This window comes from Pongo pygmaeus, chromosome 11 (genome assembly GCF_028885625.2).
Source record: "Pongo pygmaeus isolate AG05252 chromosome 11, NHGRI_mPonPyg2-v2.0_pri, whole genome shotgun sequence".
NCBI lineage: Eukaryota > Metazoa > Chordata > Mammalia > Primates > Hominidae > Pongo > Pongo pygmaeus.
This window is the reverse complement of record NC_072384.2, coordinates 116470706-116710120: the sequence shown is the minus strand read 5'-3', so window position 1 is coordinate 116710120 and position 239415 is coordinate 116470706. Positions and strand designations below refer to the sequence as shown.

At 41.2% G+C, this 239415-nt stretch overlaps 3 protein-coding genes across 8 annotated transcripts; 1 reads left to right on the top strand and 2 right to left on the bottom strand.

Annotated features, from left to right (window-relative positions):
* Positions 1 to 51417: 51417 nt before the first annotated feature.
* On the bottom strand, positions 51418 to 148080 carry XRCC5 (X-ray repair cross complementing 5). Of its 2 annotated transcripts, XM_054476784.1 has the most exons (21): positions 147865 to 148080; positions 144201 to 144314; positions 140344 to 140527; positions 139399 to 139447; positions 138015 to 138137; positions 134922 to 135113; positions 131144 to 131258; positions 129534 to 129672; positions 126198 to 126310; positions 124791 to 124853; positions 119977 to 120114; positions 119017 to 119107; positions 115908 to 116041; positions 108968 to 109161; positions 97067 to 97160; positions 95182 to 95251; positions 67317 to 67426; positions 64925 to 65021; positions 62641 to 62708; positions 53318 to 53392; positions 51418 to 52508 (listed from the first exon to the last, which is right to left on the bottom strand). In XM_054476784.1, exons 1-21 carry the CDS (start codon positions 148042 to 148044, stop codon positions 52494 to 52496), a joined length of 2358 nt encoding a protein of 785 aa, XP_054332759.1. In that variant the 5' UTR covers positions 148045 to 148080; the 3' UTR covers positions 51418 to 52493. The 2 variants fall into 2 exon arrangements, with proteins under 2 accessions (XP_054332759.1, XP_063504000.1); XM_063647930.1 differs by having other exon boundaries at positions 51418 to 53392.
* Positions 148081 to 154499: 6419 nt separating this feature from the next.
* TMEM169 (transmembrane protein 169) lies at positions 154500 to 175491 on the bottom strand. Of its 5 annotated transcripts, none has more exons than XM_063647928.1 (4): positions 175372 to 175480; positions 174470 to 174609; positions 161041 to 161437; positions 154500 to 157350 (listed from the first exon to the last, which is right to left on the bottom strand). In XM_063647928.1, exons 3-4 carry the CDS (start codon positions 161309 to 161311, stop codon positions 156728 to 156730), a joined length of 894 nt encoding a protein of 297 aa, XP_063503998.1. In that variant the 5' UTR covers positions 161312 to 161437; positions 174470 to 174609; positions 175372 to 175480; the 3' UTR covers positions 154500 to 156727. The 5 variants fall into 5 exon arrangements, with proteins under 5 accessions (XP_063503998.1, XP_054334248.1, XP_063503999.1 ...); XM_054478273.2 differs by having other exon boundaries at positions 175378 to 175480; XM_063647929.1 differs by having other exon boundaries at positions 175360 to 175426.
* PECR (peroxisomal trans-2-enoyl-CoA reductase) lies at positions 171454 to 218932 on the top strand. The gene is made up of 8 exons (XM_054478271.2): positions 171454 to 175728; positions 190909 to 191042; positions 191954 to 192119; positions 198449 to 198530; positions 205833 to 205929; positions 208007 to 208117; positions 213493 to 213604; positions 218026 to 218932. Exons 1-8 carry the CDS (start codon positions 175548 to 175550, stop codon positions 218109 to 218111), a joined length of 969 nt encoding a protein of 322 aa, XP_054334246.1. The 5' UTR covers positions 171454 to 175547; the 3' UTR covers positions 218112 to 218932.
* Positions 218933 to 239415: the final 20483 nt, after the last annotated feature.

Genomic DNA, 239415 nt, shown 5'->3' with positions numbered 1-239415 from the left:
AGCATTGATGCAGTAGTCCCAAAACCTTCTCCCCACACTTTCTCACCCCCCTTATTGGTAGAATAGAATATGGGAACTAGGCAATCCTTGGGGTGCTGTGGACAGTAGAGTGAAACTCTGGAATGACCCCAAGTGTGAGGAACTGGCCTCATCCAGGGTCTAGGCTGCCTTGGCTGGTGGCCAGTGGGCTACTCAGTACCTACCCATCCCACCATGGGCCCCCCATCATGGGTCCGCCCTCCTCCCACATCTACTCCTCACACAGCCCATCACAGCACCGAGAATCCACTGGCTTTCTTCCTGCCCAAGCCAACCAGTTGAGGACTGCAGCATTCAATATCCTCCTGGCTCCCAACCACTGTTGGTCGAGGTGAGTCCCTCTTCTTTGTGTTACCCATAACATGTACCAAAACATCTCCCCATCATGCTCGAGTCCAGCCCATGGGCTCAGTAGATGTTTAGGGAGGAGGAGGAGCTGTGGCTCAGGAGGGTTTAGGGTTATGGATGAAAAGAGAAGCAGGCTCACCCGGTGCCCATGCCGTCATAACTTTCAAGAAGGAAAAGTCCTAAACACAGCAACCTCAGTGCCCTTGGCATTGGCCAAAGTCTGGCGCTCTGCCATTTTCTGAGGCCCAGCCCAGCAAGGAAAGCACCATGCCAGATGCAGTTGGCACCTTGGCATAGAACACCTCCAAGGTGCCCATGGGTCTGAGGGGCCCTCTCCCACAGAGACGGGACAATCTGCTAAATGAAAAAGTAGAATGCTTGGGCTCTGCATCTAACAATACAGAGGTGGATTTATTTTATTTTATTATTTACTAATTATTTCTCCAAAGTGGTTGGGTTTTTCCAACCCCATAAGTTGGAAACTACTGTTATTCCCATTTTTCAGGGGAGGAAACTGAGGCCTGAAAGGTTAAGCACGATGCCCAAGGTCGTACAGCTATAGATGGTGGCACGGGAATCTATACCTCAAATGTCTGAGGCCATACATTGGGCTGCTAACCTCTGCGTTATACTGCCTCTCAGCAAAGTGGAAATGCATTTAAAAGGTTTATCTGATTCAAGAGGCAAAGAAGGAAGTGAATGAGGCCCCCATCAGCTAGATGTAACCGAGATGTCTGTATGTCACATGTCCTTCAATGTCCGCTAAGGTCAGCTCCAACCTCTCCATCCCTCCTTCTATGGGAAGATTGATACCTTCAACAGTTTTTCTAATAATTCAGACCCTAAAATTTTTCCTGGTTGCCTCCTACTCCAAAATCCAGACTCCTGAACTCCGGGTTTCCGTTTTCTGTCTTAGAGCTATTTCTTTATTTCAACCCTGTGTTAAACCCAAATGTTGCACATGATTCCTCCTCCTTGATTTTCCATTCCGTCTTAAATAGTATCACTTACAGTTGTGTATAATTTAGTTTTATCAGGAAGTCAGAGGTAACTAGAAGTTTATTCATATAAGAACCTGTGGTGAGAAACTGCAATATGGAAGTTCTTTTCAGGTGGGTACCTCAAATGTAAATTAGATAAAACCACCTTCAGAAATCCCATTGCCTAGTTATTAGACTCCGTTAAGAAGCTCCACACTTTTCATAAAAAATATTTCTCATGAAAGAGCTTGGCAAGCTTATGCTTATTAACTACAAATAAGCAAGCTAACAGTATTTTCTCTTCTGGGAAATTTGCATTTTTAAGAGGAGGTAATTCTTAAGCAAGGGGAGTAATCCCATAAGTGGTGGAATTTCAATCATCAGCAGGCAGGTGGAGAATTGTATGGTGTTCTTTTAGCTAGGAGGACCATAGCCATGTATCTGCATTTGACACGCAGGTACACACACAGAAAGACATAAGCACAGAGAGTAACAAATGCATTCTCCAAAAGGTGACATGGAGTCAAGGCCTGTTGACTGAGCAGCCTGTTGGTTTTCTTCCGGATGATCAAGACTCCCAGGTGGAGAGGGGCAGGAAGGGGCCTGTCTGTATCAGGCCCTCTAAGCTTGTTAATGTTACTTGGCTGGAGCAGCCCCTTTTTCCACAGGTTACAGTTGGGATACCAGCTCTTATGTCCCAGGTAGTGATCCTTCCAAAGGGTGACTTGTTGAGGGGGGAACCCTCTGCACCCTCCAACACAGGCTGCTATCCCTCTTCCAAGAAGAAATGCAGAAATGGTGGAGCTGCCACTGCCCATGCTGAGAGGATACACCTGTCTGGTGAATTATGGTGACTTTATTGTAAGTTCTAGTCCCACCCTCAAAAGCCTCAAGGCTGAGACATTAGCTCATGTTGTCCATTGCTCCTCAAATCATTTCAGTGGACACCTGTTGCTTTTGTCTATTCAGCACACAGTGACCCACCCTGTTTCCTATGGGAAACTCATGCCATATGGTTTTGGTAGGGCTGAACCACTAAAACCACCATAGCCATAGAAATGAGACTGTGATCCAGGCTTGGATAGTCAAAGTCTCTTATTTCTGTGTCCACAGGAGTTGATTCAGCAATTGGTGTGTGAGGCCAGGCGCGGTGGCTCTCGCCTGTAATCCCAGCACTTTGGGAGGCTGAGGCAGGCAGATCATGAGGTCAGGAGATCGAGACCATCCTGGCTAATAAGGTGAAAGCTCATCTCTACTAAAAATACAAAACAAACAAACAAGAAACAATTAGCCTGGCGGGCGCCTGTAGTCCCAGCTACTGGGAGGCTGAAGCAAGAGAATAGCATGAACCAGGGAGGTGGAGCTTGCAGTGAGGCGAGATTGCACCACCGCACTCCAGCCTGGGTGACAGAGCGAGACCCCGTCTCAAAAAAAAAAAAAAAAAGAAATTGGTATGTGACTGAAGCCTCTCCATGTCCTCCCTGGGACTTATCCATCAGGGCTAGCGGGAGACATGGTTTCCCTCCACTAGGGTTGCTAGCTGCACGTCTGTGTGTCAGGGAAAATAAAAGATCCCATCTTCTGCCACCAAGAAAGCATCTACCTTCTGAATGTGGTCAAGAAATAGAGACACACAAAGCAAAGAGCAAGAGAGAGATGGTCCTGCCTCTCCTGGACCCACTCATGACTAAGCCAGCTTCTCCACTAGATTTCCTAGGACATTAGCCAATCAATTTCATTTTACTTATATTAGTCTGAGCTGCATGTATGTCACTTGTAACCAAAATTTTTTAAAATTATGAATACAAAGCTTTCCTTATATCCCCATGACAAAACTTTAAATCCATGGTGCATTGGTTGGGAGACCAAAGACTGTAACAGGTTGCCTCCCTTTCCTATTGAGTAGGGCTCAAGGTGGCTTCCTGGCAGCATTCACAACTGTTATTCTCCTTTAATTCTTTTTTTTTTTTTTTTTTGGTGAAAGTCTTGCTCTGTTGCTCAGGCTGGAGTGCAGTGGCGTGATCTCAGCTAGTTAGCTTGAACCTCCATCTCCCAGGTTCAAGCGATTCTTGTGCCTCAGCCTCCCAAGTAGCTGGGACAACAGGCACGTGACATCACACCTGGCTAATTTTTGTATTTTTGGTAGAGATGGGGTTTGTCCATGTTGCCCAGGCTGATCTGGAACTCCTGATCTCAGGTGATCCACCCGCTTTGGGGGCTGGGATTACAGTCATAATCCACTACACACCTGGCCTTCCATAATTCTCTTTGTGAACCTGTTCAGTTATCAAATGATAAAACAGAAAGACAATATGCACAGACACACATGCAGAGAGTGTTCTCTTAAAACATTTCTTTAGATTACACTGGGGAGACAAAGAAGGGACCTAAAGTGAAAAGTAGGTAGACCTCTGATCAGAACTCTGATCTAAGGGCTTAGGAAGGGGCAGTATCCAGTTATGAGGGCTTCAGGACACCAGGATTCAGAATGGAAGATAAGAGGCAAAGCACACTGCAAGACCGTGATCCACTGGCCACAGTCAAAGGGGTTCTCCTTTACCCCTGGCATTGACCATAACACAGCCCCCCAGCACATGCCACCTTACTGCTACTATTATTGTTTTTTCTGGATTAAATAAGCTACCATGGGTGTCTGACTTTAAAAATGGGGACCTATGGAAGCAGTCAGAACCAGGTCAGAATCCTTTGTGAACATGGGCAAGTATCTTAGCTTTTTTGGTCTCTGGTTTCCTCATCTTTAAAATAAAAATAATTGGCCTCTGAAGACCTTTGTAATATCAGAGATAATGCATATAAAGTAGGCAGTAAATAAATAATTGCTATTATCATTTTTATTGTTCAACAGAGTAATAGGAAAGTTGTACCATTACCATAGCATATAAAAAGCAAGGTTACCTTTCTTTTGGGTATATACCTGGCAGTGAGATTGATGAATCTTATGGGGTTAGTTCTATTTTTAGTTTTTCAAGGAACCTCCAAACTGTTCTCCATAGTGATTTGCACTAATTTACATTCCCACCAACAGTGTACAATGGTTTCCTTTTCTCTGCATCCTTGCCTGCATTTGTTATTGCCTGTCTTTTGGATAAAACCCATTTTAACCAGAGTGAGATGACAGCTCATTATAGTTTTGATTTGCATTTCTCTGATAATCAATGATGTTGAGCACCTTTTCATATACCTGTTTGGCATTTGTATGTCTTCTTTTGAAAAATCTCTATTCAGATCTTTTGCCCATTTTTAATTGAATTATTAGATATTTTCCTATTGAATTGTTTGAGCTCCTTATATATTCTGGTTATTAGTTCCCTGTCAGATGGATAGTTTGCAAATATTTTCTCCCATTCTGTGGGCTGTCTCTTTACTTTGTTTATTGTTTCATTTGCTGTGCAGCTTGTTAACTTGATGTAATCCCATTTGCCCATTTTTGCTTTGGTTGCCTGTGCATGTGGGGGTATTAGTCAAGAAATCTTTACCCAGACCAATGTCCTGGAGCGTTTCTCCAATGCTTTCTTGTAGTGTGATAGGTTTTGGCTCTGTATCCCCACCCAAATCACATCTGGAATTGGAATCCCTACAATTCCCATTTGTCCAGGCAGGGACCTGGTGGGAGGTGACTGGATCATGGCAGCAGTTTCCCCCACGCTGCTTTTGTGATACTGAGTGAGTGAGATCTGAGGGTTTTATAAGTATTTGATGGTTCCTCCTTTACACTGTCTCTCACCTACCACCATGTAAGATGTGCCTGCTTCCCCTTCTGCCATGATTGTAAGTTTCCTGAGGCCTTCCCAGCCATGCAGAATTGTAAGTCAATTAAACTTCTTTCCTTTATAAATTACCAAGTCCCAGGTATTTCTTTATAGCAGTGTGAAAACGGACTAATACATAGTAGTTTCAAAGTCTGGGTTCTTAGATTTAACTCTTTAACCCATTTTGATTGGATTTTTATATATGGTGAGAAATTGGGTTCTAGTTTCATTCTTCTGTATATGGATATCCAGTTTTTCCCAGTGCCATTTATTGAAGATACTGTCCTTTCCCCAATGTATGTTCTTGGCACCTTTGTCAAAAATGAGTTCACTGTAGATGGACAGACTTATTTCTGTGTTCTCGGTTCTGTTTCATTGGTCTATGTGTCAGTTTTTATGCCAATACCATGTTGTTTTTTTATTATAGCTCTGTAGTATAATTTGAAGTTAGATAATATTATTCTTCCAGTTTAGTTCTTTTTGGTCAGAATAGTTCTTTTTGGCTATTCTGGGCCTTTTGTGGTTTCATATACATTTTATGATTTTTTTCTATTTCTGTGAAAAATATCACTGGTATTTTGATAGGGATTGCATTGAATCTGTAGATTGCTTTGAGTAGTATGGACATTTTAATAATATTGACTTTTCCTATTCATGAACATGGAATATCTTTCCATTTTTTTTGTATCCTCTTCAATCACCGCTAGGCATATACCCTAAAGAAAGGAAATCAGTATATTGAAGAGATATCTGCACTCTCATGTTTATTTCACTAATATTCACAATAGCAAAGATTTGGAAGCAACCTAAGTGTCCATCAACAGATGAACGGATAAAGAAAATGTGGTACATCATACAGAGTGGAGTACTATTCAGCCATAAAAAAGAATGAGATCCTGTCATTGCAACAACATGGATGGAACTGGAGGACATGAAGTGAAATAAGCCAGGCAAAGAAAGACAAATTTCGCATGTTCTCATTTATTTGCAGGAGCTAAAAATTTAAACAATTGAACTCATGGAGATAGAGAGTAGAAGGATGGTAAGGCTGGAAAGGGTAGTGGGAGACGGGGAAAGTGGGGATGATTAATGAGTACAAAAATGTAGTTAGATAGAATGAATAAAGTCTAGTATTTGACAGCATAACAAGTGACTAGAGTCAACAATAACTTATTCTACATTTAAAAATAACCAAAAGGGTATATAATTAGATGGTTTGTAACATAAAAAAGGATAAATTCTTGAGGCGATGGATACCACGTCTACCCTGATGTGATTATTATGCATTATATGACTGTATCAAAATATCTCATGTACCCCATAAATATATATGCCTATTATGTACCCACAACATTTTTTTTAAAAAAGCAAGGTTGAATCAAAGCAAAATGGGTACCTGGAATCAGTACTCTGTCTCATTTAAGTTTTTCTTCAGTTACAAGTAACATACCCAACTAGCAGGAGTTTAAACAATTAAGGGTGTGTTTTCCTTTTGTAATAAGATGTCCAGTGTACATGGCTGCTGGCATCAGTCCAGTTGCTTGGTGATGCCACTAGCAACTCAGGCTCTTTCTGTCATCTGCTCTGGCACCCTTAAAATGTTGATTTGTCACCTGTGACTCTAACCTCATAGTCTCAATATGATAGCTCAGCTTGAGACGAGATAAGAGAAGGGGTGGCCCCAGTCACATCTCTCCTTTATGTCAAGAAAAGCTGGCCTGGCACGGTGGCTCAGGCCTGTAATCCCAGTGCTTTGGGAGCCTGAGGCGGGTATATTACCTGAGGTCAGGAGTTCAAGACCAGCTTGGCCAATATGGTGAAACCCCGTCTCTACTAAAATTAAAAAAAAAAAAAAAAAAAAATTAGCCAGGCGTGGTGGCGTGCTCCTGTAATCCCAACTACTCAGGAGGCTGAGGCAAGAGAATCACCTGAACCCGGGAGGTGGAGGTTGCAGTGAGCCAAAATCACGCCATTGCACTCCAGCCTGGGCAACATGAGCAAAACTCTGTCTCAAAAAACAAACAAACAAAAAAACTGAAAAGGTAAAGAACTATGTTTCTGCTCCCAGATGCTTCCATGTGTAGCATTGTGGCCAAAAATGTGTCTTACAGCCACACTTAGCTGCTGGAGGGGTGGGCTAGGAAAAGTGATTATTTACCCTTATTTATTTATTTACCAGCTACCACTGTGGAATGCACCAAGGGAAAAGGAGATGGGACTGGATGCTGGGTAGGCCAGCTGGGGCATCTGCCCCACCCTGAGGGTAGTAGGATAAATTAGGAGGCTGTTTTTGAGGGCTATTTGGTAGTATTCTATTGAATTTTAAATATACATGTCCTTCAACCCAGGGATTCCATTTCTTTGGAACTCTCCTAGAGCGAGAGTAGCAGATGTTGCATTCACAAAGAGCTTGGGAAATGAGAGCAATATGAGCGTAATAATGAGACAAATTGGAAAGAACCTAAATGTCTGTCACATGGGAGTGATGGAGTATGAGATATTGAAACCATGCAATACCATCAGCATCAGAGAATGTCATAGGCATGGAAGGACTGACAGGGAAAGTTCTCAAAATCATATCGTTAATTGAAAAATGAAATCTGCAGGACAAGATGCACAGTGATCACATACTTGGAGAACAACCACCACAACAAAACCACACCTACATCTCATATTTTAAGATGCCACATCCAAAAAAAATATGGAGTGATACCACCAAACTGATTAGAGCGATTCTTGGGGGGAGAGGATGAGGTTGAGGAATATGAAGGGGGAACTTTCTCTCTGCTTATATTGTTTGCATTTTATTTATAAAAATGAATTCATGTGATATTTGTGTAATGTTTTAAATTATGGTGCATATATACAGTAGAATATTAAGTAACTATTAAAAACAATGAGTAGGCCGGGCGTAGTGGCTCATGCCTGTAATCCCAGCACTTTGGGAGGCCAAGGCGGGTGGATCATCTGAGGTCAGGAGTTCAAGACCAGCCTGGCCAACTTGGAGAAACCCCATCTCTACTGCAAACGCAAACAGTAGCCAGGTGTGGTGACACACACCTGTAATCCCAGCTACTCAGGAGGCTGAAGCACAAGAATTGCTTGAACCTGGAAGGCGGTGGCTGAAGTGAGCTGAGATTGTGCCACTGCACTCCAGCCTGGGCGACAGAGCAAGACTCTGTCTCAAACAAAAACAACAACAATGAGTAAAATCTTTTTTAGAAAATAGGTACCTTGTACTTGGATAAAGTCCTGGGTCATCTTTCCTGAGAACTTGCAGCAGGGTGGGCCCTAAAGGGTTTGGTGTAGAGGGCTCCTGAGGCTTCCCACTGCCTGTATTTCTATGGTTCTGTGATAAGGAAAGTTTGAGAGCAAGGAAATCTGCACTTCAGACTTTATTTGGTAATTTAATGAAGGGCAGGGGCAGGGAAGAGACCTTGGGTTGGACAGCAGGAGTGGCCTCCCCTACCTTCAGTTAGGCCTTGGTCCTCCAGACCAGAGGTTTTTCTAGAATAGCCTTTGGAGCGACCAGAGATCTGGAGATTTTGCTGCCAGCACGCAGTTGAGAGGAGTCCGCTTGGCTGAGAGGCACCACACACAGATGCAGCCAGCCATCTTTGAGAGTGGCTGCCTGCTAGCCCAGCTCCCTCTGTGCCCAATAGAAACTGCAAGCAAGGTTGGCAAGCACAGAAGCAGGATCATCCAGACTGCAGGCAGTTGGTTCTTTTCCTTCTCTCCCCTATGTCTTTTCTCCCACCTTCCAAATCCTTCCTAGGCCAGGGTTTTCCTTCCAACAGTAGATGATGGCAGACAAAGTGTATGATGCCCTGTGCCCACTCCAGGTTCCAGTCCTCAGGGGCCAGTCAGTCCTCTGCCCAGGGACTGACTGGGGATATTCACTGAATGTTTCTGTTTGTCCAGCCAAATGCCTGAAGCCTCACAGACATCAGTCCTGGCCACAGAGCCTGCCAGATGTGACTTGGGAAAGTCAGTCAAGGAGGTTGACAATATGGAGCTACTGAAACAAACAAGGTGAAGGCTGCTTTCTGAGTTCCAAGGCAGACGGAGACCCTAGAGAATCAGACAGAGTAAACAAACATCAAATAAATAAAGCCCCTGTAATACCAGCACTTTGGGAGGCTGAGGTGGGTGGATTGCTTGAGGTCAGGAGTTCGAGACCAGCCTGACCAACACAGTGAAACCTGTCTCTATTAAAAATACAAAAATTAACCAGGTGTGGTAGTAGGTGCCTATAATCCCAGCTACTCGGGAGGCTGAGGCAGGAGAATCACTTGAACCCAGGAGGTGGAGGTCACAGTGAGCTGAGATTCAGCCAGTGCACTGCAGCCTGGGCAATAGAGCGAGACTCTGTCTCAAAAATAAATAAATAAATAAATAAAGGTTTATTTAGCTAAAACAACAAAACAAGAAGGTAAAACAAACGCATTACCTTCTTTTTTGTGTGTGTATTTTAAAATTTTCATGGCAGAAATTAACAAAATGGCCCTCGTTACAACACACTTTGGTGCCCTTGTTTACGTAGTTTCTCTAGCCTGGAAGGCCCTTCCTGTCCTACACCCCTTGTATAAATCTTACAGATCCCACATGGTCCAATCCAAATGCTGTCTCTAGGAAGCCTTTGCTGATTCCTCCTCCATCCTCCATTCCCAGTGAGAGCAATTATACCTTCCTCTGGTTTCTTATTTCATTTTGCTTATACCGTTTTGAAAGAAGCTATTCCATTCTCACTTTTAATGTCATTATCTGCATGCTAATCCCACTGATCAGCCTAAGAGTATATTAAAGTCAGGGATTCTGGTTCATTAATCTCCCTATTCTCAGTACCTGACACACAGTCTAGGGTGATGAGAACTGATAAATGAATAAATAGATCAATTATTCATCCATTTCATAAACATTTATGGTGCATCTGAATATAACAGGCACCATACTAGGCAGCGATGTTAATAAGACAAATAAGACAGTGAACTCCTTGGCCTCATGGAGTCTGCAGTCTGGGTGATAGGGACAGCCATATAAGCAGACAATTACAGTAAAGAACCATTGGTATAATCATGAAAGTACATGCAAGGTAGAGGGGATGGTATGAAAGAGAGTTCAATTCTACTTGAGGGAGGTTAAGAAGGTTTTTAAGAAATAAGTGATGTTAACTTGGTACGTTAGTTCAGGTTCACAGAAAAGCAGTTGTAAAGAGAGGGTGCTATGGTTTGAATGTGTCCTCCAAAGTTCATGTGTTGGAAACTTCATCTCAATGCCACAGTGGTGTTGGGATGTGGGATCTAAAGGGAAGGGTTTGGGTCATTGGGGCACTGCACTCATGACTGGATTAATGCCATTATCTTGGGCTTATCTCAGGAGTGGATTCCTTATTAAAAAGATGACTTCACCCTCCCACCTCTCACCCATGTGATGCTTTCTGCCATGTTATGGTGTGACAAGAAGGCCCTTACCAGATGCTGGTACCTTGATCTTGGACTTCCCAATCTTCCAGAACTGTAAGAAAATAAATTTCTGTTCTTTATAAATTACCCAGCCTGTGGTATTTTGTTATAGCAGCACAAAATCGACTAAGACAGAGGGTTACTTACAAGAGATTCATTGAGGGAGGGAGCAGAAGGCAGGAAGAGCCCTCAGACCATAATGCAGGCCTGATTCCTATCGAGGAAGAGGGGGTAAAGGAGGATAGTGTTGGCGAAGTCTCAGTTTGCAGAGGAGCAGTTCCAGGTAAGATTTGGCCAGACCAATGGATAACTCTTGAGCCAAAGTCTCCTCCTGGAGGAATCTCATGTCTTGTTGGATGGGGCTGCCTTAGTACCCCGTTGTACTCAGTCATTGACTGGGAGCAGCCCCCTGGCACCACGGTCTTTGTGTGAACATGGCAGCAGAACCAGAAGGGCAACAGCTGGAGGCACTGGCAGTTATGCTTTCTGCAGCAAGTGGTCTGAGTGGCACATTTTCATGGCCACTACACTTGGTCTTTATATTTAAGTATATATCAGCGGGCATATAGGTGAGAAAATGTGGGAGAGGACAAAAAGGAAACATTCCAGGATAAGGGACCTGCATTAGAAAACACACCAAAGCATGAGTCCATGTAGCTCATTAATGGACCTGGAACTAATTCCGCATGAATGGAGTGATGGGGGGGACAATGTGGCAGGTTGTGGCCGGTTGGCAGAAGCTTGGCTATGGTGGGCATTGCCTGTGAGCAGTGGAGGGATATTACAGGGCTAACATCAGGAAAGTGGAGCAGGTTTGGGCTTGGAAAATAAGCTCTGGAGGCGTGTAGAGGAGGGCTCAGAGGAAGGCAGCCCAGAGAGGAGGACCCAGCAAGCATTTAGAGTGATGTGCTGTGGAGTGGACTAGATCAGTGGTGGTGGAAACAGAGGAAGAGAGGGATGGATGAATGGAAGGATGGATGAGTGAAGGAATGAATGAGTAAATGCAAGCGGTCAGATGCAAACCAGCTGTACCTCTCTCAGGGACAGTTCCATTGTATTCAAATCCCTGAATTCTGCTCTGTGTGTTGATGAAACTCATAACTCATTCCTGTTACAGTTTCATTAGGTAAAAAATATACCCCGATATATTGTCAAGGGAAAAAAGCACCTGTCCCAAACATCCTGCTCTACAAAAACACATCAGCACTTGCTGCCAACCCAGGCTGGTCTCAGGCAGGCATGAATGTAACTCTGCCCGGTTGGAGCAGGAATCCCCAGGAGGCAAGGCCTCCTTTTGTGCTCCATTCATTTTCAGGGCCAGATGGTGTTTGCCTCATTGATTTTCATTGCTGATTTAGTCTTGTTTGCTGGTTTTTTACAGGTTGCTTCATTTCCTTATTTCAATTCATTTTTTCACTTGCCCCAGTTTTGCGCTCTGCAGCACGTTCATCACGATGGCAGGGAGACAACTGGAGCTCTCAGCAGGTGGAAGTTTTCAGGGAGCTGGCCAAACCTAGTTCCCACAGCTCAGCGCCCTGGCTCTGGGAAAACACTGTGCGGAGGGAGCGCTGAGAAAAAACAGTAAATACAGTTTCATTGAAAAACACTGTTGATTGAGCAAGATGGCAGAGCCACCAATAACAGCCATGACTGAAAGGATGATTCCTGGTCCAAACTACTTCCTTTTTCTGGTCTTTCTGTTACCATCTTGCATAAAGACTAAGTCTAAACAGCAGTTTCAGGGATGCTCACCATCCAGGTGCTCTCTGATACTGCAGCATCCTTGTTGGGTCACCAGCAAGGACAATCAGCTTATTCATCTGCTCATACCATGCCTCCAGTCCTCAGATGCTTACCCCCAAATCAAAAGCTCCATCCTTTCTAGTCAAATGATATCCCCTTCCACCTTTTCTTTTTTTTTTTTTTTGAGATGGAGTCTCGCTCTGTCGCCCAGGCTGGAGTGCAGTGGCGCAATCTTGGCTCACTGCAAGCTTCGCCTCCTGGGTTCACGCCATTCTCCTGCCTTAGTCTCCCAAGTAGCTGGGACTACAGGCGCCTGCTGCCATGCCTGGCTAATTTTTTGTATTTTTAGTAGAGATGGGGTTTCACAGTGTTAGCTAGGATGGTCTTGATCTCCTGACCTCGTGATCCACGCACTTTGGCCTCCCAAAGTGCTGGGATTACAGGCACGAGCCACTGCGCCCAGGACCCCCTTTCACCTTTAAAATTCAGTTCTACTTCCTGCTAGGATGAGTGTTTCCAGCATTCTCTGTTACTTATATCTACAGTCCCATCTGGTTGTGGCTAATTGTTAACTTTGTTTTTTGGTCTGAGTTCTTTTGAAAATTAGGTGTTTTGTTCTGTCTTCCTCACTAGACTGTCAGACCCTCAAGAATGAGAATGAATCAAGTTGACCGATGAGCCATTTGAAAAAGCAAACAGAAGATGGCCGAATAGGAACAGCTCCGGTCTACAGCTCCCAGCGCGAGCGACGCAGAAGACGGGTGATTTCTGCATTTCCATCTGAGGTACCGTGTTCATCTCACTAGGGAGTGCCAGACAGTGGGCGCAGGTCAGTCGGTGAGCGCACCGTGCGCCAGCCGAAGCAGGGGCGAGGCATTGCCTCACTCGGGAAACGCAAGGGGTCAGGGAGTTCCCCTTCTAGGGGTGACAGACGGCACCTGGAAAATCGGGCCACTCCCACCCGAATACTGTGCTTTTCCGACGGGCTTAGGAAACGGTGCCCCAGGAGAGTATAGCCCGCACCTGGCTCAGAGGGTCCTACACCCACGGAGTCTCGCTGATTGCTAGCACAGCAGTCTGAGATCAAACAGCAAGTCGGCAGCCAGGCTGGGGGAGGGGCGCCCGCCATTGCCCAGGCTCGCTTAGGTAAACAAAGCAGCCTGGAAGCTTGAACTGGGTGGAGCCCACCACAGCTCAAGGAGGCCTGCCTGCCTCTGTAGGCTCCACCTCTGGGGGCAGGACACAGACAAACAAAAAGACAGCAGTAACCTCTGCAGACTTAAATGTCCCTGTCTGACAGCTGTGAGGAGAGCAGTGGTTCTCCCAGCACGCAGCTGGAGATCTGAGAACGGGCTGACTGCCTCCTCAAGTGGGTCCCTGACCCCTGACCCCCGAGCAGCCTAACTGGGAGGCACCCCCCAGCAGGGGCAGACTGACACCTCACACGGCCGGCCAGGTACTCCAACAGACCTACAGCTGAGGGTTCTGTCTGTTAGAAGGAAAACTAACAGAAAGGACATCCACACCAAAAACCCATCTGTACATCACCATCATCAAAGACCAAAAGTAGATAAAACCACAAAGATGGGGAAAAAACAGAGCAGAAAAACTGGAAACTCTAAAAACCAGAGTACCTCTCCTCCTCCAAAGGAACGCAGTTCCTCACCAGCAACGGAACAAAGCTGGACGGAGAATGACTTTGACGAGCTGAGAGAAGAAGGCTTCAGACGATCAAATTACTCCGAGCTACGGGAGGATATTCAAACCAAAGGCAAAGAAGTTGAAAACTTTGAAAAAAATTTAGAAGAATGTATAACTAGAATAACCAATACAGAGAAGTGCTTAAAGGAGCTGATGGAGCTGAAAACCAAGGCTCGAGAACTACGTGAAGAATGCAGAAGCCTCAGGAGCCGACGCGATCAAATGGAAGAAAGGGTATCAGCCCTGGAAGATGAAATGAATGAAATGAAGCGAGAAGGGAAGTTTAGAGAAAAAAGAATAAAAAGAAACGAGCAAAGCCTCCAAGAAATGTGGGACTATGTGAAAAGACCAAATCTACGTCTGATTGGTGTACCTGAAAGTGACGGGGAGAATGGAAACAAGTTGGAAAACACTCTGCAGGATATTATCCAGGAGAACTTCCCCAATCTAGCAAGGCAGGCCAACATTCAGATTCAGGAAATACAGAGAATGCCACAAAGATACTCCTCGAGAAGAGCAACTCCAAGACACATAATTGTCAGATTCACCAAAGTTGAAATGAAGGAAAAAATGTTAAGGGCAGCCAGAGAGAAAGGTCGGGTTACCATCAAAGGGAAGCCCATCAGACTAACAGTGGATCTCTCGGCAGAAACCCTACAAGCCAGAAGAGAGTGGGGGCCAATATTCAACATTCTTAAAGAAAAGAATTTTCAACCCAGAATTTCATATCCTGCCAAACTAAGCTTCATAAGTGAAGGAGAAATAAAATACTTTACAGACAAGCAAATGCTGAGAGATTTTGTCACCACCAGGCCTGCCCTAAAAGAGCTCCTGAAGGAAGCGCTAAACATGGAAAGGCACAACCGGTACCAGCCACTGCAAAATCATACCGAAATGTAAAGAACATCGAGACTAGGAAGAGACTGCATCAACTAACGAGCAAAATATCCATCTAACATCATAATGACAGGATCAAATTCACACATAACAATATTAACTTTAAATGTAAATGGACTAAATGCCCCAATTAAAAGACACAGACTGGCAAACTGGATAAAGACTCAAGACCCATCAGTGTGCTGTATTCAGGAAAGCCATCTCACGTGCAGAGACACACATAGGCTCAAAATAAAAGGATGGAGGAAGATCTACCAAGCAAATGGAAAACAAAAAAAGGCAGGGGTTGCAATCCTAGTCTCTGATAAAACAGACTTTAAACCAACAAAGATCAAAAGAGACAAAGAAGGCCATTACATAATGGTAAAGGGATTAATTCAACAAGAAGAGCTAACTATCCTAAATATATATGCACCCAATACAGGAGCACCCAGATTCATAAAGCAAGTCCTGAGTGACCTACAAAGAGACTTAGACTCCCACACATTAATAATGGGAGACTTTAACACCCCACTATCAACATTAGACAGATCAATGAGACAGAAAGTCAACAAGGATACCCAGGAATTGAACTCAGCTCTGCACCAAGCGGACCTAATAGACATCTACAGAACTCTCCACCCCAAATCAACAGAATATACATTTTTTTCAGCACCACACCACACCTATTCCAAAATTGACCATATACTTGGAAGTAAAGCTCTCCTCAATAAATGTAAAAGAACAGAAATTGTAACAAACTATCTCTCAGATCACAGTGCAATCAAGCTAGAACTCAGGATTAAGAATCTCACTCAAAACCGCTCAACTACATGGAAACTGAACAACCTGCTCCTAAATGACTACTGGGTACATAACGAAATGAAGGCAGAAATAAAGATGTTCTTTGAAACCAACGAGAACCAAGACACAACATACCAGAATCTCTGGGATGCATTCAAAGCAGTGTGTAGAGGGAAATTTATAGCACTAAATGCCCACAAGAGAAAGCAGGAAAGATCCAAAATTGACACCCTAACATCACAATTAAAAGAACTAGAAAAGCAAGAGCAAACACATTCAAAAGCTAGCAGAAGGCAAGAAATAACTAAAATCAGAGCAGAACTGAAGGAAATAGAGACACAAAAAACCCTTCAAAAAATAAATGAATCCAGGAGCTGGTTTTTTGAAAGGATCAACAAAATTGATAGACCGCTAGCAAGATTAATAAAGAAAAAAAGAGAGAAGAATCAAATAGATGCAATAAAAAATGATAAAGGGGATATCACCACCGATCCCACAGAAATACAAACTACCATCAGAGAATATTACAAACACCTCTATGCAAATAAACTAGAAAATCTGGAAGAAATGGATAAATTCCTCAACACATACACCCTCCCAAGACTAAACCAGGAAGAAGTCGAATCTCTGAATAGACCAATAACAGGAGCTGAAATTGTGGCAATAATCAATAGCTTACCAACCAAAAAAATCCAGGACCAGATGGGTTCACAGTCGAATTCTACCAGAGGTACAAGGAGGAGCTGGTACCATTCCTTCTGAAACTATTCCAATCAATAGAAAAACAGGGAATCCTCCCTAACTCATTTTATGAGGCCAGCATCATCCTGATACCAAAGCCTGGCAGAGACACAACAAAAAAAGAGAATTTTAGACCAATATCCTTGATGAACATTGATGCAAAAATCCTCAATAAAATACTGGCAAACAGAATCCAGCAGCACATCAAAAAGCTTATCCATCATGATCAAGTGGGCTTCATCCCTGGGATGCAAGGCTGGTTCAATATACGCAAATCAATAAATGTAATCCAGCATATAAACAGAACGAAAGACAAAAACCACATGATTATCTCAATAGATGCAGAAAAGGCCTTTGACAAAATTCAACAACCCTTCATGCTAAAAACTCTCAATAAATTAGGAATTGATGGGACGTATCTCAAAATAATAAGAGCTATTTATGACAAACCCACAGCCAATATCATACTGAATGGGCAAAAACTGGAAGCATTCCCTTTGAAAACTGGCACAAGACAGGGATGCCCTCTCTCACCACTTCCATTCAACATAGTGTTGGAAGTTCTGGCCAGGGCAATTAGGCAGGAGAAGGAAATCAAGGGTATTCAATTAGGAAAAGAGGAAGTCAAATTGTCCCTGTTTGCAGATGACATGATAGTATATCTAGAAAACCCCATTGTCTCAGCCCAAAATCTCCTTAAGCTGATAAGCAACTTCAGCAAAGTCTCAGGATACAAAATCAATGTGCAAAAATCACAAGCATTCTTATACATCAATAACAGACAAACAGAGAGCCAAATCATGAGTGAACTCCCATTCACAATTGCTTCAAAGAGAATAAAATACCTAGGAATCCAACTTACAAGGGATGTGAAAGACCTCTTCAAGGAGAACTACAAACCACTGCTCAAGGAAATAAAAGAGGATACAAACAAATGGAAGAACATTCCATGCTCATGGGTAGGAAGAATCAATATCATGAAAATGGCCATCCTTCCCAAGGTAATCTACAGATTCAATGCCATCCCCATCAAGCTACCAATGACTTTCTTCACAGAATTGGAAAAAACTACTCTAAAGTTCATATGGAACCAAAAAAGAGCCCGCATCGCCAAGTCAATCCTAAGCCAAAAGAACAAAGCTGGAGGCATCACACTACCTGACTTCAAACTATACTACAAGGCTACAGTAACCAAAACAGCATGGTACTGGTACCAAAACAGAGATATAGATCAATGGAACAGAACAGAGCCGTCAGAAATAATGCCACATATCTACAACTATCTGATCTTTGACAAACCTGACAAAAACAAGAAATGGGGAAAGGATTCCCTATTTAATAAATGGTGCTGGGAAAACTGGCTAGCCATATGTAGAAAGCTGAAACTGGATCCCTTCCTTACACCTTATACAAAAATCAATTCAAGATGGATTAAAGACTTAAATGTTAGACCTAAAACCATAAAAACCCTAGAAGAAAACTTAGGCATTACCATTCAGGACATAGGCATGGGCAAGGACTTCATGTCTAAAACACCAAAAGCAATGGCAACAAAAGCCAAAATTGACAAATGGGATCTAATTAAACTCAAGAGCTTCTGCACAGCAAAAGAAACTACCATCAGAGTGAACAGGCAACCTACAAAATGGGAGAAAATTTTCGCAACCTACTCATCTGACAAAGGGCTAATATCCAGAATCTACAATGAACTCCAACAAATTTACAAGAAAAAAACAAACAACCCCATCAAAAAGTGGGCGAAGGACATGAACAGACACTTCTCAAAAGAAGACATTTATGCAGGCAAAAAACACATGAAAAAATGCTCACCATCACTGGCCATCAGAGAAATGCAAATCAAAACCACAATGAGATACCATCTCACACCAGTTAGAATGGCAATCATTAAAAAGTCAGGAAACAACAGGTGCTGGAGAGGATGTGGAGAAATAGGAACACTTTTACACTGTTGGTGGGACTGTAAACTAGTTCAACCCTTGTGGAAGTCAGTGTGGCGATTCCTCAGGGATCTAGAACTAGAAATTCCATTCGACCCAGCCATCCCATTAGTGGGTATATACCCAAAGGACTATAAATCATGCTGCTATAAAGACACATGCACACGTATGTTTATTGCGGCATTATTCACAATAGCAAAGACTTGGAACCAACCCAAATGTCCAACAATGATAGACTGGATTAAGAAAATGTGGCACATATACACCATGGAATACTATGCAGCCATAAAAAATGATGAGTTCACGTCCTTTGTAGGGACATGGATGAAATTGGAAATCATCATTCTCAGTAAACTATCGCAAGAACAAAAAACCAAACACCGCATATTCTCACTCATAGGTGGGAATTGAACAATGAGAACACATGGACACAGGAAGGGGAACATCACACTCTGGGGACTGTTGTGGGGTGGGGGGAGGGGGGAGGGATAGCATTGGGAGATATACCTAATGCGAGATGACGAGTTGGTGGGTGCAGCGCACCAGCATGGCACATGTATACATATGTAACTTACCTGCACATTGCGCACATGTACCATAAAACCTAAAGTATAATAATAATAATAATAATAATAATAATAAAAGAAAAAAAAAAAAGAAAAAGCAAACAAATTTTTAAAATAAAAATAAAAAGAATGGGAATGAAGCCTCCTCCCTCTTTTCAAGCCTCCAAGTCTCTGGGGGAATGGCCTGTCACCATTGTGCAGTTGAGTGACGTGTGTCTCTGACTTGCAAGGCTTGGCTTCTAGTTCTGTCTTAGCTATGCTGTGAGTTTCAGGCCAGCACTTGTCCCTGTCTACTCAATGGAAAGACCAGCTTCTGCTCACCTACTGCATTATCTGGGTTTGGGTGCAATGAGTGTGACCTAGAAAGTCTGAGATTTTACAAACAGATAGGACAAAGAGACTAATGGCTATTTTTAGAAAGTGATCAATACTTTAACATTTTAAACAACATCGATAGCCTAACATTTTAAAAAAGTATTATCACCATTCTTATGGACCTTGGTCCTTCTTATTTGGCTCTGCCATGTGCCTTTCTTGCTCCTCCTTGCATGTTTTTATGACGTTGTGTAACTGCCTCACATTTTTATTTAATTGACTCTAAGTGTATTGTTCCAAAATCTTTTACTGACTAGCACATGGCTCCCTGGGCACTGACTCTGCACTTGTGTGGTAGCAGTGATTGCGTGTGTGTGTGTGTGTGTGTGTGTGTGTGTGTGTGTGTGTGTGAGTGGAACTGAGAGAAAGAAAGCAAACTGGCAGCCAACTCTGGATCAATAATATTAACTATTATATTTTATTAAATATTAACTATTTCAGAGACTTCCAAGGAGCTATTGCCAACTCTTTTGTTTTTTTTTCAATACTATTATCACTATTAAAAGGGCACCCCAAGGGCCCTTTTACTTAAATACATGACAGAAAGACCCAAATGAGAGTACTATTGGTTTCTGTCTTCAAGAGCTGCAACTTCAATGGCTCCTACAAGATGGGTGGTTGAGGTTAGGCTTAATCTCAATTTTGAGGTCAAGGTTTCACAAGGAGGGATGGCAGGATCTCCTGGGAGCTCATTTTGTGACTGGTACCCTTGTGACCACTTGCTCAGCCTTACTCTGAGAGTTTCCACCTGCCTTTATGAAGACATGTTTATAGAAATCTAGGACCACATTGGCAAAACAAGGTGGTGTTTAAGTGTGTAGGCTTTGGAAAAGGCATTCTGGTTCTACCCTCTGCTCTGTCATTTACGGATGTGTGATCTTCTCAAGGCCCTCCATCTCTCGAGGCTCCATTCCCTATTCTGTGGACTGTGGGACCGAGAACTTGTCTAGTGGTGAATGACAACTGAGATTCTGTGATGGTCATTCATTGCAGGGGTTGGAGAGCCAGAGGGAGGTCATGTAGCTCAAGTAAGAAGACAAAGGCCTGAGAACTCCATGGAAGTCTTTATTAATTAATGTACTTATTTATTTATTTATGTTAACATATTTTTAAATTGACACATACTAATTGTACCTATTAGTGAGGTACGTAGTAATGTTGCCATATGATATGGTTTGGCCGTGTCCTCACCCAAATCTCATCTTGAATTCCCAAGTGTTGTGAAAGGAACCCAGTGGGAGGTGATTGAATTATGGGGTTGGGTCTTTCCTGCACTGTTCTCATTATGGTGAATAAGTCTCACGAGATCTGATGGTTTTAAAAAGGGGAGTTTCCTTGCACAAGCTCTCTTCTCTTGTCTGCTGCCATGTGAGACGTGCCTTTCACCTTCTGCCATGATTGTGAGGCCTTCCCAGCCATGTGGAACTGTAAGTCCAATAAACCTCTTTCTTTTGTAAATTGCCCAGTCTCAGGTATGTCTTTTTCAGCAGTGTGAAAACAGACTAATATACTATACATGTAATGCATAGTGATCAGAACAGGCTAATTAGCATATCCATCCTCTCAAACATTTATTATTTCTTTGTGTTGGGAGCCTTAAATATCCTTCTAGCTGTTCATTCACTTATTCAACATATGTTTCTGGAAGGCCTACTCTGTGTCAGGCAATGCTCTAGATTCTAGATAAGTGCTGTCCAATAGAAATTTAATGCAAGCCACATAAGTACTTTTAAACTTACTTACTTTCTTTCTTTCTTCTTCCTTTTTTTTTGAGGCAGAGTCTTGCTCTGTCACCCAGGCTGGAGTGCAGTGGTACAATCATGGCTTACTGCAGCATCGACCTCCTGGGCTCAAGATATCCTCCTGCCTCAGTCTCCTGAGTACCTATATTGCCTAAGTTGGTCTCGAACCCCCAGGCTCAAGCAATCCTCCCACCATGGCTTCTCAAAATGCTTGAATTGCAGGTGTGAGCCACAGTGCCCAGCTGTAATTTTAAACTTTCTAGTAGCCACATTTAAAAAGTAAAACAGGTGAAATTAATTTTAATGATAGTTTTATTTAATCCAATATATCCAAAATATTATCATTTCATTGTGTAATCAATATATAAAGTACCAATAAGATATGATATGCTCCCTTGTTTATACCAAGACTTTGAAATCCAGTGTGTATTTCAGTAATACAACTTACAGCACATCTCAATTCCAGCCCCACACTGAGTGCTCGGTAGTCACAGCAGCTAGTGGCGATTGTATTGGACAACACAACTCCTGAACATTTCCTAGTGGGAATGGTGTTGATGAGTGAGGCTGTTTGAAAGGCTGAATGGTAATGATGAGGGTGAGGAGCAGTGAAGGCACAGCGCTCAAATAATAGCTACCTAGGCTTAAGCAGGGACTTGGATAACAGTTGTTATGGCCAACATTTATGAGAGTGTTCATTAGGAGAGAGGCATTACTCTAAGCACTTTTCAGACATTAACTAATTTTAACCTACAACACATCTAATAGGCGTTGTTTTTACACTTATTTTATGAGATGAGGAAACAGAGGCCTAGAAACTCTAAGCTGCTCCAGACCATATGGCGGCTGAGTTGGTGAGCCAAGGAACCCGGTTTGCCTGATTCCATGCACTTGGGGATGTATTTATCATCCCGTTTACGGTGCCCCTTTGGGCAAGTCAGCCCATCTGAATCTGTTAACAGCATGTGGTTGCTTTTAGCTCACAAGACTGTGGCAAGGGATAAAACGAAACTTGTAAATGGAATGAATTCTTTACCTACCTCACCTAGAAAGCCAGGAATGGTCACATCCCTTTATTTCTTCCTATTTAGGTTAAAGCTACCCATAAGGAAATCGGCAGAAAGTTCAGTGTCACATTTTTGTGGTCCTCCTTGTCCTTGAGACTTACAGGGTCTTAAGAAAAACATCTGCCTGGCCAGGCGCAGTGGCTCATGATTTAGTCCCAGCACTTTGGGAGGCTGAGGCGGGTGGATCACAAGATCAGATGTTCAAGACCAGCCTGACCAACATGGTGAAACCCCATTTCTACTAAAGATACAAAAAATTAGCCAAGCGTGGTGGTGCGTGCCTGTAATCCCAGCTACTTGAGAGGCTGAGGCAGGAGAATCACTTGAACCTGGGAGGCGGAGGTTGCAGATCACACCACTGCACTCCAGCATGGGCGATGGGGTGAGACTCTGTCTCAAAAAAAAAAAAAAAAAAAAAAAATCACACACACACACACACACACACACACATCTACCTGGCTCCACGACCATCTGCCACTGTTCATGTGTGCCATGCAGCGCCATGTGGGGCACTGGGCCTCTCCCAGCTAGAGCTGCTGGTTCACACTGAAGTTGACTGGAAGTAAAACCACAGGACACCATCCTCCCACAGTGGGTTCATCCTCCCACAGTGGGTTCTTCAAGCCACCCCAAATCTAATCTAAAATATTGAGCTATTGAGCCCACATTTTAAAAAAAGGGACATTTCACATAAAATCTGGATGTACAGCTTCTCTAAAGAAAAATTTTTTTGAGACATGGTCTCATTCTGTCAACCAGGCTGGAGTGCGGTGGTGTGATCATGATTCACTGCAGCCTCAACCTCTCAGGCTTAAGTGATCCTCCTACCTCAGGCTCCCACGTAGGTGAGACTACAGGCACACACCACCACACCGGCTAATTTTTTTTAATTAATATTTTTTGTAGAGACAGGGTTTGGCCATGTTGCTCAGGCTGGTCTCAAACTCCTGGGCTCAACTGATCCACCACCTTGGCCTTCCAAAGTGCTGGAACTACAGGCATGAACCACCATGTGTGGCCTACAAAAAAAATTTTTTTTAATCTGATGGCATTAGATGCATTATTCCCACATGGTTACCAAAAGCTGGCACTGAGTAGCAGTTGTCTCTTCTAGAGGGGGCACAAGCTAAAGCTGGCCACAGTCCTCACCGCACCCCACTGCATCCTGGGCACTAAAGAAGATTACAGTTTCTGGCTGGGCGCAGTGGCTCACGCCTGTAACCCCAGCACTTTGGGAAGCCAAGGTGGGTAGATCATTTGAGGTCAGGAGTTCGAGACAAGCCTAACATGGTAAAACCCTGTCTCTACTAAAAATACAAAAATTAGCAGGGCGTGGTGGCGCATGCCTGTAGTCCCAGCTACTTGGGAGGCCGAGGCACAAGAATCGCTTGAACCCTGGAGGTGGAAGTTGCAGTGAGCCGAAACTGGGCCACTGCAGTCCACCCTGGGCGACAGAGCGAGACTCCATCTCAAAATAAATAAATAAATAATACAGTTTCTGTCTATCATCACATGTGTGCCATTGCTTTTCATTGTAGAGACCTATCTCTCTGTGTTCACATCTCCTGAAGTCAGACCACACACAGTTAGGCTGTGTATTTCCTTAAGGCCAGCAGCTTTACTTACCTGGCACCTTGAAAGGCCTGCCCAGTGCTCAGGGTCCACTCCTTCAGCCATACACACAGTCCTTCTCCTCTGAAGATCCACCTTTGCAAAGACACGGTGCCACAGCAGGTTTTGGCACACATGCTGCTGATCCTGCAGCCTCTGTGCCTCTTTTCAGTTCCGGAGAGCCTTTGAAACCTTAAGTATTCATTCTGTTCTCCAACAACACAGTTTGAGTGTGTGAATGTGCTTTTAAGGAGGCAAACCTTAAAAATGCTGGGGGTCCATTTTACCTTTGCTAAGGCTTGGGGAAACATCAACCACACCTCACTGACAAGCTGTCTTTCTAAGCAGACCATGAAGTGAAGTGGCTAATTGAAAAGTTACTTGGTCTCCCTGTGTGCTTCATTTTCTCAAATGGGAATGCTAATCTATAGAGCTGACCCTTGAACAACATGAGTTTGAACTGTGTGGGTCCACTTCTATGCAGATTTTTTCAACCAAACACAGTATTCACTGGATGTGAAACCTGCATATATAGAGGCTACTTTTTGAATCCACAGGTTCCATTTCTGCAGGTTCCACATGGTCTACTGTGGGACTTGAGTATGTGGCAATTTGGGTATACATACACAGAGGTCTGGGAACCAATCCCTTGCACATACCAAGAGACAGCTGTATAAAGTGCCTATGTCAGTGTCTGGCACAGTTAGTGCTATTTAAGTGATGGCTATTATTCTTATAAAAAGACAAACCAAGTTTTCAGCAGGTCATCTCACTGGCCCATAGTAGCCAGAAAAATTGCCTATTTTCTCTCTTAGTGCTATTGGTACAAAGTGTCAACTATGAAACATACTTACTTCTTGTCTTAGAGAGTTTCTGATTTCATAGTAGGGACTAAGGGATCCTCATCACTTTTCTACACCAGTAAATATTCATGATGATGTGCTACCAGGAAACTAGGCCCAACAAAACAGCCCCTGTTTACTCTGCCTGCTCTTTAACAAAGAGGGAAATGTGTCCCACAGAGTATAGCAGCCATCTAGAACTTTTCACACATGAGGAGGCCTAAGCCTCCTCCCTTGTGTGAACGCACTTCAAGTGGGCAGCCTGGCTCCAGGCCCAATTATAGCCTGTGGCTCATGCTACACAGCAGGAGATGGGGGTCTGGGCAAAGATATTCTCTCCATCCTCCCTGCATCTATAGAAGGAAAAAAGAGGGATTCTGCTCTGTAGAAGAAAATGCAAATGCCAACCCAAAGGATGGGATTGGTACAGCAGGAGAGCAAGGCCAACTGGACACAGGGGAGGCTGCTTTCAGGGACCTGGGTGAGCAGGATGTAGACAGGGTTTTAGGCAGCCTGGAGACATGGAATGAACAGGAGGCCTTGGCCCCAGGTCCACCTGTGCTGCTGACCAGCTGAGTAGCCTTAGGCAAGGCCTTCACTCTGCTGATCCTCAGAATCCTCAAGGAGGGGACAGGATCAGATATCCTCCACAGTCTCTTCTAGCTGTGATGCCCTTTGGCCATTGCCTGCCTCATACTTGAGTGACCATGCTTGTGATTGGTTCTGTTTGTCCCAGTGCTGTTAGAGACATAGTGCAATCCTCCAAAGGAAGAACTCAGTGCTGTCAGAGGCATATTGCATCCTCCAAAGCAAGGATTTTGTCTATAACAAGATCTAGGTTCCTATATCAGATGCTGCTTAGAATCTCAGCCCCAAATTGGGCTCAATAAAAGCTTTTTGATTCACAGTGATGGCTTCCATGCTGGGCATTCATACTTATGCATTCATTCATCCATTCTTTCATTCACTGAGCAACATTTACGAAACACTTATCAAACAGAACATGGTGTTGGCTCTGGGAAGAATGAATGAGACAACGCAGGAACATAAAATCCAGCAACTTGGCTCTGGAGAGGGGCTTCAAGATGGCTGACTAGATGCATCTGGTACTTGCCTCTTCCACAGAGGAACCAAAATAGTGCGTAGAAAATCACACTTTGAATAGATCATCTAAGAGAGAACATTGGAATTCAGCAGGGAAGTGATGGGAGGCACCAAAAGCAAAGAAAGAGAGAGATGCGAGGCAGCCTGCTCAGCCAGGACTGGTACGGAGGCTGGAGGCTCCCTAATGCAGGGAAAGAGTAGACGAACCACCTTCAGTGGTCCATATTCTCGTCATGGGCTTCTACAATCCTAGCCACTGGAAAGCCCCTCAACCCTCACAGGCCCTGTGACTAACATAGGGAGCTGCCTGGAGACCCAGCAATGGCATTACTCCATGGAGGAAGCTCACATTGAATCCCACAACCCCCCGAGTCCTAAGCAGCTACAGCCCGGCACCATTTTGAGGGCCTACCCTTCAACAGGCTGCATCCTGCCCTGGGGCCCCAAAGCCCCTGCATCTCCACATCCTCTCTGGAGCCCCACTGACATTCTCTGCCTGTAGTGGCAGCCTCCAGGGCCGAGGCAGGAACCCCTAGCAGTGACCATCCCGGCAATAGAGGGGGGTGCTGAGGACAAATTCCATTGCCCACAACCACCACTGTGAGTTGCTGTGGGGCCAAGGCATGAGCAAAGTGCATGTCCCCCAGACACCTACCTATGGCTACTCCCATGGAAAGCAAACCCACACTCTCCAGTAGCAAGGCTATAGCACAGCCACTGCTCCCCAGCCTAAGCATATCCCTGGTGGCCCGGAGATCACCCTGCCCCGGCTTACCACAGCCAGTGCCTGCATGCACCACTGGGGTCCTGAGAGCAAGACCACCTAGCCTAGCTTTGCCCTCCCCCAGTACCTGAGCATGAGCCTAGGAGGCTGGGAATCACTCAGCCTAGTCCACTGCTGTTAGTACCTGAGCATTCCTTCCAAGGTCTGAGGTTAGGCCCACCCGACCTGCCACTACCACCACAGTTGAAACCCACTCCCATGCACCACCTGTAATGCAGGCCTGGGGCCTGGCCAGCCCAGCCTGTCACAGCCAATGACAACATCAGTTTGGACTGCTTGGGTCTCAAAGGGCTGTCCCACCACTGCTATTGCCATCATCCATACCATAACTGCTTCTCAGGGGATCAAGAACTGCTAACCCACCTAGCCCACTGCTGCCATTCCTGAGACCTGAGCAAGCCACCTCAAGGCCCAAGAATTGACCCGCCTGAACCTGCTCACACTGGTGCCAGTGTATGACACTCTGGGACTCAAGGACAGCCATGTTCATCCCACTGCTGGCATCACTAGGGCCTGAAGACTAGCCTACCAGGCATCCCAATCCCCAGCAAAATTTCACCACAGCGTCTACTAAAAACCACACCCTAAGCCACCAAGGAAATCACAGCACCACTAATGCTATTTATAGCTAAAGAAAACATACAGAGACTACACTACTGCATGTACCCAAAATCAAAGGTAAAGTGCCCTTCCCAGTCAATACCATAGTTACATCTTCATGAAAAAGTCTTCCCGTACAATAGCAAATTCAAAAAACAGGAAGAGTGACTGTTACATCAGATGTGCAGATATCAATGTAAGGACACAGGAAATATGAAAAAGCAAGGAGATAAAAACACCTCCAAAGTAACATAATAAGTCTTCAGTAACAGATCCTAATCAAAAAGAAATTTGTGAAAGCCCAGAAAAAGAATTTTAAAAATACTGATATTAAAGAAGTTCAGGAAGATACAAAATACTGAAAAATAATACAAAGACATCAGAAAAATAATTCCGGTTATGAATGAGAAGTTTACCAAAGATAGATATCATAATAAAGAACTAAACAGAAATTCTAAACTGAAGAACTTATTATATGCATTTGAAAGCTCCAACAACAGACTAGATCAAGCGGAAGAAAGGATCTCAGAACTTGAAGACAGGTCTTTTGAAAAACGCAGAGAAAAATAAAAAGAACAAAAAAAGAATAAACAAAGCCTACAATGACATATGAAACACCATAAAGCAACCAAATTTTTGAATTTTTGATGTCCCAGAGGGCAAAGAGAGAATGAAAGGGCTAGAAAATCTATTTAATGAATAATAGATAAAAACTTCCCAAGTAGGCTGGGCACGGTGGCTCACGCCTGTAATCCCAGCACTTTGGGAGGCCGAGGTGGGAGGATCATGAGGTCAGGAGTTGAAGACCAGCCTGGCCAACATAATGAAACCCCATCTCTACTAAAAATACAAAGAATTAGCCGGGTGTGGTGGCAGGTGCCTGTAATCCCAGTTATTTGGGAGGCTGAGGCAGGAGAATCGCTTGAACCCAGGAGGCAGAGGTTGCAGTGAGCGGAGATTGCGCCACTGCACTCCAGCCTGGGTGACAGTGCGAGACTCCATCTCAAAAAAAAACAAAAAAAGAAACAAAAAAAGTCCCAAGTATAGCAGGAAATTTAGACACCAGATACAGGAGGCCTAGAGATTCCCAAATAGAGACAATTCAAAAAGGTCTTCTCTACAGCACATTATAGTTAAAATGTAAAACATCAAAGGCAAAGACAGAATTCTAAAAACAGCAAGTAATCTAGTCACTTATACAGGAAACCCCCATTGGACTACAGTGGATTTCTCAGCAGAAACCTCATAGGCCAGGAGAGAATGAAATACTATATTCAAAGTGCTGAAAGAAAAATAAACAAACAAACAAACAAACAAAAAAACCTGTCATCCAAGAATATTATACCCAGCAAAGTTATCCTTCATAAACAAAAGAGAAAGTATTTCACAGACAAGCAAAAGCTGAGATAATTCATCACCACTAAATTGGCCCTAAAAGAAATGCTTAAGGGAGTCTTATACCCAGAAGTAAAAGAACAATATCTACCATTATGAAAATACACAAAAATATAAAAGCCACTGGTAGAGGAAACACACAAACAAGGAAAAGACCAGACTCAAATGTTACCACTACAGAAAACCACCAAACCACTTTCTTTCTCTCATTAAACAATAAGAGAAAGAAAGAACAGGCCAGACACAGTGGCTCACACCTGTAATCCCACCACTTTAGGAGGCCAAGGTGGGTGGATCACCTAAGGTCAGGAGCTTGAGACCAGCCTAGCCAACATGGTGAAACCCTGTCTCCACTCAAAATACAAAAATTAGCTGGGTGTGGTGATAGGCACCTATAGTCCCAGCTACTAGGGAGGCTGAGGCAGGAGAATTGCTCCAACCTGGGAGGCGGAGATTGCAGTGAGCCAAGATCACACCACTGCACTCCAGCCTAGGTGACAGAGTGTGATCCTGTCTCAAAATAATAATAATAATGATAATGATAATAATAATAATAATGGAAAGAATAAAAGACATGCAAAGCAATCAGAAATCAATTAATGAAATGAGAGGAATAAGCCTCACATATCAATAAAAACCTTGAATGTAAATGGATTAAACTTTCCACTTAAAAGATATAGACTGGCTGAATATATACAAAAAAAATAAAAAAACACATAAGACATGGCCCATATATATGCCACTTACAAGAAACTTGTCTCACCTGTAAAGACACATATAGACTGAAAGTAAAGGGATAGCAAAAGATATTCCATGGAAACAAAAACCAAAAGCAAGCAGGAGTAGCTACCTTTATATCAGGTAAACAGATTTTAAGTCAAAAATAGTAAAAAGAAAAGAAGGTCATTCTATAATGATAAAGGAATCAGTTCAGCAAGAGGATATAACAATACTAAATATATATGCACTCAACACTGGAGTATCCAGATATATGAAGCAAATATTATTAGATCTAAATGGAGAGATAGATTCCAATACAATAATAATTGAGGACTTCATCTCTCAGCATTAGACAGATCATCTAGACAGAAAATTAACAAAGAAATGTTGAATTTAAACTATACATTAGACCAAATGAACCTAATAGATATTTACAGACCATTTTATCCAACAGCTGCAGAATACATATTTTTGTCATCAGCACATAGAACATTCTCTAGGATAGACCACATGTTAGGACACAAAATAAGTCTCATTTTTTTTGAAAAAATTGAAGTCATATCAAGTATCTTCTCAGACCACAATGGAATAAAACTTTGGAAACTATACAAATACATGGAAATTAAAATACCTTGTTTTGAATGACCACTGGGTTAAGAAAGAAATTTAAGGAGGAAATTAAAAACATTTCTTGAAACAAATGAAAATGGGGACATGATATACCAAAACCTATGGGATACAGAAAAAGCAGTGCTAAGAGGGAAGTTTATAGCAATAAATGTTTACATCAATAAAGTACAAAGATTTCAAGTAAACAATCTAACAATGCATCTCAAGGAACTGAAAAAGCAAGAATAAACCAAACAAAATTTGTTGAAGGAAAGAAACATATAAGATCACAGCAGAAATAAATGAAATAGAGACTAAAAAAATACAAAGATCAATGAAATGAAAAGTTTTTTTAAAGATAGATAAAATTGATAAACCACTTACTAATGAAGAAAAAAAGAGAAAAACCCAAATAAATAAAATCAGAAATGAAAAATAAGACATTATGACTGACATCATAGAAATATAAAAGATCACCAGGAACTATTATAAACAGTTGTTCATAATGTGCTAGAAACAAACTGGAAAACCTACAGGAAAGAGATACATTCCTGGACACAGAGAACCACTAAGATTGACTCAAGAAGAAACAGAAGGCCTGAACAGACCAATAACAAGTCATGACATTGAATCAGTAATAAAGTCTCCCAACAAAGAAAAGTGCAGGACTGGACGGCGTTTCTGCCAAATTCTACCAAACTTTCAAAGAAGAACTAACACCAATTCTCCTCAAATTATTCCAAAAACTGAGGAGAAGGAAATTCTTCCTAACTCATTCCATGAGGCCAACGTTACCCTGCTGTCAAAACCAGATGAGGACACAACAACAAAAAAGAAAATGACAGGCTAATTGTCTCGATAAACATAGATGCAGAAGTCCTCAGCAAAATATTAGCAAACCAAATACAACAGCAAAAAAAAAAAAAAAACTCATCATGACCAAGTAGGAGTTATCTCAGGGATGCAAGAGATACACAACGCAATAAATATAATACATCATATTGACAGAATGAAAGGAAAAAACCATATGATCATCTCGATAGACACAGAAAAAGCATTTGATAAACTCCAACATCCCTTCATGATAAAAAGTCTCAACAAACTAGGTATAAAAGGAACATACCTCAACATAATAAAGGCTCTATATGACAAACCCACAGTTAGCATTACACTGAATGAGGAAATGCTGAAAGCCTCTAAGAATTCGAACAAGGATGCCTGCTTTCACCACTCCCGTTCCTAGCCAGAGGAGCCAGGCAAGAGAAAGAAATAAAAGGAATCTAAATTTAAAAAATAAAAAAGAAAAGGAAAAAAATTCTCCCTTTTTACTTATGGTATTATCTTATATCTAGAAACACCTAAAGGCTCCACAAAAAAACAAAAAACAAAAAACAAAAAACAAAAAACCCACACAAACTCTTATAGATCTGATAAATAAATTCAGTAAAGTTGCAGGATGCAAAATCAACTTACAAAAAGTATTATCACTTCAATATGCCAATAACGAGCTAGCTGAGAAAGATATCAAGAAGGCAATTCCGTTTAAGTAGCTACCAAAAAATATATAAGAATGAATTTAACCAAGGAGGTGAAAGATCCCTACATGGAAAAATCATAAAAACACTGATGAAATAAATTGAAGAGGACACAAACAAATGGAAAGATATCCCATGCTTATGGATCAGAAGAATCTTATTTAAATGACCATCCTACCCAAAACAATGTAGATTCAATGCAATCCCTAACAAAATATTAATGCTATTTTTCAAATAAATAGAGAAACCATCTCTAAAATCAATATGGAATCAAAAAAGAGCCCAAACAACCAAAGCAATCCTGAACAAAAAGAACAAAGCTGAAGGCACCACACTATCTCACTTCAAAATATATTACAAGGCTATTGTAACCAAACCAGCATGGTATTGGTATAGAAACAGACACATAGACCAAAGCAACAGAGTAGAGAATCCAGAAATAAATCCACATATTTACAGCTAAATGATTTTTGACAAAGGCATCAAGAACATACATTGGGGAAAGGACATTCTCTTCAATAAACAGTGCTGAGAAAATTGGATATCCATATGCAGAAAAATGAAAATGGATCCCAATCTCTCCCCACATACAAAACTCGAGATGAATTAAAGACATAAATGTAAGACCCCAAACTATAAAACTACTAGAAGAAAACAGGGAAAACACTGCAGGACATTGGTCTAGGCAAATAATTTATGACTAAGACCTCAAAAGCAGACAAGAAAAATACACAAATTGGGCTCAACAAATTAAAACGCTATCTTCTGCATTCCATATCATCTAGTGGTTAGAAAGAAAGAAAGAAAGAAAAAAAAAAAAGCTTCTGCATAGCAAAGGAAACAACAGAGTGAAGAGATGACTTGATAAATACTCAAGGTGATGGATACCCTAAATATCCTGACTTGATCATTCTACACTTTATGCATGTACCAAAACAAGTGTACCCCATAAATACATAAAATATCATATCAATTTTAAAAACCAACAACTTTGCATAGGGCATAATGCATGACCTCTGTGAACTGATGAGTCCAAGCATCTTGCCATGCATCTGCTTTAAGAATACATGCCATGGGCTGGGCGCGGTGGCTCACGCTTGTAATCCTAGCACTTTGGGAGGCCGAGGTGGGTGGATCACGAGGTCAAGAGTTCGAGACCAGCCTGGCCAAGGTGGTGAAACCCCATCTCTAAAAAATGCAAAAAAATTAGCCGGGTGTGGTGGTGAGCACCTCTAATCCCAGCTACTCAGGAGGCTAGGGCAGAGAACTGCTTGAACCCAGGAGGCGGAGGTTGCAGTAAGCCGAGACTGCGCCATTACACTCCAGCCTGGGGGACAGTGCGAGATTCCATCTCAAAAAAAAAAAAAAAAGAATACATGCCATGTGTTACCCTAACTTCATGAGTCAGGTGGGTGCCAGGGGTACCAGAGAGCCAGGCTATCCCTAGCACCATCTAAGAAACTGTGATATCAAGACTTCTTCTTCCAGCCTGAGCCACAATCTTTTTCCACACCTTCCTTCTTTTCTTAAGGTCCAATGAAAGGTATAAAGTCAAGGTATTTCCAGAGATTTTCCCAAACTGCATGTATCCTGGGCTCTGGCATCAGGAGTCTCTTCTTTTCCCAGAAGCCTGGACAACCTCCCACTGACAGAGCCTGATAATAAATGAGTTCATTATCAGGCTGCTGGGGCCTATGACAGCCCATCTGCTGGCATGATTAATTAAAACTTTGACTGGCGATGGGGGTGCCATCTCAGGGTCGGAAAGCAATTAATTGGAGCATCATCCAGACCATTATTTCTGTTGGATTCTAGAATGACCAGTGCCAGAGAGCGAGGTCTATGTGAGTCAGCCTCAGTCTCATTGCCTTACTCTCCTTTTTTAGTTTGTTTGTTTTTAAGATAGAGTCTCACTCTGTTGCCCAGGCTGGAGTGCAGTGGAGCGGTCACAGCTCACTGCAGTCTCGACCTCCTGGGCTCAATCAATCCTCCCAACTCAGCCTCCTGAGTAGTTGGGACTACAAGTGTGCACCACCATTGTGCAGCTCATTTTCGTATTATTATTATTATTATTGTAGAGACAGAATCTCGCCATGTTATCCAGGCTGGTCTCCAACTCCTGAGCTCAAGCAATCCGCCTACCTTAGCTTCCCAAAGTGCTGGGATTATAGGGATGCCATTTTTCACAGAAATAGAAAAACCATCTCTAAAATTAATATGGAACCAAAGAAGAGCCCAAATCACCACTATACCTGGCCTCCTTACTCTCCTTTATATTTCTTGCAGAGTCTCTTCCCCAGGCAAGCCCACCCTAATGAAGCAGAGACAGATTGGTGGGAATCGGATCCTCAAATCCTCTAAGTGGGGCAGGAGGATCATCCTCTTAGGGCTTTCTACTCCTCCCAGGAGTGGGGAGTATTGGGATTCAAAAGAGGGTTTCACTCTGTTTTCTTGACTGTTGTGCTCAAGCACAGCAAACTCACCATTTTACATCTTTGTATTTGTCAGGTTTCCCCAGAAATAGGATATATATATATATAAAATAGGAACTGGCTCACATGATTATGGAGGCTGAGAAGACCCATGATATGCTATCTGCAAGTTGGAGAACCAGGAAAGCCAGTGGTGTAATTATCTGAAAGCCTGAGAACCAGGAGTGCCAATGTCTGAGGGCAGAAGATGGATGTCTCAGCTCCAACAAGAGAACAAATTCACCCTTCCTCTGCCTCTTGTTCTATCCAGGCTCTCAACAGATTGGATGATGGCCACCCACATGGGTGAGGGTAGATCTTCATTACTACTGATACAAATGCTCATCTCTTCCAGACACACCCTCACAGGTACTCTGAGAAGGTTTTATAGCTATCTGGACATCACTTAACCCAGTCAATAATTATGGATATACAATTAACCATCACAGTCTTAATATAGCGATGTTCCCATCACTCTCTCTGTGTTCTGCTAATGAGCTGCAAAGCTGCTAGGTAAGGCCTCAGGCCCAAGCAGTGCTCTTCAGCCCATAGAACCAGAAGCCCTGCATTTGGGGAAAAGCTAGGGGATTTCCTGGCCGTGAATAAGGTTGTGGTTTTGGTCCCCAGCTGGCTATGATCATGGTTTGCTTATCTCTGTAGTGAGAACACAGAGGGGAAAGAAGGACTCAGACTCTGGGAATAAACCCTGCCACCTCTGGAAACACACAGGAGAGGCACCACACTTCTTTTTTGTGCAGCCCACAGCTCGTGGCACATCACAGTGAGTTCCAGCGTGGATGTCTCACTGGAATGAAGTCACAGGAAATGATTAGGTACTTTTTTGTGCCCTCACAACCCAGAAAAGCCGTCAAGTTTGCCTTTGGTCGAAACAAATTCTGTGTCTGTTTCTATATCACCTCTTCTGCCCGTCTCAGTCCCCATGCTCTTCTACTACTCTTGAAGCAAAACTTAATCCGGATCCATCATTCACCCCAAGATATAAATAGCTGATTACAGTTAAACTATTACTCTTATTAGGAGCATCACATCTTCTCCTTTTCTAAGACAGCATCTCCCCCTGTTGACCAGGCTGGAGTGCAGTGGTGCAATCTCAGCTCATAGCAGCCTTGACCTCCAGGGCTCAAGTGATGATGCTCCCACCTCAGCCTCCTGAGTAGCTGGGACTACAGGTGCACACCCCACATGCCTGGTTAATTTTTCTATTTTTTGTAGAGATGGGTTTTGCTGTGTTGCCAAGGCTGGTCTCAAACTTCTGGGCTCAAGCAGTCTGCCTGCCTTGGCCTCTGAAAGTGCTGGGATTACAGGCATTAGCCCCCAAACGTGGCCAAGGAGCATCTCCATTTTAACAAGGATCAAAGCCTTGAGCTATGGGAATGAGATAGGTGCATTTTTAGAACAATGAGTGAAGTAAGGGAGCTTTGCAGTCTTTGGGACCTCCTAGAAATGACCTTTTATACTATCATGTTAGCCAGTCCTCTTTTTCTGTATCCCTAATACCACCCCTTATTGAAGTTAGCATGATTTCACCATGTTATCACCAGGAAGAAAGTGAGGTGCAGCATTCCTCATCTGGCTGGGCTTGTCACGTGAGACTCATAATCATAGGAATGAAGATGGAGATGTCTTGGATTCAGTAGGACCTTGAATTAACTCATGTGCATATTCTAGTTAGGCTTTTGTGCTTCTGATAGGTGATTGTGCTTTTTGGTACCATGAAGGAAAGAGGAAATGACTCAGAGACAAAAGTGGGAGGAGTCTGGCTGCAGAAGTATGGCACAAGTATAGCTAAGAGAGGAGAGGGCAGGCAGGACATTGGGGTCATCCCTGTAGGACACTGACTCACACCAAGAGATGGCTAAAGAGGTCAAGTTCAAGGGAGACTAAAGGAAGAATTTCTGACTTGTCCTCTCGAGCCCTGAGCTGTATAGAGTCCATTTGCCTCCAAGCTATACAGGAAGGAGCATCCAGACAGCCTTTCTGCCAGTCTCACTCCACACAGATATGTAGAGCTACATACATATTAGCAAGAGTAGGAGGGAAACACCAGGACACGGTTCCCAAACTTGGCTGTACACTGGAATCAGCTGGGGATATTTCAACACTATTTATTGTTGCCTGGCTCCTACATTCTGATTTAATTAGCAGGGCCTGTAACCTGGGCGCTGGTTTTCACAGGTCCTCAGGTGAGGTGAATGTGCAGCAAAGATTACACCAGGAGCAGGTCTGCAGCCCTGCATGAGCCTGCCAGTGGCCAGCTTCTGTGATGCTTAGCCCACTTCTCACAAAGCATGGCTTCTGGGGACAGGACAGAGTTGCAGGATGCTCAGTCAGTGCTCCTTGAGTGCATGAAGGTGGGGCCCAGCACGCCTGCAGCCCTGGGAAGACAGCGCTTACTTTGTTTTCCTTCTCCATAGGGCACACAGGCAAAGATGACACAAGGTGAGAGCTTTGCGGAAGGAGGCTGCAAAGAATGGGAGGTAGCAAACTGCAAGCACTTTTCTGAAAAGGGGGAAATGGTCAGAGGGGGACATGGCTGAGGCAGGACAGGTGTATCATGGTGGAGCAGTGAGTAGGGCAGGTGGCTTGCTCTGAGAGGAGAGGGGAGAGCTGGGGTGGGGTGGGGGACAAGCTGACCCAGCCTGACAAGTGGGCTGAGGGAGCTTATGGGCACATGCTGTTGATACTGGGGCACCTTTTCCCAAGAATCTCAGGACAGGACTCTCCACTCTCTTGGGGCTGTCCTGGCTAGTACCTCATTCTCTCCCAAGCGATGTCAACTGTGTCTGAATTGTTCTCCTTGCATCCTGCCTCTTCAGTGCCTCTCCATCCTACTTGCACATTGCTGTCAGAATAATGCTGCTGAAGTGCCCATCTGATTGTATCTTTCTTTAAAAACAGGGTTTCTCCCACCATAACTGCCCTAACCTATCTTTGTCATCTAACTGCTCACCATTTTCCATCATGCACCTGACCTCCCAGCAAACCAAACCACTTACTCTTTCCTGCATCTGGTCTGAACTCTGCTGTGTCCTCTATTTGAACGTCCTGGTCCTTTCCTCTTCATTAAATTCCTGCTCCATTTGTGGTTCATCTTAAATGCCACCAACTCCAGAAAGCATCCCCTGTTACCAAGACTAAAATGAGTATCTTCTCAGTGGCTCTGAAACTCTTCTCAGCTCTCTTTTACAGCCCTTCTCACCTTGTAGATTCTGGCTGTTTGTGACCTTCTCTCCCTACTGGACCATGAACTTCTGGAGGACAACGAATGTGTGTTCTTCAAACTCTAATCTTCCAGAGTGCCCAGGAGAGCTTTGGATATAGCAGGTGCTCAATACATTATTTATTAAGCGGAATTTTACAGTCAAGAAACCCAGGACACATGTCAGAGAATGAGTAGGCACACACCTGCTTGTGGGGCAGCTGGAATATCAATAGAGAGGCATCTCTTCCTGCTAGGCATGGTTTTGGATAAGATCCCTGTGGCCCACGTAATGCCCATGAGGACAAACATAAAAAGACAAGGGTGCATGCCTGGGACCCAGTGTTGTGCTGAACCCCTATTAACTTCAATAGGGAAGACATAAGGTTCAAGACGCCAAAGAAGAGACCCAGAGCCAGCAAAAGAGATGTGGGGTTTTATTGAGGGCTTACATACAGGGGAGGGAGTCCAGAGGTGGCGGGCTGGATAGAATTGCCTTACATACAGAAATGGTCCTGTGGTGTTGGGCTGGAAAACATATCCGCGTGGCCCAGTGGTGGCAGGCTGGGCAGGAAAACCACGACTGCCTGCAAACATCATGCAGTTTATACAGCATTTTCACTTAACCCCTTTCCCTAATGACCGACACCTGGCAACTGTCATTTAACCCAAAACTTAAGGCCTCAATCCTCTCTACAGCCTGGGTTTCATGGGATGGGCCAGGGGCTCAGATGTCTATTATAGATAAGAATTGTATCTCTGATTGGCCATTCCCGGATTTTCTAGCTCGAAACACACATTCAGGTGCATCTGCCATAAAGGGTCATTATAAAGGTTTGCTTAAGTTATTGCTATCAGGTGCATTTACCCTACACCAGGTAAGACACCGACCACATGGACTCTTTCTTCATAATGTGCAAGAATTCATGAATAAAAGGACACAAAGACATACAATATCTAATAACAGTGAACATTTATAGAATACTTGCAGCTTGTTTCATATTCACATTCTCAATAAATGCAGACAGATTATGTCTTCACAATTTAGTAGTCTGACCCTTTCCACCTATATAACATGGACAAATGTTTATCACCTCCTAACACAGCAAGAACATCTAGCACACATGTGCGCACACACACACTTATAGAAAGAAGGGGACTAAAATGATTGAGTCCCATGTTTCAGGTGCTGTTCTAGGCATCTGACAGATATAAAACACACTCCCCAAAGTCCTGCTCATGTGTCTGTGTGTGTCTAGTTCAATCCCCTCCCTCCCCTTTTACCCTTGCCTTCCCACCCCTTGTACCACATGTTATCTTCCTTTTAACTCCACACATTTATTCTCTGGAGATATAATAATGTCAGTGGCTGTCATGGGTTGAATTATGATCCCCCAAAAAGCTGTGTTGAAGTCCCAACCCTCAGTACTTCTGAATGTGACCTTATTAGGAAATACGGTCTTTCCTAATGTAATTGGTTGATAAGCTCAGATGAGTGGGGTGGGCTCCTTATACAACTGGTGTCTTATAAGAAGATGCCCTAGGAAACCAATACAGTGGCCTAGGAAGGGAATGTGTGCGTGTATGCATGTGTGCTGGACACTGGGATTATGCCTTTTGTGTGGAATAACAGTGTATATGTGTATGTGTATGAGAGAGGGTTTGAGTCTGTGTGCCCATGCATTATGCATGGGAAGCCAAGGGATGATTTTTGCCCATTTACCATCACACACACACATACTCTTCAGTCCTGAAATTCTGAGTGTCCTCTCTGCCTGGACTATTAATTAGAATCATGTATTTCCCCTGCCTCCCTTTGCCAGTGGGCAGAAGGCAGTTTCTGAGCGGTGATTAAGCCTCTATCAGGACACTAATGCAAGTGGTCCATAAAAGGCATCTAACCCTGACACTGTTGGAGGATCCAGGACCCAGGGAGTTGGAAAGAGGGAAGAAAAATCTTTAAACGAGGGAGCCAGGTGAAGCGACACACTGCAATGTGACTGACCTGCTGAGATTCCAAGACCTGAAACACAAACATACATGCGCACGCACACCTCCTCCCATCTAGAACCCAAATGTTTTTGAGTTCTGTTCTCTTAGCGGGCTTTCCATTCCTCCTATGCCCCCAACATTCTCTGAGAGGCAGCTGTCTGTTTTGTAGGAGAAAAGAGATAGTCTGTTTGAGTGATGCACACTGGATCACAGAGCAAGTTACGGACAAAGATGGAACTGTCTCTGAGTGTCATTACTTAACTTGCTAATCCACATAGGGCTGGGGTTATCCACTCATAAAAAGCAGGGCAGGACATTTTAAAGCCAGACAGGGGCTGTGTAGAGAAGGAAGAAAAATAGAATTGGAGGGACTGATAATGGAAATATTTACTGTACACTTACTAGACACGAAACATTTTATGTGGTTCATGCTCATTTAATCCTGACAGCCCTGAAAGTTAGGTTAACATAAACCCTATTTGACAGTTGCAGAAACTGAGACTGAGAATGGTCAAGCAACTTGGCTGAGGTCACAAAGCCAGGATATAGTGGCAGGTTTTGAAAGAGGAAGTTTGATTCCAGGCTGGGCTCTGATAATATTGAGTGGGCATTAAAAAGCAGGCTTCTGGGAGAGATGGAAAAGGAGTTGTGGAATCATCAAACAGCATGGATGTTGTACATAACTGAAGCCCTGGATTACAGAATTAAAATTCCATGTCTGTACTCTTCCCTCCCGCTCCAGCTCCACAGTTGGCAAGCGTGGGCCAGCCCAAGGCTACTGGTGGTGGGAGGAATAGCTTCATGTCCTCAAAGCACTCACCTAAATTCTGGTGTAGGGAGAGCTTAAAGTCTGTGGAAGAGACCCAGCATGCCTTTCCAAGTAGGTCCTGGGTTAGAAAGATCTGGGAGGCCTGTGTGTTAAAAGAGATGGCAGGAAATGATTCAGCTCTATATCTGTAAAATCTCTGACAATGACAGGATGTGAGGAAAGACAGGAGGATCAGGAAGGCTGGGGGGTTGGTGACTGAAATGTACTGACCCTGGCTGCAAACTAAAAATAAAATCCTAAGCCCCCTCCACCAACTGAATAGAAACGCTCTTGGCCAAGAGGACCCCAGAAAAACCTTAGAAACTGAGTTCCCAGCCATGACAGGAAAAGAGGTCAGACACACCTCGTTATACTCCCCTCCCTTTTATGGTTTAGACACAACTGACCAGCATTAATGTCAAAACAGAGGTCATAAGACTGACCAAACACACTCTTTGTGGCAACAAGATACCAAATTACAAACAGGACCTAAGGCCATGCCAGGCAAGGGTTAAATCATGCAGCCCTACACTTAAAGAATAAACTATGTTCTAACTGCCACAAGGTTTTTCCTTTTCTCTAGCAGCTAAATAAGCAATGGCCTCTAAATAAACAATACTAAAACACCTGCAGCTCCACCAGATGCTGACTAACTGAACTCCACCAGCCATAACTACAGCTTTGATTGGACAAGAGTGATTTCGGTAATTTTCTCCTGGTAAGAAGCCCACCGACCATGACTGGTTCTAGCGGGTTTTACAGAGATTGCATACTTGAGTGCCTTCATGTCCTGAAAAGACCTTTTGATGTATAGGGCCTGATTGTAATATTTAAATATTAAGTCTCCACCCCAAGGTGAACATGGGTCATATGTAACATGCATGTTTAATATGCATGCATCAGGACCACTTTCATTAATATTCATAGCTCCTCCTGTAACCTGTTGAATATGTGTTCAGCCAACCCATTCAGCATAAAAGCATAAAGCTCCTACCCCAACCCCTCCTCCTTGGAAGTGCCTGTCTCTGGGCTTCTGCTGGAGGAGGCTGTACTTCCTGGCCTGCAGGATGGCCACCTGGCAGGCTGTCACCCTTAAGAAATACTGTCTCCATTTTTCTAAATTTGTATCTTATGATTTTTTTTTTTAAGTTAATGTATCTGGCAAAGATGGGATTCTGAAGCAGCCCCTGAATTCCTTTTCCTGTGTCACCCAGGACACCAGGTACAGCCAAGGTCCCTTTGAAAAAGTCCAGTTGTTCCTGACGATGCTGGGAAAGGATCTGGGTAAGTGCTATCAGAATCCAAGATCTCCCACTTTTAGGTTGCAGACTTGATTTCTTCTCTTAGGCCCCCTCCATCTGCGGAAGTCTGGAGGAGACCCTCCTGCTGGCCTTGGGTTTGGGAGGGCATTCCTAGCTCTTCTCAGTCCTTTCTGGTTCCCTCCATCCATGGACCCCGGAGGGAACATCTCTCCTAGTCTTGGGTTTGGAGGAGGCCTTCCTGATTCCCTCCATCCAAGGGCCCTGGAGAAAATGCTTTTGTGGGCTCCGGGCTTATGGAGAGGCATTCAGGTTGGACTCAACTGGTCCATAAGGTTTGTGGGGATGCTCACACTAAGGGCACTGGAAGAGATGTCTTCATAAAGTCAGTGCAATGGGTAACTTACCCACTAGGGGCAGGAACTCCTGCAGAAGTTCAAAGGCATGCCAGGTTTTCTAGCACTTCAGCTAGCTACATATCGTGGCCTGTTCTTGTGCACATTTTTAAACTGAACGGGCAAATTACAACAAGGAAAATTCAGAGCTCAAATGCCCAACCTGCAACTATACAATTAAAATGTAGTTTTCTAAAGCTATCTATTTCTTTTTTCTTTTCGGCCTGCTTTGAATTTGCTGTTATTAAGCTACTGCTGTTAAGATAAAACTCACTGTTTATGATACTACTAATTCAAGGCTACTTGGAGCTTTGTTCTTATACAGTTCAGCCAATTATAGCTAAAATGTAAACACTGAAAACTCATTTGAAACTTCAGGGAAAAAAAAGGGTAAAAGGTTTTTAAAAATAAAACTGCCATGAAAACTACATTTCCCAAGACTTTGGTCCATGGCCTTCATCGGATTACCTACTGGGACAAATAAAGTTTAGCCATGTGAACAGATCCCAATTTTGTCAGAAATAATTTGGATCCAGCTGTCTTTTGTTAAGTGGTGAGTTTGTATTACCATCTCATGGCTAAGATTCCAAAGTAAAAGCTGTAAGATCTTTGTGTGTATGTGTTTAAATGTTTGTATATGAACACGTATTATGTTGTGTTGTATCTAGCATGGTACCAAACTGGCTTGTAAGTAAATTATACTCATAAACTAAGTAAGTCCAAATACTTTTCAGATTCATGTGAACTTAGTAATCTGGTAAATAAAAATGGTTTTAAAATTATTGGTAAAATAAAACTAGAAATGTCTTCAGAATTGTCAGCATACATTTTTTTTTAGTCTGGGTTTACTGATTATTTTATATTTGCCTCTGCTAGATGTTTTAAGGTATCAGGGTTTGGCACAAAAGATTATAAGACTATAAACCCAGTCAAAAAGAGAATGATCTTTGTGTGAATTTTTTGACAAATAAGACTAATTTAATATTGTTGGTTCAATGAAAACAGCTAAGTTGTTAGCTGTTTTGTTAGCTTCTGAGTTGTTGGCAAAAATATCCACATGTTTAAGGTTCTTAACTTAAATGAACATCTGATATTCACAGGCTACAAAAATGGTTAACAGGTCATACAGGTTACTAAACAGCTGATGACTCGTCACATAGAACTTACAGGTAAGTCACTGCTGTAACCTTGCTTTTTGGCTCTTATGTTGCTCAAAAGGTTTTTATGGGTTAATGAGCACCTGTTCACCTCCATCCTCATCTGGCCTAGAATGTTTAATTGGATCTAAGTCCCTTGGCCATAAGGATCCCACCCAAGAACAGAATGAGCCTGCAGCAGGTAGCCACACCACCCCGGCAAAGATATGGGACAAAATAAATGTTTGGTCACCAATGTTGTCTCTGGCGCATCTTGGCTAAAAGGGGAGAATGTAAACTCAGCCTCCCAAAGTGCTGGGATTACAGACATGAGCCACCATGCTTGGCCAGAAACACGTTTCTAAAAATTGTGATGTGATTCTCATCTTTAAAGTGCTGATAGAGAAAAGACAATTCAATATTTCTTGCTTCCTAGGTTTTCACTAAAATTTAAGGTTACTAAGAGTAAGAATTTTAGTTAATATAGAATTCTATATATAAAATGTGCCAAATAAATGTGTTCTTATGGAGAAAAAGAATAATTTTGTTTAATTTGGATGTTATTTAAAGGTTAGTTATGAAAGAAGGTAGAAAACCAGTAAGTAGGAGAGATGTGAAAAAAGTTAGCTATGAAGATGTATTTTTGGTAAGGAAGGTTAAAAAGAATAATTTCATATATGAAAGTATCTTGCAGGGTAAATTTCTGTCCTAAAGTAAAATGACTGGTTATTAAGGGGAAATTTAGTACAAATCAGAAAGTACAAGCATGTTATAGATGGTCTGAGTTGTGATAAGGCTTGTGAAAGAATACTTATGAAAAGCATTTTGTGTGGGATTAAGTTGGCTATAATTAAAATTATTTATAAAAGTCTTTCTAAATTTTGGTCCCTTATTTTAAAAGAAAGTTGTCTTAAAATATTGATTTACTCTTAATACAATTAAAAGAGGTTTTGATTTTTAATTCTAAACCTGTTTCTTATTGAAAACTTCTCAGATTCTTATCTTGGAAGTTCAACTTTTGCTGTGTTTTGCTACTTTCTTTTTTTCCCACTTTGAGAAGGCCTGAGATGATAATTTTTCCCTTCAACTGTTTTGCCAGCTCCTGTAACTTTTTTCCTCTGGTTCTAACTGCCACTGTGGCCTGATGCTAAAATGTTTTATCTTGAAGGTCTAGAAAAGCAATGTTTTCCTACAGTATAACTTGATTCTGTACTCTTGGCTTTTCCTGATATCTGAATTGTTCCATATAACCAGAAAACTTCCCATGCTGTTATTAAGAGTCATGTATTCCCCTGCTCAAGGTATAGTTTTCTAGTTTCCTGTTTCCTCTATAATATAAAGTTCATTCATGACCCCAGACACACTCTTCTTGTGTCTGATTAATTCAAGTAACTTTTTCCAGTTTGATTTCCAAGTTATCTAAATGGGCTTCTCATAGGAGAAGCAACCACACTGTAGGTTTTTCTTTGCCTTTTTGGTAACTGGCCTAAGAACCAAAGATTTTACATTTTATCAAGATAATTCCCATGTTTTCTTTATTAGATTTTTGATTACTTAGGAAAACTGAGCTTTAAAAGGGTTAAGGTTTTTACATCCATGTGACTTTCTATATTGCATTTAAAGTCTTTTGATTATTACTCTTGGTTTAATGAATAACTATTACAATGACCTGTAATTCCATTTTGATCAAATGCTTTGAGCCTTTGAACATCTTTGACAAATGTCCTCAAAATCAAATAAACATTGTTAATTCTTCATGTTTTGCTTTTCAGAGTCAATAAAACCTTTTTTCTTTTAAACTATTTACAGCTTACAGAAATTGGGTAAAACAATGAAGATTACCTTTCTCTTTACCTAGTATCTCTAGAATTTGAAAACTATTCAATCTCCCTAGGCCAATCTGCTTTCCATTGCCAAGACACTGCTGCTAAAGCAATACAGTATCAAGCACCCTCCCAGCAGGCCCATGGACTATCACAGAAGGGGCGGGCACATGAGATTATAAGGGCCAGTTTCAACAGATAAAATTAGTTCAGACCCTCCAAATTAAAGATGGGCATACAGATTACCAAACAGCTCATGGCTAAACACATAGAACTTATAGACAAGTCACTTTTGTAACACTGCTTTTTGGTTATGTTGCTCAAAAGGTTTTTAAGGGTTAATGAGTGCCTGTGAACCTCCATCCTCATCTGGCCTCCAATGTTTAATTAGTTTTAAGTCTTTTGGTTCCAAATCCCTTGGCCATAGGGATCCCACCAAAGAACAGAATGAGCCTGGAGCAGGTAACCACACCACCCCGGCAGTGACATGAGACAAAATAAATGTTTGGTCATCAGTGTTGCCTCTGGCACATCTTGGCTAAAAGGGGAGAATGTAAACTAAAAATAAAATCCTAAGACTCCTCCCCTACAGATTGAATGGACCCCCTCTTGGCCAAGGGGACCCCAGAAAATTCTTAAAAACGGAGTTCCCAGCCATGACAGGACAGGAGGTTAGACACACCTTGTTATACTCCCCTCCGTTTTTTCTTTTACAGACAATTGACCCGCATTAAAGTTAAAATAGAGATCCTAAGATTGACAGAACAGATTATTTGTGGCAACAACATAACAAATTATCATGCCAGGCAAGGGTTAAGTTATGCACCCCTACGCTTAAATAAACTAGGTTCTAACTGCCACAAGGATTCTCTCTCTCTAGCAGCTAAACAAGCAGTGGCCTCACCATAAACACTAATAAAACACTTGCAGCCCTACCAGATGCTGACTAACTGAACTCTACCAGCCATAACTACAGCTTTGACTGGACAAGAGAGTGATTTCAGTAACTTTCTCCTGTTAAGAAGCCCACCAACCATGGACTGGTTCTAGTGGGTTTACAGAGATTGCGTACTTGAGTGCCTTCCTGTCCTGAAAAACCTTTTGATGTACTGGGCCTGATTGTAATATTTAAATGTCAAGTCTTCCCTGTGAGATGAACATGGGTCATACGTAACATACTTGTTTAATACACATTCATCAGGACCACCTTCATGAACATTCACAGCTCTTCCTGTAACCTACTGAATATGCATATTTAGACAACTTGTTCAGCATAAAGCTCCAAGCCAACCCCTCCTCCTTTGAAATGCCTGTCTCCGGGCTTCTGCTGGAGGAGGCTGTGCTTCCCAGCTTGCAAGATAACCTGACAGGCTATAACTCTTAAGAAGTAATAGTTTCCTCTCTCCTTTTCCAAACTTACAGATTTGTGATTTTAAAAAGTTAACATGACTTACTCCATTGGGAGTGTTACTTAAATGAACTGATTTTAAATCTCAAACAAACATACCAATTACCATATATATGGTAAAACTGAAGTCTGTGAGGCTAAAGCAATTTCTCTGAGTTTCCACAATAAGTGAAGGCTCTTCAAAGTGCCATGCCGTTCATCAACTTCGGATGCTCTGCAAGTCTAGATCTCTCCCTCAGGCAGTGGCAGGAAGAGACTCTGCCCATCTCACTTCTGCCCACTTGATACAATGGTTTGGGATTATTTCTCCCCTTTTTCCACAAAAGAACATCAGGAGTGGATTGTTATGTTTCTATATTACTTTGCATGGGTCTCATTCCTCAGCTTTTTCTGGTACAAGGTAGACTCTAATCTTGGAGGTGAGCACATTCTATTCTATTCATCTCCTCTAGGACACAAGCCACAGGAATTCAGTGTTGACAAAGATAGTACTTGGTGTTGCTAAAGCTGCAGAAATGACAGGAAGGACTCAGGAGAGATTCTGCTTTTTTATTTTTTTTTCCCAGCTCCTATCAGACATTCCCAGGTGGGGCTGGGGTATTACACCATCTGGCTTCAGAAATGCTGTAAGACTCCCTTTTACCCCTACCATCTGCCAACTTCTGTCAACACAAACTGCTAAGAAACGGAATCTATTTTTCAGCCTAGTATTCTTACTATGGCAGAGATAGAGAAAAGTCATGCACATATTACATAAGATTGTCAAGATCTGCCAGGGATTCACCCTCTGCCTCTGAGCAAGACTGTTTCTAACGCAAGTAGGAAGACTACCAGAGAAGGGAGAGAGAAATCTGTTTCCTGTTTTCAAAATCTCCAGAGATCCCTCAGCCAAGGAGAAGAGTCTTAACCCTAGTAACAGACACAGCATCCTTGAAACAAACAACAAAAGTGATGTGGCCACATGGATATGTGTGTAATTCTTTGACGGTGTGTTTGATCTTGCCCCAGTTTGGCCTCACTTAAACTCGAATCCAACAGCTTGGAATGCAATTTTAAAATTCTGAGCAATGACAAATGTCTCACACATGCTACCTTTTGTGCCTTCCTGGCCAAGCTGTTATCTGCAGTTATTTTCAAGAACAGAGTTCATTTTTGTTCTTACTTCTGAATGGGGAATTATATAAGGCTTGATTTTGGCCACAGTGGAGGCATGGAAGTTCAACCTAAGGAGGAGCAGAGTTTGCTATCACCTACATTTGATTGATTTCAGGTTTAAACAGCAAGGCATGAACATAATCCAGAGATGACCAGACTCTCTCTGCGCAGCCTGTTTTCACCCTTGCCCTCCTTGAAACAGGTCACATTCACAGCACTTACATGCATCCCCTAAAAATACCAACTCCAAGCACATTAGTGAAATGGATGTTGCACTGAATACTCAGTGGGTAGATGAAAATTCACTCAACCCACACAGGATAACTTAAGACTAGGATGCCTATGGACATTTATGCTTCCCCAAGCCCCTAAAGCTGCCCTCCCCTGCAGCTGTCCATTGCTGTTGTCTTTACCCACCTCCATCTCTAAAACTCTCCCCTTATTTAAAGATAATCTTTATCAACACCAAAGCCAGTAACCAGCCAGAACACCTCTCCTACCACCAAGTTTCCCCGGGGTGCCATCTTCTTTCTGCTTTCCTCTCCTATCTTGGTGCCACTGCAACCCCTCAAGCAGTTCATCAATGTATTTATCCAACAAACCAGATCTGTTCCTAAGGGGAATTCTGCTGCAAAATAAATTTTAGTTTTCATCCTATTTTACCAAGCTATTAATATATGCTGTTATCAGTATGTGCTCATTAATCTTAACAGTAACCCCGTAAGCTGTTATAATTCCCAGCATACTGAAAAGGTAACAGGGAGGGGCATAGAGAAATTCAGACACTTACCCATGCTAAGATTCCCATTCCAGGTCTGCCAGGGTCCTTACCCCCACAAGCTGCAGTGCAAAGGTGGGTGGCCCTGGGCAATGTAAAATGGGAGGATGTGGATAGGGCCTGGGTCTGGAGCTGCTTTCTCAACACTCCCGTTCGCATATTCAAGCAGCTCCTGTGAGGTCCCTTTGGCTGAGAAGGTTCTGTCGTCTCCTGGGCCACCCTGCCCACAGATAAAATGCAAGTGATTTATTTTGTTGCTTACAAAGGTTAAGGGACTTGTGAAGGCCACATAACTGTTAAATGCTATTGACATCTGGACTTAATAAACCTAAAAGTATCTAACATCCAGGTGGCTATTTGAAGCACTATGCCATTATGCCTCTTGAAAGGAAGTCTAGTCCTGGGTTATGTTTAAATGAAGGAGCATTTCTTTCCTTTCCAAAATGACTGCAGAAAGCCAACTATCTAAGCAGGGATTAGCAATTCTACTTCTGATCAGGGGAACTGACCTATATGGGGTAAAAGTGTGGGATGGGGGAAGTCCCATTTCCCCATCACCCTCCTAATATTCCCCTGCCTGCTATAGGAGGACTTAGAAAAATGGCTGAAGACTGAGCTATATTTATTAGGGGTCATTAAAACCCCTAAAAGGTTGTTTAAACATCATATCCATTTCCACTTCCTGCTCCATGCTGTCAACCAGGCACAAACACCAGGGCCTACTTTTTTTTTTTTTTTTTTTTTATTGAGATGGAGTCTTGCTCTCTCGCCCAGGCTGGAGTGCAGTGGTGTGATATTGGCTCACTGCAACCTCCGCCTCCCAGGGTCAAGTGATTCTCCTGCCTCAGCCTCCTGAGTAGCGGGTATTACAGGCGCCCACCACCACAACCCGGCTAATTTTTTGTATTTTTAGTAGAGACGGGGTTTCACCATGTTGGCCAGGCTGTTCTGGAACTCCTGACCTCTAGTGATCTGCCTGCCTCTGCCTCCCAGTGTTGGGATTACAGGCGTGAGCCACTGCGCCCAAGGGCCTACTCTTTCCAAGCAGGCCCAATGAGACGTTCTTCCCTGTCTCAGGCTTGGATGCCAGTTGGTGGTAAGATCTGGATGTAGGAGGCAGATGACAAACCTAAGCCATGAGCCACAACCTAGCTGTTCCAAAGATCTCTGAAATAAGCTAATACAAAGCAGTATGTTGATTTCCATTTTGCTGTCTGCTCCTTGTGCATTTAGCTCCAGGAGGGAGTTAATAGGAGAGGGGTGAGTGGCAAGGCAGGATATGGCCATTCTTTGGGCCCTGGTTGTGATACTAACTTAATATAATCAAAACCTAGGGTGACCATATATCTATAATCCATACCAGGACAATTTTGAGAATGAAAAAGAGCACTATTAATTATGCTAAGACAACAATCCATCCTCCATAGCTGGAATGCATGGTCACCCTGTTAAAAGTAAGAAAACCTACCCTGGGTCCTACCCTTACCTTTGATCACATGGAGACTTTAATTTTTATGTATAACTAGATAAGAAAACCTAAGTCCAATAACAATAGATCATTACAAAGAAAACAGCACTGGAATACTCAAGGTCTTAGAAGAAATAAGGTTAAAATAAAAAAACAGCAGCAGACCTTTTTAAGTTGTTATGTGGCTGGGCACAGTGGCTCATGCCTGTAATCCAAGCACTTGGGGAGGCCAAGGTGGGCAGATCATTTAAGGCCAGGAGTTCGAGTCCAGCCTGGCCAACATGGAGAAACCCCGTCTCTACTAAAAACACCAAAATAAACCAGGGGTGGCGGTGCATGCCTGTAATCCTAGCTACTCGGGAGGTTGAGGCAGGAGAATCATTTGAACCTGGTCAGTGGAGGTTGCGGTGAGCCAAGATCGAGCCACTGCACTCCAGCCTCGGTGACAGAGTGTACTCTGTCTCAAAAAAAAAAAAAAAAAAAAAAGTTATGTTCTGCCCAGGCCCTCTATTTGGAGTTTTCATGAAACCACCTCATTTGTGGAAAGCATTTTAGTTTAGAGTACTTCTATGGGCATGCTCTTACTAAGCCTGTGAGGCAGGTCACAGGTTTAGCACCGTGATAGAAGCCATGCAGCAAGCAGCAGAGGCAGGACTCAAGTCCAGTATCTGGGTTAGCCCAGTGTTTCCTCCCGTACCCACGCTGTGACCCCTCATGGCATCTGCTCTGCATGGGCCACAAGCTTGTGTCCTGAACTTAGAATATCTGGGGGAAGGCAAGGGACAACATGAAATGACGCCCATGGGAGACAGGGAACCAAAAAGAACATCTGTTGCCTGAATCAAAATTAACTGCAAAGCCAGTCATTAGCACTGCACATCATCAAAACAGAAGGAGAGATCTGTGTCCATTTATTTTCAAAGCCATCCTGGACTTGGCGGGGAAAAAAAAATGCGCCTAATCCCAACGCAATTTTTCAGTTTTCCAAGATTCTAAATCTTATATGTAAATTAACTGGCAAAGGATTAAAACCCAACATTTAAAATAGTGGTACTTAATGAGGGGCAGCACATACCTTCAAGGGGGCATTTGGAAATGTGTAAGGTCATTTGAGTTGTGACTTGGGTGGGGGGTCACAAAGAGGATGACTCCTCTTCAAGTCAATAAATTTCAGTGACATAGAAGAAAAAGGTGACAGGGTCCATAGTCAGTGACTTGCAATCACAGACAAGCCTATCATTTGTGGGATTACTGGGCTTCTGAGGAGCAGCCCATGGTGGACTGATGACAATACAGCACTTGCTGTCCTCTAGGGCTACACTCAGCAGAACACCTGGGAGTTCTGTAGATCTGCCAATCTCATTTCAGGGAAACTGGACTTTGATGTGTTCATGCAAAACACGCTGTCCCTACTCAAAAACAGTATGCTCTCATGAAGTCTACACAACACATATACTTCACCTGTATGAAATGGATTTGGAAATTACAGGACTCATTTAGTTCTTCCTCTCCTTAGCCTGTGAAACTAATTTCTTCCTTGAGGTATTCAGATTTAGGTAAAACAGTGTTAGAGAAGCACAAATACTTCTGCTACATTCAAACTAAGTCAAAAAGTATCAGAAGATCTAAAGGACTAACTTCATTTAAACATTTCCTGGCATGACAAAAAGACTGATGTTTCCAAAAAGAAATTCCCCAAACTGCCAAAGACAGCGGCTGCTGATGGAGCCATACTTACTGAGCTGATGCATATTGCTGGGAGGATCTGATGAGAATAATGAAGATTTCAGAGATCAAAGTTTCCACTCACTGTGGTTCTAAGAATGTCTCAGTTTTGTCCAAGTCACAAACAACCCCTGGGCTTTAACTATGTAACCAGAAACTATGATATGTCATCCTCTGTTGGGGTTACTTTAAATGGGCACCTGTATGTCAAGTTTGATGCAAGTGTGTATAGTATTGAGAGGATATCCTAGAAGCCCAAAGTAAAGCACTCCTTTCTCTCCTCAGCTAAATGAATGATGTTCTATCTTGCAGATCCATTTTCAATCAATGGATAAGGGTGTTCAATTCTCAGCAGAGCACTGAAGAAGTCTTTTGCAGACAATAATTAGCAGTAATTCACAGAGAAATGAGTCATTTATGCCTTTAATGTTACATGTACAAAACTGTGTATTAGTGACCACTTATGAGGGTGCTGAAGACAGAGGTGATTGGGTACCAAGAAGTCTGTACACCAAAGAGGAATTGGAACTCAAGGCAAGAATGAGGACAAGAAAAAAAAGAGAATAAGGGCTTTGTTATTTTCTTATTTAGTAAAGGAGACACTATCCAGAAAAATGAAAGCTGACTTAGAAATGGAAAAGACCGAAAAGTTACTTAAGTGTTTTAATATAACGAAACTTTCTCTCTTTGAGGCTTGCAAGTAGAGAATAGTGAAGTGATATAATTCTAACTACTGTAGTAAATTTCTCAGTTTTTGAGTTTTTAAAGGTTCACTGATATGGCAGAGACTGGGCCAAAAGGTCTTTTCTCCATGAGACCACCACCATAACTCACTGCTTAAAAGGAGTATGAAGGGAAATTGTGCTCCCCTTCCCACCCCACTTAAAGAAAACCACCTATATACAGAGGCAGAGTAATGTGGTAACTAAAAGGCCTCAACTAAAAAGAGAAGTGAGTCCGTCCTTACCCATGGTTTTCCTAACCCAGCTGCTTGCTGGGAGGAAGCAAATGCTACTGCTTGCTCAACACAAGCTGTGACAGCTGTTGGATGATCAGGCAAAGGAGGACTCTGGAAAGGGTTAAGAAACTCATCAATAACCATGCCATGGTTCCACATGAGACACTAATCACATCACAAGGGCTGCAATTGTCACTGATATACTAGGTCAAGAAGAGATCTACTTTCCAGAAACTTCAAAGCATGTATGTAATATACAAAGATCAGTAAGACCACAGAAGAAATAATACACCAACCAGAAAACAACAATGACTCTTTATAAACTTGTATGGGGTCTAAATTATCCCTTGTAATATATATGTGTGTATTCATTCTGCAGAGAATTAGATGATCCGCCTCCAGGTAACCTGCTGGGAGTTTCTTGAGCTTTTGGCTCCCCTTGAATGGCCGCATCCAACTTGTTTTGTTAGAACTCCCAGCATCATAGCGATGGCAGCTCTCTTAGATTCCCCATACATCCACGACCTATATCATGTCCAACTGTGAACAAGAACAACACACTTAGAAAGGAATCAGGCCAATTTCATATCACTGCTTCTCTGGTGAGAGAGGATTTAATGAAAATGACTCTACATTGGAAGGCATGCATGTACTTGCTCATTTATTCACCGCTCATTATTTTAGGAGTTAAACATTCAAGTATCCACTCATTTTAGTAATGAGAATGTCTCTAAAAAAGGTTGACATCATAGTATGTAGTGTTTGTTGGTCAGTTGTCATTATGAAGCTTAAAGGCGGGAAGTTTCCAAACATTAAGGATAGATACAAAAGACAACATTTACTACACAGCTTCCCAGGCTGTGTAGTAAACCATCAACAACATGGTGTAATGGGGTCCAGAAATCCTCAAATGCCTATCGGTCTATTTTGTTTACATTAAGTTAACTGAGAACATTTAAGAAGTAGCCCTTTTAAGGGCTGTTTTTATTTGTCAACCCACACAAACTGCATCTTGTATTACTTATTTTTGGTTAACAGCAATTTCAGTGAATTACAAAATTTTGCTACTAATGGAATAGCCTCCCTAGCTCTTTTTCAGCCCTTCAAGGGAGAGGATTAATCTGAATGAACAATATAGCCGACACCATGAAACACAGGAATTCCCATTATGAAATTACCTATCTGATTGAATTTATAATGGCAATATATAATGGTGTAGGAAGCTTCTGATGTATTGGAAATTAAAACACAAATAAGCAACAAGTCTAAGATAATCAGCCTTTGTGGCTGTATTTACAGCTCAGGCGACTTCAATCACAGAACACCAGGTGCATATTAAAAGTACTTACTAAATCGTCCACATCACCACCTTCTTCAAATACAGCTGCAGTGTCTCCACTTGGTTTGTCTTTGGGGGCCAGAAACTGTAAATAGAAAGTCAGTTATCATACCAAAATTGTATTTTTGCCCCTTTGAAGGAGGGAACAATCTGCTAGCATTGCCACAGGGAAACCTAAGGCAGCCTGCTTGGCAGTCTCACTGCAAACGGCCCAAAAGAAACATCATCCTGGCGTACGCTCCTTCATTTGGCTTTGGGTGAGAGGCCCAGTTTTGCGGTTCAAGTAGTCCATACTAACTCATCACCAGAGAAAGTGCTCATGAAGAGGGAAGAAATAACATGGCTTGTCAAGACAGTGGCTATGTGTAGGGTCCTGTGTAAGAATGGTGGACATCTGCTGTTTCCAGTTCTGCTTCCACAGGAAATAAGTTGGCTTGCTAAGGTTAAGAAAATAACCAACCACCCCAAACTAGTATGCTCTTTTGAAAGGAGCATGAGAATCAAATCAAGATTAGAATAATCTCAAGTTGAATGATGAAGAATCAGGAAAAAAAAAAAAAAAAAAAAAGATTAGAATAATCTACTCTTAAATTCCACTGTGGACAAAAGCAGTAAAAGGGGGACTTCTTACAAGAAACGTGAAATGCAAAAATGAGTGAGCTTGGAAGGCTGTTTGATTCCTTTTATGGAAATCTTTCAATTTGTGTTAGAAATCGTTTGAAAACAGGCAGATGAGAAATGGATGAGAAAACCATTCAGCATCACTGTTCTAGATCTGGAGCTTCTGAAAGGCAGATACATAGTAATACAGCAAAGTCCAGGAAGTGAAGTCTGTGAGGATCCAGGAATGACACTCAGATTTTAAAAGGGTAGTGAGGTGAGCGCCCTTGAAAATTATCTGAACACTTTTTTTCCATCCTGTCCCTCCAAGGGATAGCAGTGGGGAGCCTTTTCCTTCAAGGCATGTGGCAGCTGCCTCTAAGTGCTGGGTTCTAGCAAGGCATATCTATCTAGCAATGCCTATCTATCCTAACACGAGAAGGTGATTTTCTGTTAGCATGCCTGCCTGTAGGAGTGAGTGTTTTAGAGAGGGTAGTGGAAAGTGGGGCACTTCTACTTTTCCTTTGGGGGCCAGAAACAGTAAATAGAGAATCAGTTATGGTACCACAACTGACTGGCCCCCAGAGGCATTCTGGCATTCCTCAGGCTGAAAGTGCATGGAGCAGGCATGCGGTGAGTGAGCCTTCCAGCCCACTCATGCTCTCCTGTAGTTGCTTCCACCCAAGAGGAAAAAGTATAATTATACTTCCCTTACTCTCAACATGAAAAAATGGTAAGAGCTGCCATTCTCTACATTCCTGTTACTTTTATGGTACAATGGACACAATCATGACCTCTGAAACTTAAGACCTATAAATAAACTAAAATATGTCTCTTTAAAAAGTCAAACCAAAGTCAACCATGAAATATGAGGCTGCATGTGGCAAGTTTCAGGAAGCAAGAAAGCTCTGCCTGTCCTTCCATTCCTCATACACAAAAACACACACAGGTAACAAACTGGTAACAGTGGAGGCTGTGTCTGCCTTAAGGTGCAGTGCCTTCATCAGCACCATGGACATAATTGTTTGTTGACTCAACCACTCTCTTGGACTTTTTTTTCCCTCAGTTAAGACCCCCTCACTATTCATTAACTTCTTTTACGACTGAGCGAATAAGGAATTTATCTTCTTTTAAGGACATTTATGGATCTTTCCATAGCCCTTTGTTGACCCTAAACTGGGCCATGTGCAAGACTGAGAATCAATGGTATAAGAGACAGAAAATCCCAGCAATGGGGGCAGACAGTCTGTAACAGAATTGTGATGAAGCTTCTGTTTCATTCTGTTTATTCTGGGTGATTATGAATAAAGATATCTAAAAGCCAAATACAGATAAATGAATAAAAAATCTATACATTTACTGGCATATGATTGATCTGTAAAGGTTAAATAAATCCTAGATTCTCAAATTGGTTTTTATTTGGGGTTTTCCGGGTTATTATACTTTTTATGTTGTACCTCTCCTCTCCTACTCATTATCATTAACCCCTGCATGATTTTCGTGATTATCAGGACTATATGGCTACAGGATAAGACTTATCCAGTTGGGGCAAGAGAATAAACAGTAGAGCTGCATCCTGCCATAAATCTCTGTAGGGCCACAAATGACCGGTATCTTCCAAACATCTGAAAAACTCCATAGGCTCAATGGTTCTGTAGTCCACTACATCTTGTATGACCCCTTAGTTAAGGACTTATTGTTGGCACAGCATGACCACGGTATATATACTTAAGCACAAATGACACATCTCTGAGACTAGGCCAAATTCCTAGGAAGAAATGAGCAGCAGCAAAAATCCTACATTTTCATCAAGTGCTAAGTATCGTCTGCAACTGATTTTCCTGACAGATCTGCTTCACATTTCTGTGTAAGCAAATTATGTTTAAAAGCTGGGCTGCCATCCATTATCCTTCCCAATGCCCCAGGCAAGGCTGATCTCTTCCACATATCACTCCTCATCATCACTGTTTGTAACTGCAAGTAATTCTAGCCCATGCAGTGACAGGGAAGCAAGATAGAGCAGAGAACTGAATGACTGGCCTGCTTTCTCAATAAAAGCAAGAGATTCTCCAAATCCCTTATGCAGAAAGGGGTAGGAGTCAAGTCTCATGTTTTCTCATGTGTTCTTTCCCTCTGCAATATGCTGAGAAAGTAGAGAATAGACAGAAAGGGCATGTGTGTGAGTGACATATTCCTTCTTCCTCAAACCACCATCACTTACCTGGGGTTACCATAAAAGTGCCTCCTTACCTGGAGAACTTTATGAAATGGATAACCTACTACTTTTCAAGTACCCTGAAATATAATCCTGGCCACAAACAGAGTAATGAAATCAATAACCTCTATATAGAAACTGCCAGTCCTATCCCCCAATAAGACTAAAAGACTATCATCTTGTGCTCAGACCCTTACCGACCCCCAAAGTAAAAACACATGACTTCCACTGGGTTGTTTCCAACACCATCAGGTGATTCCAAAGGATTACTGACAATCTAGATGTGTAAAAAAGCATCAAAAAGAATAAAAGTCAGTTTGCATGTACTTTGCCTAAAATGACATATATTTGGGTTTCATCAATGCCACTTGCAGCTTAATGGATGCTATAAACACTAATATGGTGCAAGAGGGAAATCCTGCAGCCTAGTGTGGAGAATACAACTACAACCCTGTCAGTTTCTCAGGAACCCTACGCAAGCCACCTGACCTTTTCATAACTAATTTCCCTCAAAAACAAAATGTGAATACTACTACTTACCATACCTATCTTAGGGGTTGTTGAGTCTCAGATAAAATAAACTATGAAAAAATTCATTATGGTATTGTAAGTTTCATGTTCTAATTCTTAGGAATACACTTAACATATGTCCACCAAGTGGTATGTACAAGAATATCCACAGCATCTTTATTCATAACTGCCAAAGGACAAACAAGCAAATGTCCATCATTAGGAGAATAGATGAATTGTGGTAAAATCATAAAAGGGATTACTACATAGCTATAATCACATAATTGATGAAAAAAGGCATGATTCCAATTATATGAAGGTCAAAAACAGGCCAGACGACTGTCAAGTGACAGAAGTCAGAATAGTGGTTACCTCGAGGGATGGGGGCTTCTGACTGGGAAGGTACCAGGGAGGCTTATGGGGTGATGGAAATGTTCTATTATTTTGATCTGGGTGGTGAGCACCCAGATACATGAATGTGTAAGAATTCATCAAGTTGCACAGTTAAGATCTATGCATTTACTGTACACATGTTCTACCTCAATAAAAAATTTAATATCATATCTTAAATGTATCAAGCCTTAAATAAATATTGGGTAACACTGTAATATTTTCATTATTACTTTTCTTGTACTAGCAAACTACACCAGAGAATTAAGGCAGAAAATGAAAGCAGAAAAGAGCAAAGAAAAATGTCATAGGGTCCAACAGAGGCCAGCAGTTTGACAAAACTGCTCTCAAGAAATGATTCTTAACCTTTGTCTTCAATCCTTCACTAAGCTTTGGAGAATTCCTGTGCACTCTCACACACAGAACTGGATGTACTCTTGAAAAAGGGAGCATGAGCATCCTTTCTCTAGGTAGATGTGGTTGGTGGCATTATAAGGTGAAGGCATGAAGAGTTGGTGCCATGGTGTGGTGATAACGTGACTGTAGCGGGCATCTGGGGGTCTGGATTCCAGTCAATTCTGCTGGCCACTAGCTTGCTGTGAGGCACAGAAAACTTTACCTCTCTAGACATGGGTGTTGGTAAAATGGCCACATTGCTATCTATGAATGTCTGTGATACTAAGGTGGAAAATCCATAAATGTCAACAACAATAAAGAAGGATAAATTAGGTAGTTACAAGAAAAACAAGTGCTAAAATAATGATTTTTTTTTTCATAGAGCTTACATCAAATGATTATTTAGATATAGCTCAGCCTCTTGGAATCTGGTTAAAAAAAAAAAATGATCCCAATGCCATGGGGATAAATCCTCTTTCTTCACTGCTTTCTCAATACTAAAGGAGAATGAAGGACTAGGGCAGTGCTAGAACTAGATTCCTGGCCAGTGACTTACTGTGAGCTCTCAGACACATCACTTTACCTCTTCTACCCACTACAGAGCCGGGAGAACTGATAGATGAAGAGAACATAAAGGCTATACAAAGATTCTACCAAACATCAAATGCTAATGGCATATCTAATCATACAAACTAGAAACAGAAAAAGTGGAAGAACTGACAGGTTATAATGGTAATAAAAATGAACATTAAAGAATGATTTATGCCTAGGTTTCAAAATGAAATGAGAGGTACCAGGAAACTTAAAGTGACTGTCTAAACTTATGTCATGCAAAAACTTTCTATTTCTATAGCAGAACTGACTTCCTTCTATTTCTCAAAGAATCATACAATCCACATATTTCTAGAAAACCTGGAGGGTAATAGCTCTTAAGATGTTATACAAATGTAAAGTTATAATTTTCATTTAAAATGAACATCCCTGGATAATTATTTCCTTTCAAATGTCAACATTTAGTAGCAAGAATTTGACAGCTTGCTAACTTTAAATAACTTATGGGAAATACCTCAAAAGAATCTAAATAGACTGTGAGGATTGTTCTTTAACCTCAGTGATTATAGCCAAGTTTCCTTAAATGATTATTTGGGAAGTGACCAAATTGAACATATGAAGGCAATATAAATGAATATTTCAGTGCATGGTCAAAAGTGATTATACTTCTCTCACTTGGCTAAGAGAAATAGCTAAAGCATGTCTCTTCTATTAAAACCACAAGAAATCAGCTTCCTTAAGCCAGAATCTTCCTCTGCAATTCTCCCCATTATCATCTACATGTACACTCTCCCTTCTACACTTCTCTCCAAAAATCAACCGATGCCATTTAAAAGCATTTTCAGGCCAGGCATGGCTCGGATTACACGCCTGCAATCCCAGCACTTTGGGAAGCCAAGGTGGGCGGATCACTTGAGGTCAGGAGTTTGAGAACAGCCTTGCCAACATGGTAAAACCCCGTCTCTACTAAAAATACAAAAATTCGCTGGGTGGGGTGGTGCGCACCTATAATCCCAGCTACTCGGGAGTCTGAGGCACAACTGCTTGAACCTGGGAGGCAGAGGTTGCAGTGAGCTGAGACCGTGCTACTACACTCCAGCTTGGACAACAGAGGGAGACTCTGTCTCTAAATAAATAAGTAAATAAAAGCATTTTTAATACAAAGGATCAAGTTTTCACTCTGGAAAACAAAATAAAGGGTTCATGTGATATTAAAGCAGACACAAAAGCATAATCTCACAGTCAGGCATGATATAGTGACAGGTGGGGGTACTCACCACTATACTAACGAGAACTGACAGACATAATACAGTGTACACTGAAGGTGAGTCAAAATGACAGGGTCTACTCTATGACTTTCCAGGTTATTCTAACCACCACCTGGCTCTAGGCCAGAAAGTCATTTGTTGAGATGAAGCAGACAGGGAGTACTGTATTTTAGAAATGATTGGTCCAAGATTCCATTTATAAAACTTAATCCACTTGAAAATGAAGGTCTGGTGTGGTGTGAAGGAACGTGCATTTTAATCCTCTTGCTACCTCTGTGAGCTCAAAGTGTAACCCCACTTTACCTTTCTGGGGCTTGGCTTCCCAGTGGTAACAGGGATGGTAGTTCCTGCTCTTGCCAATTCTTAGCAGATCATTGTGAGGATTACAGAGATAATACTGGGCTCTTTGGTTCGGGAGTTGGATACAAGTAAAATTCTACTACTCTTATTTTCTACCATTATCTAGATATGATGTATATAGTGTTCTAGACAAACACCATACAATGTGAATGGTTCTTCAGCAGTCAAAGTGTTATATAAATATCTGGTATACATACTACATTGGCTAAAGCACTGATAAATGTGGGGAAAAAAGGAAATGGCATTTTCTAGATGTGAAAAAGTCTGCTAGGTGAATGTGCAATGTACTTTTTTTGGAGGCTATGAGATAATATATATCAAAGTGCCTAGCACAGAGCTGGTGGTACTCAATACATTTTATGTTGAATTTCCTAACTTCTTATCTGCCATGACAGTGAAGTTCAGTTTTGCTGGTAGTACTGGAAGCACACTCTCTGTGCCTTGACTATGGAAACACTATGCTCTAAAAGGAAGAAGATGCCAGTCAGAGCCAGGCAACCCATGGCTGAAGTAGAAGAAATTCTCTACACTTGTTTTTTATGATGTTCTCTCTATTCAAAGACGGTGAAGTTTTGAGAGTTGTCTTTTTTTTTTTTTTTTTTTTTTTTCTGAGACAGAGTTTCGCTTTTGTTGCCCAGCCTGGAGTGCAATGGTGCGATCTCGGCTCACCCCAACCTCCGCCTCCCAGGTTCAAGCGATTCTCCTGCCTCAGGAGAGTTGTCTTAAACTACAACTGACATCAGTTCTGATATCAGAATTATCTAAGGACACCATCTTATACCTACCTGGTCATTAACTGAAATTTCTCTCTATAGCTTCATCATTAGACATTAAAATTCCTCATGCTTAGGCTCAGTGCCTTTACATTTCAAAGAAGACATCCTATTTGCATTACAGAACAAGCCTTGCACAATTTGCAAGTGCATCATCTGTTTTCAGATTTCTTTCCTGTCTAATATTCTGGGTTAACTTAGCTGGAACATCTTTGGTTAAGATGTGCTGCTGGGAGGAAACACAAGCTTTTTTAGGTCACGGCTCCTCGCTTCTTCCAAAAACTCTAGTATGTATTGTCACCTGGATAACAAATTTTCTTAATGTAATAATGACAAAAAGTATTTTTCCTGACTTACTTGTTTAGCAAAAATTGATTGATAGGTCTTCCCACCATGTGACAATGAATATTATGTGTCAACTTGGCTGGGCTATGGTCCCCAGTTGTTCCATCAAACACTACTCTAGATGTTGCTGTGAGGGTATTTTGTAGATGTGATTAACATCTAAAATTACCTGATTTTAAGCAAAGATTAATCTTAGTAATATTCGTAGATCTCATCCAATCCAGTGAAGGCCTTAAGAACAAAAGCTGAGGTTTCTGCTTCAGGACTGTAACACAGAAATCCTGCCTGAGTTTCCAGCCTGCTAGCCTGTCCTACAAATTTCAGACTTGCCAAGCCCTACAATCACACAAGCCAATTTCTGAAATTCAGCCAATAAATCTCTCTATATATAGATATATGTGTGTGTATGTGCATACACACACACAGACACACGCACACATGTATGTTCTCTTGGTTCTGTTTCTCTGGAGAATCTTGACTGAAATAGCCCAGTTCAATGAGGAGATATTATCAAACATTGTATAAAGTGACAAATAGAAATAAAACCAAACAGTTAAATGGCATACTCAAGCCCATGGTGCTCAGTATTTACTGTGGCAGAGAGGGTACAGACACCATGGAACCCCTTCTGAGATATAATCACCACCTTACAGTATGCTTCAAAAATTCCAGGATCCTACTCCCTGAAAGTAGGACAGGTTTTTTTTTTTTTTTTAACAAAAATCTTTTGCTAGGCAAAGTGCTTAATAAAAATTCTTGTATATTTTAATTTCTCTTCCAAACCATACTATGGTTTCTGCCAAATGCCTTTCTTGAGTTGAAAATTGAAGATATTTAAATTTTGGCCTGAATTTAGCCATCTGATTAACATTTCCAGCTTTGCATCTGTCACTTCCCTAACAGATTCCTATTCACCAGCACCAGACCAAGCTCTCTCTTAGTGTGTATAGTTATTTTCTGAGTCTCCGTTGCTTCCCTCTACTCCATTTTAACTGCCTGAGCTTCTAGAGGGCAGGGGTGCTGTCTTATCATCCAGCACAGTGCCTAGCATATCGTAGAAGCTTAGTAACTGAGAGCTGTCAGGTGCCAGAAGAACTACATCAGTCAGTGACTGTAACTGAAACTAAGTGTTATGAAGTATATACTTTTGAGCTATTCAACTTAATTCATTAAAATTTCATCACAACCTTGAGGTACAATGAAGGATTACTGAACTAAATAACCACATGTATTTGACTCATGGCTGAATCAGATTCAATACACACCAAACAAGGAGGCCTAGGCCTAACAATGTGTGTGAATAAAAAGCTCATGGGGACTGCATGGGGTCTTTTACTGAAAATACCTGGATGTTCCTTATGCTAGAATACTAGTGTTTCTCTATTCACTATACAATACAATCACCTGAGGGGTTTTAAAATGCAAACAAACCAACCGTGCCCAGGACCCATCTCAGACTAACAGAATCACTAGGGTAATGAATTCTGATTTTTAATCAGTATTAACAAAAAAAAAAAAAAAAAAAAAGAAAAGAAAGAAAGAGAGAGAGAAAGAAAAAAGAAAAGAAAAGAAAAACAAGCTCACTAAGTAACTAATGTGTGGCCAGGGTGGGAATCACTGTGGATTTCATAGCCTTTACCAGGGCCGAGGCTAAGTTTGTGCACTATGGAGTTCAACAGCATGCTCCAGAGGTACTGAAGCTGGGATTACAGGTGAGTTCCAGAAATATAACCACAGCCTACAGGAAACTGAGTAAGATTATAATTTCTCCCATGAGGATGCTGTGGTTGAAGCAATTTACATATTGAATACAAAATGAGTACACTAATTTAGTTATCCATAAAATTTAGCTTCTTTGAGGGTATCAAGAAAATAAAGTCCACTATACTAATTCAACTAAAGACAAAGGTTTACCCCTCAATACCTTTTTGGCTTCCTCAGCTGTGACAGAACTTCCAGAGGCTTCCTCTTTGGTGATCAGAGTAATTCCATCTAAAAAGTAATTCAGAGAGTAAAATCAAAACACAAAGAATCAACCCCAATCCCATTCTCCTTTCCACCACACCTCCTCCCACCTTTGAGCTGAAGATTTCTTTTTTTTTTATGGAGACAGGGTCCCACTATGTTGCCCAGACTGGTCTCGAACTCTTGGGCTCAAGTGATCCTCCCGTCTCGGCCTCCCAAAGTGCTGGGATTACAAGCATGCGCCACTGTGCCCAGCCTGAGCTGAAAATTTTTAAAACTATAAAGGTGCTCTGTTCTACAAAAAATATAAAACTATAAAGGCAACTAATTAACAATGACCATCTTAAATTATCTTTTCTCCAGTTTTTCCTTGTGTAATAAGCAATAAAGGCCGCATGTCAAATGCCACGTGTTCCATGAAGCCTTCCTTGATCAACTCTAGGTAAGTCTCCCCTTCTTCAGAAATCTCAGATCACTTTGTTTATTCCTTTGAAATGGCTTTGAAATTTTTTTTTGAAATTCCTTTGAAATGGCTCTTGTCATATCTTATATATTTGTACACATGTTCTCTCTCCTAAGAATATATTTTCTCAAGGGCAGACACTCGGTCTTATAAATCTTTATATTCCCCTCAATGTACAGTATGTACTTACTTAACTATCATCAATAGGTTGTTGGAAACTGACTTTAAGTGAAACAAAAGTAGGTCCTTGAATAATATTGTTTCATTATAACACTGATGAGAAAAAAAATGGTTTCATTATGTGTCATTTTGCTTAAAGTCACAATTTTCAAGAACCTATGGACAACGTTAAGTGAGGGCTTAACTGTAGAACACAGCAGAAGCTCAATAAATAAATGATAATTAAATGACTGTATGCTTTTGTCCAAGACATCAGGTGCCCAATATGGAACTACGCCATGCATTTTGTCCTGTGGCCATGTTACTGGCTATTGATAGAGTGAACAGAGGACTACGGAGGAAGAAAACATGGTCTTCACCAAGGGGCATGTCTATCATTTAGGACAGTTTATCAATTTTAGCTCAGTAAGAGCAAATCAAGGGTAGAAAATCTACTCTTTAGTTTGCTCTTCTTCCTATTTTCCTACATCAGATGGCTGATACCTGATATACTGTTAGAAAAGCACATGTATTTAACATCCATTTGTACCTATGAATGGCCTTGGTCATCTGTATTCTCTCGGTGGCATATAAGCTATCAGAAAAGACGGATTTTGCATATGACCTGTAAGTTTCTTTTCAGCAAATAATATGCTACAGGCATTCAATAAATACCAAAACCAATCTCCTTCATTTACAGGGTCAACAGCAGAGACACAAAAGTGATTTGAGTAAGCCCCCTTCACTACCCCATTCCAATTCCTTTTGTTCTCCAGTGCAGAAGTTAAAGGGCTGAAAAATTAACTGTCAGGAAAACAGTTACCTGTGTGATGAAGAGTTGCCCATTAGAAGGTGGATAGATAGGTATGCAACTCTTTTTATATAGAATTCGCACAGAAAGAGAGATTGAAACAAATTTTGCATCTCTAGTATAAGTGAAAAGTTTCTCTATCTCATAATCATTTTCATAATATGTATTTTAAACAAGTAATATCTTATACTTGGGTTCTAAAAGAAAATCAAGTCATGTTTTAAAAATGGTGGGGCAAAGGGCATGAAAAAAAGCAAAGATCAAGCCTAACATTGAAATAATGTGTGCTGTCTTCTTTCTGGGTTTAACTTGCATTGGTTGCTGTGCAAGTGAGGAACTGAATGGTTTTGGTACATGAAGATGCTGGTCTGCTGAAACGGAAAGTCCAAGAACATGGTATATGAAAAGTAGCAGGGAGATAAAATCTGGGTGAGGTCAACCAAAGGGCTGTGGATCCAGCAGGACTGAAATGGCCTAAGGATCTGAGAAAGGGGACAATGTTCGCCCACACAGCTGCTCCATTCAACAAACAGAAAGGCACAGCCCTGAAATAGGTCATGCTGCGTAAAGAGTCTAAGATGGAACTTACATGTTTATTTATTATTTATCACTTTGTATTTATGCTTATTAAGGGAGAGTTTAAGTTCACCGAACACTGAGCATTTCCCAAAGCCATGCAGAAAGTCATCACGTTTCCCACGTAACTCATTATACAATACAGTTTATATTTAGAATTTATATGTATATTTAGAATAAAATAGCATAAGTATTTTAAAAATATGTTTTAAAAAAAGACAAATGACAACTTACCCTGAACAACAATTTCCCAGAAATGATTTAATTGTTTAACTTCCACTTTCTCTCGAAGGGCTTTCAGGAAGTTGTTAAAGCGCTGCTCTTCTGAAAACTGTGGTAGCAAGTTGGGGTAGAGGAGGCAGCAAGTCAGAGCAAACACAAAAACAAATTCACCCCAGACTCTGAATCACCTTATTACAAAAAAAAAAATGTTCTTCTTTGGTACATGGGAAGCTGGCATTCCAAACTGAGGTGTGTTCACTGGGGACCAGAAATCCTTCCATCTGTGGAAGGCACAGAGCTTCCCAGAGTCAGTTTTTCTGTGGTGGCCTAGCCCTTTGTTTTTAATTTTTAACATTTAATGTAGAAAATCCCAAACAAAAACAGACAACAATTTAGTGAGTGCTCACACCCTCATAACACAGCTTCAATAATTATCAATTCAGGCCGAGCATGTTGACTCATGCCTGTAATCCCAGCACTTTGGGAGGCTGAGCCGGGCAGATCACCTGAGGTCAGGAGGTTGAGATCAGCCTGGCCAACATGGGTCCGTCTCTACTAAAAAATACAAAAATTAGCTGGGTGCGGTGGCAGGCACATGTATTCCCAGCTACTCGGAAGGCTGAGGCGGGAGAATTGCTTGAACCCGGGAGGCAGAGGCTGCAGTGAGCCGAGATCATGCCACTGCACTCCAGCCTGGGCAACAAGAGTAAAACTCCTTCTCAAAGATAAAAAATAAAATAAAGAAATAATTATCAATCAAACCAATCTTGCTTCCTCTATACTATGCCTTCTTCTCCCATAACCCTCCAATTATATTGAAGAAAATTTCAGTCAAATTATTTCATTTATAAATATTCTTGTATGAAATATAGAAAATATATACTCTTTTAAAACACTCACATGCCATTAACACCATATAAAAAATTAATAACTCCTTAATAGAACCAAATAACTAGCCAGTATTCTCATTTTCCTAATTGTTCCATAAAACTTAGAGATAATCTTTTTACAGTTCAAAAAATAGCCCTTGGCCAGGCACAGTAGTTCACCCCTGTAATCCCAGCACTCTGGGAGGCCAAGGTGGACGGATAACCTGTGGTCAGGAGTTCAAGACCAGCCTGGCCAACATGGTGGAACCCCATCTCTACTAAAAATACAAAAATTAGCTGGGCATGGTGGCATGCGCCTGTAATGCTAGCTACTTGGGAGGCTGAGGCAGGAGAATCGTTTGAGCCTGGGAGGTAGAGGTTGCAGTGAGCCGAGATCCGCCACTGCACTCCAGCCTGGGTGACAAGAGCGAAAGTCCGTCTCAAGAAAAAAAAAAAAAAGGAAAAGAAAAAATAATAATCTCTCCATTAAGATTGAATGATATGTCACTGAAGTCTCTTCTGCTCCTCTTCTCTCTTATTTTTTTTAAGAAATACAAGGTGACCTGGTATTTTTAAGGACACTGGGTGGCAACCATGCACAGAAGTGTTATAAGACACTCCATCTAGCCTGGGTAGTGCTTTAAAAACGCAATACACTTTTACTATCTCTTTCCATCAAACCACATCTTTCTCCATCCAACTGAATCATCTGCAGTCTTGTCCTGACTCTACTTTTCCAAAATCTGTCTTTTATCTGAAGAGTATTCAGGTTATCTACTTCTGAATCTGTTACTGAATCTAATTTTAATGATTTTTCCATTTTCTTGTCACTCTTTGTAAGCACCTAAATTATTTAAGCATTAATTCATTCATACGTTCGTCAAGTATTTAATAAGCACCCACACAAGAACATATACTACAACTGTGCCCACTTTAAAAATATGCTTTCTAATTTAAACTTGCTCACTTCTTACCTAGAGATATAAAAGCCTATACATAATTCAGAAAAGTTTTAGAAATATTTTCTAACAATTCCTAATAAAACAATCAAACAGACAAAACCCACACAAAAGGCATGGGAGGAACTTATTGTCAGTGTTCTTTTTTTTCTGACATTTAGATCCCTACTCCTGTCTTCATAAAATCTTTCCCAATAATTATACCAATATATATTTTCCATCCATTTCCCTAAAATAGCTCATCCTTTACAATAATGAGTGGGCTACCAGAGGTTATAAAGGAAATTTCCTTGGTTCCCTAAATAGGAACAGAAAGCAAAGGCTAGGGCTTCAGTACAATAAAAAGCCAACTTTCACGGATAAAACACCCTACCTACTCATCTTTATCCCATCTCAGAAATGACAGTGATAGTAACATGAGTTTAAGTCATTTTTAGTTCCACTGGCATACACTGCTATTCACATTGAGAATGATAATTTCCACGGCCCAGGCTCATTTCCAGGATGCTGTATGCCTCTTTCCCTGTGATAGTCGCCAACTGTTTAGGAAGAAAAGAGATGCTAGGATAGCATTACCTTAATGGCTTCTTCCCGGAAGGCTCGGATGCAGTCCATGCTCTTCATAAAATATGGTGTTTCATTAGTATCCAAAAACTGTTCGATGTGATTTATGAGCTGGTTACTCGCTAAAACATAAGACAACAAATTTTCTTAGATTTGAGTGATGCCTGAGAGAGGGTATGCTTCTGTGTTTGTGCCTATAAGTATGTATTACAGTTCACAAGCCTCATGGTCAGCAAGCACAATTGCCATACTTCTTTTAGGGGAGAGATGAGATGCAAAATTCTGATTTCAAAACTATGTATTTGAAAAGTCTGAATAATACCTATTGATATTTGTCAAGAAATTAATTTCTAAAATGCTGAGAATTATAGTTGAAATATTCCTTTCTGTGATGTCAGAACCTAGGTTGCAGTTGTTTTTAAAACTGCTGTTGTTGTTATTTTATTTTCCCCCAGAATTTAGGGGCCATTTGGATAATTCAAAACTGCCTTTCCTATTGTATTCACAGAAAACAGATCCTCTAGTCCCTCCCCTAATTCTACTCAGGTTAACTGTCAAACAGTGCTGGGCAGTGAAAAATAATGAGCCAGGGACACCCCATCTTCTACCAATCCAAGGTTAAATTAGAAAAGATCAACCCTAGTCTTAACAAAATATCCCTTTCGAATGAGAAATCATTACTATCTATCTTATGCCCTTAGCTGGACCTGAATATTCTCCCTATTGCTCACTACTCCAAAAGCCACAAATACTTAATAAACAGTTAACTGTCAGCAAGCAATGTCATAAATGCTATAGAAAGAGAAAATGCATTCATAGTGTTATCATTTCCAAAGTAGATTATACCTTACAAAGAAACAAAAAATTCTTCAGTATGAATAAAAAGCAGAGGAAAAAGGAAATCTAAAAGTCATGAGGAAACTTAACTTGCTGTGTACAGATCAAAACTGACCCTTAAGATCTGTGTGTGGAAGAACAAATCAGGGAGATGTGGGTATTCATGCCTAAAGGCTCCTCTCCCTTGTCCCCTGAAACCATTCACTAGCTGTGGCCGTTTGACAATTTATGCTGAATGTTCAAGATATTCTATGACTGCATGTTTCCCCAAATCACAGCCTCCTGTGAGCATTCTAGTAGCTACCTGTGTATGCACAATGCTAAAGAAAACTACTTTCAAGCTTTACCAATAAAGGCCCCAGGCCACTAACTCTGTGAATCACAGTGACCTGAACATTACTCAACGCCTTCCTTATTAAAAACATGAAATCGGTGCTAAGAATCTACTTATTTCCTAAGGACCATACAGCATGTGGAAAGGATTAAAAAGCTGGATGAAGTATTTTTTAATACAGCAATTTTCCAACAAGGGAAAAATATCCCCAGTAACCGTTTCATCCCTTCTACCAACTCGGAGATTATGATCTCCATTATAAGAAAGCACTTAACAAACTTGAGGGATTAAAGAAACATTTTCATGCAATTTCAGAAATCTTTACCAACATATCCCGCAGCAGTGAATTAATATCCAACTGCAATTCAAAGTAGAGAGAGAATGTTCAGATGAACCTTTTTAAACAAGGTAAATAATACAACCCTGATTAGTAGGCAGAGCAGAAAACCATCAACAAAAGCTCAAAGCAAACAGAAGTTATCTCCCCTTTTCAGCTTGAAAAGCAAAGTAACAGAAATGTTTGATAACAGAAAGCAGTGTACTTTCCCAGATCATCTGATACAAAGTTCACTTGAAGTTACATTATCTGGGCACAAATAAAAACCTTTACAGGCCAAGGGCAATAATCCTAGAGACTCTAAATTCTCCATTTCTTTTGAAATGAGAATAGGAAATCTTAGGAAGCTATAATGTAAATGTTTCTCTTTGTTTGATAGTATGTATTTATTGTGCGACTACTACGTAGAAGATACTATGTTATGTTCTCTGGGAGACAGAATTCAGTTGAAAACAAGGCCCTTGCCTTTGAGGAGTTTGCAGTTGAATAGGGAATATAATGCATATACATAAAATTAACACTGGGAAATAATGTGAAGAGGGCTATGAGTTTTAAGGAAATACATTAATTGGTTTGAATTTTTAAAAAATCTTTGGTGATTACAGAAAGCTTCACAAATCAACATGGCTTTTTAGCTAGGCAATGAAAAACAGAATTTGGCAATTACACAGCAGGAAACAGAATTAGTCTAAGTATGAAGAAGAGGTGAGAAAGCACAAGCTGTGTTTGGAGAAAAGCTAATGGCATCACAGATACTAAGAGAAGAGATTTAAAAGAAAGAGTTGTCTACTAAGAGAAGAGATTTAAAAGAAAGAGTTGTCTGCTGTGTCCAAACTATTGCATAAAGACTACAAGGAAAAGAGTAAAAAGGGCATAGGCAATTAAGGATAGAAACGTAGGGAATCCTAAGAGATGGCAAACGACTACACAGGTACTAAATTGCTTTACAAAAAAACAAAGCAAAACAAAAAACCAAAACAACCAGCTTCCTAATTTTATCCTGAAATATGACAGAACACACACACACACACACACACACACACATACACACACACAGTTGCTATCTTACAGAGAAAAATATTCAAAAGAAACAAAAATAAATACCCAAGCCAACAATCCATTTGCAATGATACAGGAAAGAAAGCAGTCCGGTCTACCATAAATTCTTTGTAAAAGGAAGTAGCAGGAGTCTCAATACCCAGTTTCTTTGTAAAAAAAAAATGAAGTCCTGATGTATCTGTGGGCCCATTTGGATTTAGACTGTTCTGCTCTTTCCTCCAGAGGGTTCAGAAACACAGATGGATAAACATATCCAAACTTCCAATAAACCCAATGAATACAAAGAACCAGATTTTGGCCTTCTAGGAATACTCAGTTACATGGCTTGTGAATCTGGTCCATGATTCTAAATTCTGTCCCTCTACCCAGACTACTTTTGTGGTTCACTGACTATAACGAACCATTTAACACCAGGGATAGCTGTGATGGATGATGCTTGAATATACTGAGTATCAAAAGGGATGTAGACAAGAGACTTCCTTTCCAAAGTTTTGTGGCACTTCACATTTCCCTGCCATTTTTAATAAAAGTAAAAGCAGAAATGGCTGAAAAAATAATATTCTATAATATTTGGCTGGAATACGCCTTTGACTCCCCTGCCCCACATAAAGGAAATGCTGATCATCAGGGTGCTTTTCTCTGCTTCTACATCAATTACAGCACTGAGGAATGGCTTATCAGTCTTAAAACTCAGTAAATCACAGCCCCAATTAAAATTCACCAAAATGCTTTTCGAAATTAGTCAGTGACTCAATAATACTCATTAGTAGCTAAAATAAAAAATGGCCATTGGAAGGGCCATCCATCTTAGGATACTAAGTCAGGCAAATGGCTGTCATTTATTTCCAGGATTACTTCAAATGTCTGTTTTGGATTTTGAGGTTTTAGAAAATGCAAAACCTTTAGATATGGGCATCATATACTAACCCAGTATCTTAAGTGAGTACAGATGTTGACACCCAAAATTAATCTCAATACAATACTTCAGTATCATATTCAAAATGTTATCCAGATTTAGAGATGTTACAGAAGAGGAAAATGGCGAAGTTTTCTTGTTTAATCTCAAATACACATTGTGCTTCTCTACTGAAAACATTCAACACCACCCAAAGTCCTATAAAATGGACTACACCTCCCCTCTCACTGCGCAGTCACCAAGGTCAAAACACCCAGGGCCATGTGCATGTCTGCCTCTGACTTTACGTTTACTCACTACCTCTGTTCTTTGCAAAGATGTTTCCAACAAAGTGAAAGGAAGTCATTTATTGTGGGATTTTCTCCTCCATCTGACAGAGCCCAAAAAGCAGTAGGTTCCCTCATCTGTCACACATTATATATAAAAGACTGTGAAGACACCTCAAATGATTTGGCTGAACTCAGTCATCATTTAGGATATTTCCCAATTTAATTCTTCTCACTTTCTCAATGCCTCATGTAAATGTTACTTATTGAAATGCTGTACATTTTGCAAATGTCAGCAGTTAAATAAATTTTAAATGTGAAGAACAAATTTATGGCCGGTCGCAATGGCTCATGCCTGTAACCCTAGCACTTTGGGAGGCCAAGAAGGACGGATCACTTGAGGTCAGGAGTTCGAGACCAGCCAGGCCAACATTGTGAAACCCTGTCTCTACTAAAAATACAAAATTAGCCAGAAACCGCTTGAACCCAGGAGGTGGAGGGTGCAGTGAGCCGAGATCATGCCACTGCACTCCAACCTGGGCAACAGAGTGAGATTCCATCTCAAAAAAAAAAAAAAAAAAAGAAAGAAAGAAAAGAAAAAAACAAATTTATATAGCCAATGACAATTGCATCTTTATAACACAAAATTAAAAGCGACAATAAAAATCAAGCACTTAAATCAAAATAAGTATAAGGTCAGGTAATTCATTATTAAGAGAATAAAAAGGAGTAATGCCCATCAGCAAATAAAACTCTAGGCAAGCAGTCCAGTCTACCATAAATTAAATCCACATGTAAATTATAATCATTGTTTAAGCCAGAAACTTTTAAAAGATATTTGCCTGATAAGAAAGAAAGTCTGTTTCAACACAGGCAATTTAAGAAACATATCAAAAACGGGCTTTCTTTATGCCTCTTTACTATCGGATATAAATTGGCCATTGTGGGTAGAGGCAGCGTGTATATCAGTCAGGGTCCAACACAAGGAATATAAATCACTCCAAATATTCAACACAGGAGATTTAAGACAGGCAATTGTTTTGCAGGTTATGAAGTGTGTTAAAGCCAACTGAGAATGGTGCTGTAACCCTGGGATTGGTAACAGCAAGAAACCCTTAGCATCCCTTGGGTACTCAGGAAAAAGAAAAGAAAGGGTATAAATAGAGCTCAGGGATCTGTCCTACGGGAGCTGAAGACACTGAGGACCAAAGACGCTAACCAGCATAGAAAGGGAAGAAGAGATACACTGGTTTCTCCCTCCCTACTTCCCACCAATATCTCTCATGCCGAACCCAGCAGGAGGTCTTTAGACACAGGAGCCTGGGAAATGCAACCTACAGGAGCCAGCTCTGCCCACACCTCCCTCAGACGCAGGGCATACAGAAGAAGGGAGGGTGAGGAGGGGATCTAAGGGCACAGTGTGTTATGAACTCACAAGCGGATGGCCCGTTTTATGAATTGGATATTTCCAGGAGAGAGAAATGCAAGGCATCAGGCTGGGCCCAGTGGCTCACGCCTGTAATCCCAGCACTTTGGGAGGCCGAGTCAGGCGGATCCCCTGAGGTCAGGAGTTCAAGACCAGCCTGGCCAATATGGCAAAACCCCATCTACTAAAAATACAAAAGTTAGCTGGGTGTTGTAGCGTATGCCTGTAATCCCAGCTACTCAGGAGGCTGAGGCGGAGGCAGGAGAATCATCTGAGCCTGGGAGGCAGAAGTTGCAGTGGGCCAAGATCTCACCACTGCACTCCAGCCTGGGCGACAGGGTGAGACTCCTTCTCAAAAACACAGAAATTAGCAAGGCATCATTTAAATTATAAGGGAAGCTAAAATTTGCAGGTTTCTTTCTTTCTAGTGAGGTAGGATACAATGAAATTCAATTAAAAGTTACTGAAGAAGTTCAAAAGCATATTTAAAGCTTCTCCCAGACATTTTAATTTTTTAAAAATAGCTGTATTTCTATAAAAAACAAATTATGTAAAAAAATATTGTTTTTACTTCTACTTGAAACATCTTTAGAGCTACATACATTTCCTTTCCTTTGGGCCTAACATGGTTGTGACATGCAACTGTGTGGACTATGACAATAAACAAGAGGTACTGGATGCAACTGAGCACTTCCCATGGCATTCTGGTCCTCTCAGAAGTCAAACGTACTTATGAAATTTTAAGTACAAAAAGAAGGTATCTTAAATATTTTTTCTCTAAATCATACACACACACACACACACACACACACACACACACACACACACACACTGCTGACTTATTTCTTAAACACCCTTCTTTCTGCTTCCACTTCTAAAAGAGTTCGGACTGAAGAGTGCTCTTTGCTCTTGGTATTCTTGTTTTTTAGTTGCATGGTCTTTAATGAAATATTCTTATTGAGGAAAAATAAATCACTGGATGGCAACAAAAGAAATAGAGAACTAGGAAAAAAGCATAAGCTTGAGTAACCTGAAAATGACATTGAAATTTGTCATCTTTTTTAAGCAGCTGGACTGAGAAGCAGACATAGCTCTGCTCTTTGCCTTAGCCTGCGCTTCTTCCACCTTCTAGAAACTGTTCTGCTAGCTCTTTGCCCCAAACTTCCTCAATCTAACAAAAAAGAAGTTCCCTGCTTCCCTTTCAGAACAGAAAAATCAGTAGATACGACAGAGAGAACACCACAGCCATAATATTATGCATGACCAGTGGCACAGGAAATTGGACTAAGATATGCAAAGTGCTGACCACCTCAACACACAGACGCAGTCCTGTATTTTTAAATTATTATTATTATTCTTACCAAAAACTAAAAAACTCAATTAAAACCTCACCATTTAAGTTCCACAAGTTCAGTCAGAGCCCATTTTTTCATGCTTAACGATTTTCTCATTAAGTGCAGTAATTTCTTACAAATTGCACTAATAAAAGTAAGTCCTGCTGGGTGTTTCCCCCCCTTTTTAAATGGTGCCTTTTCATTGATGTGTTAAATTAAAACCCCAGGCACAAGGAACAGAGTAAATGCAAGGTCTTTATTGTCAGAATTCATTCCTACAGACTATGAGATCTCTCCCTTTTATTTCTGTTTTTATTTGAGCTAGCTGTGAATCCTAGTTTGTAGCCACAGGAAGAATGATATGGAAGGTCTCTTGGCCTTAGCTCACTCTGTATAACAAATATGGTAGTGGGAGCTAATGAGAAACTAGAAAAATGATACCCAGTTAGCCCATTGGCTGTAAGCTCATTTTATGTAAGAGAGCATTATGATATAACATTTTTATTCTGATGAATAATATTTCTCTTCTTAAATAGCTTGGGTATATGACCAGATCTGTTCCCAGGTCAGCTGACAAATTTTAAGTTTCCTGGTAAGTGGAATGGTTCTGTGGCATTCTATGGTCTTGTAATTTTTTATTAAAAATACTCAGTTTACCCATTAAAAAATCACTAAACATATCCCATAAAGCCTGAAGGTCATCAATTAATATTTATAGGGCATACAGCAGTTAACTAAAGACCAAAGAACATGCACTGCCTAGTGTAACTAATTTTCCCCAATTCTACAAAGGAGTACACTTAAAGTAGAATATTGAGATATTATGCTAACATAAGAAAGAAACTAAAGGAAGACTTTCTAATTAAATGAGGAAATGATATCTTTCAGCTTTTTAGGAAACATATATGCCATATGCCTGAAGGAATGTGTTGTGGTGGGGGGTGAAGGCTAGTGAGGGCAGAGAAAGAGGGTCTCCACAATTTTCCAAGGTCCTAGAATTCTAAAACTTGCCAATGCTTACTAAAATTGATAGAGAAGAATTAAGAACCTTATCACCATGCTTGATTCCATTCCAAATGAGCAGTAAGGGAAAGGAAAAATGCAAGATAATAGTGATTGGTACTGTAGCAATTTTATAGTATCTATCCAGCTTCATACCTGAATAGATGTCATCAAACTAATATAGGAAGTAAGTAGAAGACACCAAGTAGTCATAGTAACGGTGCAGCCAAGAGGAAACAGGAACACAAAATCAATCTGGCAATGGGATCCAATTAAAAGTTGGTAATTGAATGGAACTGAAACGCAGGTATCAGTTGAAAAGATAGAGTGAATGATGAGTCAGACTCCTCACCAAGGAGAGAAACAGGCAGCCATTGTTGAATGTGCTTTTGGGGAAGGTGGACAAGGGGGAGGCAGCACACAAGTCTTCTAGGATGCCTCAAGAATTTGAGTCTTTTTTGAAAGGAAATATTAGGTACTAGAAATTTTAGAAAGACCATATTCTATGTGATAACTCCTTCTAAAAACTGATAAATAATGCCTTGGTCTATACGGTATCTTTCCTTAGGGACCTCTCAGATTCTTCTTTTTCCTTTCATTTTCCCCCTCTATCCTTTCTAATTTTATGAAGAAAGTTTTACAGTATTCTAGAGGTCAAAATACAGACATGTTAGATTCTGTACTTCTTCTTTGATGGGGCTAAGACTTAGGAATTGATCCAAAGAACCAGAGAAGTAAATCTGCTACAATTCAAAAATTCAAATTCTTATTACTCGCAAGCACTGTTTTATTAAAGTCGCAATGGAAACCAAAAAAGCCAGAAGGAGGTCATTTTGTCTCACTGATGGTAGAGCAGCAGCAGTATCTAATGAGTCATACTATAATAAAACTACGGGCAGCATTGGGATCCAAAGATATACTGGTTCAAATCACAAGCATCTCTTTAGAGTAGGATTTGGGGGTAAAGATAAGAATGGCCATTTTTTTTGTAAAGAGTTAATCAGCTTTAGAAAGCCGATGCTGCAAGGGCATTAGCAGGAATATGGTTTGAATACAAGGTTCACAGAGGGAATCTGTGTAAGAGTGGGTAGGGAGTGGCAGAATGGGACCAGATTGTGGCAAGCCTTGAATGGGGGACTGAATGGGCGTAATTAATGAGGGCTAACCCAGAATAAAATCTGTGCTATAAGAACTTAAATCTGTACAAACATATGGGCAGGAATGAAGGAGAACTTTGAAGGTTATTAATGAAGGATGCTGGAACTGTCCAATGATAAAATAATGAAAGCCTGAATTAGGATAGTGATAGGATGGAAAGGAAGAGACAGACCTGAGAAGTAAATTAGAAGATGATTAGAAAGCAGAAGAGAAATGGATACAAAGTTGTCAGAAATGCCAATAAAGAAACTCAAGGCTGGGCGCAGTGGTTCATGCTTGTAATCCCAGCACTTTGGGAGGCCGAGGCGGGCGGATGATCTGAGGTCGGGAGTTCGAGACCAGCCTGACCAACACGGAGAAACCCCGTCTCTACTAAAAATACAAAATTAGCCGGGCGTGGTAGTGCATGCCTGTAATCCCAGCTACTCAGGAAGGCTGAGGCAGGAGAATTGTTTGAACCTGGGAGGTGGAGGTTGCGGTGAGCCAAGATCGCGCCATTGCACTCCAGCCTGGGCAACGACAGCAAAACTCCATCTCCAAAAAAGAAAGATACTCAAGGGGCAAAACAACAGTAACCACACTGCTTATTTCTGGAGAGAGTCCCATTAATAACATCAGGACACGCCATCACTTAGGTGGTTGCCTTCCTTAGAATGCCCTTCTTTGGGCCCTCTCCTATCTACCTTTACCATAATGGACCAGGTTATGCCAACCTCCTCCAGGAATTCTTTTTAAGACAGAGTCTTGCTCTGTTGCCCAGGCTGGAGGGCACTGGCATGATCACAGCTCACTGCAACCTCCCGCCTCCCAGGTTCAAGCAATTCTTGTGCCTCAGCCTCCTGAGTAGCTGGGACTACAGGCCCACGCCATCATGCCTGACTAATTTTTGTATTTTTAGTAGAGATAGGGTTTTGCCATGTTGGCTAGGCTGGTCTTGAATTCCTGGCTTCAAGTGATCCACTCGCCTTGGCCTCCCAAAGTGCTGGGATTACAGGCGTAAACCACTGTACCCGGCCCCTCCACGAATTCTTCTTCAAAGTAGTCACCTACCTGCATCTGCACCCATATATACTGCCTTCCATCCTATTGCCTTTGCTGAACTGTCTGTGTGTTATCTAAGTTACCCCTTCCACCTGTGCCCTAGATCCCATACCTCTCCGTTACTCAAGTATTTCTTCCAGTCTCATGTCTTAAAGTCTCTATGGCTCCTTCTCCACGATTTATACATACAACTCAAACCTTTTTCCTGAAGTCCAGACCTGCATGACCATCTTCCCCTTCTCAGCAAATGGCAATTCGTCCAGTTGCTCAGACTAAAAATCTTGGGAGTTATTTTTAAACTCTTTTTCTCTCACACACTCTACATTCAAATGATCAGCAAAACTTGACAATTCTACTTTCAAAACGGATCAAAAATCGGACCTCTTCTTACTACCTCCGGTCACAAGGATTAACGCCGACGCCTTCTAACTCATCTGCCTACCTCAACCTTGCCCTTTTCCTCAACGTGGCATGAAATATAAAACCAGATCCTCCGCTCTTTCAAACTCTTCAATGGTTTCATATTCACTCAGAGAAAAGCAAAAGGTCTAGGAGGCCTTATGTGATATGTACCCCAGCCAGCTCTCTGACTTCTCAGCTCCTACTTTCTTTGCTCCAGCCACACGGGCCTCCCTGATGCTTCTAGCCAAGCATACTCATCTTGAGCTTCTCAAGAACATGCTGCTCCCTCTGTCTGCAAAGCTCTCCTCACAGATATCCACTAGGTTCTCTCTCTCACTATCCTCAATTCTCAGTTCAACAGTGAGGACTTCCCTGATCCTCTACATAAAATTATAAGCCCATCTCAACCTAGCATTCCCTATCCCACTATCTTGCTTTACCTTTTCTCTATAGTGCTGCCATGGGCTGAACAGTATCCCCACAACGCCCCCACATTCCTCTCCTTACCAAAACCTCACAATGTGACCTTACTTGGAAAGAGAGTCCTTGCAGATGTGTGATCAAATTAAGATGAGGTCACTAGGAAAGGCCCTAATCCAATAGGACTGACATCCTTATAAGAAGAGGCAAACTTGGATACAGACATACAAGAACTCCCTGTTAAGAGAGCAGAGATTAGAGTAATGGATCTACAAGTCAAGGGATGCAAGAATTGCCAGCTGTCACCAAAGGCTACGAGAGAGCATTGAACAGATTCTCCCTCACACCTCTCAGAAGGAAGCAGTCCTGTGATTTTGGACTTTAGTCTCCAGAACTGCAAGGATAAACTTCCACTGCTTTAAGGCACTCAGTTTGTGGTACTCCATTACTGCAGCACTAGGACACTAACAAAAATGCTTATCACCATTTGACATATATTTTCTTATTTGTTTACTGTCTGTATCTTGGTATGACTGGCACACAGTAGGCATTCAACAAATAATTGTTGAATGGATGAACAAATGGTGTAGGCCTCACTGGTTTACTCCTCTAAAAGCCTAAGGAATGAACATGTCTTTTTGTTGTTCGTTCAGTTTAAACCCATAAGCTGTGTATTTAGTACTGGCTGTCACTTAGGGGAGTAGACAGTCTAGAACTCTCTTTTATCCCCTCCCTCCCTTAATTTTACACAGATGGAAATGGTTACAATAAAGTTCTATTGAAGGGGGAAATGCAGAAAGAATAACATGCTATGTAAGAGATATATGCAGATGTACAGGGATGAGATTATCACATCCAACACTGTCATAATTATATGCATGAAGACATCTTGGCGTTTTATTATTGCTTACTAAGTATGCCTCATCTCATGTTGGTGTACACCTTTTTCTTTTCTTAGATCAAGCTGCTTGATGCCACTGGGAATGGAGGGTTTTCCCAAAATGTACTGTTTCTGACGATATCCCCCAATTTATTATACCCTAAAACAATTAACCATCTTGATTACAATACAGGGAATCAGTAGGGATGAACAGGGTTATTCCTATGAAGACAGAGAATGTGGGTATGGGCAGAGTTTCAAAGGGAGGGGGATAATAAAGGAGATGTCCACTTTTTAACTTTATATGCTATTATATTACTATTTGCATTTTCCCCCATATAAGCATGTACTTATTTTAATGGAAGCCTAAGGAGCAAGTAAATCATCTCGAAACAGTTAAGAGATTGTCATACAAGGAGACGATAAACAATTGTTTCTATTTCTAGTGAGCTCTCAACAGGAAGACAATTTTCATGGGGTGACACGATACTTCTATTTCATTGATTATTTTCTTTCTTTTTTGTTTTATTCCTTCTGAACCACATACTTTGCTCTTTTTGTTTATTATTCATATACTTAAAGAGCAGTGGTAAAAAAGGCCCTTAGAAATAATTTCATCTACTGCCCTCAGGAAATTTGAAGCAGATCTGCAGGCATATCTTATCTTTGGTTTGTGGCTTCTACCCTCCTTACAATCCCATACATTTAAAATTCCAATGTATAAGTCTTGCTGGCTTCATTACAATCCAGCTCAGAATAATTAGACACAGGGCAAATTGTGGGATAATCCAACCTTAGTTATATTTTCTTCTCAGTCCATGAGACAAAAAAGGAGTCAAACAAAATAAATACATGCTTGACAAAAATGGGACAAAAGAAGAAACAAATGAAAGGAATAATGAACCTATAAATTTTCAAAATCTATAAACATTGAACTAAGACTTGATGTACTTGCTATACCTGTTGCCACTAAAATTGACTTTCATTTCTCACAACTAATCACCTTTCTGCTCCAACAAGTTCCTAAAATCTACACAATTTTTCCAGTACTGAGTAAACTTATCCTCTACTAATATAAATTAATTTTTCCCTTGAAATAGAGGATTCAGAAACACACACAATCTTGCAGCACACATAGCTGTTCATTTTTCTTAAAACGCCAATACCTGAAGACCTTTATTTAAAATATACTCTATTACCTGAACTGACAGTGTTTTCTTCTTTAGTGTTACCCTGTAAAAATTCACTAGGATCTCATGACCCAAGCTGGTTTAGCTAGGTGAGACAAAAATCATACAGGTAAGACAGATTTGAACAAACTATCAACCAAATTGCCCTGACATTTCCAGCACACTTGTCCTAGTAACAGGAGAATACACGTACTTTTTAAGGCCACAGAGAACAACTGTCAGAACAGACTATATGTGAGACCACATAAGAACAAGTCTGAATAAATTCAGATGAACTGAAGCCACTCAAAGTATGATCTCCAATCACAACAGAATTAAAAAACAACAACAGGAAGAAACTGGGAAATCTTCAATGTTTGGAATTTAAGAACACATTTAAATAACCCAAGAGTCAAAGAAACAATCATGAAAGACATTAGAATATATTTGAACTAAATGAAAACAAAATCATAACACATCGCAATTTATGGTGTGAAGCTAAAAAACAGCTTAGCAGGAAATGTATAGCTTTAAATGCCTATATTAGAAAAGAGGTTTCAAATCAATAATCTAAGCTTCCACCTTAAGAAACAAAAAAAAGAAAAGCGAATTACAGCCAAAGTAAGAAGAAGGAATGGAATAATAAAGATCAGAGCAGAAATTAATTCAATGAGAATAATGGAGAAAATCAATAAAACTAACTAAAAGCTGGCATCTTAAAAAGATAAAATCCATAAGCCTTTACCTAGACTGACCAAGAAAAAGGGAAGATACAAAATCCCCAAATCAGAAATAAAGAACAGATCTCAAAAATATTATTATAAGGGAATAATAATCAATGTTATACTAAAAAATTAGACGAAAGGAACAAATTCTTATAAAGACATATTACTAAAACTGATTCAAGAAGAAATTTTAAAACTGACCAGATTTATTAGTTTAAAAATTGGGCCTGGTGCAGTGGCTCACGCCTGTAATCCCAGCACTTTGGGAGGCCAAGGTGGGTGGATCACTTGAGGTCAGGAGTTCGAGACCAACCTAGCCAATATGGTGAATCCCGTCTCCACTAAAAATACAAAAATTTGCCGAGTGTGGTGGCAGGCGCCTGTCATCCCAGCTGCTTGGGAGGCTGAGGCAGGAGAATGGCTTGAACCCGGGAGACAGAGGTTGCAGTGAGGCAAGATCACGCCACTACATTCCAGCCTGGGCAACAGAGTGAGACCCCGTATCCAAAAAAAAGAAAAAAAATTGAATTAGTATTAAAAAGCTTCCCACAGCCTCTTCCTCACAGTTCCATGTTGAACTTGAGTTGGAGGAGGCAAGTCTAGTCTTAAAATGGAGGTAAAACCACTACCCGGTCGCCCCTAGGCTGACTCCGGCCATTGTCACTGCCACTGCTGCCAAGAGAAGGAAGGCCATGATCCAAAGGAACCCAGCGCGGTTGAGAAAATTGTTTACTGGTGGTCTGAGCTTTAAAACTACAGATGATGGGTTAAGAGAACATTTTGAGAAAGGGGGCACACTCACAGATTGTGTGGTAATGGGGGAACCCCTAGCAAACATTCCAGAGGCTTTGGTTTTATGGCTTACTCTTGTGTTGAAGAGGTGGACACAGCAATGTGTGCTTGACCACACAAGGTTGATGGGTGTGGAGTGGAACCAAAGACAGTTGTTTCTAGAGAGGATTTTGTAAAGCCTGGTGCCCATCTAACAGTGAAGAAAATTTTTGCTGGTGGTATTAAAGTAGATACAGTTTGAGAAATTACTCTGAAAACTATAGCAAGACTGAAACCATACGTTATGGATGACAGTGGAAAAAGAGAGAATGTGCACTTTTAACTTCTGATGATCATGATACAATTGATAAAACTGTTGTTTGGAAACACCACACTATCAACAAGCACAACTGTAAAGTGAAAAAGGCCCTTTCTAAACAAGAGAGGCAGTCTGCGGGATCACAGAGGTGATGGAGGTGGATCTGACAACTTTATGGGTTGTAGAGGAAACTCTGGAAGTGGTGCAAGTAATTTTGGCTGTGGTGGAAACTTTGGTGGAAGAGGAGGCTCTGGTGGTAGAAGTAGAGGTGGTGGCAGCAGAGGTGGTTATGGAGGATGTAATTGTGGATATAATGGATGTGGAGGTGATGGTGGCAACAATGGTGGTGGGCCTGCCTACCGCAGTAGTGGGGGCTATGAAGACGGTGGACCAGGATATGAAAACAACGATGGCGGGTATGGGGATAGTGGTGAAGGATATGATGGTTACAATGAAGGAGGAAATTTTGGCAGTGGTAACTATGGTGGTGGTGGGAACTATAATGATTCTGGAAATTTTAGTAGACAAAAACAATCAAATTATGAACCCATTAAAGGGTGCGGTTTTGGTGGAAGAAGCTCGGGGAGTTCCTATGGTGGTGGTTACGGATCTGGTGGTAGACATGATGGATATGGTAGCAGAAAGTTCTAAAAACAGCAGAGAGCGGCTACAATTCTTAGCAGGAGAAAGAACAAGTTGTCAGAAAAGTTGCAGGTTATTTGAGATAGTCATCCCAAATGCATTAGAGGAACTGTAAAAATCTGCCACAGAAGGAATGGTGACCCGTAGTCAGAAAACTTATTGCAGCTTAAACAGAAAACCCTTCTTGTACAGGACTATCATAGCCACAGTTTGCAAAAGTGCAGCTATTAATGAATGCAATATAGTGTCGATTAGATGTACATTCCTGAGCTCTTTTATCTGTTGTAGCTTTGTCTATTTCTTTTTCATTACATCAAGTATATTGCCCTGTAAATTGAGGTAGTGATAACAGGAATAAAAAAATTAAAGAATTTTAAACTTTTCAATATTTGTGTAGTTTTTCTATATTTTAGTACAGAAACTTAAACAAAATGCAGTTTTGAAGGTATTTTCTTTTGAGTTAACAAGAAGATTATTGTTAATTACTATTTTGTATAAATTTTGCTAAAGTTAACTATAAAGAAACATATGCTGACTTGCAGCTTAAGGGGAATCCACTGTCCCCATTTCCAAACCATGACATGAATGGGCACTGACATGTGAAGAGGAGAGATATTTGTATGTTTGCAATGTGTGTTTTAGATAAATAGGATTTGGTATTTAAATTAGCATATTTGTGAATTTAAGAGCATTACGGTGACCTTCAAATGAAACAATCTCAAAATTCAAAAAACAAAACAAAACAAAAGCTTCCCACAAAGAACTCAGATGGCTTCACTGGTAAATTATATGAAATATGTAAAGAATAAATAATAGAAATCTTGAAGAGAAGGAAACTTCCTAACTCATTCTATGAGCCCAGTATTTTCCTGTTACCAAAACCAGACAAAGACATCACACAAAACAAGAAAACTACAAACAATTTCCCAACAAAATATTAGCTGTCTTAGTGTATTTTGTGCTGCTATAACAGAATACCCAAGACTGGGTAATTTATAAAGAACAGATACTTATTTAGCTCACAGTTCTGGAGGCTGGGAAGTCTAAGAGCATGGCACCGGCAGCTGGAGGAGGCCACCCCACATCAGAAGGCAGAAGCAAGCCAGAGACAGAGAAGAAATCAGGCCGAACTCATCCTTTTTATAACTAACCCACTCTAGTGATAATGGCCTGAATCCTTTCATGAGAATGATGCCTCCATGACCTAATCACTTCTTAAAGGTCCCACCTCTCAACACTGTTAAGAGAATGGGGATTAAGTTTCCAACACATAAACTTTGGGCGACATTATTCAAACTGTAGCATTAGCTAAATGAATTCAGTACACATAAAAAGGATTTTATAGAATGATTGGATTTTATACTTGGAATGCAAGGTTGATTTAACAACTATAAGTCAATTAATATATTAGCACAAGAATAAAAATCAGTCATCTCAATAGAGGCAGAAAATGCATCTAACAAAACTCAACATCCATTCGTAATAAAAACTTTCAACCAATTAGAAATAGAAGGAAACTTTCTCAAGCTGACAAAGGAAATCTGGGTAAAACTTACAACTAACATCATACTAATAGTGAAAGACAAAGGTTTTTCCTTAAGATCAGGAACAGGGCAAGGATGTTCACCCTTATTTCTATTCAACACTGTGCCAGAAGTTCCAGCCAGTACAATAATTTAAAAAAAAAGAAAGAAAAACTTACAAGTTATAAAAGAAGAAGTAAAGCTTTCTTTATTTGCAGACAATATGATCCTGTATGTAGAGAATCCTAAGAAGCATATTTAAAAAACCACAACTAATAAGTTTAACAAGGTTGCAAGATATAAGATCAATAAATAAATAAATAATTTCATTTCTACATACCAGCAACAAATAATCCAAAAATAAAATTAAAAAACAATTCCATTCACAACATCATGAAAAAGAATACTTGGCAATAAATTTAATAAAAGAGCTGTATAGCTTGTACACTAAAAACTATAAAACATTATGGAGAAAAAATAAGATCTAAATAAATGAGTATTCCATGTTCATGGATAACTCAGTATTATTAAAATGGCAATTTTCCCTTAACTCTTCTATAGATTCAAAAAAATCCCTATCAAAATACCAGTGGGCTTTTTCATATAAATTGAAAAGCTGGGCCAGGCACAGCAGCTCACGCATGTAATCCCAAAACTTGGAGGCCAAGGCAGGTGGATCACCTCAGGTCAGGAGCTCAATCAGCCTGGTCAACATGGCAAAACCCTTTCTCTACTAAAAAAAAATACAAAAATTAGCCAGGCGTAGTGGCTCATGCCTGTAATCCCAGCTACTCAGGAGGCTGAGGCATGAGAATCACTTGAACCCGGGAGGTGGAGGCTACAGTGAGCCAGGAGTGCACCACTGCGCTCCAGCCTGGGTGACAGAGTGAGACTTTGCCTCAAAAAAAAAAAAAAAAAAAAAAAAAAAAAAAAAAAAAGAAAAAGAAAAGAAAAGCTGATGCTAAAGTTTCCATGGAAATGCAAATGACATAGAAATAGTTAAAACATTTTTAGAAAAGAACAAAGTTGGAGTGTATCCGAGTACTCTATTTTTTAGTCTTTTTTTCTTAAACTTTTCCTTCTGAGGCCCTTTGTATTAACTTTTTAGTTATGAAATAACAACCTTTACTCTCCTCCTTTCCACCAGACACTCCATTGCACTGCTAGCTTGTCTGATTATGTTTGCTTAGAAGTTCCAGAGACAATCCAGGTATCTATAGAATGTTCCACCACCGGGTGATTACTTGAAGGCTGCAGCTAATTTACAACTCGTCAGGCCCAAGATGGCGCCAGCCCATTCAACAGATGGGGCAATAACTCAAGATTATCAGAACAAGTCATGTAGGCCGGCATCACCTTGCAACCTCCCACCACCTGTGTGCACTCCAGAACCAAATTGACTATGAACAGGTCCCAGGAATTTTTGGGTGTGAGAGAAATGTTCTTTGAACTGTGGTGATAATTTTACAACTCTATAATTTACAAAAGATCATCAAATTATACTTACCAGTATATTTTATAGTAGAAGATTTTACTTCAATAAAGCTATTTTAAAAAGTAGAATTAATAAGTGCAATTTATCTAAGAGACTTGTAGAGAATTACCACAGACAGAAGAGAGAAACTAGATGTTTCTATCACAGAATAAGTATGAAAACTTAGACAGCGCATCTTACTCTCAATGCCCCAAGAAAACACTATTGGATTCCAAGAGCAAGGGAATCGTTAAAAAGTAGTTCTTATATGAGCAATGGCTCCTGACTTCAAATGGCTACCAATGAAATACAGTAATTATCCTGAGTGTTATGGCTGAGCCTTATTACCACTGAGAGACATGAACAGATAACTACAGATTTCAGTAGTTTAATCTGACAGAGGAAAATGAAAACGGGCCTTTAATTATAACCATTAACTGAAGATTTTTCTCCAACTGTCCATAAGGAACCTCTAAAAACAAGTTAAATTTTCTCCCATTTCCAAAGACATCTAAGCTGGTAATATTCTCCAGCCCTGCTGAAACTGTTCTATAAAGGAATTAAACTCCCTTCCCTTTTCTGGCCAAAGAAGCATGACATTTTTCTAGGTTTTATGTAGACACGCATGGATCTGACAGGCTAACTGTACCAAATTACACTTGCCACTTCTTTCTGTGTCAGCATATTTTTTGCCTTGGGCATGCAATTTGAAAGGGGAGGACCCAAACACTTTTATTATATTTAAGTGGAACTCCTAGCTGTTTCTTGGCTCCTCTTAACACATTTCAGTTGATTAGTGACTATTTTAACAAAAGCCTAACATCCTTTCCTAAATATCTTAATTGGTTAAGAGCGTCTGTTGTTTGCCACCAGCAGTCACTTTAAGTCATTGATTAAAGCAGTTTGCACATCAGCACAATCTGAAACCGGTTTCCTTTTTCAACCAGCTGGGCTTAAGAAGCAATCTTGAAGACAGCCCAATTCAAGGAGAATCAAGTACAATACCCTACATGACATGACAATGACCTACCATGGAAGGAAGAACTGCAGAATTTATGGGTGGTGGAAAGAAAGAACCAAATTGCCATGAGTAAATCCTTGAACTGCTCTCTGCCTCACAAATCATACTCATTAGCACTTACTGCAAGGGTGAATTCTAACAGCAAGCTGCAGACCCTTTCTCCTAAGCATCCAAGAGTTCTGCGTTTCGATCAGAACCAATTGTGAGCACGTGCCTTGTTGCACGGATGGCCCAAGTCATTTATGCAAGCTGAAATGATATGGTTTGGATTTGTGTACCGCCCAAATCTCATATCAAATTAGAGGAGGAGCCTGGTAAGAGGTGAATGAATCACGGCAGAGGACTTCCCCTTTGCTGTTCTTGTGACAGTGAGTTCTTAAATCTCATGGTTTAAAAGTGTCTCTCTCTCTCTCTCTCCTTCATAAAAGATTGGTATCAGGAGTGATTTAGTATATTAAGTAAAGGCTTGAATGGACTCTGGGCTCATCTAGTTATGATGCTGAGAAAGCCTTCATGAATTCCATTTTCAGCCAGATGGGAAATTATTCTTTCCATTTGTAATATAAAAACAGAAAAATTACTCAGCACATTTAAGGGAAGCAACTTTCCTACGTAGCATGAGAAAACAAAACACTGGGAGAAAACGGGAACACTGTCATATATTTCATAAAGACTTTTTTAAAAGCTCTCAGGAAGAAATTCAGGTGCTCACTGAGAAACGTAAACTAAAAATCCTAAGCTCCCCACTGACGAAATGGACCCCCTCTTGACAAAGGGGACCCCAGAAAACCTTAACTGAGTTTTTGGTCATGACATGACAAGGGGTCAAGTGCATCTTTTTTTTTTTTTTTTTGAGACACAGTCTTGCTCTGTCGCCAGGCTGGAGTGCAGTGGCACGATCTCAGCTCACTGCAACCTCCGCCTCCCGGGTTCAAGCAATTTTCCTGCCTCAGCCTCCCAAGTAGCTGAGAACTACAGGTGCACGCCACCATGCCCAGCTAATTTTTGTATTTTTTTTTTTTTTAGTTTCACCATGTTGGCCAGGATGGTCTCAATCTCTTGACCTCCTGATCCGCCCACCTCAGCCTCCCAAAGTGCTGGGATTACAGCCATGAGCCACTGCGCCCGGCCAGGTGCATTTCATTATACCCCTCCTTTTTGCAGTTTAGACACAACCTTCCAGCATTAATGTTAAAATAGGTATCATAAGACTGAGAGAACAAACTCTGTAGTAAACAGGACCTAAGGCCATGCCAGGCAAGGGTTAAGTCACGCCCCCTAAACTTAAAGAATAAACTATGTTCTAACTGCCAAAAGGTTTTTCTTTCTCTTTAGCAGCTAAAAAGGCACTGGCCTTGGGATAAGCAATATTGTTTTTCAAACAACTTGCAGCTCTACCAGATGCTGACTTACTGAACTCTGGTTCCACCAGCCATAACTACAGCTTTGACTGGACAAGAGAGTGATTTGGATAACTTTCTCCTGATAAGAAGACCACCAACCATGGACTGGTTCTAGTGGGTTTTACAAAGATGGCACATTTGCGTGGTGTGTCCTGAAAAGACCTTTTGATGTACAGGGTCTAACTAATATTTAAATGTCAAGTCTTCCCTGCAAGGTATTGCATAACATGTATGCAATGGGTATTACATAACATGTATGTTTAATACTCATGCATCAGGACCACCTTCATGAATATTCATAGCTCCTCCTGTAACCTGTTGAATATGTATGTTTAGTCAATCAGGTCAGCAATAATGCTCTTACCCCAAATCCTACTTCATAGTGCCTGTCTCTGGGCTTTGGCTGGAGGCCATGTTTCCCAGCCTTTGAATAGACTAGGAATAGTCTTTCCCAGGCTTTCATCAAAAGTCCTATCAACAGGCACAAGGTTTCAGATACACGACCCTATAATGTTGTTTTAAAAAGTGTAGGAAAAGAAGGCATTAGGAATCAAAAGAGACAGTATGGCTAAGTAAAAAATCCAGTATTTGAAAGAGACATGTGTTTGAATTCCTATGTGATCTTTGGGGAAAATGTGTCTCCTCCAATTTTAGTTTATCTATCAGTAAGATGGGGATAATAATACTTACTGTAACTTATATGCGATCTAGCGTCCACTTGGCCTTGCTATTTCCACCTTGCAAGCTGTAACCCTTTATAAGAAATAAAGCTCTCTTTTTCTAAATTTATAGATCTTGTGATTTTTTTCAGTTAACAGAACGTAACTACAGCAAACATGCTTTCATTTTTATGCTACCAGATATTTCTCTTTCTTAATGGATAGCCAGGCTACATTTTACAAGAGCTATATCCTGTAATTAGGGATATTCTGATACAGATTGACAGGAACTTAAAAGGATTTTAAACGCTGGGTAAGAATAGATGAAAGCCTTTTAGGAAGAGTTGCTGAAAAATGAAAATACTTAAAATGATTATGCGTGAATAATGGTCTTTAGTTTCTATGTCATGTGTTTTTTATTTTTTCTTTTCATCTTTATTTCAATGATTTCATCTAAATTATTTGGCTGCTGAGTTTCATTATATTAAGATGTAAACTTCAGGGTGGTGCTGTGCCATCCAATGAAATATACACAACCAGTAAAAAGGTTTAAGCCACAGAGGCCAAGAATTGGCTCTCTGGAATTTGATCCAGAGTCTTTCACATATTTGCAATTATCTGTGAAAAGTCATCCTAACTACTCTGGGCCTCAGTCCGCCCACATGAAAGATGAACAACACCTTAAAGGCCAATGGTGCATAATTACCATGTCAGATAACACACTCTTTCGGCAAGTATTCTCTACAAGTCCAAACAGACTGATTTTTGTGTTACAATGAGACCACTTGTCCTGATAAATGAGGCAAAAACTAAGCCTGGATCGTCAAGTTCTGAGGTTTAATAATTTAAAATGAGTCAAAAAGAAAACCAGTGAAAAACAAGTGAGATATTTAATAAAAATACAAAGTACAGACTAAACCTCTGGAATCCTTAATCATGAATTTTCTTGTGATTAGATGTATCAATGCTATTTGGAGAAGGGACTAAAAAAGTATGTCAAATTCTTTAAGAAAAAAACTTTTATAGGGCTAAAGATGTTTAAAATTTTAGTGACTGTATTTAGCATCTTTCCTTTAAGATGCTCAAGGTATTTGAAAGAGCTTATTTTTCTTAAATTTACCAGTGCTGTGTAGAAAAACGCCACATTTTTATCTTCTTATCTATCTGAGCAGAGTATAATTGATTATATAATTCATACCCAAGATTACATAAATCAGGATCAATTTAAAAAAATCGCACACACACACCCACAAACCCACACACACACACACACGAGAGAGATTTCTGCTAGATCACAATTCTCGAAGGTTCACTGTTAAGGGCTTGACTCCTGGCAGAAAATCACATAATGTATGTAAGTAAACAGCTATGCAAATGGGATAGTGCTATACCATACAAAAACAACACTGAAAACTATTTGGCTTTGATGAATATCATATTATTACTAATTGTACCATATTCTATCTAGTGCTGAAATTGCTTAGAAAAAGTGAATTTTAGGAAATATCTTTTAAAAATGAAAGGATGTTTCTGGTAAGTGAGATTAAAGAAGGTTGAAGAGCAAAGGCAAAAAGACTCTAGGATGAGACGTAATCCAAACAAAGTGAAAAGGAAAAAAAAAATGAAGTGATCACCTTCTAATCAAATGGACAAGTACATATTACTGCTCTCTTGTACGTGAGTCAAATGTTAAGGCTGTTTGGGGTCTGTATTATTTCTACTTAGGTCTTCTCTTGACTTTTTTTAAACCAGTCAGGCTCAAGTGAATTCAATTTGGTAACATGGAGCTCTGCCACCCTGTCACTACACACAAGCCTAATACAGAAACTACAATCTCAGTGGCAAAAACAAGGTCCCTGAAAGAGAATCATCTCATTATAAAGTTAAGTTACATTCCATCCTTTTATCTGTCCCCATATATCCATCCTTTCTGGCTCTTAAGATCCTCACAAAACCTGTTTTTGACACACCAAGAACATTCAAGCTATTTTACATTATCTCCCATACTCAGTGGAAATTTATAAATTCAGACATAATTGCACAGGAATTGTCCGGAGGAAAGAAGTAATGTGGCTTTTCCTTCTTGAACCTGCTGTCTATCTTTTGACATTTTATTATTTTATTTTATTTTATTTTAGCATTCTTCCTAAGTTGGGAAAGAGCAAGGAGCTGAAAATCATGGCATTCCTCCTTAGCAACTCTGTTGATTAGCTGGGTGGAAGATGTCCAAACAAGTGGATAAACTCAATGTAAAGAGCCTCCGGAGACTCTCTGAAACCCACGACGACAGATAACAAATCCCAGATGATGGCAGTGATGTGCTTATGAATAGTGTATGTAGGGAAACAACCCTACTTTCACAACTGATAGATGATCATTATATATACAGCTGTGGTCAAAATTTTTTCTGAGCTGGGCTTGGTGGCTCACACCTGTAATCCCAGCACTTTGGGAGGCCAAGGCAGGCAGATCGCTTGAGCTCAGGAGTTCAGAACCAGCCTGGGTAACACGGCGAAACCTCATCTCTACAAAAACTACAAAAATTAGCCTGGTGTGGTAGCGTGTGCCTGTAGCTCCAGGTACTTGTGGGGGACGGAGGTGGTAGAATCACTTGAGCCCAGGAGGTAGAGGCTGCAGTGAGCTGTGATCATGCTACTGCACTCCAGTCTGGGTGACAGAGTGAGACCCTTTCACAAAAAAGGAAAAGAGAAAAAAAATTGTTTTCTAGTCTAACTCTGTGGTGATAGAATGCTGATGGGTAGGGAGAATGGAGGAAAGGGACTGGGAAAAGGGCAGCCAGAAAGAACATGCTTCCTGGGGTTCAGGGCATTGGTTATCTCCTCTCTGCCAGTAAGCTTAGAACAAGATACATCCCTCACACTGAAAACCAGAAGAAAATGTGTAGCTGCCTACTATATATAGACTGCTGATGTCAGGGACAGAATCATAAGACTCTCAGTTTGATTATGCTACTATTAGGCCTGAGAAAAAGTAACTATGCCCATATTTTAATTTATAATGATAGGTAAAACAGCCAAGTTCTACCTAAGGGTCAAACAATCTTACCAACTATCTATCGCTGATCGCCCTTTTGACAACTGAATTTTAAAAAATAAATTTACTGGAGAAAAGGGGAAGGGATTCCTGTCTCCCCACTCTGGACAAATCTCTCTAAAAGAAGACCACTACTACGGAGGGAGAACTCTTTGGGCCTGCAAGAGAAGTGAGTCTTGGCTTATAAAGGGCGTTAGTAAAAAGATGCCCCAGCGGAAAAACAAACAAGACGCCCAAAACAAACAGGACATCAGTTCTGGAGCTGGCACCAAGAACGGCAGAAGGGATAAAAGGGAAGCCAAGTTAAAACCACGAGAACTAGTTGCTAATAAGCAATCCATTTTCCGACAGCTCTGTGGAGAGTCTGGTTTTGTGACATCACTAGAGGGCTCTGATTCACCAAGTCTTAGACGGAGGTCAGAGGGACATCTTTTGTCGAAATACTAGCAACATGCTGGGTCTCAAAGTCAAATTCAATATAAAAGGACAATCCATTCATCAAAAGTCCTATCAGTAGGTACAAGGTTTCAGATACATGACCTTAAAATGTTGTTTTAAAAAGCGTAGGAAAGGGAGTCATTAGGAATCAAAAGAAACAATACGGCTAAGTAAAAAATCCAGTATTTGAAAGAGACATGTGTTTGAATTCCTGTGTGATCTTTGGGAAAATGCATCTCCTCCAATTTTACAGTTTATCCATCAGTAAAATGGAGATAATAATACTAATTGTAACTTACATGCTATCTAAAGTCCACTTGCCCTTGCTATTTTCACAAGACTGCTCTGAATCCCCAATCCCATGGCCAGGGGTAAGACATATTTTCCTAAGATGTGAGTAGGTTCTCAGGAACTGACTCTCTCCTGGTCTTTTCAGACTCTGGCCTCCTGTGTGCTCAGGTGCTTTCTCTGCTCTGCATGAAATAATGCCAGACACCAAACTGCCAGTTTCCCCAAATACAGCACTTAAACCTGGCATTTCCAGGGTTTTACTGACACTGAGTAATTTGTGGTCATGAGTTTGAAACGTATAGTAGAAGGCCGTGACTGTGAGTAAATTCACCCACTTTGTCTCCCTGCCTCTTCCCTCTTCTTCTAAGCCCCTCCTCTCCTAAACTAGCTCCAGTTTTTCTACTTCTATGATGCTGAGGAGCTTCCTTTCCTCCGAAGCCTCTGGACTAGCCAACCAAGTCTGGGGATGGAGACTCATTCTCTACCCTAAGCACTTATCAAAGTTATTTTCCCAAGTAAAGCAATCCTCTCAGAAAATTCTGGCAAAAGCTGTTAAAGCTCTAACATTTTCTTCATTTCTTCACAAGATTTTGCAGAACTGCTAATGCAGGGTAATTAACATAAAAGTGCTAGCACAATGCCTTGAACATAATAAATATGAAACCGCTAGTGGCTACCATATAATGGTGATGACAGCTAGATTCAGTCCCTGAAAAGACCATGCCTACACCAACCACAGAGTCCAATCACTTCCAAACGGGGGACCTTGGACTTTGACTGGCTGAGATAATTGACAACATACAACTGAAAGCAATTTTCCTTCAAAAACACAATAGTCTTGATAGACAAGAGTTCATTGACTTGTCACAGTAGCATCTCCGCCACTTTCCAAACACCCTGTAACAATATACAGCTGAACAGACAACAGGTATAATACTGTGAAAGTGTCTTGATCACTCCAATACATTAAAGAGAGAAATTCTGAAGTACTGTTTTCACCAATCCTAGAAAACTGTCACTTAGAACTTCAGATCTCCTTCCATTTACATGAGGTTTTGTTTTGTGTTAAAACTCAAAGTTTTTCTCCTATATGGCAACTTTTAGCAGGACAAAAAGCTCTTCTTCCATCTCAAAACCAAAAACATGTACACCCCATTTAAGAGACTGCAGATTACTATGATAACGAAGCTGTTCTTCCTCTGGAGATTCTCATGGGTTTGGCCTTTGGCATTGCTGCTGACAGGATTTAGCCTGGTAGACTGTAAGCTCTCTCTGAGGCTCAGCTGCTCATGCTTGCCTCTGGACAACAGCACAGTAGATCTGGGGATCTTGCCAGGATTCCTAGACTCTACGTAGTAAAGTGCATTAGACCTACTGCAGGCAGTAGTGCTTCTAGGCATTTAACTTTCATTTTTGGGCCAGGCAGCCACCGTGGCTCACGGTAAACGCAGCACTTTGGGAGACCAAGGTGGGCAGATCACTTGAGGTCAAGAGTTCGAGACCAGCCTGGCCAACATAACGAAACCCCGTCTCTGCTAAAAATACAAAAAATTAGCCGGGCGTGGGGGTATGCACCTGTAGTTCCAGCTACTCAGGAGGCTGAGGCATGAGAATTACTTGAACCCAGGGTGAAGGCTGCAGTAAGCCGAGATCTCACCACTGTACTCCAGCCTGGGCAACAGAGCAAGACTCTGTGCCCCCAAAAGAAAGAAAAAGAAAAAAAGTAATTTTTGGCCAGGCATGGTGACTTACACATGTAATCTCAGAGCTTTGGGAGGCCGAAGTGGGAGGATCACTTGAGCCCAGAGGTCCAACGTTATAGTGAGCTACGGTCCTGCCACTGCACTCCAGCCTGGGCGACAGAGCGAGACCCTGTCACTAAAAAAAAAAGGTCATTCCCCTGCCCCCGGCAGGATGTTGGAAGAGAAAGTTCTATACACACATGAACAAACATAAACACTCACATACGTAGAAGTCAGCTCGCAGACAGGCCAGACTTGGACCAGCAATAATGAATATAATAGTTTATATATAAACCTGCAGGATTAACAACTGCCAGTTGCCACCATTTAAAGTGTAAATGAACAGAAACCTGAATGCAATCAAGTGAATGAATGTTAGTCCCAGGCCCTCTGTGCATTCCTGAAAGCTATTTTTATGTTAGCCACAGCCTAAACGAGATTCTAGATACTATCTGATAAGGAAAAGTGACCATGCAGCCATTTTGAGAAGGATTAAATTTAGGGGCAGCATCAAGGTCTTTCTAGGTCTACTATAAATGGGCCACAAACTCTTAGGACTGGAACAAGAATTATTTGTCTCTGAAAATAGGAAGATGTGACCGGGCACGGTGGCTCACGCCTGTTATCCCAGCACTTTGGGAGGCTGAGGCTGGCAGATCACCTGAGGTCAGGAGTTCAAGACCAGCCTGACCAACATGGAGAAACCCTGTCTAAACAAAATTAGCCGGGCACGGTGGCACACGCCCGTAATCCCAGCTACTCGGGAGGCTGAGGCAGGAGAATCGCTTGAACTCGGGAGGCAGAGGTTGCGGTGTGCCGAGATCACGCCATTGCACTCCAGCCTGGGCAACAAAAGAGAAACTCCATCTCAAAAAAAGAAAAAAAAGGAAGAAAATAAAATAGGAAGATGTGACATAAAAGTGTTTTATTTATAGCTCACAATAAAATCCTAAAAAACTTCAATGAAGTGGAGCTATAAGCGCCAAGGTGTTGGCCCAAAGTTTTTCTGTAGGGAGACCTACAAATTAGTTCCTTTTGGGAAAATCTGTGCTGAGTTCACTTTCATGTGCTCATAATGTTGCCTCAGTGAGCTCCCTAACAAGGGACAACCACAAAGATCCGCCAGTAAAGAAAAATGCTAAAGTGTTATAACAAAAGGCTACAGTTCTTAATCTAGACTAAATCAGTTAGCTTAACTAAAGAGCTTCTCTTAAATGCAAAGTCAACCACTCACCTTCCTCAAAGCTGGCCTTCTTCTGTTTCACTAGAACACGGAAGTTTTCAGCAGGATTCACACTTCCAACCTAGAATATACCAACAGATGATAAACCTACAGGTTATTTCTCTTTTTAGCAGCACCCCGGGCAATACAAGATGGTTTAATGTAGTAAGTGTGCTCTTATAAAATAAAACCAAAGACAAAGACAAGGCCTTTTCTATTCATTTTCATTTCCAGGGCTCTGTGAAAGGCTGGCAGATTTCAGTGGTCCAAGAGCTGCCCTCTGTGCTTTCACTCACCTTGCTTTATGAAAGCTGATTTCTTTCCAGAGGGGTCAGAAAAGTATTACAACTCAAGCCACCAGCCAGCCCAGCTGGAAGGCTTTGTGTAGCACAGACTGCCTGTGTATCCTGTCACCCAAGCAATTAGAAAGCGGAGGATTCTGCAGTGTGGGGTCGGTCTCAAATATACTTGCCCCACTAAGATAACATGAGAAATACAGCTTAATGCCTGATTCACCGAAGTGCCCATTAGTGGGACTGCTGCTGACCCTTTGGCATTGAAGTTTTGGTAGAATATACAAAGTATACCCAGGTTGAACACGTCCTCAGAAAGTAAAAGCAGATTATGTACAAAGATGTACTGCAGTGCTGGGTGAGGATGTTTGAAAGACGAAACTCTGCCATATTATATGGAACTTTCTGATTATACCTATGTTTTTAATCTGCTGGCCCCAACCCTCACAGGGCCTAAGAACCACTCAGCTCATAAGAAAGAAAACAATGGGGTTCCAAAATATACTAAAGCTTCCAGTTTGCTTGGATATAGGAAGCAGAAAAGCTCTCAGAACAAGATCATGACTTTTTCCTTTACTATTATATATAAAACATCTAAATGAAATCTAAATCATTTTTCACACATTCAATTTTTCTGAGTTTCTGTTTGAGGTGAGAATAAAGGCATGCCCTTTATTCCCTGACTATCCTTCCTAGTATATTTTGTTAAAAAGTTATCGGCCAATTTTTAAGATCTGTTGATTCACACTAATGCTGCTTAGAAGAAGGCACTATTTGGCTGGGTGCAGTGACTCATGACTATAATCCCAGCGCTTCGGTAGGCTGAAGCGGGAGGACTGCTTGAGCCCAGGAGTAACATACTGAGACCCCCACCTCTATGAAAAATAGCCGGGTGTGCTGGCATGTGCCCTTAGTCCTAGCTACACAGGAGGCTGAGGCAGGAGGACCACTTGAGCCCAGGATTTCAAGGCTGCAGTGAGCTAAAATCACACTACTGTACTCCAGCTTGGGTGACAGTGACAACCTATCTCTAAAATTAAATAAAATATTCTTCCTCCTGGCTGACCAAGATATAAAAATAAATAAATAAATAAATAAAATAAGGTAGTATTTTCAAGTTCCAAAAAATTTCTCATTCAATAAAAATCTCATGTATCAAAGGATACTTTCTTGGGGAAATCCTAAATTTGTGAATCCTGTTCTAAACTTGCATGTTAGAAAACAGGAAAGTTATACTAACTTAAATTGCATGTACTTGAAGATTAAGGCTCGTATCACTAACCCCCACTTATCCTATCATTTTGACTAGTTGAAAAGCTGCAAAATAATGCCAACAGCAAAATCTCAACACTGATATGTTCCACGTTCTATATAGAGCTCTATATACCTTATGTCATATAGATAATTCTGTAGGCAATTCATGATAATAATTACTTAAAGAAGTATGGAATGGGTCTTTATGGCTTCTATAGAGCAAGGACCAGAGAAAGTGATCGTGATCTTACTTGAAAGTGATAAGAACGGACTAACAAAAATTGATGCACTCTCCCTCAAGCCCCAACCTTCCTGCAAAGGGGGAAGCACACTTGAAAAGCTTAGCTTACAGAGGTGACACTGCCTTCAGCCAGACTGGAGACGCTGAAGTGGGCTCCCCCTTGCTCAGTCTTTAATTTTTTAGCGGTAGGTCCATCTTCATGGCTAGAAAAGAAAAAAAAAAATTTCTCTTAAAACAGAACAAACAATACAAAACCAGATTGCTATTGTGAAACTTATTTTCCAAGCACCAAAAAAAAAAAAAAAAAAAGAAAGAAGACGAAGAAAAGAAAAAGAAAAATGAAGAAGAAGAAAAGAAAAACAATAGCTACATGTAGTCCTTCTACAAACAAGCTGCCTCCCTTTCCCAGCCACCGGGCTCCTAAGGGCCTAACTTGAGGCAGCCCTGGCTTTGTTTCACAGCAGTATGAGAATCAGAATTAAGCAATCAATCACATCATAAGGTCCTTGGAAAAGATGAAACTGTAAGCACAGATAATGGAAATTTAACATTTAAGTAACAAATCCATTTACTCTTCAGATATTATTTTCTAGTTCCTGTCTCAGAATTGACAGCTATTAGCTTTCCATGTACACAGTGTGTCTAACAACCCATTTTCTCCATTATGTATGTTAGAGCTTTATAAGCTTGTTTACAACCGTCAAAACTTACTAGACAACCCTTAATTAACTATGCAAGAGCTTTCCCTCTTAAAGAAGTCATAAACTATAAAAAAAAACACTTCCCCAAAAACTTTTTAATTTGTTCTTTTATAAACCTAATTCTGTTTTGTGCAACATGCTAACAGTCCAGTAGCATCTGTGTGCTAAGGAAAAGTATATCAAACATCTTGCCTCAAGCAACATGCTGGCTTTAACAGGCTGTCTTAAAGTCAAGAGGAGGTCAAGTTACTTGTAAAAGAGAAGAAAATCAAATCCAAAGACTCTGCCTGTAATCTCCCTTAAGCTGCTGAACATAAAGAAATGAAGATTTTTTTCTCCCAGACAGAAAGGCAATCTAGGGCAAAAGCAGCCATCAGAAATGGCTAAATGATAAGAGAAATTAGTAACCAAGATCTAGAAATTTTAAAAATTCATTTATTTTAACAAATAAAAATTGTATATATTATCATGTACAAAATATTTTAAAATATGCATTTATTGTGAAATAGCTAAATTAAGCTAATTATCATATGCATTATTTCATTTACTTATTTTATTATGAGAACAGTTAAAATTTCTCAGCAATTTTCAAGACTAGTATTTCTAAATGTGTTGTTTTTTTGCACAAAGCCTCAACCTTCAGACAATGAGGCTTGAAAATGAAGTTATTTTAAAAATAAAATGAAGCAAAGAGAAAATAAAACATACATGGGCTTCCTCAATTTCAATAATGAACTTCCTCTTAGAGGTAGGTGAAACAACTAAAGTAATCATGACAGCCATACATCCATGAATTAAAATTTTCACTATTTGGCATCTTTCCCATTCACCACTAAACGCTTTCCCTTTGAGAAGTAGACGAGCGAAGTAGAAGACAGAAGGGTGGGAACCAGGAAACATTACAAGGGATAAGTCACCCAGAACCCTTTTCTTGCAAACAGAATAAAAAATAAACACAAAGCCTTCGTGGAAAAATGGAAGAAAAAAAGCAGAAATCCAAGGTAGAATGAAATTGTATTAGAAATTGAGTCTGTTTTTAAAAAAAGGTCAGAGCCAGTCATTTCAATTAACCTTTGCCAGTTCTTCCCAAGAGACAAGCCAACAACATTAAACTACTGAAGAGTTGGAGTCAAAAGACCTGGATTCTAGTCTCAATTTTGCCACTGACTAGCCCTGGAATCTTACACCTTCTTGATGGCATTCACTGTGTACTAATTTTTATCTATCTAGAGTTTAGAGTCTAGTAAGCTACAAACCTCTCTGAGCTTCAGTCTGCTCCTTAGGAAAGCACTATGATGAAAACTACCATCAGTATATCAACTATTCTCTTCCACAAATACAGATTAGCTTATATAGTAGTATTAAGAAGGAGTACATGTAAAAAGCTAAGTTATGGGGGAATATGAAGTTGAATCACATGAAGAATTTCTTCAACCCTCCAAAATGAGGTTCTAGGGAAAAGAAGGGTAAACAGACATATACACAATTTTCCCGTACCAAGCAAGTAAAAGTAGCCCTAGTCATACGCAGAACATAGTAAAACTTAGTATGGTTAATATTCTCCAGGCCAAATCATTTAACAGTATTATTAGGAATTTTGCATATACTAAATTCATAATCTCTATGTGAAGTGGGAAAGGGTAGTGACTCTCTTCCCTAAATTATCTATGAAGGTGCTAAGCTCTAGAAAGTAGAAATTTATACACACAAGATCACAGTAGACATATAAATGTTAGCAGTTGCCGCATTTGGATGATGAGACCATGGGTAATTTGTTCTTTCTCATTTCTTACACAAACATGTATGAATTTTGCAATTCACTTATTTAGCCTAATATTTACTGAATATGTACTATATATCAGCCACTAAGCTAGACTCTAAACTCTCAATATACAAAAATTAATATACCATCAACACCTTCAGCCAAATAAAAATTTAAGTATACATATAGACAATTAACAAAATACTGTGATAGGCAGCCTATCTCTTTCAGATGATAGAAAATAGTTGTATTGGCCGGGCACGGTGGCTCATGCCTGTAATCCCAGCACTTGGGAGGCTGAGGCAGGCGGATCACGAGGTCAGGAGATCGAGATCATCCTGGCTAACACAGTGAAACCCCGTCTCTTAGTAGAGATTTTTTGTACTAAAAGTACAAAAAATTAGCCGGGCATGGTGGCGGGCGCCTGTGGTCCCAGCCACTCGGGAGGCTGAGGCAGGAGAATGGCGTGAACTCGGGAGGCAGAGCTTGCGGTGAGCCAAGATCGCGCCACTGCACTCCAGCCTGGGTGACAGAGGGACACTCCGTCTCAAAAAAAAAAAAAAAAAAGAAAACAGCTGTATTGGGCTAAAGCATAAGGTGCAAGCTGGGAAGTAGTGAGAGATGGAGCTAGAAAATACATTAATTAGGAGCATTAAAAAACGTGAGGAAAGAAAATGGTTTTCTCTAGGCAGCACGCGTGCTATCTGTCCTCAGTCTGGTGGCTTTGTTGCTGGGCACACTGCTCTTGGCTGATCCCTGTTGAACTGTGGGGACGGTCACCTGGGCAGGATCTTTCACGACCCCTTCTCTGTTCCTCTGTCATCACAGGGAATAGATCTCTCAAAACTCTCCCCAGGAAGGCAAAAAGATATTCAAAAGCCCTTCTTCCATTTTCCTTCCAGTGGGCACCGAGCCCAGCATTTGTGGCACCCACTGCTGGCAGTCTGGCCAGGTGTCTGTTACCTTGAAAAATGGCTACTGGACAGGATTGTGTGGTTACTCTCATGGACATAGACTGTTTTTTTGTTCAAATGGAGCAGTGGCAAAATCCTCATTTGAGGAATAAATCTTGTGCAGCTGTACAGTACAAATCATGGAAGGGTGGCAGAATAATTGCAGTGAGTTAGGAAGCTCGTGCATTTGGGGTCACTATGTGTAGGCAGATGATGCAAAGAAGTTAAGTCCAGGTCTTCTACTGGCACAAGTTCGTGAGTACCATGGGAAAGCTAACCTCATCGAGTACCAGGAAGCCAGTGTTGAAGTGATGGAGGAAGTCTTGTTTTGCTGTGACTGAATGCGTCAGCATCGATGAGGCTTATGTAGATCTGACCAGTGCTGTACGAGAGAGACTACAAAAGCTACAAGGTCAGCCTATCTCAGCAGACTTGTTGCCAAGCACTTAAATTGAAGGGTTGCCCGAAGACCCCACAACAGCAGAAGAGACTGTTTCAGAAAGGTACCTCCACAGCATCATATTGCTTCTGCTTCCTGCCTTTGGAACCTGCTTTGCTTGGTCATGCTGATTCTCCTTGGAATAACTGAAAGGAAACTTAACCTATGGCCTCAATGAATCACAAGGACTCACATGGAAGGATATACAAATGTTCTTATCTTTCCAGCTATATGGATGTTGAGAAGCTGTGAAATCTGTATGAAAGTATATTTTTCTTTAGATATAACTAGGGCAGGTTAGTGTTATCAACACAAGGCAGAAGGCTGACTGAGCACTTTGTCATTGGTAGCTTAATTTATATTATTGTAACTTAGTGTCTTCACTTCTTCATCTATAAGAAGGGTGAGCTTTTTAAAGGGGGACCTCAGGTATAGGGAATTCAGTCATTCAAAATTTCTAATGACTTCTTAGCACATTATCAAACATGGGCTGTGCAAGGCCCTTCTCATTGTATTTTAGTACCTTTCCCCTTCGCAGTTATTTTCCCACTCTCTCTGCACCTCACTTACCCTCTTGTACCCACCGATATATCAGATACATCTTAGATGTGTATATATTTTTATTAAGTTACACAGTACTGCTTTATATATGTGCTTTTTAAGTACAAGATGATATAGGCTATTATAGATCTCATTCTTTTTCTCAATTTTCCTTCAGTGGTGACCTTAGAGATCTGTCCATGTGGCTGTTACTTGTGGCATAATCCATGGTATGGATCTACCATGTTTACAGACCATTTTCCCCTAGTGACGAGTTCATTGGTTGCTTCTAATGTCCTACTGTAACAGTTTACATTCCCCCTGCCAGCAGCTTCTTTTTTTTTTTTTTTTTTTTTTGAGATGGGAGTCTCACTATGTTGCTCAAGCTGGAGTGCAGTGGGTATTCACAGGTGTAATAATGGCTCACTGCCGCCTTGAACCCTGGGCTCAAATGATCCTCCTGCCTCAGCCTCCAGAGTAGCTGGGACTACAGGTGTGTGCCATCATGCCTAGCTAATTTTTGTATTTTTTTGTAGAGATGAGGTCTCACTATGTTGCCCAGGCTTTTATATATTTTTTTATTTTCTACTTGGTTATTGATGTGTTGTGAAATGATAAATGGTTTTTATTAATAAGTTCATTTTTATTTACTTTAAAAAAAGAAAATGGTTTTCTCTAGATAGTTGGATTATGAATAGATGCCTCTTTTCTTTCTGCTTATCTGGATTCTCTCATCTGTGTAAAAGAGTTTGACCTTATGCTGAGGATAATGGGAGGCCATTAGAGCAAGGGTTTTTTAATTGGGGGTCCAAATATGACATCAAGGAATCTGTGAACTACCAGAAATTATATCCAAACTTCAAAACTTAGTATGTTAAAGCATTTTTCTGGGAAGACCGTTCATAGATTTTGTATCAAGTGAGTCCACTGCACTCTCTGTCTTCACACATGATTAAGAATCATTACTTTTAAGAATTTTAAGCAAGACAGTGATGGGATCAGGTTTTTTAAACTCACTCAGGTAGCAGCATGAATTGGAAAGGGGTAAGACAAATTAGGGAAATTAGTGAAGAGGTTATCTCGGTGAGGCAGGCTAAAATGAGAAGGCCTATATAAAAGCAATGGCAGTGGGCGATGCTATTAAGAGCTTACGTTTCTTTTTAATGCTTACCATGTGCTAGTCACTATGTTACACACATTTAAATTATCTCAGTTAAACTTTGCAACAACCCTATGAGTTAGCTATTATCAGCATCCTTTTACAGATGAGCAAACCAAGCCTCAAGAAAGTCTGATCCCTTGTTTAAAGCACACAGTAAAGGGGAAAGAACTAATCCTGTACTCACCCATTCTCCTATCCAACCTCCCGGAAGGCAGGCATTTGTTATTGCCACTTGACACTGAGCAACTTGCCAATTTAAACTGTTTTTAAGGGGAAATGCTTGAGTTTAGCTCCAAATTCGACCCCAAAATCAATGCCATTAGCCACCAGACTAACCTTAAGTGAAAGGGTTAGATTTCAGGTAAATGTAATACAACTTGGTAAACCAATTACATATAGAATGTAAAAGAAAAGGAAGACTCCCAAGAAATTAGGTGTCATTCACTGAAATAGAGAATAATAGCATGAAGAGGGGTTGGAAAGGAGCAGGAAGAAGAAAGCAGGTAACAAAGCCATTTCTGGCATACTGAACTTGAGGGGCCTACAGGCACCTAAGCTATTTAGTGGATGGGATAGAAATCTGAGCTGAAGATAGATATTTAGTAGTTTTTGAGGCTCTGAAATAAAAAAGAGGTCTTGGGACATGCATTGCTAAGGCAAAGTGGCATTACAGTTTGAAGTACAAGCTCTGGAGTCAGACTGCCTATGCTTAAACAGTTACTCCAACACTTACGAACTACAATCTTGGGCAAGTTTCTCATCTTCTCTAAATCCTGAGTCTCCTGAGCTTTAAGTTGGGGGTCAATAGAAGAATCTACTTCATAGGATGGCAACGTGGGTCCAAATAGATAATGTGTGTAAAGCACTTAGCATCATGTAAAGCACTTAACATATTAAGTTTTGAAGTCTGAATATAATTTCAGGTAGTTCACAGATTCCTTGATATCATCTTTGGAACCCTGATTAAAAACCCTTGCTTTAATGGCCTCCCATTATCTTCAGCATAAGGTTCAATAAATGTTTGCTGTTTCTGAGGACAAATCCTACAGAATATCAACACAAAAACACACAAAAGCAGCCCCCACAAGAATCTGAGAGGGAGTTGCCAAAGACTGAAAAAGAAAAATTTGGAGAAGCTGAAGTTAAGACAGATATATGAGTCTCAAGAAAGAAGGAATAACTTCAATGAGGTCAAGAAAGCAAAGGACCACAAAGCCAAAGTGAATTTAGCAGTTAGTGTCTTTTGGAAGATAAGTTTCAAGGATGTGGTGGGGGCAAAAGCTGGTGAGAATGAGAGCTGAGAAAGGTTGCAGAATGGACTATTCTTCCAAGAGCTTGGCTTCTGGAAGGAAAGATAATAATTGGATTAGTAATTAGTAACAGGTAGTAATTAGAGGGAAGAAGCTAGGGGGATTATTTTGTGTTAAATGAAAGAAATTTAACATGAGAGAAGAAAGGAGCTAGTGGTAGCGAGGGAGAAGCTAAAAATACAGAAAGAGAGAAGAAATTATTAGTGGCCTAAAGTACCAGATGAGGCAGAAAAAGGAATCCATCCTAAGGAACAAAGTAAGACTCTATCTCAACAAAATACAAAAAACTTAGCCAGCGTGAGCTACTCAGGAGGCTACTGAGGATCCTCAAGTTGGGAGATCACTTGAGCCCAGGAGGTCTAGGCTGCCGTGAGCTGTGACTGTGCCACTGCACTCCAGCCTGGGTGACAGACAGAGACCCTGTCTCAAAAATTAAAATTTAAATAAAAAAGAAAAAAAGGATCCAGGGCACAGGTAAAGGAATTCACTTTAGGCAGGATGAAATAAATACCCTGTTTCACTGAGACAGGAAAAGAAGCGGTACATGCAAAAACAGGTATGTTTTGAGATAAGATGGGCCAGAAAACAGCGGAGTTCTCACCTGATATGGTTACGCTTTGTGTTCCTGCCCAAATTTTTTTCTCTCTCTTTTTTCTAAGACAGAGTCTCACTCTGTTGCCTAGGCTGGAGTGCAACGGTGTGATCTCAGCCCACTGCAAACCTCCACCTCCTAGGTTCAAGCAATTTTCATGCCTCAGCCTCCCAAGTAGCTGGATTCCAGGCTTGTGCCACCACAGCCAACTAATTTTTGTACTTTTTTTTGTGGAGACAGGGTTTCACCATGTTGGCCAGGCTGGTCTGGAACTCCTGACCTCAAGTAATCCACCTGCCTCGGCCTCCCAAAGTGCTGGGATTACAGGCGTGAGCCACTGAGCCCAGCCCCAAATCTCATTTTGAATTGTAATCCCCGGGTGTTTAGGGAGAGAGCGGGTGGGAAGTGACTGGATTATGGGGGCGGTTCCCTCATGCTAATCTTGTGATAGTGAGTGAATTCTCATGAGATCTAATGGTTTTATATAAGGTAGCTTCTTCTGTGCTGATATACACTCACTCTCGCCTGCTGCCACATAAGATGCACCTTTGCTTCTCCTTCGCCTTCTGCCATGATTGTAAGTTTCCCAAGGCCTCCCCAGCCATGTGGAACTGTGAGTCAATCAAACCTCTTTCCTTTATAAATTACCCAGTCTTGGGTATTTCTTTATAGCAGCATGAGAACAGACTAATACACCACGTATTGGTGTCTACTGTCATTGTCACTGCTAGCATGCCAGGCACATGACTAGGATTTTTAAAATCATTTACTCCAAACACTGTGTTCTTACTATTTGCTAGGCACTTTGCCAGGTCCTAGGGATACAAGAGTGAACGGCATACACCGCTCGCATTAACCCCCATGACAACTCCATGAGACAGATATTCCTATTATCCCCATTTTACCCACGAGGAAACTGAGGCTTTGAGAGGATAAGTAACCTATGCCTAAGGCCACACTGCAGAGCAAGGGGTCTGACTCATATTAGCTGACTCTGGAGTCTGAAGTCTTAACCATTAACCAAGTGAGGAGTTAATGGTTACTCTGCTGAGAGTAAGTGAGGAGTCTTCGTGGACCTGAAAAGAGCAGAAAGCTTTAGACCACCTGCATAGAGATAAACAGAAATCAACATCACGTATACATCAGCTGCACAAGCAGGATTAGACCTGAGATGTCCGAATTCTCATGCAAGTTCCCCAACCAAGAGATGACATTTTCATTTCAAGGGTGTACAGCAACATAAAGGGAAGCAATGCTTTTATATGATGAGGGTAATATTTAGTATATTTTGGGACTACAGTGTCAAATGGTGCTCCTATCCTCTTGAAATGAAGAAATCACTTCTAACACTAGGTATTCAACAAGTCCAAGACAAATACCAGATCTTCTCAAAGGTTCAATGTTTTTACAGATAATGATACTACTATTGCTTTAGGTTTTGACTATTGCCTTCCCTCCAAATACATTCATGGGCCACAAAATGACATTTTGGTCAATGATGAGCCACATATAAAATGGTGGTCTCATAAGATTATAATGAAACTGAAAAATTCTTATCACCTTGTGACATCAGGGCTGTCATGACATCATAGCGCAAAGCATTACCTTCTCTTTTTTTTTTCTTTTTTAATTAAGATGGAGTCTCGCTCTGTTGCCCAGGCTAGAGTGCAGTGGCATGATCTCAGTTCACTGCAACCTCTGCCTCCCAGGTTCAAGAGATTCTCCTGTCTCAGCCTCCCGAGTAGCTGGGACTACAGGCACACACCAGCATGCCCAGTTCATTTTTGTATTTTTAGTAGAGATGGGGATTCTCTACTAAAAAATGTTGGCCAGACTGTCTCAAATTCCTGACCTCAGTCATCTGCCCACCTCAGCCTCCCTAGGCATCTAACATTAGATATATTTATATATGCAAATACCTCTTTGTTACAAATGCCTACAGTATTCAATATAGTAACACACTGCACGGGTTTGTACCTTGGGGGCAAAACGCCATACCACATAGCCTAGGTGTGTAGTAGAGTCTACCATGTGGGCTCGTGTAAGTACACTCTGTGACATTCGCACAACGAAACTGCCTAACGACACGGTTCTCAGAATGTATCCCTGTCGTTAAGTGAAGGATGACAGTTGCTCAAAGTGCTTTAATATCTGTGTTCATTGTTATAATGTCTCTTGAGATTTTTCTTTAGGTGAAGAAAATCTCATAAAGGTAAAATTATTTCACCAAAATCGTATCAAGTGAAAAAACTGGAATGATTCCCACCTCTTAAGACGATTAAACTTCCTGAACAGACATTTGTCCACTCCTGATCTTAGCCCCTCTCCCCTCCACTGGAAATATGTACCCTGGATCCAGAGATGATGAATACATACAAAAACATTGCGAATTGCTGGCAATTTTTTCTTTCCTTGGAAAAACTACCTCTAGAACTGACTGGAGCTTTATCATCAAAATTGAGGGGTTTTAGAACCTTGTAGAAAGGACTGAATCATTCTTCTTGAATACAGGTGGTACTCAATATTTGCTAAATGAATCATTTCTGCAATTCTTAAAAACTAAGCTTTCTCAGAAGTGAGAGAATAGGAGTGTGAGCAAGTGTGTGTGAGTAAGATACTTCTCAGGCCCCTGCAAGATTAACTTAGCTATGCTGTGAGCCATTATGGGAGCAAAGAACAAGAAGCTCAGCACACCCAAGCTTCCAGAAGAGTGCCCAGCAGGACCAGAGCCAAAGGTGTGATCATAGCAGGGATCAAACGACAGAACAGCATCCTTCTGGGTCTGGGTGGTGTGCTTTTTTAACTAGCTAATTTACATTTTAATCAAAGGGAAGGGCCAAAAATGGCCCATTTCTTTCCCAGAACACCAGAAAGTAATCAAGATCATGGACTGGAGCTTTAACACACACAGAGAGAATAGCCCTGTGATTGCAGTGAGACTAGAGCAAGGTGTCATAGAAAGAAAAGGCTGCAGACTTTTATTGGACTGTTTTAAAATACAAATCCAGAAGGTAGATAAGGATAGCAGGGGGAAAGTGTATTTTTAGGGACAGTCTTCTTGTGTAGAATGATGATAGACTAAACAGAAATGAAAACCTCTCCAGGATGTGTAAGAAATGCACATCATAAAATCTATCAAGAAACAATCTATCGATTTCCTTGAGAGATGGTCTTACGGGTGGCGGGCAGTTGGCGAGGAGGAACCAAGTGCATGATTTTTTTTTTCAATTCTGACAAAGCTTGGATGTTAACCTTTAGAAAGTCACAGAATGTGCACAGCTTTCTATTCAATTTAGACAGTAATTCCCTAAGTCAATGATTTATAGAAACCTGTGAAGACTTCCGGAAATTACTCAATACTTCTCCACTGGGGTATTTATAAATAAGAAGCTTTGTCAATAAAGATAGTTGTGGAGAGAAAAATCAAATAATAAAGGGAAAAAAATTCATGGTTTAAAATCAGATTTCAAAATACAGCCAAAAGAAATGTATAGATTATTCTGGCTTGAGAAAAAAAAGTCACCAATAACTGGTTGACCTAAACCTGGTAAAAATCAATTTTGCATACTCCAATAATTCTGGATAAGCAACAACGATTTCTTCTTATTTTATTTTTGTTTTGTTTTGAATGGAAGCTGACACAGATTGTGAACAGAAGAGGGAAAAAACTTAATAGCCAGTTGTAAGCTTGATTTAAGTGTATATGAAAAGCATTTTGCAATCCTTAAACTACAAATACCTCCCCAATAGCACAACCAAATACATCACTGATACACTAATAGAACGGCTGAAGAACTGACAGTTTTTCACTCTCGTTCCCACTTTTCCTCCAAAAATCTCATTGACATCCCCAACATCTAATCTCCTCCCAACCCAAAAAACCTATGATCTTCAACACACTCATTCTCAGTACTTTACTTTAAAAAGGGTAACATTTAGCCTTAGATATTCAGAAACTTATCTGATTATACATTATGTATAATGAATACATACAAAAACATTGCGAATTGCTGGCAATTTTTTCTTTCCTTGGAAAAACTACCTCTAGAACTGACTGGAGCTTTATCATCAAAATTGAGGGGTTTTAGAACCTTGTAGAAAGGACTGAATCATTCTTCTTGAATACAGGTGGTACTCAATATTTGCTAAATGAATCATTTCTGCAATTCTTAAAAACTAAGCTTTCTCAGAAGAGAGAGAATAGGAGTGCGAGCAAGTGTGTGTGAGTAAGATACTTCTCAGGCCCCTGCAAGATTAACTTAGCTATGCTGTGAGCCATTATGGGAGCAAAGAACAGGAATCTGATGCTGATCAAAAAGTCATCAGCCCAGAAGGTAGCTCTAAATCCAAGGTGAACAGCAAGGATAAAATATGATCACAGCAGAGAGATATAAGAAATCAATATTTCAATATAAGGGCCAAATAGCAAAAGGCTTCTTCCTCCCACCTTTTAAATTCCATAGACCCCTATGTGACACTTCCAGAGCCACTCCAAAATGACCACAAATCTTACGTACCCCAACGTTAAATGCAACTATACCAAGTACTTACTTGTCTTGGAAAATGTCCTGAGCAGTTACTTGATCCTTTTTCTTGGCTTCAATCAGAGGAAAAAGGGTCTTTATTTTAGAGAGAGGAATCTGACTTTTCGTTGTCACCTCAGCGGGAGGATTCAGCATATTCCAAATATGCTGCTGAATTGGGGGTAGAGGCTCCCGGGGATGTAAAGCTCTGTGCAGCAGACACTGTTGGAAAAAGTAAGGATTTTAAAACACAGATGGAGACATATATGGCTTCTTTATATTTTCTGATCAGGGATCCTCCATCTTTTTAGTGTGGGAGGGCTAAGTGATTCATACCATATGTAAAAAACAATCAAGAGGATTCACCCAGAACCACCTTTGTTGGCAGGATATTGGTCAATACCTAAAACCAATTGTAAAAACAGATCCAAGCCTAGCAACAGTATCTTCCGCTCTGGACCTCCTGGAAAGGAGCCTTACTTTATAAATCAAAGCTGTTGCTTTTACTACTTGGGGAATATACAAGATTCCCTAAAATACCTAATTCCAAGACCTGATAATCTGGGATTATAACTTTATTGTTATAATCCTTTTATCTCTCTTAATCATGCTGTGCTTTCTCCCTCACTTAATCTCAGAGAATGCCATGTGGTGGATGAAACAGGTGGCTACAGGGAAGCTGCCCATGCTCAGTGAGTCCCAGAGAGAGGTCTGCAAAAGAGTTGAGAATACTGAGTTGTCCCCGAGTGCTGAATTTGCACTTTTCTCCACAAGTCCATCCACCTTTCTCCCTCCCCACTGCTACCATTCTTGCCCAGGCCCCATCACCTCATCCCTGGCCTACCAGTCACCTTCTAACTGGTCTCCCAGCTTCTCCTTCCACTGTCTGACTGGAAGTGGTCCGAGAATGAACTGCTCACCATACCCTAGGGTCCTATGATGCAGCCCTGCTTGCCTCCTCGATCACATCACCAGCCACTTGATCTCCTCACTCACAACCCCAATAGGCTGGGCTCCTGCTTCGCTCATACACCAAGCTCATCCTACCTTTGGGGCCTGGGCTTAACGCTACCTCTGCCTCCTCTGTCTTTCCCTAAACCTCAACAGAGTCAGCTCCACCCTCGCCCTTTTTATTTAAATCATTTCGGTCTTTGCTGAAATACTATCTCCGCAGAGAGGCCTTCCCTGACACTCTATATGTAGTAGCCCCTCCACCCCTATCCTACCACCCCAGTCATTTTCTGTCACTTCCCTTATTTTATATTTTTATAGCCTCCATCATTATCTAAAATTATCAATTTTTTAGTTTACTTGTTTATTATCTAACCCTCCTCCTTACAAGTAGGACTCTTCTCTTCTTTACTGCTGAATGAATTCTAAGCACCAAAAATATTACCTGGCACATAATAAGCACCTGGCAGATAATGGCGGAAGGAATAAAGTGCTCTTTTCCATGGCTCTAGTTGTTGACAGCGGTGTCACGAAGCAACACCAAGGGGGAGGGGCGCCAAGATCAAGGCCAGGGCAGATTCTCCACTGCCCATGTGAGTGAAGTTCTACACAGCATGCCACCTCATTCAACCACCTATCCTGCCTCGATTCTACTGGGCCAGGCCTTGGCCTGCCCAGAAAAGGAAATGCTCTAAAAGGCGTATAGAAAGGTAAGCAGTAAGATTAGATGTCATTAAAAAACAAAGAAAGAAATGAAACTATCAGTTTATTGATGTTTTCCTTCCTTCGATAAAGATTAATTCCAAAATTAAGGTATAACTAATCCCACTTTTAAACAACTTATAAATTTGTAATTCTAAAAAAACAAACAAAACACCAGTGAGCTGAAGAGCTCCTGTAATTTCAAAATACTGCTCCTATCACAAAGTATCTGATTTATACTATCCCCTGGACTCCTTTCCTACACTGAAGAAAACGTAAGCTGAAAGTTTCTATTCTAAAAAAATAAAAGATGCTTAGGTTTAATAGTGAGTATCATCCAAGAGTCAATGTCCCGTAAGTTCCGAAAACCTTGAGGTAGGAATTAAGTACCAATTTCCTCCAGAAATTCCATGCGCTTCTCCCTGCTCCCTTCCCCATTTCAATCACCAACCACAACTATTCCTTCTCCATAATATATTCATTTGTCTGAGTTTGATGCCTGCTTTCTTCTTTCCTAATTACTTGACTTTCCCTTGAGCATCAGTAACATCAGGCCTATTCAATGTAAAAGCAAGGTAATCCCGAAACTGTTCAAGCAAATCCAAAAGATCCCAAACTGTGAATCTACCCCCTCACCACCTTCTTATTATACATAATCCTTTATTCGCAGTGCTCTCCTTTGGTTCATTAAAATATCTCAACAGCTTAGAAAGTCTTCAAGATGTAAAGTAGTAATCAAACACCCAACATAGCAGACTACCTCTCATAAACTCCTGAAGATTCTGTGACATCCAATTGACATTTCTTGGAAAAGGGCCAGAACAACCAATGGACAAGTATCCTACCCAGCCTTCCTACTGTAAAACATTCCAGATTTTCAGCATAAACCCCAGGCAATCTTTTCAGAGTCATCATCCATACGTCAATAATAAAGGATCTACAAGAGATGTTCTGAAGTACCAACCTCCCTCTCATATTTTCTGAAAGGTCACATTTTAGGCAAATTAAGCTAAGCAAGATACTTATAAAATTCATTCAGGTAAAAATTCCCAATGCACTAAAAAAATGGGATTATGAGAAAGTGACATTTTTGAGTAGATGGGAAGCTGAGATCACAGTTCTTGACCTATTTATTTCTCTTTTAAGCTACTGTTACTGGATGTGATTTTTACAATTTGAAAAAGATTAGAGGAAAAACCTACAGACCACAATAGCTCAAAAGTTACTAATATACTGATTTTAGCACCATTGTATCAATTATTTAAAAATTGGTTTTAACTGTATACTTGATAAAAGATATATTTTCAGCATTTCTTTCCAAAATTAGAATTAAATTAACCTCTTGATAACAAATTGATTATTAACCTCTCTCTCCTTCTCCAAGCTCATTTACCCTTAACTGTAGGTATTTCAAAAAGAAAAAAGTGGCCTTCCTGGATCCCACAACCTCCTATAGATTACTGTGTCCTCTCTCTCTCCCTTCATCAGAAAGCCTTTCTCATCTAGGCATTGTAACCTGGCTTGCACACCATTACTCAACTGATTCTGTGTCCCCAAAGTCCTCAAACTGGACTACAAATTCCTGAAGACCCTTTGCTAAGCTCACCTCTACTCCCCATTGTGCATGTGACTTGCGATTCTTTCCTTTCCAACTCTTCTCTTCCTGTGCCTTCCAAGATGCATTTCTCCTAGTTTTCTACCTCGCTGATTTTTGTTGGGGTATGGACGTAGGAGCATTTGGTTTTGTTTTGTAACAGCCCTTTCTTATATGTCTAATTGTTCACTCATGTGTTGGGGTTCTCTACTTTGTTCTGTCTCCTACTCACCCAGTGTGCTCTCCCAATCTTACTCACTTGTCTTTCTGCCTCAATGAGAAGGACTCTCAAATCTGTGTGTTTAGACCTGACTTGTCTTCTGGGCTCTGCAACCCTGTTTGTAACTTCCCAATGAGTGTCTGTACCAGGATATCCAATAGATTTTCTCAAATTTAACACTTATGAAAATAAATGAATTATCTTTTCCACCTGCTCATTCTGTATTCCTTATCATATTGAATGGTGACATCACCTTTTCAGTCACCTGAGCCAGGATCCTGTTATCTTCAATTCCTCTTTATTTTCCATCAATCACTCAAGTTCTATCTATACCTTCTAAATGCCTTAAGAATTGATTCTCGTCTCCACTCTCTCCGTCACTGCTTTAACTCTTAAGCCTTCAAGTGGGCCACTGAAAATTCTTTAATTACCCACTGCTGTAAAATCCAAATGACTGAGTGTGGCATACAAGGTATTCACAACCTACTTACTACTTACCTTCTCTGTCACGTTTTCCATCATTTTCCCATACAGAACTTATTCTGCAGCCAAAGGGATCCACATCCTGGCTCTTCATATTTTCATGCTTTTCCATGTTATTTATTTTGCATGGCATGCCCTCCTTACAACATGCACCCCCTTTGTTCTTTTAGAACTCTGTCCGAATGCTAATTTCTCAGCAAAACCTTCCTTAAGTCACCCACTTGCAAAAATCTTTTTCTTGTTATTCTCATGGTGTTTTCCCACCACTGTTTTAACTACTGGTTTTTTCTCTCTCTACTTTTCTCATTCTTCTAGAGGGGTCCATAAAAGAAGCTTGGCTGGGTGCAGTGGCTCACGCCTGTAATCCCAGCACTTTGGGGAGGCCGAGGCGGGCGGATCATGAGGTCAGGAGATCGAGACCATCCTGGCTAACACAGAGAAACCCCGTCTCTACTAAAAATACAAAAAAAATTAGCCGGGTGTGGTGGCGGGCACCTGTAGTCCCAGCTACTCGGGAGGCTGAGGCAGGAAAATGGTGTGAACCCAGGAGGCAGAGCTCACAGTGAGCCCAGATCACGCCACTGCACTCCAGCCTGGGTGACAGAGTGGGAAAAAAAAAAAAAAAAAAAAAAAAAAGGAAGCTTACAGTATCTTTAGCACGTGGTCCATTGTTAGTACTCAATAAATAAGTTTTTTTAAGTTTATGTATCCTAGTGAAGATACTTCTTTATACAGATAAGCCATATTAAAAACTCTCCCCCACAAAACAAACTAATAAAAATCAAAGCCCGTGCTTGCAGCAGCTTTGGAATATAAAAATGCCTGCATTTATGGCTTGTATCTGTTTGTTATTCCAATAAACATTTATTAAAGATAAATACAACCTACCCTAGATAAGTGTGCAAAATAGTATTAATAGAAGTTTCTCTTTTTCTCCACAGTAAACCATTTTGGTAAGCTTTGAACTGGTCTGCTCCTACCTTTCCTACAAATGGCACAAGGCTTTAGGTCTTCAAGTATACTTGCCAAAAAAACACCAAAGGATTTTTGTATCTGTAATTTATACTTCATTACACTTAACATGCTAGAGTACAGATGGTCCCTGGTTTATGATGGTTCAATTTACAATTTTTCCACTTTACAACAGTGTGAAAGCGATACTCATTCAGTAGAACTCAGTAGGACACTTGCAATGCTGGGCAGTGATATCAAGCTGCAGCTCCCAAGGGTAGACAACCTTTACAGTGCATGATATTGCCAGATGATTCTGCCCAACTGTAGGCTAATGTAAGTGTTTTGAGCACATTTAAAGTAGGTGAGGTTAAGCTATGATGAGTGGTAGGTTAGGTGTAGTAAATGCATTTTCAACTTATATTCTCAACTTAGATGGGTTTACAGGCGTGTATTCCCATCATAAATTGAGGGGCATGAGTATTCAGTCAAGTCTTCACATGTTAAGCTTCACATTTCTAATCTTAGAACAAAAGATTTTTTTCACTACTTAAAAGAATTACAAGCATCAAAAAAACAGGCAGTTTCTTTGAAGTAGAGGATCCCTCAAATCACAAGCCCCAGTATGGACTTAATTAAGTTAGTTACACGTTTCATGAAGTGAGTCAAAAGGGAGAATCTGTGGTCTCTGCAGCACATGCCCTGTTACCCACAACTGGCAGAAAAGGGCCCTCTACTCCTCTGTGAGCAACAGCTTGCCTAAAAAAGCTGCTTATAATTTTTTTTCAGTTTTGTGGGGGTCAGAGAAGCCTATGTCCTGCTGCCATCAACTGAATCCAGGACTGGAATATTCCTTTTTCCTTCAATCTTGATCTAGCCCTCCCCTTCCTCAGCATAAGTCAGCTCTCTTGTCAACTTCCTCAATTTACCTTAATCCAATCTCTGCCTTCCAATTCCTTCGGCCTAAGATTCAGAAGATTTTTTATACTTTCTGTATTTTAATTATTCTTTAATAATTTCACAGTATAACCTTTTTATCTGACCCCATGCTCCCTTTAATTATGAAATTTTTGAGAAATGTGGCATTAGAACACTTCTTCTCTAACAATGTTATATTATTATAGAATTCATATAAGCTCTCCTACTATTTTGATATAGAAAACGAAGAAAAGTGTTATTTACATACAATACAGGAGAAAAGCCTGAAAAAATATAAAAGAGGCATCTGGCTGGGGGCAATGGTATACACCTGGAGTCCCATCTACTCAGAAGGCTGAGGTGGAAGGAATGCTTGAGCCCAGCAGTTAAAGACCAGCCTAGGAACCTTTTTTTTTCTTGTTTTTTAAAGACTCGGTCTCATTCTGTCACCCAGGCTGGAGCACAGGGCGTGATCTCGGCTAACTCCAACCTCTACCTCCCAGGTTCAAGCAATTCTCCCACCTCAGCCTCCTGAGAAGCTGGGATTACAGGCGCGTGCTACCATGCCCAGCTAATTTTTTTATTTTTTGGTAGAGACAGCGTTTCACCATGTTAGCCAAGCTGGTCTTGAACTCCTGACCTCAAGTGATGCACCTGCCTCAGCCTCCCAAAGTGCTGGGATTACAGGTGTGAACCACCACATGCGACCAAGACTTGTCTTCACAAAAATTTTTACAAATGAGCCAGGCATGGTAGCATGTGCCTGCAATCCCAGCTGTTCAGGAGACTGAGGCGGGAAGAGTGCTTGAGCACAGGAGTTTGAGGCTACAGTGAGCTATGATCACAACACTGCACTCCAGCACGGGCAACTGGCCTTCCTGTATTTTTTTTGTTAAAGTAACCTTCTTCCAGAAAAAAAAAAAATAAAGAAAAGAAAGAAAGCATTCTAACTTTATTTTTCTTTTTAAGAGCTCAGAATATTTTTACCTTTTGAAGTAGGAGAGGAAGATGTTATTCTTCCATTAAATAGAGCAAATGGGGCCTTCAGAGAATAAAGACATTTATTTAGGACTGGTCAATTACCGCAACTTTGCACTTAGCTCTCTTTCATTTAAAAGAAATATGACTTGTTCATCCTTCCTCTCTCACCTGAAATAATCTCTGAAATCGAGGATTTGGGATTTTAGTGGTTGGAAACAAGTCTTCAAGGGTGTCTGTCTTCTCATCTTTCTTTGCCAAGCTCATGGAGTCAATCAAAGCATCAACAGCATTCAACTGTGCCTCTTAAACAGAGAAGCAGAAAGAAAAATGATTATTTCCATTATTCTCCACTAAAACAAACGCTTTCTATGTAGAGCTATCCACAGCAATATTGACAGGTTATACAATCCTGGCCCTGCCAAAGTATTCTCTAGCTATGCACGTATTTAACCCAAGTCTTGGTTTTCTTATCCATGAAAAGATCAATTTAGAGTGACTGACTGATTAGGTTCCAGTTCTACCATTCAGTGAGCCTTTGACAATGGAGTATCAGATCAAAAGCAAGAGAGTTTGTTTCAGAGGAATATAGCCATATAAAAACCAATCCCTATATGGAGATTGGAACAAAATATTTAGTATCCATTGAGCTAATATTTTAAAAACTAGTAATTAGCTAAAGAAGAAAGACATTAAAAAGAAAAAACCTCTCTGGTAACGAAGCATAAGCATTTTAAGGACTTTAATATAACTTTTATCAGAGTACAGCACCTTAACAAAAAGACACCATTGGATCAAGATGAGCTGATTCCTTCACAATCTACTGAGGCAGAAAAAGCTCTCTCCTCTCTCAATGCCTCCATGACATAATCACACCTGCATATATGTCTTACCCTACTCCATTCAAACTCTCAAGTTCTATGAGAGCAGAAATATGACATCCTCTTTCCTTAGGTCTCTCCTAATACTAATAGAAAACAAGTGCTCTTCAATAAAAATCTACCCAGTCAATAAAAATGGTACAGCCCAAAGCAATATGGACGAAAGGCAATTCTCCCAAAAATACTTCTGCCTAAACTACTGTGTGTAACTTTCATTTTGCTGATTCATACAGTTCAGCTGTTGAACCTGAGGCACTATTTTTGGAACATTCAGTCACCAGGCAAAAGGTGGAAAAGAGTAAGTAGTTTCTAAAAAGCACATTATACTTCTATTCTGCACCTTTTCAAATATCCCTTTTGTACAGCTACAACAAAATAAAAGAGCATACAGATATTTACCACCAGATATTTCTTTTCTACCTGTTTATGGACTTTTCAGGGGAGGTTTCAGGCAATGGCACCGCCAACACCATGTTGAACTTGCTAATTCAAGGCCCTCTCAGCAACAGCTAGGAGGCAGTACTTGTACATTGAACATTCAGTGATTTTCACCTACTACTACAAGGTAGTAGGAGGCCAGATCATCCTGGCATTGCATCCCTACATAGACATCTACTGGGAAATACACAAAATAACTTTAATGCTCCATTTTTCCAATGGAGAAAATGTAAACAAATGTTAACTCACAGAAAATAGATAACAGAAGATATTTAATGTTTTAGATCCTGAGTGATTTATGTTGACAAAATAAATTATCAATAAACTGGGTTTTTAAAAATATTCTGGGCTGGACGTGATGGCTTACACCCATAATTCCAACACTTTGGGAGGCTGAGATGTGAGGATTGTTTGAACCCAGGAGTTTAAGACCAGCCACAACAACACAGTGAGATTCCATCTCTACAAACAATTTTAAAAATTAGCCAGCCATGGTGGTGCGTACCTGTAGTCCCAACTACTTAGGAGGCTGAGGCAGAAGGATTGCTTGAGCCAGAATTGGCTGTATCCCCACCCAAATCTCAACTTGAATTATATCTCCCAGAATTCCCACATGTTGTGGGAGAGACCCAGGGGGAGGTAAATGAATCAGAGGGGCTGGTCTTTCTCGTGCTATTCTCATGATAGTGAATAAGTCTCTAGATTTATTCACTCCAGATCTGATGGGTTTATCAGGGGTTTCTCATTTTCTCTTGCTACCACCATGTAAGAAGTGCCTTTCACCTCCCACCAAGATTCTGAGGCCTCCCCAGCCATGTGGAACTGTAAGTCCAATTAAACCTCTTTTTCTTCCCAGTCTCAGGTATGTCTTTATCAGCAGTATGAAAATGAACTAATACACAGGGAGTCTGAGGCTCCAGTAAGCTATGATCATGCTGCTGCACTCCAGCCAGGTGACAGAGTGAGACCCTGTCTCAAATAAATACATAATTAAATTAAATATTCTACTCATTTAAATTTTGGAATTATCAGGAAGTATAGACAGAGTAATACTGTAATACAGTGGCAACTTCCATACAATCAGGTCCATGCCTGCCTCCACTGTGATGCAGACAGACTCATTTCTAGAAGGAAGATAAAGATACAGGCCCTAGGGACCCATCTGATTCTTGGCCTTTTTACAGCACACTACTTCCAAAGGGTCTAGCCAAAATAACAGAAAGAATTGAGTTCCGAGACTCACCTCACAATTCCCTAATCCTAACACAGACACAGACAATATACATAAACTTGTAAACTAAAACATCTACTCATCATTTGTTGTTCTTTTTAGTATGTTTTCTACTTCTGCCCCCTATTATATTTTATTACAATTGTTTTAAATGATAGGCTCTCTGGAAGACTGGACCTGTGGCTGTAAGAATAATTCTATATAGGACCCTGACATTTGCAGCCAGATGCTCAATCAGGACCTTTCACATCAAGCCTGAAGTAACTCCTAAAAGCCAGAAATAAGTAACAATGAGACTTGGACTGTTGGTGCAAACTACAAAAACAGGGCAAAGAGAAAAGTTAATCTTCGGCACCGTCACTTTTCATTTCAAAGCTACATCAGATTTTATACAGAACACTAAAGTCACAGGCTTGATACTGCTCAGATTCACTTCAGCAGGGGCAAATCACAACTAGAGATGGACATCCATTACCATCAAGCTTTCCCCTAGGTACATGCTCCAAGGCAAAAACTAGACAGTGTTGGGTGAGTTTAGGGCAAACCTATCCCTACTACTGGAAAAACACCAAGTAAACCACCTTCATCATTACTGTGTCTAAGTGTATGATTGGAAATCCAACTAATTGCACCCTATAAATACCTGGCCCCAACCAACAACTAGAAGACAGGTGATTTCCCAAGAACAGTGTGTGTAGTCAATGAGTGATCTAAATGAAAACAAACTCACCGGTGGGAGCATATTTCTTACTGTTTTTCAAAGATGAAAACATGTATTGCCGCAAGTCTTCCATGAAAGGCAGCTGCACATACACTAAACACTAATGAGAAAGAAAGGGGGTAAAAGCAGAAACGATCAAATTAATGAAAAAATATAAAACTGATCCCAAATTTTGTGAAAGTAGCATAACAGAAATATTTCAAAAATCGGACAGCCCAACGCTGGCATATGAATAGTGAAGTGTTTTGACTTCTGCTACTGGCTGTTCACAACTGCAAACAGTATAAAGAATATTAAGCATAAAAGAAATGTATAAAAGAAAGACTACTAAAGGACTGCTATCAAATGCATGACCAATACAACAAATGAGAAGACTGGGGTGACCAAAAGGTTGACCTGGAAGTCAAGATATGTGCCTTCTCTTTCCAGTTCGGCCACAGTAAGTTCTCTGAGACAGAGGAAATGATAACGAATTTAGAACTGTATTTTACACAAGAGAGCCCTAAATAAACTGTTTCACAAAGATCACAACAAAATCATACCCTCAACCTTTATTCATAGTTCTCATTTGTAAAAATGGAGGTAATTTCTCTATTTGGTTCCAATAAATCAAGAAGGATGAGAACCAAGAAAAGGCCATGGTGAACCTTTATTGATTAGATTCTTTAAATCTAAAACGATTTTCATAATACTTAATAAAAAGATTCTTATAATACTTTATAATTAAAAGATTCTTATATTATTTTTATAATGTATACTTTTTCCTCCAACCGAAAGTGTGGTTCACAGACCAGTATCAGCATTTCTCGACAGAAACAGAGAATCTGGGCCCTGCCCCAGAACTACACAATCAGGGTCTGCATTTTAACAAGAGACCCAAGTAATTGTCATGAACATTAGCAGCTGAGAAACACTGCTTAGAATAAAGGAACTGAAGAAAAAAAATAACATTAAGACTTTGGGTTTTACCTCATAGTTATGCTTGATATGAGGAAAAGCCACGCCGACTTGAGGATTAGCTCTTTTGTCATAAGCATATCGAACTATGGCCACCATGTCTAAGTCATCCAAAGCATGAATCAGGGAGGAAAGTGCAACTGCTGCTGCCTGGTAAGAAAGATGGATGTATTAACATATATTCAACATGTGAGAGTTTTCAGAACAGAACTAAATACTTTAAGACTGTTATCACTTTCTTTCCATTTTATATTTTTTAGGGTGCCCCCTTACTTTAAGGATGAACTGCACACATTTGCTTTTGATTACATTTACTGTAGCTCTTCTAGGACTTAACTCCGTTAACTAAATCCTCTGTCTTACTGCTTCAACCTTCCTTCTCTAAATTTTTACCTTTACCCTAAAAATAAACTTGTGTCAGCCCTTCTAAACAAATCTTTTGTTTGTCCTTCCCTCTCCACAAATTGCTATCAGCATCTTTCCTGTCTTTACGTCTGAATTTCTTAAAATAATAGGCACACTGTTTCCACTGCTTAGTGCATAATTATTCTTCAGTCTAGTTCACCTACTGCCCCCACTTCCTTACTAAAATTATCCTCTGTAGTCACCCATCACCTTCTAATTGCCAACTCCTTGGTTCCCGATTTTTTTGACAGTAGCATCTCACCATTCCACTGTCTCTATATACTTTCTCCTTCACGGCTTCAGAGACAACATTCTCCCCTGATTATTCTCTTTTCTCCACCAATTTGTAAATTCTACTTTAGACCTTTCCCTCCTCCTCTCACTCTAAAATTCTACTTGGGGATTATTTCATCCAGTCCCATGAGTTGATGAATCAAAAATCTGTACATTCGTTTATTTATTTCTTTTCTTTTTTTTTTTTTTTTTGAGACAGAGTTTCGCTCTTGCTGCCCAGGCTGGAGTGCAATGGCGTGATCTCAGCTCACCGCAACCTCCGCCTCCCAGGTTCAAGCGATCTTCCTGCCTCAGCCTCCCAAGTAGCTGGGATTACAACTATGTGCCACCACGCCCAGCTAATTTTGTATTTTTAGTAGAGACGTGGTTTCTCCACGTTGGTCAGGCTGGTCTCGAACTCCCAACCTCAGGTGATCTGTCCGCCTCGGCCTCCCAAAGTGCTGGGATTACAGGCGTGAGCCACCACGCCAGGCCTGCACATTCATTTTTAAAACTCTCCTAAGATCTAGACTTAGACTGCCTGCTAGCTGGTGGATATCTGATATGGCATCCTCAGTTATCTCAAACTGTTCAGTATGAACTATTCACATTCACCACGACAAGACTAAAACCTAAACTTACTATCTTTCCCCCTCATTCTCATCCTGGATTCCCTATTTCCATTAACATCATTGCCTAATCAACCAAACTGGAAACCCCAGTCTTTGATAATGCCACCGCACCATTCTCATCCTTCACTTTTTTTTTTTTTTTTTGAGACAGAGTCTCACTCTGTCCCTCAGGCTGGAGTGCAGCGGCACAATCTCGGCCCATTGCAGCTTCTGTGTCCCCCGTTCAAGCAATTTTTGTGCCTCAGCCTCCCGAGTAGCTGGAATTATAGGCACGTGCCACCATGCCCAGCTAACTTTTTGTATTTTTAGTAGAGATGGGGTTTTGCCATGTTGCCCAGACTGCTCTCGAACTCCTGACCTCAAGTGATCCACCTCCTTGGCCTCTCAAAGTGCTGGGCCTCATCCCTCACCTTTTAAGTGTTCACGAAACTACCAATTCTACCTCTACACGGTCTCTCAAATCCATCTCTTCCCTGACAGCCATCTCTGTTCCTGGAGCTCATCACGTCACTCCCTTCCAGTGGTTCCTCTATTCTGGCCTCACGGAGCTGATCACTGATTGGGGGCAGGTCTCATACTTGGCCTTTGCTCATACCATTACCTCCTAGCTAGAATGCCCCTTTACTAATCTCTGGCTCTCCAGCTTCTAATCTTTTCTCTAGGCTTAGTAAATTGATACCCTCTCCATTCCAGATTTACCTTAGTCAGCTCTCTCTCTCTCTCTCTCTCTGCAGAACTCCCCAAATACTATGTACTTCTCTCACTATCACGGTTAACCTTATCAAAGTTAAAAACCTATGACCTCTCAGCCATGCTGTTGTAAAAACAAAACAAACAAACAAACAAAAAACCTATGACCCCAAGACCTGGCCATTAGAATCCTGTACAGATTTCATAACAGAATCATTACTTTTTCAGTTCAATTCAAAGGCTATTTTACTCAGTGCCTATTCTTTGCCAGGCACTGTCTTGAGCCCTGTGAAAAAACAAAGACAAGTCCTTGACCTCACTTACCTAATACATTCTTTACTAGCAGAAATGAGATATGTAGCAAATATGAAACATGTATGTTCTAATAGTGAAGTCCCATAAGAAAGAGCTAGATAAACACAATGAGAATCTGAGGAAGAGATTACTTCCGATTTGTTTGAAGTTTTTTATATGTCTTTGACAGGACCAATTAGGATGTTTAAAAGAAGGAAGGGGCTGGGCATCATGGCTCACGACTGTAATCCCAACACTTTGGGAGGCGGATCACCTGAGGTCAGGAGTTCAAGACCAGCCTGGCCAACATGGTGAAACCCCCATCTCTACAAAAAATACAAAAATTAGCTGGGCGTTGTGGCAGGCGTCTGTAATCCCAGCTACTCGGGAGGCTGAGACAGGAGAATCACTTGAACCTGGGAGGCAGAGGCTGCAGTGAGCCAAGAACATACCACTGTACTCCAGCCTGGGCTACAAAAAGCCAAACTGTCTCAAAAAAAAAAAAAAACCCAAGAAGGAAGGATGGGGCTGTGAATGACTGCTACATGGTAAGAGAGTACTACAGCTGTGTAGATTCAACTAAAGTTCCATTTCCTTCCTTTCTTTTCCCTCCCTGTTTTCTACACACAGTGCAAATCGCACATGAAAGTATAGATTCTCAATACAAAAAATTATATGCTAATGACCAGAGAAAACTTTTTAAAGAGGGAATTATCCAAAGAATGAGAATATTTGAGCTAAAAAACAACAGTATTCACCTAGTTTAACAATCCACATGTACATCTGACTGGTGGTGATAAAGACTTTTCTTGTAAACTTACAGAAATGGGGATCTGATTGTCTTACAAGAAAACAATCCAGTGGGGACAGTAATCCTTGTTGACAAAATAATTCTTCATCTTGAACAAAAAGCACCACCTGCTGTTTCCAGTTCACCCCTCTGATATGAAGCAGAGTTTAATTTATATTCTGCAAGATAATTCTCCAAATGCATGAAGAGTGCTATTATGTCTGTCATCCCTCCTACACCCCTGCCTACCTACACAAGTCTTCTCCAGGCATCTTTTTGTTTTGTTTTACTGGAAGTCCTCATATGACATCGTTTCCTTACTCCCTTGCTTATCTCAGAAGCTCCAATTAGATATTATCATTTTTTGACTACCTCAAAAACTGACACTAGAGAGTATCCCTTTGCCATTAGGAGATAAATTTTCTTTTTTCTTATCTCAAAGTGATCCTATGATATACAGAAATTAGTGTTGTATAAGGCCAGATTTGAATTACACAATCCACAAGGCTGCCCTTAGCTAGCAAGCCTACATCATTACCCAACACATGTGTCTCAACACAACTTTGTGAATCCTCACTGCGTACCCAACAAGTCTCATGAAATCATCAGAATGTTCTTTGCACAAAGAGACAGTAAGTGGAATTTAAAACTTCAGCAGAAGCAAGGAATGGTGGTGCACACCTATAGTCCCAGCTATCTGGGAAACAGAGGTAGGAGACTGGCTTGAGCCCAGGGGTTCAAGGCCAGCCTGAGAAACATATGAGATCTTGTCTCTTAAAAAAACAAAACAAAATAAAATGTCAGCTAAGTTGTGGTTTGACAGTATATACTAGACTTCCATGATTCTCAACAGGATTTGATTCAAGAGAAATCCATGAACTAGGATTCTCAAATCTGAAGATTCATGTATGCTAATATTGCGCTCTAATAATTCACTCAGAACAGGGTAGAAGCCAAACATTTTCTTCGCTTAACTGTTCTGAGATAATAATGACATACCCATCCACTATATCAGCAACCAGCTACCTTCCAGAAGTGAGGAGAAAAAGAGAACTATACTAGTTAATACCACCACCCTACCCCCACCCCAAACAAGCCTTCTACATCCAGTTTATTAATTGCAAATACAAATACTTCAGGAACTTAGAAACCTGCTTAAGCTGCCTTAAACAGATAGTAGATTGCAATCTTCCAGTTAAAATCAGTATCTCCAACAAAGTTAGTTCTAACTTGGACAACAGAAAATATTTACAGAAAGGGCAGATGTGAGTATAGAATGCAGCAGTCATAGGCTGTTAGCTAGAGAAAAACCAGCCTGAAAACAGAGTATCTTGGGGAGGCAGGAAGAGTACCGAGACAGGAATAGAGAAAAGACACATTTCCTCAATGACAAAAGCAGTCTAGTGAGTCACTGAAGTGCACATCCAGGATGCTTATGACAACACAAAATGTCAACCTGACCCCAACCCTCCTTAACATTTGACTGTGAAATTCCCATTCCCAAATGCAGTAGTTCAAAATGTTTTTAATACTTCCTTGGTCTCCATGTCCTCTGGTCTTGTGCTCATGCTAACACAAATTCATTTACCACATCTCCATTTTCAGTTAAAGATCAGGGGATTTCCCCACTCCTATTGCAAGAATTCATGTCATTTTAAACTATAAAAGCCCCAAACAACTTGCTTTCATAGACTTACAATTCAATTCTGGAGCACTACCTCAAAGACCTGTTGCCAACTCACCTCATCATCTCTTGCTGCGAAGACCTTTAGAACTTGATTTCCCATGAAGAATCTTCTCTGAACCTACAAGAGAGGAAAAGAATTGCTTTTGATGCAAAATAAGTAACATGTATAACCATAATGACACACATTGCTAAGAAATTCCATTCAAAATCCTCTTACTGAAAAACATTCAGATACTAAAAACACCTTATTACCTGAAGTTTAATTTAATACAACACAACAAATATCTGAGCACCTAGCATGCGTCCAAGATTATCTGAGTACTATAAACACAACAGTGAACAGAATATAATCTTGCCCTTGAGGAGCTTCAATAGATAACTATGAAATTAACTGCAGTGTAGTATTATGGTCCAGGGTTACATGGTGCTTTAAGAGAACATAAGGAGGGCACCAAGCCTGGTCATGAGGGATCAGAGAAGGTTTCTGCAAATGGTGACACCTAAGTCGAGACTTAAAAGGACAAATAGGAACTAACTAAGAGAAAAGTCTGGGCACAAGCGTTCCAGGCAGAGAAAACAGTATCAATAGAAGTCTGGAGTGCTGTAAATGCATGGTACATTTGGGGAACTGCTCTTGGAGTAGTACAGTGCCACTGTGTGAGAGGAAAGCTGAAAAATTAGATTACAGAGATTAACAAAGATCAGATGATGAAGTCTCCTAAGAACAAAGCTAAGTGGTTTGCATTTCCTCCTAAGAGTAACACTGAGGCACTGATGAACAGTAGAGGCCTGAGTGAAGAATTAGAGGGGAAGGGTTGAAAGAAAGAGAAATTAAATAAAAAATAAGTACTGCGTGTCTCTCCCCCCACCCCCTTAAATTCAATTAACTTATCTAGCACAGTATCAAGAGGGGTCAAGACAGCTCTACTAATACCAGATTAGAAAATGAGTACTGAAGAGTTCTGAAAATCATAACCACCTGCACTTATCTACCAAGATCAACTTTGTCTGATCTATGAAACCTGGAGCCTGAGGTTTATTTTTAAGAACATGCCATGTGCTGTACTGGGCAATGTTTCTCATGCATTTTTATGCCCTCCCACCTCTAGAGTTGAGACATTATGAGCACTTTCACCATAATACCAGCTCAAGAAGACTGAACCTCAAAGGGATGAGGGTTAGGCCCACATAATTCAAATACCCCTCATCTCCACTTCCATTCCCTATTCAAAAACCATCCTGTATTTTTAGTTTGCTATGCTCATATAGATTTACTTAACGGCTCTGAACCTCAGTTTCCTAATGTATAAAATACATACCACGGCAACATTAACCCCCAGACTAGGTTTTAGAAAAATTAAAAGTGAAATAAATATACCTTATAAATAAAATTACCAATCAAAAGCATGCCATTTCAAATAACAGCTAGGAAAAAGCTCATTTAGTTTGTTCACAATTGTACCTGAGAAGATTTACAAAATCCCAAAACAGAGAAGCACTTCCCCTCCGATTTATATTTCATTTGTTCCTCATCCACTTTAGAGAAAGGAACTATATCACTTCCATAGCGGAACCCTGGAGAAAAAGAGAAGAGCATCTGTTAAGCATACGGGGCCTCATTTTCTACAAGCTGAAATTAGTTCTATGCATACATTAACAATACACGCACACGCCAGAGCAAGCCTCCATCTTCTATTCCCTGGAATCAGATTACTGCCCCTTGTGATCAATGGTGAAAAAGCAGCAGCAGATACACAAACCACATATACAACATACAGACGATTAAAATCTAATTACATTTTTTAAAGTAGCATATTTTGCAATCTAGTTACCTTAATGATTACCCAGCCTAAAAGAAAACATCTGGCAAATGTTAACGTACTAGTTATCCTCCAAAGATAAACCATGGTTGACTAAAGTACAGCATGATTTGTAAACATAAGAACACATTATTCGGAAACGTAGAGACCCACAGAGAAAAATGCCAACAGGAAATTTTCAGAACAAAATGTTCTCAAAAATGCATGCTGGAGATATGCAATGCCTGACAGAAGCTAAAACTCTTCTGTTTGGAAACATTCAATTGATAAGTTGTATATTTTTCTATATTTAAATTTCTTTTATTTCTGGGATTTAACTGTATTTATTTTTCTTTTTAATTACATAGGATATTTATATAAATATGGCCCTTGTCTTCTTAAAAAAAAAAAAAAAAAAAAAGTCCAGGCCTGTTCCGTAGCCTGTATTCTATGAAAAATCATGCCCTTTCAATACACAGTATCTTCTATGTTTTGTGGGAAGGAGGAGCATCAAAATCCAAGGATTCTGGCCTTGGATAAATGCAAAGGAAAAGCACATCTTTACCCCAAGACACAATAAAACTTTCATATCCAGGGAGAGATTGTGTGATCTAGTGTTTATTTGTTCCTGTTAGTCTGCTGATGACATCTATTTTATTAAAAAGAAACACACTTTTAGGCCGGGCATGGTGGCTCACACCTGTAATCCTAGCACTTTGGGAGGCTGACACAGGTGGATCACAAGGTCAGGAGATTGAGACCATCCTGGCTAACACAGTGAAACTCTGTCTCTACTAAAATACAAAAAAAATTAGCCAGACATGGTGGCACACGCCTGTAGTCCCAGCTACTCAGGAGGCTGAGGCAGGAGAATCGCTTGAACCCGGGAGGTGGAGGTTGCAGTGAGCTGAGATCGCCAGTCTGGGTGAAAGAGCAAGACTCCGTCTCAAAATAGAAACGCATTTTTATTTCCATGTATGTCTTTTTTAAAAAACTAGTGACAAAACCAAATTTTCCAACAAAAATTAACAGGGAAATGTATGGCACATGATTAAGACTGGTACCTTGAAACCAAATGTTTATCTTATCTCTGTCATCAGTCATCATCTTACTTGAATCGTGTGAATCGTGTAACTTGTAACGAACATTCTAACTAAAACTGTTTTATGTTTTCTGGTTCATCTACTTGAAGGGCATATAACTCCAACTTTGGTACATTGTATACTTACAATAGACTACAACATTTAACCAGATTCCTTTGCTCACATGTGTATACTGGTCCCTTAGTTCAAGAAAAAACAAAAAACAAAAAACAAAAACCTCTAGCTGATTAGGGGCTGGAAACTGGAGGATAGGCAAAGGAAGTAAGCTAGTAATGGCAAAAAGGTACAGGAGAAAAGATGCACTTCTACGCTCTTTGAACCCAAGCAGTTTTTAACTCTTCCCTCTCCATTGCCCCAGCAATAAATTTCCTTTTTGCCTAAGATAACCAGGGATGCCTTCTTTGCTGACAACCAAAAGAACTGGCATCCATCCTCATCACTAGATCCTTCTCCTTCCAATCCATCCTACAACCAGTTGTCATATTAATCTTCCTAAAACATAACCCCAATGACATTCTGTTCCTCAAAACTGTAAGTGGCTCCACGTTGTTTTCAAGGTGATGCATAAACTCTTAGCCTATTATCCAAAGCCCTTCATTACTCAGTCCAAATTCAGAATAGAATGCAGGCACAGACTCTGAAGCAGTACAGGCCTAGATCCAAGTCCTGCTAGTTGAGAACTGTGTGGCTTTGAATATGTGAATGAGTGTCTTTCAGCCTCAGTTCCCTTATCTATAAAATGGAAATAACAAACAGTGCCTGCTTTATAAGACGGTCGTTGATGATTAAAAGAGAAAATGCAGGCTGTCCATTAGACGCTACCCTCAAGTACTAACCTGCACATGCTCAATACACCAACCCAAGTGGACTACTTAATATCTCTGAGAAGTCCCCCTACTTTCCTGGTCTTGTGCCTTTAATCATGCTATTCTTCCTACTATGAGCCAGTTATTATACCAGGATCAAATGATTAACCAATGATGGAACCATGATTCTAATCCAGGTTTGATTCCAAAATTCATGTTCTATGCTACAGAATTGAATTCAAGAATTAGTAGAAATTGTAGGGTATTAATTATATTCTACACATAATCCATCAGGAGAAAGGAAGGAATCATAACCACCACCACCTTTAAACAACCCCCTCCTCCAACACACACAAATATACACTGTAAGATGAAATACAGTGTCACAGAGGAAAAGAATTCTTTTCAAGACTTGCAAATCAAAACTATACTGCGTAGCGAATAGCCTGGCAAAACATTTACCTAAGGACTCTGGTTTCTATCTTAACCATCATTTGGTATCTTAATAATTTTAGGTCTTGAACATACAGATATCCTCAGCTAGTTTCTAAGTACTCTGGATAAAGATGCCATCTAGACACACTATTCAATCCAAATGGGTATAATATAGGAGTACAACTTTTAAAAAGTCCTATTTAATATGAAGCAATATAATAAATACAAATAATTTTCAGCCCCTAAATTAAGGAAGCATATCTGGTAGGACATAAAACCTGAAGTTGGCACGTAGAAGAATAATCACCATGAAAGCCAAAAATAAAATAAACAAAAAAACCTTAGTTCAACCATATTAAACATTCTCCTAGCTAGTGAGTTTCAAACTTTAAAATAAAGCCAAGTATTGAGTACCATCACTTAAGACATTTAAAACTCACAGAGATGGACACCCAAGTGTACTCCTGAGAACCAACCTGCCTAAGACCCAACAAATGAGCTAAAGGACCTAGGGTCTCATTATCCTTTCAAACTGTTATATCTCTATAACTCAAAGAAATAACTTTAAACAAATAATAATACAAACTGCAGCCTGCATCGTATCATGTTGAAGAAAATGTCTTTTAGGCAACAGTGAAAACTCTTACTGACATACCTTGAATAATATCCTCTTTTAAAACTTCAGTTTCATCATCATCATTTAAGCAATAAACTGTTTCTTTTTGTATATCTTCTTTTTTTAGGGTTTTTGCATCCACAACTGTCCAAGTCTTTTTAACTCTCTCCTGTAGAATCTTACATTCCAAAACACAAAAGGAAAACAAAGAAAGTTAGGATTCCAATTGACAGAAGATGAAAACCTAATACACTCTCTGACACAGACAAAAATCCAGAACAATTACTCTAGCTACATTATTTTGTTTGCTCATGCCTATTATGAAAATTTTAGTTTATTTTATAACAAAATATACTGGATAACTTTCTCTACATTTCATTTTCTCCCAAAAGTAATCCACAAATATTTACATTCACATTTTCTATACAAAACCTCAGACTGTCTAATATTTTTATTTATTTTTATTTTTTGAGACAGAATCTTGCTCTATCGCTCAGGTTGGAGTGCAGTGGTGCGATCTTGGCTCACTGCAACCTCCGCCTCCCGGGATCAAGCGATACTCATGCCTCAGTCACCCAAGTAGCTGGGACTACAGACGCACATCACTATGCCTGGCTATTGTTGTATTTTTAGTAGAGACAGGGTTTCGCCATGTTGGCCAGGCTGGTTTTGAACTCCTCGCCTAAAGTGATCTGCCCACCTCAGCCTCTGAAAGTGCTGGAATTACAGGCATGAGCCACTGCACCCAGCCAGACTGTCTAATAAAAAGAGGACTATACATTTTATCATAGTTTCCAATAGAAAAAAAAAAGAAGTAATATATCTGTGTCAGAAATCAACAAAGAAATTTGAAAAGGGGGCCAAAATAAGAAAGGGAGGAGACTGTATTCACATTCCTAGGGACACTATTCTAGGCTTTGATGGAAGCTGAAATAAATAAAGAACTACCCCAAGGTTCTCACGGATATATCATGTATTTTGGAATTAAGTTCTTTAATATACAAAGAAAAAAACTGAATAAAATGTTCCTATTTATTTTGAACACTTAAAGGAAAAAGGCAAGGAGGCTCACATGAAGGCATGAATCAGATTCCTACTCAAACTAGAATTTCATCAAATAATCACCAAAAGCAACTCATTTTTTAAAGTGTGCTATTGTATATAAATGTACACATATTATAAAATGCAATTTTACAGTAACAAAACATTTTTTTACATTTCACAGATGTTGTTACTATCAGATCATTCATAATTGAATTAGGTGTGACTGAGCTCCAAAACTGAACTTAACTTTGGTGCATTATCTACATTTCTGCTATGATACTACAATAACACAGCTTAATGCATTTCATTTTCTTTCTTTTAAAAAAAAGAGAGAGGCCTAGAACTTATGATTAACAATCAATTACCAATGGAGAGAAAGTAAAAGAGGAGGAAATCAAACTCTATTATAGACAATTCTTTAAACTTCCTCTCCTAGCCTGCCTTTTACATAAAAAGCTAAACACAACGAGATTAAATGAGCAGGGAGAACTAGAAAAGCAGTAATTATGGTTCCGAGTAACACACACATGAATTGTCTGTTCCTTATATACACATATTTATCTGCCTGGTAACATTTCCGTTAAAAACGTGTACCTGCCACTTACCGATTTATAGGCTGCAATCCTTATAGACAAATTGGAGCCAATGGTCAGTCGGCAGGGCCAGTGAATGGAATGCCTCTCAATTTTCTTGAAGACGCACAGTTTTCTCAGACTCTCACTTAATAAAGAAAAATATAAAATGAAAGCAACAATTTTTAAATGTTAACTTGTGCTGGATGATGCATTTGATTTTCTACAATGAGAAGTGAGCTAATGTTAACTATAAAGAGAAAAACAGCAGGAGATGGCCGGGAAACAACAACCACAAGTTGGGAGACAGCCAGGGCAAGAGTGAGTTGGCTTAGAAGGGAAGAGGAGCTGAATTACTTTACTAACAGGTGAAAATGAACAGCTCTATTTCCCTCTTATTCAATATTTTCTTTCAACTCTGCCAGATGTTCTTAACGTTTTTTCAGGACCAAGGACATCTTTGAGGATGTGATAAAAGTACATTCATGAATGAGTCTCCACACAATATAAAGGATTCACCACCAGCTCCCTGAAAACCATGGACCTGAGGATAAGAACTTCTGTCTAGGCCCGGCATAGTGACTTACACCTGTAATCCTAGCACTTTGGGAGGCCAAGGCAGGCGGATCACCTGAGGTGGGGAGCTCCAGATCAGCCTGACCAACATGGAGAAACTCTGTCTCTAGTAAAAATACAAAATTAGCCACGTGTGGTGGCGCATGGCTGTAATCCCAGCTACTAGGGAGGCTGAGGTAAGAGAATCCCTTGAACCTGGGAGGCGGAGACTGCGGTGAGCTGAGATTGCGCCATTGCACTCCAGCCTGGACAAGAATGAAACTCTGTCTCAAAAAAAAAAAAGAAAAACGGAAAAAAAAAAAGAACCTCTGCTCTAGAATATCAAAGGGAGGGCACCATCCTATAACTATCATCACTGTTTACAAATCTATAATTCATTAATTCCAATTCTGAATATTAAAGACACACGTTTTTATATGTATATAATAGTGAGAGTTAAAGACTATCCAAGGAATAAAGGAATTTAGTTCATATTTAGTCTTAAGGTAAAGCAGGTTAACTCTAGGTTTCTTACTGGTGGGAAAAGCTGGGGAGAGGTGCAGTGTTGTGGAGTGCTGCTTCACTTAAACAAAAGTGAAGATCAATCATATTTTCATCTGGCCTATAATCAAACACAACAGGGAAGATGATAGGAGACAGATGGAATTTGTGGTATTCACTAAAATAAGCAGCAAAGGAATTAATGACAAAATACACTCAAAGCATACAGTCCAGACTTTCTGGCTGAACTCCTTGGTACAGATAAAAAACAGATCTACAAAGTGGTAAAGAGAATTATTTTACATTATCCACAGAGATATGGACAGACGGGTCTCACGAGACTCCCATTTTCGAAATAATTTACAACGAATAGCAGATATCTTACCTGACACCCAGCTTCCAAAGCCTATGGTGCACAATGGCTTTGGATTTGCTGAGCAATGAATGGGTCTGAACCATGTCTAACCTGTCTCATACAACATTACTAATCAAACAGAATATAAACCTCATGGCCTAAAATCACCATGAAGTTTAGATTCTATTTCAGGGAAAATTCTAAAGACAGGCGTCCAATATATAAGATCTGAGTAGCTGGGCGTGGTGGCGCACGCCTGTAATCCCAGCTACTTGGGAGGCTGAGGCATGAGAATTGCTAGAACCTGGGAGGCAGAGGTTGCGGTGAGCCGAGATCACATCACTGCATTCCAGCCTGGGTGACAGAACGAGACCCTGTCTCAAAAAAAAATCTGAGAACAACTAACTCAGTTCTGCAGTAGAGCTCAATCTCTCCAAGTAGATGTCAAGTTCTCTTCCTAAGATCTATATGGAGATACATCTAGTCCAGTGCTGTCCAGTACAACTTTCTGCAATGATGGTAATGTTCTATTTCTAACCATGCTAGCCCAATAGACACTTCAAACACAGATAGTATCACTAAGGGACTCAATTTTAAGATGTATTTAATTTTAACTAACTTGAATTTAAATAGCCACATGTAGCTAATGGCTACTGTACTGGATGGCAGAGTTCTGGTCTATACCTTCATGGCAGACCTAAAATCAAAGTAGCGTCAAAATGCTAAAACAATGCATAGTCAGTAATTTCCCCACCTGATATTCTACAGAAAAATTTAAAAAACAAACAAAAACACTTTTTAAAGAGTAATCTATATTGGTCTCTAATTTTTCTTTTCTTTTTGAGACGGAGTCTCACTCTGTCACCCAGGCTGGAGTGCAGTGGCATGATCTTGGCTCATTGCAACCTCCACCTCCTAGGTTCAAGTGATTCACTTGCCTCAGCCTCCCAAGTAGCTGGGACTACAGGCATGCACCACCATGCCCAGCTAATTTTTTTATTTTTAGTAGAGACGGGGTTTCGCCACGTTGGCCAGGCTGGTCTCGAACTCCTGACCTCAAGTGATCTGCCCACCTCAGCCTCCCAAAGTGCTGGGATTACAAGCATAAGCCACCATGTCCAGCCTAATTTTTCTTTATGATACCATGGGTAATATGTTTAGCTTAAGGCATTTATTCCCAAATTTGAGAGAAACAACTTAGGAACACATATCTGTAAATATTGTGACAAGAACACATTACGCCAAGAAACTTTACCTCACAGGATTCCTCACTGATTCCTAGGGCAATCCGGTGGGCAATTACAATTTTGTTTCCTAAATTTCCATTTACCTATCATTTTTCAAGGCTGTCTGTATTTAGAAAATCAGAATATAGTTTTTGTCAATTATAGCTCATCAGAAATATTAAAAATGGTCGTTGAGAAAAAATATTAAGGAGATATACACTGTAGCTACTTAAAAAAATTCTAGTTGTTGAATGATTACTTCAATGTGCTTAAACAGCCTGTATTTTGTGTACAGACTGATAAGTTGGAAATAATTCATGAATATCAAGCAGTATTACCCCTGAGAATTTGAACCACCCAAGCCAATACTGCTATGTAAAGTACTCTATTGCCACTTTTACCAAATTGAACCCCATAGGACATACACTATTCTAGATGCCACTGATCCTTCTTAGGTTCTTTGCTCAAAATGCATGTATGTCCAATTCCAACCAAGAATAAGATGGATAAAGGAGATGGTCTCTTCCATAGTCTCTAGCTGGATGGTTGAAAAAGCAGTTTGCTTTATCGTTATATGGTACTTCAAGGAATTCACTTTTCTTAAATCATTTTGCCTTTCCAACGCCCACATAAAGTAAGTAGGCTATGAACTCTTTAGGTTGTAGTTTTTTTTTTTCACTCAATCAAACTGCTTTGTGATCAAAAGTTTAAAAAAAAATCACTATACCATAGTATGCTACTTTCTAAAACCTTAATAGGATGATAAGAAGATACCGACTATCTCAGATCTGAGACCACTTTCTATAATTAAGAATGTTTTTTGTAGATGTGTAAAAAGAAAGGGCCCAAGAAATGTATCCCAAGCTTGGCATAATGAAGAAATCTACTATTTCATCTTTTGCAATTTGACTTATTAATTTCTCACGGTATCTATATATTCCTGAACTTCACTGACACAGGTTCCGGAAATAAATGAGAAACATGTGCCAAGAACACAAACTTTAAAAAGGGTGATTAACGGTGGGTGTACTATTTCTTTAATAAAACTCAGAATATTAAGCAATGACTAATTCGAGAGTGGCCCGGAAAAAGGAAACATTTGGAAGACCTCTAATCAAAAGAGAAATTTACGTGGGTACAATTAAAAATTCCCATCAATGTTTTCAATTCTTACCTGAATGAATAAATTTCATCCAACCCATCTTCACCTTCTAAAGATATCATCACCATTTTCACTATCTCAAGACCTTCTTTCTGCTGTTCGGTAATTCCTTTTAGTGGAAAGGAAGGCCCATGGCCACCTAAGCGAAAGGTACCATCTCCTCTGTCCCCACTTCCATCTTCCTTGCCAAGTGAGAAAGGCAAACTATTAAAGAAAGATCAACAGTAGTTAATGTTCTAATCCTGTAACTGTCACTCATCAGCTATGAGAAAATAAGCACATCAGTCAACCTTATCAAGTTTCAAATTTCTCATCTGTCAAACGACTCTTACCTACCTTAGCCAATATTCTCCCAGTTTCAAGTGACTGAAACCTCTTTGATTTGTAAAAGGGGAAAATCACTGGCTACTACATAACCAAGTAATTGAAAGGGCAGGGTGGCACAAGGCCTTAGGAAGTCCAGACCCAGGGTCTCATCTGTGGCAAGGATTACTCTCTCTGTCTCTATTTTACTTTCATTTGCCTTTATGCTGGCTTCACTCTCTCCGACTGGCCTCTTCCACACTGTAATGGTCTACACATGTCCCCCAAAATCATTATTTTGAAATCTAATCACCAATATGATACTATTAAGACAAAGGCCCTTTAGGAGGTAATGAAGTCCTGAGGGTGGGGAACTCATAAATGGAGTTAGCGACCTTAAAAAAAATGGTTGAAGGGAGAGGCTTTTTGCCATTTTTGCCTTTTATGTCCTTCCACCATGTGAGAACAGTGTTAGCCCTTTTGACATGGGATGACACAGCAATAAGGCACCATCTTGAGAGCAGAGATCTCTCAGCAGATACCAAATCTGTTAGTTTTGTGATCTTGGACTTCCTGGCCTCCAGAATTGTGAGAAATAAATTTGTTTTTAAGGCGATTTCTCATTTTATTTGCTACACTTAAAATAGGGCTGTTTACAATTTTTCTTCATATACTTAGCAAATACAGCATGATGTAATTTGCATGTCCTGCATTATTTATCAGGTAAAAAGTTTCCAGGGAGGAAAGTGTGAGACACAGGGTTTGCATCAGGTTACTCCTGTTTCCAAAGCAACAACCAGAAAAAGACAATCGTAAAAGTGAAGAGAAAGGAAGTTATCCTGGAAAAAGAAATTACAATAACTGTTCTGTCTATTCTGCGTTAGATCAGAAATAAGCTTCCTCAGTAGTCAGTAGAAGAAACTAAAAACTATGCCAGGCACAGTGGCTCACGCCTGTAATCCCAGCACTTTGGGAGGGCGAGGCAGGTGGATCACTTGAGGTCCGGAATTCAAGACCAGCCTGGCCAACATGGTAAAACCCCATCTCTACTAAAAATACAAATATTAGCCGGGCGTGGTGGCACACACCTGAAATCCCAGCTACTAGGGAGGCTGAGACAGGAGAACTGCTTGAGCCTGGGAGGCGGAGGCTGCAGTGAGCCGAGATTACGCCACTGCACTCCAGCCTGGGCAACAGAGCGAGACTCCACCTCAAAAACAAACAAACAACAACCAAGAAAAACTAAAAACTGCTGGGTGTCGTAACATGCTTCTATAGTCTCAGCTATGCAGAAGGCTCAGGTAGGAGGTTCACTCGAACCCAAGAGTTTTTGGCTGCAGTGAGCTATAACTATGCCACTACAGAAGACCTTGTCTCTAAAAAAAAATTAAAAATAAATTAAAAACAGAACACAGGGCTTCTTTGAGCTGCTGGTAATTTTTTAGTCCAATTACAACAATCAGTTCTACATGGAATACACCAAAGAGTAAAACTATGAACTCTACTTTGTATGCTGGAGGTTTGTAGCACAGGAAGAAAGCATATTACCAAGAAAAAAATACAACCAAATAAAAAGCAAATAGAAGGAAAGGCTATGCTTCCTCTTCTGCACTTTTCTGTATTGCTCATGGAAAAAAAGAGTAGCTCTTTTGAATGACATTCACAGAAATGCAGTATGCTTCTAACATGTAAAGGCATCCTGAGATTATGAAAAGGGACCAGAAGCTGAGCTGGGCTTCTGAAGTACTGAGAAAAACCTCAACTCAGTAAGAAGTGTCACTTAAAAGCACTTAATTTCTCTGAAGTACCATCTTAACAAGTATTGGTTTGATGGGTTATTCTGAACTCTTTTTCCAGTCATACAGAAAGGTGATGTCGCTCTGTAGTCTTAAGAGAAGACTACTCATACATGCAAAACAAGTTCTTAATGTCCCCTGGCAGGCATTTTATGAAGCCAAAGGCTTACCACTCTAAGCTAGAGGCTTCTTGGCATAGCTCTCAATTTGAAAAGCGAGTATTCCCAGAAGATTAATAATTCAACATCCTATACCATCACTCAACTTTTACCAAAAATAGGACAAGAAAAAATATGTTTCAAATGCAGCAAGAAGGGTTAGTGTAGTGACAAGAAATTTTTGTTAGGGATATAACACAGAGAAAGTAAATCCCGGAGGGAATATTCAAGTTACTGTGTGAGGAGGAATTCTCTCCCTAATAAATTGTGAAATACATATTTTTCCCCTGAAGTTTTATACTCCATCTCTGAATAAACATAAGCAAATTAAATTTTATGTATGTGTCTACATCTTTTGGATCTGAAAAGAGTTAAACATAAACATGTTATGTATTTAGAATGATTCCCAAGTTGGCATTCCTGTCTACCCTAAAACATGCACTCTGTATAGGACACAGTTCTCTAGAGCTGTTTAAGAAAAAAAAATCCATCAATCTGATAACTGTTTGGGTAAAGCCTTCTAAGCAGGAAGGAGACAAATTGAATATCCTCAAAGGGTTCTTCTAATCCTCAATTCTTTGCGTCTAGGAACACTAAACAACGATCTGCCGCTAAGCTCAATTCTTCTGGATCACTGACTTTCATCTTCTTGTCACCACCACTCAGAACAGTTCCTAGAACACAGAGAGTAACCAGCAAACGTTTGCTGAGTAGTCAGTCATCTGACAGATTCAGCCTTGGAGCAGAAAGTGAAAATTCCCATAAACCAAGTACTCTATACAGAGGGCCCAATCACTATATTAGGAAATCATAGGATTTGTCTACATGCATTATTCTTAGGATCTTACAAGAATTGCAGGGAGATATCACATTTCTTCAAGCTATGAATTATAATATCCAGCTGACTTTTGCTGAATCGGCTGCTGAGGTCAGTGAATATTTCAATATGCCTCTTCTCAAACTTCTTTCCTCTAAAAGAGAGAGTTATCATATTAATAAATCATTCTCCTGAATTATTTTTCTACAAATTCAAATATACTTGGTCACTGAGGAGAGAAGCTTAGAAATGGATCTAGATAGAGTTAATAAATGTGATTACATTCTAGTAGTCCAATTAAGTTCTTATTAAACTCATCATCAACCCTGATACACTTTATACTTTGAACATCTTGGCCAAAATTTCTGGGCATTATGGAAATATTATGTTTCTGGATTCCTAACTCAAATGTGATGAAAAAATATCCCTTCCCAGCCACCACACAGCATGTAAACAAAGAATTCTCCCAGCATACTATAACTTCAGCCTTGCTCAGGTTCACTTTCTAAATATCATGCTCTGATTCCATGCACAGATTTTGTGTGGCAAGATTTAGCAGAGGATGTACAGAGATTGAGAAATGATTATACAGATTTAGGCCTGGGATTTTAGTGCAAATGATTCTCCTGACAGCCAAGAGGTATGTGTACATGCACATGTATGTCTCCAGAGATACATTTCCAAGGCACAATAATTAAATAAATACTGAATTAGGAAGCAGGCCAGGCATGGTGGTTCATGCCTGTAATCCTAACACTTTGGGAGGCCAAGATAGGAGGACTGCTTGAAGCCAGGAGTTTGAGAAAACCTGGGCAAAATAGTGAGACCATCTCTGCAAAAATAAAAATTTGAAAATTAGCTGGACTTGGTGGCATGCACCTGTAGTCCCAGCTACTCAAGAGGCTGAGATGCAAGGATCTCTTGAGCCCAGGAGATCAAGCTGAGGTTGCTGTGAGCTATATTGGCACTACCGCACTCTAGCCTGGGTGACAGAAAAATACCCCAACTCAAAAAAAAAAAAACAAACAACAACAACAAAAAACATACACACACACAACAAAAAAGGGAAGTTGGCCAGAGTTAGTATGCACTTAATAGCAATGACATATGGCTTATACCACTTAGTGTTTTTTAAAATTCCTGGTAATCAGCTTAAGTCTAATAGGAAGTAAACTGAAATAAGCCAAATGTTTTATTTCTCCCAGAAAAATACTCACCGAGTATAGCCCTTCCTCTTTTAAAACTTTTAAAAAACAGAGAGGTTGGACTGAATCATTCAATTCTATAAAAATGTTTCTCTTGACACACAAACATGCAGCTTGATTAACAATGAATCACAAAGTACATTCAATAGATTAACCCATACAATTTTTGCAAAAAGATTCACTTCCAGCTCTCTTCCTTGGAACACTTACATTGTTTCATGTTGAATCACATCCATGCTCACGATTAGTGCATCCAGGACTCAGCTAGTTAAGGACAGGGATATCACCAAACAGTCTCTTCATGCCACGAACACACAACTCTTTCCAGTGAAGTGCTGGAAATTGTGGACACTGAACTATGTGATGACTTAAAGTACTTGCCTGAGTGCCCTTCTTCCAAAGTTCACTAACATATATTCATACATTCTATATATCAAACTATATATTCTGCCAAAAACAACCAAGAAATATAAACAAAAGGTAATCTAACACATTGCATTCATTTAACCAAAAATTATGTCATTTAATAGTATCTAGAACCCATTTTTGGTGGCCACAGTCCATTCTTAAATATGAAGCGAACCATAATGTAGCATTTGCAAGTCACCCCTAACACAACAGCACTTCCCAGTGATCAGGAATAGCACTACTAATTGATTAGAAAAAGAACAAGAGTGATCCCTTAAAATTAGGGGACCTGTGGAGTAAACTGGAAATCTCACTTTGGGCATCAATCTGATTTCTGGCACAAAAACATCTTCCATCCAGAAAAAAAGTAGACAACATTGGGAGGATACTCTTTTAAAAGTATCTTTTATCCACCTCCAAACATTTCTAACGAGCACCACTAAAACCCTCTGCATATAGTCAATGCTCACATATACTCCCTAGGGTCTTCCCCCTTCCTATGCCTCCCAACCTCTCAATATCACCCATGCAGAGAACAGGGAAGTGAGTGGAGGGCTGGGAGCCCAAGCACTGTTTTAAACTGATTAATTTCACATTAAACCCTATTAACACATTACCTCTCCCTCCTCAGAGCAAAATATACCCATATACTCATAGCTGAAACTCTGGGGGTGTCTCATCAAACTGCTTTACGATTCCCAGAATAAAGGAAATTTCTTAAAGTTTTCTCTGGCAGAAAAAGGATACAGTCAGCCTGTTGAGAACCTGGTTGGATTTTGCTTTCAATGTCCTCCAGTAAATCAAAATCTGGTAGCATCAGATGTCTGTGCACTGTGATGTTCTGATACTGATCCCCACCAGAAAGAGGATTGTCAGTGCCATCCGTACCAAACAGGACTAAAGCAATCTCATCCTTGTTCTCAGCAAACACCTAGAAAAAAATGTCAGATGGCTGAAAACTATATTAGAACAATCTGGAAGCAATAAAATAACTAACCTTCAGGGAGCAGGACAACAGACCTCCCTATGGCAGGTCCCTGGGGCCATATAGTATTGGGTGGGATGAAAGATGAGACTTACGGACAATGACAATTCTTAGGTTCTAAACAGATGTTTTTCATTGACTGTAAGTCTCACCCTTCATTTCAGCAGAAGTTGGGGTGTGGAAATAGGAGGGTGGTAAGTGTTCTTGATGATTTCCAGCCAAATCAAACTCATAACTCTCAATTAGAGAACCAAAAATGGACAATGTGAAAAGATTTTAGTATGTCTTTATAGAATGTCTAAGGTTTAAATTTTCCAGAGGTTAAAAAAAAAAGTGCAGGATCGCCTATATCCCAGCAATTTCATTGGCAGGCATATACAGTACACCCTAGAAAAATTATGTACAGATAGGAAGTTTACACTTCAGCACTGTTTATAATAGGGCAAAAACTGGAAGCAAACTATCAAACAGAAGAATGCAAAAACACATTGCAGAATATTTACACAATGAAATATCATACTCCAGTAAAAATGAATAAATTTGTCCAACACATATCAACATGAATAGATCTAAAAAAATATGTTGATAAAAGATATGCTGCAGAATTACATGTACCATATAAAACCATTTACATACACTTTTGACAGCTTTATACAATACTAAGTATTTATGAATATATACTCATGTCCAAGTATAAAATATACATAGTAATAACTACCAAAATCCTGAGAAAAGAAGAGAAAAAAAAGGGTTAGGAAGGGCCTTCAGGTTTATCTGTAACACTTTATTAAAAAAAAAAAAAAAAATCAAACAAATATGAAACATTAGGATTTACAGCATAAGACAATGGGAAAATTGGTTTCCTGTATATTCTCTGTATTTGCCTATTTTATGAAATATTTCATAATTAAATATAAAAACAAAAAATATGACACAAAAGACAGTCCTAATTATTAACATAGGCCTTTTTACATTGATGAGGAAGAGTGCTGTATGAAGAGATAATGGAATTCTGTCATTCTTCATTTTTGTAGGGTCTGTTTAATCCTTCAGTCTGTAAACAACACAACAATTCCCAGTTGTACATGGACTAATGGTGTCTGCTGCTGGATTCAAGCATGTCTAGCATACTGGCTGGGCAGGTATCTGTCGCCTAGACAAGCATCCATCTTAAGGCAAGCTAATCTTGCCCTAGACAAAATCTCAGTCATGGGAGGGGAGGAAATTCTGAATGTAGTATGGGACTGGCACTAAGTTCCTGATTCTGACTTCCTGATTCTGACTCTTTCTCTCTAAAACAAAAACAAACAAACAAAAAAACACCTATACTCTTGTTACTGGAGTGTAAGTCGGCAGTTATCCAGAGAAACTCCGGAGCGGCGACTCTGCAGTAATCTCGGTTCTTGGTCTTCTCGAAGTAAACAATTGAAACGACAGACATAGGCAAGGTTTAAAGGAGGAGGAAAAATTTATTTTAAGCAAAGTGAGAGTTTACTGGAGAAAGCAGAGTACACTTGGAAGAGAACCAAGAGGGCCACGTGATAAATCAAGTGCCCTGCACCCTTCTTTGTTTAGTTTTTAGACCGCCCCGCGCCCCCCCACCGGCGCCATCTTTTCCCGGGCTTCCAGTCTCCTTTGTTCCTCTCTTGAGCAGGCCGAATTAATCAACGCATGCGCACTAGCCTTGCTAGGGCTTGGGGGGGGGGCCGCCACATGCGTAGTGTGCGTACTAGTCATGCGCATGCTCAGTAGCGGCAACTCGGTATTATTGGTCGAGCGCCCCCAGAGGAAACTTTTATACCGGTTAAATTTCACCATCTTGCTCTTTTACTGCGCATGCTCGAAACCTTAAGGATTATGGCTTGCTAACTCCAGGTGTTTTCTGTCTGTTAAGATTCCTCTAATTCCTGATACCAATCATGGCCACTTATTACCTTAGAGTGACAGTTTTATGCCCGCCTGTCTTCCCCTCGATGATAACCTGACAGCTTTGGGGCCCCTCCCTTGCCCTGCTCATCACTTCAGAGGGACAGATTTCTAATTGCCTAACCACGGCTTCACAAATGCCCAACATTCTCGGGGGCCCTCTCTCCTGCCCTGCTCATGTCTACTTACCTTCTCTAACAGCATACTAGGGGACAGCCACACTACTTGAATTCCACCAACACAACTATAACCAAGAACAGGGTTGGAGCACCTTCCTTGACACAACACCTCAAGGACTCCAGGTCATCAAGATTTTTAAAAATCTAGAATGACAGGTGGGAAGTACTAGTGCCCAACGGAAGTGTAAACACACAGAAGAAACAGAAGTGTCCAGGAGGAGCAGCAGTAGATAGTGAAAGAAGCAGGAACTCATGGACTTAGCAAAAGTGGCAGTCATACCAAGCAGAAGGGGCAGAAATAAAAACAGCTGATGCTTACATTGTGTTTACAATATTCCAAGCACTATTCTACATTAATTCTTTTATTCTTCAAAACTACCCTATGTGACAGGTATCATTATTCTCATTTTACACATGGGACACTGAGGCACTGTAGTAGCTAACCTCCAAGATAGCCACCATCCGTTCTTTCTCTCCTTGTATTTGCAGGCTACTCTTTTTATCAAGAGAGGGAGTCTAATTCTCCTCCCTTAAATGTAACCTAACCTTAGTGTCTTGCTTGACTAATAGAAAACAGAAACGACTTTCTGGGGTTTTTAAACATAGGTCTTAAGAAGCCACATAGGCAGGGTCTCATAGAAAACCCATTCTTGGGATACTCCTTAGAACCAGCTGCTTCATGTGAAAATTCAAACTGTGACCTAACCTTAGTGTCTTGCTTGACTAATAGAAAACAGAAACAACTTTCTGGGGTTTTTAAACATAGGTCTTAAGAAGCCACACAGGCAGGGTCTCATAGAAAACCCATTCTTGGGATACTCCTTAGAACGAGCTGCTTCATGTGAGAATTCAAACTATACAGAAACCACATGTAGAGATTCTAATGGACAGCCCCAACTGAGCTCACAGCCACTAGAAAGCATCGTCTTCCAGCCATGTGAGTGAACCATTTTGGACATCTGGTCCAGTTGAGCCTTTGGATGACTCCAGCCCCAGCTGCCATCTGATTGCAACTGCGTAAGAGGCCTCAATAGAGAATCACCCAACTGAGCAACCAGTCACCCCACAGAACCATGAATGATGAATTTTTAAAATGTTACTTGAGACACTACATTTTGGGGTAGTTTATTACATAGCAAAAGATAACTGAACTAGTCACAAACAAGTTGAAGGACTTGTTCAACATTAGAAGGTTAGTAAATGACATGGCAGAACAAGGATACAAACCCAAGCCATCTGTCTCTAGAGATTGTGCTTTTAAACATTACTTTTTACTGCCTCTTGTTTCTGATAAAAACTGTAGTATCTAGTGAAGGGGCCAAAACGAGGGAAGAAAAAATATCAGACTCTAGTGGTAGGTGAACTTGTATGTGAGTACATGTAAGGAAACTCCCCAGAATCCCCTCAAACAGAGGGGCTGGACACTATAAGGAGGCTGGTATCTTGCATTAGTGGGTAGAGGCAACAAGCAGTTCAAACATGGGTTACAAGCTCAGTGTCAATCTGAAACTTACCTGTCGCTGGACAAACATGGTTATCACCTTCTTTGCTTGTTCAAATGGGGATTCTATACCAGGAATGGAGTTACTCATGGTAAAGCCCACGTCCATACACAGCACAACAGCTGCCTGGAAACAAAGTTCCAAAGAGTGTTTGAGAAAATAAGTCATAAGAAAAGACTGTAAGAATGTCCCTTGCTTATTGTATTCATGAACCTGTATCAGTATTTAGGAAAGGTGTGAGAAAGGGATGTGTTCTACATAAGAATGTGTGTAAGACATATAAATTTTCACTACGGAAAACCCTTAAATAGTCCTGATACTTTCTAAAAGCTACAGAAGTTTCTACCAGGAGAGGAACATGCTCCAGATAGCTGCCACTTCTTTGGTCTAAGCCCCAGAATAAACCCATGATGAGTACATATGATGCCAACCTGCAGGCCAGAGTTAAGCCCATTTATGCTCAATATACATCAGACAAACTGCAGCTGACCTGCAGACCTACAAACATGAGAACAGATGCTTTCGTTTTAAGTCACTGATTCGGGGCATAATTTGTTATGAAGCATTTTTGTTACAAGTGACTGCTGAAATCTATATATATGCTAAGAGGTATATCCTGACAATTTGAGTCAGTTTGTAAACTGATGATCTAAAATAAAGACACCAAATCTATTCTAGTAGAGGACACAGACAGATAACAAATAATACCAAAACAATGTTCCATGATAGAAGTATGCACTGGGCACTGAGAGACACAGAAGGAGCATCCACTCAAGACTGGTGGAGGGGATACCAGAGCAGTGAAGGGGCAGAAAAGGCTTCCTGAATGTGGACTTCCTTGGGTGAGTCTTAATGAGTAGGAGTCAATCATGTGAATGCGTAAGTTACAGACAGATAGAATCACATAAGCTAAGGCACAAGCCATTACATAGCAATCACGTATGTAGGAGACTAAGAAAATAAGAGAAACCTAACTAAAAGGAATACATGTAAAGTTATTTATACCTGGCTTCCAAATTTTACCTGAATACAAGCTGGAAGAGACCTGGACTGATGGCAACTCACAATTTCAGTGTGAATTATAAAATCAATCAACAATGTGAAATGTCTTTTGCACCACATTCCCCACACCTATCTTACTTCATCGCCTAAATATGTTGGTCTGTATCAACAGTGTAGTGAATTCAAGAAGAGAAAAAAAGGGTCTTCTGGTGAAAAAAGATAACAGCAATCGGAGACCTGGGATCTAGTCCCATCTCCCCTACCCATTAGTTCTGAGTCCTTGGGAATGTCAATCTCACTGTTAATAATACTAAAAGGTAGGGAACTGTTGGACTAGATGAGGTTTAAGGTTCTTTCTGGAGTTAACATTCCTTGACTCTGACTGATAGTCTCAGCAGTGCTTTGTACCGATCAAACAAACTGTGAAGAGTTCTGGGCTAACATCTTACCAGGAAAATTAATTACAAATGAACATGAAATGAGCAGCTTAGGGAAGAATCTGAAGAATACATGATGTAAAGAACAGCTGGAAAAAACAAGATATTTAAGTCAGATGAGAAGATTAAAGGGAACATAACAGTTTTCTTCCCCACCATTTTTTTCCTTTTTTTTGAGACATGGTCTCACTGTCACCCAGGCTGGAGTGCAGTGGCATGATCATGGCTCACTACCGCCTCCATCTCCGGGCTCAAGTGATCCTGCTACTACCTCAGCCTTCCAAATAGCTGGGACCACAGTTGCACCCCACCACGCCCAGCTAATTCTTAAATTTTTTTTGTAGAGATGGGGTCTCACTGTGTTGCCCAGGCTGGTCTCGAACTCCTTGGCTTAAGCAATCCTCCCACCTCCGCCTCCCAAAGTGCTAGGATTACAGGTATTGGCCACCATGTCTGGCCTCCCCCCAGATATTTGACAGCTGTTGTATAAAAGGATTGGTCTGCAAGAAAGACAACAGGATCAATAGATGGAAGTTACAGGGAGACTGATACGACTCCATACGAGGGATAAAAAATAACATTCAGAAGTGATCAATAAAGAAACTACTCTTTTTAAAGTGATCTCTTGACCCTAGAAATGTTTTAAAAACCTGAATGAATTCCTATCAGGGAAGTTATAGATGATTTCTAAATGTGCTTATATCTCAGGCAACACATGAAAAGGAAAAGATTATTTTTCACTAGTTTACAAACAACACAATGCACTAAGAGATTTCTGAAGTAAAATTAGATTATTTGAAAAAAAAACGTGCTAATAAACCACAAAATTCCTTTGAGAACGGTAAAATGCACATCCCAGTTTCAATGCCTGGGGCATAATAACCTAAAAAAACTTAAGAGTCACAAAATATGCTGCTGCACTTATTTGATAGACACCCACAAAAGCTACTTTTAAACCAGAAAACTCTAGAGGACTAAAGCACTTTTGTCATGAATTAGGTATCCAGAAAATGCCATCAAAGGGTTTCAAATATGGAACTTATTGTCTGGAAGCAGAATGGTCTATATATCTGAGTTCCTATCTGGCAGCAGTAAGAAAACTGAGAAAGAGAAACTGGGCAGCATAGCAACTTTTCATTTCTATACCAAGGCAATACAGGCTGTTAGAATTTTACTTCCAGTCCCTCTGACACAAACAGCTCCTCCACTAGAGCTACAAAGTTTTCAGCAGCTGAAAGAGGACGAACAAAGGAGGTGAGTGGCATTATTAAAAGTTCATGATCGTTTTAATCAACATTTCTCAATGAAGAGTTGAGAGAACTAGGGATCAGTTGCTCAAACTCGTATCTTGTTTATCTGTATTGAATAAATTCATTTATCCCTGGAACCACATCTCCCTCTAGTGACCCTTCAGAGACAACTACCACTCTTTTATGTTGGAAAAAAAAAATCACTTTAAAATTCATTGTAATTTCTGTTACTGATCTGGGACACCAACGGTCATAGATTTCTAGCAACACAGGGCTTCTCCCGGGCCCTGAAACCGGAGAGCTTGGATTCAAATCCGGATTTCACCACGAAAAGCCCACAGTTCTTTATTCCTTGGTTTTCCCACTTGCAAAATGGAGATAAATAGTTTTCACTTCAAGGGGTTGTTAAGATTAAATGAGACAAGAATAAAAGGTTTAGAACCGTCCCTCACAGATTAGGCTTTCAATAAATGCGGGATATTACGTTATTATAAAGCTAATAATACGACGCTTTATATTTTAAGTTATTTTAGTCACAGATAGTCCCTCTCTTAAGTTTTACAACAAGCCCTGTGGGATAGTTGCTTTATCACAGCTAATTTTCATTCTCATAGAGATCTTAAGAACCCAGGCGTGGAAGTAACAGAGGAAGTGGGGCTAGGAAGTGGAATGGGATAAAGGGAGAGAGAGGCGAGGCGGGTGGGGAGGGAGGTGAGACAAAGAGTAGGTAGAGAGGGAGAAGAGCGATGGGATGGGTGGGTAGTAGAAGAAGTGGAGTCAGCGAGGCTCAAATTCAGGTCTTGGAACCCCAAATATCCAGCTTTTCTCAGAGCGCATCCCTCGGTCCCGGCCCTCCTGACTGAGCCCACCACCATGATCTCTTGCCCCATTCTTCGGCTTGGCCGCGATCCCACGATTCCTGCTTCCGAACCACCCTCTCCGGATCCCCAGTCCGGGTAAAGCCCAAGCCCATGGCTTTCTTTATACCTTATTCCCCGACCGCACCATGTTGCCGGTCCTCAGGCGCTTTGGTCGCTTCTTCCGGGCGGGAACCTGCCGGGTCGCAACTCGCTTCCGGTGGACTAGCGGCAGATAGCGGGAAGAGCCGCTTCGTTCCCTGCTAGGCCTGAAAGGGGCGGGGAAACCGTGCCCCGGAACTCTGAGCATGCGCAGATTCCCGCCGAGCTTGCGCAGATTCCCGCCGAGCTTGCGCAGATTCCCACCGAGCATGCGCAGATTCCCGCCGAGTTTGCGCAGATTCCCCCCGAGTATGCGCAGATTCCCGCCGAGCATGCGCAGATTCCCTCCATTCCGCCGTAGTCGGTAGCGTGTGGTGTTCGAGCCGCCTGAGACGCTAGTACGACAGATTTACTTAACGATTCACTTAATCACTTAAAGATTCACTTCCCTTTTCTCTCATTGAGAATAACACCTAAGGCATTTTGTGTCAGAGCTCTGGAGTTAGAGTTTATTTTCTTTTTTTTACTTTTTAAATCTTTTTTCCTTTTTTTAATTTCATTTTTTCATTTATTTTTTATAACTTTTGATTTTTTTTTCCTCTTATCATTTGTGGGGTTTTTTCTACCTTTTATTTTTGGTTATTGTGGAGTTCGATTTTCTTGAGTATAAGAATGAATGCTGAAAGTCACTTCTCTAAAAGACTCAGTTTCTTCTAAAAAGTGTGATAATGAAACACTTCACCGATGTGATAACCTTAGAGCCAAGTGGGGAAGAAGAGTAGGACGTCCCCAGGAGCACAAAAGTAGAAAGGAGATTCTACTCTGCAGAGAAAATGGGATGCACAAACGCCTGGAGGCATGAGACTTTATCTGCTAAGGCTCTCCCTGTAAGCAGTGGCTCCAGCTTGGAAGGGAGGAGTCGAGGTTTAATTTAGAAGACAAGTCTAGGGAGATATAGAAATAGCAGCTGTCATCACAGTGCTTTACTTGATCACGAGCCCTTTGTCCAGCCCGCATCCCCTACCCCTTTGAGGGAGGCAGGCCCAAGCAGTACCTTGCATAGAAATGACTGCTTTCTATACCGTATAACCCCCAGCTGACAGGTGGCTGGACGAAGGGTCTGGCAAGCTGCAAAGTGTCTGCAAACCTCTGTCCAAACTGAGAAAATCAAGTCCAATCAATATTCTCTCCTGCTTCAAAATTGTTTCTGGGAAAAGCAAGAATTGAACCTGAAAAGATGTGGAGAATCCAAGAGCCAAAATTATAAATATATTGAAGCCTCTAGAATGTAGAGTCAGACATATTCAGACGTGTTCATAGAGCCCAGGAGGTTCTTCCAGCTTTTGATTCAAAGTCACGGAGTTACTTAAAAGCTGAAATATTATTTTTAATAATACTTTTAAGGAACAGCAGCGCCCTGGCCGCTCAGCTTTGCGCGGGCTGCAGCAGGCAGGCAGGCACGGACACTCGCCCTTCCCTTCGGGTGGGATTCCCAAGAGAAAGATCAGCTCGGCAGAAGGGGCGGTGAAGATCTGCGAGGTTGTCAGCTAAATCTCCTCCAGCAAAAGTGGAAAAGAAGCCCAGCGAAGGCAGCAGGACAGCATAAATTTTCAGACAAAGAAGCAAACAAGGGAAAATGGGAGCAAAGGGCAAACAGGCCAAGTGGCTATCCAGGAAACAAAAGATTTACCTGTGGAAAACGGAGAAACTGAAACAAGGAGAGTCCAGCCTCTGGTGAAGCAGGACAGAAAGAAGCCAAATCTGATTAGTATCACATACCATATCTTATCAGTGGTCCTTGTCTCCCTTCTTGTACAATCCAGAGCTAGAGAGAGAAAAAGAAAGAAACAGACAGGGTGTCGCTTGGCCCAGGCTGGAGTCCAGTAGCACAATCATAGCTCCTCTGCACCCTGGAACCCCTGGGCTCAAGCGATTCACTTACCTCAGCCTCCCAAGTAACTGGGACCACAGGTGTGTGCCACCAAGTCCAGCTAATTTTTGTGGGGTTCCTGTGTGTGTGTGGAGGCGGGGTCTTCCTATGTTGCCCAGCCTGGTCTTGAACTCCTGGGATCAAGCGATCCTCCCGCCTCAGCCTCCCAAAGTGCTGGGATGACAGGTGTGAGCAACTGCACTTGGCCTTAGAGGAATATTTTTATCAACTATTTTGATAAGGAATATTTTTATCAACTATTTTTAAATGCAAGTTTTTTAGTAGCTGTAGAAACTTTTTTTTTTTTTTGAGATGGAGTTTCGCTCTTGTTGCCCAGGCTGGACTGCAGTGGCGCAAATTCTGTTTACTGCAACCTCCGCCTCCCGGGTTCAAGCGATTCTCCTGCCTCAGCCTCCCAAGTAGCTGGGATTACAGGCATGTGCCACCACACCCGGCTAATTTTGTATTTTTAGTAGAGATGGGGTTTCTCCATCTTGGTCAGGCTGGTCTCCAACTCCCGACCTCAGGTGATCCGCCCACCTTGACCTCCCAAAGTACTGGGATTACAGGCGTGAGCCACTGTGCCTGGCCGAAACATTTTTAAGAAGGAGGGAATCCCACTTCATCCCATTTCGAAAGTGTAGCTTTTAAAAGGTGAAATAATTCATTTGTTTGTTGTTTGGTACAACCAGGAAACACTGAAATAGTGAATAATGGGAGGCTTTCACTGTCTTGGAAGTCAGTTTAACATTCCCTAGGGAGAGGGTATTTTATTTCCTATAGTACAAGGCATACTAAATGGCAATATAGAGCCACAGTCATGCATTTAATGTGTCTTGAAAATTTTAAATTACTTCTATTTTCATGGGTTTTTTAGTAGAATTGTTTCCTGAAGAAAACCACTCCTTGATCAAGTTGCTATCCGTGTCAAAATTGTGTGCACTCTGTAACATCTTTGGTTGTGCTAGTCCCGTTTTCCTGATAACTTTGTTAATGTGCTTTGAAAGACTGAAAATTTGAGTGTGTAGAGTATATGATATTAAATTGTGAATTGGTGGGACTTATGTAACAACTTATCAGCATTTGGAGATCATGTACCCTGATATCCTCTTTTTTTTTTTTTTTTTTTTTTTTTTGAGACAGTCTCACTCTGTGCCCAGGCTGGCGTGCAGTGGCACGATCTCAGCTCACTGCAAACCTCCGCCACTCCCACTGACCACCAGGCTCAAGCGATTTTCCGGCGTCAGCCTCCCAAGTAGCTGGAATTATAGGCACCCACCACAGCGCTGGCTAATTTTTGTATTTTTAGTAGAGACGGGATATTGCCATGTTGGCCAGGCTGGTCTCGAACTCCTGACCTCAGGTGATCCGCCCACCTCAGCCTCCCAAAGTGCTGGGATTACAGGCATGAGCCGCCGCACTCAGCCTAAAAAATATTTTTAATAAGACTGGTAAAGAGAATTACTGGAGACTCAATACAGTGAAGGAAATTTGCATGCTTTATGTCCATGTTTTTATCTTGTATATGGTCTCTATTTATTTTTCCTCTTCCTTTCTTTCTCTCTCTCCCCCTCCCTCCTTCCCTCCCTTCCTCTTGCTTTTCCCCTTCCTCTTCCTCCTGCTCCTCTTTCTGCCCCTTCTTCTCCTTCTCCCTGTCCCCACTCTCTGTCTCCCACACACCCTTCAGTACAGGTCTGTTTCTTGGAAGAAATAAAAGACGTTCTAGTAGCTGTGCTTGTTTGCATCTCAGCTGTTTTTATAGAAGTCTTTAGAACCATCCATCTCTGCGCAGCTAGGCATCTGTGATGCTGAGAAGGGGTATGGACTTTAAACATTGCTTCCCCTGGCAAAGGGCTTTCATTAATCAAGGGTCAAGGGATAAACATTATTAATGATGTGACAGCATATATGGCTACTCCCTTCCTCCTCCACAACAAAAGGATTCTGGCTTTGTTGGTTCTGTTTCTGTCAGTGCAAGGTCCTTTTGGATTTATACGATACAGAATTGGGTATAAAGGGGGACAGGAAGTTGATGGGCTATGACTAGTGGTGGTGATGGTGTGTGTGTTGGGGGACAGAAGGGGGAGTTAGAGAGAAATGTGTAAGAGCCACTGTGGCATATGAAGGAAATAAATGGAATAGGAAAGGGGGAATGGCAAAATGTCATTTTGGTGATCCGTGTGAGCCGTGCCTCCCAGCATTCACACCCTTATGTAGTTCCTTCCCCTTGAATCTGGACAGGCCTCGTGACCTGCTATAACCAGTAAAATGTGTAGGCATTTACAGAACAGTAGGTAGTTCTGGGCTGAAGCCTTTAGAATATCTGGCAGATTTGTCTTTTGCACCCTGGTGAACCCAGATACCATGTATGAAGACTGCCATGTGTGAAAGCCCAACATAGCCACATGAAGGAGCCCTATTATGGACTGAGTGTGTCTCCCCAAAATTCATATGTTGAGATTCTAACCCCCAATGTGATGATATTTGGAGATGAGGCCTTTAGGAGGTGATCAGATTTAGATAAAGTCATGAGGGTGGCCCTCCTGATGGAATTAGTGCTTCTGTGAAAAGAAACAAGAGACCAAGAGACGCTAGAGAGCTCGCTCGCTCTCTCTCTCTCCCTCCCTCCCCATCTCTCCCCACTCACATAAAGAGGTCATGTCAACAGAGTGAGAAGACAGCCACTTGCAACCCAAGAAGAGATCCCTCCAGCCTCTAGAACTGTGAGAAAATTAATTTCTGTCATTTAAGCTACCTAGTCTATGGTGTTATCTGTTATGACAGCCCAAGTCTGTTATGGTAGCCCAAGCAGACTAATACAAGCACTGAGCACCAACAGCCCCAAGAGTAACCTGGATGTCACCCAGCACCAAATTGGCAGCCATGCAAGTGAGGCTGTCTAGGGAGAAGATCCTCCTTAGGAAGCTATCTCAGCAGAGATAGTAGTCTCCACCAAGCTCTGCACAAATTACAGAACTGTGAGCAAAGGAATTGAATGGCTATTTTGGTGCGGTTTATTTGGTTTTGGTTTTGTTTTGAGACAGGATGTGACTCTGTCACCCAGCTGGAGTGTAGTAGCTCTATCTTAGCTCACTGCAACCTCACCTCCCAGGCTCAAGCCATCCTTCCACCTCAGCCTCCCAAGGGGCTGGGACCACAGGTGCACACCAAGCTGTTATTTTAAGCCATTGTGTTTTAGGTGTTACAGCAGCAATAGATAACTGAAACAGCAGAGATTTTTTTGAACTATTGCTACAATGTAGACCATGTGTTCCCCTTCAGGTAGTTAATAAAGGCAAATAAAAATTTTATTGTGTAATTATAATTTAAGTTGCTGGAATATGTTTGCATTTGGTATTACCTTGAACGTGAACTATGAGTAATGACTTCGTGACCATTATAAAAAATTAAAATGTACAGGCTTTGTGTTCTGACAGAGAGCTGTTATAACGGTTATATGGGTAACTGAGAAAATAAGTAGAATATTAACAGAGTACAGATATGAAATAAAAGTTTATGTCCCGGCTGGGCTTGGTGGCTCATGCCTGTAATCCCAGCACTTTGGGAGGCCGAGGCGGGTGGATCACCTGAGGTCAGGAGTTTGGGAGCAGCCTGGCCAACATGGTGAAACCCCATCTCTACTAAAAATACAAAAATTAGCCAGGCATGGTGGTGGCGCGTCTGTAATCCCAGCTGCTGGAGAATCACTTGAACCCAGGAAGCGGAGGTTACAGTGAGCAGAGATCGCGCCATTGCACTCCAGCTTGGGCGACAAGAGTGAAACTCCATCTCAAAAAAAAAAAAAGTTTATATCCCAAACAGATGTGAGTAGTGAGATGTCCACTAATATTTTTCAACACTGCACAAATTAAGCTCTGGGTGGCCATTCCAAAATGGCAGAATGAAACTTTCACATCATCTGAAATTAGTTATTTTTAAGATTTAGAATCTTGTTTTATAGAAAATCATGGGTTTTATTCTTCTTGGATGTGAAGTGAAATGAAATGTCTAATGTCAATAGACAAGATGACTTGGAAACACATCAGTGTCACCCTATGGGCCAGACATGGTTTATCCAGCTCAGCGCATTATGGCTGCTGAGCAACTGGAAAATATAGTCATCCTCCTTGATATTCACCATGATGATTAGGCAACTATGAGCCAAAAGAATTGTTCAAATATGGTATTGAACTCTCCAGTTTCTCCTCTGATGGTCTCTGTGGTGTTTGCTGAGAGCAAAAATGAGACGCTTTGGTTCTGTTTGGTTCTGTTTTTCCTTTCTCTGGTCTAGGCTTTTACATACCTCTATAGAACCCCTTTGAAATGATTTTAATTTACAAGCCTATTTCTTCCACTGGATGATGAGCCCAACTAGGATGAAGGCCATGTCAACTTTATCTAGGTATCTCTTGGGTATGATCTCATCATCATCCCACACTCTTCCATGGCACCACAGCCACTTTACCTGTGTCCTAATCATGACTTTTTGGCTTTTCCCATTGGTTTCCCCAACCCCAGAAAAATGGGACAAATGTGGTTGCAAATTTCTAGTGTGGTTTGTGAAAACAGTCCACCTAAACAGAATTCCCCAAAATTAGTGAAGCATGGAAAGAGTCCAGACATAAGGATTCATATTAAAATCATTACATACATATAGGACAGCCATCATGCTCACCCTTTTTCTGCAAACCATAGCATTCAAAGCAATTTTGAAGAGTCTCAAAGACAAAATGAGCAAATGTTAATCAGACTTTATTTTTATTTCCTTTGTCTTCATTTTAATTGTTCATATCTCTGCAAATGCACCATAGAGCACCAAGATTAACACTAAATCTGTTGGGCACTTTTTTTTCTTGTCAAGCTAATAATAGTTATTTAAAAAAAAAAAAAAAAGAGAGAGTTCCTCTGAAGGTGGAGCTCAGCACCATACATCAGGCAAATGTCCGGGGCTCTCTGGGGGGAGCATGACCAACTCCTCTGGTTTGATTCATCGCAGCAGTTCTTTCAACAGCTTTGTTTTGAGACATGAACAAGAAAAGAGCACCAGCTATTCTTATAAGGACCCAGATTTCCAAATTCTGCTGACCTCTTAGGAGTTGATATTTTGAAATTAGAAGGACACCCTTAGGAGTGATTTTTTTTTTAAGTTCAGAGTCTGTTAATCTGTATTAATCTGGTTTACTCTCCTTACAGGCCAGGAAGACACAAGTTTCTCAGCACAGCAAAGATCATGTCTGTGGTTAAACTCAGAAAGGTCTGAGGGAGTAAAGCTCTTAGTGAGGTTTTGCCAAACAACTGAAGGCTAAATCTGGCTTCTTTGTGCTTAGGGCTACTGATCTCTGTTGGAGGAAGCTTTGGCAGATGCAATTCCTCCCTTCCTGGTCTTTAATCTAGGTTAAATATCACCACCTCGTCCCACCTCCACCACCAGGACAAAGAGTTATGCTACTATTATAAATTGTACTCTCCTGTCCACTATTCCTTTCCAAAAACAAATCACATGACATTACAGAAGCTTAATTGCAAAGTACATGAGGTGCTAATATCTATGTATAGCATATTCAAAGTATATGTAGCTAATATCTATATATAAATTCTCTGTGTAAGATTCAGGCCTAAATAAATAAATGAATAAACGAATGAATAAATAAATAAATAAAACCATATTAGCAGTTTGGGGTTCTGAATGTATTTAAATAATCATTGTGAGGCAAAGATTCTGACTTGCCTACCAAAATAACAATTCTTGCCTATAATCCCAGCACTTTGGGAGGCTGAGGCAGGCAGATCACCTGAGATCAGGAGTTCAAGACCAGCCTGGGCAACATGGTGAAACCCCATCTCTGCTAAAAAAAATACAAAAATTAGCCGGGCATGGTGGCACGCACCTGTAATCCCAGCTACTCGGGAGGCCAAGGCACAAGAATCGCTTGAACCCAGGAGGCGAAGGTTGCAGTGAGCCGAGATAGTGCCACTGCACTCCAGCCTTGGCAACAGAGTGAGACTCCGTCTCTAAAGCAAAACAAAACAAAACAAAAACCAAATAACCATTCTTCCTTTTTCTTGCCAATTAGCGTGAACCCAATATTTAGCTGAGAATATAGCTACCCAGCCAAACAACTACATTTCCAGCCTCTTTTGCTCATGACATCATGTGACTGAGGTCTTGCCAATGAGATATAAGAAGAATTGAGTGGGACTTCTGGGAAGTCTCCTTGAACAGGAAGGGTGTGTGCTTCTCTGCCCTTTCCTCTATTTTATCAGAAACATGGATGTGATGGCTGAAGATGTAATCAGCACTGGGATGTTGGGGATAAGGGTGAGAAGGGTCACATCCTACTAATGGTAGAGAAATAGAAGAAGCCTGGGACCTGGATTACTTCACAGGGTCCCAGGATGGTCTGCCTCCAGACTTCTTCTGCACAAGAAAGAAATACACTTCTATTTTGTTTAAGCCACTGATATTTTAGGGTTTTAATTCTATGCAGCTAAATCTAAATCTAAATGATACACACAAATCTTTACCTTCTGCTACACTGTGGTACTCCAGCTTCCTAAATGTCTCACTCCATCCCTGTCTATTATCTTGGTGGATGTGGTTACCCCTGAGGTTCTTTATTCTCCCTGACACATTTATTCACATACTCCCCTCAGTTCCAGGCACCAGTAACACTTCCAGGCTCCCAAAACAACACACAGCAGAGTTCCGTTGTCCTAGATAAATGGTGATTTTAGGGCAGGGAATCAAAGAGTTTGTCCATTGGATGAACTGCTTTGGCACAATTGCTTGTCTGCTCCCTGCCCTCCTGGAACCCTCAAGATGGTAAAACTGATCAGTATGGACTCTGGTTTCCCAGAAGAACTGCGGAGAGTAGGGGGTAATTTAAAGAAAGAATCTGCTGGAATTTTAAGATGATATATAGGCTACTGGGGCCAGAGGAGGGAGTAAGTTGTTGGGAGTTTAGACCGTGGAGGTTTCTACTTCTTGGATGGGGTCCTTGTTGGATAGAGTGCTTGAGATATTGTCGGATTCAAGCAACTCCACAATGCTGTAGGGAGAACAGTCCTCCAGACCCAGCTTGCTGCAGAGCCAGCCACAGAAGCCTTTCTCCATGTCCCGGGCAGCTTGCCACCATGCTTCCCAGGACCACGAGAGCTGGACCACAGCAGCGTAGAGGCCCAGGGAAGAAGCCATGGCCATTATGAGCACTGGATAGAAGAGAATGAGGCAAGGGCAATACGAGATCTTGTGCCAGAAGGTCCTTTCCTCATTATACACGAGGAAGATGTTGTACCAGGTGATAGTGCCGTAGTAGAAAGAGACAACAAAAGAGAGGATGAAAACCACAGGCAGGCAGATCAGCGTCCAGAGGACCACATGGGGCCCACGGTCAGCTCCCATCTGGCAGGCCATTCTTCCTTCAGGCGTCGTTTCCCTTGATGACTCTTTAGGCTTGGTCAGTTCCTGCAGCTCTTTCTCTGTCAATGTGACATGGATGTCCACCATCTGACCCTTTTTCTTCCCTCGTGTGATGGTCCCAGTTAAGGTGACATAGCGGCTGTCCAGAGGCAGGTTCCACATATCTGCAGGGTACAAAGGAGGTGAGAGTCAAGATCAGAAGAGTGGGCATTGCATCTCCATGTCGCACCCTCCCAGGCTGGGCATGAGGACACGAGTAGCTTTTACAGCATCTGGCACAGTCCTGAGTCAGTGATTCAATGGCAGACTGAGTGGGTCTCCCTCGGGAGGGCAACCACTGGTGTTATTGCTTCCACATGAACTCTCACTCCTTGTGCCTGGGCCCTGATAAAATTGTGAGGTAGGTTAAACTTGTTTTTCATGTACTCTCTCCGCTTTTTGGGGCCTCAATCTTGGCACAACCTCTGTGGCATGGAGGAGTGTGAGGAACTTTGATACAGACATGATGTAAATGATGATCCTATTTCCAGGTAACAAGTGCTGTGAAGATACTGGACTGATGGACGGCCACCCCCTTCCCTTCTCACGCCTAGTTCTGTGCTTTCTGAGAGGGGGTCCCTCATATGCCTGATCCAGCCCTCACATCCAGGGGCTGCACGCATACCCACATGCATCCCACATATACCATACACATACACCCTCTCACATACTACACACACACACACACATGCCACCTCTCAATCACATACCACATACACACACTACACTATCCCATACACACACTGCACACCACACACCGTGCACATCACACATACCACATACACACCACATACACACACCATATATACCAAACACCATACATAACACATACACCACACACATGCCACACAACCTCCCCACACATACCACATACAACACATACACATACCATATACACACCACATACCCATACATACCACACATACACACAACATACACACATAACACACCACACACACATATACACATCACACACACTACACATACACACACCATACATGCACACAAATGCTGCCCCCCACACATTCCACATATATACACTACACATACCCACCCACATGCCATATGCACACACCACATATATACACATTCTACACACACACCACATACCCATACATACCACACCACACATACCACACACATACACACACCACACACATACCGCACACACATACATACACCATATACTCCCCCATACCATACCACCCACACCTATCCACACACACACCACACATTACACACACACACACCATAAAACACACACAGCCCACACACCCCCATATACACCACACCCATACCGCACACCACGCACCACACATACACACACACACACGATGCACCCACACAGAACCAAACAGCCATCTGCTGGCCACCCTGGAAGTCTGGGTGGGGATGGGAAAATACAGGCTTTAGGTAGGCATGGACCTTGGGCCCTGTGGCCTCCTTGCCCCACAACTGAGAGATAAGATGAAGCCACCTAAAGAGCAGGGCCCTGGATAGTGGCAGGGACTCTGCTTACCCAGAGAAAAGGAATGTGCAGTCCCCCAAGCCCCGTCTTTTCACAGTCTTCATCACAGTAAACACCACCACCATCTACCCTCCCTGTCATTCCAGTCAATCACCCAGGAGTCATTATTGATTCCTCTCTTTCCCTCACTCCCTGAGTCTGATCAATCAGCAAGTTCAGATTGCATCCTGAATCCAGCTTCTCTTCTCCAGCTTTCTCCTGCTATCACTCGAACTTCTCCATTAGTGCTACTGAGGCTGCAGGGACACAATAGTCTCCCATCAGCATCCAGTCTTAACCTTTATAATTCATTCTTTACAGAGAAGCCGGAGTATCCTTTACAAATATAAACAAGATGATGTCTCTTTGCTTAAAAGTCCTCCATTGACTTCCTCTTGCACTTGGAACAAATATCAAACTCTTTACCGAGACCTGCAAGGGCCACCATGATCCAGCCCCTGCCTACCTTCCTGTCCTCCTCTCACCATCCTCCCTCTTATCCCCTACACTCCCTACACTGAAATAACTCCTTTCCATAAATGGGCCAAAGCTGCTCTCGCCTCAGGGGCTCTGCCCTTGCTGTTCTGCCTCCTCCAAAAACTCTGCCCTAGAACTTTTCATGGTGGCTCCTTCATGTCATTTGGATCAATTCAAATGTCACCTCCTCAGAGAAGCCTTTTGCAACCATGCAGTCTCTCCCCCACCACCTTCCACCCTCCACCAGTACTCATCTTCCCATCAGCGTGGTTTTGTCATCTTTGGAACTCGTACTACTACCTGAAAGTATCTTTCATTTGTTGACTTGTTCACTATCTGTCTTTCCCTGAAGGTCAACTGAAGGAGAGCAGAGAAATTGCTTATCTTGTTCACTGTGAGCACATGTCTTAGAGATCTATCCATCTACACAAATAGATCTGCCTCATCTCTCTACGGCTGCACAATAATAATAATAATTATTATTTTTTCGAGATGTTGTCTTGCTCTGTCACCCAGGCTGGAGTGCAGTGGCAGGATTTCGGCTTGCTGCAACCTCTGCATTCTACAAACACACATTCTCCACCTCCCAGGTTAAAGCGATTCTTGTGCCTCAGCCTTCGAAGTAGCTGGGACCTCAGGCATGCCCCAGCACACCCAGCTAATTTTTGTATTTTTAGTAGAGATGGGGTTTCACCATGTTGGCCAGTCTCAAACTCCTGTTGTTGGTCTCAAAGTCCTGACCCCATGTGATCTGCCTGCCTTGGCCTCCCAAAGTACTGGGATTATAGGTGTGAGCCACCGTGCCCAGCCTCCACAATAATTCTTAATACAAACACATCATGGTTGCATTAGCTGCAACAAACGTTCTTATATATGCCTCCTTATACAAGGATAACATGGGCATAAGTTTCATGGAGTAGATACTGAGAATTTCTGGGCCATGAGGTATGCATGTTTTGAACTGTGAATTTTACTAAATATTTAATAAATGTTGACAAGTTTCCTCCACAAAGTGGTTGAAACAGCTTCCACTTTCACTAAGGTGCATGAAGTATATCCATTTGCTCATATTGAGGTAATCATATTTTACCCAATTTTTGGCAAGCCTACATGTGAAGGAATACTATATCTCATTGTTGTTCATAATTTGCCGTATGATTTTCTTCTGACAAATTTTCTCATAATTTTCTTTATTCATATGAAAGTCAACAATTATTGTTTATTTTACATACATTAAGTAGTTAGTATAGTCTGCTTGTGTTACCAATTTTTGTGTATAAATCAGCCTCTTCCATTTCATTAGGAATTCTGAAAGGGTGGAGATTTCTGTATCATCTAGAAAAAAATGTAATAGGTGCTCAGTAAATACTGACCATTTGTTGAATGAAGACTGTAATATTGCACCAGGCTCAGTGGCTCATGCCTATAATCCCAGCACTTTGGGAGGCTGAAGCAGGTGGATCACTTGAGGCCAGGAGTTCGAGACCAACCTGGACAACATGGTGAAACCCAGTCTCTACTAAAAATACAAAAACTAGCCCGGCATGGTGGCACATGCCTGTAGTCCCAGCTACTCAGGAGGCTGAGGCAGGAGAATCGCTTGAACCCAGAAGGTGGAAGTTGCAGTGAGGCAACATCACGCCACTGCACTCCAGCCTAGGTGACAGAGCAAGACTCTGTCTCAAAATAAATAAATAAAAGGTGGTAATATTGCAAGAAGAAATGTATCATCAAGAAGAAATAGGTCAGTGAGCATATGCCTGTCTGTTCTGGAAGATGCCCTTTTGGTTTCCTTCCCATGGCTTTAAACAAGTGGGCTAGAGAGACTTACCATCATCCACAGGATAGTCTAGGAAATCATCTCCCTCCTCCTCTTTAGGCTGATCTCCACCTTCTGATTCCCCGGGCTCCTCATCTGTTTTCTCATTGTCTGAGCGGTAGATGATGATGGATTCTGGGCGTGACTCTTTCCTCTTCTTTTTCCTGCGCCCCATTGTGGATTCCCCATCCAGCGCCAGGGCAGCAGCCACAGCCTTCCTGAGAGAGCCATGGTGGGGGCTTGGAAGCTGGACCTGGCCTTCTACTGCTGTTGGTTCTTCCATCCCAGACCTGATATCTACCTATGTCTTATAAAGAGTTGGACTTGTTTGAGCAAACTCACAGTTCACACATCACAGAACTTCTTCCTAGATGGGGCTATGCAAAGATGTCCCAAGGATGCATTCCACCTGAAAGATAGGAAAGCAAAGCCATCAACAGGAAGCAAATGGGGTGAGATGGACATGAATGTGGGAAAGGATCCTCAACTTGGCAGAAGCCTTCCTCTCCCTTTACTTCTTGCAATACTTTATTTTGGGAGTGCAATCTAAATCTCTTATAATAGAGAGTGAATAAACTTTCGCTACAGTAATATTTTTGTCATTTATACAAACATGTAATATTTGGCAAAACCCATGTGAAGGAATACTATATCTCATTGTTGTCATAATTTGCATTTTCCTTATTCATATGAAAGTCAACAATTATTGTTTCTTTATTTTATATACATAAGTAGTTAGCATAGTCTGCTTGTGTTACTGATTTTTGTGTATAAATCAGCCTCTAGTTGGAGCATGCAGAGTATAAGGAAGTTGGGTGAGGAAGCCTTACCAGTAGATGAGAGTTAAGAACCACAGGTAGGCTGGGCACAGTGGCTCACGCCTGTAATCCCAGCACTTTGAGAGGCCGAGGCGGGTGGATCACCTGAGGTCAGGAGTTCGAGACCAGCCTGGCCAATATGGTGAAACCCCATCTCTACTAAAAATACAAAAATTAGTTGGGCGTAGTGGTGGGTGCCTGTAATCCCAGCTACTTGGGAGGCTGAGGCAGGAAAATCGCTTGAGCCTGGTGTGGGGGTGGGAGCGGCAGAGGTTGCAGTGAGCCGAGATTGTGCCACTGCGCTCCAGCCTGGGTGACGGAGTGAGACTCTGTCAAAAAAAAGAACCATAGGTGGCTGGGACCAGTACTCCAGACTTCTGGCTATTGAATCATACATTAAAACTATACTCAAATGGATAAATACAACATTAAGCAAGCCACTCAAATGGTACAACCTCACCAACCATGTCTACCTTGCTATTCTGTAAAGGAAATCTGTCTCCTGGCTTCTTGTCAGCCCACAATCTCAAAAAGTTACTGGGATTTGTCCTATCACATGCTGGAAGAGCGGTGGAGAAGCTTCACTTTCACCCTTAAAATAACATTGTTTCTCCACTTTCTGTTCTGGATAGTGCAGGTCTGTATATCTGTCCTTCATTTTTTTTCCTGGTAACTTATTTGTTAAAGAAAGCGGGTCATTTATCTTGCAGATTCTCATAGCCTGGGTTTTGCTGACTGCATTCCCACAGTGTATTCCTCTGAACTCTGTGTTATGAGTTGATAGCTAATAGAAAGTCTTGATCAATTTCACATTGAAATTTTTTTGGTTGATGGTTTGTTTTGTTTGGCAAGACAATTTTAGAGGTGGTGTTTGTACTTCCATTAGAAGTCCCCTAATGTCTGGTTGACTCTTTTTGTGAAGTTAGCCCATTAATGGCCATTGACTATACACATTAAATCATTGGGGGTTACAAAATGATATTCCATTTATCTGACTTCTTCATTTATTAGCTAGAATACTCTCATGCACTTTTAACATACCCAGTTTTAATCCTAGTGAAAGAGGCAAATGGTCCTGCTGTTATGCAATATTATTGGCATTTATACTGTGAAAAATAACTTATGAACTATAGTGGCACCTGCTATGGATATAAAAAGTTTCCAAGCTATTTACCAAAAAATTCCCCACTTTTCAAATAACTGTGCATATTATTCAGAATCTCAAGCTTCTACTCACAACCCTGCTGCCCCACACTCCTCGAGGCTGTACACTCTTCAGCAACTCCAGGTTACTGGCTGTTACTTTTGTTCCCAACTCCAAAATCCCTCACTGTATTTCAGTGCTCTCTGAGCCTTTCCTTTATTGCCACATGTACACCATTTGCCATCCCTTTATTCCCAATAATAAAGCTTCTTCTCCTCCCATGTGTATTCAAATGTTCCCAATGTCTAGTGTTCTGGCCCAGTGGATGGGAGTGGGGCAGTGGAGAGAAGAAAGAAGCAAAAATTCCACTAGGCTCTAGAATTCCACTAGGCTCCATTCATTTTGAAGCAAATTTATATATCTTTGGTAATTACCATGTGACAGGAAGGACTGTATATCATATCTCTTAAAATGCCAGAATACATATTTTTTTCTCGTTTCAATGTTTCTAAAATTTGGGTGAATTTTAAGCCCAATGGAATGGCTTTTTCTCCCCCTCCAGGCAGGGGAGCTCTCCTCTGCTGCCCTCTCACCCAGTATTTCCTCTGGCCTCTGTTGATTTTCTTTGTCTTTCCATTGGATTGGCAGGTGTTGGATCTAAATTAACTTTATAACTGGGCACTTAACCCAATGCCTGGACTAAATCAGGCACCCAGCGACACAGTTGGGAATCTTAGTGGTAGGATCCACAGGATGAAATGGGCAGGTTTCACTATGTCCCCACTGCCTGACTTTGTCTGGGGGGTGTACTAGGGGCAGAATGAGCACCATTATCTTTAAATTCTTATCTATGGGGCTTTCTGGACCAGGAGATTCATTTGGCTGAGGTGTCTAAAAGTACAAAGATGTATACAGGAAGAAGCAGGGGAGAGAGCCCTCCCAAGGTAAATAGCTCCAGAGGACAATTAATCCAACCATTAGAATGCTGAGCAGGCCTTGGGCATTAATGAGCTTGACCAGGGCTCTTCTACCAAAGTGGCCTCTACACAGAGGACAGCGGACCTCTACCCAGAGGAAACTGAATGTGGAGGCTGAACGCAATCCACCCCCAGGTGAAGATTTTCAGGTTTTGTTGTATACACACACACACACACACACACACACACACACACACGCACTTCTTTTTATTATTACGTTAAGTTCCAGGATATACATATATATGTATATCTATATATGTACTTATACATATGTGTATATATATATACAAATGTGTATATACATACATTTCTAATTCTACTCTCTAAGTATCTATGTTTAATACAAAAATGTTTTCCCTGGTCCAAGTCCTCTTATACACTGACACTCAGAAAGCTGCATCATGGTAATTCTATGGTAGGAATGACCTCTGAACAAACCACTTTGTACTTACTTGAAGGTGCAATGATCACAGCTTGGGAGGCCACCCTAATCCACCATGTTTTCCTACTTAGATCATCTGTTTTTCTCTGTAGTTTTCTGAGGCAGCTTGTGAAGGGCCTTCCTTGGCCCTTCTATACAGTATGAATTTTCAAACTAGGGGTTGAGACCCCGAGGAGATTAAAGGACCAGAGCTTCAGAGCTGGGAGAAGGTTTATGTTCTGTACTCCTTACTCCTTCTTTGAAGATGTGCCCAGATGTTCAGAAGGGAGACAGAAATGTTAAAGAGTACATGTGAGAAGGCAAGTTGCAAACCTCATACTTCTTGTTCCCTTTTCCTCTCTCTTTGTTGAGGGGGTGGTGCTCTAGGAAGATGTGGCAGGGCAAAGTGAACACATGCATGGAGATGATGACCCTTATTAATGGGCCTTATAAACATTAAAAAGTGGCCGGGTGCGGTGGCTTATGCCTGTAATCCCAGCACTTTGGGAGATCAAGGCGGACGAATCACTCAAAAAAAAATTAATTTAATTTTAAAAAAAAACATGAAAAGGTATAGTGTTCGACACTCTTGATTTGGTTGTGCACAATGGGAGAGGCCAATGTTAGATAACAGGAAGAGCTTCCTGAGCCCAGGGACAGACTAGTACAGAAAATAGTAGCTAAGAGAAGCTCTGGAGTCTCTTGGGGATATAAAAGATAAACATGATCATCTTGTTGGCTGATGGAGGAGAGGGACAATCCTATCAGAGGCAAAAAGAGAGATGACTTTTGAACTTCCCATTAAAACCTTAGATAAGAAATATGAAATGTAAAGGGTGAGCTCCTGGCTATTCACCTTAGGGGGCTATTTTTTGCCTCAGGCACAGCTCATTTTAGAAAGGTGCCCAGCCAATGTCTACTCACAGTAGTCACAGGACAGAGACACTGTCCTTGATTTACCTTGAAACATGATTTCCTCATCTCCCTACAGTTAGAACACTATCCTTTGAGACTACAAAACATTCCCACAAACTTAGGAAAAGATGGGTTGTTTTGTAGTCATGGCAAAAAGTAGACAGTAGAACCAGTTTTAAACCTGTTCAATTGATCAACAAAAATCTCCCTCAGTGTCTTAGTCCATTTGGGCTGCCATAAGAAAATACCATAGACTAGGTAGCTTATAAACAACAAGAATTTATTTTGTACAGTTCTGGGAGCAAAAAATCCAAGATCAAGATTAGGGGTTTGGTAGGACTCACTTTCTGGTTCATAGATGGTGACTTCTCACTGTGTTTTCACGTGGCTGAAGGAGCTGACTAGCTCTCTGGGTCTCTTTTTTTTTTTTTTTTTGAGATGGAGTCTCACTCTGTCTCATAGGCTGGAGTGCAGTGGTGCAATCTCGGCTCACTGCAACCTCTGCCTCCTGAGTTCAAGCAATCCTCCTGCCTCAGCCTCCCAATTAGCTGGGACTACAGGCACATGTCACCACGCCCAGCTAATTTTTGTATTTTTAGTAGAGATGGGGTTTCACCATATTGGCCAGGCTGGTCTCAAACTCATGATCTGCCCGCCTTGGCCTTCCAAAGTGCTGGGATTACAAGTGCGAGCCACTGAGCCCAGCCTCTGGGTCTCTTTTATGGGGGCACTAATCCTATTCCTGAGGACTCCACCCTCATGACATAAAGCCTCACCTAATGCCATCACTTTGGGGACTAAAATTTCAACATATGGATTTGGGGGGAACACAAACCATGCCATAACACTCAGCAAAGATGTTTTTGGAAATTAACCCATCCAGTCAGTCCTTTGTTTCTGAAAGTCAATCAGGTGAGTGGCTCTGTCCCTGTTTGGCTGACTTTCACACTAGTGTGAGTTGACTTTTGGCCAATCAGGGTCTGGCATGCTGATGTTGGCTTTCAAAAATGTATTCACTTAGGCAGTTGTTGATTGAACATGTTTAAAACTAGTTCTGGTGGCTACTTGTTATCACGGCTACCGTAAAAACAGTGTTTTCCTAAATTTGGGGATCCTTTTTACTGTTAGTTTCCTGCAAGTCTGGAATATATCAGATGTCTCAGTACAAGAATATGAATTATCTGTTGCCATGTAACAAGTTACCCAAGAAGTAAAGGTTTAAAACAATAAAAAAGTTATTATCTCACACAATTATGTGTGTCAATAAACTGGGAGTGCCTTAGCTGGGTGGTGAGTAGTCTTCTCTACCTGCTTCCTGCCTATAGAATTTGGAGGTCCAAAAGCGTTTTTTTGTTTTTATGGTTTCTGAACCTTTTAGTGTTCTGTGAATAGAATTTTCTCAAAAATTCTGTGGGATTCCTATAAATAGTTTTTCTGAGTCAGAAATGTGAGAGTGGCTTAGCTGGTTTTGTTTCAAGATCTGTAAAGATGTCAGGGCTGCAGTCATCTGAAGGCTTGAATGAGGTTAGATCTGCTTCCAAGATGGTTCACTCACATAATGCTCACTCAGTTTCTCTCCACATGGGCCTCTCCATGGGCCATCTGAGTGTCCTTACAACAGTGGCTGGCCTTCCCCAGCATGAGTGGTCTGAAAACAGGTATTTTCTTTGACCACCCCAATTTGACTCTTGATCCCCACCTCTTCCTCATCCTTGATTTCCTCCTTCTCCAATAGCTCCAACTTCCTTCTACTGGCTCTTTCCCCTTTGCCTTCAAACTCAGAGTTCCTTATCTAGAAAAAAATAACTTTACCTTGCCACTTTACTCTCTCTGATATCTCATTTTTCTCCAACCAAGCTTTTCTATCAAATAGTTTATAGCCACTCATATCCAGTTCATCCTGCAATCTTCTGCCCTTTCTCCCCACTCCCAACCTCTGTACACACACAGACACACACACACACACACATGCACACACGCATGCGCGCAAGTCACTTGCAAAGTTGAGAAATAGGCCAGGAAATTAGCATTTATCAAGCCTTATGTGTCAGGCTGTAAGGTAAACTCTTTATAGATGTTTTCTTATTTGCATCTCTCAACAAGCTTGACAGGTAGGTCCTATGTTCCTCACTTGACCTATTAGGTTCAATGCGTTAAATACAGCAGTGAGAGAACTTGGGTTTAATTCTATACTTGCATAACTCTAAAGTCCAGGATTTCCCCACCAAGATTTAGAAGAAGTCAAGGCCAGGTGTGGTGGCTCATGCCCGTAATCCCAGCATTTTGGGAGGGCAAGATGGGCGGATCACTTGAGGTCAGGAATTCAAGACCAGCCTGGCCAACATGGTGAAACCCTGTCTCTACTAAAAATACAAGTAGCTGGGTGTGGTAGTGCACGCCTGTAATCCCAGCTACTCAGGAGGCTGAGGCAGGAGAATCGCTTGAACCTGGGAGGTGGAGGTTGCAGTGAGCTGAGATCGTGCCGCTGCACTCCAGTCTGGGCGAGAGAGTGAGACTCTGTCTCAAAAATAAAATAAGTAAAATAAAATAAAATGAAAGTAATGAAAATGAAAAATAGAAGTAGTCAAGTGGTAGTAGCTGCAGTGAACAGCTGATGGTTTTTGGTTTTTTGGTTTTGTTGTTTGCTGTCCAAAACCCTATTTCTCCTTCATTTGATGACAGATCCACTCATTTTGGTGAGGAACAGTCTTGAAAGTCCCTGATGTGATCACAGTGACCACTTCACCATTCTTATTCTCCTTGTCACACCAGAGCTGTTGATTCCACTAATTTCCAAATCTTTCTTGAACCTTCCCTCACCTCCCTTAACTTTCTACTCTCATTCTCTTTTACCTCTCAAACCTTCCTTCTGTTTCTTTTGCTCCCTTATCTGCCTTCTCCAACCCATAATTGCCAGTGTTTTCTAGGCCCGATTCTTAATTTGTTGTCCTCTATTCTCAACCGCACACTGTGTTCCTCTTGTTAAAATATACAGCCTTCCTGCACACAGCTGCAGGACCACTTCTATGCCAAGAACACCCAAATGTAGATCTCAATATTGTATCTCCAATAGCCTGGCAAATATTTTCTAATTGAATTATTTAGCAAAGCATGTTCAAACCAAACTCATCTTTATTTACAGCAGAGAACCTCTCAGTGTTACCAAGAAAAAAGGAGAAGGGGGAAAGGAAAGGAGAAAGGGATAAAGAAGGAAACTCCACAACATTTATGGAATTTACCAATTGTGTAATTTGGTAGGTTCTGTGTTGATTATACAGTACATGCATTATCTCACTTAATTACACATTCAAAAAATATTTACGTATTCATTTATTTTTAGAGATGGGGTCTTTCTACGTTGCCCAGGCTTGACTTGAACTCCTAGGCTCAAGCAATCCTCCCACCTCAGCCTCCCGAGTAGCTGGGACTACAGTCATGTGCAACTGTGCCCAGCTTCAGTAAATATTTATTAAGCAACACTATGTGCTAGATATTGCACAGTTGTTCTAGGTACAACAATTTTTGTTTGTTTGTTTGTTTTTTTGAGACGGAGTCTTGCTTTGTCGCCCAGGCTGGAGTGTAGTGGCGTGATCTCGGCTCACTGCAAGCTCCACCTCTTGGGTTCACACCATTCTCCTGCCTCAGCCTCCTGAGTAGCTGGGACTACAGGCGCCCGCCACCATGCCTGGCTAATTTTTTGTATTTCTTTTTTAGTAGAGATGGGGTTTCACCATGTTAGCCAGGATGGTCTTGCTCTCCTGACCTTGTGATCCGCCCGCCTCGGCCTCCCAAAGTGCTGGGATTACAGGCGTGGGCCACTGCACCCGGCCTGTTTTTTTTTTTTGAGACAGAGTCTTGCTTGGTCACCCAGGCTGGAGTGCAGTTGTGCAATGTCAGCTCGCTGCAACCTCAGCCTCCAGGTTCAAGCGATTTTCGTGCCTCAGCCTCCTCAGTAGCTGGGACCACAGGCGTGCACCACCATGCCCAATTAATTTTTGTACTTATAGTACAGACAGGGTTTCACCATGTTGGCCAGGCTAGTCTCCAACTCCTGACCTCAAGTGATCCATCTGCCTCGGCCTCCCAAAGTGCTGGGATTACAGGTGTGAGCCACCATGCCTGCCTAGGTACAACAATTTTATGAAGCAAGTATTATTTTGCAGAAGAGGACACTTGGACTTAATAATAGTAACAACAGAAACTTATTGGATGTTTATTGTGTGCCAAGTGCTGCTCTAAGTACTTTACAATAATCATATTGTTCAATATTCACAGCAAACCAATGAAGTATGTACTTTTATTATTCCCATTTAGAGGAGAAATTTGCTCAAGCTTACATAGCTAGTAAGTGGTGGGGCTGGAATTGACACCCAGGTTTGCTAATTTCAAAGCCCATGTTATTTTCATTGTGCCATACTATCCGCCAACATTTATGCAAAGATCTATAAACTTCTAGAATGTTCTTTGATGAACCCCTTTCCTATATTAAGGACATATTTCCATATACCTAATCATAATTAGTCTCTAAGTCCTGCTAGTCATTCCTATGAAATCTTTTTGTTAATTTGTTCATTTGAATTTCTACTACCACCATATGCCAGAATACAGCCTTCATACTACTTCCTCTAAACTGGAAGACATTCTAAAATGGAAGACATTCCAAAATGGAAGACATTCCTCTACGATTTTTTACCATATTAATGGTGATTAATAAACAAAACAAAACAAAACAATATTTTTATTTTGTCTTGCCATTACTGACTAAAATATATCTGAAGGCCTGTCTGGTGTTTGAGGCTCTCCATATTTGCACCCCACCCTAGGATTCAGTAGCAATTTTTCCCCTTCCTTTTCCCACAACATGACTACTCAACATATCTGCTTATGTTGGTTTCTTCATCTTTGTCACGCTTCTCCACTTCTTTCAAGCCTGGCTCAAGACAGACTCATTCGCTCACGTCCCCTTCTGTGACTACCCCAGCCCGCATGTCCTCTCCTCCCATCCTTGCAGGTGTATGGTTAGAATTCAATGAATGGCCCAGTATAAAATGCCTAATATGTGACTGACACTTCATAAATATTAGTTTCTATCCCCTTTCTTTTGCCTCCTTCTATTTGTAATTTAATAGCATTTGCCATCTGAACCATACACTTAATACTTAATTATGCAGCATTTCATATCATTGTATAGATTATAGATGGCATCATGAGTTTTCATTCATTTTTCTAGGTAGATAACAAAGTTCTAGAGATTAAGAACTGTCTTATTCTTCTTCTTAACCACCAATGGGAAAACCCCAGGGCTGGACATGTAGTACAAAGTCAGTATGTACTTGTTGATTTCATAGGACAGAGAACAGAAAATATCTTACCAGAAATATGACATAAACAACTGTTAAGAAAGAAGGCTTAATTCTCTTCCCCATTTTTGTATACTTTATTATGCTGTAAGTATTTGATCTGAGAAGCAGGTTCTAAACATTTCTCCTTCCTTTTAGATTTCACAAAAGAGAGGTTAAAAGAAAATTTTATCCAATTTCCAAGGCTTTAATCAATAGACTTGAGAGAAGAGAGAGGACTTTGTTCTTTTCTCTGGCAGTTAAGCTGTGCCCATCTTCCACTTCCACTTCCAGTCTAAAGATTATTAACAGGCTGGTCACGGTGGCTCATGCCTGTAATTCCAGCACTTAGGGAGGCTGAGGCAGGTGGATCACTTGAGATCAGGAGTTTGAGACCAGCTTGGCCAACATGGTGAAACCCCCTCTACTAAAAATACAAAAATTAGCCAGGCATGGTGGCACACACCTGTAATCCCAGCTACTCCAGAGGCTGAGGTAGGAGAATCGCTTGAACCCGGGAGGCAGAGGTTGCAGTGAGCCAAGATCACACCACTGCACCCCAGCCTGGGCAACAGAGCGAGACTCTGTCTCAAAAAAAAAAAAGATTATAAATGTGATATTACAGAGTGTTAGCTTCAATCAACCATTAGCTCTGTACTCTTGGTCATTGTGGGGGGAAAACAGGTTTTTAAGAACATGCTCATACTCTGGAACTCATGCTCAGAATAACTGCTTTTAAGCCACTCTTGAAAAAAATTATCCAGATAATTCTTTTTTTGTTTTTGTTTTTGTTTTTTTTTTTTTTTGAGATGGAGTTCACTCTTGTTGCCTTGGCTGGAGTGCAATGGTGTGATCTCAGCTCACCACCACCTCTGCCTCCTGGGTTTAAGCGATTCTCTTGCCTCAGCCTTCTGAGAAGCTGGAATTACAGGCATGCACCACCATGCCCAGTTAATTTTGTATTTTCAGTAGAGACGGGGTTTCTCCATGTTGGTCAGGCTGGTCTCGAACTCCCAACCTCAGGTGATCCACTCGCCTTGGCCTCCCAAAGTGCTGGGATTACAGGCATGAGCCACTGCTCCCGGCCCAGATAATTCTTAAATTCATCCACCCAACTTTCCCATCTCCACTGCTTCCCCTCTGGTCTAGGAGGCCACTGTCTCTTAACTGTGGTTCTAAAAAAAATGCTCCTATCTTCCAGCTTCCAGTCTTGCTGCCTTCCAATCAATTCCTCACTCAGCAGTAAGAAACATCTTTTACTTAATTTTTCTAATTTTTTGAGACAGAGTCTCACTCTGTCACCCAGGCTGGACTGCAGTGGCACGATCTCAGCTTCCTGCAACCCCCACCTCCCCCACCTGATTCTCCTGCCTCAGTCTCCCCAGTAGATGGGATTACAGGCGTGTGCCACCACACCCAGCTAATTTTTGTATTTTTAGTAGAGATGAGGTTTCACCTCCCAAAGTGCTGGGATTCCAGGCATGAGCCATGGCACCCAGCCAGAAACATCTTTTTAAAACATAAAGAAAATCAGATCGCCAGGCGTGGCAGCGCGCACCTGTCGTCCCAGCTTCTCGGAAGGCTGAGGCAGGAGAATTGTTTGAACCTGGGAAGCAGAGGCTGCAGTGAGCCGAGATCTCTGCCACTGCACTCCAGCCTGGGATACAGAGCCAGACTCCATGTCAAATAAATAAATAAATAAATAAAAATAAAAATAAAAAAGAAAATCAGGCTGTTTTCTGCTTAAAATCCTCCTGTAACTTCCTACTGTTATACATGTGGAAGTCCATGTGGCCTAAGGACCTCCCCATCCTGCCACCCCATCTGTACCACCATAGTAGGTGTACTATGCTCCAATCACACTGGCTGTGTATTTCTTCCTCAAGAGCACCAAATGCTTCCAAATGCTTGAGGTCTTCTTAAGTGCTGTCTATCTTGCTGCTCTGCCGCTCCACCCCTGCCTCTTTGTGTGCTCGTTTTTGTTTTTTTGAGTCCTTGTTCAAATGTCTCCTCCTCTGAGCCCTTCTTGACACCCGAACTAAAAACTTGACTCTCTGCTCTGCCTCTCATTATTCTTTATCACAACAGCTTGTTTCCTGTGTAAGACTTACCAACATTTGTCATTATTTATTTTTCTTTTACTTATTTATTGCATAGCTCTTCTACTAGACTCTAAGCCCTATGAAGTGATACCATAGAAGTAGGCCAACAAATAGATGCTCAATAAATCTTTTTAAGTGACTGGGTGAAGTGGTAGCAACTCAGGAGTAGCTTATTTTTGTGAAAGCCTGAGACTAAGGAGAAATTTAATAAAAAGACATCAATAAGCTCCTTTATATGCCTCATTATGGCACAATTGCTAGGTAGTTTTGCTTCAAGGTAGGGGCAGGACCAGATGCTTCACTGACATTCTCTCAGCACTGAGATTCTGGGAGTCTAAATGTTGAGAATCCCACAAGCCCCTGTCAGTCTGAGCTAGCAGCTGCTTTGCAGAGGGGAGAAAATAAAGTTACCAGGCAGATGGGGTGGGGGAGGGGTGGGAAGCTGAAGGCAGTCATTGCTAATGGGGTATGACAGAGCTGTGGGGAGAGGTTCGGGGGTGTGGGAGGACCTTGGCCACAGGAATGCCTTTTTCCCCAGGATAAAGAGGGCAGTGACGCAGAGCACAGGGAAGAGCAGCATTTGATTCAACCAAAGGAGTGGTCAATGCAGCATGGCGTGGTTGCCTTGGGAAGAGATGCCTCAACCAGAGGCAGAACTAAAATCTGAAAACAAAGAGCTTCCAAGCAGCAGATCTATTGCTCTGCTTCCACGCCTTTTGGCCTGGAACTTAGCGGATTAGTGGACTTTCAAACCCTGACAGAGGTCAGAGGCAGAGGCAAAGAGATCATGCCTCCTAATTTTAAACAAAAGATTGCTTGAAGAGACCCCAAAACTCTCTTAATCACAGGTTCTGCCTGGATCATGAAAAATCGCCTTCTGACTGTTCATCCTGCAACTTCCTTGCAGCTGAGGAATGGCACCTTGTCATCCTCAGTGGGCATAACCGGCTTGCAGCCCCCAGTCCCTGTTTCACTGGAAGACATCAGAATCCCACTCTCAGTCTACTCAGCAGCCACACGGAAGCTGCAGCACAGCCAGCTTCCCACTGACCCACCCTGGCACACCTCTAAGAATCTATAGGTCCAGACCAGGGCATAAATCATGTTAAGTTATATCTTCAATAAAGTTATCATTTAAAAGAATTTAAAGTGTCCCCACCCACAAGAAAGAAAGTCTGGACTTCTCTTGAATAAGATACCCCTCAGAACTGAATCAATATTTGTTTTCCTTAAAAAAAAAATACTTTGTCATTGGGATCAAACCAAGAGGAGTTATATTTTTCTGCAACAATACTTTGAGCTTTCCTGTTTGAATTTACTTTGTTTTAAAGGAGGTGATGGCGTTGTAATTTTAAAAATTTGGTCCTAACTACAGAATTGACTTAAGTAGTAGAGTTAAGTGATTCCTGGATAAACTATCTAGCAAATGGTAACCAGGAGATTTATTCCTTCCTTTAATGAGTGTAGATTTGAATCTGTCAGCAACAAAGATAGAGGAAGAAGTGTTTCTAAAAAGAGATCAGAGAAGGACAAGAGGATGGAGCAACAGGGAAGTGTAGCTGTCCAACAAGAACTGCAGCCTCGCTGGTGGGTGGGACCTGGTGGAGGAAGTGATGTCTGATTCCTCTGTCAACCAGACCCATTTCCAATTGGCTTTGTGAATCCTAGGTGGTAGGTCCAACAAAAGGATGATGGCATTTATTTGCCTTTATATTATTTTAATACCTGTCCGGGAAAAATGCAACACTCTGCCAACAGCCTTAGAAATAGCATCCCATCTGGATTGTTAAGACCACAGCAACCGGCACATTCGACCAAGTTCTTAGGGTGAAGTCTCAGTAGGCCAGTCCAGGTATAATCTCACGCTGGTGGGTTGAGAGCGGGAAGCAAGATGAAAAATAAGGAGCAGATCTGAATAATAAATCACTGTTACTGGGCACCATAACACAGACGAGAAATTTTCCCCATCCTCAGCGGGCTCACCCTCCTGCACAAGGAATGAACTACAGGACATGATCTCAAACACCTACAGATGCATCTTGCAGGAAGTGTGCACCCTTCAATGAAAGATCCTCTTCTGGACTTGCTATGCAGCTCAGCTGAAATGGATCAGGTCTCAAACCTGGTAAAGATGATCTTTCCCCTTGATTCTTGGGTGGGGAGTGGGAGGTGAGACGGAGGTGGGCCTGAGTTTATTTTTTAAATCGTTTATTCTCTTGGTTCTGTGGAAAACTGCAACCGCATCTCCTCTTCCCCTTCACTCTCTTTCCCGGGTTCCCTCCCGAAGGATGAAAGGATCTGAAAGCCGCATTTCTCCCCCTCAGCTAAGCCTGCCCTTTCTCCCCTTCCCAGGCAGCGGCACACAGCACCTGGAGCCCCAGCATCGCCGACGTCTGACCCCGGCAGGCGGGCGCAGCGAGGGCGCCGAGCAGCAGCCTTTCTTTTTCCAGCTGCACTGGAGATTTAATTTTAATTAATCGTGAGAGCTTCAGCCCTGAGGATTGAATTTTTGAAATAGAGCACACCCTGCTTGTTTCTTTCTTTTCTTTTTCTTTTTTTTTTTTTGCATTTCCCTTCCACCCTCCCCAATGGCATCGAAATTTAAAGAAACGAACGAGCAGTCTCACCCACACCTGCCCAGGGACCGACGCTGGCGGAGGTTGCGGACAGCCGGCGGGGAGCGGTTCTGCTCCGGGAGGATGCGGCTTTGCCGCGGCCGGCGGGCGGGGCCGGGCCGGGGAGGGTGCGGGGTCCTGGTGGTCACGTGGGCTCGAGCACCGCCCTGCCCGCCCGCCCGCCTCGAATGTCCCTGAGAACCAGAAGGGCCAGCGCTCAGCTGCTCTGGCACCTAGCTGCAGGGATGGCTTCCTGGGCTAAAGGCAGGAGCTACCTGGCGCCTGGTTTGCTGCAGGGCCAAGTGGCCATCGTCACCGGCGGGGCCACGGGCATCGGAAAAGCCATCGTGAAGGAGCTTCTGGAGCTGGGTACGTAAGCGGGCCGCTGGTGCAGAGACGTGGCTGGGGTGACCTGGGGTAACCTGGAGTCGGGAGCCAGGAGCTCTCGGCGGGGCTGAGGGAGTGTGGAGCTGCAGAGCAAAGAGGGGGCAGGTGTGGGCGAAATTACGACCACCAGGGAGACAGAAGAGAGCAGCTCTTCCTAAGGAATTGTGGAGTCACTCGTTAAAAACTGAAGAGACCACTCAGGCCAAAGAGACTGTGCCCCAGGTAGGCAGTAAGAAGAGCAGTGAAACATGCTGTGCAATTAGTTTTATATTCAGATTTAAAATTAATCCATTCTATATGCTTAAAGTGAGTGATTAGGAAACGTGGGAAGACTTCATTTAACTGGAAAAAGTTGTAAACATAATAAGAGTCTCTCATAGTATCTTCTCACATCTCTTAACCGCAGCAAGGAAATATGCTGAATATTTACCTTAACTTGGGTGAAGGAAGGCCTTTGTAAACACATAAGTGAGGGAATAAACCACAAAGGGGAACATAAATCAATCTACCTGTATGAAAGTGTAAATCCTCATTGAATTAAAAAAAATATAAAGTTTAAAGGCATATGAAGAAAAATATTTGCAACATAAGATAAATTGTTTGTTGGTTTTGAGATAGGGTCTCACTCTGTTGCCCACGCTGGTCTTGAACACCTGGTTTCAAGGGATCCTCCTGCCTTGCCTCTGAGTCCGAAAGTTTTGGGATTACAGGCTGAGCCACTAGATTCGGCCAACAGCCTTATACATAAAGAGCTCTTACAAATAAAGAAAAAATCCAACACACTGATAGAAAAATTAGACTAATGGTGTGGACTAAGTGTTCCAAAAGAAGAACTACAGACAGGCAAGAAGCATATGAAAAAATAATCAACTTTATTGGTAATAAAATATAAAACAGTAAGATTTAATTTTTCTAACAAAATTTTGAAATGTTGGGAAAAATTGAAGTGTTGATGCAGGAATGAGAAGGCAGGAATGTAAATTATTACAAACTTTCTGGAGGGAAATTTGGAAAAAAAGATCCAAAAACCTTCACAATGTTTATGCTCTATGACAGTAATTCCTTTTTCAGGAATTTAAGGAAACAGAGTCAAGCAAAGATTTTCATGCAAGGATGTAGTCTTGAGTAGTGAAAAAATGGAAATTACCTAAAAATCCAATATAAGGGAAATAGTTAAATCAATAACAATGAAATATAATGCTTCCATTTAAATATGTTGCTATTGGTCCTGGCGCAGTGGTTCACGCCTGTAATTCCAGCACTTTGAGAGGCCAAAGCGGGCAGATAACCTGAGGTCAGGAGTTCAAGACCAGCCTGGCCAACATGGTGAAACTCTATTTCTACTAAAAAATACAAACCAGGCATGGTGGCGCACACCTGTAGTCCCAGCTACTTGGGAGGTTGGGGCACAAGAATTGCTTGAACCTGGGAGGCAGAGGTTGCAATGAGCTGATGTCAAGCCACTGCACGCCAGCCTGGGCAACAAAGCAAGATTCCATCTCAATAAATAAATAAATACCTTGCTATTGAAGACTTACTTGGAGAAATGCATACCATATTATTGGGAAAGGTAGAATTCTAAACCCAATAGCATTCCAATTTTACTTTTTTTTTTTGAGATGGAGTTTCTGCTCTTGTTGCCCAGGCTGGACTGCAATGGCACCATCTCGGCTCACTGCAACCTCCGCCTCCTGGGTTCAAGCGATTCTCCTGCCTCAGCCTCCCAAGTAATTGGGATTACAGGCACGCACTACCTCGCCAGGCTAATTTTGTATTTTTAGTAGAGATGGGGTTTCTATATGTTGGCCAGGCTGGTCTCAAACTCCTGACCTCAGGTGATCCGCCTGCCTCAGCCTCCCAAAGTACTGGGATTACAGGCGTGAGCCACCGTCCCCGGCCCAATTTTACTTTTAATAAAAAATATACATGCAGGGCCGGGCGCGGTGTAATCCCAGCACTTTGGGAGGCCGAGGCGGGTGGAGCACAAGGTCAAGAGTTTGAGACCAGCCTGGGCAAACATGGTGAAACCTCGTCTCTACTAAGAATACAAAAATTAGCCAGGCATGGTGGCGTGTGCCTGTAATCCCAGCTACTCAGGAGGCTGAGGCAGGAGAATCGCTTGAATCCGGGAGGCAGAGGTTTCAGTTAGCCAAGATCGCACCGCTGCACTCTAGCCTGGGTGACAGAGCAAGACTCCATCTCAAAAAAAAAAAAGTATTACATATGCAAAAATGGACTGGAAGGAAGTTTATAAGATTTTTAGCTATTTTTCTGAAAATAATGTTAATTATGAGTAATTAAAATTGTCTTCGTCTTTTAAATATTTTTTAATGAACATCTAAATTATCTTTGGTTACGATTGTGTTTCCAACATCTGGCATAGTATGAACTAAAAAAAAATCTATGTTTTTAGTTAAAAAAAAAAAAAGCAAAAACATTTCCTAGTAAGGCCATGATGTAACCTCATCACCATTACTGTCCAGTTTATTCTCAACACCAAACCCTATCCTCTTTCAGGAAAATCTGTAAGAAAATCAGAATCAGTTATCAATTCATGCAAAGGTCAGATACTAGGCTTCTCAGCAGATTCGTAGGACCCTAGTCCACTTTGAAGGATTTTTAATAGATTTTTATGTATTTGAACTTTCATCCTGTTGCATAAGTGTGCTATTTGAATGTTCATCCTGTTGCATAAGTATGCATTGGCCAAAAACTACACCCCTGGAATAAGGCAATAGACTGTATTTTTCTTACCACAAACTAAAACATTAGGACATTGGTCTTGTAATCTTTTGGAAGATATGAATCTCTCTGAGATTCCGATGAAAGTTGTGGAGTGTCTTTTGAGAAAAAGACATCATATACTTAAAAATATATATACACAATTATTTTGTTGTATTGGAAATGGATTTCCTTCAGTGAAAGAATATTAAAAATCTTTTTTTTTTTTTTTTTGAGATGGAGTTTCGCTCTGTCGCCCAGGCTGGAGTGCAGTGGCGCAATCTCGGCTCACTGCAACCTCCACCTCCCAGGTTCAAGCAATTCTTTGCCTCAGCCTCCTGAGCAGTATTTTTAATAGAGACGGGGTTTCACCATGTTGGCCAGGCTGGTCTTGAACTCCTGACCTTATGATCCATCCCCCTTGACCTCCCAAAGTGCTGTGAGCCACGGGCCTGGCCATAAAAATCATTTTTATAATTACTTTTTCCTCTTTATTTTTTTATGCCAGAATTAATGGCTATTTCCACAACATCGTTATATTTTTGCTAGAGATGGGGTTTTGGCATGTTGGCCAGGCTGGTCTTGAACTCCGGACCTCCAGTGATCTGACTGCCTCAGCCTCCCTAAGTGCTAGGATTACGGGCATGGAGGCTCTGCGCCTAGCCTCCAGTTTTCTTTCTAGTCAGAAGGCCACTGTTTTTTGGTTTTGGTTTTGTTTTTTTGGTGTGAATTATGTTTTTTTGGCATGAACTTTGAGGCATGGTTTTTAAAATGATGATGTTTTTGCTTTTTTTTTTTTAACGAAAAATACAGGTGTTTTCTTTTTTACTTCATACTATGCCAGATGTTGGAATCACAATGGTAACCAAAGATAATTTAGATGTTCACTAAAAAATGTTTAAAAGACGAAGACAATTTTAATTACTCATAATTAACATTATTTTCAGAAAAATGGCTAAAAATCTTATAAACTTCTTTCCAGTCCATTTTTGCATGTATAATCCATTTTTTTTTTTTTTTTTTTGAGTCAGAGTCTTGCTCTGTTGCCCAGGCTGGAGTACAGTGGCACAATCTTGGCTCACTGCAACCCCTGCCTCCCAGGTTCAAGCGATTCTCCTGCCTCAGCCTCCTGAGTAGCTGGGATTACAGGCACATGCCACCATGCCTGGCTAATTTTTGTATTCTTAGTAGAGACGGGGTTTCACCATGTTTGCCCAGGCTAGTCTCGAACTCTTGACCTTGTGCTCCGCCCGCCTCAGCCTCCCAAAGTGCTGGGATTACAGGCGTGAGCCACCGCGCCCGGCCCCGCATGCATTTTTTTTTTGAGATGGTGGTCTCGCTCTGTCACCCAGGCTGGAGTGCAGTGGCGCGATCCTGGCTCACTGCAAGCTTCGCCTCCCGGGTTCAAGCCATTCTCCTGCCTCAGCCTCCAGAGTAGCTGGGACTACAGGCGCCCACCACCATGCCTGGCTAATTTTTGGTATTTTTAGTAGAGACGGGGTTTCACCGTGTTAGCCAGGATGGTCTTGATCTCCTGACCTTGTGCTCTGCCCGCCTTGGCCTCCCAAAGTGCTGGGATTACGGGCATGAGCCACTGCGCCCCGGCAAATATCTTTTATTAAAAATAAAATTGGGCCAGGCACGGTGGCTCACGCCTGTAATCCCAGCACTTTGGGAGGCCGAGGTGGGCGGCCACCTGAGGTTGGGAGTTCGAGATCAGCCTGACCAACATATAGAAACCCCGTCTCTACTAAAAATACAAAATTAGCCAGGCGTGGTGGCGGGCGCCTGTAGTCCCAATTACTCGGGAGGCTGAGGCAGGAGAATCGCTTGAACCCAGGAGGCGGAGGTTGCAGTGAGCCGAGATGGCGCCATTGCAGTCTAGCCTGGGCAACAAGAGCCGAAACTCCATCTCAAAAAAAAAAAGTAAAATTGGAATGCTGTTAGGTTTAGAATTCCACTTTTCCCAATAATATGGTATGCATTTCTCCAAGTAAGTCTTCAATAGCAAGATATTTATTTATTTATTGAGATGGAATCTTGCTTTGTTGCCCAGGCTGGAGTGCAGTGGCTTGACATCAGCTCACTGCAACCTCTGCCTCCCAGGTTCAAGTGATTCTTGTGCCTCAGCCTCCCACGTAGCTGGAACTACAGGTGTGTGCCACCATGCCTGGCTAATTTTTGTATTTTTAGTAGAGATGGAGTTTTACCATGTTGGCCAGGCTGGTCTCGAACTCCTGACCTCAGGTTGTCTGCCTGCCTCGGCCTCCCAAAGTGCTGGAATTACAGGCGTGAGCCACTGCACCAGGAACAATAGCAAGATATTTAAATGGAAGCATGTATATTTCATACTGGATTTTTAGGTAATTTCCATTTTTTCACTACTCAAGACTACATCCTTGCATGAAAATCTTTGCTTGACTCTGTTTCTAAACATTGTGGCACATGTGGTGGCATGGCACATGCTTGTAGTCCCAGCTACTTGGGAGGCTGAGACATGAGAATCGCTTGAACTCAGAAGGCGGAGGTTGCAGTGAGCCGAGATCACGCCACTGCAATCTGACCTGGGTGACAGAGTGAGATTCCATCTCAAAAGAAAAGAAAACAAAAAAATTGGCTAACATTTTCTTTTTTGCTCAATTTGGGTTTATATAACAATGTCTTTCACTTCCACAGGATTTTGACTTTTCCTTTTTCTGAGAGGACACAGAAAGCTTTAGCTCACAAAAGGAGGATATTGTAGGCAGAATTAGATCTCCTTTGTACCTTTGACAGGTGCTGTTAGGCAGAGAGAAACCTGATTTCATCGAGGAAAACCTAGCATCATCAAGTTGAATTCATATCAAATCTCTTTTTTATCTTCAAGTTAATCATTCACTTTCTGTTACTACAGTAGAACATAAATTAGTTATAGTAGATAAAATGCAATTAGGAAATGCAGGTGGAAATTATGACCCAAGACAGCATTTTTTCTTTCTCTAGTCTAGTCTAACTAGCCTGTTACCAACACCAGGGACCAAGAAGGTGCTGAATAAATGTAGTATTCTGAGTTGAAGATGGAAAGGGATCAGTATCAGCCTAAGCAGGAACGCAGCATACTGGGGCTACAAGCCTCTGATGTTGAAAGAACTCCTTATCCACAAGCTGCTTCTATACGTATTCTAACCAGGTCAGCTGAGCTTTCTGCATGTCTCTAGCTACATATAAACAAAAATAAAGTCTATTCAAATGATTTAGCATGAAAGGCAAGGATTATATATAATATTTTTCTAGTTTATTGTAAGGTAGCGTAAGAGGTTTGCAATAAATTAAAATAGTATAGAAGCGTATAAAAGAAAAAAATGAGCTTTACCTGTTCTGCCCTTTTTCTGAATTCCCTTCCTGGTGATTTTCTGCAAATTTAATGTGCACATGTATACACACGTATATATATTTTGTTTTCTACAAAATTGGGATCACAGTATTCTTACCACTCTGTAATGGTTTTTTTTTCTACTTAAATGTCTTGTTTTTTCTTTGTTTTGTCTTGTTTTTTAGAGACAGGATCTTGCTCTGTCACCGAGGCTAGAGTACAGTGGTGCCATCATAGCTCACTGCAGCCTCGAACTCCTGTCTCAAATGATTCTCCTGCCTCAACCTCCCAAGTATCTAAACTATAGGCATGTGCCACAATGTTTGGCAATAAAAAAACTTTTTTAGAGACAAGGTCTCACCCAGGATGGTCTTGAACTCGCCACAAGCGACTCTCCAACCTTAGCCTCCCAAAATGTTGGGATTACAGGCATGAGTCACCATGCCTGGCCCATATCTTGTGTTTTTCAATGGTAGTACTGTAGTCCTATCTCATTCATTTTAAAGCTGCATAGTATTCCATTGTTTGGATCTGTAATAACTTATTTAACCATTTCCTGAATGGACATTTAGGTTTTTATTTTACCCAGCATTGCATTGTTTTTCCCTGTAATACGTTTGCACCCTAGTTCAAGTTTGTCTATAGTGGAAAGTTCTAGCAGTGAAAGTAAATGGACTTGTAAAGTTGTATTTCAGTGCATCTTTACTTGTAGTAGACAATTGTTCTGAAGTCTCGAGGTTTCAGATAGTAACTAGTTATAATTTAGTAAACTTCTATTTAGATAATCCATGCGAATCATCCTATTTATATTCTCAACATATTTTTTTACTCGAGGTCTTGGACAAAGTTAGGCATTAATCACCTTGGTGTTCTTGTTTTCTCTCTCTCTCTCTTTCTTTCTTTCTTTCTCTCTCTCTCTCTTTCTTTTCTTTCTTTTTCTTTCTTTCTTGACACAGTCTCACTCTGTCACCCAGGCACAATCTTGCCTCACTGCAACCTCTGCCCCCGGGTTCAAGCAATTCTCGTGGCTTAGTCTCCTGAGTAGCTGGGATTACAGGCATGTGCCTCCATGCTCAGCTAATTTTTTTTGTATTTTTAGTAGAGGTGGGGTTTCACCAAGATGCCCAGGCTGGTCTTGAAGTCCTGAACACAAGCGATCCACCGGCCTTGACCTCCCAAAGTGCTGGGATTACAGGTGTGAGCCACTGCACCCAGCCTAGGTAAAGTTTTTCATCCCTGCCCTATAGAGCCTATGCCCTACTCTGGGAACTAGAGCAAAAAATGTGTACGTTGAAGGCAGAAATATCAAAGAAAGAAGTGGGTGGAGGAAGTGGTGGCTTGTCCTGGGGTGCTTATTTCTCCTTTCCATCTCACTGATCAGCTCAGCTACTTCTCCTAAGTGACAGAAACCTAACTGAGGGTTGGATTAGTCTAGAAGTATATACAGTCATATGTCACTTAACATGGGGAAATCTTCTGAGAAATGCATCCTTAAGCGATTTCATCATAGTGTGAACATCATAGAGTGGTAGGCAAACCTGGATGGTATAGCCTACTATACACCTGGGCTATATGGTCAATAGACTATTGCTTCTGGGCTCCAAACCTGTATAGTAGGTTACTATGCTGAATGCTGCAGGAAATAGTAACACAAAGGTAAATATTTGTGGTCTAAACTTATCTAAACATACAAAAGATACAGTAAAAATATGGTATAAAAGATAAAAAATGGTACACCTGTATAGATAGAGCACTGTATAGGACACAGGAGCTTGTGGGACTGGAAGTTGCTCTGGGTGAGTTAGTGAGGGAGTGATAAGTGAATGTGAAGGCCTAAGACATTATTGTTTACTATCGTAGAATTTATAAACACTGTACACACAGGCTAAACTAAAATTTATAAAAAAATAAAGTAATTGCAGCTATGACATTGCAGTGGCTACAGCACCACTGGATGATAAGAATGTTTAACTTCCACTTTAATCTTATGAGGCCACTGCCATACATGTGGTCTATCATAAACCAAAACATTGATACGGGGTGCGTGACTGTGTTTCAGTTATTTTTCCTGCTGGGAGAAGAGGGCTCTCCTGGAAACAAAAGGAGAAAGGAGTAAGCGTTCTCCTAACAGTATAACTTATGTTTTTGTTGAACATTATATATTTTGATAAATTAAATTCCATTTTAAAGTTAGGCAAGGCTTACGAGGAACTCATGGTGAATCTTTCCAATTTTTGCTTTATAAGACCCTCAGATTGCATATGAGAATTTCCAAAACTTGTTACCATTTTTAGTTTACTAAATTATAACCTAAACTTTAAACATAGTTTTTAAAATTGTCTTATTTTGTACAAGCTCTATGGAAAACAGTATAGAGATTTCTTAAATAATTAAAAATAGAATTGCCATTCAATTCAGCAAACCCACTACTGGGTATTTACAAAGGAAAATAAATCACTGTATGAAGAAGACACTTGCTCTAGCATGTTTATCATAGCAGTATTCATAGCAGCAAGTTAAGGAATCAACCTAAGTGTCCATCAATGGATGATTGGATAAAGAAAATATGTTATATATACCGTGGAATACTACTCAGCCATGAAAAAGAATGAAATCTTGTCTTTTGCAGGAACGTAGATAGAACTGGAGGCCTTTATCCTAACTAAAATAATTCAGAAACAAAGTCAAATGGTGCATGTTCTCACTTGTAAGTGGGAGCTAAAGAGTGGGTACACATGGACATACAGAGTAGAAAAATAGACATTGGAGACTCTAAAAGGTGGGAGGGTAGAAGCAGGGGAGTGAGGATTGAAAAATTACCTGTTGGGTACAGTGGCCACTATTCAGGTGATGGATACACTAAAAGCCCCATGTAACAAAACTGCACTTGTCCCCCCTACATCTATAAAGATAAGAAATAAAATAAAGTGCCTTATTTTCATATCTTATACAGTATGCTAGCTTATCTTATACAACTAAAATAGTTCAGGCCAAATGGAGAGCCCTTGTACTCTGTGCCTTTATGAACTTCATTTATTCCACCTGTATATGTTGGACTGTGTGTTAGCCTAACAAATAGCGCAATTACAGGGTCCCTACCTCCCACGGGCTGACAGTGAGTGGAGTAGATTGTTAAATTAACAGGTAATTGTGATACAGTGAAATGCTGTATTAGGGTGAAAACAGCCTATAACTGTATCACCTCACGTAGAATTTAACACTGAAAAACCACTGCAATCCAGCCTGGACAACACAGTGAGACCTCATCTTTTTTTTTTTTTTTTTGAGACAGAGTCTCCCTCTGTTGCCCAGGCTGGAGTGCGGTGGCGTGATCTCTGCTCACTGCAAGCTCCGCCTCCCGGGTTCACGCCATTCTCCTGTCTCAGCCTCCTGAGTAGCTGGGACTACAGGCGCCCGCCACCACGTCCAGCTAAGTTTTTGTATTTTTAATAGAGATGAGGTTTCACCATGTTAGCCAGGATGGTTTCGATCTCCTGACCTCGTGATCCGCCCACCTCGGCCTCCCAAAGTGCTGGGATTACAGGCATGAGCCACTGCGCCCGGCCAGAGACCTCATCTTTAAAATATATGTGTAAAAGAACCACTTAACAGTTTATAGGTAGTCTTTGCTTTTGCATGGCATTGTGACATTGTAACAATGATCATGCAAGCTGAAACCATGCAAAGCAAAAATAGTCAATGGGAAAAAGTACAATTATTTCATGACCTTCAAACATTTTTGTCAAAGTGGCACCCAAACGGGACTTTCAGGGACAAACAGAGACCTGAAGGGACCTAAAGAGGCCTGCAGGGACAAATAGAGATAAGTAGGGATAAATAGAAATAGAGATAGAGTTAAATAGAGACAAATAGAGACTTTTTGGCAAAAGTCATCTTAACTTGCAGGGCGTTGCTGTAGCCCCATGAGTTGTTGATGTTGACTGTGAAGAGGAAATTCCAGTACTGGTAATGTCACAAGAACTTTGGATTTTTGAACCAAGAGAATATATTGCACAACTATTGCTTGTTCCATGTAAGTTGCACCCTTCTCCACGAAGGGAGAAGTGAGGAAATCAAGGATTTGAAAGTACAACTAGGAGAGAGATTTATCTATCATAACCCATAACATTTAATGGACCCACCTGTACAGTACAAATTGAAGGCTTAATGATTTTTTTTTTTTTTTTTTTGCTATACTGTTGCACGAGAAGGATGAGCTTCAATTTGCTTTCCCTGTGCCTTCTGTTAATCAGAGAGAGCCTGCCTCTCCTTATCAATGAGAAGTTTACCCCATGGTAATTAACCAAAGAGGCAGAAGCTGAGTTACAGCTTGTGGAGCAGATGCTTTGGCAACGGCATGCCTCCTGGCCACAGCCACAAAAGCCTTTGCTTCTGTTTTGGTAGATTTACTAATGTGGGGATGAGGGTACGCTTGTGTTTTTGCAGGAGATGAACAAACTGTGTGGGTGCCCTTAAGGTGTGTGCGACCACAGAACGGGAGACTAGAGGGACCCATGGATCCCAACCATGGGCCCAGTTCCCCCAGTATAAGCTGAATGCAAAGACAGAATGAACCACCAAGGCTGCACATTTTGCAATTGCCTGTCTCAATTAATTCAAAAACAAAAAGGGAGAGATGTTGCAGGCTGAAAGAGTGAGGGTCATGATCAACTCAGTATACCGCTGGAGGGCATATGAGCAAACAGCAAACTGTTCTCATAAATGCAGAATGTTGGCAAACTGACAAACTGTGTCTGCCACCCTGAAGGAATGCTGAGGGCAGTCACGACCCAGGCGCATGTGTTTCTTATGATGAGGCACATCTGAAGCCTGTTAGCAATAATGTGAACCTGTGATCAGTTAAGCAGCTGACCAAATGTTACCTCCTCCTCCCTGCTCTTTCTACCCAATAAATACAAAAGGCCGTAGAAGCTCGAGGCTGCTGCCTTTGCTCGCTAGAAGCAGGGAGCCCTCTTCTTCTTCCCCTGGCCCCTTCTTTTAAAACAGTTTCTTTTAAGTTTTCATTTCTGTGTTCATCCTCCTTCATTCAGTCTCGTAATGACCGTCTCAAATAGTAAGTAGTAACAGTAGTAACTGTCATAGTGATGGTCTCAAGTAGTAACCATGGCAGTCTGCCACATAGGGAAATGAAAAAAATAATAAAACTAGACCAGTTTCACTGGGGAGATGTTGGTCAAAGAGTACGAAGTTTCATTTAGGAGGAATAAGTTCTGATGATCTATTGCACAGCATGATGGCTATAGTTAGTAATGCATTGTATATTTCAAAATAGCGAAAATAGTGGATTTAGAATGTCCTTACCTCAAATGATAAGAGGTGATAGATACATTAGCCTGATTTCATCATTCCACAATATATTTATATATCAAAATATCACATTTTACCCCATAAATGTATAGTTGTCAGTTAAAAATAAAAATTAAAAACACTCAGTATCAAAAATTAAACTTTCATGTGAGAAGTGTGTCGAGTCATTCGATTAGTGCTTGCCTTCTCATTGTATACCTGATGATATAGAGCAAGCATTTTTTTCTGTACCTTTTTAAATTGTTGTACTCCTTTCTATGTTTGGATCAGCTTCCAACATTTTATCCTTTATACTTTCAATGTCATGATATATTTCCAAAAGTTTCTTTCCTTTTTTTTTTTTGACAGAGTCTTGCTCTTGTCACCCAGGCTGGGGTGCAATGGCACGATCTCAGCTCACTACAACCTCTGCCTCCTGGGTTCAAGCAATTTTCCTGCCTCAGCCTCCAGAGTAGCTGGGATTATGGGCACCCACCACCACGCCTGGCTAATTTTTGTATTTTTAGTAGAGACGGGGTTTTGCCATGTTGGTCAAGCTGGTCTCGAACTCCTGACCTTGTGATCCGCCCACCTCGGCCTCCCAAAGTGCTGGCATTACAGAAGTGAGTCACCATGCCTGGCCCCAAAAGTGTCTTTAATGTGGAGTTTTTTGTGGGCATCACTTCCTCTGGGATATCTTCATCTTCTTTGTCACAGGCACTTTCCTCATTATGTTAAGTTTGCCTTCAGTAAGATCTTCTGGCTTTCTGTAGTTTCTAGAATGGCAGCAGTGTCACACATTCCCCTTTTATAATTCCCCTGACATGCAATTCTAATTTCGCTTCCAGTGTTACAAATTTTCATTTCTTGGTCTCACTTTTCATGTTTGTTGGCCAGTCCCTCCTCAGATCATGTGTTTTTGTAAAATGTCACTTGGGTTTCTTGTTGAAAGACCAGGAGGTGACACAGCTATATTCTTTGCTGTCTGAGCTCTTCTGAACTGAAGAAGAGATGCACAGTGGGCATTCACTGATAGACGCTGGAAGAAATGACATGATTAATCACTGAGCTTGATGTGCATCTGTTATTTCTGATTTGTGGGTTGAAAAGCTAGCAGTGAAGTTTGCATTTTATGCAGTTACAGTTAATATACCATGGTTATTGGAATCTGAACCACGTTGTTGAGAGACTGGAGTCTTTAAGCTAAGCTAACTGAAATCAGAGCATGTTAGAGCAGAGCAAGAGAGGGACCGTTTCTACTTCCATTTCACCCTTCTTAGCCATTGTGCTGTTATTCTCAAGGAGAAGGAGGGAATCATTTTATTTCTACATATGTTATAAATCCTATAATACGTTGTTATTATTTTTGCTTTGAACTATCACTACCTTTAAAGAGATCTGAATAGAAAGAAGAAAAGTCTTTATATTTACTCACATAATTACTATTTCTGCAACATAGACCTCATCTCTACAAAAAAAAAAAAAAAAAAAAAAAATTGGCCAGATATGGTGTTGTATGTCTGTGGTCCCAGCTGCTCGGGAGGCTGGGGTGGGAGGATCAGTGGATCCCGGAAGGTCAAGGCTGCAGTGTGCCAAGATCGCCACTGCACTCCAGCCTAGGCAACAGAGTAAGACCCTGTCTCAAAAACAAACACACGAACCATTTTTAGTTCTCTTTCTTCTTCTGTATATTTTTAGATTTTTATCTGGCATCATTGTCCTTCTACTTGAAGGACTTCCTTTCATGTTTTTTGTAGTGCAGATCACCTTGATGAATTCTTCCAGCTTTCATATGTGTGAAAAAGTCTTTATTTTGCCATCATTTTTGAGAGAGATTTTCGCTGGGTCAAGATTTCTAGGTTCACCATCTTTTTCATTGCTTTCAGTACCGTAAAGATGTTTCAGTGTCTTCTGGCTTGCGTTGTTTCTGAAAGAAGTCTTTATCTTTCTTGTTCTATACTTAATGTGTTGTTTTTCTCTGGCTGCTTTTAAGATTTTTCTCTTCATCACTGGTCTATTTAATTATATTATCAGTATAATTTCTGGTTCTGGTTTTTTTTTTTTTTTTTTTTTGATATGGATTCCTGCTCTGTCACTCAGGCTGGAGTGCAGTGGGGTGATCTCGGCTCCTGTAACATCTGCCTCCCAGGTTCAAGCAATTATCCTGCCTCAGCCTCCTGAGTAGCTGGGATTACAGGCGCATGCCACCAGGACTGGCTACTTTTTGTATTTTTAGTGGAGACAGGGTTTCACCATGTTGGTCAGGCTGGTCTCAAACTCCTGACCTCATGATTGGCCCGCCTCAGCCTCCCAAAGTGCTGGGATTACAGGTGTGAGCCACTGCGTCCGGCCTGGGTCTGTTTTTATATAATTGACTTTTCTCCTAATTATGTGCTACTATTTTCCTGTTCCTTGGCATGCCTGGTAGTTTTTTTTGTTGGATGCCAGATACTGAATTTGACCTTGATGGATGTTGGCTATTTTTATATTCTTATAAATATTCTTAGACAGGTGCAAGAGATTGAGACCATCCTGGCCAACATGGTGAAACCCCATCTCTACTAAAAATACAAAAATTAGCCAGGCCTGGTGGTGCACGCCTGTAGTTGCAGCCACTTGGGAGGCTGAGGCAGGAGAATTGCTTGAACCCGGGAGGTGGAGGTTGCAGTGAGCTGAGATCATGCCACTGCACCCCAGTCTGGCGACAGAGCAAGACTCCGTCTCAAAAACAAAAAAAAGAAAGAAAATATGTATATATTCTTGAGCTTTGTTCTGGGATACAGTTAGGTCACTTGAAAACAATTTGATACTCTAAAAGAGGCTTGATCTGAGCAGCCTTTAGTCTATGGTGAATTTTGCCTCACTGCGGAAGCCATCTGCTTCTGCATATTTTACCGAATGCCCCGTGAAAGGTTTTTTTCTGCTGAGCACACTAACCATTCCCAGTGCTGTGTGAGTGCCAGGGTTTGATCTCCCTTCCCATTTTCCGCAGTTCTTTCCTCTTTGATTTATTCCCAAGCATCGCTCGGTACTCAGGTGAAGATTCAAGAGAGACTCTGCAGATCTCTGGAGTTCTCGCTCTCTGTATATCTTTTCTCCCTATCCCCTGGGCAATCTTACTGCTTTGGCTCCCTAGACTCCCAACTTCATCTCTTCCACCAGGGAGACTTTGGTCTCTGAATGTGTTCCCCTCCCTTGCTGCAGTGTAGAACCTTTCTCCAGGCAGCAAGCTGGGGCAATCCAAGGGCTCATGTTTGATTTCACTGTCCCAGAGATGACCATCCAGTGCTACTGGATGTCCAGTGCCAGAAAACCATCGTTTCATGTACTTTGTCCAATTTTTTAGTTATTTCAGGATGGAGGGCAAATACAGTTTCTATTACTCCATCTTGTCCAGAAGCAAAAGTCCTAATTCAGCTTTTTTTTTTTAAGACATAGGAACACACATGGCCAGGTGCAGTGACTTGTGCCTGTTGTTCCAGAACTTTGGGAGGCCAGGTGGGAGGATTGCTTTAGCCCGGGAGAAGTTCAAGGTTACAGTGAGCTATGATCAAGCCATTGCACTCTAGCCTGAGCAACAGGGTGAGACCTTGACTCTAAAATAAAAAATACTTTAAAAAATGGAACACATGATATATTTTTTCAATATTATTATTGTTGGAATTTGGACAACTCATGAAGGCATATTTATTTGTTCCCTGGCTGTTTACTTTTCAAGGTGTAATGTGGTCATTGCGTCCCATGAAGGTATATTTATTTGTTCTCTGGCTGTTTCTCCTCAGGGAGTAATGTGGTCATTGCATCCCGTAAGTTGGAGAGATTGAAGTCTGCAGCAGGTGAACTGCAGGCCAACCTACCTCCCACAAAGCAGGCACGAGTCATTCCCATACAATGCAACATCCGGAACGAGGAGGAGGTAATGGAGATATATCTGTATCATTTATTCATTCGTTGTAATTTGCAGTAGTGGTTCTTAAACCTGGCTATGCTTCAGGTTCTCCTATTGCAGCTGTCTTAGATGAGGCTCACTAGAAGCAGAGGCTGTGAAAGAAATTCTCATGTTAATGATTTACTGAGCCAGTGACTCCTGGAGAAGGAGAGGAAGGGAGGCAAGAATGTGGTCTCAGCTAAAGATGGCCTTTTGCCCTTTAAGTCTTTATTTTTATTTTTATTTTTATTTTTTTGAGACAAAGTCTTCCTCTGTTGCCCAGGCTGGAAGGCAGTGGCATGATACCGGCTCACTGCAACCTACACCTCCCAGGTTCAAGCAATTCTCCTGACTCAGCCTCCTGAGTAGCTGGGACTATAGGTGCATGACACCATGTCCAGCTAATTTTTGTATTTTTCATAAAGATGGGTTTCACCATGTTGGCCAGGCTGGTCTCAAACTTCTGACCTCAGGTGATCTGCCTGCCTCGGCCTCCCGAAGTGCTAGGATTACAGGCGTGAGCTACCATGCCTGGCCCTTTAAGTCATTTTTAAATGTTCATTTTAATCTGATTTCATCACTGTTTATTCTGGGTTGATAGCTTACAAATTAATATATGACAGAGGCCTGCCCTACTCAAGGGTGTTCCAGATCCTTGGATATATCTTGTCAAAATTACAATTTTAGCTTTGTGATCTGTGGGTATTGGGTGCTGGTACATTACTCATTGGTGTAGGATTTTTAGTCTTATTCATTGCTGCATGTTCATTCATTGTGGCACTTGGAGTGACTGTTCACTGTGAGAGATTGCAAACTCTGTCTAGAGCAATCAATCAGGCGAGGTAGCAAGTTAGGCTATTAAACTTTTCCTTTTAGTAACTTCTACTGTTCTTCTTTAGGTGAATAATTTGGTCAAATCTACCTTAGATATTTTTGGTAAAATCAATTTCTTGGTGAACAATGGAGGAGGCCAGTTTCTTTCCCTTGCTGAACACATCAGTTCTAAGGGATGGCACGCTGTGCTTGAGACCAACCTGACGGGTACCTTCTACATGTGCAAAGCAGGCAAGTACCATCAGTATCCACAAGTCACTATGTCTTTATTTAGAGATCTCAGGAATCCTATTAGGGACTCAGAAGCCCCATGTCATTAACATTTATTGGCTGGATTTTCTCACTTACAACATAGGAATGTAAATTGGTACATTTCAGTATAGTAATTTGGCAATGTTTATAAAATGTGGATATCCTTCAATCTCATCATTTTATTTTTTGGAATTTATTATGAGAAAATTATTAATGATCTGTACATAGGTTTAGCTATTTGTTCATAAAACTGGAGAAAACTCTCACACTTACTTTGTTTTTAACAATGAATCTATTAAATCTTTTAGCAGAACCAATTAATAAATTCAGGGAGAATACCAGAGACAGAGTCTGTATGCTCTCTAACAACTAATTAGCATGCATACATAGTCTTTGGATTAAAGGTCATGTTTCGTGGGTGGTTAGTACTGAACTCCTGAGTTGGGTGACTCAAGAGATTTTGTAAAAACTACCCAAATCTTTCTTACGATGAAAAATACAGAACAAGTACAACCCTATCTCAAAGGGTCTTCATGCCAACATGAATTAGGCTTTATATTCTTAGTATCTACAAGTCAGAGGTCTTGCAGACATCTCTCCCTAACTAGCAGAATCAACCTCTGTCTAAGTTGTGATACAAGTTGGATTGTTCCAGTGGAAAAACCCAGAAACAGCAGGGCTTGAATATGAGTTTATTTTTCTCACATAAAAAGTCCAAGTAGGTAGTGTAAGGATTATATGGTAGTTTCATAATCATTAGGAACTGAGGATCCTTCTTATTGCTCCACTGTTCTTGACCTGTGGTTTCCATTTCATGATTCAAGAGGGCTGCTCCAGTTCTTGCTATCAAATCTGCATTCCAGACAACAGGAATGGGGAAAAAGTTTAATGCTCACCCATTCCTTTTATGGGCACCATCTGGAAGTAGCACCATGATGTTTGCTCACATTCATCAGCTAAAATTCAGTTAAATGATCATACCTAGCTGTAAAAGAAACTGGGAAATAGAGTCCTTAGGTGGGCAGCTATGTGCCTAAAAGAAATTCTATTTCTATGGAAGAAAAGGAGAATGAGTATTGGGAGACAACTAGTGGTCTCTAACCCAAGCTTTATAACGCGGTGCTTTCACTCCTTCTAACAAGCAAATCAGCAATGTCTTTCCAATCCAAGATTCCTTGCTAACAACTGTCAATTAAAAGTCTACAGAATTGAAATTCAGCCATGATTTTTATTAGCCAAAACTGAATTAAAGAATACAAGGCCGGCCGGGCATGGTGGCTCATGCCTGTAATCCCAGCACTTTGGGAGGCTGAGGCGGGTGGATTACCTGAGCTCAGGAGTTTGAGACCAGCCTGGGCAACACGGTGAAACCCCGTCTCTACTAAGATACAAAAAAAAAAAAAAAAAAAAAAATTAGCCAGGCAGCGTGCATCTGTAGTCCCAGCCACTTGGGAGGCTGAGGCAGGAGAATCTCTTGAACCCAAGAGGCGGAGGTTGCAGTGAGCCAAGATCGTGCCACTGTACTTGAGCCTGGGTGACAAGAGTGAGACTCCGTTTCAAATAAATAAATAAATAGTAAAACAAATACAAGGCCTATTATTTTTGCTTTTACTTATTTGGGGCTTTTGGTTTTTACTTTTCATAAGTTATATTTTTCTTTTTTCTTTTTTTTTTTTCTTTTTGAGACAGAGTCTCGCTCTGTCACACAGGCTGGAGTGCAGTGGCGTGATCTCTGCTCACTGCAACCTCCGCCTCCTGGGTTCAAGCGATTTTCCTGCCTCAGCCTCCCAAGTAGTTGGGACTACAGGCATCCACCACCACATCTGGCTAATTTTTATATTTTTAGTAGTGACGGGGTTTCACCATGTTGGCCAGGATGGTCTCCATCTCCTGACCTTGTGATCCACCCAGCTCGGCCTCCCAAAATGCTGGGATTACAGGCATGAGCCACTGTGCCCAGCCATGTTTTTCTGTATCTTGAAAATAAGAGTGAAAAACTGAAAACCATGTAAATATTCTGGAGTAAAATATTAGTTGAGTGAAGTTTTATACATCTGTATGATAAAGAACTATGTAGCCATTAAAAATATTGACATAAAAATGTACTCATTAACGTGAAAAAATATTGCCAGATATCACTGCCAGAAAAGCAAGTTATAAAATATTTTATCCAACATGTTCACATTTTTGTAAAAAAAAAAAGTATGTATTTATGTGTGCATATATATGAATAGAAATGATTCTGAAAAAATTTATACCAAAATACAGTCGTGTTGTTTAACAACAGAGATTTGTTCTGAGAAATGTGTCATTAGGCAATTTCGTTGTTGTATGAACATCATGGAAAGTACCTACACAAACCTAGATGGTATAGCCTGCTACACACCTAGGCTACAAATCTGTATAGCATGTTGCTGTACTGAATACTGTAGGCAATTGTAACACATCAAGTATTTGTGTATCTCGACATAGAAAAAGTACAGTAAAAACATGGTATTGTAATCTTATGGGACCACTGTTACATATGCAATCTGTTTTTGACCGAAACATTGTTGTGACACATGACTGTATTGACATGTATCACCTCCAGGAGGCGAAATTACATATTATTTTTATTTTTTTCTTTGTGCCTCTCTGCCCTTTCTACTTTTTCTAATATGACCATATATTACTTATGCAATTAAAATGATTTAAAAGATGACTGCCCTAAAGTCCCCACCCAGTCTGTTTCAGCTTGCACCCTGGGACACAATATGCGACTGTTAAAGAATTGTGAAGAAAATCCACATATAAATTATTGGTGAATTTGGACTTTCCTACAGACTCGTATTAATAATTTTACTGATACAGGAATTTTTACCCCAATTTACTTTTGGAAAAATGTTGGATCTGTGGGAAAGTTGAAGAAATAATTCAATGGATTTCTGTATACCTATCATTTAGATTCATGAAGCATTGCCAGGCGAGATGGCTCATGCCTGTAATCTCAGCACTTTGGAAGGCCGAGGTGGGCAGATCACTTGAGGTCAGGAGTTCTAGACCAGCCTGGCCAACATGGGGAAACCCTGTCTCCACTGAAAATACAAACATTAGCTGGGAGTGGTGGTGCATGCCTATAGTCCCAGCTACTTGGGAGGCTGAGGCAGGAGAATCGCTTGAACCTGGGAGGCTGAGGTTGCAGTGAGCTGGGATGGCACCTCCAGGCTGGGTGACAGAGTGAGACTCTGTCTCAAACAAAAAAAAAAAAAAAAAAAAAAATTTCACCACACACTAACATTCCCATTTACATGATGTTTCTCTCTCTCTCCCTCTCTACACTCATGCACACACACACACACTCACACATACTCGTTTGAAGTAAACAATTTGAAAGCAAATTACAGATACAATGATACTTTGTTTATATATCTCTTAAATATAAACACGTTTTCTATATAATTACAGTACCATTATTACACCTAAGAAAATTCACAATAATTCAATAAAATCACTCATTATATAGTCCTTATTGAAATTTCCCTAATTGTTTTCCCAGCTTTTAAAATCCAAGATGTTATCAAATTCATGTATTGCATTTGTTTATGTCTCTTTAGTTTCTTGTACTCTAAAAAAATCCATACTTTTTCTATTTCGTAACAGTGACTTATAGAAGGTTCCAAATTCTGGATTTCTCTAATTGTTTTGTGGTGATTATATTCATTTAAATATTTCTGGCAAGACCCCTTCATATATGGTATATATACTTCTTATTGCATTACCCCTGTAAGTCTGTTGTTAAGGTGGTTTTACTATTGGTCATCTTAAATTTTTTCGCTGGTCTAAGATTCTGACCACCAAACCTTTCTGTTGTAAAGATATATTTTTCTATTTGTAAACTATAAGTAATCTGTGGATAATACTTTGAGACCATGTGAAGATACTGTTTTCTTATGTACTTTTATCCAATGGGTTTAGGTTCCTTTTTTTTTTTTTTGAGATGGTTTCACTCTGTCACCAGGGTTGGAGCGCAGTGACGTGATCGTGTCTCACTGCAGCCTCCACCCTCTGGGCTCAATCTATTCTTCCAACTCCTGAGTAGCTGGAGGTACAGGAGCATACTAGGCTACTAACCACCATGCTCAGCTAATTTTTTATTTATTTATTTTTTTTGGTAGAGCCAGGGTCTCCCTATGTTGCCGAGGCTGGTCTCAAACTCCTAGGCTGAAGCCATCCATCCGCCTCTGCCTCTCAAAGTGCTGGGATATAGGTGTGAGGCACTGCTCCCAGCTCATTCCATTTTTGATTCTTGCCCGATTCAGTTTCAGAATTGGAAGATGCAAAATGATGATTTTAAAAATTTATGCCTTATTTATTTATTAATTGGCATTCTTTTATAAAGATGAGTTTTTCCTTTTTTTCTCACCTCCTAAGCATTACTATTGATGAATGGAATTTATTTTTATTCAGTATTTCTAACCCATTATTGTCATTTTCTCTCTGATGTTCTAGTTGACCAGCTAATCTGGCTTCTGTGTCTTTTTGAAATGGCTCAGACCTGTTTCTCCAAGAAGACCTAGTTCCCTTTAGTAGGGAATAATAATTATTGTTTGCTTATTTATTTATTTACTTTTTGGAGAGAGAGTCTTGCTCTGTCACCCAGGCTGGAGAGTAGTGGTTCAAGGCTACATAGCCCACTGCAGCCTTGAACTTCTGGGGTCAAGCAATCCTCCCCGCTTCAGCCTACCGAGCAGCTGCTACTACTATAGGCACATGACACCACGCCAGGCTAATTTTTAAATTTTTCATAGAGACAGAGTTTTTCTGTGTTTCCCAGGCTGGTCTTGAACTTCTGGCCTTAAGTGATCCTCTCACCTTAACCTCCCAAAGTGCTGGGATTACAGGTGTGAGCCACCACTCCTAGTCGGGAATGATTTTTAGAAGGCGAGATTTGGGTACTACATGTGTTCACTACTACTGGGTTATCATTACTTGTAGACATTTTCAGAACTAGGAAATAAATAAATGTATGTATATGGTGGTATTTATCCAGAAGCAGAAAGTCTGTGTAGAATAATTTAAATAAATGGTTATTCTCCTTTCTTGTGCTAAAATCAAATGGTTTTGTATGTTTTCATATATTTTTCATATACATTTTCAAGCATATATAAATAATAAAATATTTAACAATGAGGTTAACAAAAAAGTGTAAGACTTGTATGCCACAAACTGCCAGACATTGCTGAGAGAAATCAAAGAAGATTTAAATAATGTAAAGATATTCAGTGTTTATGGGTTAGAAGGTCCAATATTGTTAATGTGTTAGTTCTTCCCAAATTGATCTGTAGATTCAATAATATCCCTGTCAATTTTTGTAGAAATTAACAAACTGATCCTAAACTACTATGGAGATGCAGAGGGCCCAGAATAGCCAAAACAATTTTGCAAAAGAAGAAAGTTGGAGGACTTAATGCTTCTTGATTTCAAAGCTATTTCTTGATTTTAAGACCGTGTGGTACTGACATAGGATAGATGTATAGATCAACATGATTATAGTCATTAGGGAAATGCAAATGAAAACTCCAGTGTGATACCACTTCACACCTACTAGATGGCTATTATCAAAATATCAGACAGCAATGGCGTGTAGAAACGACATCCCCCATGCATTTCTGAGAATAATGTAAAATGGGGAGGGACACTTGGGAAAACCATTTCGCAGTTTCTTTAAAAGCTAAACAGAGTTAACATATGACCACATAAAGATTTGTATTCATAATTGCTCCAAAGTGGAACTATCCAAATGTTTATCAGCTGATAAGTGGATAAATAAAACATGGCATATCCATATAATGGAATACTACTCGGCAATCAAAAAGGAACTATTAACACATTACAATGTGGATGAACCTCACAAACATGATTCTAAGTGGAAGAAGTTAGACACAAAAGACCACATATCATGTGATTCACTTTACATTAGATTTTCGAAAAGGTAAAGGCAAATCTAGAGAAACAGAAAGATGAGTGTTTACCTGGGGATGGGTTAAGCTGCAGATGGGTGTGAAGGAACTTTCTGGGGTGATGGAAAGGTTCTCAAGCTGGATTGTGGTAATGGTTGCACAACTCCATGTATTTATTAAAAGTCATTATATTGCACGCTTAAAGTAGATGAATTTTATGATGTGTAAATTTTACCTCAGTCAGGCTTTTTATAAGGAAATGTAAATGGACATGTAAAACATATCAAACAGGCAGTGTGCTGAAACAAGGTATCAGGAGGGTCAGGATACTTTAAAAATTTAATGATTGAGTTTGCCTCTCTCCTGCAGTTTACAGCTCCTGGATGAAAGAGCATGGAGGATCTATCGTCAATATCATTGTCTCTATTAAAACTGGATTACCGTTAGCTGTGTAAGCATTTTTATATAGTTTTCTTTCTACGTCCTTGAGTTTTGTCTTCTGAATGAGGGAAACGGGATAGGGAACATTTCTTAAATCAAGATCATTAATACCTTTAATGAGTTGTGATCCTAATAATTAGCATTTTCTTTTATTTGAACTTAAAATTCAAAGTGCTTCTAAAACATTTCCGTCCAGATGCAGACTGCCAGATTTACCAAGGAAAGGGAAAATAGTATTTGTTGTTTGTCTGATGTTCAGATTAAACTCGATGTCTTGTGTTTTATTGGGCAACTCTAATCCCAATGTGACTAAACTGGCCATCACTGTCTGGGAATAGCTTATTTGTTAAAGTATAGAAATGAAACTAATCTGTGTTAATTTAGATTTGAATACCATTAATATACCTACTTGATTTTACACAGGACTGCTAAGTTGTGCCTCCTAACAGATAATCCAGGATTTTTTCTCCAAAAGTTTCTAAGGTTTTGTGCCTCTGATTAGCCACTCTGTACACAGAGAGCATGCCTCCTTTATGCAAATTTTAGTACCCTGCTCATTTCCTGGATTATGCAGAACTCCCAAGCATTTATAGGATAGAAATAAAATTCAACTTGGCTTAAGTAAAAATCTAGGGCAGTGGTTCTCCAAAAGTGGCTTCCAGACCAGCCACATCCCCATCACTTGGGAGAAGTTGTTAGCACAGCAAATTATCCAGCCCCACTCCAGATCTGCTGCAAGAGAAACTCTGGGGGCAGAGCACAGCCATCGTGCAAGCCCTGGAGGGGATCCTGGTACCTGCAGAGCCACTGCGGAATGGGCATGTTAGGTTCAGCCACAATGTTAGCAGGAAGCTGCCTCTCCTTTTGGTTTTGCTTTCTTCATGTCTGCGTACATTCTCAGGCAGGCTGTCTCTAGGTGTGACAAAAGGCGAGTAGTAGCAAGAGTTAGAGGTCAACACTCTAGCTGTTCTTAACTCTCCAATGAGAGAGTGCCTCTCAAGTCATGCCAGCAAAAACAATATTAGTGGTGCCAGCAGGTCCCAGATAGGATACTCATTAACTGACCCTGCCTGGTTATGTGTTCAGCCATTAACCAAAAACTGTAGAAATGAGGTTGCTCTGCTATGCATGGTCAGCCTGAGGAATGAGGAACTGTAGTCATCATCGCTCGGACATGGACTGAGAACAGGCAAGAGGTACTTCCTCAAGTGCAAATCAATGTGATGTTACTAAAAACAGAGTAAAAAATGGTGTGCAGGCCATTAATACCACTCTACCTTCTTTTCCTGCTCATTATTCTTTACTAAATGTGTTTACCTATTTTAGCATGTTGGAAGAAATAATTCAGATTGTAGGTTCTTTCTGGCATTTCCCATCCTCACAGGCAACTAGTGTTAATAGTTTTGGGGGCATATCTTTTTCCTACATTTTAACAACAAATTTAGGATACTATAAACACTATTCTGTATCTTGATGTTCTCAAATGAAGCAAATATCCTGGAGATATTTTCTTAACGGAGTCTAAAGAGATTTCTTATTTTTTTATGGCTAATATGCCACTTTTATAAACCATAAGTAAGGAATGATTTATGTAACCATTTTCCAGTTGGTGAGCATTTGGGTTGTTTCCAACCTTTTGTTATTACCAAAACCAAACTAAACACCTGCAGTAACATTTTCTGTACATCAGATAGTGTGTAGCCTAAATTGCAAGAGGTATAATTGCTAAGTCCAAAGCCAAATGCCTTTGTAATTTTAAGAGATATTGCCAAACTGCCCTTTAGAAAAGTTGTAGTTCCTTTATGAGTGAAATGTATCCTCTTTCATGCATATATAAGAAGTAATGAGAGTTTCTTTTCTTAAAATACATTTTTGAAATGAAATCACTGGCTTTTTTGATATTCGGTTGGCTAGAAAAAAAACACAGCTTGTCTTTAACATGGAAAAGAAGTGTTTCAGATATTTCTTGCTTTTGTTCTCTTAAGAATCTTTTCCTTTTCCAGTGGCCTTCACACTTTGGACCATAACTCATAGTAAGAAATTTTACATCTTGACCTAGTAAACACATATGTGTATGTGTGTCTATAGGCAAAACAAAATTCGTGAAGCAAACATTCTTACTATGTATGGTGCACTCTGATTTTTCTTTCTTTCCTTTTTTTTTGAGATGGAGTTTCCCTCCTGTTGCCCAAGCTGAAGTGCAATGGCGCGATCTTGGCTCACTGCAACCTCTGCTTCCTGGGTTCAAGTGATTCTTATGCCTCAGCCTCCTGAGTAGGTGGGATTATAGGCACCCACCACCATGCCCAGTAGTTTTTTGTATTTTTAGTAGAGATAGGGTTTCACCATGTTGGTCAGGCTGGTCTCAAACTCCTGAACTCAGGTGATCCACCCGCCTCAGCCTCCCAAAGTGCTGGGATTACAGGCATGAGCCACCACACCCGGCTGATATTTTCAATTTTATTGTGGTCTACTCTGTTGTATTTTCTTTTTTGCACTTGCTGCTTGTTACTTGCTAATTTTATTTCACTATTAGCATTGTGTCGTAATTGACAATTTGAAAGACATGGGTTTAGGTATCCTCTACAATAGAAGAGGAGGATGAATGTCAGAGATTGAGCACTCCTTTTTTTAAATTTTAGCTCTCTTAAGAGACAAATTGAAACTGTTGGCTGTCGCTTGTTTACTTGACCAGTACAGGTACATGCACAAGATACATCTGGAAATACTAAAATGAATCAGATACCATCCACACTCTGAGGGAGTCCACAACTAGTAGGGGAGCAAAGCATGAAAATAGCCAGAGAGAGAAGGTGTTGGATATTCCAGTAAAGGTATTTGCAAGTGTGCAAGCAGGAGCACACAGGAGGGCAGCATCCTGGCAACATGTCTCAAAGGTGAACTCGAGTTTGGTGACATATGAGGAGGAGAAAGGAAGGCAAGTCAATGAGACATTTACTGTGTAAAGACACAGAAATTTGAGACACTGTGGCACTTTTGGGAACTACAAATAATTCTTTGTGATGATGGGTGGTGCTGCAAAATGGAAATTAATACCTTGGAACGGAGTGGGAGTCACAAAAGGCCTTAACTACCAGGGAGAGGAGTTTGAACTGCATCAGGGGTTCCTACACTACAGCCTGTGGCCCTGGGGCTCTGGGGCTGTGCATCCAGGAGGGCGCTTAAATCCGCAGGGTTATCACAACTAAGGCATTTCTTTGGAGGATCTTTTTACTCTTAATGGTTGAGAAGGAAAACATTTATATTCAAGTATGTATTACAAAGAAAAGCTCAAAAATGATGAGGATTTGGGAGTCATAGTTTGGGGGAGCATTATGTAGTTGTCCTTTGTTGGGAATATTTACGTACTAGGTTTAGTCCTATTAACAAGTTTTGTTTTTGTTTTTGTTTTTGTTTTTGTTTTTGAGACGGAGTTTCACTCTTGTTGCCCAGGCTGGAGTGCAATGACACTATCGCAGCTCACCACAACCTCCGCCTCCTGGGTTCAAGTGATTCTCCTGCCTCAGCTTCCTGAGTAGCTGGGATTACAGGCATGTGCCACCACGCCCGGCTAATTTAGTATTTTTAATAGAGATGGGGTTTCTCTATGTTGGTCAGAGTGGTCTCGAACCTCTGACCTCAGGTGATCCGCCCACCTTGGCCTCCCAATGTGCTGAGATTACAGGTGTGAGTCACTGTGCCCGGCCTACAAGTTGTTTTTACATTAAGTGTCTTTTTTTTTTTTTTTTTTTTTTAAGACAGAGTCTCGCTCTGTTACCCAGGCTGCAGTGCAGTGGTGCAATTTCTGCTCACTGCAGCCTCCGCCTCCTGGTTTCAAGCAATTCTCCTGACTCAGCCTCCCATGCAGCTAGGATTACAGGTTCACGCCACTATGCCCGGCTAATTTTTTGTATTTTTAGTAGTGATGGGGTTTCACTATGCTGGCCAGGCTGGTCTCGAACTCCTGACCTCGTGATCTGCCTGCCTAAGCCTCCCAAAGTGCTGGGATTACAGGCGTGAGCCACGGCGCCTGGCCTACATTAAGTATCTTTGAATAACCCCAAATTCATTTTTTATCTAATGACCAATTTACAACATCTATGACTGTAGAATTTGGAATAACTTGTGAAGTTCACCATAATGGAATTTGACATATTTGACTCATATTTTGATTTTGATTAATTTTTCCATGGGCAATAGATATTTATTTTTTCAGAAAAGAAGTCAGTGGGGCTGGATGCAGTGACTCACGCCTCTAATCCTAGCACTTTGGGAGGCTGAGGTGGGTAGATCACCTGAGGTCAGGAGTTCGAGACCAGCCTGGGCAACATGGTGAAGCCCCATCTCTACTAAAAATACAAAATTTAGCCAGATGTGGTGTCACACACCTGTAATCTTAGCTACTCGGGGGGCTGAGGTATGAGAATCACTTGAATCTGGGAGGTGGAGGTTGGAGTGAGACTCTGTACCCCCTCCAAAAAAAAAAAAAAAAATGAAAGAAAAAAGAACTTAGTGACCTTATTTAACCTACTATCTCAGTTATTTCTTACTTTTCTTTTTTTTTCTTTTATTTTTTTGAGATGGAGTTTCACTCTTGTTGCCCAAGTTGGAGTGCAATGGTGCAATCTCGGCTCACTGCAACCTCCACCGCCTGGGTTCCAGCGATTCTCCTGTCTCAGCCTCGTGAGTAGCTGGGATTACAGGTGCCTGCCACCACGCCCAGCTAAAATTTTTGTATTTTTAGTAGAAATGAGGTTTCACCACGTTAGCCAGGCTGGTCTCGAACTCCTGACCTCATGTGATCCACCTGCCTCAACCTCCCAAAGTGCTGGGATTACAGGCATGAACCAACGCACCCAGCCTATCTCAGTCATTTCTTTCATAGGAGTCTAAAGGCCATCCAAATAGAACTGGGAGAAAAACAATACACCAGGAAGTAACTTGAAAAACACAAGTTTACCAGTTGAAAAGTGTGGATTAAAAAATATATATTTTTGCTGATTTCTTTAGTATCTTTTCAACATTCTGATTCCTTCCATTTTTTTGGGAAGCTAGAGATTGCATTTTTAAGAGGTAATAGAGAAGGTCTTTTTCTACAACCTTAGATAACAGGCACTGAAAAAGAAAAATTACACAAATATAGATTGAGCATCCCTATCTGAAAACTCAAAATCTAGAATGCTCCAAAATCTGAAAATTTTTGAGCACCAATAGGATGCTCAAAGGAAATGCTTTTTGGAGCATTTCCGATTTTGGATTTTCAGATTAGGGATGCTAAACCAGGTAGTATATGCAAATATTCCAAAATCTGAACAGATTTGGCCGGGCCTGGTGGCTCACGCCTGTAATCCCAACACTTTGGGAGGCCGAGGCGGGTGGATCACGAGGTCAGGAGATTGAGACCATCCTGGCTAACACGGTGAAACCCCGTCTCTACTAAAAATACAAAAAACTAGCTGGGCGTGGTGGCGGGCGCCTGTAGTCCCAGCTACTCAGGAGGCTGAGGCAGGAGAATGGTGTGAACCCAGGAGGCGGAGCTTGCAGTGAGCCGAGATTGTGCCACTGCACTCCAGCCTGGGCGACAGAGCGAGACTCCGTCTCAAAAAAACAAAAACAGAAACAAAATCATAACAGATTTGAAATCCAAAACACTTCTGGTTCGAAGCATTTTGCATAAGGCATACTCAATTTGTAAAATGTTCAGTTGAGGCTGGGTGTGCTGGATCATGCCTGTAATCCCAGCACTTTGGGAGGCTGAGGCAGGCAGATCATCTGAGGTCAGGAGTTTGAGACCAGCCTGGCCAACATGCTGCAACCCCATCTCTACTAAAAATACAAAAATTAGCCGGGCGTGATGGCGCACTCCTATAAACCCAGCTACTCGGGAGGCTGAGGCAGGAGAATCACTTCAACCCAGGAAGCAGAGGTTGCAGTGAACCGAGATCATGCCACTGCATTCCAGCCTGGGTGAGAGAGCGAAACTCTGTCTCAAAAACACAAAAAACAAAAACAGCATTCGTGAACTGTGAGACAGTTGGAGTCTCTGAAAGAGAAATGAGAAACAGGGACAGAAAAAAATTTGAAGACACTGTGGGTGAAAATTTTCCAAATTTGATAAAAACTATAAACCTATAGATCCAAGAAACTCAACAAACCCCAGTACAAGAAACATGAAGAAAAGTGTACAAGGCACATCATAATCATATTGCTGAGAACCAGTGCTAAAGAGAAAATCTTAAAAGCAGCTGGAGGAAAAAGACACGTTGTATACAGAAGCAGATTTCTCATCAGCACCAATGCAAGTTAGAAGTTAGTGGTGTAACATCTTTAAAGTGCCAACAGAAAAAACCATGCCAACCTGGAATTCTTTATCCATTGAAATATCTTTCAAAAACAAAGATGAATTAAAGACTTTTTCAAACATATAAAATCTGCAAGAATTATCACCAGCAAACCTATGCTAAAATAAATGTTAAAGGAAGTCCATTATTTACTAAATAATCTGTTTTTTACCAGCTGATTTCAAATACTTTTGATTGAATTTTCCTAATTAGTTGTATAAGTTAATTTTCTCACATTAAATTATCCTGTATTTGGTTTTGAGGATCTTGTCATTAGAAATTCTAAGCCATAGTGTCTATCTACACAAGACCCCATACTTCATTTATTTTTGAGATGGAGTCTCATTCTGTTGCCCAGGCTGGAGTGCAGTGGTGTGATAACAGCTTACTGCAATCTCCACCTCCCAGGGTCAAGCGATTCTCCTGCCTCAGCCTCCTGAATAGCTGGGATTACAGATGCCTGCCACCATGCTTGGTAATTTTTGTATTTTTAGTAGAGATGGGGTTTCACCATGTTGGCCAGGCTGGTCTTGAACTCTTGACCTTAGGTCATCCGCCCGCCTTGGCCTCCCAAAGTGCTGGGATTAGAGGTGTGAGCCACTGCACCTGGCCTCCTTTGTTATTTAAAATTGATTTTAAAAATAACCACATGCTTGAAATCCTTAAAATTACCAATTTGTTTTCCTTTATAATCAAAGTTCTTCAAAGTATTCCTCTTACATAGTGATTTGGGGAGCCTTATGTGGGTCTATGCCATGTGAGATTTGCTTGATCATCAGCTGTGGCTTGGATTTAATATTGAAGGACATAGTTTTTTCTTCGTTGTTTAGACAGAAGCTCAACAAGACAGACTCCATAGCAAGAAGTCTCCTGTGGAATTCTGTCAGGTAGTTGGCATACCTGTGAGCTTGGTGAACAAGAGAAATATTCAACAGAAGCTGATTGTCATGTTTATGTTTTGTCTTTCAAAGGCATTCTGGAGCTGCAAGAGCAGGTGTTTACAACCTCACCAAATCTTTAGCTTTGGAATGGGCCTGCAGTGGAGTACGGATCAATTGTGTTGCCCCTGTAGGTAAACGATCTATATTGAAATTTATTGACAAATTATGCTTTTCTGATTCCATTTGTGGTGTTGATAGAGGTATTTGGTAATATGCAAGTATAGCATAAAAGATTGACTTTAAAACATAGATAAAATGGAAAGTCTAATTTTCCTTTTTTTTTTTGAGGTGGAGTCTCTGTTGTCCAGGCCGGAGTGCAGTGGCATGATCATGGTTCACTGTAACCTCCACCTCCAAGGCTCAAGTGATTCTTCTGCCTCAGCCTCCTGAGTAGCTGGGACTACAGGCACATGCCACCATGCCCAGCTAATTTTTTGTATTTTAGTAGAGACGGGTTTTCACCATATTGCCCTGGGTGGTCTCGAACTCCTGAGTTTAGGAGATCTGTCCGCCATGGCCTCTCAAAGTGCTGGGATTACAGACGTGAGCCACCGCACCCGGCCCAGAAAGTCTAATTATCATTATGGAAGTACTCTTTGATTTACAGCCAGATTGTCAAGAATGTTAAACCAGTGATTCTTGATTCTGGCTTTTTTTTTTTTTTTTTTTTTTTTTTTAAAGAAGGAGTCTTGCTCTGTTGCCCAGGCTGGAGAGCAGTGGCGTGATCTTGGCTCACTGCAACCTCTGCCTCCTGGGTTAAAGTGATTCTCCTGCCTCAGCCTCCCGAATAGCTGGGACTACAGGCACGTGCCACCATCCCCGGCTAATTTTTGTATTTTTAGTAGAGACAGGGTTTCACTGTGTTAGCTAGGATGGTCTCGATCTCCTGACTTCGTGATCCACCCACGTCTGCCTCCCAAAGTACTGGGATTATAGGCATGAGCCACCGCGCCCAGCCTATCTATAGATCTTATCTCTGTAATATCAATAGGTGTTATCTGTGCCACTCAGTGAAGACTAAGCATGACTGACTGCAAGCATGAGGTTAGTAATCTCATCTCTGACAAAGGTGTTCCTACTAATACTAATTCATGTTTGCCTTCCAGAGACTTTTGGTTAAATGATCAAATTTTAATACTTCTAGATTTTATCCTCTTTAAATAAAAGGCAACATATTGTGTAATTGGAAACCAATATATCTCTCCAGTATCATTTGAAGTTATTAAAACTGCCACATTTTCTAATTTTATTTTAACTTCTCTTTCCTCCCCTCCTCTCCATAATTTAACAGTTTGAATCCATTACAAATAGCTGTATCCTGTGAGATACAATTTTTTTTTTTTTTTTTTAATGTTTGAGACAAGGTCTTGCTGTGTTGCCCAGGCTGAAGTGTGGTAGTGCGATCACAGCTCACTGCAGCCTCGAACTCCTGGGCACAAGCGATCCTCCCAACTCAGCCTCCTGAGTAGCTGGGACCACAGGCGTGTACCACCGTGCCCAGCTAATTCTTTTTTATATTTTTTGTAGAGACATAGTCTCCCTATTTTGCCCAGGCTGGTCTCAAACTCCTAGGCTCACGCAATCCTCCAGCTTCACCCTCGCAAAGTGCTGGGATTACAGGCATGAGCCACTGCACCTGGCCTGGGATACAGTTTTTGAGTAATTTTCCTGACCTTAGAAAGCTAGTGAAAGATACATTTAAAAATTCCTAAACAATTAAAATTTTAGTTTATTGGTATTAGATTCAAATGCTTTATTTGCGATTTCAATCTAGGTAAAAAGCCAAGAAAATATTGCATTTTTCTAAGTCTCACGTAGCCATTGCCGAGTCTTCTCTTGTAAAGCAGAGAAGCCAAATGGAAACTAAAATAGACAGAGTCCCCTGTCCCATTGTTCCCAGGTAAGTGCCTCTTTCATTTACTTACACAATCATGACCTTCAGAAAACAAGTCTTTCATGAAAAAATCCAGGGCATGGTTAGGAGGAAGAGGAGGTCACAAAATAACCATTCAGATCATCCATTTGTGGATGGTGGGGACTGTACTTCTTCGACAACATGGAGGAAATTTAATATCAGCACTGTTAACTTTTTTTTGACTTAAGCTACTTAATGTTTGAAATGCCAGTAGACTATCTTGATATCTTTATAATTAAAATTTAATGTAATGTACTTTATTTTGTCCCTGTTTTATTTTTAAACACAGGGAGTTATTTATTCCCAGACTGCTGTGGAGAACTATGGTTCCTACGGACAAAGCTTTTTTGAAGAGTCTTTTCAGAAAATCCCTGCTAAACGAATTGGTGTTCCTGAGGAGGTAAGGTATATTTCCAGCATTGATTAGAATTGCTGTGTGTTATACTTTGGAATTTGTAATTCAGTGTCGTTTTTATGCGGTCTGGACGACATTATTTCTCCCACTGCCAGAAGATCATTTCCCCTCTTCTTTCTGGCTGTCAGGGATATGCTGGTTGTGCTTTGGCTACTGACAGCAATCTGTACTTGAGAGTGAATGCAGTATAAATTAATAACAGCGTTTTTTTTGTTAGTTTGTTTTACTGTATTTTCAGCTACATTATTTTATTACATGGCATTTGTTGGTACACAGGACCCTAAGTAAATCAGACAATTATGGCCATATGAAGTTCCACATGAGATTTCGGTTAAGGTTGAAGTCTGTAAAATCAGCGGCTTTCCAAACTGCCAGCAGCAGTCTTTTTTTTTTTTTTTTTTTTTTTGGAGCAGTCTTTTTTTTTTTTTTTGGCTTGAGACAGTGTATCACTCTGTTACAGGCTAAGTACAGTGTCACGATCATAGCTCACTGCAGGCTTGAACTCCCACTTGGGCCTCCCAAAGTGCTGGGATGATGATGATGACGATGATGACAACGATGACTTTTTCGACAGAGTCTCTTTGTCGCCCAGGCTGGAGTGCAGTGGCATGATCTTGACCCACTGCAACCTCCACCTCCTGGGTTCAAGCGATTCTCCTGCCCCAGCCTCCCGAGTAGCTGGAATTACAGGTGTATGCCACCACACCCGACTGATTTTTGTGCTTTTAATAGAGGTGAGGTTTCATCATGTTGGCCAGGCTGGTCTCGAACTCCTGACCTTAAGTGATACACCCACCTCAGCCTCCCAAAGTGCTGGGATTACAGGTGTGAGCCACCACACCTAGCTTTGCATCAGTTGTGAAATGTAATTTTTTTTTTTTTTTAAGAAAACGAGGCCAGATGCAGTGGCTCACGCCTGTAATCCCAGCACTTTGGAAGGCCGAGGTGGGTGGATCATGAGGTCTGAAGATCGAGACCATCTTGGCTAACATGGTGAAACCCCACCTCTACTAAAAATACAAAAAAATTACCCAGGCGTGGTGGCGGGCACCTGTAGTCCCAGCTACTTGGGAGGCTGAGGCAGGAGAATGGCATGAACCTGGGAGGTGGAGCTTGCAGTGAGCCAAGATCGCACCACTGCACTCCAGGCTGGGCGACAGAACAAGACTCTATCTCAAAAAATAAAATAAAATAAAAAAAAGAAAAAAGAAAAGGATGTCTTTCCCACAATAATAAAAATGAAAATAACTAGTAGTAAACTTACCTCTAAATGAAAAAGAAAAAGAAAATCACTTGCCTGCTTAGGGCAGTAGGCAGTGCGTCAGTTTCATAAATGAAAAAAACAAAACAAAAAAACCCCTTTTTCTGTGGAGCAGCAAAAAGACCAGATTAGGGGCATATAATATTCCTTGATGGGGAGAACCAATTTTATTAAAAAGTCAGGTTTCCCTAAATTAATTTATAAATTTAATATCTTTTGGGAATTTAACACGCTGATTCTATCAAAAATATTTATGCAAAAATTGCCAAAAATGTTTTGAAAATGAATAATGAGAGGATTACCCTTCATGGTGTAATGAAACCATGAAGCTATATTTATTTATGTACTGTGTATTTACATACTATGAAGCTATATTTATTTACAGCATCTGGTGCTGGTAATGAAACATATTAAAAATAGTAGAACAGAACAGATTCTTGAATTGGAACCATATGTGGGAGTTTATGGAGTCAAAGTAGCATTTCGATTTGTAAGGAAAGGATAAAGCACTCAGCAAAGTGTTGGGGGCATTTGGCCTTTTAGTAATAAATTAGACTCCCTATCCTGTATTATATACAAAATAACTTTCAGATTTATTAAAGTGATAATTATAAAAGCAAGCCCATGAAACTCTTTAAAAGAGTTATCATGCTTAGAACTAGCTTTTATTATCAGTTTGGTGAATGTCTTTCCAGAAATGTACTATGCATGCATTAAAAATTTGTATTTGTTGCCTTTTTTTTTTTTTTTTTTTCTGAGACGAAGTTACACTCTTCTTGCCCAGGCTGGAGTGCGGTGGCACGATCTCGGCTCACCACAACCTCTACCTCCTGGGTTTAAGCGATTCTCTTGCCTCAGCCTCCAGAGTAGCTGGGATTACAGGCATGCGTCACCATGCCTGGCTAGTTTTGTAGAGACAGGGTTTCTTCATGCTGGTCAGGCTGGTCTTGAACTCCTGACCTCAGATGATCCACCTGCCTCGACCTCCCAAAGTGCTAGGATTATAGGCGTGAGCTACCACGCCTGGCCTATTTATTGATTTTTTTTTACGAAAACAGGATTTGCTCTGTGTTATTTTCTGAAACTTGTTATGTGTATACTGTAATATAATCAAATCCCATTATGATTTGGATTTTATTTGCATTTTTGTTCTTGCAGTAATTCTGCAATGAACATTATGAATATAGTCATGTACTCTTGTGTGAGGGGATATGTTTCTAGAAACAGAGTTCCTGAACCAAAATAGACTTGCATTGTATTTTGGAAGATACTGTTAAATCAGACATTTGATGAGCCATGTTAACCAAGGTCTTTGGATTTGTATTCTGAAAACTAAGAGTAATATTTAATGAATTTTAATCAAGGGAATTATATTACATTTTTATTTTGGATAGAATACTTTGTTTGGGAGGCTAGGCACAGTGGTTCACACCTGTAATCCCAACACTTTGGAAGCCTGAGGCAGGCGGATCACTTGAGGTAGGAGTTCAAGATCAGCCTGGCCCACATGGCAAAACCCCGTCTACACTAAAAAATACAAAAATTAGCCAGGCATGGTGGCATGTGCCTGTAGTCCCAGTTACCTGGGAGGCTGAAGCAGGGCAATTTCTTGAACCCGGGACATGGAGGTTGCAGTGAGCAGAGACTGCGCCACTGCACTCCAGCCTGGGTGACAGAGTGAGACTCCTTCTCAAAAAAAAAAATATATATATATATTAAAATATATATATATTATATATAAATATATATATTATATAATATATATATTTATATATTATATATATTTATATATAATATATATTTATATATATAAATATATATATACTTTATGTGGTTTACATTATCTACATTTGCTGTATTAGAAATTAAAACCAAAATTTAAGAAATATTATTAATTCATTTAAAAATAGTAATAAAGGAGTACATGTTAACATAAATAACATTTACTTTAAAATAGCCTCATTTAAAAAAAGAAACAAAAACCATTTGTGTTTTTTTGTTTGTTTTTTTTTTGGTTCAAGCGATTCTCCTGCCTTAGCCTCCTAAGTAGCTGGGATTAACAGTCATGCACCAGTATGCCCGGCTAATTTTTGTATTTTTAGTAGAGACAGGGTTTCACTAAGTTGGCCAGGCTGGTTCGAATTCCTGGCCTCAGGTGATCCACCTGCCTCGGCCTCCCAAAGTGCTGGGATTACAGGCGTGAGCCACCGCGCCTGGCCAGTTTTTTGTGTTTTTGAGGGAGTGTGGTTTACAGATTGTTAGAGGTTGTGACTACTTGGGTGGGATGGTTGTTGTCTGGATGGCATTTCAGAAAGGAGCTCATTGGAGCAAGTCTCTTTTTGATGGGCTGACTTTAACAAACGTTCATTGGCTGAGTTGTCACTGCTGGATCAAACAGGGTTAAAACCAGCTCTGTTGCTTGTTACCATGTCTCAGTACAATCTGCCTTTTCGCAGTAATGTGGGACCTTTTAAATAGTGAATTCTATACCAGTCCTGTCCAGTAGAAATATACTAAGAGTCACATTTGTAATTTTAAACTTTCCAGGAGCCACATAAAGTAAAAAGAGGTGAAATTATTTTTAATAGTATATTTGACTTAGCCTAATACATCCAAAACATCGTCATTTCAACATGTAATCAACAATGAAAAATGGAGATTATTTTCTTCACCCCTTGGAGCATCCAGGATTAATGAGATATTTTACCTTATTTTTCCCATACTCAGTCATCAAAATCCAGTGTGTGTTGTATACTTACGGCACGTCTCAATTTGGACCAGTCATATTGAAAGTGTTTGAGTAGGCGACTATGGCTAGTGGCCTCATTTTAGATAGTGCAGCACTGTACTAGCTGCTGGGAATACAAGGATGGAGAGAAGGCTTGGCTGCTCTCCAAGCTCTTAGAGTCTCAAGGAGGTATAGCCTTGTGAATATAGGACCAGGACTGGGATGAGGCAAGCAGGGCATGGACACAAAATTTAAGGACCCACTCCCTCTCAGGGAAGATTTTGCACTTGTGCAAACCTGAGAGTAAATACCTCCTTAAATCTTGCACCCTCGACACCGTATTTGCCTCACCCTAGTCCTGGCCCTGCCTGGGGGCCTTTTAAACTGCAGATTCTGGGACCTCAACCCCAGAGCTTACAATTGCGATGATCCTGGAAGGATCTAGGAATCTGGAGTCTCAGTAAGCGTCCCTAGTGATTCTAATGCAGGTGTTTTGGATCATCACCGTTTGAGAAACTCTGCTTCTTCCCACAGCCTCAAGTGAGAGCTCCTTTACAAGTCAGTGAAATAACTTCCTTCTGTTTGGGTTGGGAGTAGGTGTTGCTGAACTCATCAGTTCCCTATTTGAATTTTTAAGGAGTACGGTGGGAGTCTGAAGTGCCTTTGGTTTATTTATTTATTTTTTTTGAAATGGAGTCTCACTCTGTCACCCAAGCTGGAATGTAGTGGTGCAGTCTCAGCTCACTGCAACCTCCTAGGCCCAAGCAATCCTCCCACCTCAGCCTCCGAAGGAGCTGGGACCACAAGTGCCCGCCACTGTGCCTGGCTAAGTTTTTGAAGTTCCTCTTGTAGAGAGCTCCTTTGAATGTGTGTTGCTGGGCTTTTGGCCTGACAGGACCACAGACTGAACAAACCAGAATGCTAGTTTATTGCTAAACAGACACATTGACTATTTCAGGGACCAAAATATAAAAGGCACAAGGTAGTGATGGAAAATGGGGTTGTGGAGGACAATGAAAGGCACAGAAGGAAGTGAATTGTTTGAAATGGGAAAGAGCAGAGCTGAAGCACTGAGTTCACTTATGGCTTCTTGACGTCATGTAGCTTGCTTGACACCGTCTAAGGCTCCCGCATACCTTGCCACTTTTACCCTAGTCACCTACCTGATTTCGGTGATGCTCAGGTAGAAAGGGAAGTTGTAGGAAAAGGAAGGTGTCTATGTACTGTGAGGTTGTGGTGCACATGCATACACTGTTGGATTCATGTTACAATCATGTGCTTTGAGATGTCTTTACTAGGGAATGTGAGGCGGTTAGAAATGGCGAGTAATTGCTTTTACCTATGCACGTGTGTGTGTGTTTCTGTTTCCAGGTCTCCTCTGTGGTCTGCTTCCTACTGTCTCCTGCAGCTTCCTTCATCACTGGACAGTCGGTGGATGTGGATGGGGGCCGGAGTCTCTATACTCACTCGTATGAAATACCAGGTGAGCAGCTGAGGAATGAGCAGTCACCAGCTTTGTGCTGTGTCATGTTCAGGGGTTTAAAATTTATTAAAAGTTGTTACTTAAGAGATGAGGGTGCTTTCTTATAGAACATCAAAATGTACAAAATGTTTATATTCATGATGTGATTTTTTTAATGAAATATTCCTAGTCACAGAAAATATCTAACTATCTTTATTATAGAACTTAGCTTTTTGTGCATGCATAGGTTGGTGGAATTTGAACCCTGAAAAATATTCTCAGTATGAGTATATGTTTCTAAAGAGGAGACAGAAAAGAGGCAAGACAGTGCTATAGTTTTAAAGATTTAATTCCATTTTGTTCCTCCAGTAAATGGCTTACGTATCTGAGCAGAAGAATCAGGCCTCCTAGGTGGGGTGGGGTGCTATGGTGCTATTTTGTGCCCTCTTTGAGATATATATTGAATAAAGGCAAATGAAATTTCTGTATTCATCATTTTTGATGTACAAAAACAGAAATTTGGCCAGGTATGGTGGCTCATGCCTGTAATCCCAGCACTTTGGGAGGCTGAGGCGGGTGGATCACTTGAGGTCAGGAGATAGAGACCAGCCTGGCTAACACAGTGAAACCCTGTCTCTACTAAAAAATACAAAAAAATTAGCCAGGCTTGGTGGCGGGTGCCTGTAGTCCCAGCTACTTGGGAGGCTGAGGCAGGAGAATGGTGTGAACCCGGGAGGCAGAGGTTGCAGTGAGCCAAGATTGTGCCACTGCACTCCAGCCTGGGCGACAGAGCAAGACTCTGTCTCAAAAAAAAAAAAAAAAAAAAAAATATATATATATATATATATATAAAACAGTCGGGTTTGGTGGTGGGCACCTGTAGTCTCAGCTACTTGGGAGGCTGAGGCAGGAGAATCGCTTAAACCCAGGAGGCGGAGATTGCAGTGAGCCAAGATCATGCCACTGCACTCCAGCTTGGGAGACAAAGCAAGACGCTGTCTCAAGAAAAAACCCCAGAATTTTTATAAGTTTAAATCAAATATTGATATTACATGCAAATGCCTTTATGCGTGTGTGTGTGTGTGTGTGTGTATCTCATGACTAGATAACAGAACTTTGCGGTTTGAAGGGTCCTAAAAGATCACAAAGTCCAGTATCCTAGTTTTATAAACAACAAAACAAATCCACAGAAGTTAAAAAGTGTATCTAAGCTAATAACTAAATCACTCCAAAAATGTAGTAAAGGATATAAAATGCAAGTGTATTGAATTTCTGTTGTTAAAGATAATTAAGTGGCTACTAGCAAATTAACATATGGTTGATGTAACCCAGGTGAATTTGAATTTCATATCAAGGACCCAGGGTCTACGTACTCTTTCAGGTGCTGACAGTCTGATCAAGGCTTAAGGCCTTTTTTGCATTAATAAATGATTGGTATATCTGAGAGGCAAGCAAAAACTCAAACTGGTTTTCCTCTGCTCTCACGACGCAACAACCATTAGCACAGAAGACTTCTGTGACCAGCTGTTTGGGGTTACTTCCCCCACACACCAACCAAGCAAGCAGTTCTGCAGCAGACCCCAGCTGGGCATCCTCTCATTCAGTTCTGACACTGGAGATAGGGTCAGATCCCACAGGCTGAGGGCTTAGTCCCACAAGATGCCCCCTGCTTTGGACACCGTCACAAGTCTGGGCCTCCAAAACTTCGGACTGACTAGGTTCAAGTTGGGGTTCCCATGACCCCCTCTTTGGGTTGGAGTAATTTGCTAGAGCAGCTCACACAACTCAGGAAAACACTTCGATTTACTGGTTTATGATAAAGGATATTACAGGAGATACAGCCGAAGAGGTGCACAGGGCAAGGCATGTGAGAAGGGGCACATAGCTTCTGTGTCCTTTTTGGCCCCACCACCTGCCAGGAACCTTCATGTGTTCAGCTATCTGGAAGCTCTTGAACCCAGTCCTTTGGGTTTTTATGGAGGCTTCATTACATAGGCATGGTTGATTAAACCATCAGCCACTGGTGATCAACTTAACCTTCAGCCCCTCTTACCTCCCCAGAGGTTGTGGGGTGGGTATGAGCTGAAGGTCCCAACCCTGTAATCATGCCTTGGTTTGTCTGGTGACCAGCCCCTATACTGAAGCTAACTAGGGGCTGCCAGCCATCAGTCAATCATTAACATATAAGAACACATCATTTTGGAGAGTCTAGGATACTAGGAGTTGTATGCAGGAGATGGGGTTGAAGACCAAATGTATGTTTCACAATATCACAGTATAGAACTTTAATTTTACTTATTATTTTCCCCTCCCACATGTATTTCATTACTAATAACATCAATGTGGTGATGTCGATAAGATACTGTGGTTTTAAGGGTCTTGGTTGGAAAGAAGAAATACCTACATGGTTTTGCCATATTGTTTTCTGAAAAAAATTCCAAGTAGTGAGGGTGGAGAGAATCTTTCCACTTCTCTCACAGTAGAATTCAGTCACTGTTTCTTATCGTAGGTTGCACTGTTTTACCTTTAGAAGGGAAAGAAATTTCAAATAGCTTTTTCCTTAGGCCTTCAGTGAAATGATTTTCTTTTGTAATTCTAACACTTTTTATCATTAAAAATATTTTTTTAAGTTTTTGAGGAAAGCGGGTACATCTATCTTTTAAGAATATACTGCCCCCTGAATAATGAGAGTATTCAGCCTTTCATTACGGTGTTTTCTTTTAAGATTGGCAGCTCCAAAGTGAGAATGTCTAAGATGGAAACTTGGCTCTATCCTTATTAGCTGTATGCTTGTGAGAAAGTTAATTTCTATAAGCCTCTATTTTGTTCTTATATGCAGGGACACATACAGTATTTATTTCATAGAGCTGTTGGGAGGATCAAATTAGATAAGGGACTTTTTCTTTTTCTTTTTTTTTTGATACAGAGTCTCACTCTTGTTGCCCAGGCTGGAGTGCAGTGACATGATTTCAGCTCACTGCCATCTCCGCCTCCTGGGTTCAAGCGATTCTCCTGCCTCAGGATCCAGAGTAGCTGGGATTACAGGCGCCCGACACCACGCCCCACTAATTTTTTTGTAGTTTTAGTAGAGATGGAGTTTCACCATGTTGGCCAGGCTAGTCTCGAACTCCTGATCTCAGGTGATCCGCCTGCCTTGGCCTCCCAAAGTGCTGGGATTACAGGCATGAGCCACTGTGCCCGGCCTTAGATAATGCACATTTAAAGCCCTATGTCAGGGGCTGGGCACCATGGCTCACACCCATACTCTCAGCACATTGGGAGGCAAAGGTTGGCCAATTGCTTGATCCCAGGAGTTCAAGACCAGCCTGGGTAACCTGGCGAAACTCCGTCTCAACAAAACATTTAAAAAATTAGCCTGGCATGGTGGCATGTGCCTGTAGTCCCAGCTACTTGGGAGGCTTAGGTGGGAGGATCACTGGAGCCCGGGAAGTCGAGGTTGCAGTGAGCCATGATCGCACAACTGCACTCCAGCCTGGGTGACAGAGCGAGACCCTGTCTCAAAAAATAAAAATTAAAAAAATAAAGTCTTTTGTCGAATTGGATGCTTTTAGTCACAACTCAAAATGGGCTCATCAGTAAAGGAATTCGCTGGCTCACATAACTGAAAAACAGGTAAGACTTGACTTAGTAGCTCACTGATCTCATCAAGGACAAGTTTTTCCCGTTTCCTGTTTTTGCCTCCATGGTTGGCTCTATCTTAAGGCAGGCTCTCCTCATTGCAGGATGGCTGCCTGCTGTTTCTATGTGTAAGGCTGATACTTCTGTGTTCATACCCAGATGGACAGAGAGAGAGAGGGCTGGAGGAGTGACTTTGTTCCAGAATTTCTAACAAAATTCTGAGATCCACTCTGTATTCGATCAGCTTATGCAAATGTCCATTTCCAACCAATGACTGTGGTGGGGTTATAGTGCACTGACTGACTTAGCTTAGACCACATGCCTTGGTGCCAAGCTTCCCTGGCACCTTCTAGATCCTTAAATGGAAACAAGCTGTTGGAAAGAAGAGATGGGGACCTGGATGCTGGAGAGGCAAGTGGCAGTGCCTGGTACAAAGTAAGGACACTATTTTTAAATTGTGATTATTAAGGAGACACTATTTCTTGACAATCCACAGTATGCTAAGCACAGCACACATGGTGTCACGTTTAACCCTCACAACTGTAAAAGGTAGATATTGTTATATCCTTTAATAGAGGAGGAAACTGAGACTCAGGAAGAGTCATGTGCCCAAATTCAGGAAAGCTAACGCGTGACAGACCTGAGATTCAAATTGAAGTCTTTTCTCAAATGTTTGCCCTAAGGATTTATTTTTTGGTGCTGAGAAAATGTGTGAACCAGGGAAATTAACAAGAGGATTTGGTGGGAATGAAGAGGACGAATGAGATTTGCAAGTGACAGGAGGCTTTCCACTTCTTTAACAGATCATGACAACTGGCCCAAGGGAGCAGGGGACCTTTCTGTTGTCAAAAGGATGAAGGAGACTTTTAAGGAAAAAGCTAAGCTCTGAGCTGAGGAAACAAGGTGTCCTCCATCCTCCAGTGCCTTCACATCTTGAGGATATGCTTCTGTACTTTTTAAAAGCTTATAGTTGGTATGGAAAACATTTTTCTGATTTTTATATGTTATTAATTATATCTATGGAAAAACTATTCCTGAAATATATACACTCTTATGTCCCAATCAAAGTCTTTTAACCTATGATTTCAAAATATATAAGTAACAGAAATTAACATATTTTAATGATTTTACTTTTTATTTCTAAGAAAAGTATTTGAAAAATGGAATAATTTTAAATCAATGATAATTCTAGGGATCATGAACTCCCAGAAGATTTTATTATTTAATTGTAAAGGTAGAGGCCAGACGCAGTGGCTCACGCCTGTAATTCCAGCACTTTGGGAGGCCGAGGCAGGCGGGTCAGCTGAGGTCAGGAGTTCAAGACCAGGCTGGCCAACATGGTAAAACCCTGTCTCTACTGAAAAACAACAACAACAACAACAACAACAAAAACACAAATTAGTCGGGCGCAGTGGCACACAACTGTAGTCCCAGGTACTTGGGAGACTGAGGCAGGAGGATCGTTTGAACCCAGGAGGCAGAGGTTGCAGTGAGCTGAGATCATGCTACTGTAGTCCAGCCTGGGCTACAGAGTGAGACTACATCTCAAGAAAAACCCAAAAAACAAAAACACAAACAACAACAACAAAATTATAAAGGTAGAAAATAAATATAAATTGTGTCATAATTAAGATTATTAAAATTAGAATTATACAATGACTTATTTTTGGTGGCAAATACTTTTGGAGCAATAAAGCCTTATGGTAATTATTGATGTGTAGTTTCTTTTGTTCATGAAGTCAAATTTGTATTAATTCTCTTAATTCAAAGAAAAAGTTTTATGTGATTTATTTTTGGCAGTGCCTGATTTGTGTCTTGATTTTCTGTCCAAAGTATTCCCTTTTTTCCATGCATCTCCTTTTGTAGGCAAAAACAAAATTTCAATTGTATGCAAATGTATTAGGGTTCCATATTCTGCCTTCTGTGGCTCCAGTCTGATAGTTAGACCCTTACTGAAGAAATGCCTTTGGCAGATTGAATATGTTCATTCTTTCTCTTAATCAAAGTTCTTTCAAGTATCTGAGGTGAAGTAGCTATTTTTTTTTTATCATGAACACTCACTTTATTTATTTATTTATTTATTTATTTGTTTGTTTTTGAGATGGAGTCTCACTCTGTCACCCAGGCTGGAGTGCAGTAGCGTAATCTCAGCTCACTGCAACCTCCACCTCCCGGGTTCAAGTGATTCTGCTGCTTCAGCCTCCTGCGTAGCTGGGATGACAGGTGTGCACCACCGCGCCCAGCCAATTTTTGTATTTTTAGTAGAGATGGTGTTTCACCATATTGGCCAGGCTGGTCCTGATCTCCTGACCTTAAGTGATCCGCCTGCTTTGGCCTCCCAAATTGCTGGGATTCCAGGTGAGAGCCACCATGCCCGGCCTGTCATTAACACTCATTTTAAAGTGTGTGATTTACCAAGCTCTGGGGTTTGGGACCCAGAATCTGCAGCTTTCTCATGCTCCCAAGCAAGGCTAGCATGAGGGAGAGGCTAATGAGGTGCCGAGGGTGCAGCATTTAAGGAGGTATTCTCCATTGTCAGGTTTGTGCCAGTGCAGAATTGCCCCTGAGAGTGAGTGTGTCCTTAAATTTTGTGCTCATACTAATAATGTGAGAAGATCAGAAAGCTTCATTTTCCTCCCAGATAGCACTTTAACAGTGGCCTTCTGGAACTGATAATATCATAACAACTGAGAATTACAAACCATGTTAGAGGGAAAAGTGGCCCTAATACAGGTTGGTGGAGAAGATGGAAAAGGCAGGGCTTGCTTTCACATGACCTGTGTTAATGACTGCCATCGACTCCTTAAATCTCCATAGCGTTGCCATTTATTTCTGCTTAAGGCACAGAACCTGCCTATGTAGCACTAAACTTAGGTACAACTCCTTATTAGAGCTTCTTCTTAGACTATCACTGGACAGCTGGTCATTATCTATATTTTAGAATTATGAATTTATTATCCAGGACTCTTATATACATCATAATAGTATTCTGTCAATAATGTACTTTTGCAACTATGCTTAGTAAATTTTGTTGTAGAGTGACTGTTCTTGAATAGGCTTAATAATTTGGAGCACCTACTATGTATTTAGCATTATGCTAGGAGTCAGACATGCAATGGTGAAAAAATACGTATGTATCTTGTCTTTACTGAGCTTACAGTAGAGAGAGAATGAGAGAGAGAAAGAGAGAGAGAACACAAGTGCTGTAAAGGATAAGGCCATGATGCCCACGGCGTATAACTGAAACATAGGAAACAAAATGAAAATTCTATATTTATGTAAAAAGAGTTTGTTGATAAAGATGATCCTTGTAAACATTATACCTCCCCCACACACTAATCTTATGGTTTGTGGCTTATGTTAGTTCAGGTCCTCTGAAAAGCAGGTGCCCAGACATAATGAGATTTGCATGATACTTATTGGGCACCAGGCCTGTAGAGGATAAGGGCAGGGAGCCAGAGAAGGCAGTGATGGCCTTCAGACCATGCTGCAAGGCTGACCCCTGTAAAACAGAGGGGAGAGAGGATTGGGCAGGAGGCATCTCAGATTGCAGCAAAGTGATGCCTTCTTAAGACAGCTTGCTGAAAGTATGCATTCACATTTACAGTGGCCCACAGGAATACCACCGGGCACTCAATGGGTCATGTGGATTCTCTACTGTGTAAAAGTAACTCTGTCTCCTCCTGCTGGTGCCTGGACAAAGGGAGTTCAGAGATCAGTTCCGGCATCAGTCATAGTTTGTAGCTCACTGGGACCTCACATCCCCTGGCAAGATCCTCCCTCTTTGGGACCAGGATTTCCAGTGCTGCTATGCTCCTTGAATCCTGCAGCAGATCATTGGAAATGATGGAATGCAGGGCCACTCCCAGTTTCACCCACCAGATCCCAGACATGGTTCCAAACCTACTGGGGACATGCATCCTTGAAGACAGCACTCCATCCTGGCCCTTCAGCCGGGTCTTGGTTGTTCAAGCCCTCTGTGAGGCTGGCTGCCTATGGATGGTGCGGGGTGTGGACGGACAGTGGTTCCACAACCAGGGGCTCACTCTTTCATCTCCTTCACTGGGAAGTGAGTCACCTGATTGGATGCTATGCCCCATGGGATTCCATGCCTATGGACCAGGCTTTCTATAGCCCCCAAATAGTCATGGTGTCTGAGTCCCTGCAGGCAGGAAAGACAAACTCTTGCCTGGAAGAGGCATCTATCACTATGACGAGTGATGCAGAAACCACACGGCAATTTGAACAAGACAGTTAATAGTGAAGAGTGATTATCACAGCAGGTTGAAGTAGTGAAGGACTGGCTAGTAGGAAGTAAAAAGAACTTGAACATGAGAATAGCAGATATCGGGAGTAGCCTGCACCACCAGGACTAAGAGTGAGAGCTCAAAAGAAGAGCCCTGGCCGGGCGCGGTGATTCACGTCTGGAATCCCGGCACTTTGGGAGGCTGATGTGGGTGGATCACCTGAGATCAGGAGTTCGAGACCAGCCTGGCCAACATGGTGAAACCCTGTCTCTACTGAAAATATAAAAAATTAGTCGGGCCGGTGGCCGGTGTCTTTAGTCCCAGCTACTAGTGAAGCTAAGGCAGGAGAATCACTTGAACCTGGGAGGTAGAGATTGCAGTGAGCCAAGATTGCGCCACTGCACTCCAGCCTAGGTGACAGAGTAAGACACTGTGTCGAAAAAAAAAAAAAGAAGAGCCCTCCACGGCACCCCTGGGGCTGACACCCAGATTGAGTAGGGAGGGCAAGGCTGTGGCTCAGTGGAGGGCAGAGAAGTCTCTGGTGCTCTGCTGGTGGAACTTGCTAGAAACCTGCCCTCTGGGGTCCTGGGGAAAACTGCACAGAGAGATGTCCTACCAGAGGCCTCTGATGCAAAACTCCCCGAGGGAGATGCTGGGAAGCTGGAGCTGCTTAGCACTCCTGCGGAGCGGTCTGCACTGCACAGGTCAGGAAGCAAAACCCTCTTCCTCCTCTAATGTCTCTCCATCATCCTCTCCTGACAAAGCTTCAGAGCCCCCTGGCCCAGGGAAACAACTTAGAGGGCCCAGATCCATTTTCACGGAACAGAGGAGCAATACATCTGGAGCCTGCTGCTTGTCGACTGGCCATCCCGTGGCCCATTGGTCTCCTTAAGGAGCAATGCCACTTCAGGGCTCAGCGATGGTCAATGTTGCAGGCAGGTTGTTCAGAGGCAGCAACAGCTCCATTGACTTTGGTTAATGGGGAGTCCATAATAAAGGGCCATCTACAGCCTCCCTGCATCCCTGTGCCTGTCACACCAGTTCTGGGCTGGCCAGTGATGAAGGCCAGCTATCAACCGGCCGAATCTTCTAGGCTGCTTGGTTGTTGTATGCCTCTTCCATGAGGATTGCATTCTGGGGACATTAACGTGGGAGGCAGAAATGACACTCCCCTGGAGCGCCCCACTCCCCTGGGCTCATCCGTAGGCCTCTATCCCAGACCTTGTTTCCTGGCCACTGTATATATTCTCATCTCGGGCCACTTTTCATTCCCTTGTAGATACCAGTTGCACCCTTGCACGCTGTCCATTAGAAAGATCTTCCATCTCCACCATCACGGGGCCACTCCTGAATAGGGCTATAATGAAGTTCTGACAACTGTGAAGGAGAGAGAGAAGGAAGGGAATTGGGTAGGAGAAAAAAATCACAGACTGCAGTACAGTCCAAGAAAGGGAGGATCAGGTGGATGGGAAGTCCTCAAGTCAAAGTCACCCATGGGAGCCACCCTTGTCCCTATGGACAGCAGGGCTGTGTTTGTCACAGGCCCGGAGCAGCCCGAGGGGAAAGGCAGTGGTGGATAGAGATGGGCAGCAGCTGGGACCCACAGCCAATCAATTTTGTTTCCCATAGCAGGAGGTCTAAGGGGTTTCTTTTCATGGTTGCCACTTGGCTATTCTGCAACTGTAAAACTTCACCATTGATTTCATTCATTTTTTAACACGACCTGGGGCTTGACTCAAAGCAGTGCCACCTTGTGGTTAGTTGTGGAACACCAGCCTGTCTGGGCAGTGGCTTCTTAGGATTCAAGACCTGGTTGCAAAGCTTCAACTTGAGCTTTAGTTTCTTTCTTTGGTATTTCTTCTGCACTCCTTGTTTACAAGGATTTCATTTCAGCAAAGGAGGCATCTATTGAAATAAGATCAACCAGCGGAAAGATTCTAAACCATATTCAAGAATGGTATGCTACATCAGAACTAGCGATTATTGAGCCCATGTTTTAAGACAGCCAAATCTCTAGGCTGTTTTGGATCTTATCCTGGGCAACACTATTTCTGATTTGTATGATAACCAAGGCCCTCTGTGGGTTAGTGCCAGCTTTCAAGCAGCTGTGCCTCAGTCTAGTGAGAGGCACTCCTGCGTTCTGCCTGGTGGGAGTCAGAGTCTTAGGATCTGGCAAGTCCTGATGCCGTCAGCATTCACATTGCCTTACAGGGGTCTCCTCCCCACTCCAGGATAGATAGGCCCACCACCTGTTCTTGTCTGCAGCCTTCAGACTTGCTCTCCTTGAGGTCTTCAGTTCCCCAACAGGAAATATCTTGAAATCCCCTTCTTTTGCTGAGGTTACTGACCTTTCTGCTTGCTGCTTTCTGGCATCCTGTTTCTCTGCTTATTTTGCCCTTTTCTGCCAGTTCCTGCAGAGCTCTTGTTGGATTCTCTCTTTCCATGAAGTACAGATTTTAGAGTGCACTGGAGTCCAACTGCTTGGGTTCGAATCCCAGCTTCTACCACTTACATGCTCTTGTGAGGGCACTGAGACAGCTGAGGAATTTGTATGCAGACTTACTGGTCATTTTGTTTGACTTGATAATGGCATGGCAGTTGTTATTATTTTTTAATTAAGAAATGTTGATTTCTAGGATTTACTTTAAAATATTCCAACTTAAAAAAATGGAGGAAGGGGGGTTGGTGAAATGAGATTGGCAGCATGGTAATAATTGTCTAAGCTGGGTGGCAGAGACATTATACATTATACATTATCTGTCTGCAGCTATATTATACATTATATGGTTAATTCTACTAGTCTCTCAATCTTTGGGTAAGTTTAGAAGTGCCCCAACTAAAAGGTGTAAAGGTTTAAAATGTGTAAAATGAAAATGGCCTCATGAATTATGAATGAATTATTTGGATTCAAATAATTGTTGTTAGTTGTGGAACACCAGCCTGTCTGAGCAGTGGCTTCTTAGGATTCAAGACCTGGTTGCAAAGCTTCAACTTGAACTTTAGTTTCTTCCTTTGGTATTTCTTCTGCACTCCTTGTTTACAAGGATTTCATTTCAGCAAAGAAGGCATCTATTGAAATAAGACCAACCAGCAGGAAGATTCTAAACCGTATTCAAGAAAGGTATGCTACATCAAAACTAGCGACTATTGAGCCCAGAATGAATTATTTGGGTGGGGGTAACATGGGGAAGAGTGAGCTGACTACATATAAAATACCGGGGAGAAACAGGAGGGAGTTTGCACTGAGCTTCCCGTAGTTTATGGTGGTTCATGAGTGTGGCAGAGAGAGTGGAAGACCAGGTCCCAAATAGAATGTATGTTTGATGGTGTAAAGCTATTGCCTTCTGACCTGGATTCTGCTCTGCAGGCCCTAGGAAGACCACTGTACCCCTGGTCAGCCTCCCATGCTGGGTTAGCATTACCAGTTAGTCAGCTCTAGCACAAGCCAGTTGGGTCAATGGAGGATTGCAAGAAATGGACAATGCCATGCAATTATTCTATAGCATTCTATAGCATATATATATATGAACTCATATATATACCTGAGTTCATATGCTTTGAGTGGGGAAATTATATCCAGTTGGTAAATTTGGAAAAAAACAAATCAGCAAAGTAAAAACAATGTTCCTTGTTTCTCTTGCATATTTTGGACCATTTGGCTTTTGTTTTCATTCGTCTGGACTGAGTTACAAATTTAGTCAGAGTTTGTAGTTCTAAGTATGACTCAACAGAGTCAGCTTTTTCAAATGCAAATGATTATCATGGACTCAAATAGCAAGGATTTGAAGAAAAATAGTCATTTCTGTAAGTGATTCACAGTAGATGTAAGTTAGAATTTCTTACCCTGTAATTTTACCTTCTGCATGAAAAGCTGTCTATCAAAGGCTATTTTGTTGGATGTCTTTGGCTTCCTGTTCTCAGATGAACCAAGAAGAGAGGAACAGCCTATTTCTGGTTTTACTGAAGCCTTTTAAAAATCCTTGATGATTTAAGAAATACAAAAATACAGAGAAGTAGAGCGGTTCAATTAGAGTTTATAGTAAAAGATGAGGCGGAAGATAAGGTCCTCAGGTAGGTAAGACTTGCTGGGAGATTTAGCTGTGAGACATCGAATCTGGATTGGTTTCAATGGGATTGATTGTGAAGTGGAGGTAGGCTGGTATGGACATTAGGGGAATTGGGGTAAATGGATGCTTTTATCCAATTCTTTTCATTTTCCTTTCTTTCTTTCTTTCTTCCTTCCTTCCTTCCTTCCTTCCTTTCTTTTCTTTCTTTTCTTTCTTTTCTTCTTCCTTCCTTGTTCCTTTCTTTCTCTTTCCTTCTTTCCTTTTCTTTCCTTCTTTCCTTCCTTCCCTCTCTCCCTCCTTCCCTCCCTCCCTCTTTCTTTCTTGCTTGCTTGCTTTCTTGCCTGCCTTCCTTCCTTCCTTCCTTCTTTTCTTTCCTTCTTTCTTTCTTTCTCACTCTGTTGCCCAGGCTGCAGTGCAGTGGTACAATCTCAGCTCACTGCAACCTCTGCCTCTTGGCTTCAAGCAATTCTCCTGTCTCAGCCTCCCAAGTAGCTGGGTTTACAGGTGCCCACCACCATGCCCAGCTAATTTTTGTATTTTTAGTAGAGACAAGGTTTCACCATGTTGGCCAGGCTGGTCTCGAACTCTTGACCTCAGGTGATCTGCCTGCCTCGGCCTCCCAAAGTGCTGGGATTATAGGCATGAACCGCCATGTCCGGCCTATCCAATTCTTTCTAACACGTTGTTACCATTTTACTTGGAGGAATGAAACAGAAGACAGATATTTCAGTGAGATACAGAGCAGATTTTTGATGAGCAAGCAAATGAGAGAGAGAGAGCAGAGACAGAGAGAGTGTGTGTGTGTGTGACAGAGCGAGTGTGTGTGTGTGAGAGCGAGTGTGTGTGTGTGAGAGAGTGTGTGTGTGTGTGAGAGAGAGAGAGAATGGGCCTAATAGTGGGCTTGTGTGTTCAAATTGGAATGCTGAAATAAATTGCCCACAGAATTAATTAAACTATGGAATCAAAACATCTGTAATCCTAGCACAAGGCCAAGGCGGGCAGATCACCTGAGGTCAAGAGTTCAAGACCAGCCTGGCCAACATGGTGAAACCTTATCTCTACTAAAAAAAAAAAAAAAAAAAAAAAAAAATACAAAAATTAGCCAGTTGTGGTGGTGCATGCCTATAATCCCAGCTACTTAGCAGGCTGAGGCACAAGAATCGCTTGAACCTGGGGGTGAAGGTTGCAGTGAGCCGAGATTGTGCCACTACACTCTAGCTTGGGTGGCAGGGCAAGACCCCGTCTCAAAAAAAAAATTACAAAATATTTTGGGTAACAATAGCTAGCATTTATTAGGTGATTACTATATGCCTGACACTGCTGAGCCCTTTCCATGCATTATCTCGTTTTAGTCTTACAAAAACTCTGTGAGGTAGTTTCATTATTACCAGCATTTTACAGTTGAGGAAACTGGCATGAACAGGTCAAGAAACTTGTTCAAGATCTCAGCACATGGCAGAAGTGGCATTGGAACCAAAGGAGTTTGGCTTCAGAGCCCCTGACCCCTGCCCTGTACTGAGAGAGACAGACCGGCACCAAGGACAATGAAGAGGTAATTTTGAAAATTTTTAATGGAATTTCTCAAACACAGGCTAAAGAGAATAGTGTAATAGTACCCGTCACCCCCAATTATCTATATTTTTACAAATTTGTCTATCTGTCCCCCTTGATTTATAAGTATTTTAGAGCAAATTTTAAAACCTTAATCTTCTTTATAAACTTTTAACCTGTCATTTCAGAGCAAGCAGTAATTTTAAGGTGGTTGAAAATATGAATGTGAACACAAAAATGGGGCTCACAGTGGGAGACTGGTCCACCATGATAGCATATGAGAAGCCCATGTGACCACCATGAGCATGTCCACCGACCACAGGCCATAAGAGATACAACCCAGCCATAGGCTACAAACATTTGGATTGCTTGGCATGCACATTCCTCTCTTGTAAAATGATGCATCAGACTCTCAGAGCTAAATTCATTAAACCATCTCCTTTTCCTCTGAATCCCTGTCAAAAACAAATCTAAAACTTTGATTTGCTGTGCAACTTTGCCTGAAGGGAAATACTGGACTATTCTGGCCCTAGGCATTTTCAGCCATTCTGGGAGTTTTGTGTTAGTCTAGGCTGTGTATTTCAGCTTCTGGTGAGTTTGTGAGCATGACTTAGCATCCTTGTATTTTGAGAACTCTGGAAAGAGGGATAACAAGTTTGAGTTTCTAGTTCTTCAAGCCCAAGGGCCAGCCTGGAGGCAGTGGGAGGTGCTTATTAGACCTTCTGCCTTGTGTTTATCATTTTGCCTTTGTTGTCCTAACTCAGCAGCCTCAATCCTTCTTTTGAGATGGAGTCTCACTCTCTCACCAGGCAGAGTGCAGTGGCGTGATCTCGGCTCACTGCAACCTCTACCTCCCAGGTTCAAGTGATTCTCCTGCCTCAGCCTCCTGAGTAGCTGGGACTACAGACGCGTGCCACCATGCCCAGCTAATTTTTGTATTTTTAATAGAGACAGGGTTTTACCATGTTGGCGAGGATGGTCTCAATCTCTTGATCTCGTGATCCGCCTGCCTTAGCCTCCCAAAGTGCTGAGATTACAGGCGTGAGCCACCACTCCTGGCCAGCCTCAATCCTTCCTTACATCCGCTGCCATCAAGCTGCTTTCATCCTTTTATTTTACAGGAAATTATTTATTTCCTTTTAAATAAGTAAATAAATAAAGATGAATATAACATCTTTTTTATTGTACTGGTATTTATTTTGGAATTGCTACTTGTAAGTGCTCTGGTCAGAAATTTGTGTATCTTGAGTGGTCTGCACTTAATTCCATATTCCAATGGGGGAAAACCAAAACTGTGTCTCTCTTTTTCTCTCTCTGATAGAAAGAGCCTTATTTTTTTCTTCCTTTTTCTTTATTGTGGTATAACTAATATATATAACATAAATTTTGCCATTTTAATGATTTTAAGTGTGCAATTCTTACTGTAATTATAGACAATTACAGAATTGTCTAATTGGTAGAATTCCAATTTCTCAAACAGCAAGATAAATTCTAATATGCATTACCTTAACACTATACAAATTCGAATTCCCAAAATCCAAGTATGTTTGAGAAAATATCTAGAGTACAGTGAGAAAAAATGGAATTAAATAAATACACAATTACTGGAAATCTATGTCAGCTATCACACTTTAAAATCCTGCCTAGAAATATCAAATGGAATTTTTTCCATTGATCTGTATATATTTTCAGATTATCTGGGTTTTTTTTTTTTTTTTTTTTTGAGACGGAGTCTCGCTGTGTTGCCCAGGCTGGAGTGCAGTGGCGCGATCTCGGCTCACTGCAAGCTCTGCCTCCCAGGTTCATGACATTCTCCTGCCTCCGCCTCCCGAGTAGCTGGGACTACAGGCGCCCGCCACCACGCCCAGCTAATTTTTTGTATTTTTAGTAGTGACGGGGTTTCACCGTGTTAGCCAGGATGGTCTCGATCTTCTGACCTCATGATCTGCCTGCCTCAGCCTCCCAAAGTGCTGGGATTACAGGCGTGAGCCACCGCGCTGGGATTACAGGCGTGAGCCACCGCGCCTGGCCTATCTAGGATTTTTGAGCAAATTCGTGAAAGACATCTCTGGTTTACAACCATACCACACTTTACATGTCATTTATTTCCACTTAAAGCCTATGTTTTACATTATATTTATATGAAGTATTAGCAATTTGGTTTTAGTGTAGAAGTCCAAACTCTTGTATGGAAGTCAAAATGCCCTGCCTCAAATTCTAAAATTTTCCTTCTGAAGTAACTGTATTTACATAGAAAAATCAGAAAACTATAATGTTGAGAATTAAACATTAAAATTTCAAGTTTTATTAAATAATTGACTTTAAGTGTATTTTGAAATTTAGTGTGTTTGAAAATTTATTCAACATTTTCAGATTTAGAATGCTTTTAGAAAAACAATGCAACTTGTGAATGACTTTTTATCACAGAGGGTGGGGGAAGGGAGAGTTGGCTTGACTCTTCCTTGTTCAGAATGGACGTTTTTGATATTAGGCAAATTTTAAACTGACACTTTCTGTTTCTTTCCATCTTTCAAGGTCCTAGTATCTTAACTACCTCATGCCTTTTTTTTTTTTGAGACAGATTCTTGCTCTGTCACCGAGGCTGGAATGCAGTGGTGTGATCTTGGCTCACTGCAACCTCCGCTTCCCGGGTTCAAGTGATTCTCATGCCTCAACCTCCCAAGTAGCTGGGATTACAGGCATGTGCCACCACGCCCAGCTAATTTTTGTATTTTTAGTAGAGATGGGGGTTTCACCATGTTGGCCAGGCTGGTCTCGAACTCCTGGCCTCCAGTGATCTTCCCACCTCGGCTTCCCAAAATGCTGGGATTATAGGGGTGAGCCACTGCACCTGGGTACCTTGTGGCTTTTGGACTATTATTCTTACTTCAAAGTTAAATTTCTCTTAGCTTCTAACTCTACTGGATAATGGTGGTGAAATGGTGGTGGCACGGCATTATCTGTTTAAAGACAGTTCAATTCACATATTTTTTAGCTTCCAACAAGTATATTCACACCATTGTTTTGTCTTTGTCACCAAACACCAAATGTATTACAGCAAAATATTCCTATACCACCTTTCACATTTACCAATAAGAGATGATTGATTTCATCAAGTATCTTTGAATTGTTTGGAGGGTGTCTTTGCAAACGGATAATTATTTTGGAGACCCTGAAATCTCTAAACATCATTTTTATTTCAAGAAACTTTAAAGAGTATATGATCATAACACGTCAAACTCCTTTTGAAGGAAAATATTCTTTACATGTAGACAGAAGTTATCTCTCATGTTTAAAGAACAGATTTATATAATTTGGCTATCCAGAGCCTACTACATGGATAGGATGCTTGATTTTAAGTACAGATAGTTTTACCTGATTTGCCTTATGTGATGTAAGTTTACTCTGAAGACAGAGTAACATTTTAGTAATTCCTAGTTATTAAAAAATTAAGGTTCTTACAGTACAGCATTAATTTTCATAAAGTGGGCTGTTCTCAGGGCAGAGATTTTTTGTGTTTGATTGTGTGTGTGTGTGTGTGTGTGTGTGTGTGTGTATGTTTCACCCCATTTTATTTAACTGAGGTGAAATTGACATAATATAAAATTAACCAGTTTAGCCAGCTGCAGTGGCTCAAGCCTGTAATCCCAGCACTTTGTGAGGCAGAGGCGGGTGGATTGCTTGAGCTCAGGAGTTCAAGACCACCCTGGGCAACATGGTGAAACCCCATCTCTACAAAAAATAAAAAAATTAGCTGGGCATGGTGGCGCATGCCTGTAGTCCCAGCTACTCAGGAGGCTGAGACGGGAGGATCGCTTGACCCTGGGAAGGTTGCAATGAGCCTAGATGGTGCCACTGCACTCCAGCCTGGGCAACAGAGTGAGACCCTGTCTCCAAAAATAAATAAGTAAATAAATAAATAAATAAAATGAAATTAACCATTTTAAAACGAATGATCCAGTGGCATTTAGTACATTCACAATGTTGTGTAATCATCATCTTTGTCTAGTTTCAAAACGTTTTCATCATCCCAAAAAGAAACTCTATATACATTAAGCAGCTGTTCTTCATATTCTGTCCCCCACCCCTGTCCCCAGCAGCCACCAGCTGGAGTTATGTCTCTCTCTATGGATACTTAATGTATATCGAATCATATAATGTGTGACCTTTTGTGTCTGGGTTTTTTCACTTATCATAATGTTTTCGAGGGTCATCCACATTGTAGCATGTGTCAGTACTTCTAGGGAAGAGTTTTCATCATGTTTATGTGGGTGATACTGCTTCTACTTGTGGACAATTTCCTGAACCTTATTTCTAGAATGTTCCCTCCAAAGGGCCGAAGGCTTAAGTGTTCATGCCTGGAGGACTTCATCTTATGTTAAAGAAATCTGATAAAATAATTGCTGGCATTTTGAGAGGAAGGAAATCCTGAGCTTGTGTGACTGCCCACAGGGATGGATTTCGGTGCAGGGATTGCCGGGCAGTGGCTGCTGAGATTCGTGGGGTCTAGATCCTCCCTCCGGAAGGAAGGAGCTGCTGGAAGTGTTGCCAGCCACGGCCCTAGCTGTCAGCCCATTTCTGGGACAGCCTCTGCTGAAGAGGGCTGCCTCGGCTAAGGCCACGTTCCTTTCCCAGGTAGCCCTCATCCAAAGACTGATTGTCATGGAGGGGACAGAAAGGGCCAGTTCTCACTCACTGACTCAGAACAGCTCTGAATTTTCATTCTGTCTTTAGAACTCCCCATAGGGTTGACTGAGGCCCAATCAGTTCCTTTGTGCCCTTCTTTTCCACAGGTGTTCGTTCCATGCACACTCATAATAAATCTCCTATATGCTAAATTCCATCTCAGAGTAAGCTTTCGTGGGAAGCTAATTGGCAGTACCAGATTTTCTGCCAGTTACAGAGAAGGAAGGAAGGTCTGCACCTCCTCTAAGTTGAGAAGCTTTGCTTTTGGGCTACTGGGCTGTCTATGGGTAGTAGAGGTCTTCTTTCTTAGTTTTACAATTTTTGTCCTGTCGAGATCTTTAAATCAACCTCTTCTGGGTGTCAGTGGGGTGGCAGCTAAGGATTTTGCCTTTATTAATAAGTTTTGTGTTACTACAAAACCATTCTCCTATGTTGCCATAGAGAAAACATAAACATTAAAATGAGATGTGCATTTTCATGCATTCTCTTGCTTTTCAGGGATGTCATAGTGCCAGGAATCATGAAAGGGATACAAATTGTTATGCCAGTTCATCTTTATAATTCATTTATTTTCTTTCCTTCCTTCCTTCCTTCTTTCCTTCCTTCCCTCCCTCCCTCTTTCTTCTTTCCCTCTTTCCTTCCTTCCTTCTTTCCTTCCTTCCCTCCCTCCCTCCCTCTTTCTTCTTTCCTTCTTTCCTTCCTTCCTTCTTTCCTTCTTTCTTTCCTTCCTTCCTTCTTTCCTTCTTTCCTTCTTTTCTTTCTTTTCTTTCCTTCCTTCCTTTCTTTCTCTCTTTCTTTCTTTTCTTCTTTCTCTTTCTTTCTTTTCTTTCTTTCTTTCCTTCCTTCCTTCTTTCCTTTCCTTTCTTTCTTTCTTTCGTTCTTTCTCTTCCCTTCCTTCCTTCCTTCCTTCTTCCCTTCCTTCCTTCCTTCCTTCCTTCCTTCCTTCCTTCTTTCTTTCTTTCTTTCTTTTCTTTCTTTTCTTTCTTTCTGTCTTTCTTTCTTGACAGAGTCTTGCTCCGTCGCCCAGGCTGGAGTGCAATGGCGTGATCTCGGCTTACTGCAACCTCTGCCTCCCGGGTTCAAGCAATTCTTCTGCCTCAGCCTCCCAAGTAGTTGGGATTACAGGGGTGGGCCACCATGCCCAGCTGATTTTTTATTTTTTTTTTGTATTTTTAGTAGATATGGGGTTTCACCATGTTGGCCAACCTGGTCTCGAACTCCTAATCTCAGGTGATCCACCCGCCTCGGCCTCCCAAAATGCTGGGATTACAGGCATGAGCCACCACACCCAGCCAATACATTTTCTATAGGCAAGAAACCGTATTTGTTTAACAACAATTGGACAGGTTCTGCTCTCCCTTGGACTTAGGAGTACTTTGATAAGTCATTTGGCCTAGGGACAAAAGAGAGGGCACTGGGCCTCCTTTTTTTTTTTTTTTTTTTTTTTTTGAGACTGAGTCTCACTCTGTCGCCCAGGTTGGAGTGCAGTGGTATGATCTATGCCTGGCTAATTCTTGTATTTTTAGTAGAGATGGGATTTCGCCATGTTGACCAGGCTGGTCTTGAACTTTTGACCTCAGGTGATCTGCCTGCCTCAGCCTCCCAAAGTGCTGGGATTACAAGTCTGAGCTACCGTGCCTGGCCGGCACCTGGTCTTCTTACGGGGTACATAGGAAAGATGTGAGCGATAGGGAGGGGTGGCCCAGTTTAAATTCCCTACCTGAAGTGACAAGGCCTTTCTAAATTGAAAAGAGCTCGAGAAGACCCTGAAAGGCTTGGCATGGGAAGGGAGAGTGGAGCTTAGAGGCATCCAGTTTCAACTCCACAAAGTGATTCAAAGGGGTACTCATGGCATATACTTGAAAGGGCCCTCTACTTTGGTCAAGCAAAATATTTAATATTAAGCATTTATCAATTGGAGAGGCTGGCCAGGTGCAGTGGCTCACACCTGTAATCCCAGCACTTTGGCAGGCCAAGATGGGCAGATCCCTTCAGGTCAGGAGTTTGAGACCAGCCTGGCCTACATGGTGAAACCCTGTCTCTACTAAATGTATAAAAATTAGCTGGGCATGGTGGTGGGCTCCTGTAATCCCAGCTACTCAGGAGGCTGGGGCAGGAGAATCGCTTCAACCCTGGAGGCAGAGGTTGCAGTGAGACAAGATTGTGCCACTGCACTCCAGCCTGGGCAACAGAGTGAGACTCTGACACACACACACACCCAGAGAAATAAAATGTAAAAACAAAAAGGTTTAAGGCTTCATTTAAATTGCTTCCCTTATATTATTTAAGAAATATATCTAGTGGCCTATACACTTTCCCATGGTTTTCAGGCCAATAAATCAAATACCAATGCTTCATAAGATGAAATGAAATAGTAATACAATAATCAATGCTATTTGGCACATGGTAGCCAAGAAAAGAGAGGACTTACTTATTGCTCAATTTAGCAGTGCCCTAACAGGTTTAGAGTTTAGTTTACAGCTAGTTTAAATCTCCTACTTAAATATTACTATGTCCCTTTAAGCTCTAGGTTCATACAGGCATTGTGGCCACAGCAGGTTTCCATCTGTTGAGTAAAAGACAGCTTTAGAACCTGTTTGAGATCCTTAGCCCCACCTCCAAAGAGACTGCAGTGAATTTACAATTGGAGGCCAGGAGGTGGCAGCACAGAGAATTATAGGAAGGTTTGTATATAATCTTTGTGGGGAAGTCTAAGGTTTGTATATAACCTTTGTGGGGGAGGTCCACCTGCTGTCTTTACTTTGGTAGAACTTGTCCGGGAGAGTTGCAGGGTTCTGGCCTGTCGATGTATCTCTTGAGTATTGTGGAGAAAGAAACCATATAAAGGATTGGCGAACTAAAAACCCGAATTTAAAGGCATAAATTCAGTTATCTTTAACACACAGATGGGTAGGATCTGGGCTTAAAGTTGAGGCAGGCCTTTGGTGGCCTTTCACAGCAAATGCGAATGATGCTCAGGTTTTCTCCTACTACAGTTTTTGATGCATATTTTCTCCTATTTTGTAACTTTGAGTCACCTTGCATATAGCAAGTGCTTAATAAATGCTTCTTAGAAACTCTGCTTCTGCTTCTTAGAGTTTAATTGAATTAGGAAGCACACCCATGATAGCTGGGTCTAGGCTTATGTTTAATTTTGGTTAGCTATAGTATGGAGAGACTTTGGAGAACACAGAAAACTTGGAATTGTAGGGGGCTTGTCTTCTGGAGGTAGGAAGAGGTTGAATTCCCAATCTCATCTCTGGGGCTGAGAATTGAGACTGTTCTGGGCATCTGGAAAGTGTTTGTTATGGCAGGAGAATTAGCTATGACAACAGAGTTCAATATAGGAGTATAGTTAGAGATGGAGATATAATTAAAGTGGGAGTATTGTTAGATGTAGCAGTATAATTAACTATGGGAGACTAGTTAGAGATGACAACATAGTTAGCTATAAGAATCTACTTAGAGATTGCAGCATAGTTAATCATGGGAAATATGGGGGTGAGGTAGGGAAGAGCGCATGGTAGGAACTGAAGGATGGGTGACTTGAGGCATAGATGAATAGAGAACATTTGAGTTCCATAATTTTCTACTTTTGGCTCTGGGTAGTACTCTGAGGATGAGTACTGTTATTATTATTATTTTTCGAGACAGAGTTTTGCTCTTGTCACCCAGGCTGGAACACAGTGGCACAATCTCAGCTCACTGCAACGTCCACCTCCCAAGTTCAAGTGATTCTCCTGTCTCAGCCTCCCAAGTAGTTGGGATTACAGGAGCCAGCCAGCCACCACACTCAGCTAATTTTTCTAATTTTTGTATTTTTAGCAGAGACGGGGTTTCATCGTGTTGGCCAGGCTGGCCTTGAACTCCTGACCTCAGGTGATCCACCTGCCTTGGCCTGCCAGGGTGTTGGGAGTATAGGCCTGAGGCACCACAGCCGGCCAAGTACTGTTTGTTTTTCATCTTTGCATTCTGCAAGAGGTTGAGCGCAGTGCCATGCTTACACAGTTGATAATAAACACTTGTTGAGTTGAATCCTTTCAGATGGTCACAGTTGGCAATGGAAGGTGATGGGGTCGGATCTGACTAAAATATGAATACTTAACAATAATTGCAGCTAACGTTTACACAGTGCTTCCATTTCCCATGAAACTGTACTAAGGGCTTTCTGTGTGTTATTTCACCCAATCCTGACAGCAGCCACAGGGAGGCACTGTTATGCCAAAGGCCATACTCTAAACAACGCTGCCAGTGGTTCATAAATTTGACGTGCCTCAGAATTCCTAAGCCTCCGGAACAGGGGTGACTAGGGTGAGAGGGGAGTGAGGGGCCTAGGGAACAACATTAAAGGAGGCACTCACATTTGGGGTTGTACAGTTGTGGGCCCCAAAAGCGAGTCTCTCTTTATATGTTGCACTCTAAGCTCCTCATTTGCCTCATTCTAGTCCCTTCCCTTCTCAATCTAGTCCCTATAAAAGGCTTGGGAGCCTTTTAAAAATGCAGATTTAGCTGGGTACAGTGGCTCATGCCTGTAATCCCGGCACTTTGGGAGGCCGAGGCGGGTGGATAACCCCAAAATATTAGCTGGGTGTGGTCGTGCATGCCTGTGGTCCCAGCTACTCGGGAGGCTGAGATTGGAGAATTGCTTGAGCCCGGGAGGTGGAGGTTGCAATGAGCCGAGATTGCATCACTGTATTCCAACCTGGGTGATAGAGTGAGACCACATCTTGGAAAAGCCTAAAAAGCTCGACAAATACTAAAAACATGGATTCTTGGGCCCCTACCGAAGAACACCAATTCAGATGATGTCAAATAGGGTCCAGGAATCTGGAGTTTCCGTTAGTATCCCTAGGGATTCTAGTGCAGGTGTTTAGGATCATCACTCTGTGAGAAACTCTGCTTCTGCTGACAGTCTCAGATGAGAGTCCCTTTACATTCAGTGAAATAATTTCTCTCTGTTTGGTTTGGGTAGATGTTGGTGAGGTCACCAGTTTTCTATCTGAATTTTTAAGGGATGCAGTGGGAGTCTGACGTTCCTCTTGCAGAGAGCTCCTGTAGTGCGTTTTGCGGGGCTTTGGCCCGACGGGACTATTCCTTGTGGGGTCCTTTCTATCCATTCTAGATGGCGGTCCTCCTTGGATACACACACCATGCTTGAAACAGTGCATCGCTAGCTGTTATTACCAAGTGCAATGGATGTTTTCTCTGGCCCTGCCAGTATCCATTCCCCTTTTTGTGTTTCCAGTTGATTTTCCTTTGGAAACGAGACCTTTCCCACTCTTAGCCCTTTCCTGTCTCCTCAGTTCCTCTTCACTTGAGCTCTGCAAGAGTGTGCATGAGACTAGAACCTGCTAGGTAGATGTATTTTCTCCCTCCGAGCACAGCAATTGGTTCCGTTTGGGCCAAGGAGAGTCAAGCCTGGGCCTGTTGATCAACTGTCTGGGAAGGAGCTATCCCCTTTCTGCTAAGATCACTAACAGAAAAGAGGGTGCAATTCAGGCCTAGTGGGGGCCTGAGAATGCCATAACTCAGAGCTCAGAGATGAAAAGAGACCAATCTTTATTTTATCTTTGGAGGGCCTGGATCCAGTTATGTCTAAAGCTAGCATAACGTCTGAAGTTTCCAGTTACTTGAGGCAGTACATTTCTTCTTATACTTAAACTAGTTTGAGTGATGTTTTTTGTCCTTAATAATTAGAAGGTGATTAATATCCAGAGGATAAAGTTCATAAATAGCTATACAAAAAGGTGTTGGACACACAACAGGGTTAGAATCCCTTCATGGAAGGGCTGAAAGAGCCACACTTTCTTGAAGAAAAACATCTTACTGTGCTCTACACCTCTTCCAGCTCAGCTTATGTGTTTTTTTTCCTCCCTGGGAAAAATTACTTTCTCTTTTTAAAAGGGCAGAATTATTCCCGAGTATGAAGTTGCCTAGAGAGTAATCTCTACTGAATTTTGAGGAGAAGTTATAATATGTTTGTTGCTTGGAACTGAAGAATAAGCAAAGACTATGACTATTAAGGTTTTCTAGAGTATATATTTTGGGGAAGGGAGGGAACCAACAAACTGCACCCAATAAAAATAGTTTGAGGCTGGAAGCGGTGGCTCAAGCCTGTAATCCCAGCACTTTGGGAGGCCTAGGCGGGCGGATCACATGGTCAGGAGATTGAGACCATCCTGGTAACATGGTGAAACCCTGTCTCTACTAAAAATACAAAAACAATTAGCCGGGCATGGTGGCGGGCGCCTATAGTCCCAGCTACTCGGGAGGCTGAGGCAGGAGAATGGTGTGAACCCTGGAGGTGGAGCTTGCAGTGAGCCGAGATCGCGCAACTGTACTCCAGCCTGGGCGACAGAGCAAGACTCTGTCTCAAAAAAAAAAAAAAAAGGTTTGAAAATTTAGAAAGTCTTTTGCATCATGGGAAACGACAGAGTGATAGGACAGATAGAAACAGATAGATAGTGTCTGTTTCTCTTCAGGGAGGCGAAGCCAAGCAGAGAAACAGAAATAAAAATCTCACCTGACTAAATCAAACTGCCTAAAAGAGGGTTGTGTTCTTTCAGGATTAGCTCGCTCTCTCATCACAATTACCCTTTTCCTGCCTCTTAACCCAGTTCAGGGGACTATATGGGGTTAGTTCTGAAAGCAACAGACTCTAACACTGGTTAACTTAAGGCCAAAAAAGAAAAAGAAATTAGTATTGATTGACAAGTTATGGGAGTAACCCATAGAATGATGGGAATACTAAAGAGTTAGAATAATAGATCTTGTTTCGGAAATGCAAGAGCAGGAAAGCTCTAAGCATCTAAAGCCTAGAGCAATTGTAGTTGGGTCTGCTCTTCAAGATGCTACCCTTAAAATAATTCATGCCTCAACTCCAGCTGTTTTCCAACTTTGAGTCTTTGCCATTAAGAAGCAAATTATAGAAAGAGTTTGATTGGCTCATCTTGGTCACATGTCAATTTCTTGGTCACATGTCCATTTCCTGTTGAGGGTTAGGGGTGAGGGATGGAAGGTACCTTCATTGTTACAGCCAACCTATTGAATTGGGGGCATGTTCTTCAAAGGAAAACAAAACACTGTTACCAAAAGGCAGAGTGAGGGATACTACACAGGCAGAAACACCAGACTCTTTAAGGACCCTTGGCAGATTTTACTTTGGTGACATTAGTCATACCACTCCCTAATGTGACTTCTCTGGAGAGGTGAGGCATGTTGCTTCTCTCTCTTGGATCACTTGGGGTGAGTGATGATGCTTGGCTCAGAGTACTGGTTTGTTTCAGAAGCCCTATTTTTTCTTTAAGGAAGACACTACTTGTTAGTTTTTCTCTGCTAGATGTGGGCAGCTCATAAATAGACTCCTCAGAATTAAACATAACCTTCCATGCCAACACTAAATAGCTCTTTTTCTGTTTTCTTGTGTTTATTCAGCACATTTGTTAAGTGCCCACTATGTGCGTGCATTGTTCTAGATGTCGTATGGCAAGGTCTGCACTGTTCTAGGCATTGGGGATATTGCAGAGAACAAAACAAAGTCCCTGCCTCCATGAATGGACCCTACATTCTAGTTCACCATTGTATTCCCAGTTCCTGGCTTAATAAATTTTTGTAGAATGAATAACTGAATGATACCAGCTTA

Coding starts and splice junctions, on each gene's coding strand:
- XRCC5 (XM_063647930.1), bottom strand. CDS start 148,044: ATGCTCAGAGTTCCGGGGCACGGTTTCCCCGCCCCTTTCAGGCCTAGC. Junction 120,115..124,790: donor TCGCAGCAAGAGATGATGAG/GTGAGTTGGCAA, acceptor CTTTCTTACCAG/GCAGCAGCAGTTGCACTTTC. Junction 65,022..67,316: donor TCCGGGAAGAAGCCATTAAG/GTAATGCTATCC, acceptor TTGCTACCACAG/TTTTCAGAAGAGCAGCGCTT.
- PECR (XM_054478271.2), top strand. CDS start 175,548: ATGTCCCTGAGAACCAGAAGGGCCAGCGCTCAGCTGCTCTGGCACCTA. Junction 205,930..208,006: donor GGATCAATTGTGTTGCCCCT/GTAGGTAAACGA, acceptor TTTTAAACACAG/GGAGTTATTTATTCCCAGAC. Junction 213,605..218,025: donor TCACTCGTATGAAATACCAG/GTGAGCAGCTGA, acceptor CTTCTTTAACAG/ATCATGACAACTGGCCCAAG.
- TMEM169 (XM_054478275.2), bottom strand. CDS start 161,311: ATGGAAGAACCAACAGCAGTAGAAGGCCAGGTCCAGCTTCCAAGCCCC. Junction 157,351..161,040: donor AGACTATCCTGTGGATGATG/GTAAGTCTCTCT, acceptor TGTACCCTGCAG/ATATGTGGAACCTGCCTCTG.